Source organism: Seriola aureovittata, chromosome 16, assembly GCF_021018895.1.
Source record: "Seriola aureovittata isolate HTS-2021-v1 ecotype China chromosome 16, ASM2101889v1, whole genome shotgun sequence".
Classification (NCBI taxonomy): Eukaryota; Metazoa; Chordata; class Actinopteri; order Carangiformes; family Carangidae; genus Seriola; species Seriola aureovittata.
Window position 1 is genome coordinate 5,810,843 of NC_079379.1, and position 288,358 is coordinate 6,099,200.

General features: G+C 40.4%; 6 protein-coding genes across 11 annotated transcripts in view; 3 read left to right on the top strand and 3 right to left on the bottom strand.

The window, feature by feature from the left end:
• The first annotated feature begins 3,206 nt into the window (after positions 1 to 3,206).
• Positions 3,207 to 10,933, top strand: LOC130183835 (DEP domain-containing mTOR-interacting protein-like). Its single transcript, XM_056399558.1, has 5 exons — positions 3,207 to 3,422; positions 6,567 to 6,740; positions 7,199 to 7,269; positions 7,609 to 7,713; positions 8,194 to 10,933. Exons 1-5 carry the CDS (start codon positions 3,404 to 3,406, stop codon positions 8,320 to 8,322), a joined length of 498 nt encoding a protein of 165 aa, XP_056255533.1. The 5' UTR covers positions 3,207 to 3,403; the 3' UTR covers positions 8,323 to 10,933.
• A 7,849-nt stretch (positions 10,934 to 18,782) lies between these two features.
• Positions 18,783 to 184,977, top strand: LOC130183481 (collagen alpha-1(XIV) chain-like). Of its 5 annotated transcripts, none has more exons than XM_056398934.1 (48): positions 18,783 to 18,931; positions 20,784 to 20,899; positions 27,502 to 27,618; positions 35,625 to 35,768; positions 39,168 to 39,251; positions 66,664 to 66,822; positions 67,384 to 67,503; positions 69,992 to 70,156; positions 71,364 to 71,525; positions 71,939 to 72,105; positions 73,548 to 73,674; positions 75,072 to 75,217; positions 78,533 to 78,662; positions 82,716 to 82,855; positions 83,812 to 83,938; positions 84,080 to 84,219; positions 85,367 to 85,499; positions 85,623 to 85,667; positions 86,821 to 86,966; positions 97,388 to 97,517; positions 102,224 to 102,346; positions 103,350 to 103,499; positions 106,422 to 106,538; positions 111,050 to 111,199; positions 114,037 to 114,111; positions 117,873 to 118,012; positions 119,630 to 119,753; positions 121,786 to 121,929; positions 122,606 to 122,770; positions 122,998 to 123,036; positions 124,352 to 124,490; positions 124,771 to 124,913; positions 125,185 to 125,294; positions 131,542 to 131,700; positions 133,989 to 134,066; positions 135,162 to 135,248; positions 135,801 to 135,854; positions 167,837 to 167,932; positions 168,088 to 168,141; positions 168,990 to 169,043; positions 170,568 to 170,621; positions 171,396 to 171,467; positions 174,509 to 174,544; positions 177,268 to 177,334; positions 177,484 to 177,672; positions 178,066 to 178,143; positions 178,361 to 178,516; positions 182,784 to 184,977. In XM_056398934.1, the coding sequence occupies exons 2-48, from the start codon at positions 20,818 to 20,820 to the stop codon at positions 183,074 to 183,076; spliced, it is 5,610 nt and encodes a 1,869-aa protein (XP_056254909.1). In that variant the 5' UTR covers positions 18,783 to 18,931; positions 20,784 to 20,817; the 3' UTR covers positions 183,077 to 184,977. The 5 variants fall into 5 exon arrangements, with proteins under 5 accessions (XP_056254909.1, XP_056254911.1, XP_056254913.1 ...); XM_056398936.1 differs by having other exon boundaries at positions 182,823 to 184,977; XM_056398938.1 differs by having other exon boundaries at positions 180,979 to 182,924.
• Positions 148,834 to 153,570, bottom strand: LOC130183483 (CD209 antigen-like protein E). The gene is made up of 7 exons (XM_056398941.1): positions 153,258 to 153,570; positions 152,880 to 152,990; positions 152,441 to 152,539; positions 152,266 to 152,319; positions 151,826 to 151,968; positions 150,661 to 150,773; positions 148,834 to 149,685 (listed from the first exon to the last, which is right to left on the bottom strand). The coding sequence occupies exons 1-7, from the start codon at positions 153,400 to 153,402 to the stop codon at positions 149,550 to 149,552; spliced, it is 801 nt and encodes a 266-aa protein (XP_056254916.1). The 5' UTR covers positions 153,403 to 153,570; the 3' UTR covers positions 148,834 to 149,549.
• Positions 153,681 to 158,264, bottom strand: LOC130183482 (CD209 antigen-like protein E). The gene is made up of 7 exons (XM_056398940.1): positions 157,934 to 158,264; positions 157,282 to 157,398; positions 156,505 to 156,564; positions 156,248 to 156,343; positions 155,804 to 155,946; positions 154,996 to 155,108; positions 153,681 to 154,569 (listed from the first exon to the last, which is right to left on the bottom strand). The coding sequence occupies exons 1-7, from the start codon at positions 158,094 to 158,096 to the stop codon at positions 154,428 to 154,430; spliced, it is 834 nt and encodes a 277-aa protein (XP_056254915.1). The 5' UTR covers positions 158,097 to 158,264; the 3' UTR covers positions 153,681 to 154,427.
• LOC130183484 (CD209 antigen-like protein C) lies at positions 159,056 to 163,025 on the bottom strand. Of its 2 annotated transcripts, none has more exons than XM_056398943.1 (6): positions 162,630 to 163,025; positions 161,791 to 161,910; positions 161,563 to 161,673; positions 161,332 to 161,456; positions 160,042 to 160,163; positions 159,056 to 159,324 (listed from the first exon to the last, which is right to left on the bottom strand). In XM_056398943.1, exons 1-6 carry the CDS (start codon positions 162,790 to 162,792, stop codon positions 159,204 to 159,206), a joined length of 762 nt encoding a protein of 253 aa, XP_056254918.1. In that variant the 5' UTR covers positions 162,793 to 163,025; the 3' UTR covers positions 159,056 to 159,203. The 2 variants fall into 2 exon arrangements, with proteins under 2 accessions (XP_056254918.1, XP_056254917.1); XM_056398942.1 differs by having other exon boundaries at positions 161,332 to 161,462.
• A 13,993-nt stretch (positions 184,978 to 198,970) lies between the features above and the next one.
• Positions 198,971 to 288,358, top strand: part of LOC130184317 (zinc fingers and homeoboxes protein 2-like) — a 125,182-nt gene continuing 35,794 nt past the window's right edge. Inside the window, exons 1-2 of the mRNA XM_056400252.1 lie at positions 198,971 to 200,341; positions 235,155 to 235,332. The gene's annotated coding sequence lies outside the window, so the exon portion shown is untranslated. The remainder of the gene's footprint in view (positions 200,342 to 235,154; positions 235,333 to 288,358) is intronic.

The window sequence follows — 288,358 nt, forward strand, 5'->3', positions numbered from 1 at the left end:
TATCCAACATGTATAGTTGAATGTGTGCGCGACTGTCGTGTGAAGTCCTGCAGTTACAGTTCAATAAAATGTAGAAGAAGTCGTCGTATACTTTTGTCATGTTCAGATTTTTTTTAGGGATATTTTTGCAGACACTACAGTCATCAATCAACAACAGAAAGAACAACAGTCATCAGTGAATACAACTGAATAGAAAGTATAAACCAACAAGAGGCTTTGTCTACTTTTACATTAGGCCTATATATATAATATGCCATGGAATATATGGCTGCTATAAACTCTGCTGGCACGTTCAAGGCGTGGATATACCAGCTTGGCATTTAGCCAAGGATACTCTGGCCTCTACAGGATACGCAGTCCCCGTCTCCACTGTAGAGACCTCGGAGAGGAAGGTCAGCGGTTTTGGGTCGCTCTGCAGCCTCAGCAACATCGCTCTCTGCGGGAACAACATGAGGCTCGCATTGCCCTTGAAGTCCTTCGAAGAGGGAGCTCAAGGTGACACCGACAAGAGAGGTGCCAGATATACGAAGACCCCAGTGACCCAAAGGTAGTTCCAAGCAGGTTTTTTTTTAACGTTTTGACCCGACCACAAAGATCTGATGGAAAGAGGGTTTGGGAATGTACCCAGCACCACATTATGAGAAAGGCAAAGGGGAAGGAGCAGCGATGGTGGATTCAGGAGGAGCTGAGCGCTTCAGCGGAGGAAAGATCAGCTGGTTTCAGGTGATTCTGTGAGAAACAGACAAAGTCACCCAGCCTTTAAAAAACATAGAACAGCTGTTATTTCACTTCTAAATAAATGAAGATTATTGTGATCATTTGTATGACTCCACAGTCCATGTGTTGTAATCTTCAGTTTGAGAAAACCACATTGGCTGTTTGACTCATCAGCGCTGACTGACCACAGATCAGCTGTGATCTGAGGGGTCAGGAATGTTCCCGCTGCAGACAGGAAAGAATGCAGATCTATCAGAGGCATGTTTACTCTGTCTGCAACATGTTGTTGTCGTTGTCATCGTTGTTGACGTCGTCGTTGACGATGACACCACCTGCGTATTTGTTCATTGTTGTCATTCCTGGACACGTCGTCCGAACGACCCCGCTGACACATGAGTTCGTGTTGACGACAGCCGTAAAATGTAACTTATATATAATTTATCTGCATGTAATTAAAAACAGTTTGACTCCGAATAGATCCACATCCAATTCATGAGATCATTACTTGAATTTCCTCGTTTGTGTCTCATCTATTTTTAATTGGTTTTGACAGACTGCGGTTTGAGGGTGGGGATGTTGTTTCTTCACAGTGTGAGATAAATGCCTGACAAGCATCTAATTACTTCCTCTGTAAACTTGGTGCTGGCAGTGTTTAATTTCTTTTCTCTATGCATGATTTTAATCCTCCACATCTGTCTGCCAGGTGTGCATTAGACAATTTTCACTGTTGGTTCCTCAAACACACTGAAGCTCCAAGATCAGTGAAAGACAGAATTAGACGGCAGCTCAGAAACCGTTGATTGAATCTCTCAAAGATTTGACACTTTATATTTTGGTTGTTTTACACTTTTATCTTCAAAGTGAGGGATGTTTAAAGATGATGATTAAAGTGTGAAAATCGAAATCTCTTTCTAGAATGACAAGAAACCAGAAGTGATGAGTTCGTGGTCTTTCTGGATTTTTGGACTCTGCAGACTGATTTGATATATTTGTCCATAATTTGTTATATTTTGCTGTTAGACACACTGAATAAAAATGAATTTGCATGGCCTTAGTCTGATACAACACTAAAGTAAATGCATTGCCAGTTATATTTAAACATTTCTGATTGTACCATTTTCTGTAACAAACATTTGTGATTAAAGTTTTCGGACTCCTTGCAGACTGAAACCTGATGATATTTTTGTTCATATTTTGAAGCCATAAAAGTTCTGAACCCATCACATACTGAACACATACTGCGACTGTATACGGTTTCGTTTTCGACAAACTAACTTTTGTCATTTGGAAATATCTTTTTGTAACAGTGGGGAAATATCTGATCATAGAATACATGATAGTGCTGAGTCTCTGCTGAAGCCTCCTGCAATCTGCAGGGCGACCGTGCTTCAAGCTCATTTAAATTACAAGCAGTAACTTAACATGTCCTCCTGGTTTTTTCAGCTTTTTATGCCGCAGATCTGCCAACCTCTCTTTGTATGGAAGTATATTCTAAAGTTGCACAATGTCAGCCTTTCATGGAGAAATCCACCGGTCTTATCAGCAGGAATAACAAACTGCGGCCTGCAGCGACTGACGGAGCAAAAGGTTAAACACAGATATTTTTCTTATTATTTTCTTCGGAACAGTCAGTTCTGGTTCAGCTGCTGAGAGTACAAACCACACAGCCTCAAACACGTGGCTGGATGTCTTGCTCAACAGCTGCTGCTGCTGCTGCTGCTGCTGCTGCTGAGGAAATCATTCATTCATGTTAGCGTGGAATCGAACCAGCAACCTGGAAGAGTGCCTGCGGTTTCTACTTTTATTCTTTATATGTAGCCTGAATTTATTACTTTTATTTTGGAAATTCTTCTATTAAACATTCTGTCTTTTGGGATCCTCCTGCTCTACATCTGATCTGTATTGTAATTCTAATTAAAAGATGAAATCATTTTTTTAAATAATCTTTTTTTGCTATAATGCAGTGTATCTCAGACGCTCTCTGTTTTGTTAAGCTTTTTTGTAGTTTCATGAGGTGTTTGTTCGCTTCTGCACGGCGAAGGTTTTTCTGTGGACTCAGTGCTTTTAAGCTTCAGGTCACATTAAACATTAAGTCTCTCTCTTCACATGCAGCATCTTCAGGCTCTATAAGGGAAGCGGAGGCTGCGTGTTTGTTTGCTTATTTCACATCTAAATAAAGGATATTTTAGATATTTGTTTTACACAATGGCTCGGTAACATTTTTTAATTATATTTTGAGAAGTAATTCATATTTTTGATATAACTTTATTATTTCAGAGGCAGGGAAAATTCCACTGAACATGTGTCTCCTCCTCCCTCCTGCAGAGGGTCCGTTTGTTTGTTCAGTGGTTTAATATTTAGCTCACACACACACACACACACACACACACACACACAAACACACACACACACACACACACTTTTTTTTTTCTTTGCTGGATGACTACCCTTGCTTTCAGATCTGTAAACACACACACTCACAGATTTAACTGAGCAGCTGATTAAGAAACCTCATGTAGCTGTCGTAAGGGCCTGTTAAAGACTGATGGTCTGACTGACTGACTGACTGACTGACTGTCTACTGGTCTTTCTGCCTGTGTATATGAGCAGGTAAACGTCTTCCCTTCTCTGCGTTCACCCTCAGAAACTCTCCTCTCAAAGCGTTTGGATAAAGGACTGAGGAGAGATGGGACCTCGTACAGCAGGTAAGAGCTGCTTCAGTTCACACAACAAATGAAAACATGATTTCATTCCCACATCATCATCAGCATCGCCAGACGCGAATAAGGTCGTGAACAAGGGTCAGAGTCTTTGGTGCCTTTAACTAAATCTTTTAAATAATTATTTGAATTTATCCACAAAAGCTGCTCAGTCAGAAAAAGAGTCTTTGAGAGTAACGTGGTAGATTTAGTTTTCCAGCTCTTATAACAGCTTATTAGTTGCTTTGAGGTGTTAAATTTATTTTGCTTCCTCGCTGCGTCACTTTGTTGTGAGGAAAAATAAATTGCTGCAGTATCTGATGTCAGCGTGTGTGAGGAGAACAAACCACCGCTGCCTGCAGCGTGCTTTCACACCGGCTGACCGCTTAATAAAGAGAGAGTCGCTCTTTATTTCACTGGTCACAGCAAAAGTTGTTTCCAACTTCTCACTGATCCTTCGTTGAGCATTTTAACGCTCGACTAATGTTCAACGATGTATTCGCAAATATTCAACCGACACTTAGTGAACCATTGAATGGTTAGGGTTGGTGAAGCAGCTGAATCTCGACTGTAACCTGTTGAAATGTGACTAACACTCTGTAGGTGGACTACACAAACAAAGTGTTGCCATCTTTCTTATGTTTTCACTATGTTAACAGACCATAGGGTCAAGTGAAGGCAGGCATCACAATCGTCATCGTTAAGAACAACGAGACAGCGACGTAATTCCCACAGCGACGTAGTGCAGAGGAACACAAAAATAGTGCTAATAATAGATAGAGATGATGAGCCTGTGTATATTCTCATTTGTCCAGGTCATAGTATCCTAAAGGAGTTTTTTAAATCGAAAACAACTGGACTAGGTTATTTGTCTGGGAAGACGTTTCACCTCTCATCCAAGAGGCTTCATCAGTTCGTGTACGCATCTGACCAGGCTAGGACTGGTCAGATGCGATGGATGAGAGGTGAAACGTCTTCCCAGACAAATAACCTAGTCCAGTTGTTTTCGATTTAAAAAACTCCTTTAGGAGATAGAGATGATAAATATGTAAATAAATAGTTAAGTGTAATATACATTAATAGTTCAGTCACAATTTAAAGTCTTATTCTACAACACTGGTCTTCTTTAAAATCACTTTTTATGGATATATTTTATAAAATTAGCCTTTCAAATATCAAATACTTTAGTGTTATTTATTAGTGTTATTTATTTATGTTGTAACTCCATTTTGAAAAGTTACAAAGTGATGATGATGATGATGATGATGATGATGATGATGATGATGATGATGATGATGATGACTGAGGCAGTATAAGAGTGTGAATATGGATGAATGAGCTTTATATATTAGCTGACATTAATATTCAGAGCTGTTTGCAGTGAGAAAGTATGTCGCCATTAATGTAATTCAACTTCATTCACTCTAAATCAGAAACATTATTAAAACTCATTTTTGGTTATGTTGTGCATCTAATAACTGTATCTTGTATCCACGGATTGAAGAGGAAGTAGTGAGAGAAGGATTATCTTTAACAGGAACTCTTGGTGTTATGATGAGACAAAGGCCATGAAATTAGTTTTATCATCATTTTACTATCTTGGTGTATGAGGTCACTGTGTCATCCCATCATAAAACCAGCCTATTAAAAACATGTGGGTTTAGTTGAAGATTCAACGAGCACCATGTCAACCGAAAAATATAAACAGTGCTACACACAGTATTTTGAAATCAGTCAGTCTTTACCAAGTAAATATATGAGACCAGAAGACGAGGGAGACTGGGTTGCTCTGGGTTTTACCCTTTATGAAGGAATCGTTTGTATTTCTGTATCACGAAAAAACTCCTGTTTGAGAGCGACAGGGTTCACATAACGAGGATAACATAAGTTTAAAAATGCTACGTGACACAGCTTTAGAATTATCATCTGTTCATAATCACTGAAGAATCCCACACCCTGCTCAAAGCCTCAGGCTGTGATGCAGGTCCAGGTCTGCATCCCAATTCATGTTAGAAGCCTGAGCTTAACTGCAACTTCATTCAACTTGAGATGATTGTTTTTGTCTGTACTAAGTATGGAGTTGATGAGAAATTTGTTGGAAGAGATAAGATGCAAAAAAATAAAAAAAGGTCCCTATCCAGATTTGAACTGGGGACACTGAAGTTACACGATACAAGATACACAAGACAGGTGACAGCATGATATCACCTAACGTTCCGCAAGCAGAGATTCTAGCATTAAATAAAATGGAAGAAAACTGACTGTGAGTAGTTTGGCAGGTTTCTTCTGATGGTGTTTTTGCAGATATGTTCAATAAGAGTGGAGCAGTGAAAGGTGTTGTTGTAGCCGATGTGCACTCAGAGGATGTGGACCTCTGGTATCAGGTAAATCAGTGAACAACTTCAGTGCAAGATGAAGGTTTAAATTTTAATTCATTTGACAGATCAATCTACATATTCCAATTTCACCTCCAGTTTGTCTGAGCACATTGTGCCGTGCGACTGCAGGTTACGCTCTGTGCTCGCTCTCTGGGAGTTTGGTTTTGAGGGGTTGTTGCTTTTCCTTGTCAACACTTAATGAACCAAGCTGGTTCTCATTGTCCGGGAGCAGCTGTGGTGTTAACATTTACCTATGTTGAAATCAAATTTAATCATCTTATCATCGTTCATGTCTGTGTTGACACTGTGGAGATGAAACCAGGTCTGTTCCAGGTTTGTTCGGGCACAAAGGGGTTTTTTTTTTTTTTTGTTTAATTTGCACAGACTTGCTGAGAGTCAGTGGCCAGAATCCTTAGAGCAAACAACAACAGAGACAACAAACCAACACAAATATGCACAAATATGAGAAAAATGAAATAAGCCGTACAATGTAGCGCATCGAAAATGGAGAAAAGAGTTCATTTTCACAGCGATCAAAGGGACAGGTGATCACAGAGGCGTTTGGCCACTCGTCCGCCCGTCTGGTGTCGTATGAGTGCAGGGCGGGCACCTCCAGCCAACACTGTGACCCGTTTATCTTATCTCTGCTATTTAAGGAAGCATCACCCGTTATCAAGGCATGTTTGAACGGAAACAGAATTGTTGGAAGTTGATATTGAGGAAGTTAAACACAGAAACTGGGTCATGATGATATTCTCTTTCTGACCATCAGTCACTCCCTCTAAGGAGGTGAAGGCGGTCGCAGGGGGAGGATGTGAAGGTCACGCAAGAGCCCGGCTGAGGAGCAGCAGTGATGGAAGCAGATACAGCAGGCGAGAGGTCGGCCTCGCCAACAACTCCTCCTCCTCTTCCTCCTCCTCCCCAATGCTCTCCAACCCCAAATCAGGTAAAAGAAAAACACCCGTACAGTGTCCTCCAACATGTATACATCTTAAAGGTGCTTTAGGTAAGTCATTTTTTGTTGGACAGTGAACAGTTCCAGAGATGGTGAGGTATTTCCAGTACGGCTGCCATGTTTTATTAGTTTGAAAGTCACATACAGAGTCAAATAACCACCTGCAAAGATCAGTGTTTGCTCAAATCAGGTGCATGAAGGACTCAGGTTATAGTCTGAGTGAGGAGGAGCGCTGACAGTCGTAGAGCCAGTCTATGACCGACGTCTGCATCGGTGACTGTCTCATTTGGAACAGTACAAGGTGCAAACAGATGTCTCACATGCAACACGAGCTGTTGGCATGAACGTCTAACTCGTATTTATGTGTTGATTCCATTTCCGTCTTGCTTTGTCTCTTGCTGTTGTCGGAAAAACACATTTTGACATTTTAACGTTTGTGTCGTGTTCAGTTCTGAAGAGACCGGTGAGCACTGAGGAGCTGCAAAAACCAGGAGGACCCTACATCAAGAAAACTTTCACAGTACGTCAACGATTTAACAGTTAACACAGTGGAAATACTTTTTTTTTAAATGTCAAACATGTCATTAAGGTGAGAAGAGATGAGAGATTATGTGTAAATGCTTCTCGGGATAGAAGAAGAAAAAGAGACTTACTGCCTCAGTGATGAAGATGAATTTTTAGAGTCATACAAAGTTGGTTTAACACATTTATTTACGTATATTATAAATGATTGCTCTGTTAGAATCACTGGTTTTAGGAGGGACTGATATATGAGGGGAAACTCCATCACAGAAGTATTTTTCTGTACTTTTTTCCTAACACACTCTCTTCTGACTGACGGAGCTCTGTGTGTCTGCAGATTGTGGGCGATGCTGTGGGTTGGGGGTTTGTGGTGAGGGGGAATAGGCCGTGTCACATCCAGGCTGTGGAGCCCTGCGGCCCAGCTGCTGCTGCAGGGATGAAGGTAGGCCTCACGGGAAATGTAATGACTAAAGATACTCCCAAATTCTTTAGAGATAAAAAACAAGTTTGGATTTGATGTCAATTGCTGACATCTAGTGGGCACTGGTGGAACTGCAGGTTAAAGCACTTAATCCATCACTGGTTTCTCTTTTGTTTTCTCAAAACAGAAGCTCTATTTCTCTCCTAAAGTATTTAAAACCACTTTCCAAAGCTTCTTTGTATGTAATATTACCATGCTATGATCTAAAATTTTAATAACGATATGCTTGTTCAGGTTGATGTAGTAAAAACTGCCCGTGGAAGGTTTCTGGGTTTCTTACTCCCCCAAGAAATACAAAGATTTGTAATTGTTTTTCCAGTTTTGAAAAGTCTGCATTTGTCATAATCTGTTGACCACAGTTTAGTTTAGTAGCATTGCAGAGTTGTTTTGTGGGGAGAAAGGTCCCCTCACTTATCTTATTGCGCTCTTCCTCTATTACAGGTTTGTCAGTTCGTGGTGTCCGTCAACGGCCTCAACGTTCTCGACCTGGACTACCGGACCGTCAGCCACCTGATCCTAACAGGACCCAGAACCGTGGTGATGGAGGTGATGGAGGAGACCGACCACTGAAGAATGAGATGAACACTGATGAATGGACAGTACAGTACAGAAGCTGAGAACACTGTGCATGGTGTTCTTGCTTTAATGAAAAAGTTACTACAGTTACGTGTGTCCTCTCTGAGGTTTTCTACAAAAGACTGAGAAAACACAGTGATGAGACAGGAGAGAACCTTGGTAGGAACCATATGGGGGAACTTTCTGTTTGTAAAGATTTGTTGAACTGATGGAGGGCTCTTGTTTTCAGGTTGGTTGACTGAAGATATAACTTGAAGGTCAACACTTGAATCTTTAGAGTTGGAGACGACTCTCCGAAATGGACAGAAATGGAATCTGTCAATACCAGGCAACAGATGATAGCATTGTTTGTGCACATGAAATAGCTCCTTAACTAAGAGGCAGACAAATTGATTTCATGAAGCAGCCTTGGGCTGCATTATCAACACAGTGTGGCCTTTTGGGCCTCAAACACATCGTGGTAGTTTGGGAGCAGAGCAATGCCTGAACCAAGGAGCAAGCTAAATGTTGGAGCCGATGCTAAGCTAAACACTGGGCGAATAAAGAAGCTGCATTAAGAAGCTTTTCAGCTTTATACACCTCAACACATCAGCATTATTCATCTTTCTCTAATGACAGATGACAAAATAAGTCAAAGAGCTGTTTTTGCATCCATTTAAATCTTTTTCTTTTTTTTAAATTGATGCATAATATAAAAAATGGCATCATGTGACGAGCAGTATTACCACTTTGCGCTCTGCTGTTCCTGGTGATGTGATGCAGAAGTGTCCCTCAAAATGCTGTGACATCAGACGATGAGTGCCCCCCAGAGTTCTCACTTCCTCATCACAAGGTGCTCTTATTTGTTCATTTTACCTCTTCGAACTAGTCTCTTGAAGAGATGTGTGTATGAGGGTGGTGTTGGCTTAATTAACAGGTATGTCACATGGTTGCAGCTTCCTCATCCCACCTGTCAGGACGATCAGTGATATCATCTCTGTTAATGATGTTTCAATTTCTTAAAGAGACATTATTTATTCCAAACAAGCTTTATTTTGAACTTCTTTGAACCTCTTCACACTAAATGATGACAGACAGAGGAAAGATATTGATAGATATTTATATTTATAAGAAAGTGCTTATTCTAACGTGTCTTGCGATACACCTGCGTCGTGCTGTCGTGACCCTTGACAGGATCATGTTGTTGACATCGCTCCAACAGCTGGTGTTTCCTTCAGTGCAGTGGTTTGGACTTTTAACCCCACATGCCAACTCTCGGCCTCCTCCACACACAAACACATTACCTGAAGCATTTACACACACACACACACACATGCGCACACACACACTTGCACACACATACACACACACGTGCCTTGGCCGTGTTTACTTTTCCATCCACTCCCCGCGACGTCTAATTCCCAGAAAGGAAGTGAGGAGTGTGAAGAAGTGCGAGTTGGATCAGCAGCTTAGCGGGGGAAACAGACTGTAACTGAAGTGTTTTGTTTTCTCTTACTCCTTTATTTTTTTATACCTTTGTACTGTATCTGTTTTTACCATGTGCCCGTGTGTGTGTGTGTGTGTGTGTGTGTTTTTTTTTTTTCTCATTGGTTGGTGCCATGTGTGTTTCAGTGGTGATGAAATATCTCCCAGCAGGCAGCGTTTTGCTCTCTGCAGGGGGATCCTGTTGCATCTTTATTGTTTTAAAATGAGGATTTTATGAAGAAGCCGAATATCCTTTTTTAGAATTACTCTCACTTTCCTTGAAGTACACTAGAGAACTAGAGGCAGAGAAGAAGCCTGTTAGATTCTTATCAAGATTAAAATACTTTCATTTCAGTTTTAATATATTCCTCTTTTGTATGATGTTCGCTTTCTCTCTTTTATGTCTTTAACTGTGATTGTTTGAATTTCAGTTTGACTGTGAAACTACTTAAAGCTGCATTTCTCATGTGACAAATGAAATATAAATAAATGACGAATTACTGACAAACGTTCTGTCGGTGCAGGGAATCCTCCCAGGGATTGTAAAAAAAAAAAAAAAGACAGGTCAAAGGTCACAGAGTCTGAAGGTCATGTGGTCCAAGAGGAGTAAGGTTCAAGAACATGAAGCTGGAGGACGGAGGGTTACAGCAGGTGAAATGGAGCCGAGAGCTGCTGCTTCACATTCAGGTTCTGCATCACTGAAGCACCTCAGTTCAGCTTCAACTTCAACCTGTGATGAGAACATGCAGTTTTACCAGGTGGTGGCAGCAACTTTTCAAGTTTAAAGGGACATTCTTCCAAATTTCTAAAACATCAGTGTGTACGTTCAAGTCATCAGAGAAGTACTCAGCCTGTGAAGACAGCTGTATAATGTTTACTGTGGCCCTGGAAGAGAGAAAATAAACCTGATCATCTCACCTGGAATTTCAAAGATTACGCATCATCGGTGTGGTCTGTTTGAACAGGGAAGTCTGAATTTCCAAGTTTCCTGTTGGAAAATTGCTATTGGAATATCCCCTGCAGTCGGATTTCCAACTCAGAAAGTCAGAAGAACCTCACCGACCTCGAGCTCAAAAATCCAAGATGGCTGCTCTGCACATCAATAGAAGTGAGAGCTGTATTAATAAACTGTTTACTAGCACTTCTGTCGTATTTGTCTCTCATTGAATCAGTCGTACACACCGTCCTGTCCAGCTTCTATCTGTTTGTCTAATGCAATGTTGTCAAATGGTTTTGATAACAATAATAACAACAAGCAAACAACGACAATAAAAAGCTTCTGGCCTGTGACATCATTCCCGGCTCCGACAACCATAAATGGCAGGCGATGGGGTTTGACAGACGTGGGCATTTACCAAGCAGGAAAGGGCTAATGAAAGATCGAGTTGCATGATGGGAAATGTAGGATCCAGTGTTTTCAGAGCGTGATTCATACTAGGAACTAAAGGTCTAAAGGTCTGCTGCTTTGATTCAGACCATATTTTAATCTTTCTATGATGAATTCTCCAACTTCATGGAAATGCAATAATAAAATTAATAGTGTCCCTTTAAAGCTCACATTGTGTATGTGCTGAATTTTTCTATGTAATTACAGTACCAATACCATGGTTTACATGTTTGTTTTATGTGAAATCAGATCATCATATCAATACGTTGACATAATTTTTTCCACTGCCAAACATAACATCACCTTGTGAAATGAGTGTAAATCTCTGGCTCAGTGATGAACAGACGGACAGGGAGAAAATAACAGACGTTCCCTGCTGTCAACACAGGGAATCCTCCCAGCAACTGATGGCTGTTAGCCAGTTCAGAAAAAAGGTCAAAGTTCACAGAGTCAAGAGATCATGTGTAAAGTTCAAGAACGTAAACTTCTGGAGCCGGAGGATGAGAGGTCACAGCAGGTCAAGGGGAGGACAGCACAGCGTGAGCTCCTTCACAGTCACGTCATGACCATCTTCATCGCTGAAAATCTCTGATAAGGGGAGTTTAAAAACATTATTTTGTGCACGAAGCAGCTTCATTTTTATGTGTCATGTCTCCACAGCTTCAGTGGCGCGAGCAGCTGTGGGAGGGTTCACTCCTCACCAATCCCAGCTCACACTTTCTCCTGCGCGTCTGTCATGATCACATCCTCTCCTCCTGTCTCTGGGATGAGTACGACAAGAACGACATTCCTCAACATTCCAGGGGATTTTATTGAATTCCAGGTGAGTGACTTCTGACTTCTGAGCTTGTAGAGACACATTCAACAAAAACAGAGAAGCCGGCCGACTGTGAAAAGGCCCCACGTTACGCTGTGCAGCGGTTCCCTTAGGATTCGCTTGGCTGTGTTGCAGATCGCCCGGCAACATTATGCGTCATCACAGAGGTTGATTTTAGCTTTAAATAATGTCTATATTTAGGCCTTTATAGCATTCAAACTAAAATAGAAACCAAGCAACTGTCGTTAGTACAAGCCATCACCAACCAGCAGAGACATCTGAGAATGCAAAAGAAGCCACCATTAATTCTTACACACAGCAATGAAAAGCATTAGAAATCATAACATCACACTATCCCAAGGGTCTAAGCACATTGGATATTGTTGAGCCCCTTGAGGCAAATTTGTGATTTGTGACATTGGGCTATATGAATAAAATTTGACTTGACTTGACAATAGAAACCATAAGAGACCATCACAAACTATTGGACACCAATGGGAACCATTAGAGCATTCTCCAGTCTGCGAACGACAGCATCATAAACCATTACACACATTAGAGGATACAAAAGAACCCATCACGAACCGATACAAGTCATTACACGCTGTGATGGAAACCATTAGAAACTATTAGAAACCAATACAGCTCATAAGAAAAACCCTGATAAACCACATCATATCTTCTAATGAAAACCATTAAAAAAGAAGTCATCACAGACCAGTAGAAACAAGCACAGCTCATATTGAAATTAGATAAGTACGGAAACCCGCTGCAAACCATGATAATGTGATAGACCTAATGAATTATGATAATGTCTAATGTTTTTTAATCTAGTGGAAATTATCAGGATTCTTCTGGTGGTTTCGAGGAAGGTCAAGGCTTTGATCCATTATTGATTTCACTTATTAAATTCACTTTCATAATCAGGAGAAAATGCAAATGAAAGGACAGGGGAAGGTTAAAGTGGGATTTTTGACACGGATGAGACATGATCGTCATGGGAATCAGTTTGGACTAAAGACCGTGATGATTTTTGAGCAGAACGGCTTTGACTTGTGTTACTTGCGTGTCCGTTTTGCGAGGACGACCGTGTGGTCAGAATTTCTGTAAAAAGGCAAATGAAAAGAAATTAAAATTGCTGATTTTTGCTGCTATTTGATAACCGGCCCACTGTCAGTCATTACAGAGGTGTTGACAGTGGCACAGCTCTGTGGTTACAGCTGAATAACTGTGTTTCAGGAATGATTTCGGTCACTGCGACATCAACGTCAAAATCAAGTGACCCTGGCTGTGATTGCGGCCGACGGCTCGGTAGATGGAATGTAAACAAGCAGTTGCAGCAGTGAGTGTGTTGAATCCCAAAGGCCAGCAGGGAAAATCTGGTGCAGAAGAGCAGGAGCCCACAAAAGCACCTCGCCCCCCCCCCGAGCAAGACTGTGGTTGTACTGGGCGGCTTCCAGTTAGGTTTCCCATTCAGTCAGACTCAGTGCATGTGGTGTGGCCGTCCCTGCGATTCTCTGCAGGTGAACAGGCTCACATGTTCAGTTTCAGCAGGAACAGAAATAGATTTTAAGTTCACTTGAATCTCCAGGTTCAGTCAGTTCATTTGCGGCCACCCACAGTCATTTTCAGTCCAGTGGAGCAGGATCTCGTCACATATTAAAGCCTCGGCGCAATGGTTCATCAATATGAGAGAAGACACTTTGTTTATATTCCGAAAAGAACACTGTGTCCACCATCAGATATAAAATGTTGGGAGTTGAAATTAGTCAATATTTCCAAAAGCACAGTTAATCTGCTCTTTTCAAAAACCTATTTTGCAAGCAGAGAATATGAGATGAGTCATAACTTCGACAACAGCCCATAATAGCTGCAGGAAAGTGCTTATTCTTTAGTGCCCAGGCTCAAATCATAGAGGGTTTTATTATTGTTTGCGTTGTTTTACTGGTGCTTTTTTTTTTCAAAACTTTTATATGAATAGTTCTAATGATCTTCTTTGTTTATAAAGCAGATATAGGTTCTGTATTAATACCGTCCTCAGCCACGCCCCAAGCCCCGTCCACCTGGACCCACCATCCAACCTTGTAGGATTTGGTTTCTCTGTGAGTGTTTACCTGAAATCTGCTACATCTTTATTGGATCACTCAGAAAACAGTCAGCCAGTCAGAGGAGAGGCTCAGAGCCTCCTCTCTTCTGATTGGCTCACCGACCTGTTGTTACTAGAGCTCCAGAGAGAAGCCTGAGAGAGGAGATGTTAAACTACACTGAGATGGTTTTTGGTTCTTAAAACCACAAATATATGTTCTTATGGATCAACACTTCAAATAAAACACAGGAAAGGTGTAAAATATCAGATCTTTAAGATTTGTCAGTCGGGTTTTAAGCAGCGTTTCTCTGTAAGAATATGCAAACACGTTGCTCTCCTGTTGAAGAAAACTGAGGATGACAAACTATTTATTCAAGCTGCAGTTTTCAAGCCACGGAACTCAAAGTTCAAAGGGAACACACAGAACTTTACTGTTCAATATTTCTGATTATGATAATACAGGAGACTTCAGGGAACTCTGATTCTACTGTTGGTTAAAGGCTACATGGTCAGCGAATAAGCCCACAATAACTGAGGTCTATAGAAACTGAGCGCCTCACCCTCTGCAGACACAAGCCCATTATTCATTCAAGGCTCTGTGCTTTCTCACAGATGAGGGCACCTGCACATCCAAGGCTGCAGCTCTGTGTGGATGTTATGTGTTACTGTGTGAACATCTAAAGGATTTCAAGGTCCACCTTTGCAGTTCACTGCTGTAGCGGTTTTGCCCACTATAGTCCTGTTTTACACCCTCCAATGAACTTGAGCGAGAGTCGTCATTCTAATAACAATTATATGGCACAAGAGTGTTCCCATTTTTCTTCCATGATCCTCACTCTTAGTTTTTACATTCAGCCACCTGCCCAGAGCAGAGAGAGGCACATTAAGTGGAGCCCTGGGGACAGCATACAGCCAGGGGTCACAGAAATACACACTTTGTCAACTGCAGCCGCTCAACCTCTCTGCAGCTCAGAAGCATTTTTCTGCTGCCGCGCCTCACGTTAAACGAGGAAGAAGGAATGAATAGCTGCAGGGGTGGATGGTGAATGAAGCGGGAAACACCCATCAGTCCACTGCAAGTCTCAACTGAGAGGAGACCTGCCAGCAGCGTTAAGCTGGCCAGAGACAGCAACAGCGAGACGGGAAGTGAGGCAGTGCAGCCTTCAAATTAAAATAGAATAACTCTGTTCCCTTCAATACTGTACATGTGCAATAACTCATTTTTCTGCAAGGTCAGACTTTACAACATTGGCGAGGTAAACACAAATAGCAATGTGCATGTTAAAATGCAGAATTCAACAGCCCCCCCCCAGAAAATAAAAGGCAGTAAAGACAGACTGACAAAAGTTGAATTTACAGTCAGCTTCCAGAATCACTTGCCCTTAAGTTGTAAAATTACTGTGGAAAAAAGTAGTAAAGTTTATAAGTTGTAAAAATATTCAGGTGTTTGTCTTGAGGTCATTTTTTGCACAAAATGTATCCAAAATGGCTAAAATAGGTTTTTCACTTTTAACAGTAGATAATTTGTTTATTTGAACATATGGTCTGTTGGTATAATGATAAATATGTCTGCCAGAACTACTGCAGGATCCAAAAAAAGAGGGGAAATCATATTGAGTGGTGAATAATTTGCTATAAAAACCAAAACCAAACATCTTGAACAAACAGTGCGAAGCTGTATCGTCTATTTCTAGGATATTACTTCATGCCGAGGGGGACTGTAGCTGACATTTACCATGACTTCACAAATATTTACATGGGCTGCCATCAGTGGATGAATCTCAGCACTTCATGGTTCAAGGGCTGAAGCTTCTGTGATCTCCTATGTAAGTCTCTAAGGGATGAGCAGCATCAGAGCGGGAGACTGGTGGTAAAGCAGAGAAGGGTCCAGGTTCAGTGTTTATTGTACGGGTGATGAAAAACCTGCTGGTGCATGGTTTTCATTTTGATGCTTCTCTGCAACTGCTTACTGTGTTAATACTTAATCAATACTTATGCTGGTGTCTATTCTTCGGCTCCTGCTGCTTTGCAACTGAGAGCACGAATGGAAAAGAAGCTGTAATGTTGTTACAGCTTGGTGCACAAACACTGCTACAGTAACTATGGGAAATCTGAAGAAAACACCTAAATGAAAAGGTAAAAGAGACTAAAATGTGCTTACGTGTGATGCTCGGTGTCTTTGCCCTCATTCCTTTGTACAAACTCAGAGTTTATTCTTCTGTGACTATCAAAACTCTTACAAGGTTATTTGAGGTTTTCATACAAGGTTTATAACAAACTCTCAAACTTGCAGTTGTTTTTTTTGTAGGGAAAGGAAAGTTTACTTTGTGCACATTTAGAGTTCACATTAGGGAGGTAGGAAAGTTTAAAATAACATCTGTTGGATTAAAAGTTTGCCAATTATGTTATTAGTTAACGGGATAAATGTGTACATTCTGATTGTCAAATTTTACCTGCCAGCTTTAGAGAATACGCACGTACAACAGATTTTTTTGCAGACTTATACTTTTTTTTTTAACAGTGTTTAAAAAACACAAAACTGCAGGATTAGCATGTAGACATTTGATGTCCTTAATGTTGCATTACTGCCACCTTCTGGTTTTGGTCCTTGTTGATGTGCCATTATCATATAGGCTTATTGGTTTAATTAGTCCAGTTGACCTAAAACACTATCCCACAACCTCCATACCCTAAAATACTTCATTGTGACTTGCTCTTTCCTATTATGACTCCTGCTCCTCGCCACCTCCACCTCCACCCTGTTTTGAATGTAAATGTCTTGCTTTGGCTTCATGATCCCTGCTCTGTTGCTAAGCTTTTTCTCTCTGATTTTGACATCTCTATGTTGAGGAGTGTTAACTTTCTTTTTTATTTTTCATCATGCCTTTTTTCCATTTTAGGGTATACCTATAGTGTGTCTCCAGGTGCCCCCATGCAAGTGATTTCTTAAGCTTGACTACTCTTTGAGTGTGTGAGCAATGTTTCATATAGAAGACCCTGATGATCTTTGTCAGTGCCTAAGTGAAAACTTGTAAGAGCCGAAACTGAATCACTACATATGAGTATCTTACCTGATCCCCACCTGTTCAGCCCATGCTAAAGCAGCCAGTATTGCATACAGCTCTTACGGTCAAATAATTTGTGGTTGTGATGCAGACTTTGGTGACCGAACATTGCCACTGCTGCTCCTTTTGCATCTGTCCGTGAAAATGTGTACTAAATCTGCATTTTCAATATTGTGTCCAAACTTGATCTAACCTACGGATTACGTACAAATTTACAAATATGGCTATAATTTATCATTATGGAAAACATTTTAACATGCTAGAATTATTCATTTTCCCATACAATACACTAACCTCTGATTTACCCTCCATTCTATTAATTTGCAAATGTGTGATGTCAAGGTAACCGGCTGTAGTTCTTTGTCTAACTAGTATCTTTCCCAGGTTTCCTAACAGGAACAATTACCACCCCCCTCTGAGGCTCACTGGCATTCTTCCCTGTTCCAGCTCTATATTATACAATAGCAACAGTCTAACTCCCCCATGTTAAGTGGGACATTTTGCTCATCATCTACTCTATCTGTTCTCCATTGCACCTCTATGTTATAGGGATTTTGTTTTCTCTCTGCTTCGTCTTCTTTCCTCAAACTAATTATTGGAATAATGTACCAAGACAAGTGTTTGCCATTTACTCAGCATTTTCCTAATTTGTAGCTGCAGTTTCATTTTCATCAGAATAGGATAACTCCACTCCCTCCTGTCACCTACCATCTTCTTAATCGTTCCCCTCACCTGTCCTACCTGAGAAGCATTTAATATGAAGAACACGCCTCCAGCGCTAACTATGTTTGAACAATAGGAAGCATGTGATTGGTTGAGTAACACCGCAGTGGGTGGGGCTAAAAGAAAAAACGATAATTCGTTGCAGGTAAATGTTGACATTTTTGTTGTTCCAACTAGGAAACAACCACTGCTTTATTATTTTATTTTTCTTTCAACCTTGAAAATATTTATGACGTTTGAACGTCAGAGGGCTTTTTACATACCTTCCTTAACTCTAGCTATAAGTTAGGCCGGTGTAATAAAAGCCACAGCTAGATTAGAAAGTTTGTTTAAGCTAATGTTAGCTGAAACTTAGGCTAGCTAGCCCTAACTTTTCCTCAGCTAGCAAAATCTTTTCTCGACCATGAATAAATGTTCGTAGTGAATACATTTGATTAGTTTCGTTTACTTTAGTGTCATGTTTGTAAAGTAACTCAGTGTCAGAAGTTGTCTGACTTGCTGATATAGCACTCACTGACAGGTCAATTGACAGGTACAGTGTGATTGGCTAAATGCAACAGTTTGTACAGAAAGTCCCTCCAGCCTCAGTGAAAGTGGCGTTTAAGGGTTTCACAGCACTTCAAACTGATATACTACTACTGCTACAACTACAACTACCTCTACTAAGTAGTAGTAGTTTTACAAAAGGATGTCTCCCGCCATGGTGAATTGTTCGTCCAGAATAAAAGCATAAAATTACGTTAAAATAGCTTGGATAACAACAGTAGAAGGAAATATTTTATTCAATCATTGTTAAATTATCATTATCAATGCTGGTTTGGAGGTGGAGCACCGCTGTATATTCACCAAATTGTGGTAGTCAGCAGAGATTTTATTTTGAAATGTTTTACCGGTAGTCTCGAGTCGGCCGATCATTGTGTGGTGTAACCTGTCTCCTGCTCGACAGAGGGAGCGGAGAGTTGGTTAACAGAGTGGATCAGAGACGCTGTGAGGACTAGTGAGCCTTTTATACAGCTGTCCGGAGGAGAGCTGCGGAGCCTGGAAACATATGATCTGAGAAGGTAGAGCTGCTCTTTATTCACACACTGCACAAATCTGCAAAACCAGCTCTTCTTTTTTTCTTTTTCTTTTTTTTTTAAGATCCGCGGACCTTTTCTCTCCACGTTACACACAGATCCGCGCGTGGTTGTGCTGCTGATGGCGCTACTTGCAGACCTCACCTGTGCTCATTTCAATTAAGGAAAAGTTCCGCTGCTTTTATTTACTGTAAAAGTTATTGAGGAAAAATGTAATATCTTATATATTTTTTCTCGGCATCGAGTGGCTGTGCTTTCTTTGAGTGCGCAACAACCGATGCTTAAAAATGTATTTACTGTATCAGTGAGGGATTGATCCGGTAGATGTAAAGACACAGCCTTTAAAGGATATTTTGTGATGCCATAATGCGAGTTAGAAGCATGAAACAGTTTCAAAAAAGGACTCTGAACTATACAGAAGGTGGTATTCTAAAAGTTCATTAAACGAATTGGACATAAAATAGCCAGGTGTTTCAGTGTCCCGTAAACTCACTACAGTGACTCACTACAGTCACGCTGTAGGTGCCTGAGGGAATATTTAATGGATATTACAGTGATATATTATAGACCTATAATCTTAACTCAGTTTTTTATCACCACAAGCATGCTTGTCTTAATACTGACATGGTGAAAATGCCAAGCTGTAACAGTAAGTATATATACTGAATTCAAATAATAATGAATAAATAGAAATAAAACATCTTAATTTCTAAACCCTACAGTTAGAGAGTATTTTCTGAGATGCACAGCTGCAGTGGTTCTAATGATCATGAAACTGCTTCCAGTATTAAAAAAAAACAAAAAAAAAACATATCGTCAGTCTTTATTAATGTTCCATATCTTGTTTTTTGGACAAGTTTAAGTGAAAATGGAGCCGTTAAATGTGACTGCTGTGTTACCTCTGCAGAGAGTAATGAGCCCTGTGTTTGATATAGCCTGGAAGACATGAAGGTGTTACTGACATTGATAATACTCTTTTTATTTACCAACTGATGTGGTCACATTGATCCCTAACCCTAACCCTGACATTCAATATGGTAAGAAATTGTGTTTCATATAACGAAAAATGCAATTCTCCAGACAAGGGGACATACAGAAGTAGCAAAAGAGGCATTGATTTGAAAGAATGATTTGGTGGGAGGGGCAGGGGGAGGGGCTGTCAACAAGTCTCTGATGTAAGTGAAATTGTCAATCTATGCATCATCAAGTGGCAGCGTCCCTACTAAGAGACAAATGTCTATTTGTATCACCGTCCACCATTTAAAAAAAAAAGAAATGTTTTAAATTTGCAGTTAATGAAATCACCTTTTAAGATATATTAACAGCAATGAGATACAAGAAGGTTAGGTTTGTCTGTAACTGAACAAACAGTGGAATTGATTCTAGTTGACTCAGATCTCATTGACTTAGTACTGCATACAAATCTAGGATAACGTGTTTATAAAATGTCATATGGTGAATTTAAGTCTTCTCTTCCACTGTTCCTTTCTTCTCCCTCCTCCACCTCTTCCTCTTCGTCTTCCCTGGTCCTCTCACACTCCCCTTTCATCCTACTCTTCTCTCCCTCTGCCTCACTCCTCCCTTTTGCTACTCTTCTCTCTTGTCTTCCTCTCCCTTTCTCCTCCATCCTCTCTCACATTCCTGCTTATCTTCACTCTCCCTCCTCCTCCCTCACCTGTCACCCCCCCATCCTCTCACCTACTTCTTTTCTCTGACTCCTCTCTCCTGTCTGACTTCTCTTGTCTCTATCTCCTCTTCCTCCTCTTTCTCTCTTCTTCTTCCTTGCCTTATCTCCACCCCCCTCCCCCTCCTCTTTCCTCACCCGTCTCTTGCACAGGTGTGTCGTGTCCTCCTGTCTGCTGGTATCAGAAATGCAGTTCTCATTCAGACCGAGTCTCTGCCTACTGGGCTTGGTTCTCATCTCTCTGTTTCCTCAGCCAGCGCGGGGCCAAGGTAAGTACCTCCACAAGCCTGCTGTCCACTCAAGGGCCAATAGGGGTTTTTCCACACAACTGCACCAGACCACACATGGCTATGTAAGACTTTCTAGGAAATGGTGCCAAATGGCAGTACCAAGAATTTCCATGGTGCCAACCAGGACCAACAGTTTCCTCACTGAAACCCAGTTTTTTGTGGTTGTTGCCATGATGACAGTTTTCTTCAACATATCCTTCGGCTTTGAGGCTAAACAAGGCTTTCTACCACAAAGGCAAACATGGCTTCACATGGCTTCCTATTATGTGCTAAGCAGGGTTTCCTGGGGCCTTCCCATTCTGGTGTCAAGCAGCGCCAGCCAGGGCTTTCCATATCAGGGCCAAGCAAGGCTATGAACAGTCACAGTTCCTCATTTACTTGAAAAAATATTTGGTTGTTTTCATGATGGTGTCATGTCCCCAGAAATCACTAACCCTTTGTCTGCTTTCAGTATTATGATAAAGATTATAAGCTCATTGCTGGCTTGGTAAACCTCAGTGTGGCCCTGTTGTGGAAATGCAGGCACCATTTGCTCTCATCCTTTTATCCAGCAGGTTAAATTTTGAATTTCGCTGCTTCAATTTAGATGTGCAGCTTTGCTTCAAAGAAATAATTTCTTTTTATTTAATTTATCCTTGTTATGTGCATTTACCCACATGTGTCTGTCTCAAAGGGAAAAGCCTTGATGCCAAAATCATAATGAGAACTTGTGTTTTGCTGTCTGCTTGACAAATGGGTTTGTTGTGGCATATTCTGTCACTTTAATTAATCCACATGTGTTTATCTTATTTATTTATGTATTTGTGGGAATGTTCAAAGGGCATTCTAATGACAGATGTGTTTCTAACTCAGGTTACAGATGTGAAATCTCCACTAGTCCCCAGTCTTACAATCACTCCCTCTAACTTAGCGTAAAACAGTTTTTGCTCACGTACGTCCGCATTGGTGTGTTTCACCATAGCTCTTCACTGTCTGTAGGGCAGCGAGAACTCTTATTTTAATCATGCACTGAAATTGTCTCTCACTCTATTTAACCCATTTAACTTATTCAGCAATTAACACATACCCTCTTTTATTACCTCATTAACAGAGAGATGAGTTTCCTTAACACCATTATCGACCTTAACAATCTTAAACTTTCCCTTTTACCAAAGGAGACCTACTCTCTAGGAATGCAAACGATGGGTTGATAGTCATGATGTGTCTTAAATTAGCTGTGCTGAGTGGGGTTTTCCCTTTTTATATCAAAGACCTGACCACGAATCTAAGATAAGGTTTTGTATCTGTTCTCAATCTTAATGTGTTTGGTGTTCCATCTGGTATGGAGTAAAAATGAACACACTCAAAGACTGATGTTTTGCCTTGATTCAGTGTGGTACTTATGCTGCACCCAAACACTCTGCATCAGCCAGCTTTCAAAGGTTGTTGGCACCGTTGAACCTGAAACAGGACTAAACCTGCTCGGTGCTGCAGTGTCAAACCAAAGTCTGCTGACATTGTTCCATAACTATAAAGTCACTACATTTGCTGATACTGTGCCATACCATAATAGCAGATTAGGGTTTTGGAAGGTCAGCATGCAATACTAATTAGCTAACCTGGACAATGAAACCATGTATTGCTTTCCGACAGTGAGGGCATATCCCTCTGGCCGGCAGCAGGGAACAGCTCTGCTACAGCTGTTATACTGGAAGTTTCCATGTACACCCACTCCTGACCATACACTGCATTTTACTACATGTACATGTTGTTATCATCCCATGAAGTAATATTTTAAAATTGGACCCTATATTGTTTTCCATAGTGTGCACAAATAGCTGTGGGCATAGACGAGAGTATCAGTCACCCTCCCTCTCTCTCCTGTCCATTGCCACTCACGTCTATGATGCCATTCAGTGTCTGGAAGCACCTGAATAAACTATAGTCGATACTTGGCTGGAGCACTGTGGCTCTTTGATCGACCCTCTGACTGACCCTCTGACCAGTGAGATAAGGACTGTAACTAACAGTTTTCATTATTGATAAATATGCTGATCGTGTCCTTGATTATCTGATTTAATCATTTGGTCTAAAAAATGTAATTCTGAAAAATGCCTGACAATTTCCTAAAGCCCATGGTTACATCATCACATGTTTGTTCTGTCCAACCAAACCTATTATAACCTAAGTTATTTAGTTTATTTTCAGATTAAATGAAGAAACAGCATAAGCTCACAACTGAGAAGCTGGAACCAGCCAATATTTAGTGTTTGAAAATACATAATGACCTAAGTGATTAATCAGTGATAGTAATCAATGTTTTCATTTCTGTAGATTGACTTATCTATCAGTTGACTGATCATTTCAGTGTTCCCCAAAGAATGCTCATCAGTCAGTCTGCGACGCTAACAGGCTCAGTAAAGATGCATCTTGAGACTTGTGCAACAGAGTAACTGTCACAATAAGGACACTTGCTAGTTTTTGGACAGAGTACAAGTAAACTGAAAGCAACCACAGCATTCCTCAGTGAAGAGGCCATAGTGTGCTAGCCTGGGCTACAGCAGTGACCCAGGAAGAGCTGAGGAGTTATGATCAGCTTGGAGAGCTTCCACTGCAAATCTCCTCATCTCTGTGTTTCTCTGTTAGATCAGGGGAGTCAGATAAGGTGACAAGTTTTTCAGCAAAACAGCAAATGAAATGGAACATGAAAAGCTGACTTATAAAAAATAAATTTGCTTCATGCTGATGTATGAGCGCAAACCTTTGCCAACAAGAATATGGCCATCTGAAACTAAGGAACTTGTAGCCTCTCTGTTTACCAGGTTTCCTAGGAGTCAGGGCGGTTATTAAGTAATTACTTTGTCATGTCCTAAATTACTCTCTAAAAAGACACCTGTAATGAAATCCTTATTTAAAAGGTGAAAGGTCAAAGAGTGACTTCAGTGGCTTAGCTCAGCCTTTGTGGAGGCTTCCCATGTTTTTCCTTGCCTGCAGAGATAATGGAAGAAGTATCTGTAGGTTTCTGTAGCTGGAGGGGAAACGGGTCGAGGGGAATGTGGTCAAATGTCAGTGTTGTTCAGTGGTACCTTTTCTAGGTCAACGTTTCATTTCGGAGAGCTTCTGACATTCCAGTGAATATAATCAGCAGCTGTGGGGACAGCAGTAGAAATTGTCAGTGTATGAAATAGAAAAATAATTGGATCTCCAAATTATACAAAATTTTGACATCAAGAATATAAATGTGTTTTTCCACCAGTGTTTGACTCCCTTTACTAAATCCTGTATCACCAGAGACTCTGAAAGCTTTCGCTCTAGTTTCGTCTGAGAGGACAGGGACCTTTACCGGTTTTGTGCCGTAAGGTAATGACGCAGATTACTTTTTAGATCTGACCTCATGGTGTCAGACTGGGAGTGAAAACTACAGCGTGCAGTGTAGCAATTATACTGATTGGTGAAATTTAATGTGATAAGGATTTACTGCTCTGTTTAGCATCTTGAAGCTAGTCTGTTCTTGGCAACAACGTGATTCATGGAATTTTATATAAAGACACATTTACAAACTTTGAGACTTCGTGACTTTGAGTTGGGAAAACTTTCTATCACTGCTTTATAGCTCCCTTCAAAGCTTCCCCTTTGCAGACGAGAGTTTTCTATACTCAGCACCGTCCCTTCACCTTGTAATATTGACCCGCTTCTCCCTCTCTCACTGATAATTTAAAACGCACTCAAAACTCAGTGCGTCTGACTTGTTGCACAACTCCCGGTGGGTGTGACGAACACTTCTTCGACACTCTGCAGCAGTCGGCTCTGCTGTTTGCTCAAGATTCTCCACAAGAAATAGATGAGAATTAAGTTCCCATGCCTGCAGGTGAGGCCTTTTGTCTTCACCAGGCTGTTTTCTCAGCATCTTATACTTATCTCTGTGTGAGAATACATTCTCAAATGAACATCCATGGCTTTCTATGTGTGCGTGTGTATGTGTGTGTGAATGGCTGCAAAGGAACTGGAAGATGATTTAGAAAAAAACAACCACTAAAGCTACACAGAATAAGGTGCAACGATGCACACACCAGAATGCACTTGCTTCCAGTCCTGGGCAAACGTAAATAATTCATGCACATACAGATGCACTCACATGGGTACACATAACACATGCAAACACGAAATCAACGAATTTCAACTACAAACAGAGGTGCGAAATCTGCGTCTCGAATCATTTGGGATTTGAGCAGCTCTCTCCAGATGAGAGAATGTCCTTTGTTTCCGAGACAGAGAGCTAAACCCTGAGCCGAAATCCCATGCAGCCCTCATTCTCATCCCCAGGTTGGTGAGATAATTGGTACAGTATTCCTTATGTGTGTTTGTATATAAATATATTTGCCTGCTGTTGAATGCGCCGGCTTCACATTCTCTCCATTGAAATCAGGATAATCCTTCCTGTGCTGAACTCAAGTTTCTTTGCATACCTACATGAGTAGTTTTCTGCAGATAATGACGTGTGTAAAGAGGTGGTTCACCCAGAACGCTGCAGATGTGTTTGGTGGTTAGTCTTATCAGCTTGACTGAATCCTGTATTGTGGAGAGAGATTCAGGGAAGCTAAATCAGTTCTGAAAAGTTGAAGCAAACAGCCACTTCCTCTTCAAATTTGCATCATTTTCCACAAAGCTGTCAGTTTCCCCTGAGCGGCACATTGCAAAAAAAGTAATCTGTTCATGTTCAAACAGTCACATGTATTGTTATTACCATGTGTGTTATGGACAGACAACATGCACGAATTTTGTCCGCAATAGACACACAGCAATGAAAAATCCTTCTAAAAGGTGCATTTTCCAAAGTCATTATTTTTTTCTCATTTTTTGTTTTGGGTGAACTATCCCTTTAAGCCCCTTGTTTATTGCACTCCAGAGCATCAGAGCTCTACCAAGCATCAATCACTGTGTAGGTATTTAAAGAAGTCGGCGGCAGCAGATGGCTTACCTCATAATGAGGACACAAACACACAAGTTTGTGGGTTTTATATTTTATTTTTCCACCCCCTGACTTTTCTTTTTTCATAGTTAACCAAATTAGATTTGGAATGCTTCTAGATACGTATTTATTATCTGGGATTTGGCTCTACCGGTGTGAAAATGATGGGGTGTTGTGGTTGTTGACCCTGGAAATGTGGTTTTTGGCATTGAAGTGCTTTACAATGGCCTTGTTCCAGTGTTTTAACTTGTGTCTTAATGTGAAAATACAACAACACTGCCCAAGAGCATAGTGAAATATGATCCTAGTCTTAAGTACAAGAAAAAAGTTCAACACACAGTGTTGTTGACTTTTCAGAGGGTTTATACACAGGTTGAGGCCATTGTAAAGAGTATTTGGATATTCAGTTTGATAGTCAGTCTATGTTGTACATCTAAACACTCCTGCTGAGGACAGGAGAGGAATAGTATACACATGCTATTCCAGTGCCTTTCCCTTTGGTGTCCTTTGTTCTCTCTCTCCTTGCAGTTAAAAGGGAGTCACATTCACTCCTTTTTCTCATCCTCTTCTTACCCCTGATGACAATTTCAAAGCACAGATGCAGAAAGAAAAGAAATGAAAGGCAAAAAGATCAGGACAGGGAGGGATCAGATATGCAGAGAGCGACAGGGCCAGATGAGGAGACAGAGATGAGACAGAGAGAGCAAGCTTGAGAAAATGAATATAAGGGAAGGGTGCAGAGAGAAAAGTAGGTGGTAGGCCTCTAGGCGGCTGACAGGGCCAACAGCTAATCAGGATGAGAGGCAGGGGCGTTGCTTTGATGCCAACGGTAAGTGGAACACAGAAGAAGACCTGTCGTATACCCACAGAGATGAGCACAATGCGGGCTCGTCAATAGATGAGGAAGATGAGGATGAGGAGGAGAAGGAGAATGGGACTTTGCTTTTTAATGTGACATCTGTGCAAACTAATCTCTCTGATGTCTATCCTCCCGCTTGGATGAGATGCAATTTATCCTTCTTTATGTTTTTTCTTTTCCTAACTGTTTAAAAACACAGATGGAGCGACTGCCTCCACGCCGCCATAACTCTGGAGGGAGTTCAATCTAACTTAACTCAGTCACAGTTGTGTTTTGTGCTTAGCGGATGAATGACCACGGAGAAGTCAAACAGAAGGAGAGCAGATTCTGTGAAACCTGCATTTTTGTAAAACATCCTGAGCGGTGAAGCTGTACGCGACTAGAAAAGGATAAATAGACACTTTTGTCACTTCATTTGACAGCTTGACACAACATAAGGTTGTATTAATGCATAAGAAGTTGAAAAGCAGGAACAGATCCTTCAGTCCTTCAATCAGAATTCTGAGCCTAAACAGTTTGCATAAAAGTCTCTTCATTACCCAATGACTGAACAGAATTGAACTCAATCCAGCGTTATGGTTGTAATCCACTAATATGCATTAATGATGACAGAAGTTTTTAAGAGATAAAGATATTGGAGTTGGATGGTGCATGACAGGGAACGTTTTATTCATTCATTCATTCATTCATTCATTCAACATTCATATATTTACAGTTTGTTTCAAACTGACAGTTGTTGTGTAAAGCTGTTTATTTTGTTGTGTCTCTGACCAGTTTCATCACCACGAAGGTTTCGTGCCAAAGTCCTGAGCCCCACCAAACTGCAAGTGTTGTGGAAAGAACCAAAAGGAGAGTTTGAAAGCTACAAAGTCATTTACACCACTCAACCAGGTAAGACCTTGCACTGACCCCGAGTAGCAGCCTTAAAAACACTGAAGTCTATGTTTCAGAAATGTTGTTTTACTGGAGCTTTCGTCGTGACTCCCCTCATAGTGTTTATTTTCATCGTTGATACATTTACCTTTAAGACAGAAGGAAGCCAGGGACTGTGTGCACTACAGGCTTTGTGTTTTGTAGATAGATAGACAGATGGATACTTATTTATCCCCTAGGGGAAATTCAGTGAGAGTTCTCAAAATCATACAAACAGGTGTAGTTGCAATTTGATGAAGTGATCGCCCCCCAGCATGAGGATCTGTTTAGATTTTAATCAAGATCCAGACGAGGGGCTTCTGGTTCTTTAGCTGCCAGCATCGTACTTTTACCTGTCTCTCCCCAAATAAGGAGAAATAAATTCAATAGTGTAGTGAGAGTTGACCACAAAAGATCTAAAGACCAGAAAATTAAATCCAAAAGATTGAACTGTTCCGTCTGAGGCCTTAGCTTCAGAGGTTGGAGGGTTGTTCAGATTTGGTGGAGCTTTGGTCTTTGCAGAAACTTTGTAGTTAAAACTTGATTTATCCAGAACAATCTAAAAAAGGAATTGATACTCCTCTCCCGTACTGTCCTGCCTGGTCTTCACACAGTTACCCACATTCACACCTGGAAGCCAAGCTGTACAACCTTTGTAATGGATTAGGTGTGTAGCTCCTCACTAGGATGATGCGTCGGTGAGGGCGGGGGGTGTGTGTGTGTGTGTGTGTGTGTGTGTGTGTGTGTGTGTGTGTGCAGGTTAACACGGTTACTGTCTGCTCACAAATCATGTTAGCTATATTGCATTTGTTTTTTGCTGGTGGAACAAAAATTCTAGTTATGCAAGAGAAGCACAGTAGTTGAACCTCTTCCCCTGAGGCAGAACAAATCAACCTTTTTTATGTGGTTTTCACCTGCACGTTGGTTCATAATTCACTCTGAAGAGAAAGAGACGCGTAACCACACACAGGAGCTGAGATAACTGATACCAGGACCGTTCAAGTGTCCACAGTGAAACTCTGTGGTTGATTGCAGTAGACACCTTTTGGATTTACTAATGAATGCTTCAACAAGTTTGCTTACCACAAGCTTGTTAAGATACTCCAGGCTGAGCATGGCACTGTGGAGCTCAGCTTGGGTCTAGACTGTTGTTAATGGGGAGTTATTTTGCAAGTGAGTGGATCCAGTTCAGGGTTTTTTTTTTTAAGTGGGGTTGGGAGTAGATGACTGAGGTTTGCTTCCCCCGAGACACATCCGACACTTGGTTGTAACCCATTTATGCCGATGAGAGTAGAGTAATTGTTAGGAGCATCGCTCAGTGTTACGCTACACAGTTCAACAGCAGCACAAACTACAGCCTCCAAAAATGACTATGAAGTTGAATCTGCACCTCTGTAAAACAGTTTCAACTAGAAAGCCACTGAGCGAGCACAGGCCAGACTTCAGAGAAACGCTTTCAAATTCAATGTAAATGATCTACATTTGCCTCAAAATTGAATGGGTTCTTCCCTGGCCCATGAACCATCCCTCCACCAAGTTCAGTGCAAATCGGTTCAGTTCTTTGTGCGTAATCCTGCTGACAAACAAACAGACAAGGGTGAAAACATAACCTCTTTGGCAGAGGACACAAATGTATTCATTTGATTCATTTGAAGGGCTTGCCAGCATATATTACCTTTACACCGGCTTGGTTTACATAATAACCTGATAACTGAGTGTAAACTCAAGTGAGCCTTCACCATCACTGTCAGTCTCAACATCAGTACAGACGCTTTAATGCAGCAGCTACATAGAGACTGGTTTTATATGGTGGGACCCGTCTGAATTCTTCACTTGGAAACATAGATATTATGTCGGTTTTATTGCTCTTACACTCTTAACATTCTGTGTCATATATTTACTATAATCATAGTTATATGTGAGATGTGTGATTATAATCTTAATGGGTATCATTCAGTTAGAAAACTTGCCAGGTTTTTTTTATTGGAGTCAGTGTAAACAGGTGCACCGCAGACGTTTGGAGCTTTCATGGATGTGATGCACAGCTTTAAACCTTCATTTTGTGATGGATTATAGTGTGGTCAGTTTATGCGTCATGTTCTGTGAGGCAGGCCTCTGTGACCTTCATAGTCTCTTCCATCATGGCGGCTTGGTCACCAACACAAACGGGTAGAAATTCTTACAAATGATTGGATTGCTTCGTAAAAAAAAATCCATTGGAAAGACATTCAAATTAGTTTTCAGTAGGTAGCAGCTGTAGAAGGCTGTGGATGCTGTAAATATTTTTAGTGTTGGTGCAGGATGTTCTCCAACAAATGTTGAATATAAAAGTGTTCAGTGGGCTGTGACAGACATTCATTCATCTGTCTGAATCAAAATAGTTGCTATTGTTTTATTTTTTATTTATATAAAGATCAGTGGATTCAAAGATTGTATGGTCTAATTTAACACTGCTCAGTTTCACTTCACAGTGCTGACAAGCTCATGGCAACACTTCCTCAGCATTTAGGTTAATTTTAGGTGATGCTCATTTGCATATAGATGTTAAAATAGGAAAAGAGAGAAAAAATAGACAAGAATAAGCACAAATATTGCAGACAGTGTGCACGTGTTTGTGCAAAGTTTGAAGAAAAGGTGTGTTGTTGTTATAGAATTGTTATAAAATACTCTGCCCAGGTTTTTATTGCAGTCAGAGAAAATAGATGCAGAAAGTGAGCTTCCTTCACTATGGTATTGTTATGATGTTTCGAACATTCAGTTTGGAATCAGCATGAACTACATTCTACTCAGTCAATTAGTTTTACAGGAATAATGTAGATTTGACAGGGTACTGTTTTTTTCTTCCTTGATTTCTTTCCTTTCGGTTCTGTTCTGGTTAATTTCCCCACTAAAGAAAACATCAGATTGCAAAGAGATTTTCATTGCTGTGGGAAAATGTGCAGATGCATGTGCTGCTGTGAAACCTCTTTACTCCTGTTACTGTTATGACCAGAAGCTTATTTTTTGAGAATCTGAGTTGGAGGACAGTTAAAGGGGTTCAAAGAGGTAGGTGTGAGGGCCAGTACAAATCTTTCAGCTGGTTTGTAGAGACACTAGGAACACCAGATGATCAGCACAATAATGGAGCAGTAAAGGAAAGACTGTTTTAATACGTTACCAAGACAGGAGGGAAGAAATAGTTACATTTTCCCCACTGTTACCATTTGTGTCGAGATAAATTAGTCTGCAAATTCCATACTTATTCATAATTGACTACTGCCGAAAGGGTAGCAGAGGTGGTGGCTAGTTGCCAAAAGCTAAAGCCAATGTGGAAGTATCACAGATAGCCTCTATATAAAGATCCATTTACACAGTATCAGCTTCTTACCACTATACAATTTTAAGTCATTTTTTTTTTCACACTAGCTAACATGCTAATGTATTCTCACTAAAATGGATTGAGAGGATCCCTAAAGCCTAAAAATGATGTTTGATACAGCATCTCAAAATCATTTCAAAACCTTTTTTACTTCCCGAACATTGGCCAGCAGACGTCTTCTCCTCTTTTAATGGTGTATAGTTAGATTTTTTTAAATGGGGCATTGCTTCCTCCATCTGTCGATATGCATTATCATCCTCTGCATTTGGCTAAAATTCAAACTTGCACCCCTCCTTATGTGTGAGGATTCATGCATACGCAGGCAGAACATACCATATAAACCAGTGCCTCCCCAAGGCAATGGTCGGGGAAACACTGTTATCAGTGCTGGCAGATCATAACATATAAACGATGCCTATGCCTCTACAGCACACAACTGCAATGAGCAGTTAAAGACTACACAGAACACATTTAAGGAGGTATTAAGGTTTAAAGAAGGCTGTCTCTGGGGCATTTTTCTTGATTGGTGTCTCAACCTGGTGTTTTCATCACGCTACGCTCGCTACCACGTCCAAACTGTCAGTCTGATCACACAGTGAGATTTATCAAGTGGTGCTTGTTGTCCATTTTGTTGGTCCTGAGCTATCAGCTGAAAAAACAAAATCACAAAAGTAACAATTTCTAAACTTGTTCAGGCAATAGAATTGACTGAGCTGTTTGTGACGTGAAGCATCTCATCATGATATCAGGAACATAAACAAATAAGCAAAAATAATCTCAAGAGAAAAAATCTGCCCGTCCGCACAGATGCTCCCACAAAGCTGCTTTATTTAGTGCAGTAATTATGTTCTGACATTGATACTTCAACATTGAACATGTCACCAAGAAGGTCAATTTATAGACTTGACCTGACTCAACCCAGGTGTGAAACTCAGGTTAAGTCCATCAGTGTGATGTATGATGAAATAATGTCGATACAACTTACAACAAAGAACTGTAAAGTACCTAATAAATTGTCTTTTGGGAGCATCTATTTACCGTGCCGGCTCCTCTTTCTCTTCAGACTGTCATTGCCTGGGACCCTAATATTTTACCAGAGGCACATTTTTTTGTTTCCCTCTACTCTGCTGGATGCAGCAGTCTGTTGTTGCCTGAAGTTTGAAGGTGAAGTCAACCTCTGCCACTAGTGCTGCTGTCAGCCAGTGGCAGAGTAAACCTGTAGCTTCTGGGGTGGCTCGGCTGTCTATTTGATCACAGTAATGGAGAAAATGTCAGATAAGATGCCGTAAGCACAGGCAGCCATCCCCTGACACTGTGAGGGAGAGCCGGGGGGATGGAGAGAATGACACAGGAATATGAAAAGGGAGACACTAGAGGGCAAGATGAAGGATAGCGCTAGAGAGACATAGATAGAGAGTAAATGGAAAGACGGATGTTGGATATAAAAGGTAAGGCAGGGGAAGAGTGACAGATCCAGACAAAATCTTTTCATCTGCAGCTCCTGTCAATGAAAAACATGCTCTGGTTTTGTTTTCCGGCCATTTTCCAGCTAAGCTGAATGTTTGCTTCAGTGTTGGGAATACTTTAAAAAAAAAAAAATACTACGCTTTTGACACATAATGTATATACTTCTCAGTTTCTGCAGCCTCACATGCTAGAAAGCTTGACTGCCTTTTTCATATTCTTACAGATATTCAAATAGTCTTGACATTTTCACCAAAGCGCGATGGCCTCATTTCTGAGACATGCCCACACAGCTCGCTTTGCAACATGTTGCCTTTGGGTAGTGCTTAGTTTTGAAGAACAGGAAGAAAAAAAAAAAAAAAAAAAATCTGATTTTAAAAAGTAAGTGGAAGTGCAAGGATGGCTGTGTGCCTTCTGGGCTGAGTTTTGGGATGTGAATGACGGGGATGATCATCTTCTGGCTGTAGACTGCTGGTATCAGTATGGGTGTAATGAAGGTGGAGAAGCAGTGACAGAGTGTTAGTTAATTTCCGTAAACAGCGGGGAATTTTTTTTTGGAGCTCAGCTGGATGGTTTCATTGAACTTGTCTTCCTGGTTGAAGTAAAGACATGACTCATACGCTGTCATAGTTTAAAACTGACGCAGACGGATGCCACATGCGGATCATGCACATTCAAGCTTTTACTTCCAGAATGTGAAGACAAGCAGATTATTATTTTATTTAGTTTTACTTTTTGTCATTTAGGAATTTAAGGAACTACTGCCTGATTAAAAAAATGTTGTTGTTTTTTCTGCCAGTCATTTAGTTGTAGCAGATGGTGGAAATTAGATTTTTTAATCAATCTTTTTTCCATAAAGAAAGTGTCTTTGATAACTGACAATTTAAGAAGACGTATTGATCCCACCTGCAGCAGCAAAAGCGAAAAACTGAGCAGATGGCAAAATGACAAATTGAATTTATTCACACAAAAAAAGCTCCCATCAAAGTCTTAAACTAATTTGCAGTTGTTACTCTGATGATCTTGGACTTCTCAGTCAATATCTGTGGACATGACAGACTCTCTAAGACCTTGCTCTTCTCAGTCAGCCAGCTGCTGATTTCTGCCAAACTGTCTGCTGCTACGACGGCAAAGCACATTATCTGGCAGGATTAGATGCTGAATACATATATTTTATTTGATTGATGTATTTGATTTTCGTTTTCACGCGTTATTACCTTTTTGTTCATATTATTGGCTTTTACCTTTTACTGTTTGTTCTTATTTGTTTTCTCTCTGCTCTTTGCTGCTGCGAGGAGCCGTTTCCACCTCAGCCATTATTAAAGTTAATCTTTCCTCTCCTCAGTCTCTGATGCCACAGAGTTTCTCAGTGTTCATTTTCTTTTCTAAACAGTTTGAGTGATTATGTCACTTTCAGATGCAGCTGAAGACATTTTCACATATTTGGAAATAGTTTGAAGCCACTTAACATCGCAGAGAGGTGTGTAGTATGTGTGTACAGTTCACATGTATAATGATAGTCTGGTAGGTGGTTTGAGCTGAAGGGTCATTAATGGCGTTCTCTACCGCGCCGAGTGTCTTCACCAGCTGCCTTTTTGTAGTGTCCTTGAGCAAGACATGGAGTCCTAACTGTCACACACTTAAACTTAGTATCTAGGACCCACATATATTAGCCAGATAAAGTCAAATAATTCACTGTGTAATTAGTAGTAGCGAACATTATAGTGTGGTGTTGTGGCTCAGCAGGTAATAAGCAGGGTTGGTGGTTTGATCCCAGACTCCTCCTTGACCCTGTGTCAGTGTTCTCGAGCATGAGACTCATTAGATGTGAATGGGTGAATGAGAGGCAAACTTCATTCCACTGTTGGTATGAACTGATATAACTAGTTTCAGCCGGCCAAAATCAAATCCTCAATCAAACCTTGTTAAAGAGCAGTTCACAGACCTGGGTTGTAAAATCATGTGCATCAGCCCTTGTAGGGGCTTGTTTCAGTTCAGTTTAAGAAGAGAAGACCTGCAGATGTACAGTATGTCTGTCCTCAGTGAAACAGGGGTCAAACTGTGTTAGTGTCCAAAAGAAACACGCGTGCTTCAACAGATAGAGTGCTGCATTCTTGCCCATGTACAGAGAAACTTGATCTGGCACAAACACATTTTGGAGACAGTAATGAGTATTCTCTCTTTTTCCTCCATTTTACTTTCTAAAATTATGTTAAATGTTTCATGTGCAGGTCAGGCGTAACCCCCCCCCCAAAAAAAACAAAAAAAAACTTCTGCCCGTCCTCAGTTAACTGTGTAGGCGTCTCTCAGATTGATATTTCAATATAACACAAGCCTGTCACATTTGCCCCCTCGCAGTTGAGTTTGTAGTTTTAATTGTTCACAAAAAGTTTTGCTGTTGGAGTTCAAACTTCTTTGCTTGAACTCTGTAGATCTTTGTGCTTTTAAAACAGGTGTTGTGAGTGCCTGTATTGAATTTATGTCAACATAATTACACGGTTAATACTGAAGCTGGATGATCCCTGCGAAGTGAAAGGTTGCCAGACAATGTAAATTATCCCGAAGCAGCTATTGTAATTACATGGAGAAAGGTACAATGGAAGTAGAATAAAAGACAATGAAACGTTTGTACTTTGGAATGATCTGTTACACATCTTTCAAGCTGTTAATGCACAAAATTTGTGTTTGTGTTTCCGAAGATATTTTAAACTGAAGGTTGGTGTTTATTTTATCTTTTAATTTTGAACAGTGATCCTCCTTAAGAGTCTCTGTCCTTCATTACAATCAGTTCGGAGGATGAATTCACTGTTGGTTTTGGTCTCTAAAGGATGATGCTAAAAATATAAAGCAAAGCTTTTTCCTGTATATAGCAGGTTTATATTACCGTGCTGCTGGCTGCGTGTGCATGGTGCTTTTTAAATGGTTCAAAGGTGTTGCCTTGCTCCCAGATGATCTGGTCAGTTTGTGTTGGCTGTGAACGCTGACATGGGTTTGTTTTCCAGCCCTTACTGTGTTTGCTTATTCTCCCCATTAAATTCATGATTAAATTAATCTTACAAAAGATTCCCCTTGAGTGGCTGGAATTTAAACCAACAAGTTTTTACTCTCTCTAACCATCAGACTTCAGCTACTGATGATTTGTTCTCCTCTCACCCCTCAACAGGTGGACAGCAGGAGGTGGTTCAGGTGTCAAGGGGGGAAGCAAAACTCCTCATTGAGGACTTTGACCCCTCTAAAGAATACAACTTTAAGATCATTGCTCTCAATAGAGGAAAGGAGAGCAAACCTCTTCAGGCCAAACATGAAGGTAAGAGAACTGAATCAAAGGATCAACTTTCAGTAGTACAACTCCACTGCCAATTATTTCAGACAGGCTCAGGCTGCCTTTAGATCGGGGGTTTAAAGAATTGGCATCATGTAATTAAAGGCCAATTTAACCTGGATTCACCCCTCCTGACAGTCGGAGGAGATATCTGGTCCTGGACCTTGGGTCAATACTGATACGGATCTGGTGCCCATATTATTGGGTAAAGTGAAGGGTTCACAGATCCAGTCTCAAGCCTCCTGAACTGCCCACAGACTCATCAGGGCCGCCCCCATAATATCACACATGTTGGATATTTAGTTAAAAATGGGATCATTACAATTATGACTATGTCAGTCCCAGCACAGCTGACGGTGTTGCCAGGCAACGGTAAAGCTAGTTAGAATACATCGGTAGACGAACAGTTAAAATCTCACCTCCGGTTCTTGCTGAAGAACAGACAGCCCATGTTGGCCGCGTCTCGTTCAGCCATCTGCTTTTGTCTTTTCTCACTGTAAAGTTTTACTAATGTTACGGCGAGTTGTTGCACAACGGTCGCCATTTAATTTACATCTGCCTTCCCACAAGATCAGGTGAGGTAGTGAATTGTTCCCTTGATTGCTCCCTCCATGCCTCTGGCACAATAATCTTAGCAACATCCTGGGGTCTGTTCCAGAAAGCAGGTTTGACAAACCCTGACTCTAACCCTGGACTCTGAGTCGATGAACCCTGAGATGGGAAACTCTCAGGAAAAACTCTTGAGTTCCAGAACAACTGATCTGAGTCAGTTCAATCATCTCTGAGTTAATCTTGTGCGGGAGGATTATAAAAAGCCATCATCAATGGATCTCTGATTCAATGATTCACCAAGGCAACCGATAAATAAAGAGCAGAGCCTCCATTTTAATCCAGTAGAGCCAGAAAGATGAGCGTGGGACATTAAAGCATGGTTATTTCTAAAAAAAGAACAAAAAAAAAAAAACAGCAGCAGTGAAAGAGTCTGAGCTGGAGAAAAGACTCAATTAGTTAAAACGATCACCACGTTATTTAGCTTTAGCTTTTATTTCCGGATGGAACCTACTGTGATTAAATGTTTAAACATATTTATTCAGATGTAACCTGATGCGGACCAAGTTGTGCTGCAGCACTAGATGAAAATATAAATGAATAGATCAGACAGAAGTTTATAGATCTATGATTGTAACCTCAGATTCTGACCCAGGAACAGCTTCATGATTTTGGTGATTTAAGTTGAAAATGTGTTGAGGTTAAAGCTGAGTGTAAATTTTCAGATGTCTAATTTACTTTTAAAAATCCTGCTCAACAGCATCAATAACTGTATTTGAACTTGTAGTAAATTTATATACAGTTGACTGAAATACTGTTAAAACAGTTTCAGACTCAAAACCTCACTTTTAAACTACTTTTAGTCCAGTTTGTAAATGTGAAAGTATTTTCAGCTGCATCACTGTCATCCTCACTCAGACGTATCACATCAGTATGACAGCAATGATAGGACTGTTCATCAGTGCGACCAATCAGAACATGAGAAATAATTCCTCATAGACCAGAGTCATGTGCGTGTGAGGCTTCACAGCTGAATGCATAGTAAATGTTTGAGTGCGGAGGAACTGATCGACGGTCTGACAGGTGTCTTAATGTCCACACAGTCTCAGACGGACTGATCTGAGGATGAAGCCTCTCTGCGTAATATGTGAGATCGCTGTCTCTGTCCTCACATTGACTGATGATCATAAGACAAAGTCATGTTCCTGAAGATAGATATTGGGTAGCCTAACAAACTAATGACTAATCTGGATTTTAATCTTCTCCCAAATAAACTTCAAAAAAGTTACCATGGTAACTGACTCATCTTTATATTGATCTGAGAGTTTTCACTAAAGCCTGCTTTCTGGAACAGACTCATGTAATGCATGAAGCACCATTATTTTCAAATCTTGTAGTGTGTGATTAGAGCGAAGAACACCGGTGAAGTTTCTACTTATGCGTGTGATGCTAGCTGATTTCAAAATCGATTAAAACTCCTGCAGTCCGAGCCCGGCTTAAGACGTTGTGATGAACAGGTTGCAGCCACGTTGAATCACACGCGACAGGAAACTGATGCCGAACTAATTTCTGTGTGACATCAAGCTGCGTTTCTGGCTACAATCACTGATGTCACAGCAGGTGCTTTCCATCAGCTAGGGTTGGCAGAATACCTGCTGTGACATCACTGATTGGGGTGTGGCCACAAGAGCAACACAGCAGTGCTATGGCCTCCATTGTTCAGCGATACCTCTGCTGTGTTTTTGGCCGATGCTGTTTAAGCTGTGTGGTCAGCGGAGGATGGAGTCAAAGACAAGCTGAGCGAAGCAGGAAAGGATTCAAACGGCATCAGCAACAGAAACAACAGCAGCACACCTCGGTTCCCCGCTGTGGTTTTGAATACAGAAATATGCCAACTGCATTGTTTACTTTGTTTTAGTCACTGACATTCAGCAACCTGCTGATATTAATTACCATACTCTGCTTCAGGAAAACACAAATACTACACACAAAGCATTTAAACAGGATTCTTAATGCAGAAATCCACAGGTGTGTCCTCTGGAAATATATTCATGTCGAGGTGGAAAAGTCCTTTGACTCAGCAGTTAGAAACTCATGCTGCTCTTCAAAGCTAAAGAAATGGCATAATATTACTATGTCCTCATATTCATGATCTCCTGTGCTCACAAATGATTTGTTGGTGTACTGCTGAATGAAAAACACTATGTAGCAGCAAATCATACTGAATATTATAATTATATATAACTATCCGCTCCTTCACTGGCAGTTTAGCCAACTCAGTATTAGATCTTAAAGGTGGGTGGTCTGGTGTCAGTGTAGCTTTTAAAATTATAAACCTCAGCTTTGGCTGAATATCAGTATTGAAGTGATCAGCCGTCAAATCGATATGTAGCAGGGTTCAAATGAGTGATTTACTGATTTTAACAAACAAATATAAAGTGTGGACAGTTCTGCCAAAATAAAATAACGAGGAGCCAGTTTAGACTAAAACAGAAACCATCAGTGTTGATTCATTGGGATCCGCAGGCTCATCAGGTTCCAGGCCTTTAATCACACTGATCAAACGAAATAAGGTTTTAATGTTGTGTCTGACTTGCTGCTGCCTGCTATCTATTATAGTCCATTCTATTCTGTCTGATTTTAGCAAAGGCTTCTTTCTCTTTCTTCTCTTTGAAACACTTCCCCTGTTGTGTATTCTGTTTGTTCTGTTTTGATTATTGGGAAATTGATTGATATACATCCTGTGTCGAACCTCTCCTCTCCTCTCCTCGTTCTCCTCTCCTCTCCCACCCTTCATTAATGTAGATTTTTTTCGTTATATGTTATTTCTTCCAGCTCAGCGATCAGGTGTCGAGATGGTTCAGTCCCAGAGGAGAAACGACAACGGAGTCACAGAGGAGAACAACGAGATCTCAGAAGGTAAGTTCCCCAGCAGGGTAACGAGTCAAACCAGGTGAACAGAAACGCTGAGAGAGAAAGGACTGATGCATCCGTCTACTGCGAGTCTCTGGTCGTCTGGATTCAAGACCTCTCCTGTGTAACAAGAGCAGAGAAAGATTTTTTTTTTTTTAAAGGAGGTTCTCTTTGAAACGCCATCTCAGGAAGACAACCTGTCATTCCTCAAGAACAACATTGAAAGAGAAAGTAAGGCAAGTGTCCTGTAACCAAGAACAAGTTTTTTACAAATTTGAGAAGACAGCCCCACAGACTTCTCTGTTCTCAGCTCAGTTTTCCAGATTGCAGGCACCTTCTTTTTTTTTGTGAAGAACAAGTTTTTAAAGAAGTGCTCCGGCACTGACACATGAAGCTATCAATTTTAATAACCTGACCTTTTTCAAACTGTCTTTTTAACCACGAAAAAGAGAGGAACTGCAGGTAAGTGGAAGCTGAAGACGCCTCAGCTTCTATTACAAACGGCTGCATTCACTGCAGGTGGGGAATGAGTTTGATTCAGACAATTTCTCCTGTTCTTTCTGCCCTTTTTGGAAACAGCCATTTCACAATTTTGTTCTGATTGCTGGTCTCACACATTTGAAAAGAGACGGAGGCCTGTGAATGTAATATTCCTGCACTCACACAGCGATTATCATCGAACCTCATTCCTGAGAAAATGGAGGGAAAGGAAATGAAATGGTCCGAAAAAGGGAATTCAAGCAAGAGCCTGCAACAATCAGGAAATTAATCGAGAGACAAGCGTAGTAAACAAGCCTATTATAATTTTCGAAAGTGATTTTAAGCACCTCACGCTGAGGCGAACAGTCACCAAAGAGAAAAACAGGAATCAAGGAAACAACCAGGTAAGCCTGAATCTGCGAGAACTGTCTCTCTCTCTCTGCAATCATGGTTACAATGTATACCTCCAAGAAATATCTCCACATCATATACACCTTTTTGTAAAGCTTGTAGCATTGGTGTTGCTGTTGCTGATGTAGGTAAGGTGATGAAAGGTATTTCCCATGTTTTGCTCCCCTGTGAATGTGTGTAGCACTGGATAAGATATTGGGAAAAACTTTGTAGGTCTGTCCTGAATACCATTTTGAAGCTTCAGGAAAAAAAAAGAAAATTCTATCAGTTGCGAGATGCCTAAGCTGTTACTTACAGTTTTCAGGTGATTTACCAAACTTGTTGTAGATTTGAGATATGCCCCATTCCTTTGGCGCTCCACTTTTTGTTTCAAAGTTGAAAGTTACTCCAGAAGCTCACCTTGCCAACACATCTTGCTAATGTTGTTGCAACTTTTTAGCCGGTGGTCAGGTGTCACAGTCCCAGTGTTGGTGCTGGTAATGTCAGATGGGAGCTCTGATGCAGGAAACTATTACTAGATTAAATTTCCTTGTCTGAGAACATTTAATAAGGAATAATATTGGATTACTGTTTAATTTTATGGGCTGTTTGGGATCTTTGGCAACAGTAGATGCTATGAAGCTTCGAGGCATTCAGGTCAGCCCTACACTTCTGAATAGCACCCGTTTTTCATTTTCATTTGTGTGTCTGTCTGTATTGAAACCAAAAAGAATTCAATAAAAGATTTTGTTGAAAACTCTCCTGCGGCATAAATGCAGGATGTTTAACTCGGAGTGTTTTGTTGACAGAAACTTGATATTGTGTCGTGTTCCTTTGCAGCTTTTGAAAATGTGATGTGTGCCTTTTGTGTGAGTGGAGCTGTGTTTCGAAGCCCTGAAATGGAGGAATGGTGTTAATGATGGTGCAGATGGGACTTCTGGCAGACGGTTAGCCGCCATCTCAAACCCAAATTACAGCTTCTGCTCTGAAAATCGTCACAATGGGATAAATACTTGACGGTTAAATCTTTCTTTTCTTTTTTTTTCTTTTTTTTTGTACAGCTAAATCTATTTATCAGTGAAACTCAATCAGCCTCATTTATTTTGTCTTCAGCTGCTTGTAGTCATGTTTTTGTTGCAAGCGTGGATTTCCTTTTGGATCAAATCGTACAGTTCAGTTTTTGTCTTTCTTCCCTATGCAAAGGAAAGAAAATACTCTTTGCAAAAAAGACTCTCATTTCATTTCATCACCTCATCACTTCCCATGAAATTACAGCCAGATTTCTCTAAATGGAGATTTTATTCTTCTCTCAGCAGCACCGACCCTCGCCTGGAGAGGTTTGGTGATTTCATGAATTTTTTTTTCCTCCAGAGAGCAGAAACTTATAAACCTGGCAGAGATTTTTTTCTGCTTCTTACCTTACATCACTTCATAAGCCTATTTTAAGTCAACGCTGATGTCCTGCGGTCATTTTAATCCAACCCTAGGTTTCATACAATTAACCTATTTTCTCACGTGGCATTTGAGCCGTGCAACTGGTGCTGGAGTGCGAGTCCGCATCCGAATTAAGATTAGATGAAACTTGATTACTCTCACGGGGGAAGTTACGAGGTTGGAAGGAAACTGGAAACAGGAAACTGAAGCGGGTTAGAGATGCGTTTAGGTTGTCTCAAGGTTTAAGAATGACCTTGGAGAAATCTTTTGGGGTGACTTTTACTGCATGAAAACATAAAGAGCCTGACGCAAGGGGATGCCACAGAATCAAAGGTACTGCATTTTTCAGGTGTTCTGATTAGGTGTCAGTTTTTATGTGGCTCACGATCAAAATATTGATATGTAGGATGTTTCATGTAGAATAGTAGTGAACTTTACCTGCTGAGTGGGTGCTATCCAGCTGTGCACTGCTGCAACCCCGATTGACTGGATGGACTTTAGTGGTTGTTTTGTGAAGATAGCCAATCAGGATCAAGTCCAGTGGTGATATGCTCTTTTGTAACTTGTTTGCTGCAGCCTCGAAGAAAGGAAAGGATTTAAAAAAAAATTCAGTTGCTTTAATTAAGCCACTCTTAACGAAATGTAATTAGAAGAATGTCAACGTTAATTAAAAAACCTTTCTTAATCTCTCCATTATATATATATATATATATATTTATATATATATATATATATATATATATATATACTGGAGAGCATTTAGATACGGATAATAAAAAACCTTTTGAAGGATGATAAAGTGACAGAATAGAGGACATGTGTTTTTCCGTACATCAGCTGTTTGAGTGATGCTTTTGCAAAGATGACAGATCAGATATCATCCATTTCTCGGCGGGAACACGTATGGCTCAACGGATGTTTTTAAAATGGGTGCGAGACTCCACCGGCTGTGTTTGCACTCGTTGCACGAGAACAGTCAAAGATGGCAATGATGAAACCGGGAGGGAGGGCGGAAGGAAGGCAAGCGCAAAGTCTAAAGGGATCTGATCCAAAATGCTGAGATAATTACAGCTAGGACTTCTATAAAAGTCCTTTTTTCTGACTCATCACTGCTGCTGGGGTGTTACAAGATTGTTACTCTGCCTCAGTCTTCCTCTGTTTCTTCTCCCTGCTTCTGTCACTTTGTCAGTCTAACAGTCTGATAACTTTGAAAACGTTTATTACGACCAACCTAAGCCAACGCAGCATGTTTTGTTATATCAAGTTCCTTATCTTGGAAGTTACATTTACACAGATAATTGAAGAGTTTCACTTCTACTATTTCCATGATCGCAATCGAAAAATTGGCCTGTTCTGTGCAAATGTCTGTGATTGTAAATATATATATATGGTTGGACTACAGTTAATATAAGGTTAGACAAAAGCACATAATCAGCAATATTTAAATTCATTATTTGGTTTGAAAATGTACACCTGTTATGAGTAACATAATAAGTTCAGGTAAAATATTAGTATAGATTATAAGTGTTAAAAGCATGGCTTATATAAATTCATGTATCAGTAAAAGAGGAACCTGGTGTATGATTGTGTCAGAAGGCAGCCAAACCTGGTGAGAAAATCACCTGCCAGTTTGTTTTTGTGTTCCCTTTCTGTATGCTGCCTCTCTCTCTCTCTATCTCACCTCCACCATACCTCGCTTTCTCAAGCTGTCTCCTCCAGTTTACCAGAGTTATATATAAATACAAAGAAGTCCAGCAGCAAAGGCTGTCGCTAGAGGAGGCAGGCCATTAGCTGAAGAGTGAGAGCGAGGTTTGACCTGGACCAACATAGTAACAGTTGGTGATGTTTTTCAAAGATCCCATGGTGCGTCGTGTTGCGTGGCCTCTGCCTCGGCTTTGGCAGGAAGAGTTGCTATTTGGCCAAAGTGTCAGGAAATGTTCAAAATATTCACGGGAGTAAAGGAAAAGAGAGAAAATTGGCTTCAGGCATGAGTCACCCCAAGTTTAAATCAAATTAAAACAAGTTCAATAAAGAATTACCCTGTCAAAACTTTCTTGATATTGAACCTTCAGTATCAACTCACCATTAGTTCAATTTTTTGATTAATAAGAAAACAAACAGACCCCAAAATCTGTCCAATTTACATCCATACAAAAATCATAAATTATCACTTTTGAGAAGCTGAACAAGTAAATGTTTAAATTTTTTTTTTAATTTGATTTTATTAATCAAAATGACATCAATTCTGCACCCATGAGTACAAACACTAATCAGAGGGACTCTGAACTTATGTGCCATCGCGTTTCTTCAAAGTTCATTAGCTAATCAGTCCCACCAGAAAGTTGCAATGTTGCGATCGCAATAATTAACACAAAATTAACCAATCCTGTGAATTCTGCACGACTTTGCTTTTTTGTCCAATCACCGCAACTTTTCAACAGATTTGATCAAAAATCATCATAGTTCCACGCGAGTTGAACCAAACATACCAGTCCCCCCACATTTCCAAACATCAATCACACATCAAGTAACACTCAAAAAAACATTCCACCTTAAAAGTGTCCGGTAGCTGCCGGTAGTGTCTGAGCTTCTCAGTGGATCGTTAATTAGTAGAGAAAACACTCGTGATGAAACTGCTTCATAGGCAGAAATCGTGGGGTGGGGGGGCTCTACGTTATTATAAAGATCAGCTCTATGTGTGATTAAGACGGAGCAGAGGAGCGTCATTGCTTGTTCTTTTTCCCTATAAGATTTGTGAAGACTGGGTCACCACCTGCACTGCACTGGATTTATTATCACTGGTACAAGTTGCCTCTGATTTTTAATGAATTAATACAAAAACGATAGCGACAATTTTTATTTTCTCCCGCAGTTTCATTGAAATGTGAAATCAGGTGCTTTAGCCCACAACAATCCCCCAAAAAAGCCAGCGGCTAAACAGGCTAAAGCTAATGCTCTATAGCTTCCCAGAGGGAGAAATGACACACTACAGGGTTCAGGATGTCAGATTCTGATAACTATGTCTGTTTTGGTGCAGTCAGATTCATGACTGTGTTCATGTTCATGTACAGTTTGCAGCGGTTGCAATGTTTGCGGAGGTTGCTTAGCGCTGCGACTGTTTAAACTCTGTTATCTGTGTCCTGTATAGTCAGTCACTGTTTCAATCTGTTCTCCTCCCTGACTGTTAAGACTAAAAATCCAGGATATACCTACAGTATATCCTGGATTTTTCAGGGAAAACAAAAAGTCTGGTGCGTCAGATCTTTGTAGCCTTCAGTTTGATGTTTTCTTGATGCAGCAGGTGGTTGCTGTGAAAGAACCTGCTGACTGCGAGACCTGTGCAGTAGCTGGAGGTGCTCAGTGTCATTCAGCCTCAGAGTTGATGTCCAGTTTATTTTGTTGTATCAAGTGCCAGAACTGTTTGCAGGTCTGAGACCAACTTAGAAGATTATTTTTTGCCTGTGAACATAAGAATATGTGTATGTGTGTGTATACTGTACCATGCATGCATTTTGCAGATTCAACCAATTTGCACTGTTGATTGTGTGTCTCTGAAGTGTTTGTGTGAGTCAGCTGCTATTTCTCCGAGCAGCTGTAAGTGGCCGCAGGCTAAAGGGGACAGATGGGAGGAGAGAAGAGACAAGCAGTGATGAAAACACTTTACCTTTTTTATGACGCAACCCCACCACCATATTGAACCACCCCCCCACCCCTCCCGACAATCTCACACACCCACAAATACATACACACCTCAATCACAAACGCATCATCATCCAACACTTTTTTTCATCAGCTCTTCTCTCTCGACTGCTGTCTCTGTTTTAGCTGTTTTTTTTTTCTCATTACTCTTTTCAATCCATTTGACTTTATTTTTCATTCTCTGTCTTCCTTTACTTTTTCTCCTTATTAAAACATTTATGACACTGTATGTATGACTACATACATACAATGAATTTAAATATGTGAGGATGACACGGATGAAATGTCCAATTTTCTCCTCTTTTTCTTTCCTTTTGTTGCCATGATACCTGACATATAAAAAAACTTGAATCTTACATTTATGATTTGAAAAGATCCATCCTTTCAGGATATGAAGATGTTTAGGCAACACTCAGCAGTTCAAAGTGAGAGTTTTGTCACCTATTTTTATCGGTCTGTCTTCCTCTACCTGCTCTAATCAGCACTGTACAGAGACATATATGCCTTCTGGAAACGATGGGGACTTAATTTAAGTATTGAACATTTTTCAATCATAGTATTAAATTCAATTTTACACAATCCCCTCAAAGGCATATTAAAACATTTCCCTTATCATGATAAAACTAGCTCCTGTCCTCTTTTTCCTTGTATTCCTTTCTTCTCTTCTCCCGTCTCTTCTTTATTTCTCTCAATTTTCACTTCCAGCCCTGTCTCAGCACTATTTCTGCACCTTCCCCTCCACCTCTCTCCGTCTGCTTTTCCGTGCTCATAGCTGACAGTCCGCTCCTTGCCCACACTTGCTGAATACCACAGCTATAGCCTCACAGGCCTGTTCTTGGGCTGCTGCCTCGCTGCTGATCAGACCTTTAACAGCTGCCTGCATGGCTGTCAGTCTGAAGGTTTGTCAGCTTATTTGTGTGCTGGTGTTGTTGTGTGTGTGTGTGTGTGTGGCTGCTTTTCTTGCACTCTTGTCTCTGCAGGTCACCTAGATGCTTACATACTCGCAAGACTGTCAGGCTCTACAGTTTCTGTCTTGAAGGTATACTCTGCTGAAATCTTGATTATTAGATACTCAACCTCTGTAGGCTTGAAAGGTGGCTCTGAAAAGTTGTAGCTGGCTCCTTTACAGTTTGATTGCTGTAATTAACTTGGATTCACAGCAGTTGCATTGGATTCCAACGGTGACCCAGTTTGGTGGCGTTGTCAGACAGTTGTCCATCCATGTGTTTCAAATACTCAAACTGTGGCTACATACAGAGCCTCAGCTATTCACAGGTGTGGTTAGCCGTTCACCTTAATAATCTGTAATCAATCAAAGCAAACATAATTGCATGCAATGAAGACGTTAGTATGTGGCAACTCCTTCTGTTCTGATTGGGCTCAGACCTGATATGCAATCAAAACCTCACGTGAGATCATAAGAGAAACAGTTCTGCTGCAGAGATCTTTTTTCTGGGTAGAGAATTATTTAGATTGGACCTCTGATTGAAATTGGAAAGTAAGCAAGCTCAAATCCATCAAAGAATCTCCATGAGTCTATTTTTGCTTGGAATGAATCATTATAAGGCCACGATTTCATCTAGTGCAGATCGAGGCCGTAAAAATCGTTTCGACAATATTAATATGTTGTGGACAGTCGACCTGCTCCCCTCTGTATCAGGGTGTCAGCTAAAACGTAACACGGCTCGTCTCAGTTGATATATTAACGTCGCACCTCAGCGTCTTCCTGCTCGCCAGACAAACCGTTTGCCTGTATAATTCTCTCGCGGTCTGTGCTCTGGTGTGTGATGGATGTTGAGTGTATTTTGACACGAGAACACTATAACTCATCTAATCTCTCGCTTCGTTCTCAGAGCGCCCGGGTGGCGTTCGCACATGTCCCTACAGGTCAGCACATACACCTGTCCTCAATGTCCGTCCTCCTGTGTGTCCGTCTGTCGGGTCTGGCCACCCGTTGTTATCCGTCTTTCAAAACCAGTTAAACATTTATTTGTTACACAGTGGCTGTTGTTGTGGGGTCGAGTGTTTTCTATTGTGGATTGTTGAAGTAAAGCAACATATTGAGAATTTCTGCGAATTAACGTTTATTCTTAAAACTGCTGTCTTTATTGATGATGCAGGACTGAAGCAGAATCGTGACATATGTGATTTGTTTTTGTTGAGCACTAATTTACTGATAGACAAATGTATTTGGTTCCATGTTTCAGTTGTGTGAAGACATTCTTGTGTAAAATTAAAGCCATAACAACTTCAGTGCAGTTTTTGAAAAGCCATGTTTCTTATATGATTACAGATCATAATTACGTTTAGGTCCAGTCTGTGTTACTAAACTCAACTCTACCTAGGTATTCTGTTCAGTTAAAAAAGTTCAGTTTATTTATTTAGATAAATTTGCATGTGATTTGATGCATTTGAATTGTTTGCATTTTAAATGAAAATACCTACATGTACAAAAATGAATTTACACACACAGCTGCCATTTAGCCGTCACCGATATACCAGCGCCTGTTTTTAGTAGAGCTGTTGAGCCTTCAGGATGTGTTCTTGCTGTGAGACATCTGTACTGGGTTGCTCCCTCCTGATAAGTCTGGTGACACACCACACCTCTCACTCTCTCAGCAGCGCAGGCCAGGTTTCTATGTTGAGGCTCGTCCTCTCAGAAAATGGCAGGAGGGAGAGTTGCATCAGATTCTGGGTGATGGTAAAAATGCTACCTGCATTGCACCGTCGAGAGACAGATCACCTTTTATCTGATGATAAAAAGCCTGCTTGCTGCTCCGCTGCCAGAGCTCTTAGACATGTATGTTCAAAGGAAAGAACATACATGTGCACATGTGAACAACATATAATGTATAATGTTTCATTTTGATAACCTCATACATAATGAGGAGTTTTGTGTTTGGAAATCTATTGGTAATTGTCCTCAAACTCGAGTAAACTATCTGCAATTCTAGTGCAAATGTCTGCAAACAGTCAGGGGCAGCACCTGCCATGTTTTTGTATTTTATCACTGAACTAAGAATGCAATACAAACTTAATATTCTCTGATAGTGTGACAGTCCTTGACATCCTTTTTTTTTTTTTTTTTACCAATAACTGCTCTAAAGTGTGAGTGTAATTTCTAAAATGTGACATTTGACAGCTCCACTTATGAATTGTTAAATATATAATATTGTTATTGTTAAAGGCAGCCAATAGGAAATCAAGCACAGCACTTTACCTGAACATCAGAACAATTCTCAGATGTCATAGACAGATAAAAACTTTATTTTTAAAGCACTTTCCTTTCCTGCCCTTTCCTCCCGAAGATGCCAGGGCCTTTTTATTTTCTTATAGAACAAAGAGACACACACACACACACACACACACACACACACACACACAGGTACCATCTTCACACACACCCAAATCATTTTTATTGAATGATGGATAAACAGCCTGGCACGAACCAGTTGCCATGGTAGCATTTATTTCGTGAAGGCCCATGGATTTGCTGAAGGTTGTTGGGTGTCTGAGTTTTGACTAAAGCTTGACTGATGAATTTTTTCAGGGATGGAAAAGATTTTGAACTTTGTACTTTAATTTATATAAAATATATTTATGTCAACCAGTAGTCAATAGTTTAAAACAGCAGAATTGTTAAATGTGCCCCTTTAGGTTTTTACTGTCTTGCAGTTTTTCTCAGAGTTATGTTTAAGGGCTCTGGCAGCGGAGCAGCAAGCAGGCGGTTTGGGCTCGCTGGTGTAACATATCAGTTACATGAAAATATACTGTCGTTATTACACCACTTTCACATTCCTGATGTGCTATGTCACCTGATTGGAATCCAGATCATTCAACAGCGTGCTTCGGTGATCCAGCTGAATTAGCGCACGCCATTTGTCTATGTTTCAACGCTGTCGGTCTGAGTTACATCACTGTCTTGTTACTTTACTCTATTCACCTGTGCACTGGAAAGTGTGTGTGTGTGTGTGTGTGTGTGTGTGTGTGTGTGTGTGCGCGTGTGTTTGTGTTCTTACATTCCTGAACCTACTGGAAATGGAGCATCTGTCCTTTCAAAGATAGAAAGTTGAGGTTAGCCAAAGGTGAAAGTACCATATAGGATTCTTTAACCCACTACCTATAAATCACATAAACTTTACTTTGCTGCTTACCATTCTAAAACAAGTCCTTCAACCTCAACGACCATACTGCTTGTTTGTCCTTACCCTCTGATACGACCAATAGGAACGTTTCCTCAAATAATGCCCCTATGCCACAGGCATACCAGACCTTCATCACGCAGTTAAGGTTGTGGATGCAGCCCCCTCCTGTGTCAAAGCTCTGTGTTTTGTTGACTCATCCATCCACCTTAACCTCCTCCTAATGTGCTGCCGCTCTAATCTCCGTCCTTTGCTCCCGATATAATTTCTATGGCAGCTGTTACAGGACAATCTTGTTTTAAAAGCAAAATATCACTTTTTAAGATACATTTTCTAACATCAAGCAGCCATTAGTTCGCTTCATTTCACTGCATCATGAAAATGAACTCGTAAACTTTCTGCAGCTGGGTTTTTCGTCAAGATAAACATTCATCCTGTTTTTTGTCAAAGTTGCGTAATTATCGTGTGGTGGTGCGGTTATGTGGGGAGTTTGTTCTGAGATTTATCCCTTGTGGTAAGTTCAGGTTGCCTGTGGGAAACTTACTCTTCAGACTTAACTTACTTACTTTACCTTACCTTAAAATGTAAGAAATGACCAAATTAATATTTATTGTCCCCTCTATGACAGCCATGTTCACTTATTGTCTTCAGGGATATGACAAAAATACAGAAGCTCATTCCTGCAGCCAGCTCTGAACACTCTGAGCCTTCTGTGCACACCGGGAAGAAAGACTTTCAAATGTCACTTCTCCTAAGTGCTTTGACTTGCAGTGCTTATGTAGCTCTGTAGCCACTCATTTCTGAATGAGTAAACAATGAAGAAAAAGCCTATTTTATGTTCATGAGCTGTGTTTTTAAGATTCCAGTTGATCAAAGACAGTTTCTGAAGAAATCTCTTAGTTAAACCAAATAACCACTTGTTTAAAAGTTCAAACATTCAGAACTGCATGATGAAACTGTGCATTGTATAACTGCCCTGTGAAACGCCGTCATGAGAGTCTGTATGGGTGGTGAAAGGTAAACCTGGAAGCAGCTGTGGAACGGAATGGATGTTGAGCACTCAGTTTGGCTGTAGGAGGTAAAGTGGACTCATAGATATAATGTTGTCTTTATTTCCGATCCTTGTGTTCTCTCGTTGAAGTGTCCTTGAGCGAGACGCTAAACCCCAATTACTCTGGATAGTTAGGCCACTCCACTGCAGGGTACTGTAGCTTCCCCTGCACTGGTGTACACGGACCAGTGCAGTCCATTTACGATTGAACATCTTTGCCTTTTTCCCATCCAGTGAGGAGATAGATAGATAGATAGATAGATAGATAGATAGATAGATAGATAGATAGATAGATAGATAGATAGATAAAGATGTTTTTGTGTCTTAAGTCGCTACAAATAACTTCAGTAAAATCTCATTATAAGCAACAGGAATGATTTCAGAAGTAGTTGGAAAGTTCAAGATGTGAAACTGTACAATTTCCCTTTCAGCTGGACATTCATACACTCTGTGTTTAAGAGGTTGAACTTGTGACCTTTCATTTACAGACACCGTGAACACTGTGTGTGTGTGTGCGTGTGTGCGTGCGTGTGTGTGTGTATAGGACTTACATGACCCTTTTTATTGAGGTCTAATTCCTAGTCCATTCTTTGAGCCCACAATAATTAGACTGTGTCAGGAGAAGACAGGCAGGAATAATGAAATCACAGCTTGGATCTCATGTTCCACTGCTCAGGGGTGGGTCTGGGTGTGTGTGTGTGTGTGTGTGTGTGTGTGTGTGTGTTTGTTGGTATGAGAGAAAAGGAAGAAATAAAGCATTTGTGTCATAAAATTGAGTCACACAGTTAAGTTTGGCGTGGCCACAAGTATGTGGAGAATGAATTGTGTACTTTTCTAGCCTGTATTTATCTAGCGGTCGTTTGCTGAGCAGTTGTTTTCTGCTCTTTTTTCAGGATCACTCTTGATTTACATTCCTGTGTTTATAATCAGGCTGCTTTCACACTGACTTTATGATCTCAATTTACCTAAAAAGTTTTTGAGTGACTGAGGCAGAGTCCACCTGACTGACGTGGACTGAGATCTGTTCCAGCTCGACTGTGGTATCAAAACACATCTGCTAAGATACAGATACCTCATATGTTTACCGTCACATGTTGTAACTTGTTGTGTCATCCAGGAGAGGGTGATTATTATTCTGTTGTGGTCTTTTAACGTTGATCGAGTCTTTTATTGGAAATTTGTTGCAAAGAACCAGAGTTATGAGACAGTGTATAATATTAGTCTTTCCGTTATTATGGTATTGCTGCAAGCTTTTAGTCAGGGTCCTTCTGAGGTAACATTAATGCTTCACTAAATTAATATTGCAGTGACTGGGCTGTGCAAATGCTTTTCCTCTTATTAGGTAGATTCAGAAACTAAATATCTACAATGTTAATGTAAATGAGGCATTAGAGGTTAAAATTAAGTACACATGTGACTGGTTTATAATTCAAGCTTCAAAATCTGAAAACCGGGGACTGCATTTTAATGTCCTAGGTTTTTGTCATATAGTATCTTCAGTAAAGCAGTTGGGACGGACATTTCTTCTCTCATATACGAGAATGAAGAAATACCAAGATGTTGCCAGTTTTCAGATGATTCATCTGGCCTTTTTTTCTTCTTCACTTGGACGGGTGATCTCTCTGTTGTGAGGATGTATCTGCACTGAGACAGCTGGTGTGGAAGGAGAGTCAGGCTTGGGTAAACTTGTCAGCATGAGCAGTGTGGCAACGTGCAGCTGCACAAGGACAGTCAAGATGTGGATTTGGACTGCTGCATATGTCAATACTTGGACAAGTTGATGTGGATTTGTTCGTGTTTTATTTTTTGCTGTGTACACAATATGGTGTGGTGCACTTGATGCAGGGGTGGGGGGGCAGAATTCATTTGTTTTGTTGCTTATTCAGCCAAATGTTGATGTGTAGACAGCCAAAGACATTTATTTATTGTGCATTTCTTTCATATGCGGATAGATAACTTTGTTACATCAATATATGCAGAGGATTTTTCATGGTTGAACAGATTGTTTTATTTCTAAAAGACAAACAGGTTGTCTAGGGCTGGCTATCAAATTGACATCTTGTTTGAGCAATATAAACATGTATTTTCTACAGAATTAAACACTTATTTCATTTATTTTAATACAATATGCCAGATTGCTCGTTGCATTTGCTCGCAATGTTGGCTCAAGATAACCAGAATCAGAAAAAAATACGTATTGTCCATCAGAAGGCGATGGAATCATACAGAGCAAAGGGGAAACAATTGTTAGTGTTGGCATGCTTTGGCAGTCTTTCACTACTTGTTTATAAAGTTAATGGATGTTGAACAGATTTGATTTTTGAATGTGTTTGTTCTGGCCAGAGGGACTTTGTATCAGCCAATCGGACGGGAGGAGTCAGAATGAGTTATGGAGGGACTGTAAAGAGTCCCGTGTGATGATGAGGGCGGGTTTCCTTCGGACTGACCGGGTGTTGAGATCAGACGGTGGGGGCTGGGTGGTGCCTGTTGTTTTACTTGCATGGTAGATGAACTTTGCCTAAAGAAAACAGTCAAATTTGACATTTCCTGCTTTGATAAGAAAATACCTGGTTAAAGTAAGTAGTACAATTTGAGGTATGTCTGTGCACATGTGTTTTGTAGGTATTTACAACTAGTCAAGCTGAAAGACATTATTTTCAGGATGGTGAAATACAAACATGGCCTCCTACAAAAAAAAAGGGTTAAGCCCATTGATGCTTTCTGGTTTTACAGGGTAATACTGTGCATGCATTTAACTGCACATTAGAACACAGTTAGTGCTTTGTAGCTGAGTAATTATACTAATTGAATCGCATATTTCCCACTTCACCATTGTTGTAAAGCTTGTGTAAACAGTGGAGTCTGAAAGTCTGAGACGGCTCTCCCACTTTGACATAAATTAGGCTTGAATTAGAGTCTGGAAACGCTTGCCTACTGGAAGCTATCGGAAAGCCTTTTGACACACACTGGCCTTCAACAGGATTTACAAACAGCTACTGAACGTGATGTCAATCTGCTACGCCACAAATAAAGATGAATGATGAACTAATCAAGCATCCGTGCCAGTAATTCAGGGTGTTGGGAAGGCCAAAGAGGAGAGGAGATGTTGATTTAGTGAAATTGGAAAGAGAGAGAGAGAGAGAGGCAAAGAGAGAGGGCCCTGTAATGCAGGAAAGATGGAGGAGTTTCATCACTTTCTGTTTGACACTGTGACAGCCTCATTTAGATTTGAGAGAGGAATGAAGGGACGCGGGGAGACTGGATGCAGGGAAAAGGGAGAAAGACCAAGGAAGGTTACAGCAAGAAGACAGCTGCATGGAAACCGCTCAGCGCTGCGTTTGATATCTGGTTGTATGATTGGAAACAGCAGAATAAGGACAATTTCTGTTTTTTGTTCAGATTCGCACACTGCTGTATTTAGAGTAAAAGGAGAGTGTTGGAGCTGGTGTACTTTTAGCTATGTTGTGGTGCAAACAGGGGGTCAGTTGTGGACACTGAATAACTTCTATTTATGTATTAAATTATTATTATAGTTATTTAATAGTCATTAATGAAGTTCTGCTGTTGAGGCTTCCCAACAACTTCACCTATCTTTTCCCTTGGAGATTTCAAAGCCTCGCTATCGGATGTTTTTTAATGATTCCTGCAGCTGTTTTTCTTAATTCATTCTTTCTTGGCTCCGTGTTTTATGTAGTTGTGTTGTTTCTTGTTCTAAGGCCTCTCTTTGAAAACAGATCTTAATCTAAATAAGACTGCGTGATTAAATAAAGATTATATAAAATAATCCCAGGTACACTGAGCAGAGTGATGGTGTGCAGGTGTGTGTGTGTATGTGTGTGTGTGTGCTTTATGCCATATTGACATCATCAGGCTGTAGGAAATTAAGCTTATACAGAGCAAGCTTGCACGTAGCAACACAGAAAATAGGTCATCAGTGTGTCTGTGGTGTTAAGTGAAACCTGTCTGGACAAGAATATATCAGACTGCATTTTTATGATTTGAAGGCTCTAATGTCTGAGATTGGACACTTATGATCACGACAGTCGGTCGACTGTGTGATGTTAGAAGTTTTGCGTGGAATAGCACGGTTGCTGTCGGTCAGACACGCTTTTGCATTGACGCACCTGTTTACCTGGAGTATGTTGGGATGCGGCAGTGATGCTGATCAGGTTTCGTGGTTGGGCTTGTTTGTTTGTTTGTTCCAGTCTGTGTTTCCGTGCTGTAAATATCTGGTCTGTTTTCCCCCTCTGGGTTTTCAGCACTGACTGCCATGCAGTTTGTTCTTCACCAGATTCAACAGAGAGAAAAGGCTCTTTCTCTCTCTCTCTTTTTCTGGTTCGTTAATCTCTGAATCGGTTTTTCCGCCTAATATCTTTTTTCCTCTTTTATTCCCTCACCATCAGTTTTTTCTTTCAGCTACTTGCTTTGTCTCTCTTTGTTCTTATCTCTTGCCACTTGTTTATTGCCTTCATTCCTTTTTTCTGTAACAGGCTTTGAGTATTTACTTTGCTCTCTTGTGTTTTTCCTTCCTGATATCATTCTTTATCTCCTGTATCTCTTTGTCCTTCTCTATAGTCTTCATTTGCTCCTGCACATTATTTTCTTTTCTTTTTTCTTTCACTTTCTCTTCCTTAGTCATAGTTTCAATGATAAGGCTCTTCTCTTCTATTTTCTCATTCTCTTCTAGTTTCTCTTTCTGTCCTGACTGGCAGAGTTGTGATTGTCCTTGCACATTTATTCAAATGATGGCACATTTTCTCAGGGCCATCAATCTACCTTTCTTTGCTTCCTGTCATTCTTTTCTTGCAGGGTCACCTATTTGACGACATGGCATATAATTTCCTTTTTTTCTTTCATTGTTTCATTGTTTTTATTTGTATTTTTTAGGCCTCTGATTACAGTCGATTGTCTCCTGTTTGCTTGATTTCGTCTTTTACTCGTGAATTATGAAGACATGATTGATTGGATTTTAATAATACTAATTAAAGCTTTAAACGTCCAGCCACTTCAGCGACGACTCCTGAGTAAAAATACAGTAGGTATAAATAAAGGGATGTTCAAAGAAGAAGCAACCACATTGAGCCGGTTAGTTGACGAGCAGCAGGAGACTACAGCAGCTCTTAACGCTGTTTAGATGAACGTCTTGTTTCTGTTGGGTGGACGAGAAGTCGTGCTGTGCCACGCATCATGGCATCTGATCACAGCTCCTCATGCTTGTTATGGAAAGAAGTTTTAAAAAGAACTGAAGCTGTTTCTGCTCCAAAGCAAATGCATATCTGACTCTCGCTCAGGTTCAATAATTATACAAATGTGAATGGACATTAACGGTGGTGCACCACAAAGCTATCAGAAAACATCTATATTGTCTTCATAGACCACTGTTAATATACAAGATGCAGTAGAAACACACTCTGTGATGATGCTCAAGTTTTAAGAACTGCTTGTATGAAATTTAAATTTTCAGGTTGTTTGGAGTGAGCAGGAGAAAAAGAGCTGCGTGGTTGGAATGAGCAGTGAAAGTCACAATGACTGAGCACTGTTCTTCTTTCCTCACACTCTCTGTGCCTCTGTGTCCTAACCCCCCCCCCCCACACACACACACACACACAAGTGTCACTGCAGCTCTGTTTTGTTCTTTCTGCTGCTCAGTGTGTGTGTGCATATCCTTTTTTCCCTGTCTTGTGAGAGTTCTCATTAAAGAACATCAAATCCCCCCCCATTCACACACTCACACACACTCACACACACACACACACAATCTCTTCACAGCCCCGTGTAGAGCTCAGTCCCCCGAGGTGGCGCCGTACTTGTGAAAATAATATCAATAAGAACTCTCAGCAGAACGTTGGTGACAGGTGTGTTGTCGCTTGTACAACCTGCACGACACAGTGGGGCAGGTTTAATATCACCTTAACAAAGTTACCCTCACCATTTTTAACACCACTGTACCTTATTGTCATGCTGCCTCCAAAAATAGCTCATCTGGTTGGGCTCAGAATGAGTGAGTTAATGTCACATAGTGAAATGAGTAGCATTTTTATTAGCATTAGTAGTGATAGCAATAGTTTTCAGTATCAGAACTATGAATTGTGTTGAATATGAAAATCCCTCACCTTCAACCATTGGTAACAATCCAATAGCAGAATTATACCACTGTAATGTGTATATTTAACTGCTGGAGTCTTATCGTTGGTGCACATACTAAAATTAAAATTGGCTCCTTTGTTTCTTCTTTTGTCTTTTTATGGTTTCTGCTCTGCAGTCCAGGCAGTAAATCAACAGTCGGTCAAACTGTGTTGCCTTGACAGCGATGTCTTCCTTGGATTTTACCGTGGATGCACTTTGACTTTCTGTTGGTGGAACTCTCTCATTCACTCTTCTTCGTCTTCTGTGTAGTTAGCGTCGGAGAGCTACCAATGAAACATTGATGAACTGGTTCTAGGTTGGATCATTTTTTTTTAATTTTACATGAATCAGTAATTGAGGAGCACGGCAGCAACGCCCGGGTTGCTTTATGGCATAAAGTGGAAAGGACGACACAGTTCTACCAGATCAAACAGAGTTGACGCTCAGTGATGATGAATGGTTTTTGAAAGGTTGATGAAGAATCTCACACTCAGTCAACATGTTTATTTTCCTCAGGGAGCAAGAGATGGGAAATGAGATACACCAGCGCTAAACATTATCATGGGTAAACACTCCGCTGGCTGTTTATAATGTACAACAAGCTCAAATTAGTGCAGTCTAATATAACAGTCCTGCAATGAAACCTCCTTCATGTGGGTTAGTATGTTCAGTTTTTATTGATATAGTTCATACAGGTGTTGATTCAACTTTAGTGTAATTTTAAAGGCTGCAGCTGGTGGTGCTGTTGAACTTTATTGTGTTAAACTAACAGCTGTTTCTGTTATTTTGTCCACCCCATTAACATTGATGAATGTAGGCTAAATAAAAGAACAACCTCTGTATAATGCAGTACAGCTCAACAGCATCACAAACTACATCCTCCGAAATGATCATCCAGTTAAATCTACACCTCTCAAAAACAATTTGAATAAAAACGGAACATTATAACCTTCATGAAACCAGGATTTATGTCAGACTTGTTGTATAAGACTGCTTTAGTTTAAGCTAGATGTACCTAATAAACTGGCAACTGAGTTTAAGCCAACTACTCTTCAGTGTTTTCATGTATTTAAAATGGTTATACAAAGAGGTGTTTTATAATTTGGGAATGACATTACAATGTAAAAAACAACCTGCACATAACTGACCATATAAATGTAGGTATGTTGCTCATGCTACGTTAACACTTCCTGTTACCTCATTACGATTCAGAATGTAAGGAAACTGAGCCGTTACCTGTGGTGTGTAATCACCTTCTATTTTCCTCTTTTCTCCTCTGGCTGAGAGAGAGAGAGAGGATCTTCCCAGCAGCGGGTGGACTGATGAAACGGAGGAAAAGTCAAATCACCGTCTGTACTGTGCTGCTCATCTGCTCGGCGATAACCCCGCGGCTGGGGCGCCGCTCTCGCTGCTCAGCGCCTCATGGGAGCAATCAGATCCCTCACATGTCGCACTGAGCTGTTCCTGTGTCATTATGGATTCATTTAGAGCATTCTTGTATAAAAATGACTCATTACAACAGGAGGATGCATAGCTTCATTATGTCTCAGTGTGATACACGCTAATTACACTTGGAGCTGTGTGTGATATACAATTTACAGGCTGGAGATGGTATCAGAAGTTAATAGTGCAAGACAAAGTGCGCTGATAGCAGATTATAAAACTCAGATTATAAAAAGCTCAGAGATGCACAGGGCTGTTGAATACAAGCAACTTAAGGCAGAATTTATTTGGATTCTTACCGTTTTTTGGGGTAAATTAGGATTTTCTAAAGTAAGAATTCTGGTTAACTGAGCTGCATTTCTCACGTATGTACTTACCTTCTTGAAAACTTTTCACAGTGTCTTATGTAATATTGAGCTGCAGTTGTAGGCAGAGGTAGTTTACTAGCTTTTTTTAGACATTTACATACAAATGATTTACTGCCATGTCAGACAATCTGAAACCTGAAAGCAAACACTCGGCGGTAATAGCATCAGTAAATGGGAATAGCGGTAAAGATCCCATCGTAGCAGCTGGAGCTGCAGAAGGGACGGTTCAAAAACAAGGATGCCTTGGAGACATGGAGAGTTGAATTTTTAAGAAAATTTTGTAGACAAATACAGAATAGTAGTTTGGCCCCGAATGTTACCATAATTTAGATTTCAAAGAAAATGGCAACGTCCTTTCGAGAATCTTTGATGCTGAGCGCAGAAACTCCTCTGCACTTTAGAGCCATTTATTACTTACTGTAAGACAAAGCTGAAATGATCTGTGATTCATGAGTTTTCCTGTCCTTGTTTACAATCATTATGACAGTGATGAGGTGCATTAAATCTACTGTAAGCGTGTAACTGAGGCTCATCCAGCCAAATCATTTCTGCATTTTGCAGTGGAACAGTTGCAGACTTCGTCTGCAGAGGCTGGACTGGCTCAACAAAACCAACAAACAGCAGAGGATTCATTTGTATCCTATGGAGATGTGTATGCCTGATACTGTTGACTAGTTTTATATTTGTAGCATTGCAACACTTTTTTTTCCCTTGCAAACTGTGCATAAGACGATAGAATTATTATTTATTTGTGACCTTTATTTTCCCAGGGATGAATTGTGCTGAGTGTGCTTGTTTACTGCACCACCAAATTTCACATTTATATTGTCGGACATTTCTGCATCGGGGAGCAGGGCAAGAGCATTACTGGTGCAACTGGAAGCTCAGTGCCTTGCCCAAGGGCATAAGATGGAGCATGTGCTTCACTTTTCCTGTTGTGAGAACCAAAACACAAACCTTCAGGATACATATGTGCCTCAAATCAGACTCTTATTAGTCTCTTCTATGGAGAAATGCTCATAATATTCAAAGTTTGTGATAAACCCTAGCCAATATCTTTAGGCCATCGTAATCTAAACACAGGTTAAAACAAAGAATTTGCCACTGGTGTTCGACTCAGGTTCAGAGATTTGATGTTGTCAGGATGGCAAGAGACACATGAGATTAGAAATGTAATCCGGGGCTCAGAGGAATCTGCAGCTGCATCCTAACAAGCTTGCTCTCCTTTCATGTTGCAAAGAGAAATGAGGTGCTTGCGGTCCCCAGCTTGAGGTGCCGGTTGTCCACTTACTCATTATGTGTATGCGTAGAAAGCCCTGGATTTACTGTCAAGGTGTTTTTTTCTGTCTCTGTGAAGGTATTTAAAACATCTGTGACACTTTCTTGAAATGTTCCAAAGCCAAAACCAAAAGTAATTTAAACCATAAATGACAAAATAAACTTACCGTAACTCTGATCTTTCTTCACTTATCTCATGCCTCATTCTGAAATAATGAATGAAAATATACAGATGAATGCAACATATTGTTTAAAGGACAAAGGACATTTGCCCAGGAAACATTCAAGCTGATCTTTGATCGTTCAAGAGGAGTCACACACGATAAACGATCAACTTATTTTATTTGATAAATTCAGACGAAGGCCACAATTTCTGATTGCTTCATTCAAAACCGCTTCAGGGCATTTAACCTTTACTTTAGGTCGTGTAATTCCCCTAGTTTAATCATTTACTGAGTACACACTAAACTCATCAAATTTGAGTAATGAAACCTGTTAGCTCACATCTCACCAGCCTTTCTTTCTTGGTTTGGAGATGCCTAAGTTAACAGACCTGCAGAGCCGCTTACGAGAGGTAAAATAAGATCTAAAGGTAAACAACTTGCAGGTGTTGTGAAAACCGCGTTGACACCTGTACCTGTTGAACTCTCCACACGGATGACCGCGTGGAATTCACATGAGCTGGAAATGAAATTTGTCTCACAAGCTGTCTTGTTGGCGTGGAGCTGTGGAATCAGAGGCAGCTGACCTTTTCACCTCCTGGCGTGTAAATTAGCTGAGCATAGATAAATCTATCACACACAGGCCTAAGGTGTGATAGCTCACCTATGACTTGACAGGTATTGGCCTTGCGGTTGCAGCCCTTCTGCCTCAGGCCATTAGTTTAGCCCTGACCTGGCTTTGACTGCTGGACGTCAAGAAGAGTTGGAGATGTTGGAGATGTTATGCCTGTGTCTTTTAAAACTTCCTTTATTCGAAAGTAAAAAAGTAAAAAATGTTTGATAACTTGCCTTGGTTATCTCAAACTGACAAGAAAAGTTTTTTTTCTCTGCTGCCTTTTTGGAAGGGGAAAACATAGAAGCCAATGTGGCTGATGTAATATTTCCTCTTTCATTTTAATATTAAATTTTTTATGAGAGAAAAAGAAGAAAATAAGAATCAAGTATTACATTTTCACTTTCTGCAGTGGCTCAGAGCTAAATGTAGAGATTCAACGTTCTTCAGAAATGTTGTGTTTTCTCAGAAAATAATGACACATTTTAGATAGAAAAGTGAAATCTGTTGACCAGTGGAATGAATTGAACTGACCCTGACAGAGTTAGCGCCTCGCCCTATAGATTTGGGGACTTTTGGAGTCTTGGCTAAGCACAGCCTGTATCAACCTGTGGGCCCTGTTTACAGTCATGAATATGTATGGGAGTGTCAGTAAACAGAGAGGACTCATTATAATATTGTTTACACTTACCCGACTAGGGTCACGTCCTCTGTTTCATAGTCCTGACCCTCGCTGTCTTGGGATGTGCCTCAGACCTGCGCCATTTTGACTTTTTGACCTGTTGAGAAACACTTTGCCTGAGGGGCCTCTCCACTAATAGCCATCTAGTTGAAAAATCTGTCAGCAAAACCTCTATTTTGTAAGTTTCCCTTCCCTCCCTCCCTTTCTCTCTTGTTCGCCTCCTTTGCCTAAATTTCATCCTCCCAGTTTAAAAATCCATCCACTGCAGAATGCAAGTTACATCACTTTAGCAAAGGGATGTTATACACAGATAAAGTGTTTTGTTTTGTTTTTTTTTGTTACCAAAAGACAAACTCAGATCAGTCAGTCATGGCTGAGACTCGTCACTCTTCTTGTCCTTGTTCGTCACAGCTTTGCAGGTTGATCCACGGAAAGGCTCACATCAGGACATTTCAGATCATATCGGAGACGTTTTCTTATCACAGAAAACAACAGCAGAAATACAGCTGCAAGCTGCAATAAACGGGTTCCCAGAGTGTGACAAAAAAACGCAGCGTGTTTCCTGTTTACCCCATAAGGCATCATAGGTGTTTTGGCCTTTGTCGTCACGAAAGAAGTTCAGATGGCTGTTTCTAGTTTAAAATCTTCACATATTAACTTTTATGCAAAATTCAGCTTTCTATGAACCTGCTACGGTTACGTCAGGATTGGTTATTGTGCCAACTGATTTATGATTTTGCATCGAGTTACTAATTTAAAACACGTCACTTTGGCGCAAATTGGAACTGCCTCAGAAACGTCCTGCGCTGCGCTTTATCTGACTGGAACTTTACCCGCAGCGTCCACAGTAAGCGTTTCTGAACAGTTGACTTTAATTTCATTATTAATGCTCTATTTGTTCCTGTCTTTGTCATATACACCAATAGTGCGTTTTTTGCAGTTTCAGGACCTCGTTTCTGGGACCCTAGTTTCTCGTGCGAGAGCCACCTGGCAATTACGAGTAACGGAGGCACTAGAAATAACATTTTATTGAAATTTAACTTCATATAGGTTATACAGTGCACGATGTGACCAGTGTTAACCTCTCTGTGTTGTGACTGGATGGATTTATTTACCCGACAGTAAGTGACAAAACGTGATGGGATTATCTTTCATTTTGATAAAGCAGAAAGCGAGGTAAAGTGCATGAGAGGCGAGCTCCTTTTCCCTCAGCTCTTCTCCCCTAGAGATGAGAGATTAGGGCAACTAAAATCAGTACAGTAAACACATTATAAACTAATACATTCATTAGTTTTTAGTAGGTCACTCTCTTTGCTCTTTAAGTTCAACAATGGTGGTTATGCCATGTTAACTAATGTTAACTCACACTTTCTTCTTCTTAACTCCCAAATAAACCGGAAATTAAATGCGGTACTTCCTTTGTAAAAGTCATTTAAATATCTGGAAATCATGGGGATCATTTCTTTTATTCCTCTGTTCTATTATGTCATCTCTTTATCTTTCCTTTTCCTTTACCATTATGGTTTATTTCTTCTCATTCTTCACTTTACTTCTATCTCGTTTTTTGCTCTTATATCATCAGTATGATTGATACATTACATTTTTATTAGTAGCTGTTAAATGAAAATAAAGACATACTGTGTTTCCATTGTAGCATAAATAAGTAATAACACAGAGGAGTGCTGATGATAATTTACAAGGATAAGAATCAGTACAGCAAACAGAAGAAGAAATAAAGGAAAACAAAGGCCAAGGGGAAGATTGGTAAATCAAGCAGAAAGAAACACAACATTGGTATTCGCAGCAGACTCGCTTGTATAGTTGTGCCCTTTAATATGCATCTGCCACTGCTTTTTCCATTGCTTCCTCCTCTCTCGCTCTATGTCTTTTTTCCTTTTTCGCCATCTGTCCAGGTGCTAGTATTTTCCCAGACAAGCTGTTAAAAGAATCTAGTCTTCTTTCACTTAGGGGCCCGTAAAACACTGTTTTGCCCTTTTCACTACCTGTATTGACCGAAACACATCCTTCCTCTGCATCCTCGAACTTGTTCCTCTTCCTCTTCACAGCTCGTCTCCTGTATTTCTAAGTTGTTAGACAGGACTCGCACATATTGTATTTTTAAAAATGGGTTTGTTTTTGTACCTGAGTGCTTAAATGATCACTTCATTTACTGATGCATCAGTCATTTTAATAATCAAATGAACCAAACATTTTCTGGTAACAGCTTATTGAATGTGAGGATCCGCTTCTTTTTGTTATTTTGTGTTATTACGAATTAAATAACTTTGATTTTTTTCACTGATGGGCCAACAAAGCAAGTCATTATAAGACATCACTTTGTCCTCTCTGTTAGGAATCATCAATCAATGTTTGAAATTTCAGAAATTATTAGAAAACATATTCAATACTCGATATTCATCACAAGCAGACAGAAGTTTACATGCAACAGTGAGTCCTTGATAAATGAAGATAAAGCACCTAAAAGGAGAGTTTCAGTGTGATTTCAAGTTTCAATATGAATGTTGCAGTTTTAAAATCAGTTAAAACCCAATCAGGATCATTCACTTCAGTTCAAAACAGCATAAAAAATGATTAGGAAACCTCAAATTCAGTCAGTGAATTTAACCCACCGCAGTGAAATAGAGGCTGATAATGCAACTGTGTAAGTTCTCTTCGAAGTTCCTGCAAAGTGTCTTTATATTAGTAATATTAAGCACTTTATATTGCTGCATCACAGTCAGGACTACCTGCAGAGTGCAAGGGGGACTAACTGTTGACTAGTGGTGTTTGCAGTCTCTGCTTTGTCCTTTCCAAAATAAATCTGTCAGCCAGCACCTAATGTTCACTCCAGTTCCTCCCGCAAATCAACACTCAGTGAAACCAACAGTCAAACCAGCTGTCTGTAAAATGTGACACATTTTTCTGCTTTTCATGCTTCTGTAGTTTGGAAATGCAATGCTGATGCACAAACATGTTGACAGACACACACAATATTTTACTTTAAAATCTTTTGTGTCATTTAGCTGATGCTGACTTGCAGCAACAACCCAAGAATGAGCTTAAATTTCTATATGGCTCACTGCTCAACAAACTGATAATCAGCGCCAAGCTCAAGGCTCATTCTTTCCAGAGCGGTGAAGTAATTGTGCGTCTTATGTGTCACTGCTTTCATCTGCCCACTGAAGTTGTATTGGATAGCGGCGCTGAGGCTCTCCTAGTAGACTGAGGAGGAGGTTTAAATTCCGACACTGTAGAGACTTGTAAGGAGTGATACACTTCTTAGTTCCTGTCAATGATGAATGTAATGACTGCTGAAGAATGCCCCTTGCCACCCCTGCAAACACACATACACACATAGATGCGCACACTCCGCCCCTCCACACCTCCCGAGATGTTGAAACACGCTGCAACCTGAAAGAAATATTCTCTTATACATCTGGAGGATAAGAAATCATGTGCCAACAGGTGCAGATATACAGCGTAAGGTCCCACATGCGTTTCATAAAAGTATGTATGAAATTTATACTGAAGACAAAGCTAGTTGCAAACCAGTGGCTGATGCTCATGGTTCTCCCTACAAATAAACACTTATTAATACAGTTTTTGCCTAGATAGGTAAACCATCAGGGTATTGTTTTCGTAATCATTACTGCCTTGTGGCTACATGAGTTTGAGTGTTTTGTTAAGCTGTATTTATTCGAGGAGGAGTCGCTGGGCACCTACAGCTCTTATTCGGCTCCGCCTTGCTTTCATTTGTTTCCATATTTACAGAGTTTACAGATCTTGAAAAGTGCGTTCTGCTGTGGTTCTATTGAGGCTGATACAGTAAATACACTGTAGACCCAAACAATGAGCTAAAAGAGGCTAAAAGTTTCCACGGAGCGTCGGAGTTGATGATGATTATTTGTCGTCACATTACACAAAGTCAGAATTACAGCATGTACAAGTACAATGCTACAGCTGAGGAATCAGTTTTAATTAGTAGAAGGGGAAGTCCTGGTTTTTGAGTATTCAACATTCAAATCTGGCTAGTGACAATTTTTTTTTGGTCATATACTCTGCCTCCTTATTTCCTGACAGTCTCTGTAATATTGATTTTCTAATAAAGGTAAATAATAAGGCGAGGCACGGCAAGTTTATAGATAGATAGATAGATAGACAAGGCAATTAAAGTCAAAGTGCTTTACAGAGGCATGGAAATGCAATAAAAAAAGAAATCTAAGACTCTGGAAGTTGGTTTCAACTTTGAGTAGCATCATTTCTAAATGCAGACTGGGTATATTAAACTATACACATTTTCCTATGGCATTTATCTGACATTAGAACAATTAGGAGAGTTTCATCGAGTGATGAGTGAATGGAGTGAGGGAAATGCAATTTTCTGTTATTCTCAATTCTCCAGATAAAGAAGATTGAAGATAATCAAATATGGTTGAATCAAATGACCACACAGCTGAACCTTCATGACAGTTGGCAGAAAATTGTTTCAGTACGTTTGTGTATGTTTAAGTTTGAATGTGATTTTAAAGCAAAAAAAAAAAAAAAAGACCATTGAACCCAATTGTGGATTACAGAGAATTTAAGATGGGCACTGAAGTGATTGACATGTTCAGTTACACTTCAAAACAGATTAAATTGCCTGCACATCCAGAAAAGATGAAGTGATTGCAAACCTTCATCTCTGCCAGTATTGTTTTCTAATCATAGATGCTTATTGCAGAGTGTGTGGTCAGGTACTTGTTCATATTCATATATTTACACACATTCCCACTGGGGAACTGCCCAGAGCATCAACACTCGTCCACCGGATGTGCTGGTAGATTCTGTTACCTTGCTCAAGTGCATCTCGGCAGTGTTTACTCATTCTTATTGTTGGGGTCTGCGGTGAATAAAACCAGCACCCAAAGATTCCACATCAAGCCGATCTCACAGAGGTTTCCAAAACTCAGTGAGAAGGATAACTGGCTGATAGAAATATGGTTGCTTCCTAATTTGGTTGGCCTTTGGCTCGCTCTGTGCCGGACTGGCTTTTGTAAAGGAGCTGCTGTTGCCTCATTAGAGTGTGGTCTGTTTTATCACCCAGTAAACTGTTGAGACAAACAACAGAGTGGGCTGTTATTTTTCATCTGCTAAAACTAAGTGCCTGGCTCCTCTAGGGTTTAATTATACTGTGTTGAACTGAATTAGAATTAATGAAACACTTTGTAATACTTTGGGACAGAAGCTGCACATCAAGTTGTCCTACTTTTACCGCTGCAGATCTATCATGTGTGCTGCTGTAGGCAGCATGAAAAAAAAAAAACTGTGTGCATGTTTTACATTCTTTTTTTTTTTTATCTGGTTCATACTTTATATTATGGATATTCATTTCAATACAGAAAGCCTTTACTCTATGTTCCTGCACATCACAGCTCTACCAAAACTATCACTCCCAGGGCAGGAAAGCTTTTTTTCACTAGTTTAGTTTTATACATTTCATTACATTGCACAGGATTATTTTTGTTTGGTAAATTTGTGTTTATTTTCTTTGTTTCTGTCTGTCTGTCTTCAGATGAAGAGGGGTTCATGTGTAAGACTCCAGCCATAGCTGACCTTGTGATTCTGGTCGACGGCTCCTGGAGTATCGGTCGCATCAACTTCAGGCTGGTCAGGACGTTCTTAGAGAATCTGGTCCGGGCCTTCACTGTGGAGTTCGACAAGACCAGGATTGGTGAGGAGGTTTTTGTGTTTCAGGTGTTTCCTTGTGAAAACCACGTTACTGTTACAGGGACTAAAAGTAAAGTGAGTATGCTTTCAAATATAACGTAATGAATAGTTCTTATTTATCAATGAACAGCACCAGTTTGAGTTTTAGCTTTTTGTCCTGTTGCAGAATGAATCTGGGACTAATCAGATGCATCCTAATGGATAAGAATCTGAACATTTACAGTGCCTAAAATGTTTGCACAGTGCTTTGTATGCATACCATTTGGTGTATGCTTTCATTTGAAGCACATTTAAAGCCTAAGCCGGGCTCAGATCTGTTGATTAGCCCTGGTTTGAACCCACAAAATGATCTTTTAAATTGTAGCTGTTTGCACAGATGCCAAATACGTCAGGCTGAATTTTATGGGGAACGTACAGTGGGGCCCACTGGTCTCAGACTTTTGTACGCCACCGTATACAAACTGAGAAACAAACAATATTTTTAATGCTGTAATGTTGCAGCCATTAACTGCAGGAGCCATGTGACTGTTCACTTAATAGTCTGAATATGACTGTGTGTGTGCAGGCTTGGCTCAGTACAGCGGAGACCCCAGGATTGAGTGGCATCTGAACGCTCACACCACCAAAGACTCTGTGATCGATGCTGTGAAGAACCTGCCGTATAAAGGAGGAAACACACTGACAGGTACGCTGCCAACTAAACCCTCAGCCGCCCTCTGGTTATTACGGTCCTCTGCGCTCATCACAGTGAACAGATAATGCTCTATAGTTGTCTTGGACCAAAGCCAGTCCTCTACCTCAGCTTAGTGGATTCACTTTAGTGCAGTTCATTTAAATTCAGTGTTAATAAGTTTGTGACCTTACAGCGTTAAGCTGTTAAGATGTAAATTAGCAGGAGCTCCACTTGTATTAAGGATGAGAGTGAATTTATTCTAAACAATGACAGAGGTCTTGTTGCTGTTTCAATTTTCACTTTTACTTTAAAACCACCAACATAAGGACGAGTTGTTTGAAGCAACAGCTCCTATACAACATTCCTGTTAGTCATGGTAGGAATGCACCGGTGGTTGATCATTGTTAATTTTACACTGTATATCAAAACCTAAACAGCATTACTGGTTCACATGTGTTTTATATTTATGCCATTAGTACAGTTTTATGTACACATGTCTTGGATATCCACCTCTTATTGTGGGTTCTGTCTGTGCAGAAGCTGATATGAATTAACTGGCTGAAGAAGTAAATGAAAAAGCCACAACTACAGTACCTGTCAAAAGTTATAGAGCAGCTTTTATTGAAATTTCAGCAGCTTAAGTCCAGTGACAAACCTTAAATGGAGTGAAGGTAAGTGGTAAACCCCCCCCCCCCAAAAAAAAAAAACAAAAACAAAACTTTGTTCCCAAAAAGTAAAAAAATTCCAGTAAATTTCTGAAAAAAGGCAGCAACAGTCAAACAAACAGCTTTTTCTGGGGTTAAGAAAGCGGTGCCCCTCCAGCTGTCCTGCAGCAATGGAAGTAAATGAAGCCTTGAAAGTTAATACAAACAATTCCCACTGGTGCCACAACTTCTGTTGATGACTTGCCGGAGTAGTTCGTTTAGTTTTGATTTAAAGGACTACATATGTTAGTTTATGCTGTCGCTATATAGCCAACGTTAGCATTAGCAGCTGTTTACTTCAGCATCAGACTTCATTCCTTTAGAGGTTTTTTCCAGCCAGGAAAGCAACACTCTTTTTTTTTAATGATAGTGAAGTTTCATTTAGGGCTGGGAAAAACACCTACTGAATTATCTGAAAAATGCACCGTCATAGTTGACATCGTGGAGATACAAACAACAAAATTTGGCTTGTTGAAACATACGTTTTGATTCGTGGTCTGTATCAGAGTTATGTGTGTGTGCAGCTTTCCCGTCTTCTTGATCCGGTCACCAGCTTTAAGCTGTTTTCAGGATTTACAGTAAATCTCTGACTAAATCAGTGGCCACTCAGATGAGTGGAGTCAACATCATCTAGCAATGTTTATTTGACTTTGTATTGACTGCAATTAACAGATTCATTTCGTCAGAGTGTGTGTTCTTGTGTTGGTCAACAAGCTGAGTCAACGTTCAGGGACCCAGCGGGGCTTAAAGCCGTCAGTTAGCAGTTGAGGAAAAATGTTGGTAATGTCATTAGTGGACCCAACAGAACCGAAATGCTCATTATGTTAACACACTCATTAGACTAAAAACTTGTCGAGCTAACAATGACACTTTAAACCCATCATGTTCATTAAGTCCTTGATTGTGACACTTGAAGCAGCGTCTTGGCTCAGAGTGAAACTGTGAGTGCAATCATGCTGTCAGCCAGGACTGAACTTACTATTACAACTGTTCTTTAAAAACTACTATAAATGGCTCTCATTTTCTGCTGTCAGTCATTTCTAACAGTAGGTGTCACTTTCTCCAACAAATGAATAATGCAACATGTCAAAACAAGGATCAGAAAATACAAGGAAGGTATTATTTTCAGGCCACTGCACATTGTGACTGATGAAAATGATTTTAAACATACTGTATTTTTCATCATGGCTTTTCACAATTCTGCATTTAGCTTTTGTTGTGTTTTTGATACTGTAATCTAATAGACTTGATAGATTTCAAGTTTTTCTTCCAGATTAGAACATTTCTGAAGAAGTAAACTCCTATTAAAAATTGTTGGCTCGAATTTGTTTTGTCTCTTATTTGGAAATTTTTAGAAATATGTTTTTAAAATTTTTTTTTATCTCCAAGCCATTTCATCTTTATTCTAAAATATGTGTGTAGTTGTTTGTTTTCTACACACAGATGATATGCCACATAGTCTTTGTCCACAAACTCAAACCCGCTGAAGGCAACTGAGTCGTGACTACAACACACAGTGCAACACAATCAACAAGTACTTCAGTATTTTAAATTAGCTTTTTGTGGAAAATATTTAATTCTCTTTATTTTTTCGTCCTTGTTTGCCAGAGTTTTCTCACTCTGCACCCTCTAAGCCTAAGTGGTGTCTAATTAGTGTTCATTTTTTTATCTGCCAAATGCACAGGACAATGAATAATTGTTTTCAGTGTGTTGTAGTGAGGAGCGTTGGCTGTTCATTGTCACAATGTCTGTGTGACACTGTGTGTCCATTGTATCCCGACTTTGTGTCTGTTCAGGTTTGGCTCTGACCTTCATCCTGGAGAACAGCTTCAAACCAGAGTCTGGATCCAGACCCGGCGTTCCCAAGATAGGAATCCTCATCACTGACGGGAAGTCTCAGGATGATGTGATACCCCCGGCGCAGAGCCTCAGGGAAGCTGGGATAGAGCTGTTCGCCATCGGTACGACCCACCAACACCGACACTGATAATCCAAATGACTTAAAGAGAAGATTTTTGGTCAAATTTTTTGGTAGAACTGGTCATGCTTGAAAATTGTATTCAGATTCTTTGATGCTAAAAAAGCCAAAGACCCGTCATCTGCTTGCTGCGTTTAATATCTATATTTTTTGAAAACGTTTTTCTTTAATTCTTTGTAGGTGCTCAATATTCACAGTTTGATTCTCTAAATCACAAAAAGCAAAAATTATATTTACACTTTTCTTTTAACAGCTTAATTAAGTTTTCCAGACTGACCACCCTTCACAGTAAAACATGTCGTTAGATTTTTCCTGTTATTATATTATCACAGGGTCATTTCAGTTTTCACAACAGGCTCGGCTTTGTTATGTGACAGTCGTGCTCAAAGTTTATTTTTCAGTCAACAGAAAATGTATTGCTGACAGTTTGATTGGTTCATTAGGTTAATTGTTTCATTTATTCACCAGGCAGGAAAACTAAAGAGCTTTTCAGATGTTGCTGTTTATCTGTAGCATGAATTATAAACTGAATGTCTCGCAGTTCGTTAGACTGTTGATCAGATGAAATAAATAATTTGAAGATGTTACTACTGAGGGACGGTGTGAAAGCAGAACTTCCTCATCAATTGAGACCTTAATCAATAATGAAAAGACTCATCGGTTGCAGCAGTGACAAAAACATAAAGGTGACTAAATGTTCACTGTGATGGATCACGGGTCTCCATTAGTCGATTTTTATAGTGTATGGAACTGAACTGAAACAAACATATGCCTGGAAGGAAGGAATCAATCTTAATGGGATAAAAACAGGCAATATCACAATTATGTCCCTTTAACCTATTTCAGTGTGTAAACCTGCCTCAGTAGCTTTTGACAGTGTGCACAGTCAGAAAAAAGCTGTGTGAGGGGAAACTGCAAAAATGATTTTTATGAATTGTCAGTTCAAATCAGACTGACATATTAACTTGGAAATTAGGTTTATGAAGATTTTGTCTGTGGAGCTTTTTTACCAAAGTCTTCCAATCATCTTCTTCAATAAGGAATTATCTTGGAGTGAACACATTTCAGAGTATGAAAAATTATTTTTCCTTTCTCATCATGTCTAACACCCCTTTCATGTAACTACTTCCCGTCAGTGAGATGGCTCTGTGTTTCTGTTTACTTCTCTCTTTCTCTTTCCCCTCTCAAAGGTGTGAAAAACGCTGACGAGAACGAGCTGAAGGCCATCGCCTCTCCTCCCGAGGAGACTCACGTCTACAACGTGGCCGACTTCAGCGTGATGAGCGACATCGTGGAAGGTCTGACTAAGACCGTCTGCGACCGAGTGGAGCAGCTCGACAAGCAGCTCAAAGGTTTGAACAGCGGCTCGTTCCAGCCGTGTCATACGAGGGCTGATAGCACAGATAGACTGCAGACGCCTTCTACTGCGATGACTCTGTTGATGCCGGGGGTTATAATTATGAGTACAGGAAATCCCTAAGCAATAAAAACAAAGTCCCCATCTAATATAATGTAGCACTCACCTCCAAGTCATGACATGCCCCCACATTCATTACAAGTATAAACACACATGCTGCTTAAAATAGCAGCTGAAGATTTCACAGTTTGTCGTTTTCTGATTCAGCAAAACGAGTTTACACATAAAATGTGGTTATTTCAGGCTGATGTCAACAGTGTGACGAGACATTTGCTTGTACAGTATTTGTGTGAATCAAACATGGAACAGATACAGCATGCGTTTCCTTTCTCTACGCTTCCTCTCCAGGGGGAGAACCCGCCCCCCCGCCCACCTCTGTAGCTCCTCCCCGCGACCTGGTGACGTCTGAGATCACGGCTCGCAGTTTTCGGGTGACATGGACCCATGCACCGGGCCAGGTGGAGAAGTACCGCGTGGTCTACTACCCCGCCAGTGGAGGACAGCCAGAAGAAAAAGTACCGAGCTTATTTATTTGTTTCAAATGCATTGATGAAAAATGAATTATCGTATCTCCATACGTATCATTTGCAGTCTAAAGCCGTTCTCAGACACCGACTCCTGTCCTGACACTTGTGCTCACTGCCTTTGGTTGTTCCTGATATTTTTGAAGCTTATTTTGTATAAAACTGCAACGATTCTGGAGTTCCAGTTGATGCTGCAGTCCAATCTTTTCTTGAAACTATAAGAAAAATGTATTCATTTATCTTGACAGGGTTTTAAGTGGTTCATCAGTTTCTCTGGCTCCTTACAATTACAAGAGGGGATTTGCTTTGTCATCTTAATTGGTGGAACGTTGCTCATTTTCCAGTACAGCGCAAACAAAATACTAAGATACCAATGTAATGGCGGTATTTTAATTAAGGCTGCTCGGCTAATCCTTTTAGGGTCAATTCCACAAGTTAAATTCATCTGTTGAAGTGATTTGCATTATAAATGGAAACAATTCTGCAGAATTTGCAATTAGCTGATAAAACCGAGCACTACTTCATTTTGTGGTGAACTATATTCTGCAACTTACGCACAAAACTCCAGAAATGAATCTAAGGTAATTTTCCGCTAATATCGGAAGCATTATCACACAATAAGAGAAGGAATAAAGCCAATAACTTCAGAGCTGATTTGCCCTTTTGAGTGGATGACCTCAATGATCCTCATTCAGCAGAGGAAATGATATCTCCATTGTGATGCACGTATGTTTTAGGTTTTCCCCCAGGTGCCATAGCTGCATAACATCTTGAGCCACTCGATAACCCCGTGCATCCGATTGATTCAAGCTTCGTCGGAAGTCTCCCTGCTTATATAACCACACAGACACACAGTGCTGTAATTTTCTGAGTTTTTATTTATGTTTATACAGTTCCCTCTTATTTTTATCCAGTTTCTCTTTGATGTTTATTACAACTCGCAGCTGGAATGGCCCAGTTTCCCCACAAGGAAAACTGAGGTTTCATCAAAGCTAATCTGATCTAGTTACACTCAATTTTAAATCTCTTTGGAGAAGAGCAGAATGCCTACAGCAACATGTGGTGCATTTCCAACCTTACAATGTGCAGTTGCCTAATAAACAGAAGCTTTTTGGGTATTTTAACACTTTCTGACGTACAAAGTGCTGCTGTCTGTACAAGCACGAGATCTGAGCTAATTAAAGTTACATTTAAACAGCGAAGGTGTCAGACATCGACTTTCCTGAGCACGCAGCTGAAATGACTTACAGTAATGAACATGTCGAACGTACTCGTTTGATGTGCACAAACGTGAGCTGACTGGCTCGGGTCTGTACCTTGTCATTCCAGCTTTATAAAAGGATTAAAAACATTGCAAAGTAAATACTGAACAACATTGGAAGGTCTTTATACTGTGGCGTCCAGGCTGAGACCCAGTACGATCTGTCTTTAAGGTGGTTCAGGGCACGGACAACGGCGTGGAGCTGAACTACCTGAACTCTCTGACCGAGTACCAGGTGGCCGTATTCGCCGTCTACCGCAGCTCCGCCAGTGAGGCCCTGAGAGGAAGTGCCACCACATGTAAGTTTATATGTTTATAGGGATATAACGAGGGCGTGTTGGTGGGGATGTGGGTGGTATTAATAATAGTGAGGTGTAGATTTGGCTTAAAGAGTCGCCCTGCCGAAAGAGCAATGTGCTCATGGAGAAAGACCAGCGGCTCAGGGTTCACTTCTTCACTCTGTCACCCTGTAGAAAAAAATATCATCAGCATCCTGTAACGACCTCTTACAGGACTTTCTTTTCTGTTCCCACTTACAGTTTGATGAGAGCACTTTCTCTCAACCATCTAATTCCCTACATTTTTCTCTACATTTTTCCAAAGTCCCACAGAGAACCCAGCCAGAGTTCTTCCTCTAACCTGTGTTCTGGTAAAGTAAAGTATTATGCTGGGGATTACTGAAACATATCAGGCTGTCAGACTCTGCTGGAGCACATGAACATCACACTGCCGATGTCTATAACAAGGTATCAACAGAAGGACAACAAACACACAAAACTACTAAACCAAAGAAGAAGAAATCTATGTAACCCTGATCGACCAGCAGATATGTGTCCCAGTGCGACAGAAGACACTGAATCTGGGCTGTGGAAGCTACACAGGTGTTCCATTATGCATGTGAGCCGTGATCCTCCACCTCTGACAGGAGGCCTGTGGTGAGCTCTAATTCTGGTTGTGTTGCCTGAGGCTTCATCATGCTGAAACACTGAACCGGAGCCTGGCAGAATTCTCCGGACTCTCTCAGCCTGGCGCTTGCTGATGGATGACGGGGAATTCCTCCCTCTCGGTAGAGGATGAATGCTAAGTTGCGGGCCGACCTTGTACCAAAGTTAATGGGATCTGGCTGCTGCTATAAGCTGCCAATGCTGTTTTTACTGGCAGCAAATGAAACATGACGCTAAATACTGAGGCGCTTTATATCTCCTCCTTATAGGAAACAAAGGATGTTAAACAAAAAGAGAAAATATATGACGGTAATAAGTCAGGAGTTGACTTACTGTATATTAGTTTTTCAAGCTATTTTGGATCAATATATATGATTTAACTTTTGACTGGCATTAATGAATGAATGGCATATTAAAGCCAGAGGTTTGATTAAATGAATTCATCAAAAGAAATTAGCAATTTAGCAATTAGCAAATAAAATAAGAAGAAAATAACATTTATTTTGGTGATTTTGCTTTTTTTTTTTTTTTAAATGTTATATTTGCTCTTGCTGTGAAATAACACCTGATATATTGTATTATTATTCATTCACAAATATGCTGTATTTTAACATAAACCTATATTATTTAAAAAGTGACACGTTATGCTGTTATGAATCATTAGGTGTTAGTGTGTGGAAGCTCGTAACAGAAAGCTGTGTGTGTACGTGTGTGTGTGTGTGTGTGTGTGTGTGTGTGTGTGTGTCCTGCAGTGGCCCTGCCCACGGTGAATGACCTGGAGCTGTTCGATATCACTCACAGCACCATGAGGGTCCGCTGGAGGACCGCTGCCGGGGCTTCTGGGTACATGATCCTTTACGCCCCGCTGACCGAGGGAGACCCTGCAGATGAGAAGGAGGTAAGGAGCGCGCGAGTTTATGTGTGTGTGTGTGTGTGTGTGTGTGTGTGTGCGTGCGTGCGTGCGTGCGTGCGTGCGTGCGTGCGTGCGTGCGTGTGTGTGTGTGTGTGTGGGGTTGACAAAATCATTGAAGCACTTAATAATCTGGAGCAGATTCCTGCCTCACATGTGAATCTGGTCAAATCGATACACCACAGCTGCAGACTGTGTTGTGTGTCCGTTCCATCTAATGTAATTACACTGTAACACTGTTCACTTTTTCCAAACCAAGAAAATGTGTGTACAGGTACATCTTCCAGCTTGATGCCTGATCTAAAGTGAGTTTTTTAGTGCATCTTATGAAATCGTATATTGATATGGAAAAAGTGTGGTGACGTGACGGGCGAATTCCGCTCTGCAGTTTTTGTTTCTACGTGTCACTTATTGTTCTCCAGATATTTCAAGGCGAGCAACAACATTAAAGCACCATTACAGTGCTGGTTTTCCAGTCGAACAGTTTGATATCATGAACAAGGACTGAAACATCTGAACTAAAAAACTACAGATGTTTCTGTATATTGTGCAAAGTGTGTGTTTGAGCTGAAGAAAAGCACAAAGAGCAGAGGTTGTCTGGATGTCGGATCAGCTGCACTGGAACATCCTGTTCCATCCCACAGTTTGACTTTTTCTCCTCATAAACAACTGAGATGTTTTTCATAACAGAAGCTTTGGTTGTGGTTTTTTTGGCCACCTTTTTCAGTTGTTGGCAGTCTGTTGGTTTTTTGGGAGTGTTGTCTTCGGCCTGGTGGGTGAGTGTCACAGGAACTCTCTGTCTACCACCTGAAGTTGCTTTGAAATGGTCTATTTAAAGACGGTGACTGTCAGAGCTGACACAGACTGCTAATTGGCATCCAACTTAATAAAACTGACCCGTATAGATGCCTTTGTAATTGTAATTGAGTTTCTTCAAGATAAAACCGTGCTTTCATGTGGTGTTTCTATTATTTTTCCCCTCATTGTGCATAGCGAGCAATCATCCTTCATACCTTTATGATGCTTAGTAAGGGAGATGAGACAGAGGTGAGAGGATGGAAGGAAAGAGAGAGAGAGAGAGAGAAAAAAAAAACAGAAAGGCGACATGAAGTTGGTAATTGGTGCAGGCAGAATTTGTCAAATGTTGCCAAGAAGACAAATTTTCTGGCGTTCAAGACCAAATTTAAAATCAAATAATAATAGAGGAAAAATGAGCTTCTCATGGCAGCAATGTTAAACATTACAAAAAACAAGGAGCAACCTTTCAGCTCAACTCCAAGAAGAAGAAAAACAAGTCACTCTCAGAGCAAAACAAGAGCAATAAGAAAAGCTATCAGCTAGAGTTGGAGATTGAAGGACAAAAAAAAAAAGAAAAGAATATTGACAAAAGAAACGGCGAAGTATCAACAAGCATCAACAGGTATGAAAACATCACAACCAAACCAAGATTCAAACACATAGATCCTGGACGGGTAAATTCAGCAGCGGAGGAAGTTGAGACAAACGAGGTAGAGGAAGAAGGTATGAAGGGCACAGCCAGCCGTCTGTATCCCTCCCTTTCCCATTAGACCTCATTACGCCTCCCGTCACAATCCCCTCCAGGCAGAAAGCAATAAAAACAACTTAGTAAGGAATTAAGAATCAGGATGGATGCTTTCCAGTGGCGAGGATAAGCCTGGCTCTGAGGCAGTACAGTCAGTGCCCCGGCTTGGCCGGCTCGCGCTTCGATGGCTTCTACTCGTGAGCCATGTGTGGGGACTCATCTGGGCCAAAGCCAGAGTCCGGTCCAGTCTGACATGGTAAAGTGCCTTCATCCGCACTGCTTCAGAGCTAAACTCACAGACTGACAGTGGGCTTCTGCACAGATTGAACCCAAGAGAGAGAACACACAGACGTGTCGCACAAAGATGTGAACAGAAAGAGGGAGATTTCGTGTCAGGGTTTGACTGGAATGGGCTGTAAGGACTTGTTGCCACTTGCACGTCCGTCCAAAGCTTCACCCCGGCTTCCTCTTACTCCCTGCTTTTGCCTAAATTAAGATTTTTCACTCCTTCAAATGACAAAGATGCAGGTGGTCAGTAAAAACATTAATTGAGGTGAAACAACAGGTGATTTCACACTCTACTTTTTTAAAGTTGACTTTTTTCAGTCTGTGGTCTCTCAACTCGAACCTAATGAAAACTGTTCACGTCCGTTTGGCACATTTCCCAGGGAGGCTCATATCAGCCTGATTCAGCTGTCCAACTTTTATTGTGTGTTTATATCTTTACATCTTTTATCAACATGGCTCCTAATGCTGCACCACACTGCTTCATTAATGTGAAGCCTAAAACAAAACCAGGCAAATCGAAACGCTGCTGATATAGGGGGTTCCAGAGTGTCATTTCTCTTCTCGGTGTTCATATAATAATCCAGGATAACCGGATCTGTTTCATGCTTTAATTTAGATTCAAAAACATCCATAGTACAAGAAAGTGTCACTAGGACAAAAATAGATTCCTCTATATCTAAAATTTAGCATCGGTTCTGAAGTATGACTCCTATTTTGGCAACACGTCTGATTTCTCTTGGGCTTCAAAATGAAAAGAGTTTATTTATTGGATGAGTAGTCAAGAAGAGCAGATGGACAAACATTTGTCAGAGCCTCCACTATGCCAGTTTTCTTTTTTCTTTTTTTTTTTTTTAAACAGCCGTCATTGGCAGAAGGGGAAAGATAGTAAAGTTCAGGTTAGCAGCTGTAGTATAGTGGAGTTAATCATCAAAGGACCAGCCGCTGATGTAGCATCAGACTGTGATCAGTTACAAATCATTTTTTCTTCTACATCACAAAGAACAAGTGAGAAACGGGGGGGGGGCTGAGTCAGATGTCTGTGTATCTATGGAAACGGACTAAATGAATAACATTTGATAGTTAAAAGTGAAAGTTCAAATTCTGAGACAGAGGATTGAGGTGCTCCAGAAACTTTCATCATCTCTACCGCAGACTTTTACCTTAGCTATGTGTCACAGCTTAGAACATGACTCACATAGTTTTGAGGAGCCTGCTACGTCCCACCTGCTGAAAGGAAGAGGAATAGGGCACAGCCACATTCAGAAATCTCCTTATGTAATCACAGCTTGATTCTCTGCCTGTCTGAGCAGGACTGTGGACTGATAGAGGGATGATAGAGGAGTAGATAAGCAGAGAGGTGAATGAGACACATGGATAAGATGTCTACGTAAAACACTGCATCTTGTCTCTGCTAAAGGCACATACCTTCATGCTGTGTGTGTGCGTGTGTGTGCGTGTGTGTGTGTGCGCAGGTGAAGGTGTCAGACTCGGTGAAGGAGGTGGAGCTTGAGGGATTGACTCCGGACACCGAGTACACAGTGACGGTTTACGCCATGTACGGAGAGGAGGCCAGCGACCCCATGACCAGCCAGCAGACCACACGTGAGTCCCGCACACACAGAGCGCTGAAGTCATCGGTCAAATTAATTCATCCGTCAGCAGAAAATCATTCACTCATTGTCTAAAATGAATAATTACACCCCTCAAGCGACGCTCAAATGTGCCCTCCGATTGCAAACATCTCCAAAGGTGGATCCACACCTTCAGTCCAGTTGTCTTTTACCTGTTGAAACCAATCTTGGAATCCAACGCAGATTTTGGGCTGAGACATGTGAACATACTTCATACTCAGTCTGTTAAATACAACATTGCGTTTTACAATTTATTGTAGGTAATAAGACGTCAAATCACTCAAACTATGTGACAGTAAAATGGTTATATATCATTGATGTCATCGAGGTTAATGAAATACAAATGACGACACAGTAAGTGCAAAGAACCTGAAATATGAGTGCATCAAGCAGTTTTAATAATACAAGGCTTCGAGTGATTCTTTCGAAGGGTTCATTCGTCACAAATATTTCTTGTGTAATCTGCTTGTATAAACAGCATCTGAATGATAAACAGTCAACATTCGTAAGAAGAGATAAGAATTTGATTTCTAAGACTTTACTTGCGTTCAATGGAAATGAACAACTAATACTGTTTACAACCAACGTAACATCTCTCTGTGTGTTCAGGCAAAACAAGTATCCGTACTTCACATAAAAAAAAATAATTGTCAAGACCGATGAGGATTCACGTCCAGGAGATGACTACTGGGTGTTAAATCTTAATACAGTAGTAGTAATAGTGTCGTGAGGACTGGCGTAGATGCCCCCCCACTCTCCAAAAGTGTTGTCACACAACTTTAACCTAATCCTAACCCTAAACTTAAACCCTCGGCCTAACTCTCAGAAAGCACTTTAAGAAACTGAGGATTCAAAATGTTGTTCTTTCCAAAATTGCCTTCACTGTCACTTCAAGTCAAAAGTGGTTCCCACAGAGACAGAAGCACAAGAGCTCACACACACACACACACACACACACACACACACACACACACTCTCACACTCACTCACACAATAAATAAGAATATCACTGTGAAACTGAAATTTATTAACTGTTGATGGAATTCAATTTCATTAAACTCCAGACAGATTTTATGACCCTCTGAACTCAGACTCCTGCTGTTCCATCTCTCTGCATATATTTCATTTACAACAGGACGCTCAGATGTGCTCAGCAGCTGTCTGGCGCACCATTAACAGGAAAGCACGCATCTCCCAAAACACAGGGCTGTTTGTAAGAGCATCTTACAGTGAGGTTTAAACAGTTTCCAAAGATCTGGAGTGTCATCAGACTCCATGAACAAGCAGGGAAGAGGAGCAAGCTTTTTTTTTTACTACAGCAGCTAATTTCTCTGATTGGCTCTCACTCTCTGCTTCAAGTTGTTCTAATCAGTGAAATCAGCTGCTGCAGTTAAGTAAAGTGTTTGCTCATAGTTACGTAGCTTTTCCAACACAGCTGTAGCGCGTTCACATCCCGTTGCGTTTTCTGCCATGACAAAACTGGTAACCGGCGGTGCCAAAATCCCTGCGTGACGCCGGTTTCCAGCTTCCCCTCGTAGAGCTATTTTCTGCACCTCACTTTCATTCTTAAAGAGTTTTGAAGCCTTGACGAAAGAGCTTCCCCCCCCTCCGCCTCCTCCCAGATCTCCAACATGCTCACTAATTAACATTTTATGAAGTCTGCTTTAAGGTCTGTGGCCTGTGGGTTTAAGTCAGGGCACGTTTATGTCTTTATGATGCGTGTAAGTCTTTGAATGCAGGTCAGATAAGGACGGTGGGGGTGGGGGTGGGGGTGGGGGGGTGGATGAGGTGAATGAGGTCAAATTACTTTTCATGGTAAAATAACTTTCACTCATTCATGCAGACAGGGCTTCATGCCTCCATCTGCCCATCCAGCCATTATTTAGGCAAGCACCCACTATGTTTATCCAGTGTTCATTTCTCCTTATGTGTTTTTAATTCATTTATTAAGTGCAAGAAATCATTCACATGAACTCCTCTGACAGTCAAGTGATCTGTTGTTGTTTCTGTTGATTAGTTTAGTTGATTAGGTGTACCTGGGGTGAAGATGGCTGCGCAATGTTTTCTTCATTTTATTTGTTTTGTGCAGATGTTCCCTAAAAACATTTGATCAGCATTAGAACATTAATCAAAAAATCTATCTTACCTCATATTTGTGGTTTCCTGCCGTGCACTGTTCATCAGCTGGTGGTCACAATTTGTGTTTCTGTTTCTTGTTTGCTGCTACACATGATTCATCTGGGCATGTGTGAGCTTAATGCGCTTTTCAGTCATGAGCCTCTTGTTTCTCATTTCATCCAGTTATGTAACTGCTGTTTCTTTCATTAAGACATTAAAATATCTTTCCACGAGATAAAAACTGTGATTTTAAACCTTATGGGCTGCGAGTTTTGACATTTACCGCAGAGTCCTGCCGATCTGCAGCGTGACATCTACGTGAATGAGTCATTTAATGTAGTGGATATTTTTATATAGACAGATAAATTTGGAAACTTTGGGCACTTACCTATCTCTAAACTTTTTAATTTCCCATCCTCCTCATTCCTATGCTGACCCCGGCACGACCTCCAGTTAAAGTAGACACGGCCTCTCCTTCCCTTCCTCTCTGCCTCTCTCCCTCTCTGCTGCTTTGTCTTTACGCTGACCCCCAGTATAATTGAAGTGAAGCGATGGCGGTAGAATCAGGAATTTTTTTTTTCTTTAAAAAAAAAAAAAAAGAAAACAGATCACTAATTCTAAGCAGAAAAGTTTCCGGGCCTCTGAGAGTAAATGAGATTCCTTGGCCAAGTAAAAAAGGTGAGGTGAAAGGCTCTTTGCAGTACCTCCGGGAGAGACAAGAGAGAGAAAAAAATAAGAGAGAGAGGAAGTTAAGGCAGAGCCTCAGGGAAGGTGAGTGATGTAATGAGGTTTTGTCCACTTTATAATTAAAATAGTGGAGTCCAGGAACCCTGGTGAGTGTGAAATCACTTTCAAAATCATAATTCAACTAACCTCTGACCCCTGATAACAGCAGCTCTGTTGCAGCCAGTGTTTCTGTTCTTATTGTGACTAGGCTGTGTTTGGACACTTGTTTCTACTGCTGATGTCAGTACGTTAATCAGAACATTACATAGTGAGATATAAACTAAATACTCATTTCTGAGGCTGCACAGTTTCTTATGGTGTTTGATCATAATCAGAATCAGAATGTTTACTTTCTGTTTATTTGCTCATGTGCTGCTGTGAGTGAGTGAGTGAGTTAGTGAGTGAGTGAGTGAGTGAGTGAGTGACTATGTTTTCATTTTCTGACCCCTTGAGCAACTTTTTTTTATCAAAGAAGCACCTACCTGCCAAATCTAGCTATTCTTTGGACCAACCTAAGCTCCTTTCCCTAGGAGACAGTTTCCAGTAGGCAAACCTCTGTCTGTGTTCTGTTCAGTGAGCAGCAGAGAGGCGGAGCAGCAGTTTGTTTCCTGAACAGAGGCTGGGCGCTGTGTGAGAGGCAAAATAAAAAAAGAGATTCTGACGTTTCTGACATTCTTTCAGAGTGATCATTTTATAAGTAAACACAGCTGAAATCATAGCTCAGTTTTTGTCTTAATGTGTTGGGTGGTTTTGTTATTGTGGTTATACAACCAGGATTTCAGCAGCAGCAGGGCAGTAACTTGGAAGTGACTGCTAGTTAACATGTGGTCTTAATCAGCTGTGTTTCAGTCACTGTTTCATATTTGTTCCGTTGTTTGACAACAGAAACAGAAAAAGATGTAAATGAAAACAGCTTTATTGTGAATTCAGCTGTATTGAAATACTGTATGTGAGCAGAGAGAGGAGGAGAGAAGCAAACAGGTAAACCATGACATCATGATTAAACTAATTAGCATATTACATCTGACTTTCCCAGCAGCTTTTACGTCCTCAGTTTTGCACGTTGACCAAACACTGACTTAGTGTTCTTCATCAAAACAGATTAAAACTATGAAATCACATCTAGAAACGTACTAAGCGTGCTAACGTTTGCTTTCTGCCCCACGTCTTCCCACCTCAGTGCCACTGACCGCGGCAAAGAACCTGCGTTTCTCAGACGTGGACCACAGCTCCGCCCGCCTCACATGGGACTCCGCCTCCAGGAAGGTCAAAGGATACCGCGTCATGTACGTCAAGACCAACGGAGTCCAAACCAATGAGGTGAGAGAATCCCGCAGGCTTCAGCCACTGGGAGCAGAGGTTAAGGAACTTAGCTGACATAATAGGGTGCGGATTTGTTCTCATTACTTTGATCGCTGCTCAGAAACAGCTCCAGCTTTTCTGTCTGGCATCTGGTCAGCTGAGGCTGACAACATCTGGCCAGAGGTGATTTTAAAGAGCTGATGCTGTGAGAATGGCTCATAAGAATAGTTTGACATTGTGTTGTTTGCTTCCAGTCCAGTACGACCAAACGGACCTGCTTTTAGTAAAGTTGTGGTGTAGGCTGGTCTGCCACAGTCTACAGACGTCATGACCCATACATAGCCAATAAAAAAAGAAAGAGACTCCTGCTGAGCAGCTGAAAACCACTATGATTGGTACTGAAAAAAAGAAAAAGCAGCGTCCTCTTAAATTCCACAGTTGTTCAGCTGGTGTGTACACAGCCCTGTGTGTTTTTGTTTCGCCAATAAACACCAGTGTAGGTGCCACCAGTCTTTTTGAACTGATGTGCCGGCACACTGAGCTGTGAGGCTGCTCTGGGGATTATGAGCAAACAAATGTATGTTAAATTGTCTTTTAAGCACCTCTGTCACTGTAAACTGAAAATGATGATAACAGATCTGTCACTCTGCGGGTTACATTTCTTTAAAGTCTGACTCTAATCTGTCTCCCTGGGTTGAAAATACTCCATGACTAAACGTCTGGTTTGCACTTGGTCCAGAGTTTCACAACACAACACTGGCAGCTCCTGAGCTCAAAATACAATTTTAGGGCTTTCCAAGTTTTTGTGCATTTATGAAAATTCACACAGGATGAATTTTTTGTGCTTGTGATTTGCCCCCAAATCTTAACATGGTCCAGGCTGCTAACTGTGGTGTAAAGAACAGAGCGAATTACTGAGGGAAAAGTCAAAAAGCTCGAATACATGTGACCGTTGTGTGGTCCTTTGTTTACAGGTGGATGTTGGCCGTGTGACCACCTGGTTGCTAAGAAACCTGACCTCCTTGACCGAGTACACAGTTGGTGTTTTTGCCATCTATGATGAAGGACAAGCTGAGGCTGTGACTGACAGCTTCACTACAAGTAGGAACTAATCAACATAAGTAGTAAACAGGCGTAATGTAAAATTCATAGAGGTTCATTAAATATCAGGTATAGCAGAATACAACATAAGTTCTGCAGTCTGTTGTTACCATAACCACAAGTGTGTATTCATGTGTGCAGAGACTGTCCCAGACCCGCTGGATCTGAGGAGCAGTGACATCTCCACAGACAGCTTCAGGGTGTCATGGCAACACCCGGCCTCTGATGTGGTGCTGTACCGCCTCACCTGGACACCCACTGATGGAGGAGACAGCGAGGAGGTGCGTGTTCATGTGTTTCCATATGTATCTTCACAGAGTGGAAGGAGGAGAGTCTCTAAAAGTTTAATAAAAAAAAGATTAATAAGAAATATAATGAAACACATAAAGCAGAATATGTTTGTTCAGTTTATTGTAGTAGAATTAGCTGAGGAAAACCAGCTCTTCCCTCACTGTTAACAACATTAAACAAACTATAAAGAATAACATCATGAGGTTATGTCAGTATTGTGAGACCCAGCTATCCATCTGTTAATTACCTTTCAGTTACACCTGTCCAGGTTGCAATGGCTCCAGGCTACACTCAGCTAATAAACTCCTTGTGTCTCGATGTATTAGCTGTCTCTTTCTTTTATGGCCAGTCGAGAGGCTTGAAGTGTAGGTTTTCTGGTAAATCGAGACCTTCTCATTCAGAAGCAGCTTTCTGTACAATGTCTCTTTTTGATCCTGAGGTACTTGAACTCCTTCACTCTGACAATGATTTGAAGTTAGCAGTTCAGTGTTTTCCAGCACCGTCGCCTAAAACTTATATTACTTATATTGATTTAGTTAATGATGATTTTCCAGTGAAGGTCCCTCACAAATATGGCAACACAAACGTGTATTATTGTTTGCTGTCCCTGTCTTTTGTCTTTCTTACTTATTTTTGATGAAAACAGATCCACGATTTCATCTCAGATCTGATAAACTAGAATCAAATGATTCAATTAAGATATAAAATGGAGTGGTGAAGATGGAGAGATAAAAGTCAACTCTCTCTCCAGTCTGCCTCTGTTTCACTAATGAGTCTCTCTCAGGGAGATAATCTCAGAGATGTTAATCCTAACAACAAGACACCCGTTATCAGTCTCTTCACCTGTTGGCCTTTCATTTATTTGCCAGGTCTGTCTGTATTTTGATCTTTCTGTCTGCTGAGATCGTCTTCATGCAGCGATGTAACAATGAAAATAAAGATGTATTTTCCTGAAAATAAATTAATGTAAAACTAAAATCATATATTTCTTGCCGTGATGTAGAAAATGGTTCAGTTATCAGGTTGGTTTTACTTCATCTGTATGCATCTGATGTTTCTACGTCTCTGACTATTCATTAGTCTGTAACAGCTGTACATCTGTCCATCACAACACACTTTTTTCCCCTTTTGTTTCAGGCAATGTTGAATGGGAATGTTAACAGCTACCTGATAACAGGACTCAGCCCCAACACAGAGTACGAAGTCCTCCTGGCTGCCACCTATGGAAATGAGGTGGAGAGTGATGAGGTCATCCTCATAGAGTCCACTGGTAAATGAGATGTTCTTCACATTTAATCGGGTTTTCTGTTTTTATTAGAGAAAGGCATCATTTTTCCAGACTGAAATTGTCTCATCAAGTAGGTCATTTAAATATTTTTCATTTAATTTTCAGTTGAAAGAACAACCACTGTTGCTACGACAACCACCACCACAGCAGGTAAATATTTCATTGCAGCTGTTGTGGTTAAAATATGTTCATTTCTCCTCCCCTCCTTCCTCTCCACCTTCCTTCACCTCTTCCTGCACTTTGACCTTGACCACCTTCTTTCATCTATCAGTTCATCCTGACACTGCTACCTTAAAAAAAAAGTGTAATTTGTGGAAGTGCATTTAGCGCAGTCCAAATCAATGTCATTCTTCATGGATAATAGCAACGATCTTACAGGCAAAATTGTAAGTCCTCATTCTTTGACACGTGTGCTGACCTGTCATTTCTGCAGTCAGTCTCAGCCATTAGAGCTGTTTTAAATGTGGGCAGGACGTTACGACAAAAAGTAACTGAACAAATTGTTAATATATGAAAAGAAAGAAAACAGGTGGGACCAAGATTTTGTTCAATATATTTATCAAAATGGGTAAATTCAAAATAGAGGCCTGGTTCTTTATTCAGCCGTGGTAAATAATTGTTTCGTTCAATTAATAAGGTACACCCAGCTAAAGCTAGTGTAGTCTAATACAACAGTCCTGCAATAAAGCCTCGTGCATGAAGGATATAATGTTCAGTTTTTGATGAAACTGTGTTGCATTAATGGCATTAGGTGCATTAATCTTAACTAGGTGTTCCTAATAGACTGTTCTGGTTACACAGTATCGGATCAATAAATTGATTATTCATAATCAACAGAAGACAGAATAAGTATAAGTTTAATGAAGTGCAAGAACAATATATACATATAATTGACATTATCTAACAGTGTAAAACTGTTTTTATAAATGATTAAAGCATCTTTTAAACCTTGTATAACTTCTACATTTTGCAAAGGAAGAATCGGGGTTCAAGAAAATATCACGTAGCAAATATCTGATTGACAAGTTTGCTGCAGTTGTTTGTAATTTTTTTGGCACATATTCAGGTGAAAGATGCATCATCCGTCATGAAGGTTGTCGGAGATATTTTCAAAGGGAAAGTTTTCATATTGAAAAGACACAAATTTGAAAACCCGAGCAAATTAAATGCCAAAGTGATGACAAGAGAATGACTTCTTTTTTATTCTGATATGAGTTGAATTACGTGTTACTGTGACAGTTTTGTGCTTCAGTGAGTTGATGTTTGACCTGCGGTGTAATTTTGACTCTCTCTGATCCTCCAGCTCCTCGTTACGGGGTGAGGAACATGAGGATTGATGAGGAGACCACCTTCAGTATGCGGGTGTCCTGGCAGGCTGTCGACTTCAGAAACGTCCGACACTATCGACTGAACTACATCAGCGCCAGGGGAGACCGAGCAGAGGAGACGGTAAGACGGAGACAGAGAGTGTGTGTGAGTCACATTTATATCTTCAGTCTGAGCGACATTTGGATTAAAAGTGCCACCGACATTAGTGGCATTCAAGATTTATTAAGCTTATATCTTTTCTTCATCCTTTTCACTCCGGTGTTTAAGCTTAGAAGAATCAATGATGTGGATTGTGTACATCTTTATTTGATTTCCTTATACAGTACAATTCATTTCAGGCCATCAGACCAATGGTTTCATAACTTTTATTGAATAGGCAGTTTGATGATAATTCTGTGTCGGGGGTGCGTGTGAACACAGCTGATCAGGGACAAGCTCATTAGGGTTTTATACCTCCACACCGGTGATACACAGGGCTGGAGGCATTATGTCGCCTTGATGGAATCTGGCACCAATTTTACTTGGACTCAAGGATGAACTGATTAGGTTCTGGTGGTCAAAGGTCAAGATCACTGTGACCTCACAGATTTGACAAATCATTAATGAACTTGATCATTATTAAATGCCATTCAAGCCGACCACCTATATATGCAAATAGTTGAAGTTGCCTCCCAGAACCTATATGTAAATTTGAGGCTTTAAATGAGGCTTTGAAAAGTTTTGTAGCCTGTTCCTTCTCGAGGGGCAGCAGCGTGGATTCACAGCAGTTTCAGTTTTCCTGGGACAAAAAACGTTCGTCAAAAAATGATATTTTATCATTGACACTTCTCAGACCACTCCTACCTAAAATCCACCTCTCCACTCGTAGTCTCTGGAGCACCAGTACTTCTTTCATTGCTCCAAAGCTCCACTCAAATGGGCATATTAGTGTGTTTCGCTCACAGCATCTATTGTTTGGAACATGAACTAAATATATGGAAGACAAGTAGACGAAGGAGTGCTTCGAGAGCTTCCCATAGATGTTTACATGCTTTTTTGTCTTGGTCTCTGGATCACAATTTTAATCCATTGTTCCTGCTTTGGAATCCATTTGGACCCACAGTGAATGTTTGATACTTAATGGGAAGATAAGGATTTAATAGAGGTGATTGTGTCGTAACTGTAGCCAATGGAAAGTCTGGAGTAGACTGTTACTGGACAGTAAAAGACTTGTAGAGGTAGATGAGGTGTTTGGGGAGTGAACAAAGGGAGGTAGATGTTGATTTGAAAAAAGCCAAACCTTCGAAGTGTCAGTCTTCAACAGAGGGAGGGAGATTATTGATGAAGATGATGGCAGGCTTTCAGATTTAAAGTTCCCCATGGAGAGAGAGAGAGGGAGGGAGAGAAAGACTAAGTTGTTGAAGTTGATGGCAGGCCTTCAGAGTCGAGTCGAAAGGAAGAGAGAGGGAGAGGAGGATAATGATGATGAGAACAGGGGCAGAGATCTTCAAAGAGTTAGTTTCACGAGAGAGAGACGGAGAAACAGAGAGAGGGAGAGAGAGAAAGAGAGAGAGAAAGACCGAATGGTAGTTCTTCTCACTAATGAGCCACAGCAGACAGACAGAGGGAGAGAGACGTAAAGAGACAGAGACTTTTACTGAAAACAAACACTGATGCAAAAACATGCAGTTTCTCTATACTTGACATTTACTTTGGGTGTGTTTGTGTGCATACATTTCTGTGTGTGAACATGCCTGATTGGTAAACATTAAGATACTAAATAGATATAGGACGACGTGACGTGTCTGAAGTGCCTAAATGAAAGTTGCGTTCCTCAGTTCACTGTTATGCAGAACTTGTCAAATGAACCCATTCTGTTACCTTTTCTCAGGGTTGTTAATGATGTCAATTATATCAGCAGCTTATATAACAGGGACCTATAAAACCGCAGCCTTATCTACATCAAAAACCTGTTATCTCTATTGTGATTTTGTAACTTTAAAAAAAAAAAAAAAAAAAAAAAAACAAGATGGCTGCAATTACTTTACATGATAACTTACTGCTCTGACTCTAAACTGGTTCAGAAACTGTCTTGAAACTCTTAAATTTGTGGCAGTAAATAAAAATACACACACTATCTATATATACGGTATATACACACATCTTCATTTGGATATTTTTCTCTGCTCATGCTCTGATGTTAAATTTGTTGACGATTCTTTAATTTCCTTCTTGTAGTAATCAATACCTAAAGTAAGTAAAGTAAATATATGACCTTAAAGATACATCCTTTTTGTGTCTGTTTTTTGTGACACAGCTCCATAGTGGGGTGTGTATCGTTTGTCAGGTTAACAAGTGTCAATATCTCCAAATCTCCCATATTTTAGGCAGTCCGAGTCGACAGGTGCGTTGTTGTGTGTGTGTGTGTGTGTGTGTGTGTGTGTGTGTGTGTGTGTGTGTGTGTGTGTGTGTGTGTGTGTGTGTGTGTGTGTGTGTGTGTGGGTGCGCGCGTGCACGTTTGTGGTGTCACCACAGTGGAAGCCGCCGTATCTCTGCGGCCGACTCTGGCCACTGGTCCCACGTCAGCCTTTTTCATCCTGACAATAAAGAGCTGCCAGCTGCTCCACCGACGGCTTGTTAAATGAGATCTCTTATCAAAGTGCGAACAGCTGTGAGCTCTGTTTGGCAATCCGGTCAGGTTATGAATCACCAAGTGCTGCACTCAATTGCGACCATTTAGATGTCTATCAGCTGGGGAAAAAAAAAAAAAAAAAAAAACTGGCAGGCTTCCTCTTCTGCTTCATTCAAAGCAAGTTTCACTCTGTAGTTTTTGGCTGCCACGGGACGGACAGCAGCCATTAAAACAAAACAAAAAAAAAAAAGAAAGAAGGAAAATAACTCATTTACATGCGATTGATTTGTGGCTGGCAGTTATCCCACTTCATCTTCACTGATGGAATCTGGTCTTAAACGGCTAATAACTTGTACAGAATTATGGATGGCGACTTGGCTCTGTAGTTGTAACCGAATCATAAAAAATGTAATTAAATTGCAGATTTAATACAGCAGTTACATGCAAAGTGCTTTTCAAACATGATTAAAAACCACTCGGCTTCATAAAAACACACAGGAAAAAGATGCCTGACATACCAAACCAAATCTTCAACAAGACGCCACGACCACCCTCTGATTCTGTCGGCTTCTTTGTGACCTTTTGACCTCTAGAGCGAAGAACAGTAACAGTATACATATCCCCCACGAATCATAAAGTCCTTGACAATGACAAACGTGTTACATCATCACGAGCTGTGTCTGTACTCACTTTTTAAACCCAGTAATTGGATATGATGCAAAAAATTCCCCAGTGTCTTGTTAAATCCATACTAGTCTGTGATGGGCAGATACACAGGTGGACTGACAAATCATCTGCTCTTGCCTGCTTTCAGTGAGGGGAGAACAATTTGAATTTGTTGGTCTAATTTAAGCAAAAATGTAACTACTGCGGTTGCTTGAAGTTCTCCAAAGCCTAAAAACTTTTCCATTGGAGTGTTTTGTGTTTTTATACATTTCTGACTGCCTCTCTCTTCCTCTGATGGAGCAGTCTGGGGGACTGAGAATTGTTATTGTCACAATACTTTGTGATGTGTTCTCGCTTCACTGCTTTTATCCCTGAAACTTCCTGATTTGTGACGACCAGCTGTTCCACATAGTTTTGTTGAACTCTCGACTCAAATTTACCTGAAAAACTCAAAAGGGTGTTTCCATTTAAATTCCCATCACTGCCACACAACACTGGTGCTGCTGAAGGTGACCAGATTTCTGAGAGGAAAACTGGGGATATTTCCAGCCCATCATTAAGATATCCAATGAAATGAAAATGGGGAAAGTTCCAGTTTGATTTCTTTTGACTGTGGTAATTCTTGTCACTCTTTTTACTCTTAGAAGTTAAAGATAATAAGAATGAACTTCTTCTCCTCCAGTCTTTCTCCTCTTATTTTCTTCACTTGTCTTCCTTCTCTTTCCTCCTTTGCTTCTCTTTATCTTTCTTCTTCATTCTTCACTCTCTTCCCTTAATTTTTCCTTTTCAGCTACCTATCACGTGATAGCGCGATTTCCTAAGTCCCGTAACCCTAACCCCTGATTTCTAACCCAGGGTTACCTCCTGCCTTGAAAAGACTTGTGGTGATGTTGTGGATTCACTTGCCACTCTGTAGTTTCTGGCCGAGTTTTACTCTGCAGTTTTCTCTAAAACTAGGCAGGCAAGTCGTTAGTCATAGAAGAAGAGTCATATGAAACTGCTAGAGTAAGGTGCCAGCCCCCTCCGATGTCTAAATTAAATTAGCAAGTGTTTGCTAAAAGTTTGCCAGAACAGCTTAACAAATGTAAGGTGGTATTATGTCAGGCCCGAGTGTTGGAAAGCTGAAGTTCTTCTTCTGGCCAGTGGTAAAAGAGACAGACAGACACACGGACACCTACCTACCTGCCTGCCAAAGTCCTCAAAACCACCTTTCTGTTTGTTTCTGACACAGTAGGCGTCTCCACGATCACAGTTAGCCGTGATGACGCACACACACAGACTCACAAGGTGAAAACAACACCCGGCCACACACTGTCGCAGCTGTTAAAGGGATGCAAGCAGTTTTAGAGCACACTACTTATAGCACCAACCTATTGTCACTGAGTTCATATTTCCTTAACGCTCAGACCTCTGCAAGCTTATAAATATACAAGTTAATGTCAATTCAGATGATTGTGCCCCCGTTTTACCAGATGTTGGTATCTACATCATAGCCATGGGGCGACTCGACTGTGCAGCCATCTGTGCACGGAAAGCTGTGGTTCAGAACTCAGTGAAGCTCTGTTATTTCCCTGTGCTGCCTCGTTCAGTTTCCAATAAACCAAAGCTGCTGGGCATCAAGTGCAATTCCACTGTGTGTAAACAGAGTTTTCGCTGTTATTGTCTCCAACGAAATGTTGTTGCAGCAGGTCAGAAACGTAGTCAAGGGAGGATTAAAAAGTTTTAGTTGTCATGGTTTTCCATCCGTCACAGATTCTCTGTAGCTAATACTCCCTGCCAAAGAATCCAACTCCTATCTGAACGTTTTAAGTTCTTTTTGTCATCCGTCAGACCATCCACCGTCTGAGTGTGGATGGAAGTTCATTGATGAATTTTGAATGTGTGTTGGTGAGACTTTTAGTGAGTTATTTAAAAGAAACCAACTGAAATTAACAGCTTCTTTGCACTAAATTCATCTAATACCAAACAAATGGAAAAAGTTTTCATGAACATCTTGAATGTTGTGTGATCGCAGCTCAAATGTCCACTTACTAGGTTTGTGGAGGTTTGTACTGCATGTTCCAGCCTTTTTCAGCAAATAAAGCTCAGTTACCAGCATTGAACCAAGCTATGGTACTTAGGTCACATCAGGTGGTCGTACATGTGGAGTAGATGGTAGTTGTTGGCGTTGTGTGTACCTGCAGAGGTCTTAAAGTTTTGAATGGTTTAACATAGATGCTGACTCATTGCGCCTTGACTCTTGACTACATGTGTAGATGGTCCAGACATGTAAAAAGGTTCCACTTGGATGCGTCTGGTTGTCCTTGTTGAGTTAGCATCGCCGCATTCTGCTCGCCACGCTCCCACTGTTAAGCATGAATGGTGCTAAAAACCTGTTGATACACACAAGGTCCTGGTTACAAACAGAAGAACGTTTGAGTGGCTGCAGCAGCTGTGAACACCCGCATTTCAACACATCTGACCGATCAAAGTTCGACATGAAGTTCATGTCTGATGAGACTACCCACTCAACTTTTGGCAACAACAAGCCATGTGTTCACTGAGGCCATTTTGCACCAAAAAACTCATTTAAATCGCCCCTCTGTGAAGACTTGGTTTAAACCTACCAGTGCACTGTTCTTCAGATGTGTAGGGTTCTTCCATTCACCCTTTGATATTTCCAGGCCTAATTAATGATCAAAGGTGGATGATAGGAAATGGAATCAGAATATTCAGGGTGAATATCGTAGAAAGGCGAGCCAGTCTTTGGAGAAGCAGCCTCCTGACCTGACACGGCCCGGCATCAGCTGCGCTATGATGTGCTACACAACTGACTGTGAGGGGATGCGGGCATCATGGGGCACAACCAGCTGCTCTGTGCTGTTTAGGTCTGGGAGTGTGGTGCTAAGCCAGCAGTTGATGGAGGCAGCACAGTCAGCTCCAGAGTGGACTGTAAGTAATGTTTCAGCCATCAGTCACAGATCTAAATGGTTGTTATTTTTGATTGGCTGATATCTTTAAAAATAGAGAGACACAGACACAGACTGCTGACCTGTGTGTTCGTGTTAAGTGAGTATATTATAAAGTAGTTTTATATAAAGTGAAATGAAATGCATGTATGATCATTATAAAGTCTGGCTTCAATTCATGACCTCGCCATCTGCGTTGCCAGTTTTCCCTCTCTCCAAAGTGTTTCTTTGTATTTGTCAGAGTTTCTGTACAAGTTCATGCAGACTTGCGTCTGTGAAGATTGTTCTCATTTTTTCTATGGGAAGTAGCATACACACATTTCAATCCTCATTTTTAGTGTATATAATGATTATAAATGAAGCCCCAGGTCTTAAGTAGGGGCAGGATGGAGTGCCACCTGGACCTGGATCTGTTGGACTTTGTATTGCCATTGACACGGTGTCACGTGAGGTACATTTCATGCTCTGGATTCTTTAATGTTTTTAAATTATTTAGAACATCCAGTTCATTTATTTTCTTTTTTCTTCAAATCCTTGAAGAGTTTCTGTTGGACTGCAGTACTGTCAGTCTGACAGATGTATTGTCATTTTGCTTACTAGTAAAGTCGACTTAAGTTGACTCCCATCATCTGCGCACTTGACTGTTCTCCGTGCAGTTTGCTTTCAAGCCTTGTAGCTCAGGTGAATCAAACTTAATATTCTTGGCCTGTGCAAAGCCTCTGTCAAAACTAGATTGGGTTTCTCAATCTCATAAATACTTTATGAAACCATGTTTGCATTTACAAAGTGGTGGAGTAAAGAAAAAATGAGTGTAGTTGGGGCTGGTTTCTTCAAACAGTGTGGCTTGGTGACAGTTTAGAGACTTGCTGCCTTTTTCATCAGACTGGGCTGAAATTGATTTGTCAAGGCCCGCAGTGTTTGTCTGACTGACACGTCTGAGAGAGTGATTTTTTTTTTTTTTGGGGGGGGGGGGGGGGAGTCAGGCTAGACTGTACATGCTCAGAATGCAGAACGGGCCTGACAGACGAACAGACAGAGACAGGCAGATACAAAGAGTGTTTTAGAGAGAGACAGAGGAATGAAAGGACTCAGGTTGTCTACATGCGCACACAGAACTCAACCTTTAACATGTTGAAATGTTTCTCCTACTCAGAACGAAGCAACTTCAGCGCTGTTCACCGAGGGGTAAAACGAGTATCAAGCAGCAGTCATAGGTGTGATACCACTGAACACTGACATGTTTGGAAATCTGTTTAACTGATGGATGAATATTATATTAGCCAAAAGCAGACATCGCCATCTGTTTTATTTTTTCTCAACTGTTTCTCAATCATTTAATTTAGTCAAAAATGACTGACACAACACAAGAAATGATAATATGAATCGATAGATAATTAGAACTTATAACAGATTTAGAGCGAGGAGCAGGGAGTGAGAAAGGTAGAGGGAGGAGCAGGAGAAGAGTTGGAAGCAGAGAAAAGGGAGAGAAACGTAGTGAGCAGGGTTAAGAAGCAGATTAGCTCCGGTTCACCTGGACGGATGAGTCATTTAGGGGCCAGTTTTAACAAAAGGCCACAAAGTTCACAGACAGGTGAGGAGGAAACCTGCACACAATTAACCTCAGCAGCACCTGAAAGTCTCAAAGCATCACTGGAGCTACACTCACTCCTCCACCTCTATTAAAAGGCTGATGGGTTTTTTTTTTTTTTTTGGTACTTGGTACTTATGAAAACTTAATTTACTTTCTCAGTTCATTCAAGAGTTAGTCTGAGAGGAAGTACTGGCATGTCATAAATTGATATGAAAGAAGAATCACTTCCAGGTCCTTTCCATTGGTGCAGGGACACGACTGTTTGATTGCATTTGCATTGACCTTTGCAAGTCCCGTCTCAAACACTGACAAAACACCTGGAAAATAAAACTCTTTTTCAGAACAAACTTTAATCCAATGGAGGTCCCTATTAAAGCTGTCAGCATGTTCTCCCCTGCAGAGTGTGGAGCCTACAGTCAGACTGTCCTGCTGTTACAACATCTGCCATCAGCACATCACCTTACATTGTTTGATCTCACAGCATGTGTGCAGTGTAACATTAATTAAAGTAATGAGAACCCAGTAAAAAAAAAAGGAAAAAAACCTACTGAAATAAAAAAATGAAAATAATGATCTAAACAGTTTTCACATCCCTAAGTTTCCACATTGATTCTTTCTGGCTCTCACCTGTGAAGTGATGTGCTTTGTCTTCCTAACAAACCCTAACAAACAAAAAAAGAAGACCTGGGTGGTTAGCACGTCAATCACCACGGCTGGAAAAAAGAGTATAAAAATATTGAGCTTACTCTTTTTTTCTAGAGCTCAACTTCATAGATATTTAATACCCACATAACATACAATCCTGGCCCACCCATATGTTCTATTCTAACAAATTTAAACCACTAAGGGACCTTCTTAGTCTCACCAGTTGTATTTCTTGTTGGTTTTGAGCCAAATTTGTTCAGGCAGGGCTACACTAGTGAGGTGGTATATGCTTAGGATTAAGATTAGTTCGGTGATGGCGTCTTTTGAATGTTCTTTTATGTTCTTCCTGTGGGGTTCAAAGGGGGGGGGGGGGGTGCTGCTGCCTGGAGTGCACTTTTGTAAGACAAATACCAAAAGGCAGACATTTCAGGAATATGAGTGGTTATGAGAGTGACAAAGGATGGGGTACCAGAGGGTGTAACTATGAGAAGGAACTTAACTTTTTGTACCTGGAATGTTAATGGAATTAATGAGCCTGTAAAACGAGGCAAAGTATTATCCCATCTTAGGGAAATGCAGGCTGATGTGATTTATTTTTGACAGGAAACTCACCTGGTAAACAAAGCCCATCAAAAATATTCGACTAAATGGATTAATCAGGTGTATCACTCTAATTTTTCTGCCAAGGCCTGAGGGGTGGCTATTGTCATATGCAAAAATGTTCCCTTCCTACATCATTCTACTACTGCAGATAAAGAAGGGAGATATGTTTTAGTCACACGTGAGATTCAGTCCACCCCTATCACACTGCTTAATATATATGAGCCTAACTGGGACGAGTATATTAGATAAGCATGCCATTTCATTTTTATATGGTATATTGCAAGATCACGATCAAGTGAATACAGGACCAATTAAAAGGAAGTGGGAGGAGGAGCTGGGGTTGGAGATAACGGAGAGGTCTGGGAGAGGGCACTGCAATTTGTAAACCAGTGTTCTCTTAATGCAAGACACCATCTAATACAGTTTAAAATTACTCACAGATTACATTATTCAAAGGTGAAACTGAACAAAATCTACCAAGATCTGTCACCTATCTGGGATAAATGCAACTATGCAGAAGCCGACCTACTGCACAGTTTTGTATTGTGTCCAAGGTTACAGGGATTCTGGTTGGAGATTTTTTCTTTTTTTACAAAAATCTTGACAGTGCAAATGAAGCCTGATCCTGTCATCATCTTATTTGGCGTTTCAGAAACTTCAAAAAACCTCTCAAAAGCTCAATACCGCTTTCTGTCTTATGGTCTTCTCTGTGCTAAGAAACTGATTCTGCAGCGTTGGAAAGGGAAGGAACTCCCGTCTTTCAGCCACTGGATAACGATACGAACAGATACCCTTCACCTAGAGAAAATCAGATATGTCTTAACAGACAGATTGGAGAGTTATAGGAAGATCTGGGGAACAATGATCACCTTATTGAAAGGAAAGTAAATTATTTGTCACTCGGGCAGCTTTAACATATATCACTACTAGGTAGCATACCTCAGAGCCAGGAGGGCGGGTGGGTTTGTTTGTTTTATCATTATTACTATTACTGTTGTTGTTGTTGTTATTATTATTATTTGCTATAGATGCTTATGTTTTGTCTGCTTGTGGTTGTTTTTCTTTTCTCTTTTTCTTTTTATTAAGTTCGGTCTTTTGTCTCTACATTATTGCTCTCAAGTTTGTTTGTTTTTTTTGTCCGTCCTGTAATAATGTTCTTAATGTTCTCACCGTTATTTTGTCATATACACATATGGAAAAACCCAAGGAAGCCTTGTTTTGCACAATTTGTAATAACCGTTCTGGATTTCTTTTTTTGCTTCCCAATGAAAATATTTAAAACACGTTTGATCGACAGGTGAACTTTGGGAGGCGGAATACCACATAACGCCTTTTAAGAAGACGTTAAAGAGACCGCTGTTGCTCAGTTTGCCTTTCTGACCCAATCAAAGTCACTGCATTTGTGCCGGTATTTGCAAACAGTTGGTTTTCTGTCACTTGGATGATGAATTTAACTTCAGCTCGTTTCTGCTTCCAGAGGACGGTGCCCACTGGGCAGAGCAGCCTGGTTCTGCAGCCTCTTCTGTCCGACACCGAGTACAAAGTTAGCATCACTCCTGTTTACCCTGATGGAAACGGACCAACAGCAGCACGAATGGGACGGACACGTGAGTCATATTCGTGTTTAATGTGTTTTGACCACTGGTCTTTTAATTTAGCCGGTTCAATTTCTTTGCTTTCATTTTTCATTCAGAAATCATTTATAACACAAAATAACACAGTGAAGTAAAATAAAAACACAAACAAACAAACAAACAAACAAAAGATGGTTTATTTTAGAAGACTCTCTGGAGGAAAAACATCATGTTTTGGCTCCTGGCGAACTCCAGGAGTCATTTGGACAAATAATCCCAGCAGATCTGACGCTGTGATTTAAGAGCAGAGATGAGAAGCTGCTGTGGATCAGAGCGCAGACCTCCTGACCCTCCCGACACTCTGACATCTTGTTGCTCTGATCTCCAGTACAGCTGTAGACACACAGAGCAAGGTATTAAGGTTTTTTTTTTTTTGCAGAGAAGTTGCTGTCAGGAAGAAATGAGGGAAAAATGACAGGAAAGAGATGGAAGAAAAAAGGAAAGAACTAATAATAATGTAATGATATAGAGTAATAATGTAATAATGTTTATTTTTCTTGGGATGTTTTTTATTACATATCTCCCCTGTACTTATTATTTCTCTCTCACTATCAGCTTTTAATATTTTTTACATAAATGAAAAGGATTCATTTCTGTCATGAAGTACACGGGGGAACCTGGTAATATCAGACCACAGTGAAGTTAATTAGTCTTTAAAATAAACATTGTCTGTGTAAAGATATTTTTAGATTAAAGCGAGATGATGAATGTTTTAGCCACTTAATTGCATTGGGAATGTTATTCATACAGAGTCTGTTGGGAATATTGGAGCTGCGCTTTCAGTTCAAAGCATTAGTTTGACTGGAATATCTATTGTAATGTAGCTGATAATTGCAATGACTATTCCCCTCAGTGAGGTCTTGTTATATTTCAGCAGCACCTCCATTAACTGGTAAAGGTATTTAAACACAAGCAAATGTTCTTAGTGAAGAAGGTTCAGGTGCTTCCTGCTGATTACACTCCAGACGATTTCAGGGGAGGAAAAAGAGATAGCAAGCTGTCTTGATAGCTCAGTGTACAACATTCATTTTCTTCACTGTGGAGCTGAAGACAGAAATATGTGGGAAGCATTCTTTCCTCTTTTGTCAAAACGTGACTGAACGCTGTGTGAATGCACCAGCAGAGGCTAATGATTTTCTCTGCTGCCAAGTGCATTACAGAACAAATACTCGGCTTTCATGGAGGAGGAAACACTAAATTCAAGACATTCATCTTTCCACTCTGTCCCATCATGTCTCCCTGTGCAGCGCATTACACACATTAGCAGGCACTAACGACATTCTCTGCTTTTTAAACGATGGGGTCTCCGACAACCAGTAATGATGAATGGTTCCTGTTAGCGAGAGAGGGATGAGATGATCGCCCAGGGAGAAGCGACAGGGAATGCAGAGAGGGGTATGATTGGGTTTTTTAGAGTGAAGATAGATGATGTGACAAAGGGAGCCAGTGTAATCTGGGGATTTGAACCTATGAGGGATGGGGTGAACGCTGAGGGAGGCATGACAGGGAATGCAGAGGGGATGATTGGGTTTTTAGCCTCAAACTGAAAATAGATAATGTGACAGAAGAGGCAGAATAATCTGAGGATTTGATCCACTGAGGGATGGGATGATCACAGAGAGAGGTGTGGGAGAGAATGTAAAGAGGAAAGAGGAAAAAAAAAAGGATAATGTGACACAAAAGTCAGTGCAAACTGGACATTTGAATTTATGAGCTGATGTCTGACAGGTGTGACAGAAAAAAACAGATGTTTGGAGGAGATATGAATCTGTGAGAGCTCAGCTGGTTCCTGAAAAAGAGGTGAAGTTACAGTGGAAAGGAAGATGGAGAGTTTTCCAACCTACCTGCATAGGAGGAAAATTTACTCAAATAAATCGGTGTCTTTTTTAATGATTTTGGTATTGGGACAAGGAAAGAAAATGATTATTATTCTGACAGAAGACTACGTTTTGACTGTATGAGGGATGTTGAAGTCGCTGAGGGAGATAAAGGAGGGAACCCACAGAAGCTGATAGCGGATTAGAGGTGAAATAAGTAAACATACAAAATAGAATTAGACATAGAACCAACAAAATCACTCAAACAAAAAGTGGTTTCTTATTTTCTTTTATTCCTGAAATATTCTAGTTGCATGAAAATGAAATAATTAACAACAGCAAACCTGTCATATAGTGATATCTGGACTTTATGTTCTTACTAGTAACAACAGTAGGGTATTTTACTACTCCACTTCAGTAATGTTTGCACTCTGACTGCAGCACATGGTGACATTTTTCATTTGTCCTGAAAAGATTACAACCACCAGCGTATAAAAAAAAAAATTCCAGATTTCGCATGGCAAGCTAAAAATCAAAAAACCAGCTTGGGAACTCAATGGTGCTTCACCACATCTACATTATGTTTGCATTTCCATTGCATCTGAACAACTGTGAAGACTGACCCATACCTGCTATGGCCTATAGCAACCAAAACTGAGTCTACATGCACAATTATTATCCAAGTTCCCAAGAAGAAGTTCCCCAGTCGAGAGGGTTTCATTAAATCAGCGGTTTCTCATTACTGTTCGGCCTGAAGGGTGAAGACATAGAGGGAGGAATGGCAGAAAGAGCTCAGAGGATGATGGTAATTTTGTCAGCACCAGTGAGGACACAACAGAAGAGGAGAGTATAAGGTGGGGATTTGAACATATGAGGGTGCAGTCCACACTGAGGAGGGCGGATGTATGACTGAATGCAGAGCAGATGATTGGCTTTTTAATAGTGAAGCACTGTGGAACACGAAGAGGGAAAATGAGGCTGAAGAGCCGGTATAATCTGGAGGTTTCAGCTCGTAAATGGTGAGGACTGATACTCAGGGAGGAATGATGGAACACAGAGAGAATGGGATGGGAGGTTTTTAGCATTTTAAATGCTGGGATTTGGACCTGAAAAAGTCTCAAGTTTCCCATTAACCAAAGGGATCCTGAGAGGATTTGAATAAATCACGGTTCAGGAGGAACAAAATGGACTGTGGAGAGGTTAGAAATGTATGTGAGCGCACAGATGGGTTCAAAATCACACATCCGTCAAACAATTTAAAGACCCCCTTCAACGTTAACCTTGTTAACATGTCCACATAGTGTTTTTTATAGATGATGTATGATACAAAACATGTCATGAGAGAAAAAAAACGGATTCCGACATCCTGGGCTTCGTACTCCACATGCCTCCGAAACCAATCCCATCAACTTGTGGGCTAGGAGTTTCCATATCGTTTCAGAATAGCGCGAAGCCAGGTGTAGCAAATTATCAGCATTCCGTAAGCTAAGGTAACAAAGGGACAAAGGTTCGTCTGAAATCTGCAACATTAGCTGTTTTTGGATAATGTTGGGGCTAGTTGTTCAGCTTCGCAGTGAAGCCGAACCTTCATCATATCTATTACTGTTACATTTCTAACAATGTAGAGAGCGATACATGAAATCCATTCCCATTCTGATACAATGACTTGTGGGGAACCTCGTACAATTTGCTTTTCTTCGTCTTCGTAGTCGGTTTCCGGTTTAAACACCATATACCTGAATTACTCCTATATGAACACTTGCCGTTGTGTAGCGTATAGTTGCTTGTAACACAGAAAACAAGCAGTACTAAATGAGGCAAAGGCGTGGAGTTACATCCAAACCATCTTAAGACCATGGAATAAAGTTGTAAATTTGTAATGCTGAGCAACAGAGATGAGTGTTTTGGGGTTCAGTCGATGCCAGAGGAGAACTTTAATACCATCCTGCCATTAATTCTGTTTTCCAAACTTCTGTCCCAGTTGTCATCCTAATGATAAGTCCTCTGGATTTAATATCTGTCTGACGGACTAATTCGGCTGCAAACTTTGTACCAGCGGAGGGACTTAACATTTTTTTACTGTGCTAACTGTTGAAATTGTATTAAGTGTTATCAAACTTTTATCCTTCTGTGACTCTTACTCATTATCTTCCTCTTGCCAACTTGGTTTTTTGGTTTCTTTTCAGTTTCTCCCTGCACTCTTCTCCCTCTGCTGTGTGATGACAGTTTCCATTATGAAAGCACTTTATAATCACTCTGACATGCTGGAAATTACATTTTTAGAAAGTATTTTATTAATACATATATTTAGTTGATTTCCTTTATAACTATGATTTTGGTTTATTGTTTATTTCCTCTTTATCTTATTCATTACCGTTTGTTTTCTGTATTTTTTTCACCTTTGCTCTTTCATTTCATTTAACATTTTTCTACCCCCCCTCTTCCCCCATCCCCTCCCTGTTTTGTTCTCTTTTCTCTTTTTATTAATGATTTTTCTGTCAACTTTACTGTGTGTCTCGCTGTGTTTCCCTTTCATCTTTTCATCTTTTTTTCTTCCTGTCACTGGTTTGAGTCCAGACGGAGGCCCTTGTGCTTATCACCATAGCAGCTGATAAAAACACTACAGGGTACTCCTACATCAAAAGAGCCACATTAATTCATTAAAAAACACAAACGCTTGCCTATGTTATCTATTCACTTCCTCTTTTAATATACTGTCTTTTCAAATAAATGTATGAATGTATAAAACGTGCCCTGATTGACATTTTATTTTGCCAACATTTCAGAAATTCAGTTAAAATTTAAGCAACAATTTGATAGAAACATAAAATCTGTCTTTTCTGTCTCCCCATCCCTCCTCAGTTCCTCTCTCAGCTCCTAAGAACCTGCGAGTGTCAGAGGAATGGTATAACCGCTTCAGGATCAGCTGGGACGTTCCACCTTCACCCACCATGGGCTACAGAGTCGTCTACCAGCCTCTAACTGGTAATTTACACACACATGATGTATGCTCCTGCACAGAAACTGTACCTGTCGTATTAAAATACACTCAGGGCATTTAAATTGGTTCCAACACTGTCTGTACTTGTAGGAAACTGTTATAACCTGAAATTTAATTGTCGGCATCTGAAAAACTTCTACTTGAACAAGACTAAAAAGCTATAATCCCTCAAAGACATCTAGAACATATAGTGTACATCACACTCGATTATGTATATATGTTGGATGGAACATTGTTATATCGAGGATTTACCTATTGCTACCAGAAGTGCCTAAAAGTGAGTTTAGATTCATGTTCCCCGGAAGATATTCTGCAAATGATGTGGAAAAGCGGTGGTGCTAGAGGAAAGGTTACAGGAGCAACAAGATCATCATGATTATCTGTTACAAATAATTCCTCTGAAGTGTTTGACGAACAGGCCAGTAAACATCGTCCCTGGGCCTGAAGACTTTAATACCTGCAGATATTAAAGTCTTAAACTGTCCATCATGAATCGTTTTATAGGAGTGCAGTGGTGAGCAGTAGAAACCTCTTTTAAGGAAACAAACAAGAAAAAGCATTGGATATACTTGCTATTGAGAGAGTACATGAACAGTTTCCGTTTGTCTATATTACTATGTTTCTGAAAGGGATCGGTGGGCAATCAATTTTAAAGAAACCTATGAACTAACTTATACATAATATTAATGAATCTGAACACAAATTACAAACCTGAAGATGAAATTCTTTTCTCATGAAACCACCAGGATACAACTAAAAGACACATTTTCTCTTCCCACTCTGTCATATTTTTGTGCTTTTTCCACCACTTGTTTCTGTCTTCTCTCTGCCGGTGTCACCTTTTCACCTTCAATCACAAGTTTCATTTTCCATACTCTCCCACTAACTGGATTGAAGTGAGTGATTATCTCTGAACCCGCTCCTTCCATTCACTCACCATTCGATCCTCCTTGACGTGTTGTCTTAATTATCCCGCCCCCTCCGCAGCCCCCGGGCCAGCTCTGGAGACCTTCGTGGGGGAGGACGTGAACACCATGCTGATCGTCAACCTGCTGAGTGGGACGGAGTACAGCGTCAAGGTCATCGCCTCCTACACCACTGGATCCAGCGAAGCCCTGTCAGGGAGGGCCAAGACCCGTAAGTCCATCACTGTTACTCAAATGTGATGTCGCAGCTTCTTTGTGGTGATTTGAGTCTCCTGATAGATTATTTATTTTTCACCCAAAATATATTCAACAATAAAATGCAGACAAAACTTAAAAATGATATTAATCATTTAAACAAATACAATAGAAAAATATAATGTATAATATTGCTTCTCCACAGTTTAATGACTTAATTACACAGAGCAAACATTAATATGAACTACAAATAATGTCACTTTTGTACAATCATCATCTTTTCATCTCTTCTTTCTTTTTGTTGCCCATTCTGATTTTCACTGATTTCACTGAAAGATTATTTTTCACTGGACCTCCATGACGGTGCCACCTGAGAAATTTGGGTTGCAACTGAAAACTTTCTTTTAAAAAAAAATGTCTTTTTGCACTGGCATAATATTCCATTGTTTAAAGGAAATAGAAGTATAAATACTGATAAAACAAGATCATTGTTCTCCATCATAATCAACTCTCATTAGACTAGTATTGATTTGGACTAACATGCCTGCTCTCAGACCATTTTGTCAGTAACTTTGTTGTTTGGTTGGCGTTTTCTCAACCCGATCATTAATATACCTTGTTGTCTCTCTTTCTCTGTCCGCTGCACTACTTTGAACACAAGTGGATAAAACGATCTCCTCTAATCTAATCAGAGACACAGCCAGACACCGCCAGACGTCAATATCTTGATATCCATCCGACACTTTTAACCTGATTACATCCCAGCCCTGGAATGAACTGTCGACTCAATAGATTTAGTCGTCTCACTGGTGATGTGGACACTTCCCGAGGCTCTTTGAGCATCTGCTCCAGTTCGATCAGTCAGTGGTTCTCAGAAACAATCATTTGAGTAGGAGCCTGGATCTCCCTCCCCTGCATGATAATTAACCACTTCACCACAGGCTGGACTGTTGGTGAAGCAGCCCTTTTCGAAACCGAAAGGTCTCCGCTTTGATCTCCATGACGGCCGAAACGACCGACAGAGAACATGCGTCCTTTTCAAGTGTCCTTGAGCAGGACGCTGAACTTCCACCCTTTCATCCATCCTCATTTCTCTCTGGATAAGAACTCTCGAAATAAGTGTCAGCTAAATGCCTTAACTTGTAGTTTTAAATGGAGCGTGTCCTTTTGCGTTGGAGCCACTTTTTCCATCGTCTGCATAACAATTAAGGTCTTGATTTGAAGGACAAGTTTAAGGGGGTTGGAGCAAAGAAAAAGAGGAGAGAAGAAGGGGGGAAAAAAAGCTGAAGAAGATGGAGAAAGGAAGAAGAATGATGTAGAGATGGATGGAGTTGAAAAGAGAGTAAGATCATATGAGGCCAGTGGGATCCCAGGAGGTGAATGGAGTGTCGATCATATTACTCAGCAGCATGTTAATGAAGCCAGCGGACCAGTAGAAATCAGTTGACTGATGTGTCAATGTCACACGCCAGCACAAGTATCAAAGTTGTTGAGGACAGAAAGGAGACTGGAGCTTCAGGTCTTCATGTAAAACCTTTTCACTTATCGTTTGATTTAAATTCTGTCAACCTTAATCATCCACTGGTAGATAAACACGGGTATTTAATGAATACTGACACTCCAGCAATAAGCAAAAATAGCTGCGGATGTTGTTGCTGTGTTGTTGTGGTGGTAGAATATAATCACATTTGCTGACTGAGAGCAAACCTTCAAGTGCACTTCTATGGATACAGAGTCTGAAGCAACTCTGGTAGCAGAAGGGAGACCGCTACTGTGACGGCTCCTGACGGGTTGGAAGTGAGTCACTGCCCAAGTGAAGAAGTTCAGGAGTAAGGGTGAGGTGGAGTGTGAGATCGACCGGTGGATAGGTGCCGTGTCAGCAGTCAGCAGTGATGTTAACGCTATACTGGACTGTTGTGGTTGTTGTGGGGCTGACATTTTCCCCAGTAAAAAGCAATCAATTAAAAATCTGTTCTCAGCCTGTTTGGTTATTGTTTCAGTGTCTGTTGATGTTTCTCAGAGTTGTGATATTGTGTCTACCACTACCTGCACTATGCTGCTCAGATCTTGAATCAAGAATCCTTTTACAATCCTCTATTCAAATCACATGGTTTGACTTTGCATAAAGATGCGGAGATACATTATGTATTTGTAGGGAGTCGAAAATAAGTCAGATCAGATATTTGGCTCAAGTGGAGAATGTTCTGTTTTGTCAGAGGGAATATAAAATATAGTGTGATGAACAAGGCCATTATCAAGTCACCGAAACATGCGTGCTAATGTCTTTGAACTCCGAATAAGTGATGCTTTCAAAAGTCGGGCGATGAAAGTGCATACATACCATTTGCATAAATAGAGTGTGTGTGGGTTTGTTTGGGCGTGTGTGTGTGTGTGTGTGTGTGTGTGTGTGTGTGTGTGTTTAGAAGTGTGTATATAAGCCGCACTTCTGAAGCAAAGACAGTGCAGCTTTATTTCTCCCTCTGTTTGAAAATAACTCCATGAAAATGCACATCGGTGTCCTTGAAGCCAACTGGCCAGATGCTTTCATATGTGTCATCTGCAAACACGGCCGCAAATCCAGCTTTATTAGAGCAGCGGCATGTGGAGAATATTTTTGTAGCGTTTGTACAAAGAAGGTGGAGTCAGGCTGGAAATAATATGGGATGGGTCAGTAGTGCCCTTCATAGCTGACTGTCATAGACTGAGAGATGTGGACAATGTCAAAAACACACTAACCACACCATTCTATAAGCTTTATTACCCCCCCCCCCCAAGTAGTAGTACTAGTTTGAACTTGGAAAAACTCAAAAACTGAAATTCCTGAATCATTTCTTGACTTGTAAATGTGTTTGTGAACGCTTACAAACTTCTCTCTCCAGTGTTGCAAAGGTGTCGTCCTTAAGTTAACGTTACTTCCTCTCCCTCCGTCTCTCTGCAGTGTACCTGGGGGTCACCAACCTGAGTGCCTATCAGGTGAGGATGACGGGTGTGTGCGCCCAGTGGCAGCTCCACCGACATGCCGGCGCCTACAGAGTGGTAATCGAGTCCCTGCTCAGTGAGTACATGCACAGCCGAACGTGTTCTCTCCATTTCTTTATTTACACGTATTTATCTTGATCTTCTTTTAAACAAGTAAGAGACAAAATTCCTTTCCATTAATTTGATTTCAAAACTCAGTGACTGAATCTCCTGTAACGTTCAGAAAATCCTGAGAATAAATCCAGTGAGCCAGTTTCCATGTAGACCACATGTACAGCCAGTCCTGTAAGTGGCATGTTCCTGTGAAACCATAGTCGCACACCAAAAGCTACTTTTCTATCATGCTCGCACTCAAAAATACATCTCCTAACAACTCGTACATTTACACATTTAGATCTTGAATTTTGTGTATTTACTATATTTCAGGATTACTTTTGCACTGACTTTATGGACAACAGCTTGGCTCAGTGGCTGCATGCAGGAGGAGTTGGAAGGTTTTGTTTTACCACTTTTCACGCTGTAGTCTTTGTGCTCAGCCGTGTTGGCGCACAGAGATCAAAATAATATCGACCTTTAGTAAATCCGGGAACATGTTGGAGGTTTCCTTTATGAAAAAGCATTTTTCTGTCTGTGTGTTTTTGTTGGTGTTTGATTGTTGTTTTAACGGGTTAGCTGCATAACGAATTCCTCCTTTTGAGATAATGAAGATCACCTAGACCTTTATCCACAGGGGACATGTATGAAAATGCAAATAAAATGCACACACACACACAAATGCTCATTCCTGGCTCTCTAGATTATCTGGTAGATTTTCAACCGAGCCTGCCAAGGTTATTTAACGTGACCGTGCATCACTAGCGCTCCATCAAGTATAAAAGTGGGATACGTAATGCTGTGTGTGCAGCTGTAATTCTCCGCCTCAGATTCTTTTCCATCACGCTCCTACGCTGCATTTCTGCACTGGTAGGGGGCTCATTCATACTCGCATGCTTACATTAGTGGGAGTTTCAGTATGCAGCACAGAGAAAGTGTCCAATTTTCTGAATCCCTAAACAGCCTGCGATGACAAAGATATTGTTGTATCCCATCAGAGACGTGCTGAGAGTCTTAAAGGTTTAGCTGTGCAGACAAGGAAGGCTTACAGACTCCAGCCCGGGTGACATTTACATTTGCTGTGTGAGGTAAAATACAGGGGGAAAAAAGGCCAAATGTTGGTATAATGGCTGCCAAGTGTATTGGGATGAATTGTTCTTGGTATAGGAATGACAGTAATGACAGCTTGTTGTGTCTGTTCTAAGCTTTAATGAAAATAAGAATAGAAGAATAGAAATGTATAGAATAGAACAAAGATGGATAGAATTAATTTCTTCTCATCAGCTTTCTCTGAAGTTTCGGTTGTGCCTGCAGCTTGTTCTCTGATTGTGAGAAGAACAATTAAAACAAAACGAGCACTTCTATTTGAAGTTCCTCTTTGTTGAAGCCAGTAGCCGTGTTTGTATTTCATCAGGAATTGTTAAGAGAAGTCACATGTGAAATTGTGTTATTGGACCCTAAAATATATCAGAAGTTCAGAATTTCATTTGCTCTTGCTGATGGTAACATGTTTTTTTGTTTATAGCTTGACAGTGAATGTTTAAGTTAGTGAAAGATGGTGGTTTAGGTTAAATGTAAATAAACACATTATAATGTATTCTGTATTAAACCAGACCAGGATGTGTCCCTGTACTGTCCCTATAGTGAATACTTTTCCATTGGTAATATTCTCGATTTATTGTTTAATATTATGACAAACTTCCGTGTAATTCATGCCGGCACATTTCTGTCCTTCTAATGTATAAATATATCGATAACAGCTGGATATCCAGCTATAATGGTCAAACTTTATGTATTGAAATGTTAAACGTTGAGGGGGGAAAACTACAGATCTGCTGCACAGTAGACTCCTGTTGGCCTTTAAGAAAACTTAAACAGCTTGAAACCCTTAAATTTCCGCTTCGTGTCTTTGGATTACTTTCAGAGTCTCAATTAAACTCTATAAAATTCTGTTTCTGTTTGACGTACTTTGATGTATTCATCTCCCACTCCTGCTGTCAAAAGGGGCTCTGCACCAAAGTCACCTCCACAAAACAGCCTTGCAATTATTAAAGTCATTTTCCCGGTGCTGATTCTCCGCAGCCACCGGGCTCGGCGCCAGCAGAAATAATTGTGTATCTTCCCATTTGTTTGAAACTGGTAACATCAACACACTCCAAAATACCAAAATAAAATCAAACAACAGATGGTGTGGCCCCGATTCGATTGCACACGTCCACCACTCAGTCACCACCTCTAAGGTGAGATTGACTTTTAATACAGCCGTCATCCACCAAATAGGAAAGTAATGGCTGTTATTCATCACCTTTAGGCCTACAGCAACAGCGCTGCCATCATTAATGTCATATAAAAGGCACATATTATTGCAGTTCCCTTGAGTTTCTTCAGGCAGCTCCGAGGTATTGGTTCTCTCAACACACAATAGAGCTAAATGAGGATTTATGTCAACGCAGCTGGTAAATAATTACTAGAGGAAGAAAGAACTGCGGAAGAAAGAGGGAAATGTTAAGTTATCCTGTGTTTGATGAGAGATTGATATAGAATCATTAATATAGATTCAGAAATCAAACCTTTCCCTGTGCAGAATAATTAGATACCCCCTGCTGAAAATAACACATACATATCAGCCTTCCCAGACATCTGAAAAATCCAGCCTGTGCACTGATGAACAACGTGGACCGTCACAAATTAGAGCCACAGCGGAAATGATCTCTATTGCATTTTCAAACTGTGTGTGATTCTATACTAATACTGACTCAATTCTTTCTTTAGCACCAAATGCAGCAAACAGTAAAGAGCCTGAAGGTTGGCACTGAATGTTTGGTCGGATGCCCAAACTTGATCAGTCTGTCTTTGATCATGTATTTCCTGATCATAATCATCATTTTGGTATTTTTATATTCCAACTCACAGTTGTGTGTTTCAAAATATCCACAACGAGCTAAGAAGAAGTTTTGAGCTGTTACAACATAATCAGAGCTCCTCGCCCTCTGTACTTAATGTGAATAGTTTGTTAGGACATCTAGGTTTGTGTATCAGTCTTATTACAATAAAATTATTCATACAATTCATTCATATCATCATCATTCAATTAGTCATTTATTTACCTTTACTCACCTTTACTTTCTTCACTTAAATTAAACAAATCGAGTTTTCGTGGTGACGTACAGTTTCTGTGTCTGTAATGAAATGTAGATATTCGACTGGGAGATGTAAGGAAACCTGTCTAATGTTACAGGGTCACACCCTCACCACATGAGCTTCCAGCTGCCAGCAAGTTTACTAAAAGTGTTTAAATATCACGTCTCAGTGATATCAGATCATTTACATCAGCAGATTAAAAAGTGAATCTTTGTTTGGATCATAATAATCCATGTCCTTATATTCTGTATTTAATACATTTTGTAAAATGAGTTCCCAGGACTTGATGAAATGAACATGTAATTAGCTTATGACGTTAAAAAGACATGTATTTGATGCCTCCACAGAACCTGAATACATTCCACATCCGCTGTGACAGCTCAGTCGAATGTTCACCTGTCCACTTCCTGCAGGAGTTAAACAGACCTGTGCTCGACCACACACCCTGCATCTATGAATAAATGCATGAAGTTTTGTACTAAAATCAGTTTGTTTGGATGTTGGTTTATATTGTCAGTTTTGTTATAAGCTTCAGCTCTAATAATTGACTTGGCAGAGCGCTGCAGTTATTTGAGTCATTAAAATGTTCCACCTGCCCCCTGTGATGAAGTTGTAGAAGTGAATGCATTGTGTTTTTTGAATAGCGAGTTTTCCTTAAAAAAATATATTTGACATGGTGCCAGTCGACCTTGACCACGAGCATGGAGCGAACAACAGCAACAAAAACATGTTGATTATTTCAGTAATTGGATTTGGTCCGTCAGTTAGTCCTGACTGCTGAAAGTTTAACTTTATCAGGCCAGAAACACAAACTGAGCAGCTGACAAAAAAAATCATCCCTATGTAAGAGACGTTTAAAACATATTCTATACTCAATGTTATAAACACAGGAAACTAAACAACAGCCTCCTTCATCAGTCCCTCAGTCTAAGTGGGAGCTCATGACTCACTTTGAGAGCAATTGACACATTCGGCAAATGATGAGATCCTCAACAGTGTGAAACACAGCGGAACATCTGCTTTTTTACACCCTCTGCCTGTGGAGTTTGGTCGAAGGGGCTCCCGTACTAATCAAAACTGAGCTGCAGTGTAAAGGTCCTTAATGAATGAACATCGGGCTGGACACTGTTGATCACTGTTTTATCTGTCTCACTCTGAAGCACTAACAGGAGAGAATCGATACAGTGATTATGATACTTTTCTGATAAAGGGCCCACTTTGAAAGAAAACTGTTCGTAAATGTACACGTACACAACTTTGGTTTGCTGATATGTCCAAATAAATAATGACTCCTGCACAAACAGCAGCTTTTCCAGACTGATGAAGGAGGTGATGTTTGTGCTTTTCCTGCAGACGGTCAGAAGCAAGAGACGAAGCTGAGTGGAGGAGCCAGCAGACACTGTTTCAACAACCTGAAGCCCAACACTCAGTATAAGATCAGCGTGTACGCACAGCTGCAGGACGGGACTGAAGGACCTGCAGTCACGGTTATTGAAAAGACACGTAAGTACGCGCACACAGACACACACACACACACACACACACACACACAGGTAACACTTTCAAACACTGATAGAAAATGCAGAAGTCTGTGCATCACGTTGGACTTCTTTTTCTTTGTGTTGACAGAATTCGAGATTTAAATCCGGACATATACAATTAAGAACTGAATCACTTTGGACAACATTTTCTGGGCCAATGAGCAAAAGCAAAACAATGAAGATGTTTAAGAATAATTTAAAAAACAAGGTGTTGTAGACACCTGACGCATGTTTCTCTCTTTGTCTTTAGGCGTTTTAGTCGCTTGTTTGTGAGAAATTAGACTTTTTCAGAACACCTGCTGTGTTTCAGTGACCAGAGATGGTTGGTAGGTGAAGGACAGGTTTCTGTCGCAGTGTGAGACAAGAAGAGAACTGTCAGTCATCTGTTGTTGAGCCTCTTAATATCTGATTCAAGCTGATTCATCCAGGCCTCAGTGAGAGAAGTGAAAATTGAGCGATCCCTTTGGGATTTTTAGGATTATCTGATTCTGAAGAACTCACACTTCACAGGCGTTTTAGAGCTGACATACAAGCAAACACTGTATACAGCTTGTTCGCACAAACACACATTGCAGTTGTCTCACACAAGCACGCTCTCACACACACCACTGACACATCTAAAAGTACTTTACCTCCTCCATACAATGTGCCAAACGCACCCATACATGTGTCATAATAACAATATAGCAGAAACACAGGCTTGACAAACACAAACACGCATACGCAGACTGCTGCCAGCTGTCACTGAGTAGAATAGAAGCCCGACGCAGGCTGAGAGGAGGATCACGTCATTTTCAACATGAAACATCTTTTATCCTCACGGGAGCGACGAGAGCTGGATCCTCTTCTTCTTTTCAGAATGAGCCGTTTGTTCTGCACCGGGAGCTCCAAACACTAATCAAGACCCACTGTGTGGAGACGAGGGAGGGGAGGGAGGCTGCCGGGGAGGGTGGGCTTTTTTTTTTTCTTCTTTTCAATGAGCACCATGTGCAGTGTAATCTTCCAGTGTTAAAACATAAATTCTCCCCTTTTCTACACTGATTTTTAGTTGTTTGAGCCGTTTTCCTGTCACTTAACATTTTACTCACTAACTTCAACGAGCTTCTTCAACCTCATTAGAGTGAATGTGAAATGTGTGAACACAACAAGGTAATAGTAGTACGTACAACATCTAATGGACAGATTTCATAGCAGGTCTTTTGTCACTTTCAAATGTCCATACAGAACATATATATATATATATATGATTAGATTTTGGTGGTCAAAGGTCAAGTCCACTGTGACCTCACAAAACATGTTTTTGGCCATAACTCATTCATACGCTAATTATGACACAATATAACTCCATTATCTATGAGGACAAATGGTCAAAGGTCACCAGTTCTGTTGTTAGTGTTCAACCAGCAGTGGGACGTGTGGATAAAAACCTGTAATTCTACATCATGAAATGTTCTGCAAAATCAACTGATTGATGAAATTATTAATGGATCAAATAGTAAGTAAGTGACTAGGTAAGTAACTCCAATAAGTACTAGTAATCGCTGTTAGCCTGCTGCCTTTCTAGCTCGTATCAAATGTGTTCAGAGAATAAGTTACAAAGATTTTAGTGTTTTTTCATCAGGCATCTCTTTGTTCCAGTGCACAACAGTTTGCTATGAAAATTTAATTCCAGACTTAAATGCGCTCCCAGCATTCAACCAAATGAACATGCAGTTTCGACAACATCACAGTGAAGTCAGTTAGAGTTATTTTGTTTCTGCAGAGTCATTGTTCTGCGTTGTCCTGCCAGGCAATTAGAATTAAAATTTGACAAAAATCTTAGCAGGCATCATGTTTCCTGAGATGGATTAGCTGTCAGGAACAAATTTAGAGCCTTTGCAAGTTCATTTCCATCGAAAAATGAAGTGAGGACAAAGAATTCAGAGGGAAGTTGAAGAGGCAGGATGGATGTAACGAATGTGAAAGACAGGAATTGAGAGAAAAATAGTGTTTCTGGAGACAAAGAGATGAGAGGCCGAAGAGATGGCGAAAACAAGACAAAGACGTAATCACAGAGACAAAAGAAAGGAAGATATAAAGAAAGAATGTTCCATTCCAAGAGCAGGTATTTGTTTGCTTGTAGCTGCTCCCCTCTGTACTGTAGCTCTGCGAGCCTCCACAATGATTTATTGCTTTGTTTTGATGCAAATGAAAGCCAGAGTCTTTTCTCCAAATGACTATCCCCATCGCTGCAGGCAGCCGCTACTGAACGCTCCCTACCTGCCATCACAAGTAATTCACAGCCTCAGGTAGCTGATTTACTGCCTAAACAGCACTGAATGAACAATTCATGTTCAACTCCTTACATTCATGTGTGTGTGTATGTGTGTGTGTGTGTGTGTGTGTGTGTGTGTGTGTGTGTGTGTTTGGGAGGGGGGCCGCTGGTTTATCTACCCCCCCACCCATCCACACACACACACACACACACACACACACACATACACACACACATGAATGTAAAGAGTTGAAAGCAAAGACGGTTGAAGTTTGACTGTGATCAATCTACCAAATTATACAGGAGCTAAAATCACAGAGCTGAACGTAGTTATTTTACACATTCTGTACGTTATACGTGTGACTGTGGTGCGTCTGAGGCCGGGGTTTTTCTCTTCAGCCCCACTCCTACGTTTTAATTTTGTCTTTGGATGGGGATTTAATTTTGGGGTAATGCAGCATGTGGCGATCGTTTTACGGTTAATGTGGTCATAATTGCAGGTTTTCATGTCCTCGTGAACGTGTGTGTCTTGTTTATTCTCTCAGTACCCATCCCGACCCCGGCGCCAACCAGGCCCCCCACCACCACCCCACTACCCACAATCCCCCCAGCCAAAGAAGGTAAGAGCTGATTTTATCGTTGTGTTTTTCTTGTTTTTTTTTGTGGCGTCGGTGTATTGGTTTAAATAATGATTGTCTGTGTTCCACTGGGGAATCATGATGGATTAAAAAACATTTTGACTGTTGTTGATATAGACGAAGCAGAGCGGTGAAAACTGGAGTAAAGTGGAGTCAAAGTACCAGTCAATCCTATACATATTTATTCCTGTCCCCTTTCATTTCTTACATCATCTTACATCTTTCCTTGGTCGTCCTGGTCTCAATTTATGTTGTTGGGTTGTTGTGTTGCTTAGGTTACTTGCTTGGGTTCTTATGGGTTTATATGTCGCTGTTGTTGTCTGGGTTTGTCTGCCATTGTTCTCTTGTGTGTTTGTGCTTTTATGTCAAAGCACTTTGTAAACGGCGCTATATAAATTAAGGAATTATTATTGATTATTATTATTAAGTACATTTACTCAACATTGTAGTACAGTATAGTTTTCATGTAATGGTTCTTGAGTATTTTATTCAACTTTATACACAACATTTTAGAGAGATCTTTTGTATTATTTTTACTTAATTAATCATATGATCATCTTTTGAAATGTTATTGCTCTTGTATAAATTACACTCATAAATTAAACTACCCAGCAATATATATAAATACATATCATTTATATTTTTGATGAAGGACTTTTATGTGATTTTAAGCTTTCAGTGTTTCATAATGATAACTGTCTTCTTAAGTAAAACATATATAAAAAATAAGACCTTTTTCAGGGTGACACAATACACAAAATAAATTGTATTTTTTGTTCAGCAATAGTCAACAAAAATGCTGCGTTTAAGAGAAAATCTCTGAATGATTTAGTTCATTTAGTTTTTTTCCTCTGGATGTAACTGTTGCACTTTGTCACTGACTCAGTGGCTAAGTTTGGCTCACATTTCGCCCACATTTCATTTCATATAAATCAAAATGAGAAATGTTACTTGTCAAAGTCAAGAGTTTGAGGTGTGAGGATGACAGTTTAGTGTCAGCGCATTGTACGCATAGAGTAAATAAGCTTTAACTGTTCTCCTCCCACACAGTGATGTGTCATACACACACACACACACACACACACACACACACACACACACACACACACACTGATTTCTGACATCTGAGTACATGCTCAAAAGTATCTATATATGGTGGAGAAATGAGCCATAATTTTCATTTCCAATTATCACACACACACATGACATGAGATAACGGACAACTTAATTACTTCATTTACTAATTACAGGGAAACGTTTTCAACAGTGAATCAAAAAGGTTGTGTAAAATAAATGTCTTCAATGCAAACTTTGGATCAGCTGCAGCAGTTTTCATCTCCGCAGACGTGTAATTCACATTCTTCACATATCTGTCAACACAGAATCAACAGTTTCATTTTCACAACACTGCGTATCTGTTTTATAGCTGTGAGTGGAGAATCAGCTGAAGTACAGGGACCGGTGTGAACAGTTCATATGTGTTGGTCTCATCAACATGTTGCTGATGTCCCCCCCCCCCCCCCCCCCATCTGTCTTTAAAAGAATATTTGAATTGTCAATCAGCCGGTAAGAGAAGGAGCCTCTTAGAAATGAGAGAGAGTGGTGAGTGAACCTCTCCTCACTGGCTGCAGTCATATGAATTCATACAAGCTACATACATCAGAGTTCACATTATACAGAGCGTGGTTGTAACATATTGGATATTCAGCTGACCTCATAACCTCTGATGCTGCCCCAGCGTGAACAGAAGCAGGAGGCTTGCTCAACAACGCACGATGCTGAGCCGACCAGATGAATCACACATGCATAACAACACCGGAACAGATTTATGTTAAGAGTATTTTTCCAACCTTAAATGAAGCAAGCCACCGTCTATCACGTGTCGATAACCTGTCATTTCTCCTCCATGTGCAGCACAGAATATAATTGTAATTATACAGAAGATAGTTCTTTATGACTCTGGCTGTGTGTTTGGACTCCTCTTTCCTGCTGCGCCAATCAGACGCCTCCCGATGGTGTCGTGTGATTGTTATGAATCTAAACATCTGCACATTACTGTACATTCACTTATATGATTCATTTTTGCCTTTAGTCACTAAATTAAAGGTTAGTCTGCACAACTAAAACAAAGGTTCATACATTTTTACTCTTAAATGAATGAAAACTTAAAGGCTTCATAACCATCACATTTTCATGAATAAAAGCTTCAGATTGTTCTGTTCAAATTTACACACACTAACAGTTAGAATCATAACTTTTCCCTTTTTCAGCTCAGAGTCCGGCAATTTCTATTTGTCATCGTGACGCATTTAAGTGTATCTGTTGTGATGATGTACGCACAACCTGTCATGAACTGCATTTAAACTGGATTCCTTTTCCTTCGCCTGTGAGATGTATTAATCCACAACCTGTCAGCTCTTTTGACTCACTCCTCTTCCTTTTCATAACTGGCCGCCTCGCTCCCTCCATCTCGTATCTACCAGGAGCCACAGAGGTTTCAGCGTGACAGCAGAGTCACGGCGATGGCTGAACCGAGAACTTAAAATAAATCCACAGTAGAGCCACAACCCTCACAAAACTTGATTAATGCCAGCCATAGGCTTTTATTGTGAAAGAAAATCATTTTTTTTTCTTTATCATGTGCAGATGATAGAATTAAAGCTGTCAGCTGATCAATCCGGCACCAGCTGACCCTTAAATGTGATTTTATGAGAAGGGAAAGGGAAGTGATTGGAATGATTGGTGAAGAGTGGCGGAGGCAACGCTCTGTTTTGCATTTAATGAGTTTAACACAGTTTCAATCGTTTTCAAGTCGAGACCTCTTCAGGTCTAATCAATCAAAGGTTTACTTCACTCAAAAGCTGATTTTCTTTTATTCTCGAGTCGTTATCCATCAAAATCAAGTCACAGTTTGTTGTTTTGAACAGCAATAAATCAGAAATTAAAGCAAAGTTATAAAATAAGAAAAACAAAGACAAGAAGAAGAGAAATACATGAGCCTCACAAAATTTCACTTTCCACAAACAAGTTTCTTTTTTTTGGTCCCTTTAGTTCTAAATAATCCAAAATTAATGTGTAGCTCATTTAATATTTATATTCAAAGAACCTCAGTTTCAGTCTGAAGTCAAACTGGACAAACTGTTTATCCTTCATTTCTTCAGTCACCCTTTATTCCTTCTATGGCTCTATCACTCTCTGTTACATAAGATCCCACTTTTATAATTTCATTGGGGGAAAGAAAAACATAAAAACTGAACATGAATGACATTATACCAGATGGTGGATCATACGAGCGCAAACAGCAACCAGTGTCAGTGTCAGGAATCTGAGTGAAAGAAATATGTATCAAGCTGATACGTCATTAATTAATCCAGCAAAAATATTCACATTAATCTTTTTTAGCCACGGGAGCATTAAAATAGACTTTTGTATTTAGAGCAGATAAAGCCACATAAGATGCTCTTGTCTTCTTTCTGTGCGTCATTGTCCTTCTCCTTTCGCTCACCTACAACCTCCTCCATCTCACCCCTTCATCCTGTCGCATCGCCATCCATCCTTCTTTTTTTTCCCCATCCTTTATCACATCGGCCTTGTCAACAACAAAAATGTGAACAGCCTCTGACGGGAGATGGAGATAAAAAAAATGGCCTGTATGCATTATAAAAAGTTTGCTGGGTTTGTTCCTTCTCCTCAGATTGCCTTTTCTCCTGACCTCTTTTCCATCCCACCCTCTCTCTGTGTAGTCTGCAAGGCGGCCAAAGCAGACCTGGTCTTCCTGGTGGATGGCTCCTGGAGTATCGGTGATGAGAACTTCCTGAAGATTATCCGCTTCCTGTACAGCACCAGCGGAGCTCTGGACAGGATCGGGCCGGATGGCACACAGGTACTTTCTCTTCTCACTCTCCGGCGTTCTTGAGAAAGTGATCTACGTGTAGCTCATCTGTTATCCTGAACTCTTGGTGTCACTGTTTGACTGACAGGTTATCAACAGGCGTGCACAGTGCAGAAATACCTCAGAAATACCACTGGACAACCTGAGACTCGGAACTTTATTTTCTTTCAGGCCCAAAGAAAAAGCTGCACTTGCTCTGTGGTGGCAGGAGGAAAGAGAGCGTCAGTGGCAGACCACTATGCAGTGCTCTACCGACTGTGCTTTGTGCCATAAACAGGGCACTGCACAATATATAAACAATATTTTCTTCATTTTAATTGGTGGAGGCACAAACACAAATCCTGGTCCAAAATCACACGACTGTTTATATTTTTCATGATTTAAAGGGATTTGTATGATTTTCATTACATTTTTATTTAAGTAAAATGTGTGCAGTGATGCCACTAATGAAATGCTGACAAACCTGTCACCTGTTCAGTTACTCGTTTAGTCTCCTGAGCTTAATTTTACGTCGTCTTTTGGTCAAACAACAAATGAAAACTAACCTTGAACACTTCACTGTGTCCCCTTCACCTCTAAAACCAGCCGCTCTAAATTACAGCAGAACATGAATAAGCTACTTTCTCAGGACAAACTAGCACCAACTATGTTATACCTACAGCTGCTGTATTCTTTACAGCTGTAGTCATTTACGTGTAATCACTGTTCCCATGGTGATCCCAGGTGGTTGAATCCCTGTTCAGTTGAGATTCTCGTTTCTACGTTCTGCAGCAGCATTCTTAAAATAAGTTCCGCTAAGCTGCTGCCACTCACAGCTTTTGTTTTATACAAATAAAGCATATTCCTGTGTGGTCTCCCAGGTGGCCGCAGCCCAGTTCACCAGTGAAACAAACTGTATCACACAGCTTTCCTCTCTTTCTGCCGTGTTCTCCTTTCCTCTCTGCGCTGATTCAAACTCAATTTTAGTCCCATCACCAGGAATAAAATCCAGCTCAGTTCATCTTAAATACAGGGAACACAATACATAACTCTTTTTAATGATAGAAAGTGATTAATTAATGTTGAATCATCAGCTTGATTGCTGTAAACAAAGAACACCATTACTGAAACACTCAGTGAAACCCAGTGTTTCAAACTTTGGAGGGAAATCTATAGCCAGAGGGCGCCCTTCTTCCACAGAACAGGAACGCACACAAGAAGAGCAAAAGGGCTTTTGGGAAATGTAGTGCTGTGTGACTTTTTTTTTTTTTTTTACAATCATTTTACCAAAATGTCGAAGTGTAATTGATATATTGAGGTGAGTAACTTAACACCCGCTGACGGCTGTGGCGCTACATCATGACATCACTGATGAGTGCGGTTACAGGTGCAACAGAGCACACTCCCGACCACACCCACCCATTCCCAGCAGGTGAAACAGGTTTGAAACGGTCAACCAGAGAGGGCAGTAAAAGACTGTGTGTATGAAACTAAAAGTACCAACATGGATATAGGTCACAATGATCAAGTATAAAAATGTCTTTTTTGTAATTTGGATGAATTGACAATTTAAAGTAACATTTTTTTATTGTAGTTATTGATCAGCTCTCTTCCTGTACTGTATGACAGGTGGCCATGGTCCAGTTCAGTGACGACGCTCGGACTGAGTTCAAGCTGAACTCGTACAGCGACAAGGAGCGACTGCTGGACGCCATCAACAAGATTTCCTACAAGGGCGGAAACACCAAGACTGGTGAGTACACACAGCGCAGACCCACCGCTGTGGAAGAGAAAACACAACATAATGAGGAGAACTGCGGATCTCTTCTATGGTAGAACTGTGTGAGTTATTGTACTGTGACTGCAGCTGATAAAATCCAACTTTTCCCCAGAAGACACCCTCTCTAAATCCAAGACACCTGTGTGAGGCAAATGTGCACACACACACACACACACACACACACACACACACACACACACACACACACACACACACTCATTCCTCTTCCTAATGACATTATCAATACTTATTGAGCAGCAGGCAACCACAAACAGATAATTAACGTGTGCGCACGTGTGTATGCGCTTAGTGTTGATATACGTGTGTGCAAGTCAAACATTGGCACTGTGTTGTGAACGTGTGTTTCATGCTTACATTCATGTAAAACACCTTTATATAAGGACGTGTGTATGTTTGCATTCACAACCTAGAACAAGTGCACAGGAGCCTATATTTCTTGAGTGTGTGCGTGTGTGTGTAATGAGAGAAAGTCTGTGGGGAGAGCAGCAAGAGGTGTACTCATTAATCAGTGTTTACAAAGCAGCACAGCCAGTTTCTCCTGCAGGGGCGAGACTGCAGAAGACGGATTTGTAACAGCGTCACTGCTGGGGAAAAATTCTCCCACTGCTAATGTCACACTGTAAAACACTAATCCGTCTTTCTATCAGGAAGCGGCAGTTTGGGGACTTTAAGAGCGCTCAATCACCTCATTCTGCACACTGCAATTAAGAATCCGTCTCCCAGTTTTCCCATTGGCCTGGAGCTTATTCGATCCAGTGATCTATTTTAAATCCCTGGTGCTGCTTGTTTCCTTAATGGAAGTGTAACAAACTGTGGCTCTGTTGTCTATCCTGCATCTCACATCACATCCCAAAGAAATACAGTGCAAAGAAATTAGTGATTTTTTCAAATTTTACAATTTACAATGATACAAAAGAGAAACAATCAGCAAATCGTCACATTGGAGAAGCCGGAACCGGAGAATCTTTAGACTTAAATGACTTAAATGATGATTTGAGATTGAGATTTTACTCGCTATTCGCTCTCAAAACCATGCCGACATACATTACACCTGTCCTAAAATTCCACCTGTCGTTTGAAAATAGTTGAATTTTATGTCAAAATCTGGGATTCCAGGTGTCTTCTCCTCTCTTGTAACAACCATGAACACAGTGGATCTGTACTTTGGTGACCACAACGCTGGTCTTAGATGTGGAGCCGGTCCTTCCCTGCTGTGCCGCTCTGATGGAGCTCTCTCTCATGTTCATGTGTTGCATCAATTATCACCATATCACAATTTTTTGTGAAATATTTATCCTGCTGTAACATCTAATAACTGATTTGTACAAAACCGAGGCTTTTAATAAGGTCTTCTTTAGATAAACTTCAGCAGTGACTCATCAGAAGTTTCACAAAGCAAACGGCAGGTTTCAAATGGGGGAGGAACACGTCTTCCAATGCAAGAAAACCCAGCACCAGCAGCAGCAACTTAAAGGTCTTTAATTGACTACAAAGTTGTTGCCTGAAATTCAGATACGGTACTTTAACTGGCACATCACCCTGGCAACTTCAGCACATGGTTGGGCTTCATCAATTATCATACCTAGGGATTTTTTTTACATGTTGAAAATTGTGATGCACAATTTTGTCTTCTAATTTAACATCACATAGAAATTTCGAAAAAACGAAGTTTCTCTCAGAATTAATTTCTGATAAACTTCTTAATGTAGCAGAAAATTGATTCAAGTTTGACCGGTGTGAGTTAAAATCATCGTATCAAAAAATGTCCTGCATGGGATATTTTCATCATACCACCCAGCTCCACTACTGTACATGTGTTTACTGCTACTCCTCTGGGATCTTTCTCAAATATCTGTTTCAAGGACTCTAAATACAAAAATAATAATGATTCAAAATGACTGTAATATTACATATAGCAAAATAATCATCATCCTTTTTGTCTGAATCTGTTGGGTTTGATCGATGGCTCCATCTGTCCAATCAGGTCGAGCTATCCAGCATGTGAAGGAAAACATCTTCACGGTGGAGGGAGGAGTCAGGAGGGGAATCCCCAATGTCCTCGTGGTCCTCACAGATGGCCGATCCCAGGACGACGTCAACAAGATTTCCAAGGAGATGCAGATGGAAGGTCGGGACTGTGTTTTTACATGAGCCTTTAAAAAAAAAAAAAAGGTCCCACAGATCCAGTTTGGTTTTTAGGATCTGAGATGAATCAGCTTGTTTGGCCTGTTTGGTTTTGTTCCATAGCTCCATTTTAATCATTTTAGTTTAAATTCTGACGTATGAAGCATCAACCGAAAGACACAGCAGCATTAAATTTAATTTACATTCATGGTTTTCACATTAGATGTTCAGTTGTTAAACTTTCATCATATATAGACATGGATTCAGCATTTAAATGTTGGTGTGCTGACATAAAGGTCTGACACTATTAGGTCCATTTATTGCAATAATTTAATAATAATCATAATAAAAGCCCATTGAGAACATTGGATAGAATATATACACATGTCTGTTTAATTAAAATCAATGTTTTTAATTTGAATTTAAAATAAACAATAGATTCTAGTGATTAAGTTTTGTCTGTATATTACAGACAGTACACCACCATACTTACACGTATTAGTTAGATTTGATGTAAACATGCTGTTTTACAGTATAATACTGAACTAGACCTCAACATGGTTTTGGCTTGTGGAGCAGCCGCTTCATATTTGGTGAAGACATTTAAGAGTCCTCATCCACACTCTGGTTCCTTCCCATGTTGAGAACAAAAAATATTCCGTCTCTGTCTCGCTGTGAAGGTTACATTGTGTTCGCCATTGGCTTCGCTGACGCTGACTACGGCGAGCTGGTGAGCATCGCCAGCAAACCCAGCGACAGACACGTCTTCTTCGTGGACGACCTGGACGCCTTCAAGAAGATTGAAGAGAAGCTGGTGACCTTTGTGTGCGAAGCCGCCACCGCCAGTGAGCAACCAAACGTTTTTTCTATCCATCTAACATTTTGAAATAGTCTGTTTCTGGTAGTGGAAGAGCTGAGTCTGGATGTGATACTGGAGCAGATCAGTTCAGTTACTTTCAGTCTAAATTCATGTCATCTGAAACATTTCTTAATTACAGTATTGAAAATGGTTTACTGGCTTTTGAGACTGCATGTGTCTTCTTAATCAAATGCACCTTGTTTTCTTTCCCAGCTTGTCCATCTATACCAATGAGCGGAAGCACAACACCAGGTAAGAGATTGTACATGTTGCTTCACTGCTGCTCAAAGAGAAACCCCTGTATACGAATCAGCTGTAAACTGTAGAGGCGTTCTCCATGTATTCACACTGTATGCTCAGCAGAAATGAGCAGTATGATGTGTGTGAGTGCCTTGAACACCCAGAGCATGTGCAGGACATTCAGAAGTCTATTTGTAGCTGCCTTTGCTCATTTTCAAGATCTTTAGACAAACAGAATATCTATTTCACATCTGCATCTGTTTCACATTTATAGTGCAAATTGTTCTGTAACATTGTAGGATGCTCTTCTATATTTTCCTTTATCCTTTTCTCCTCTGACCTCTGGTCTCATAAACAGGACTGAATATTGGCGTTAACAAGTTGCCACAAGTGCCACAGAAATCAAACAGCAGGCAGATGATGAAACTGTTCAAAAACCCAGATGCACTCTTAAAACACAATGTGTCTCTCCAGAAAATCTTGGTTTTTTTTTCATTAATTGGTAGCAAATTGTGTGAGGACCAACAAAATGTCAAGAGTGCTATAATGAATATAAGAATATATCGCAAACACATGCACTCTGACCAGTTGATGTAATGATGAAATCACCAGACCCCTGGTTGAGAAATCAATCTTACTGAAACAGGGTGAATTTCATGAAAAGGTTAATGTTGCATCTGATGTTTAATGACACTGTTACTTTTTGAAAGCACTGTCCACACCTATACTGTCCTCGTGATGAGCAGTCCTCATTCAGAGCAAGTTAGCAAACACTGAAGTCCTCCAATAAACACAAGGCTTAACTTTTTTTTTTTGGAATATTTGATAAAAGATCCACAATTTACTATAAAACTGCAACAAGCAGAAAAAGGAAAACACTAATCAGAATCTGAACAATGCCCATTGTATTAATATAGATATAACTATATAAGAAATAAGAACAGTGCTGAATCATAGGGCAAGAAAAGGTTAGCTAACAGATTACACCTATGCTAGTTGTCAGTGGAGTCATTTTAGACCCGACTTGCAGCAAAACAAATGTAGAGCGAATATATTATGTAGTATTGAAAAACAGATAAAAAGAAATACTCACGGACAAACAGCAGCAGAAGAAGCAGTCACATGTGCTCTCTACCCAGCCTGCAACTACTGCTGTTGGATGACCATTAGGGGGCACTGCAGCACACAAAGATTTACTTTGCTATCATACATGCACTCAAACAGAGGCCAGCACAGCGACCATTACCATTAAATCCTCAATTGTTCCTGGACCTAATTTTATATGATGTTAATAAGGTTAAATTCCTACCACCTCACCTGTCACCAGGTTTCCGTATGATGGAGCTGTTTGGGCTGGTGGAGAATCGGTACAGCAGCATGTCTGGCATTTCCATGGTACCTGGCACCTTCAACACCTTCCCCTGTTTCCACTTGCACAGTGACGCACTTCTGGCTCAGCCAACCAGGTACACAGATATATTCCCTTTTCATCCGTCTCCACTCCAAAAATAGTGCCTTGTTCATTGAATGGTTTACTGCTGACTGCAGCATGGATCTCACACAATAGACTTGCAGTATGTTACATGAAGGGGCTTCACATGGCTTCTGGTAAAGAAAACGAGCTGTGATATCTCCAGCTGACTGTACCGAGAACCCACAATCCAACTGTTCGGCCTGAAAAGAGATCATAACCAAGAAGGCTTCACAGTGTTTACCTGGGTCTGATGTTTCCATTCTGGCTCACAGGTACATCCACCCTGAGGGGCTTCCCTCCGACTACACCATCACCCTGCTGTTCAGACTGCTGCCCAACACTCCAGAGGAGCCCTTTGCCCTCTGGGAGATCCTCAACAAAAACAACGAGCCGCTGGTGGGAGTCATCCTGGACAGTGAGTCAGGAACCTCAGCCAATAAATACGAAGACATTCATTTAGCTTTGTTGTCTCTGCTTTATTTATGTAATTACAAACCAATAAAATCAATTGTCGTGATGGAGAAATTCAGGTAAAAGCTGTTTTGTACAGATTTCCATCATGAAATCAGTGCCTATGAAATCTAATGTGCGTCGGACACGTGTCTGGCAGTCACTATCAGCAGTAATCTTTCATGTTTATTTGTAATTATTTATTTTCTTGACATAGTTTGTGTGTCTTCCTGCAGACGGAGGGAAGACTCTGACGTTCTTCAACAACGATTACAAAGGAGAGTTTCAGACGGTGACCTTCGAAGGGCCAGAAATCAAAAAACTCTTCTACGGCAGCTTCCATAAGGTCAGAATCACTCCTGTCTGACTGATTACTAACACACTGACTGATTGATCATCTGTCACAGTCACTGACAGACTTAAGATCACTCTTTGTGCCGTAGCGATGTACGGATGAATGCTGTGGACACAAGCAGCAAAATGGTTGTTAGAGAGGTAATTACAATACATGTTTAATTAATGACATTAAGTTAAACTACTCCCTCAAGATATTAAACAGACTAACCTCAGCTGATCTTGATCTGAAGTACAGTACACATTAGTCACAGACTGCTGGTTGTACTGACTGAGTGACTGACAGACATTACTAACCTGGTTGTTTTTTTTTAATGACAGATCGACTGACTGCCTGACTCACTCGTGTTTTTATAGGCAAGCTGGCTTTGGTCGATTGAATCATTTATTTGTTCAGTTGTCCCTTCCTCACCGTCTCTCCCTCCTTCCTCTCCTCCTCCTCCCTTCATTGCATTCGTTCGTCTCTTATCTAAACCCTGGCTGAGCAGTAAGACAGCATTTGGAGTCCTGACAGGCCGACTGTATTTGTGTCGTGCCCTGAGCCTGAACCTGCTTGCAGTCGTCTTATGTTAGAGTCAGTGTGTCAGCGCTCTGGGACTCACTGACTGATCTGCAGTCACTTCTCTCTGCTCGCTGTCAGCAGAGCTTATGCTGCTTACCTTTTCACCTTTTGTTCTGCTATTTCTGTGTGTGTGTGTGTGTGTGTGTGTGTGTGTGTGTGTGTGTGTGTGTGTGTGTGTGTGTGTGTGTGTGTGTGCGCGTGCGTGTGTGTGTGTGTGCGTGCGTGCGTCTGCCACTGATTCTATAATCCTACAGGACCAGCACCTGCAGTGCCTACCTGACAAGTCTATGTGATACTTGTTTAGGTCTGTGTGATTATGTATCAGAGGACGTCAATAATGATTGTCGTGTCTTAACTAACTTTAAAGATTAAATTGTCTCATCTTAGTTACAAAAGTTTCGTTTTTCTGCAGCTTTTGTGATGTTTTTCACACTTTCTAAGTAAACTCTTGTTTCTGGTTGTCATAGTTATTTAGTTTCCTTAAAAGCTGACATCTTGGAAATGTGAAAGGGGTGTAGAAATATCCTTCAGCAAGGATGGGTCTGTGTTGCTTCACACTTCACACTCTCAACAGGATTCGTATTACAGTTCTCCAGTGTTAATGCAGGTCAGAGGGACTTGTGCATTGCAGTAGTAAACAGTAGCGCACTCTATGAGCACAGATTTACTGCTGGCTGTTCTCATATAGATTAAGCCACCATGACTTTAATTTAACCACTAAAGTTTTGCATGTTTTTAGTTTAAAACTTTTAGAAAGACAGGCTGAAATCAGAAATTATTTTTACTGCTACTCTCAGGCAAATTTCCTTTTTTTTTTTTTTACATTAATAAGTGTTAGGTACTGGATTTCACACTGGATTGTCAAATCTCTCTCTGTTGACAATGTACCACAATATGTAATAGGATACAATGACATGCTGGCTGGTGTTGTGTGTCAGTGAGTTCATTTGCTGCCCCAACATGAAGTTTGTTTCCTTACTCAGTGAGTAAGTCCACATGAAAAATCACCCTGACATTTACAACCCATTTCACAGCAGCAGAGAAACTTAACAGAGCAAACACACGATCAACCCGTACAGCAAATAATGACTCAACACAAAGTCTGTCCTGAATGTAACGGCTGTGTCTTCAGCTCTACTAACATCTGTGAGTGTGTTAGTGTAAATGATGTTTGTTTATGGGGAGATCGGCTTTGTGTTCTCATTATATTCATCAATTTTAGAGTAAACTTCACTTAACTACTCCAGCCAGTAGGAGAAGCTGTTGCCTAGTAACAGTAAAGGGGATGCAAAGTAAAGTGGGCTACGACACCCTCCAGCCAATCAGAATCTGCTACTGGTTTCATGTAAACTCTTTTCAGTGTACGTCTCCATGAAGATTAAACTTAATTCCCAAATGCAGCAGAACATTAACCAAAGACATCAAACTGTCAAACAAAGTCACGTCTTCTCTGACATTCTGATTACTGCCATGGAAATGAATCCCATTATTGCAGAGTATTGATGGGTATTAGTAGTCTGGATCCCGCCGTTTGTAAAACGTGTGTAATTTTGTAGACTGCAATCTTCTGGGGATGCCAAGCAGTAAACAGTGAAAGTAATTTCTTCTCTCCAAAATGAACAGACACCTAAGAATAAAGAGCTGCATTTATTTCCTCTGATCTAACCGCAAAGGTCACAAAGAGAAACGGAAACTTTTTCCTCTGGTTTGACAGTAAATACAAACACGAGTGTAACGTCTGACCATGCTTCACTCATGTTTATATCTCACAATTAAATTTAGAAATACTGAATCAAAATTACAGAGCAGGTTTTTTAAGTTTATGGCCTGTTTTCTTTCCAGCTGCTTGTGTGTGTTGTGCGTTTTGAAAATTCTCTTTGTCAGGACAAAAACACATTTTAACAACTTAATTTGTACTGCTGTGAATTTTAATTGCTCCCCATAGAGAAGAGATCTAAATAAAATAGAGTAACACACACAGACAACCTGAGATGTTTTAAAAAAAAAGTTCACACAGCTTAGTTTCTAGAATAAGATAGAATAATTAAATAACTCAAAATAAGACGAGAACTTTTAACTCTTTTAACCCCAATGACATGCTTATAGAGGAGAGTTAATAGGTGTGTGTGTGTGCACGTGCGTGTGTGTGTGTGTGTGTACAAGTGTGCATGAAACCAGTAAAGCGGAGTCACTGACCACAGCTGGGCGGTGTGTTCGAGTTACAGGAGAGGAGGGTTAATGGTGTTGAGGAGCCACTCGGCAGCTTTTCATCCACGTCACAGTTCAGCACTCGACTGTCTGTCACGGTGACAGCAGTTCTACCTGTGTGTGTAAATATAAATAGCAGCGTCACTCGGGGAGGCGATTTTAGTTTCAGTTCCGTGTGCACTCTGGATTTTTGTTCCAGTTCCAGCTCAAGTCAGGCGGTGGAGCCATAAACGTGCTCTGTCATGATACAGTAAAGGCATTAACTTTAACCTCGTAAAACGCAGACATAGAAAAAAATGAGCATCTTCACCTTCCAGATGTTGCTGTAGGAGGCCTCTGGTGCAGAAATTCAAGTGTTTTAGAATTTCTTACGTTTTAGTAAGTTTTAGGAAAACGTTGTAATATTGAAACGTTGGGCCTCAGTGGAAGCAGAATTTCTGTATTTGTACTCACATTGTGTGAACATAGGGTTGGTTATACAGAACAACTGAGGCTTCATTTGCAGGCTTGACTGCCTGTTCAGCCCCATAATAGTACACATTGTGAGTAATAATAGCACAACAGTCATATCTTTATGAATATTCATTTATCAATAAAAAACATAGGATAAAATTTACATTACAAATCTACATGTTCTATTTACAAAACTAAATGTTCTCATAGTCCACAGAGTGTAGAGTCACAGTGTACTGATGATCTCTCCGTGCTGGTGGCATTCTGAAATGGAAAAAGTAAAAAATAATGAGATACATATACAAGATATGTATAAGTATTATTTGTAGAAGATAACCTGAAAGTATAGATAGACAGTATTGTGTGACTGTGGAAAGGATTAGGATTAGATCTTGGATCTTCACTCTGAACACTTCCACCACTCTGTCTGGCCTGTTCTGTCCTCTATTATCATACTAAAAGGGATACATGCATCCACCCCCCAGAACACATGCCTGAAAATCAAATTTGATGAATGTTTTCCACAATAACTAAATATCTACATGTTCTAGACATTGTAATAAACACAAAAAAAACATTTCAGGTAATAAACTTACTTGAATCTTGACAAATCCAGTCCAGTGAAACAAAGAGATGAGCTCGGAGGAAAGTTTGCAGGTAGTCTGAGTTCATGTTCAGGACCTATAAACACATATTCTATCCAATACCTTCACAAGGATAAACAATAGACTGACTATTAAAATATGGTCAGCAAAAAAACATTCAGAAATCTTTTTTTTTTTTTTTTAGGATAGCTAAATGTGACGATGCAATTTTGCAACTGTGAGCCTTACAGGGTTAAGCACGAGCTTGTGCTGCTTTGAAATGTGATAACGGCTGTATAATCAGATTTTATAATGTTTCCTCCCTAAGCCGGTGCAGAGCCACACGGTGCGCTTCCAGTGACTGACTTTTAATGCCTTTAATTGATTGTTATCAACTCAGCAGTCTCCCTGTAAAGCAAAGTTTTGTTAAGACTTCTTCTAGACTTTATTTGAGTGACACTTTATTTGTCCCTGTAGGGAAATTGGTTTGCAGCATAATTACAAAGCATTTCATCACAACGTCACAGAGCCACTATCACAGGGTCACCTATGACATACTCATAAATCCTCATACACATAGATACACGTAGAGTCGGCAAAAGACAAACCAACAGACATGATCTCACGCACGTGCCCGTTCATGACCAACTGGACTTCCTGTTTAACTGTTATGTGCATTACTTGTTATATAAAGCTTGTGGAACACATTTGGATGTGTTTTTGGTGAAACATAGTTAGTTGCTATAGCAGTCAACTAGAATCAAACATACACCCCCACCCACATATTGTCATCACATTAACTTAAAAGCATTATGTAACTGCTGGAAACAAACAGATAAGATGTGGCAGTCCTCTGTAATGTTAAGTGTTAGTGCTTCTGTGTCTGTTTTTAATGGTTTTTTACTAGGTTTGCTTTCATTTCTGCTGTATCCTTCTTTTTGTGATTTGATGTTTATCAGTGTCTCAACCTTAAAAATGAGCCCTTCGGAGAAATCTGTCTCATTTACATCATACTGATAAATAAATGAATGCAGTAAAGTGGACTATAAGCAATCGTCCGCCTCTAATCTGTATTTTTACCTTTAACACCAATTTGGATTTGGAGGGAAATCTGCATGATAACTTTACAGCACCTCACAGGAAGAGGGCGCTGTTCTACCACAGCATAAAGCTAAAACCCTCAGTCTCCAGTAACTGCAGATACAGGAAGGAGTGAGAGACTGATCCTCCTCAGGGACATCAGTTTGTACAGTATAAAAAATAACTTCATATTGTTTACAATGACTAGCTACCAAATGACTTGACATGAAAAAACATCTCACCATTGAAGTGTGTTATTTTTGCTTGAAACTACATAGCGGATTTTATAATCCTACAGGAGCACCTACACGACAAGTCTGTCATATTTGTTTAGGTCTGTGTGGATATGGATCAGAGAGCGTCACTAATGACTGTCATGTCTTAAATGACTCTATAGATTAAATTGTCTCTTTTAAATCACAAAAGTAGAGTTTTTCTTCACTTTGTAAGTAACTTCATGTTTCTGGTTGTCAACTTTAGCAGTTTTTTTTTTTTACTGATGGTTCTTTGTTGCTTTGCACGTCACACTCTCCACAGGAGTCTTATTACAGTTCTCCAGTGCTAATGCAGGTCATAGGAACTTGTGCACTGCCTGTAAATGTTTAAATATGGATTTATACACACACACACACACACACACACACACACACACACACACACACACACACAAGTGGACATACGCCTAGTGGCCGTCCATCAACTGAGGTGGTTTATTACTATATTGAGTCAGGTTGACTAACAACAAGGAAAAGCAAATTTATCTTTATAACACATTATCATCCACAGAGGTCAGTCAGAATTAAAAGAAGCATGAAAAATAGAGGTAAAAGCATAATAAGAAAACAATATAAGAACAGTATTAAAACACAGATTATAAAACAGATAATATATAATTAGTGCATGATTAAAAGATTAAATGAAGGCAGTGGAGAATAAAACAGTTTTTAGCTTCTTTATAATCCAGTTACAGTTTGGGCAGACTTGATATCCACTGGGAGCTGGTTCCAGCAGCACAGTGGCTTAAAGTGATTTTACCCTGTTTAGTTTTAACAATAGGCTCCACAAACTGACCAGCTCCTGCAGATCTTAAATGTAGGGCCCAGACCAATTATCCACTTAATAAGTAAAACTCAGAATTCAAACACTAGCAGCAGCATTGTGAATAACTTGTAGCTGTCAAATGGTTTTATTTGGTAAACCAGTGAAGAGAGCATTGCAATAATCAACTGTGGGGTGTATAAAGTTATGAATATGTCTTGTTGAGACACAAAGTCTCTGACCCTAAGATATGTTTTTGAAACAAGTTAAAAGTAGTAATTAAGTGACCTTGTCCGGTGTTTCCTCTCATGCAGCTTCACATTGCGATCAGCAAGACGAGCGCCAAAGTGGTGATCGACTGTAAGATGGTGGCCGAGAAAACGATCAACGCAGCGGGAAACATCACCACTGATGGACTGGAAGTTTTGGGCCGGATGGTCCGCTCCAGAGGGAACAAGGACAACTCTGCGCCGGTGAAGAAAGCATGCAGACACATACACCACATACATAAGCACTGATAGATACATTCACAAAAGGTACCGGGTGCTACTCTATTTCATATTCACACAGCATCATTGTGACTCCATGACACTGAATAAAGTAACGGAAACAAAGGTTGCTAAATGTTCACTTGTTATTGTAGCTGTGAGAAATGACTAGGTTCACAATATTCATGCTTGTTTAGTGTTTCCCCGCTGCATCTGATCTCTCACTATCACTGTCTCTCTCTGGATATTCGTGTTGGTGCTTGAAAGCTACACCAAGGAGAGTTTTGGGCTCTGCTCCCAACTGCAGGACACCAATTTAAATATGAAGAAAAAAGAAATTAAAAGCAACTAAATGATCACTTTGACGAATTACCCATGTCAAGTGGATTTTCATCATGTTGTGATGTTAATAGAAACGAATATCTGTCTGGAAGGCTCTCAGCAGCACAATCATGACTCAAACTGTTGAACACGTCAAACAAAAACATCCCTGAGCTGATTTTTATCAACCTGACAAAACTAATAAACCCTCCTTCTGATTGGCTTAATCACACTGATGTTCTCAAAAAAGGTCAACTCATGACTGCATGAGTAATAACTTATATTATTGACAGTGGTTTCATCTATGCTGACATTTCATCATCAAGCCAAAACGGTTTCGTCTGAAGCTGAAAAATTCAACTTATGTGTCTTTTTTTATTTATTTATTTATTTATTTTATTTCCTCCACCGGCCACATTCGTGTCAAAACTGAGCAGCGGTGACGGAAGAGAACAAACAGCAGATCTGACATTAGATGCTTGCTTTTAAGAGGTCATGACATTGCTGCTAATCTGCTCTTTTTTTCTCTACACCAGAGATTGTACACTTTGTACTCACATTAACAAGGCAACTGCAGGGTACAACAAGGTTCTTGAACCAGAAAAACATTGAAAGGAAGAACAAATATAGCTTCTCTTGAAGGAGAAACAGTTTTTGTACATTTTCCTCCAGGAGCAGCTTCTTTCTACTCTGGTTTCTGGAACGTTTCCACAAACCAAAATGAGGTTTAGAATCTCCCACTATTTTCTAAACCCCATGAATCATAGGGTGGTACTGACTAATACTCTAATTTTGCACCTCAGAATTCACCATGGCTAATTAGCCAACTGAAAACAGAGACCTTTGCAAAAAGATTCAAAGGAAAGCTATTAACCCAAGATAACCTTTTTTGCCATGAGACAGGATTATGATTAAAAGCCTTATTTGCAGAGCACTAAAATACCTCAGGACATTCAGTGATTTGTAGCAGTTGCAGATCATTAGTGAGTTTAATCCTGCCATGTGAAATAAGTCTATCACTTCAAATTCTCCTCATATTTTGATGAAAAAGCCCCCTGTTGATTCCCATCACATTTGTTTTAGTCAGGCCACGTCTGTTTTCTCTCCTCTATAGTCACCAAAATTGGATGCCATTGTAGATCCCACAGAGAAAGTTCCTGAATGCATTTTCACTGCTAACTTGATGTTTTATTTTATTTAATCACAAAGTTTTCAGATGTTGACATTGTGACCTGAGAAGTTTCAGGCGGTTGTGAGTTTATCTGTGGCTATTTTCTTCCACAAAAAAGGGAAGGGAGGGTTCCGCCTTTCTATAAAGCTGTCCCTGTATGAGTTTAGCTGCTGGCAGACAGTGGACGGTTACCAATTACTTTCAAGACACATATTAATTTCACATATAAAATACACTGAATCGTGTCATAATCTGGATTTTACCAAGGGCAGAATCAAAAGAATAGAACTTTTTGTTGTTTATACAAATTCTATATTTGTTTCTTGATGTGTTTTTTCTTTTTTTGTTGTTGTTTTTTTTTTTCATTCAATCCAATACAGTTTTATTTGTATAGCACTAGATCATAACAAACATTATCTCAAGGCACTTGAACAGGTGACAGGGTAAGGTCAAGACCTTACAATATTATATAGAGAAACCCAACAGTTCCGACAATGAGTGGCACTTGGCAACAGTGGGGAGGAAAACTCCCTTTTAACAGGAAGAAACCTCGGCCCGCGGCCATCTGCCTCGACCGTTGAGGTTGAGAGCAGAAAGAGGGGGTGGGAGAGAGAGAGAGAGCGAGAGCAGGAACAGTAGTATATACTGTTGATTGTCATTTTTTTCATTTGTTGTGTCATGTGGGACATGTTTACTTCATTGTAAAGCATACATCTACAGATGTCAAAAGCTCAGTTAGTTTGTGTTATTAACATTTATTGTGTTTTGTCCTCCTCCACAGTTCCAGCTCCAGATCTTTGACATCGTCTGCAGCACTTCATGGGCCAACAGAGACAAGTGCTGCGAACTTCCTGGTCTGGTGAGGTCAAAGTTAATATTTATCTCAACCCTTCCTTCCTCCAGTTTACTCCTCTGTCTGTACACAGAATAGATGTTAACAACTTAAGAACTGTTGTTAAATGAATTTACTGTATCATTACTAGGATATATAAATTAAGAGTTCACAAAGAAGCACCACAACAAAAATCTCACACTATTGTGTAGAGTACAGTAGCAAGAAAAAGTAAGTGAACCCTTTGGAATCTGTCATTTATGAATAAATTTGTCTTAAAATATGAACAAAAACAATCTATATTAACTAATAACACACAAATCATTAGTTGTTCTTGTCGATACTGAATACATCATTAAAACAATCACACTGTAGTAAGAAAGTGAAGGTCTTGGCTGATGACATCAACAAAAGCTACCTGGAGTCACGAGTTATCAAACCTGGAGTCCAGTCAGTGAAACCAGATTAGTGTGGCTTCATATTTGAACAAACATTCTCTTGGACTCGAGCAGAAGCTGATTTGACTTTGGTCAAAAATTCACACGCTAATTATGACACAATTTAACTCAAATGTTTCTACGGATAAAAATGACTTGATGACATTTTATATCTAAATGGTCAAAGGTCAACTTCACTGTAACATCATAATGATTTGCATAAACACCTCTGGCCATTATTCAACACTTTAACTCAGGAACAGAAGTTGTGACCATATTTCCTGCCGCTTGTCTGATTGCTGGAGGAATACAACCAAGAGGCGTTAATTTTAGTCACATGCAATTTTTTCTAACCTTTTTAATAGGTTTTGTAAATCTGAAAAAAAAAAAAAAAGACCAATGTTTTAGTTTTGAGGTTTTCACATACCAACGATTTGATTGTTAGCATCATTTTTACTTCTGGAGAATGTTTGATCTTTAGGGGTAACCTATTAGTGGATGATAAATGAAACTGAAATGTACAGTACAGTGACATTATTGTAGAAAATGTCTTGTATTCACATTTGATAAGTATTAATAATCACACTTCCACTTTTTCACTGTATCACATTTCACACCATCCCATTGCCATATCTTCTTTTTATTTTTGTCTTCATGTCAACCTCATCATGCTGTGATCTTCCAGAGGAAGGAGGTAGACTGCCCGGCCTTGCCCAAAGCCTGCACCTGCACCCAGGACAGCAAAGGCCCTGCTGGCCCTGCTGGACCACCAGTGAGCCACACACAAACACAAACGCACACACACACATTCTTAGCAGTCACTGACGAAGTCTTGCTTGATACATTTGATCTTACAATGACACTGCCTTTAGATCATTCTGAATAAACATAAAATATAAGTGACACCATTTTTGCATCAGGAGATAATGCGATATGTAGTGTATTATGTGTTTTTGCAGCAGCAGTTTAGCAAACAGGCAGAGAGCAACAGCAGGACCTCAGTGCTGAATATATCCGTATTCACAGACTGCAGCACACATTTACCCATGCAGTCACACAGACAGAAAAAGACACACAAACCACCAGCACATCTCATGTTTAATGTGCAATTTGAGTTGCTTTAATTTCATTCCCACTCAGTCTTCTTTTCAATTTTCACTTTAGTAGATTAAAACTCATATTTCTCTTATCTCAGCTTGTTTGTCAGAGTTGGAAGATCAGCTGTCGATCTTTACAGACACACGGGCAGCAGTAAGATGCTGTGAATTTAAATGTGTTGATAGTGTGCTTTTTAAGCAATCCCTGCTACTTGTGTTTCAAACAGGGAGGCCCAGGAATCAGAGGAGCCAGAGGTGATCGCGGAGAGCCAGGCCCGGTGGTAAGTACCATGTCATGACTTTCAACTCTCTTCTATTCGTCTTTTTTGATACTTGGTCTGAGAACAAGTGACAGCATGAAAAGCCACTGCTGTGCAGTCCCCCTCTGGACTTGACTTCTCTTTGTGGGTCCAGCTTCAACATCTACAGAGGTATTTTTTTCCTTTAATTATTAAGGTAGGTCTCACTGAGAGCTAAGCATTCTTTTGCAGGAAAAGCCCTGATCCCACTCATACCCATTCACATCCCAAAAACAAATGAAAGCAGAATGTGCATATTTTACTTTCATAATTCTAGTACACAACTGTTTTCAAATACCACTGTAATGCTACTGGTACACACAACAGCCCTCACACATCTTAAATTCTGTACACTAACATACGAACAAAAGAAAAACAAGGACAATAGTGAACTTTGTCATTAATATTTCAGACACATCTGCTTTAATAAATTCTGTGCAGTGATTGTGAAAATTAAAACAAAGATTAAAGAGAGAACAACAGTAATCTAGAATTTACCAAAGAGAACAGTCTCAGTAACATAATTCAATATAACACTAGAATGTGTATTTATGATAATATACAAATCAGAAAACACAATACAAAAAAGATTTCAGAGAAAATGGCAAAACACAATAAAATCATGACAAAACAGAAAACACAATGACAAAGCAACAAAACACTGGAAAAATCACATTATTTAATAAAACTGATCAGCAAAACCCAAAACACATCAACATTTCATAAAACATGACAAAACAGAGAGAAACAATGACAAACTGGAAAAATCACAACAAAGCAGAAAACACCATGACAAAGCAACAACTCAGAAAACACAACAAAACTGAACAAAAAAAAACACATTATTTAATAAAACCGATCAACAAAATTGAAAACACATCAACATTTTAGAAAACATGACAAAGCAGAAAGAAGCCATGACAAATCGAAAACACATTTCGGATGACACAAAACAGAAAAATGATAACATACAGAAACACAAACTATTTCATAAAGCAAATCAACAAAGCAGACAATATAGTAATGTTTTAGAAGACACACCTCTCAAAATGAAACAAAAAAACTAAAATATCAACTACAAAACAAAGCACACAAGAATCCAGAGACAGAGAAGGTAGGTAACTACTATCTTGCTAGTGGATGCAGTTCACCTCAGTGACATACACTTCTACTTCTACATATAAACACACAAAAAACACACCTCCGTTGTCCTGTCTCTAAAATAGCCCTGCACAAGACAAAACACAACAGGTCGTTATCAATTATTTTCTTCTGAAAACATTTCAGTGAAAAATCAATACTTCAGATGGTTTGAACTCTCAGCAAACACCACAGTGATCTTACATAGCTGTTGCAGTGTCTATTCCGTGAATTAAATGCTTCAAAAAGTAGACTACATTTCAGTTTACCACAGAACAAATCTACGTTTAGATAGGGTAGAGCAGCTCCTGTGATCCCTTCAAGACCTGGTGCGACATTACTTTCCTTCCCCTCCTTCTCCCGGTGTTTCATTTGAAGCATGCCTTAGCCACACAGCTAAGTGTGTGCCTCTTCACCTACGTCTTGTCCGAATATTCTCTGCATATACAGAAAGACAAATGGAAAACATACCACTACTATTATATAACATAGGTGTAATTTGTGTAATACAATACATGAAATAGAAAAGAAAATGTAACTTAAAACACAAATGTGTAAATGTTCATGCCCCAAATAGTTCCTGCTTGACATGTTGATGTTCATTCCTGTGCCTAGAGCATGTGTTGCTAGATATGTTTCGATAGGAAGAGGAGTGAGTGGTTTGGCAGTTTACCATTTTAGTAAGTGTGTGTGTGGCAGGTTGTGTTGTGTGCGGAAAAATAACTTTGTCACGTGTATACGTGTATTCATCCCATTCTCATGAACACCACCACTCTAACACCTCTAGAGTATTTCTTCAAATTTGGTACAAACGTTCACCTGGACTCAAGGATGAACTGATTTGTTTTTTTTGCTCTCCATAGTTTTTGAGAGTGTTTTTGTAATCTTGTCTTCAGCAGTCTTGTTCCTGTTACAGTGAGGGGACTTGTAGCTGACAAACTATGGGACAGAATTAAGTATGTAAGCACATGTAAGGGATAAGACCAAAAAAATTGTATGCACCATGATTGTGTATGATGTAGGAGCGAATCATGGAGGGCTCTGCATAATCCATTACTATCATGAAATATACAAACTTTGAGGGTATATCCCACTTATACCAACAAAATGTCATATATAATTAAATTAAAAATAAATATCACTCTTTGAATTAGATGACTAATCTCATAATTTTCTGAAATATAGTTTCTAGGCCTTGAAACTTCTGCGGTTTGGTGGCTAGGCAACATCTAGTTAAACAGGAAGGGCAGTTTATTTATACATCCTGTCAAGTTTTGAAATCAGGAGAGAAAGATATTACTTTACATACTAGTTCTGTAAGAAGAGAGAAATAGTTTTGCCTTTTTTCACAGACTATTATTTTCATCATATTACAGTTTTCACCCCAAATAACATTATTTGTGACCCAACAAGTTGTAAATTTTTTTTTTTTTTTGGGGGGGGGGGGGGTAATATTTTGTGAAAAAATGCCTGATTGGGAGATTTTGTGTTCTTAAATTTTGTTGCCTCTGAATTGCTGTTGTGTGTTCACTTTTGTCAGTTTGCTTTCTTAAATATTGTTGTATTTTGTGTCGTATTATAGTATTTGGTCAAACCTACTGGTCCCATTTGGGCTGACCTCACTTCCTTCATGGCTGATAAAAATTTTTCTGAATTCTCAGAGACTAGATTAATCTTATCAACCGCACACATGCAGTAACATAAGATAAACAGCAATTAGGCAACAGAAGTTTTAATATGCACCATTTCATGTCATAGACATGACTCCAATCAAAAATCACACACATTAACATATAGAGGCAGTCACCTGTTTCTCTGTGCTGTTGAAGACCATCAGCTTTCCTCCTCTGATCTCACACTCTTCTTTGATTTCCTTCAAACCTTTACTCTCATTTAATTTATAGTAACAACTGAATCCAGATCTCACCCATCCTGTCGGACAGCGCTTCCCTGAATGTCAAACAAGTATTTTAGTGGTAGATATTGTGTCATTCAGTGTCAGATTGGTAATAGCCCACCTATTGTATTTGCTATTTACTCTATTGTATTTGTTACCCTCCCACCCGCAACTGTTGTATTAGAAAATTTGCTATTTCTCTTGAAACCTTTCTTACCTGAATATTTCTCCTTCAGCTGGATTACTTCCTGCTGTGACTGGTTGTAACTGATGCTCAGGTTGTCATGTCTGTTTTTCAGTTGGTTATATGTGGTGCTGAGTTGGTCTTTCTGCAAAATGACTAGAATATCTGGCATTATAAAACAGAAAGCAGAGCGACGTCAAGTCATTAAAATAAACAAGATAAAGTGAACATAATTCCAGAGTAGATACACTTAAACTTCCGTAATGGAAATTTCTCATAATACTTTTTTGCCCTCCACTTTATCATTGTTATTGTCTAAATCATCACATCACATTTCTTTCTTGTCAGCGGTTTTTCCTTAGTTTCGTCTTAGAAGTCACATACTTAGAGAATAGAAACATACTCCTTCAGATTAACTTAGAGACCACACTTTTTTTTACTTGAATTTATGATGCAGAGTAAGCCTTGTTGTAATTGTAGTTCTCTTCTTGCCCATTGACATGAGTTTAGAGTTACTGTTGCTATTCACATGGCTATTAAAAAATTGAGGATGATACCCACTGTTTAAAAGAGAAAAATGATATGATGTGTTTATCAAATTCACAACAAAACTGATAAAAACACAGATACAAATTTGACAGAGGACTTGCAGTATGTCGGTATGAAGTAAACATGTAAGTCCTCACAGCGTATGAAGATTCCAGAAAATATCAGAAGATAAAACACTCCCAGAATCGCTGCAGTAACTCTGAAATATCTTCTTTTCACAACTGAATGATTCCTTTGAGTGCATGGTCCTGAAGTAAAATACAAAATACGAAGAACACATTTTTAAAGGATTTGTGACTTCATTGCTAGACCTTATTTCCAACGTGAACAATTACATACGTTTACTTTTTACAGTATTCATTTGCTGTTATTTCATGCTTACCAGTTTTCTGTAGCCCACTATTGGTGTGATGGTCTTCATTCTCTTGGATCTCCACTCTTTCACTCATCTCACTTTCTCGTCCACTATATCTCACATTCAAATGTGGAGCAGCTTGAATATCTGTGGACATCTTGCTGAACGAACTGAATGTATCTTTGACCAGGCTTCACTGGTTGACTGTTTTTCTGTCATGCAGCTTTCATCAAAGATCAACAAGGAAGTGATAGCAAGGCATACCACAAACAGAGATACACAATTATATGCATTGCTCTGATGAAAACTGCATTAATACAGTGTCTTTTGGCTCACTTACTTAGCCACTTACTTACCAACTGATGTTACAGTAGCTGAATTATTACATGGTTCATTGTCAGGGTTAATGACACAAACTGATACATCAAAGACACCTATTATTAGGTCATCCCGGCAGCTGAATGGTTAAGGCACACTTTTCTCAAATAGTTCCTCCTTGTGTCAAACAAAATCACTGGTTCATTAATATGATCCAGGTTTTAAGGTTTCCTGTGCCAGACCCTCACAGAACAGTACAGATCATACTCTTTTACTTAATGCCCTAACTATGCACGGAACCTTCTGGCTCTAAAAAAAAAAATGTTGGTAACCCCATGTTGGGACATGATCCATGTCACATGTGCTGGAAAAAATCACAAGTGCGTGGTATGAATTTGCAGCGCATGTGTTGTCAAGTTGATGAAGATATTTTCTGAATTTACAGCATGTTTGTGTCTTTTCATGTGTTTTCTTAAGCTCTAGTGTGCTGAGCTCTCAGGGCCACCATAGCTAGGTGTTCCTGATAAAGTGACATGTAAGTGTACAGTGAAATGGTGCATAAAAGTTACGTTGGTTACTGCCAGACCTGGGCAATATCAAGAAAACCAAATAATGTACCAAATTTCTATATAACTATATAGTAAAGTTATAATGTTTCAGATTTCACTGAATCTTACTGCAGCTTGTCAGATCTTTAAAATACAGTTTCAAGCTGTATCACATTACTGTAACTAAAATCCCATTTACTGTTAGTTGTTATACTCATTCTCCATTCTAGTCAATTTATTTTCTGCTACAGCATACCTTAAATTAAATTTACCATGACCACAAATAAACATAGAGGAACTCGTGAGCTTTCATTAATAGTTGTTCACTTTGGTATATTTTATTTGTAAGGAACTGTAGACAATATCAGATCAGATGTTGCCATCTCATGTATTTATCAGAATTAGCTTAAGCAGATCATGTCGAAACCATAATTTTAATGACAGAACAATATTAAACATATGGGCCAGGATGCATAAAAAAAGGAAAACATTACATCTAATACACTATATACACAAGAAGGGTGTGATAGGCAAATAAAAAGAGACGGTATAATGCAGAATAAAATACAGAGTCAGTGTTTACAGACTTTATTAGCTTTTCTACATTTAGCGTCAGTCAACAGTGGCTTAGTAAAGGAAGGTGTTCTCTAAGAATAGATTTCTGATGACTGATCTCTCCAATCTCTCCATGTATTTTGTGGGAAGCGGCTTTGACAGTTGGCACCAAGGTTCCCTCTTCATCACTGCTAACATGAGAGCACCAAACTAATAAGGTATCCAAGGACATGGATTTCCATAAAACTCTCCTACATTGGAGACAAAAACAAAAGAAAAAGTCAAGTTAATGTTGGATTGACAAGACTGTTAAGATCTGTTTGTTTAACAACCAATCTTACGTTTACGAGAACTCCTGCAGTTCTGTAGTTCTGTCTCTAAGTTGGCCTTTTTTTTATTCAGGAGGTCATATCTGGTCTGTAGCTCGTCTTTCTCTTGAGTGCAATTGATGTTTCTAATCTGTAGGTCGGTCAGATTGATATTGAGCTGGTCTCTTTCTGCCAACGCATTTTGTTTTTCCAACGTGTCAACAGTATCTGGTGAAAACAGAAAAAAAACAAAAAGCTGATAAACAAAATCAAATCTTTCAAAATAATCAATTCCCAGTCTCTGTTGGAGCTAATTTAGGAAGGTGTTAATTCAACTGCCTGATCATTTTGGAGCCTGCAGTTTGTTTTACTGTGGAACTGTATTGAATTGAAATGTGTGTTATACTTGCAGGTGTTTCCATTGACTTGTCCACCCCATTTAAAACAATGAAGATAGAAACACGGAAACACATCCCTCTAAAATAGTTCCAACAAAAACTGAACATTATGACCTTCATGAAGGAGGATTCATTATAGTTCTGTTGTTTTGGACTGCATTAGTTTTAGTTAGGTGATCCTGATAAAGCAGTAACTGAGTGTAATAGCTATTTCTTTATTTCTTTTTGTTTTTCAATTTCCAAAAGAGTTGATAAAGAGGGTTGGGAAAGACAAACAGTATCACAGGACAAAAGTGACATGGCATTTAAACAAAAATATATAGACATTCAGCGCTACAGTTCTGGCAGGTGAGATCTTAACAGCAAACCAAGCAAAAGAAAAAAAATTGAAGACAGGACTTAGGGCCCCATTTTAGTCACACAAACAACAACCAGCGCAAAGCTGTAGGTCTTGGATTCACAGGCAGTTTCGGCCGAGCACGCCTGCTTTTTTGTTCAAGTATGAGCAGCAGCACAAAGTGCAACGGATTTCTGTGAAGTAGATCAGAGGGATTGGTGATTGATAAATACACTTTGCTCCAGTAGCTCTGAAACAGCTGAGCCGATCACAATGACGCGTGACAACAATAGCTCAGAAACTGGAGAGGAGAAAGACATTTCCAGGAAATTATCCTGCTGTCAGAATGGAGCAGAGTGACATGAAGACAGAGCCAGAAGAAATATACAGCCAGAGACAGATGGTGTTTTTTTTAACATTGCAATTAGTAGAAAATATTTCATGAAAATTGCTTGGTAAGTGTATTTAAATTATCGTTTTAGTTCAACACTACTTTTAATATATTACGTATTATAATTAGTGACATTATATCCTACAGTTTTAAGGGTTTTTTTTTTTTTATTTATTGACTGTATGGGGTAGTCTGGTGTGAGTTGAACGTGTTTTAATTAAGGTGACATTCCTGCCTTAACCACTTTAAACCATCATTTTTTTTATGCTAGTTTAAGTGCATTTACTGGTTTGAGAGTCTTTATTCTCTTATTATTTCTGCACATTTGCTCCAAGCGTTTAATTTGCTCTTTGTAATAAAATTAACAAACTGACAACAAGTGACTTTGCAGCAGAAACAAAAGTGGCTCCAGGATGTCTATTCTTAGTGAGATTGAAAGACCTGCTTCCCGCCAAACGCCACAATGAGCAGCAAAGAGGATTACAAGGTCAAGATAATACCAAACAGCTGGAGCAAAACATAGAGCCTGATACGTTATGATAGAATAAAAAGCAAATCCTCACAGCGCATGAAGATCCCAGCCAGTATCAGAAGATACAGCACTCCCAGAATGCTCATTGTGGCAGTATGCTTGCAGTGTCTTCTTTGAGTGAATTGAATGTGTGCAGACATCTTGAGAGGTGAAAGAACTTGAAACAAAGTGCAGCTATTCCTCAATGTTTGTTCCTCTGTGAGTTAGGCAGCTTTTAAGAGAGGGAGCATCGAGGAAGCAGCAGCAAGACAAACCACAACTACAGATAAATGCTCACGTCATGTGTGACTATGTGGAAGAAAAAAAACACTACTTCTATGATGTGAAATTGTCTGCAAACTGCAAGTTCAAGCATTTTCACACATAAAGACACTGTTTAACGTGTTAAGCAATCCAGAAAGGTGGGCTTACCTGATTCATTCCAGGTACGAATCTCAATTATTAAAATGAATGTGCTGCCCAGAATAAACGTTTGTTAGCTTCATGGTCCCACACTCTCGCCCTGCTGGTTACTAGAGCAACCTTCAGACAGCTGTTTTCAAATACATCTGGAATGGGAAGCATCCCCTCATGAGGTCTTCCACTGTCCAGCAGGGAGGATTAGACAGAGGCTTGACAGTGCCCAGCTTCAAAATGTATCACTGGTCTTTCACTCTCAGACCACTTGTACACTTACACTGTACAGGGATCTTGTTGCAAACTAAAGAGATAGGCAAACTAGAATTAGCCTGTAAATGAGGTAGAACAATGGTTATTATTCTTGCATATGTTCTTGTCCATGCACCCCCAATCCCCAAAATTACCAAAACTAGCTTTGTATTTGTTTCACTTTCCTGGAGTAGGTCCACACAGGCAGGTAAAAATAAGCTTCAGCTAACTCCAGGAGTATCAGAGAATAAAGAAGACAAAGCAGTTTTAGCAGCAAGAGACTTATTAATGATCAAAGTAAATCTAGATATGGATAACCTGAAATTTACCTTTACTATATAAAATAAATTTCAATAAAATTTCAATTAGGCAAATAACTTAACCCCAACACCACACACCCCTCTGCCATCAGTGAATACAGGAAATCTATTTCTCACAGATCCAGCTTTTATAAAACATATCATGACGTTCACTTTGTATCCATCTTCCTTGACGATTGCAGAATCCAGCATAGGACGAGAGCGTGGGATCTTTCAACTCTCCTGTCGCCCAGAACCTGTCAGACAATAAAATAAAACATTGTTTTAATCTGATCAGAAACTCCTAATTATTTTCACATTGAGATATACTTGACTCTCATGTATTATGAAAAGTGGAAACCGGATTTATAGATGATCCATCCATTCATTAATTCCACTGAAAGTTGCTCTGCTCTACTTACAGACATCAGTTAAATGGTTGTCTATGAGGCTGAATGCTTTGTGGGTTGCAGGGATTTTGTTGCTGTGTCTCTGTTGGCCAGGAGGAAACATTAGTTGTAAAGCTGCTAATACATCCCTTGGATTAATGATCATATTCAGCTTTTTCCTTCATATTAGATTAGATTAGATTAGATTAGATTCAACTTTATTGTCATTGCACAGAGTACACGTACTAAGACAACGAAATGCAGTTAGTATCTAACCAGAAGTGCAAAAGAGCAGTTAAAGTGCAAGTGTGTGCTGTACAGGTATGTAAAGTGAGGGTGTGCATAAGTAAAGTGGAGATGTGCATATGTAGGGTACAAAATTACAATGATGAGGTAGCGGGAATAAATACAGTGAGTGCTAGACAATGAGTAGAGACGGTTCTTATCATTAATAAATATCAGAGAAGAAGCAGGTCGTCCTTCATGCTGAGCTAAAGTTAAAGAAAGTTTGTATTCTTCCATCGCTATTGTTCTGAAAAGTTCTGAAAAATTTGAACGTGTAACTGTAACTTAAATGAGTAACTAATTTGGTGCAAACGTGTTTTAAAATCTTACATACCTCCCCTGAGTTCTCCCTGGAACCGGTTGTAAGTGTTCAGATTGTTGTATCTCGTCTGCAGCTGGCCTTTTCCTAAAATGACTAAAATATCCAGGGAGAAAAACAAATAAACAAGAAACATAGCTTCAAATCTTTGTTCTTAAACTAGAGGCAGAACTGATTTAGGTCTCATGCATGAATAAACATTGTTGTCACACTTTTAAACTGGAATGTAGTTATTTGCTGTTACTACTGTCCTTTAACCTACCATGTGGGCTGAGCTATCTAAGGATGTTTTAACTTGTGTATAACAGACTTGCTAGCTGAAACATCAAGCAAGCATGAGAACAGTAGCATGTAATTCTGCTTAAATTAGATGAAAGGGGATATTCTGAAGAGATTCTTTAGGCTAGTTGTACATTTTGCTGTTAGATATGCTATTTATATACTGTATAAGGACAAGTCCAGACTCACATGCTGTACATTGAAAGAATCAACATTTAGTTAACTCTCATCCTTCCTCCTCTCAGAACTGACGATAAGGTAATCTCCTCCTAACATGACTATAATGTTAAAACTCCACTGTCCACTATAGTCCCTGTCTAGTGTAGCCAGTAGAGATCATGCACATCTGAAACTTCTATTCAGATGCCAGCTTCATTTTGGCTCCTTATCTTATTTATTTAATGTCAGTTGTTATTAGACCGAGTGGATAGAATTGTAATAATACTGATAATAGACATATCGTATGGGGAATGTCAGCCAGTGTGTCATGTATTAAATGCGAAAGTTCCAAAACCTTGTGCGACCACTTTGCCAAAACTGCTTCAAAGCCTAGCTCCGTTCCTGGGGGCTGGTTACGAACATAACAATCTAAACTGTGCAAGGACACCACTGGAGAAAAATAAGTGGAGGCTAGTAATATTACCAGCCCATAACATAATTTAATAATGCTACAAATTATTACCTATTAATTAAGACAGGCCTATTCAACTGGCGGGCCAACTCCAGCCCGACAATGAAGTCCAACAGACCCACAAATCAGTTGTTTAATTACAAATACATTTTAGCTAAAATAAATCCTCTAAATCACAGAGAAGCTCGAATAATGCAGCAGCCTTCTTGGTAAACTGTTTCACCAGTCCCAGGCAGTAACAGCAGTGTCTGTTTTTTTCTTTTTAACTGTGTTGGATCAATAACCTTGCAACTCCAGTTTGGTGGGGTTTTTTTGTTTAGTTTTTTTTTACTTTTTTACATCAGCTGTGTCACAGTCATTGGAAACCATTTAGACAAACTATATAAACATGGGAGTAAAACTGAAAATAGATATGTATTTTCTTTAGTGTGAGAGTTTAGAGATAAAAATGTTTTTTCTCAGCAGCAACATCAGCATGTGTTGTTAACAGATGCCTCACATGCACAGAAACACCCACACACTTACAGAAAATGGAAATCTCATTTACTTCCTGTTGCCTTACAGTGAAACTTAAACTGTTTAATGAAGTTAAGATTTGACACTTGATCAGTTAAAGCAGATATCAATATCTTGCCTTGGATCAAGGTATTAGACCATCCATCTGTCCAACCATTGTTTAACAACAACATACTCTCACTAACGTAGGGCAGATCGCCATGAAAATGTTTGTGATGACACCCGGACGTTTCCATTACTGCCACCATCAAGCCAAATCGTTCAGTGGTCCAAGAGAAACACCATCATTTAATGGAGTGATGAAATTCTTAAAACTCCTTCATGCACAGTGGATGAACCTTGTTCTCTTCAGACACTTTATGACCTTTCCTCTAGCTGTAGTCTTGGGACAAACTGTTTGTATTTAGTTTCATTACTGTTAAAGCTCTGAGAAGAGCAGAGAGTCTACAGTGTATCTGTTTCTTCTAACTTGTTATTTTGTAATGTCATGATCATTTTGCACTTGTGAATAATGCAGTACACCTCATTATCTCATGCTTTTATTGTGTACAGTAGCTTTTAAGGGAGGGGGGAGATCAGGGAAATGACATGCAGAGAGGATCTTTGACCAGATTCATTACATCACAGTTACATAGCACAAGACTGCAAGATCACCAGGAAACTCTTAGATCTCAGATCTGTTTCTCACAGATCCATTGTTTGGATCCGTTCTTGGCGTGAGTACATCCTTGTACACCAGTATAGGCTGTGGACCTGTCAACAAGGATTTCGTCCACTCCTACCTGCCAGGCTCTGAACAACAAGAACCACACTGTTATGGTTACAAGCCACAAACACAATGGATTGTTGCTTTGAGATCATTCATGCAGGTCTTGTGCTTGGAAACTCATAACAAAGTGAATTCTGGACTGTCTCTCCAATTGAGCTTCATATTTAGTTTCTTGTTGTCTTTCAGCTGGTGTGTACGCTACAGAAGAGCTTCTGAAAGTAAAATTAGATTGTTTTAATTCTTTTTAAATTCCTTTTGAATAGAAAAATAAATAGAAGTCATGATGAAAAGCTTTGATTTGACTTTATTCTGTCACTATGCAGAGATTGATGAACTGTAATATGGGCCGGGACATAATTAAAGGCTAATTTAAGAAATTGATTGGTAAAAATCCAACTATAATTTCTTTGTTACTCTTCACATCTGGGGCGCTGTGGCCCACAGTCACATATTATATATTTGCTGCAGTTATTTTTTTCGTACCTTACATCATATGTCCACTGTTTCAGTTGCCTGTCACCTGAACAGAACCTTTGAAACTTCCTGTCAGAATCTTTCAGAATAAAAGCTCACAGTAGCTTGAAATAAAGCATGGCTGCAAAAAGAGAAAATTAAGTTTTCTCATGCTTTGAAGACGAAGTGATTCTGTGGGTAAATGTTGCTGCCATGATGGAGATATTTTAGCACCAGGTGGTGTGCAGGCTACAGCGCAGTCTGCAGTGTGATGTGTGACAGTTTGTGTCTGTCATTCACTCTCAAACATGGATAAACGTATATAATACACATTCTTCATATGGGCATAGGTTCTCTATTTGCACATCATAAATAAATGTCAGACTGTCAGTCTGATATTGTAAGATAAAAAATAAAAAAGATAAAATAATGATATGTCAGGCAAGATATTATTGCTGTGGGGACGGTTTTTGCCTGCAAGCCAGAAGTTGCCTACCAATGTCATATAATGTGTCATCATTTTTATCCACTTCATCTGTTCAGGGTCTTAGGATGAAACCTTTTATTCTAATGTACTCTATCATTGATTCATCATGGTCCACTCTGCACTACAGCTGCTCACAGTTGCAGTCATTGTTGAGTTGCACCTACAGATTTCTGTCATTCAAGTTGATCTTAACTGATTAGTCTCAGGTTATTGATGCTTTCACGATTAGTAGGACTTGCTTCGCTGGTTTTGATTTTTAATGAATCATTTTGCCATCAGGTCATTTATATGTTTCTGCTCTAATTGAAGGACTTGAAGGTCCATTCATTGGATTTGGAAAACCTTTGAAATAGACAGATAAATAGAAGTCATGATGAAAAGCTTTGATTTGACTTTATTCTGTCATTATGCAGAGATACACTCAGCAGCAGCAATGTGCACATACATGTGAATACATTTGTTAAAGCCTGCAGAAGAAAGAAGCAGTTACTGACACAGGAAACTTGATGTGTGAACTGTACAGTTATTAATATTTTCTCTGGTAGAGGAACTAACTTCTTCAAGAAGTTCTGATGTTCAGTGATAAGAACTTAAATGGTAAATTTTCAATGTTGGTGTTGTAACATAGCGTGTAGCTAAAGCAGATAATTTGTTGTCCACTGTTAACACTGACAAAAAGAAAGCCACATCATACATTACATAATAATTGAATAATCGACTTCATCTGTTCAGGGTCTTCAGATGAAACCTGTTATTCTAATGTAACCTATCACTGATTCATATATTACGTATACGTATTCATGGATTCACAATTAGCAGGACTAGCTTCGCTGGTGTTTTACATTCCCGGTGAAGGTCCTCACAGGTAGGTAAAAACAAGCAGCTGCTAACTCCAGGAGAACCAGAGAAAATAAAGAGGACACACAGAGTAGTTTTAGCAGAAACAGACTCATTAGTGAACCACGTAAATCTAATTAAGGATAACCTGAAATTAACTTTCATTATAAAAAATAGCTGTCTTTCATCTCATGTGAGAAACCACTTAATCCCAACACCACACACCCCTCTGCCTTCAGTGAAAGCAGGAAATCTATTTCTCACAGATCCAGTTTTTGTGAATGTAACTATGACTTGAATCATGAAATCCTCTCCATTTTCCTTGTTGATCACAGAATGCTACATATTCCCAGTCTGCTTGATGTTTCAGCTGTTCTGTCGCACCAAACCTGTGGGACAAGAATATTATTGTTTTGAAATGAGCAGAAACTCCTATTTTTTTTGACATCGAAATAAATTTGAATCTCACTTTAAATATCTCTATTATTTTCAGTCATTAGTTTTCAGAGAATTTTCAGACACATCAAAACATGAGAGAGGGACAGGGAGGAGGGCGGAGGAGATGACCTATAGTGACCTTTGTCTATGTCCAGCTTCATATCGTCATCGCAATACTGAACAGTGTTATTCCACATGGCCAATTTTCCTCATATGGTGCAGAACTACTGGAAACCAGACTAAGAGATGACATGGATTTGTTCTTTTCCCTGACAGTTGTTTGCTTTGCTCTCACTCCAAAGACGTTTTCTTGCTTCCTGGTCTGATAACAGTTTTACAGACAGCAGTTTTAAATGGTCGTCTTTGAGGCTGAATACTTTGTGGGTTGCAGGGATTCTTGTGGCAGTGTGTCAGTTGACCAGGAGGAAACATTAGTTGTAAAGCTGCTCTCTTAATACATCTGTGGGACTGATGCTCATATTCAGTTTTTTCCTTCATATGTTCTTATCATTTAAAAACACCAGAGAAGAAGCAGGTCGTCCTTCATGCTGAGCTACATTTAAACATTTTTCTTCCACCACTTTTGTTTTGTCAGAATGATAAAGACAAATTTATCACACAAATTCAATAAGCTGAACTGTCCAGAAAAATGAAGTCATTGTAACTGGAACTCATCACAAACTGTAAACGAAGAGAGTTCAAGTCCAGCTGTTCATTCAAACAGTGATTTTACCTTTTTACTTTCTTTCATTGATTCAATATCTGGTGTCTGTTAATAAAACCAATACTGACAAGATGATTTTAACATGTGATACTGTCTTAACACATGGTTGTATTAGTTTCCAACAATGACTTTGATGCCAATAGCAAAAAGAATTAGTAGTTTACAGGAACAAAAAGTTACAGAGAACAAAAAACTGTCTCACGTTTGTGTCAGTGGTGATCCGTCCACCCATTCCCATGTGTATCCTCGGTTTTTCTTCGTTGATGTTAGACCAATCCAGGACTCTCCATTGTTATTCAGCTTTGTGACAAACTCCTGACAGTTGACAAGAGACAAAAATCATTTCTCTGTTTATAATTCTGTTGTAGTAAAGTCACCTTGTAGAACAACATTTAACAGTTAACTTTTCATTTCATTAAAATGTTTCTTAAAAGGAAAATAAAGATGTTTTGAGGCCTTCCAGCCATTTAGAGTTGTTTTCATTAATATTTAAAGTCATTGCATTTCTTTTTTTCTCCAATCTCTCTGCCCCTTTGGATTCTATTTATCTGGAAATCTATGAATCAGTAGAGAGTTCAGTAATTTCTCTGATATCTTCTAACAACAACTTCACTAGATGAAAGAACAGAGGACCTTCTGGTTATACAGGTTCTTCAATGTTCATCCATATTTGTTCAAGTCTTCAAGTTCCATCAAAACAATAAAACCAGTCTGTGCTTTTCTCTCAGATAAGACATTTTTACACTAAAAGAAAGATCATATATGATTGGCCACTGTCAACACTTATAACAATAAAGCCACATCACACATTATGTAATAATTTCCCTCCACTTCATCTGTTCAGGGTCTTCAGATGAAACATGCTAATATCATTGATTCATCTTTGTCCACTCTGTACTACAGCTGCTCACAGTTGTAGTCATTGTTGAGTTTTAGCTGCAAATTTCTGTCATTCAAGTCGTTTTCAACTGATTAGTCTTAGCGTATTCATGGTTTCACAATTAGCATAACTTGCTTCGCTGGTGTTTTACATTCCTGGTGAAGGTCCTCACAGGTAGGTAAAAACAAGCAGCTGCTAACTCCAGGAGAACCAGAGAAAATAAAGAAGACACAGAGTAGTTTTAGCAGAAACAGACTCATTAATGAACCAAGTAAATCTAAATAAGGATAAGCTGAAATTTATTTTTTATTATATATACAGTTTAATGAATACAACTACTCCTTAACATAGATGTTTATCCAGGCAAATAAATCCATCCAAGTCAAGACAGGAAACAGGTCACAGACTGGCAGCAGGTGAAAAACACAAGTAACACATCACTAGCTGTTACATGTACAATCACACACATGTTAACAAACACACTGACCTGTTCCTCTCTGCTGTTTATGATCACCAGATCAGCTCCTCTGGCCTGACAGTCTTTCCTGCTGTCATACCAACTTTTCACCTCAGTGGATTTAAAGTAACAACTGCATCCAAATCTCTTCCATCCTTCAGGACAGCCGTTCACTTATTGTCAAACAAGTGTTTTAAAGACAGAATTCAGGTCAGTCAGAGTAACATTGATAAGACTTGTAATGTCATTGTTAAGTTTCTGACTGCCACCTTTCACTTTCAGCTCGTTTACTTTATAAGTACTATTGATTTTCACTCAGGTTTTGTAGCTTGTGTAAGTGATAGTCTCTAACAGAGAAATCCTCATAGAAAAACAGTCCAACACCATGAAAACAGTAGAAGGAAAAGTAGAGACATGGTTAAGTGAAATCATGTGAATTGTATAATACTGGTATTTGTTACTTTTCTCACCTTCGATTATTTGATTCAGCTTCTTTACTTCATCCTGTAACTGAGTGAAGTTGACTGCGACGTATTGAGAAAACAAGCAACAGAGGAAACAGTAAAACATTATCAAAATGTTACGCTTAATAGACAGTGAAGTTGGATCCTGTGTAATATAGTATTTGCTTATTTGTTTGAAAACCTTTCATTCGTAAGAGTTTTCCTTGGAGCTGGTTGTAACTGTCGCTCAGGTTGTTGTGTCTGGTCTCCAGCTGGTCTTTTTCTAAAGTGACTAAAATATCTGTTGAGAAACAATAAAACAAGAACCACATCAAAAATATCTAATCAATCTGATTTTTAAAAAATGCACCATTAAGTGACATCCTGTGAATTATTGAATGTCACTGTGACACTTGCTGACTGGAATTTAATTACAGGCTGAGGGAAGCGCTGTCCTTCAGCCTGCTGTGTGTACAGCTCACTCAGGGTGTGGTGACTAGTGGGTAACTGATGTGCAAGCTGACATATCAAGTAACAAAAAGAAGCAAAAACAATCAGGACTGCAACGTGAAAGCATTTTACTTCAAGAGGATTTAATGTGGGAAATAACACATCTAATGTTATGTAATAAAACTCCTCACAGCGTGTGATGATCCCAGCCAGTGTCAGCAGACACAGCACTCCCAGAGACACTGTAAAAGCTCTGGACCAGCTTCTACTGACAGCTGGAAGGTTCTTCTCAGTGTGGCCTTCTACAGAAGCAACACACAAAGAGGATACATTTTCTTTAAGCATTTCTGTGGGACTTTTTTGAACTGTGGAGCTTTTCTTTTCTGTCACTTCACCTGTCTGATGACAGCAATGACATTTGAACTCAGGTGGCACCAAATGACACCAAGTGACCTGATGATGACTCAGACGAGTTCTTCATGCTCGTTTTGCAACATAGATTTAAGATCCCAACACACTAATATTGAACATTAGCCTTTCCTTGGCAATAGTCATGATTTCATACTTACCAGCTGTTTGTAACCAAACGCCAGTCTGCTGCTCTCCGTCCTCAAACATCTCCACCTGGTTTTTCTCTCTTTGTCTTCTGTCCTCTTGGACTCCTCTGATATATTTCACCCTCAAATCTGACTCAGCTTGAATATCTGTAGACATCCCGATCAGTGGAAAAGCTAAAAACTGAGTGAACTCGGTTTTGACCAGTCGTCACTGCTTGTCTGTTTCTCTCTGAGTCAGGTGGCCTTCAACAGAGAGAAAGGGAAGTAGCAGCAGAACAAACCACAACCACAGATTCTTAAAAAATTGTTTTTGATTTTTAATGAATCATTTCTCCATCAGGTCATTTATATGTTTCGGCTCTGATTGAAGGACTATAAGGTCCATGCATTGGATTTGGAAAACCTTTGAAATAGACAGATAAATAGAAGTCATGATGAAAAGCTTTGATTTGACTTTATTCTGTCATTATACAGAGATACACTCAGCAGCAGCAATGTGCACATACATGTGAATACATTTGTTAAAGCCTGCAGAAGAAAGAAGCAGTTACTGACACAGGAAACTTGATGTGTGAACTGTACAGTTATTAATATTTTCTCTGGTAGAGGAACTAACTTCTTCAAGAAGTTCTGGTGTTCAGTGATAAGAACTTAAATGTTAAATTTCCATTGTTGGTGTTGTAACATAGTGTGTAGCTAAAGCAGATAGTTTGTTGTCCACTGTTAACACTGACAAAAAGAAAGCCACATCATACATTACATAATAATTGAATGATCCACTTCATCTGTTCAGGGTCTTCAGATGGAACCTGTTATTCTAATGTAACCTATCACTGATTCATCTTTGTCCACCCTACAGCTGCAGACAGTTGCAGCCGCTGTTGATTACATATTTCTGATTCACAATTAGCAGGACTTGCTTCACTGGTGTTTTACATTCCTGGTGAAGGTCCTCACAGGTAGGTAAAAACAAGCAGCTGCTAACTCCAGGAGAACCAGTAAAAATAAAAAGGACACACAGTAGTTTTAGCACAAAAAGACTCATTAATGAATCAAGTAAATCTAATCAAGGATAACCTGAAATTAACTTTCATTATAAAAAATAGCTGTCTTTCCTCTGATTTGAGAAACCACTTAATCCCAACACCACACACCCCTCTGCCTTCAGTGAAAGCAGGAAATCTATTTCTCACAGATCCAGTTTTTGTGATAGTCACTACGACTTGAATAATAATATCTACTTTGTGTCCATTTTCCTTGTTGATCGCAGCATGCTGCATATTTCCATTCTGTGGGATGTTCCAGCTGTCCTGTCCCCCCAAACCTGTGGGACAAGAATATTATTGTTTTGAACTGAGCTGAAAGTCCTGTTTTTTTTACATTGAAATAAATTTAATCTGACTTTAAATATTTCTATTATTTTCAGTCATTAGTTTTTAGAGAATTTTCAGATGCATCAAAACATGAGGGATTATGGGTATAAATCTGGTGTCAAATGCATTATGAAAACTGGAAACTAATGCTGACCGATAAATTGTATTTTCATCGTCATCGCGATATGAACAGGTGCAATAAACACATCGCTAAAGACTGACTGAAACGCCATGAATTAGAAAAAATACTTTTTTTAAGTCACACTGGGTTTTCAAGGCGCAGCGCCTGAGACAAATGAACCAGAAAAAAACTGCAGCCTCTCCTCTCTCACACACAGCAGACAGAAGAGAGGAAGAAGAACAAAAAACTGTCACACGTTTGTGTCAGTGGTGATCTGTCCACCCATTCCCATGTGTATCCATAGTTTTTCCACGTTGATGTTAGACCAATCCAAGACTCTCCATTGTTATTCAGCTTTGTGACAAACTCCTGACAGTTGACAAGAGACAAAAATCATTTCTCTGTTTATAAATCTGTTGTAGTAAAGTCACCTTGTAGAACAACATTTAACAGTTAACTTTTCATTTCATTAAAATGTGTCTTAAAAGGAAAATAAAGATGTTTTGAGGCCTTCCAGCCATTTAGAGTTGTTTTCATTAATATTTAAAGTCATTGCATTTCTTTTTTTCTCCAATCTCTCTGCCCCTTTGGATTCTATTTATCTGGAAATCTATGAATCAGTAGAGAGTTCAGTAATTTCTCTGATATCTTCTAACAACAACTTCACTAGATGAAAGAACAGAGGACCTTCTGGTTATACAGGTTCTTCAATGTTCATCCATGTTTGTTTAAGTCTTCAATTTCCATCAAAACAATAAAACCAGTCTGTGCTTTTCTCTCAGACAAGACATTTTGAAAATGTCTCTCTGCTAGTAGTTCTAGCAGAAACAGACTCCTAAGTTAACCAAGTGAACCTAAATAAGGAAAAGCTGAAATTTATTTTTTATTATATATACAGTTTAATGAATACAACTACTCCTTAAAATAGATGTTTATCCAGGCAAATAAATCCATCCAAGTCAAGTCAGGAAACAGGTCACAGACTGGCAGCAGGTGAAAAACACAAGTAACACATCACTAGCTGTTACATGTACAATCACACACACGTTAACAAACACACTGACCTGTTCCTCTCTGCTGTTTATGATCACCAGATCAGCTCCTCTGTCCTGACAGTCTTTCCTGCTGTCATACCAACTTTTCACCTCAGTGGATTTAAAGTAACAACTGCATCCAAATCTCTTCCATCCTTCAGGACAGCCGTTCACTTATTGTCAAACAAGTGTTTTAAAGACAGAATTCAGGTCAGTCAGAGTAACATTGATAAGACTTGTAATGTCATTGTTAAGTTTCTGACTGCCACCTTTCACTTTCAGCTCGTTTACTTTATAAGTACTATTGATTTTCACTCAGGTTTTGTAGCTTGTGTAAGTGATAGTCTCTAACAGAGAAATCCTCATAGAAAAACAGTCCAACACCATGAAAAAAGTAGAAGGAAAAGTAGAGACATGGTTAAGTTAAATCATGTGAATTGGTATAATACTGGTATTTTCTGTAACTTTTCTCACCTTCGATTATTTGATTCAGCTTCTTTAATTCATCCTGTAACTGACTGTGATTATTACTCAGTGTTTCATATCTGCTCTGTAATTGAGTGAAGTTGACTGCGAGAGATAAAACAGACAAACAATATAAAGAGTGTGACGTTGGATCATGTGTAATATGGTATTTGCTTGTTCATTTAAAAAACTTTCATAGCTTATTTTTGCCAACAATATGAAAATATATTTTGGTCTTTGCTTGTTTGTTCAAAAACATTTCTTACCTGCCATTTGGTCCCCGAGCTGCTTTACCATAGTCTGTATCTGAGTGTTGACTAACATATCTGCTGACAACACGAGAGAACAAGAAACAGACCTGTAACTTGCTCTTACACTGAGGGCAGAATGAAGTTACTTCTTTTGCGTGATTAAATATCATTACACTTGGAATACAAACTTGAATTTAGTTATATGTGTTACCCACTGTCCTTCACCTGTGTGTTGAGCTCACTCACATGGATTAACAGATTTTTAAAATGACATGAATATGTACGAGAACCAAAAGGGAAATCAACAGTATCATGTAATTCTGTTTTTCAACAGGTTCAAATACAAACCAATCTGCCTCCCATTCATTTCATCCTGACAGCAGTCAGACTTTTAGCAGTAGCACACTGTAACACTGTTGTACTTTACTTATCATCATATTTTTTCTCTGTTTTGCCCTTGCACAATAACAGTCTATACTTCTTTCTTTCCTTCCTTTTTTTTTGCATGTGTCCAATCTCCGGTTCAATATCTTAGTGCAATGCTACACACCGTGTGTGGATACCACAGCAGGTCGTATCTGTATAAAGTGTATTAAGTTTTTGTTACAAACACCGTGTTGCATTAGATAGGGTTACGAAACACTGGGAACTACTTTTTTGTAAATTAGCAACATTCAGTTTGCTTCATAGACCTACAGTAGCTGTACCAAGTTGTCACAAAAATGCATTGTGTGAACTGGTTCAGAATTTGCTGCTAAGTAGTTTCTCAGAGGTATTTGTATTTTATCTTACAACATATGGACAGGATGATGATCCCAGCTGTCACCAGCAGGCTCAGCACTCCAAGACACAATGCAGCAGCTCTGAAAGGCCTCTCTTGGACTGGTGCATGGTTCTGAGTGTGTGGTCCTACAGAAGCAAAGCACACAGAGCAGGTTTATTAACAGAGAGCGACATGGGTGTTGTTGTCATAGTTCTCATTACCCATCATTCTCCACTGTTATAATTACATTTTACCCACTAGCATCATTGTTGAGATCTGTGGTTGTGGTGGCATCTGTACACAACTTAATAACAGAGTCTTGCAGGGACATTAGGAATCAGGGATCTGACAGATTTTAAACATAGTACTTGAATACACATGTTGCCTTATGTCACCCCCCTGTATCTCTTTGCCTTGACTCTGTATTGCTAATGAAACCCAACAGACCCTGTCATGCTAGACTTCTCTTCTTCCTGTCATGTGGCTGCTCTTCGTGGTTTGCTGCTGTTCTCTGTCTTAAAGCCAGAATGCCTTATAAAGCTCAGTCCTCTACCCAGAGTGGCCTGGTACTGTACATTTTGTCAGCAAACAAAATGTCAAAAAGGATTTAACAGGACACCCACACACAGACTAGTAAGCATTATTATTTATATTATTGATTTGTGGTTATTTTTCACTTACCTCCATCCTGTGACTGGAAATCAGTGGGATCATCTCTGATACATTCTGCACTCTCGTAGATATCCACCTCCCTTTCCTCCATCTCTGCCCCGTCTTCCTGCACCTTTCTGTTGTACCTCACCTTCTTTGATAAATCTGGTATGGCATAAATGTCTGAGGACATCTTGAGGAGACTGAGACAATTGAACAGTAGCTGCACTTCACTTACTGTTACTGCACTGTGTTGATTCGTTACGATGCTGCTGTGAAACTGTAATATGCTCTAATATACTATCCTCTTGCTAGATATAAATTCAATAATGTACAGGAATATACGTATGCTGCTGTCAGGGTTTCTTTCCAGCTGCCTTAGAGAACATTGAGGAAGTAGCAACAAGACACTAACACACACACACCCTTCTCTCATTTGACTGTTAGCTAAAAATAAAAACCTTGCACCTCCAGTTTGGTGGTTTTCTATACTTCAGCAATTTCCAGTCTTTGGATTCATGGAACCATTTAGACAAACTATTAATACGTGGAAGTAAAACTGACAATAAATGAGTTTAAAGATACAAGGTTTTCTCTCAGCAACAACACCAGCATGTGTTGTTAACAGACGCCCCACGTACACACAGATACTGACACTCACACTGGCCCACACACCCATACACACTTACATACTCCCACACACACACAACGAATGAATGAGTTTGTCCAGAACAGGAAATGCTTCTCTCTCATTATTTTTAAGTTGCTTTACAGAGAAACTGTTTGATGAAGTTAGGTTTGACACTTGATCAGTTAAAGCAGATATCGATATCTTGCTTTGGATCAAGGTATTAGACCATCCATCTGTCAATCCATGGTTTAACAACAACTTACTCTCACTAACGTAGGGCAGATTGCCATGAACATGTTCATGAACAAGCTCTTTCATGCACAGTGGATGAACCTTGTTCTCTTCAGACACTTTATGACCTTTCCTCTAACGTTAGTCTTGGGACAAACTGTTTGTATTTAGTTTCATTACTGTTAAAGCTCTGAGAAGAGCAGAGAGTCTACAGTGTATCTGTTTCTTCTAACTTGTTATTTTGTAATGTCAGGATCATTTTGCACTTGTGAATAATGCAGTACACCTCATTATCTCATGTTTGCTTTTATTGTGTACAGTAGCTTTTAAGGGAGGGGGAGATCAGGGAAATTACATGCAGAGAGGATCTTTGACCAGATTCATTACATCACAGTTACATGGCACAAGACTGCAAGATCACCAGGAAACTCTCAGATCTCAGATCTGTTTCTCACAGATCCATTGTTTGGATCCGTTCTTCGCGCGCATCCATCCTTGGACGTCCATATAGGCTGTGGACCTGTCAACAGGGATTACGTCCACTCCTACCTGCCAGGCTCTGAACAAGAAACACATTGTTATGGTTAAAAGCCACAAACACAATGGATTGTTGCTATGAGATCATTCATGCAGGTCTTGTGCTTGGAAACTCATAACAAAGTGAATTCTGGACTGTCTCTCCAATTGAGCTTCATATTTAGTTTTTATTGTCTTTCAGCTGGTGTGTACGCTACAGAAGAGCTTCTGAAATTAAAATTAGATTGTTTTAATTCCAAAGTAGTTTTTTTACTTTGAACATCTTGTTTATTTATCTTCCGTTTGTTTGTTTGCTTTCACCATGTTGTGCTTGCAGTGAAGACGGCAGCCTAGAGGAGGATTAATATGAACATGTTGATGCCCTCATGTGGTGGGACAGTAGACTGCGACTTCATTATCCTGAGCTGTCTTGAGCCTAGCACAGCACCTTCAACCTTTGACCTCTTAAATATAGAATTCATGTTCAGAATGTGGCGACATAAATCCTTTGAAATTCAATTCTTCAGATTTACATTACATAGTGATTCAGAAAAAATAAAAAGTGTACGCATTAAAAGCAAAGCAATGTTCATCTGAGCCCAACAGCTGCACACCACACACATCACTGCTGTTTTGGTTTGATTTAAAAACGTGGGTTGAATTGGTCACTTATCTGGAGTCTGAGTGCTGATTTAATTCAGTCAAAATATTCCCGTGAATTTGAAAACATAATACTTGATAAAAAATATGAATTACTCACCGATATTCTGGTAGTGATCCATCAACCCACTTCCATTGCCATTTCTCCGGCCAAACCTTTATTTTCTCTGACTGCAGACCGATCCATGAAGCTCCGTGTTCGTTCATCTTCATGACAAATTCCTGACAATTTGTCAAAACAGCAGATAATTATTCCTCTGTTCACACACTGGTGTTTCTCTGGTTGTAAATGTATGTTTCATGTTTTGACCGTCTCTGAAGAAAAGAAATCCTCCATGATGACATACAAATGAGAAATACCACAATGAGAAGTACTTTTATTAGTCAAGGACAACAAACACTGGCATTGCTGTGATAAATATGTTCCTCTGAAGCCCCATGTTAACAATTAAAAAACAAAAGTCACATACAGAAGCACTGAGAGGCATTTTTTTCAATCTGGATTTTAAGTGTTTTTGTAATACCTTTTTTGGCCGCAAGAGGCTGAAGTATCACTACACAAGTCAAAGATTTTGATTTTGCTGATTTTTAGTTTCTCTATTTACTCTAAACAGAGGTACATACTGTATATTGTGTGTTAGCAAGTTATGAGATTAAGAAAATCAGATACATCCACTGTGTCCTGCACTTTGTTGCTCCGTACACTATTTCACCTGAGTTCCTAAAGCCTCTCTGGCCTTACTAAACTTCTAATGAATCTAATAATGGACTAATTCAAAGTGTTTGTAAAATGTATTGAAGTATCAGAAGAAGTACATTTGTAGATATTTTTACTGGACATCAGCATCATTTTACGAGCTTGTGCATTTATTGTGTGGTAAATCTCAATCTGCAGTCTCACTCATAACATCAGATAATTGAAGTGGAGTAACAAGGACAAGATGATCTCCTGAAATGTCCTGAAGTAAAAGTATGCAGCGTCACAGACAGAAATACTCAGATACAAAGGGCTTTGTCTCCATTTGTGTCCTTTGAAAATCTCTGAGAATTGACAAAAGCACTACATACAAATACACATACAATCACACTGGCACACACACACACACACACACACACACACACACACACACACACACACACACACACACACAGTGTGTACATGTACAAAAAACATATCACATTCAATTAAAATACAAGCTCCTGCACAAAAACACTGACATATTGCACATGCACAGACTTACACATCAAAGCACAAACAAACATATGAACCCCTTGCAGTGGCTGTTTATTTCCTCTGGATTTTACAAGCCTCTGTTTAATGCTTAATAACCTCTCATGTAAACATCACAGAGCCGTGGTTAATGGCTGGAATTAACTAAGAGACACTCACCTGCTCTTCTTTGCTGTTTATTATCACCAGATCAGCTCCTATGCTCTGACAGTCCTCCCTGCTGTCATTCCAGTTTTTCATGTCAGTGGATTTGTAGTAACAACTGCATCGAAACCGCTTCCATCCTGCAACTTATTGCCAATCAGGTATTTTAGTGACAGATTTCAAATCATTTAATGGTAAAAATAAATAAGACTTAAAGTCTGACGTTTCTTTTAAAACCTTCCTCACCTGTCTTATTCCCCTGTGCCTGGCAGGTTTCTTTGAGGATGGTGTCCAACCTGACCTGCAGCTCGTTATTAGTGGCATCAACTATGTTTTTTTCCTCAATGATTTGCATATCTGGTAAAAAAAAAAAAAAAAAAAACACAGCAAAAAAGAGACAGCAGTAATGTAAAATACACCCAACTGATCAAGCTGACTCAAGATACAACGTGAAAATAAAGGTGAGGTCCTCACAGAGCTTGGACAGGACAATACACCCCCCTAATAGCAGGATACACAGTAGACCCAGGATCAGTGCAGCAGCTCTGAAAGGGTTTCGTTGGACAGCTGGAGGAGGCTTTTGAGTGTGTGCTCCTACACAGTCAGGGTACATAGAGAACACATTTTGATTAAACATGTTTGAAGAAGCTGGTGAGGTTTTTCTTCCTTTAGCTCGGATCATCTGAACAGACAAGAGCAAAGACGTCTGATGTTAGAGGTGAGAGCATTACTATGTGAGCTGAGAGCAAGCGAACTTTATGTGCCAACAGTGCACTGTGTTAGCAGTTAGTGCACAAGGAATCATTTTACATTTAAGAGTTTGAAATTAGCCACAGCGATAAACGCTCTGTGCATCAAATGAGTTTCATGTTGAACTGCAATGTGACTATCAAATAACATAAAATTCAATTCAACACAAGATGAAACATAGATATAATTTTAAAAAAAATCACAACTGTAAAACAATACTGAAATGACTTTTTATCACTGTGAATATTCAACAGACTCGAGAACAAGATTACAGTAGGATACATAAAGGACACAGTATGGGGCCACACAAACAGTATCAAAATGCTGAAATGTATATTTGCCCAATGTGCAGGTGAACTGTGCAATTTTCCAGTATATAAAAAGTGTCAAATGTACTTCACAGTTTTTAGGTAAACTCAACTAAAGTAAGAATACTCTGATAATTTCATCAATATTACCACAATCTTATCTCCAAATATAATTTACAGCTAAACCCCGAATTTGAACACCCACACACACACACACACACACACACTTATTTCTACAGTATTTTAATACCGTACCTCTGTCCTGTGTGGAAAGATAAATGTGATGCTCCGTGGAAGTGTTCTGTCCATCATAGATGTCGACCAGTCTCTCCACTCTCTCTCCTCTGTCCTCTCGGATTCCTTTGCTGTATCTCACATCCATGATCAAACTTGGTTCTTCATAAATGTTCAAAGACATTTTAAAGTAAAAACTCTCTGCGTCTTTTATAACAGTCTCGGTTTAATGATTATTTGCCCCCAACTGCTGTCACCCCATTGCTGTATTTCTCTGGCACCTGGAGCTGTCTTGATTGTTGATATTGTCGTTTGTAGTTCTAAATCATAAATATAAACCTGCACTCTATTCTGTTGCTGCTGTTGGTGTTTTCTCTCAAGGCTTCTCTGCATCTGTTTTTCTGTATGTCCTGGCCAACTAGCAACAGGAAGTGGTAAGGAAGTGTTAGCAGGAAAACACACAAGCATACTGCCATAATTTCATCACTGTACACTAAACACCTCATAGATTATTTAGAAAAAAAATGTTTTCAATCTTCATTGGATTTTTGCAACCTTTTTCTCAAATATACAAACACATGGATGTTTGATTTTTGTTTTGTTTTTTAGTATTCATACAGAAATATACATGTATGAGAGCTGTGTTTTTAAACCGAGTTGTGATAAGTTATCTGTGCTTTGTCAAGTACGCTAGAGAACTTAAAGGTGTCAGCAGAATTCTAATAGTAAAGTTGGTTGGTTGTTTCACTGTACAACTGAAGCGACATATTCTGCCACTAAAACCTTTATGACATATTCTGTCATCATCAATCCATCTTGTAACGCTATCAGAGTGTTACGTCCTACATGCAGATGAAATGGAGTCTCAGGAAATCAGATATGATCATAAGCCTTTCATAGCTGACAACGAGGAAGCTTCAGGCAAGCTTAGCGACGGTGGATGTATTCCTGTGTTTACAATCACCATAATGAGAGTGGTTTTACAAAGCAGAAAAATAACGGAAAACTTTAGTTGCTCTCTATAAGAAAGTAAGGTCTCAACCTTACCCTGTAAAGTGCTGTGACATAATGTACGTATATTATGATTTGGTGCTATACAAATAAAATTGAATTGAATTAAGTTATGACCCTGTGGGTTGGCAGGATTTATTTGATGGTTTTGGTGCTTTGTCATTTATTGTGTTTGATTGCTTTTTCTTCTCTTGAGTTCACATGGGCGAAGAACTGAAGAAATACTTGAATATGAGCAGCAGTTTCTCTCAGTCTCACAATATCACTAGTAGAGATGTGGTGGAACGTCTAAACCTCTACATACATGGGAGCTAAGTTGATGATGATTAACTTTTTTAAAAGTCAGTATTGCAGAATGTGTTTTTCTTTATCCGCGTTTTCAGGATTATGATTGTCAAGCCTTGTAAAATATAGAGAGGGTCATTGACAAGTTGATCAAACAAGCTGCTGAGTGAAGGGAGGTCATACTGGATGCAGCACCCTGAGGCGATGATCTACTGCTTTTCTTTAGTTTCCTTCCTCAAATGGATTGTCGGTATTTTGTTTAACTTGATGTATTTTTACATTCCTTCTTCTTTTTCTTTGCACCTAAATTTGATCTGAAGCATTACATTATTGCAGCATTATGGGATAAATGGTTGCATGAATAAGAAGTCAAAGCAAATTGTATTGTTTCAGTTGTAGTCTCTGAGAGCTCAGTGGTAGTTGGTTTGTGGCTGGAACGCAACATGCAGCAGCCACAGGATTGTCTATATATGGATGCGTGATACTTTAAAAGTATTGTGTGAATTTGAAAGCAGAGATGTTCACCAGATTTGTCTGCCAATTATAGAAACCATTTCCAGCTTTATGTCAAAGTAATTGTTAAGAAATTTTTCTCTTGTCCAGCTAATGAATGACTGAATCAGGGTGAGAGGTCAGTGTGAGGCCTGAGGTTTCTGAGCCACAGCTGCTGCACTAAATCTTACAGGCCTTGAGACGCTGAGGCGGCTCCTGCAGACGCAGCTCCTGCAGACGCAGCTGTGGTTTGATGCTGATGCTGCTGGTGCCACAAGTGATAACGGAAGAACTTTAATGGTCGGTAACAAGTGGCTGGGTGTTCTAAGAATCAGCACTTGGGTGTGTATAGTTTTGTTTCCTTGTTTATGGTTAATGAACCAATAGTGTATTCACACATTCCTCTTCTCCCTCTTATTCTAGATATATAACCAATTAAGGAGTGTAAGCTATCTATAGTAATCTCTCTAAGTGTATAAAGACTTTTCCCAGGGGTTTCTGCTTCAGAATTGAGGTGACATCATGCACAGAAGCCTGTAATGATGATTCCTCCTTTCTCCTTAATCAAGCATCAATAAACATCCTCATCATAAGACATCCTGGACTCCAGCGCTCTTTCTTCACCACCGATGATAAGAATTTCCTTAACAGTAATGAAGACTTAATTTCCTTTCTCTGTAAAGTTTATTATTTTATTCATCATCTGAAAAAGACGCAGATGAGACTCAACTTGCCTTGGGGCAAAGTTAGAGATGTTATTTAAACTCTGTTAAACCATAAAACGAACGCTCACCGCCGCTTCCTGTTTATGATGTGATGAAATTGCAACGCTCAAACCCATCTGAAATACCCGTCCTAGTGTGATCTCTGATCTCACAACTGTGATAATAGTGAACCTTGGTATTTAGCTCTATGAGCCTGGATCAGGTTTGCACAGATAGTGCTAGACAGTCTTTAGATATGCCATGTCGAGGCGTGCATCCTGTTACAGCGGAAAATTGAATATGAAGCTTAAATTGTTTTATAAACGCATTAAGAAAATAATGAATCACTATAAAGTTATAGTCATGTAGCACATTTTAACCTAATATCCTGTCCTACTGGTTAATTAATTACACTTTGCTTAGTTATGCATCTTGAATCGCTATACAACTGGGGAGAGAAATATTCAGAACAGAATTAAATCTGACTTCCGACACCTCCCTGGGGGGAGGTACCACCTTGGGGAGGAGCTTTGAGATGCATTCTAGCCAGATGTTGAAAAGTCGTAAGATAGTATAAGATGTATACATTATTTTTACTTGTCCCAACTGTGACTATGTCAGTAAGAGATGTGTCTGTTCCCCTTCACACTAACATTTACTAAACTAATCAACTATTAACTAATTGTACTGATTCTAGCAATTACTGTTACACTGAAATCAGCCATCATTAGATCTTGTTACAAACAAAGTGACAGGAAGAAATATACGCATACAGACACCATGACATGCTGCTGCGTTACTCTGATCCCTGATCAGTACAGCCACTGAATGATGTGTGTGGTCGAGAGAGCATTTACCTTTATGGGTGACAAGATGATAAAATGTTCATTTTACTTGTAGCCTATCCGTGTTTGTGGTAGTTTATGCGTATGCGTGCATTATTACTATAGCTGAATAGAATGAAATTGCTGTTGTTGTAACTGAACGCCCCGAAGAGCAAAAAGTTATTGTTCTTCAGGGGTTTTTTTTGTGAGTGAGTGTGGCTGACCAAACTAAGATGGACTGCAATCAGTCAAATGTTTTGAGATGCATACGTGTGATTATTTGTAAAGATTTATAATTATTATTTGTGTTAAATTGTATCTGGATTTTAACTGGATTCAAGACACTTGGAATGACCAGCTAAAGTGAGAACCAAATTAGACCGGCAGGACAGGACGGCTATTTTAGGGCCCAGGAGTAAAAGCCACCTATTTGATGTGATAAATCGGTGAAATCAGGATGTTAAACCTGCAGTAGAGCAGACAGATGGTCATTTTTCAGTTACCTTGGCAAGTTCAGACCTTTTATAGAACTTAGTCTTCAGGCTCTCATTCATCCCGAGCCCCTCCTCACCAGAGCGTTATCAGACTTGGACTGCCCTGGTCCTCAGTGGGTGAGTGCTGGAGGCAGCACTGTGGTCTGGCTCCCTGATTTTAGGATGTTTATGAATCTGTCTGTGATCCCAGGGAGCCTTTCTGCAGCTTCATGAATTCAACATTTCTGTGTCGCGTTGCTGCATGTCTGTGAAAGCCAATGACCCCTGGGAATGTCCCACAGCTGGCTACCAATCACACCCCGACATTTCTACTGAACACACACATACACACAGAGGAGGTGGAGGCTTCCTTCCTTCAAAGTCTGTTATTATTATCTCACATCGAGACTCTGCAAGCGCTTATACCATGGCCAATTACCGAAGACATCTTGATGGAGTGTGAGAGCGTACTCGAGAGGGGCTGACCTTTTAATCCATTATATTTTTATGGGCTTTTACAGCTCGCTATGTGTGTCTTCTCATAACTGGTAATTATCAAAAAAGAAAAATATATATTATCCATTTTGAAACGCACATGGGTTCATAATCATGGACATTAGTAATACTCGCGTCTCATTTGTGGTCAGCTGTTAGTTTATTTGAGGCAGCTACAGCGTTTTGACCTAAATTCTAAATCGGTCCTGGAGTATGTATTAAACTGAATGACTGTAGAAACAATACTAATACTTCACAGCACCTTTTATATCGTTTATGTGTCACTGCTGAAGCCCGCCTGTGGTTTATCCGACTTATATCTGATCTTAGCCAATAGCGATTTAACCATAACCTTTCATTTTCTTTCTGTAATAGCCATCGCTTCCAAATCACAATGTGCACACAAGTGTACAGATAGAAAAACATATGGATTTCACCTTGTGTATGATTACGTACTGAGCTGTCACTTCACCCTGTCATTAACGTACTGTGAGGCAAATGTATTGAAGGCCGGGTTGATTTGAGTCCTATTTAAAACAGTGTGTTTACTGAAACCGTTTGAGGTGTCCTGATGTGCAATTATGCCAATCAAATGAATTTCTTTCTATGGATATGGTGTGTTGAAGTAAACTGAAATACTACAAGATATACACACAGACATTTAGACACCTACTCTTGAATATACTGCCATAACTGGCTAAGTCAAGTTATTTCATCCCTAATCTGAATTTTTTTATTCGCCATCAAAGACTATGATAAACGCTTTTTCAACCAGTTGCCGACTACCTGCCTTTCCTTATTGGATGTCAATAGACACTGAACCACAGAAGGACCTGACCACATGACCAGTCCCTGTGTGGAGCAGTGTGTGTTATAGGCCAGAATCCTCATGTCAACCTACAGTCTGTCTTTAAAACTCTGCATTTCTGTGTCTCTCTCTCCAGGGGCCGACTGGTCCAGTAGGCGATACAGGTGTACCAGGACCTCAGGGACCCCCAGGGCCACAAGGACCCAGTGGACGCTCCATCATTGGACCCCCAGTAAGAAACAGTCTTAATCAACAATATATTACACAGTAAATTATATCTACTGTTAGATAGGTTTCTCATATTCAGATGTGCTGAATATCAGAAGTTAGAAACATACACAGAAACATTGAAAAACTGAATTTAATTTGGATTATTTCTACCTGCAGGGTGCACCAGGAGAGAGAGGGCAGAAAGGTGACGCCGGACAACAAGGAGCACAGGTAAAAACTGCAAACACAACTGGAATCTAGTGCCGGACTTTTACCTGACGTGCACAGTCACTTTTTGGACCAGAGGTGGTGAGACAAAATTTTATTTGGGATTAGAGTAATGTTTCTCGAAATTACAATTAATCTGAAAACGTTTGTGTCGTGTCTGAATATTTCTTCTTGTACATATAATCATGACTTGCCATCTGGTCAAGCTTATGTTATTAAGAACTGCATCATTTTACACAATCAGGACCGAATGGCTACCACACTTTTTATTATGATTGAATTTCATTCTGTTTATTATATAACACAGCTTTTCACCTTGTCTGGGTTCATGTCATGCTGTGGAATTGTATTTTCCTCTGTTTTTAAGAGTTTCGGACAGAATTGCAAATTAATTAACTTTGTTATTGATAAAGCACCGGGCAGTGTGCCGTTTCCAGACAGGTCTGTAGCTTGGAAAGAGCCTCCCACAAGTAATTACTTCACTGCTGTAAATGACTGGGACTATTGTGACCTTTTGGAAGCAAACAGTTGTCAAATTTTGAATAATGATGCCATTTGCAAAAGGTTGAATTCTGTGGTTCAAATCTATTTCTCTTCCCTGAGTTTGTGATACTATGCTGCTCCAGACAGAGTGTTTATGCAACAGCACAGTTTATTAAAGCAGAGTAAAATATAAAGTCAGGGGCCACATATTATGTTGGAGGTGTATTGAGGAAGTGGAAAGTACTGTTAAGTGTTACCTACACAATAATAAGTAGAAAACTTTAGCTGTTGTTAAATGCGTCTATGAAGATATAGAACCAGTGCGAATGTGACCTGCAGTGACCCCTGATCTCCTCCCGGTGTTTCAGGGAGTTCCAGGTAGAGCCGGAGCTCAAGGCAGAGAGGGACCCTCAGGACAAAGGGTGAGTCAAACTGTATTAGCACTGTATTATATACTGTTAATACTAGTAGAAATACCACTGCTGATACTAATACTACACCAACTGTAAACACTGCAGTATTTAATAAGTATATAATATAATAAAAAACTACACAGAGTAGTACTAAACTGGTTACTATAGATACTTCTACTATTACAGCCTCTGTTTAAGGTTCCCTGTGGAGTTTTTGACCTCTTGTAGTATTATGCTGAGTACACAGTCCTGTCAGTGGTGTTACACTGTTCCACTGATCAACAGGCTGCTGTAATGAGCTGCAAAGCCCCAGCTAAGGCAGGGAACAACATGACTGCAAGCCAGTTACCATGGGTATAAACAATGCTGGATTTGATAAACATAAACACTTTAAAATCAGCTTTGCAAATGTTTTATGAGGAAGGAAATGTACTCGACATGTTAGATCTCAAGGATACACACAGAGTGTTTCTGTATGTAATACTGAAGGTTAAAGTAACTTTTGTTTGTTTAAGAAAACTCCACTGGGCATTTTAAATCCTGCTATGACTGACATTGCTTGTACTAAAATTACTTATACTAATATAATGTCATACATCAGATGTAACACATGTAATACATTAAATACTAACATGTCCTCTTCTGTAAATACTGCTCATGTTACTACTGCTGCTGCTACTAGTGTATCCAATACTACACTGATACTGATACATACTTTTACTAGAAATACCACCATTACTGCTAATACTACTTTTACCCTTACTTCTGTTTCTGTACCAACTACTACAACAGCTATGGCTACTATTTAACCTACTCTATCACCTCACTACTGTAAGTTGATGTAACTGAGCTCAGCCAGACCCGACTCGATGAGACAGTTAATCAAGCCCTTGACTTTGAGGTGGGTGGAGGAGTGATGTGTGGGAAGCCTCCGTCTTTTTCTCTGCTGCCATTTACTTTCTGTCTGGAAACAGAATATATGTCCTCATCGGTCACCAAGGCGGCTCACCACAGTCTGCTGTCACCCAGCGCCCCATAGAGGATCATTTAAGCACAATGGCTAGCTTATACCTACATCAGACATGTGTTTCATGAACTGGCAAGGTTACACGGCTACCAGCAACATTTCTACTATACAGCTGTTATACATTATTTTATATTATTTATTTATGCACTTATATACCGTATATATTTATACTTAGATGACACCCATGAGCCTATCTTAACCTACACTACTGGATATACAGTATAACCACTGCTTCTACTTGCTCCACTACTACTGCTGGCACTGATGTTATTTCTACAACTGCTACTACTACTACTACTACTTCTCCTATAATTATAGTTTTTATTCTACACATTTCAAAACGTGACAATTAAATCAAAGAAAAGCCACTGAAATAATAAGAATTTAAAAACTGAAATAAATATGTCCCGGTACATACCATAAGAGTTCCATGTCACATGTAGAAAACTGCATCATGATGAGCAACATTTTATGTTCCAACATACGTATGTATTGCTACTTCACAGGGAATGCCAGGCAAGGACGGCCCACCGGGCAGAGAGGGCCCCACAGGAACTATCGTAAGTGATTATGAGATCTTGACAGTGTTAATCTGTGCTGTACATGAGTTTGTTGAAGGAGACATCAGAAAGATGAGGATTTCTGGCAGCTGAACTGAACACAGTTGCAGTTTGATGTCCTGCTTCTGGCTTTCCTGCTGGACACTCGAAGGTCGATTTTAATTGGCGCTGTGACTTTAGGAGATAATTATGGATTTTTAGGAAGCTTTGGGAATGTGAATGCAATGTCAGCCAAAGGTGTTTTCAGTTGATTACAGATAATACAAACAAACACTTACTGTGTGGCCACTGTCCACTTGTCTTTTTAACACACATTCCAGTGAAGAATCAAGCACCTGAAGCTGTAAAGCTGATGTTCGTTCGTTCGTTCGTTCGTTCGTTCGTTCGTTCGTTTGTTTACATGCTGATTGTAAAGAGACATGTTGATTATGAAAATTTAGTTACAGTATAAACAGTTTTGACTTGTAGAGTTTACTTTACTTACTTTCACCACTAATTGAGCAGCTGTCTGGTTCCATCCACTGCTGTGTGAAGTAGTGCAAATCACTGTGGGTCTGCATGTCCTGAATACATGCATCAAATTAAATGCTTTGGTTGTTGGAGTGATTCTGAACTGATTGGAAGGCTGCCATGGAAAAAGAGTGAAATCACACCACCAGTCAAAAAAATTGAAACCCACCATGTGTCTATCAAGTGTATTTCACCACTTTTGGTTAATGAGGTCGACTGATTCTGATTCTGATTCTTCCTTCGTATCTGCCTGTGTCTCTTCAGGGAACTCCAGGAGCCCCCGGGGCTCCAGGAAGTACAGGCCCTCCAGGAAAACAGGGAGAACTGGGACCTCCGGTGAGTCTGTCAGTCAGTGAATCAGACACAGGAGATGATACAATAGAGCTGCCACTCCTCATCAGTCGTTCTCCTGCTCAGTCTGGGTTTACACCTGTGACAGAGAAGACCTTGTATTTATGTGTTTCCCTTCACCTTTCTGCTGCACAAACACGGACACTGTGTAAATATCCAGGAGGAGCCAGGAAGTCGTGTCAGTCAGGCCTAACAGAGTCTGTCAGACGGACACAGAGAGTCCAGGGAGAGCGTCTGTCAGCAGGATTAACAGCTTCCTGTCCAGTCTGAAGGTCCGTGGGCTTCTTTGACACACACCCCTGACATCTGGGGAGGAGCTGTTGTGTGTTCATGTTGACACCTGAAGAAAAACAAACCCCTGTCAGAGCCTGAGTCTGCCTTCCTAAGAACCTTAGTCTGGCAATTTTACTAATACCACACTGCTAAACAAAGATGGACCAATCAAGGAGGAAAAAATCCTTTCTTCCCTCACTCAAAAGCAGTTAGTTCCATTTTCCTTCTAGGAAAATTGTTTTTTTACAATGTGAATGATGACAACTACTCTTATTCTTCAACTTTATTCATCCATTGAGGTTTGGAAAAATGCTGGATTCCTGTATTCAGCGATGATGCCCTAAAGTCCCGATGGTTCCCCCAGTCTCTCTCTCACTGTAGAAACTATAAATAAATAAAAAACAATTAAATCATCTGCTGGAAAACTTAAAGGGCCTCACAGCATTAAGTATTGTTATAATGTACGAAGACAAATAAAATGAAAAGTCTACATCTCATAACGTAAGTACAAAAGACTGGATCCAAATGGGAAACATCGAGGTGTTCAGGCATCGCTAAAACTAAAAAAAAGGTGGGAGCAACACTCCCCTGACTTAGTCCTCCTGTCAAGCCTAATATATGGAGAACTGCTTTTACTTTCTTACATCAGAAAAGTAAATAAACAGATGATGAATTAAAACATTATGACCAGTCACAGAGAAGATGAAGTCAAGAACGATTATCTCATAACAACGCCACATGTCACGGTGTGGCGTTTATTGGACGGCCGGTTCTTGTAGTCGGTGTGGTGGATGTGGGAGAAATGGCGTACTGACAGCAGTCTGAGGAGGGACAAACCATGCAACGGCAACAGAGTGATGGGGGATGTGCTGGAACCTCACAGCTTACAGCACCTAAAGGATCTGCTGCCGACACCACAGGACGCCCTCAGAGGTCGTGTCCACTCCTCAGCGGGTCGGAGCTGCTTTGGCGGCATGTGCATATTGGGCAGGGGTGGTCGTAATGTTTCGGCTCATCCGTGTGGAAGACAATGAAGACTTTTCTTCATCACACTGAATGCAAATTTTTATTTTCATCATATTAATATTTACTTGAGTTTGGGGCGCCTCGGTGGTTCACCTGGTAGAGCGCATGTGCCGCAGCGGCTGTGGGTTCGAGTCCGACCCGTGGCACTTTGCTGCATGTCATCCCCTCTCTCTCTCTCCCTGGCTTTCCTGTCTCTCTCTCACTTAGGGGTCAGAATAAATGCAAAAATGCCCCAAAAAATATTTAAAAAATATATATATTTACTTGAATTTACATGATGGATGTTAAAAATTATTGATAATGTGGTGATACAGTTAGAAAAATCACATCAAAACCTCAAATGCATTGAGAATCATTTTGGACAGAATCCCAGCATTCTGAATGGAGATCCAGTTTAGACTGAATTCATCGGTCTATGCTGGAACAACAACAAACCCCCGGCTGACTCCCAGCAGCACGGACCATTTGCTCCATGTCATTCCCCTACTCTCTAACAAAGGCGTCAAAAACACCCAAAGGAATAACTTTAAAATAAGCTGCACCTGATGAGCAGATAAATACTGTGCCACCAGCAGTGTGTTTGAGTATGTAATGCTTTGTTTTCCACTTCTCTTTATTTATTCGAAGTGCGTAACATTTTATCCCAATATGTGGCCACTCTCTGCTTTGGCATTTATTCCAGATTAAATGAAATGTTCACAGACAGTAAATCACATTTTGACTGCAAATGAGATTCTGTGGGAGGTGATACAAACTGCTGACAAATTGCTTTGCACGGCCGTGATAAAATGTTGTCAAGCATGTAATTACAGATGCGTGGGTGGACTTCAAAGAACCTGCCTTAACTAATTATCACACTTTTGTCAATTGCAGATCTTAATGTGAACTTACTGGAGGAAAATGTACAGTGTAGTTAAGCTTTTGGGTAGCGACACTGTTTGCATAAGGTTTGTGTTTTTAATGGCTCAGCTGCAGTGTTAAAGGAAAGTTTGTCAAGGTACAAAAATCCCATTTAACTCCACTGAAGCCTGAGCTTAGCTTTGCTCTACATCAGTTTACATCAGGTTAAAGTGCTCTCAGCTGAGGGATGGTTTTACTTGCTCACATACACTGTGGCAATGATTCAAATTGCGCCCTGAAACTTATTTTGATGTGTTGTCAATGTTTGGTTTATTTTACTTCTAAAAAAAAAAAATCATCAAATGTCAAACAGCATGTACAAATCGTGTGTTGAAGCTTGATTCAGTCTGCTTATGAGACAATAAACTAACAACAATAAACCAACTGGATAATCAAAGAAAATCTGAAAGTTAGAAATTGTTGATCTTTCAAGCTAACGAGATTCAGGAGTTCAACATTCACAGCCACAGTTCTGTCATTACACAGACAATAAAATACAAAGTGGGACAAGAAAAAGCAGAAAGTTTTAGTCAGTCAGGATGTTTGAAAGGATTTTGGAGCTGTGGGGTCAGAGGTGAGGAGAGCAGCTTTCTGGCTGTGACAGTCGATCAGGTTAGTGTCTCAACTGGAGAGTCCTGTGTTTTGTTTTGTTTTGTTTTGTTTTGTTTTGTTTTGTTTTGTTTTGTTTTGTTTTGTTTTGTTTTGTTTTGTTTTTACCTGAGGAATGTACCATGGTCCATAAAATGTGAACTGCTTGTGTCTGCAGAGTTAAATCCTTCAAACCTTTGTTGTTTTTTCCTCTTTTCATGCCACCTTCTCTTTTGCAGGGTCCTTCTGGAGGCAAGGGGGAGAAAGGTGAACGGGTAAGTGGCTCTGTCCATCAGGAAACTTTCTTCATATGCAAAGAGTGACAAAATAATTTAGTTTTGTTTTTTTTTGTTTATTTTGCTCTTCATGCAAAGTAGCCAATTTCCTGAGCAGCATGTTTTGATGTTTTGAGAACAGAACATGAATAAAACAAAACCGAAATAATAAGAAATCATTTTTGACCCTTGGCTTCTCACAAAGACACCATTTGTTCTTTTTTAACTTAAGAAAAAAGAAATTAAGCAAACGGAGGAAAGAACATGCAGAATGGCTTGTGGTGGCACAAACTGAGGAAAAGGCGTCTGCTCAAGTTGAACATTTCTCAGTTCAACCAAAAAAATGAGCATTTATCTTGAGCTATTTGATTTCACATTAGACGAATAGTTAAGAGTTTGTGGTAGGTTTGGAAAGTATTTCATGAAAATTGTCACACACATGAAAGCACACATCCGTTACAACACACTCTGCTTCTTGTCTGTTTGTGGCCACTAAACACAAACTGCAAAAAATCCAAGCAGTCAGTTTAAAAAGTTATTTTATCTTGTATTTTGTGTTTTGTCTGAACGCAGTCACATCGTTGTTGTATTCTTTGCCATTTTTCTGATAAAAATCAAACTGTGGACACTACACACACCGCACATGTTTCAGCAGCCCTCATTCGTGAAGCTCATAGTTTTTGTTGAAGCTGTTGATTCCCACCTTTTAGTCATTTGTGAGACTGTAGTTCATACTGAGGCAGCAGGTAGTGTTGTTGTATTGGACTGCGTACAACTGCGAGTTTTTCATCAGCAGTATCCAGAGCAAAATCAGATAAAAGGCAAAAAAATAAAAATAAATTCTTCCTTTGTTGACCACAAAAACATCTTGTATCAAACTGAGCATCTCTGCTTCCTGTTTTTAGCTTCCTGCTAAATTTGGGTGTTTCCTCCACTCGAAGAGCAGCGTCTCTATCACTCAGGACAGTTGAGGCCCCTGCACCACATCACATGTACTTTGATACATCATTATGACAAATACACTTTTCAGTTTATGACCAGAATAATCTCCTGTGTCACTTTTACTGAAGTGCTGGTGTCAGATCACAGTTAACACTATTATCAAGAAAATCATCAAACATTCCTGAAATACTACTGTTGGTGCAAAATGTAGCAAAATTACACAACACCAGAATCACCTTGGATTTAATCAAAAAACACTGTAAACGAGAGCAGGTTGGTTGTTTTCAGGTCAGCGCCGCTGTGTCCGTGTCTCATGTTCTCATACATTTTCTGGTTTATTTTCAGCGTTAATAGTTGTGAAAGAACCGAAAAAAACAAGCCTGGACATTATTGATCACTTGCACTCATTATATTTATCAGCCCTCTGTCCTTCATAAATTAAAATTCATGAATTAAATTTTAGGAATATTTTTGGTTCTTTCACAGTCAGAGTTTAAGACGTGACCCATCTGTATATCAGACTCTGTAGAGTGAAAGCACTGTCGTGTTCATCAACAGTTAAAGGGCAGAACATCAGAACATAAGAGTGAAGGACTGTGGCACAGTTATATTGGACTCTTACAAGCCACGAGCACCTGCGCTCACCTGTGTGTGTCAGCTGTAAAGTATCATGTCAAGTGCAGCTCTGAGAATGTTATAACTTGGCACCCATAAACAAGACATGTGCCAGTGCTACTGTTAGCATAGTAAGTCTTGGCCAGAGTAGTAAGAGCTACTGGGTCTCTGGTCCTGCTGTGACTGCTCTGCCTCTCTTCAGCCAGTAGAAAGGCGCCCCCCTGTGGTCTGTCAAAATAAAACTGCTAATGAAGACGGGAGCACTGTGCTGTGTTCACAGTGCCCTCTGAAAACAGTGATAATCGGTTATAGAAATTGTTGGCGGTGTTGTTGACATCAGGATGTTTCTCTCTGTCTACTAAAATGTGCCACACAGAAATCAGTTTTTACTCAGTTGTTTGGTGTCAAACACTGACACAAACAGCTCAGCCTGAAGACGAACTTCACTGGCTTCTCGGCAAAAGCTTTGTCTGGCAAACTTTTAAGCCGTTCAGACGATGCTGCTGTTTGGACAGAAGGTTACATCGGTCCGTTAAGACGGTCAAAGTCCGACACCACCCTGAAAGTTTTATCACAGGCTCTCGTCTTTCTCAGCTTCACAACCACAGCAGATATTGAGAGAAAAAAATAAAGATTTCTAACTCCAGAACGAATAAAGTGGGATGAAAGTTGAAGGTTTTCCCTGGTTCTGTTGAAATTAAATCACTGGATGGTTTCAGTAAATGCTCATTTGACAACTGCAACTGTTTTTAAGGGAGAAATTGAACAGCAGTGGTTAGCCCAATGTCGCCTGTGAGAGCTGTCAACAGATTCGTGTGTTTGTATTTAAATACATCACACGCAGTTTAGTTTTAATGGAAATCTACAGACTTAAAACAACTAACTACACTTTGAGTCTGTGGCACATTCATGCAGGCAGAATGACAACACACTGAGTATTTTCAAATAGCAGCATGTGGACTAAAGAAAGCTGTGCTTCAGTGTGTGTCGTTGATTGACACTGTGGTCACAACATCTTGCCGTGTGGAGGAAGAATCACGGCTGGGAAAATGATGGATGTTGATGCAGCAGCTCACTTCGATCACAGCTGAACCACGACCAAGTCGACGTCTGAAAGTCTGCAGATGCTCAAAATATAAACAGTACTTTTGCTTGTGTGTCTTCAGGGTGACCTCCAGTCGACGGCTTCAGTTCAGGCCATCGCCAGGCAGGTCTGTGAGCAGCTGATCCAAAGTGAGTGACAACACGGACTCAGTGTTTTTCACTTTCATCCTCTTGGTTTTAGGGTTAGACACCCATGCGCTGTTGGTTTGTGACGCACCTCGTGTATAATTCATCCTGTTTGGCTCTAATGTCACTGTTGTTGTTGTTTCTGTTTTCAGGCCACATGGCGCGCTACAACTCCATCCTGAACCATGTACCAAGTCCACCAGTGTCCATCCGCACTGTGCCAGGACCCCCCGGAGAGCCGGGTCGACAGGGAAATCCAGGGCCCCAGGGAGAACAGGGACCCCCAGGAAGACCTGGCTTCCCGGGACAGAACGGACAGAACGGGCAACCTGGAGAAAGAGGTGAGGCCGTCAACAAGACCAAGAGAGGAGGTCAGAGGTCAGAGAACAGAGTTAATAGAATAAGTTCAGGAAGACAAACACGGACCTTCCTGCTTTTGGTGTTCAGGTGCTGTCACCCAGTCGCCACTACTAGCTGTCATAGCAAGTGGGATTATTAGACTGGGTGTTGTTTCTCTTGGGGTCCCAGCTGAGCAACAAGCACAAAGACGTAACAACAGATTGAAAGAACAGTAATTCAGACACAGACAGTGTGTAGTTATTCATACCCCGGGGGAAGAGATGTGTGGTGGTGTTCTGTATCTACTGACTGAAGTTTAAAGATTTGTTCTAGTTTGTACTGAACCTGTCAGAAATGACAACATGTTACTGTTTTAACCTCATGTGTGTTTCCAGGTCAAACAGGAGAGAAGGGTGAGAAGGGATCTCAAGGGGCCGGAGTCCAAGGCCCCAGAGGACCTCCAGGACCCCCTGGTAAACGAAACCATAGCAAGCTGTACAACACCATTCCACAGAAGCTTCCCAGTCTGGGCTTCCAGATCATATTTTACAGATTTATATAATATTAATAATAATAATGATAATAATAATAATAATAATGTGGTGAGGAAAGTGCTGGACATTAACTAGATACTAAACATTTCACTTATTCTTAGATTTGTAATTTTGTCGAATGAAATCTTCCTCCCAGGTGCTCAAGGACAGGGCAGACCCGGCAGCCACGGTCCATCAGGGCGACCCGGGAATCCTGGGTCCGCTGGTCGGCCGGGGGTCCCTGGACCCGTTGGCCCCGCAGGGCCTCCGGGATACTGTGACCCGAACTCCTGTGTGGGCTATAACGTCGGAGGTATGTAGGCTGCCTTGAATAGCTCTAGGCTGATGAATCTGACCAGAACTTTTAAGACTAAACTTTCATCAACTTGTTGGACGTAAACTTGTTTTGTATTAATAGCTTCTGACTGTGCACTTACTAGTAATGGACCACTGAAATATACTGACCTTTACCTCACAGTATAACTTGAATTAATCTCATACCAACCATATTATTAGACCACTACAGCCACAGACTGTTCTAAGAATAAGTAAGAAAGAAACACACTCAACCTTGTTCTTATAAAAGATCATTTAGTCTCAAATCGCCGTGTGTGTCATGTTAATAACAGAAATATCTTCAAACTCAGCAGCTTGTTTAGATATCTTGTGGACTCTGTAAACTGTATCACTGAGCATGAAAACATCTCAGTTGTTTTTTTGGACTGGAGGTCATCAATGTTTAATTCATTCTGAGTTAAACAGGCTGCATGTCACTGTAGTCGTCCGCCCCACACTCAGTGTATTTGAAGGTGACACGTCAAACACCTTGAAATACACAGTTGAGATACAGAACTCTGTCTCGGTAACACTGTTCACTGTGGTTGAAATTTTTCACAATTCCAAATATGGTGTGATACACTGGGCTTGTTTTGGATGGGACACGAGTGGTAAACATCCAAACAACAAGGCGTTATCAGTAAAACTTCCACTCTAAGGTGAAGTAGCTTGTTCAGTAATTTCGCCCTCAGTTTAAATTTCCTGACTTTCGCCACCTTAAAGGTTCACTGCACCCAAACATGTAAACTGATATTTTACTCTGACTTATCCAGTGTGAGTGGTGGGTGGGGTGGATGTAATTTGCCAAAGTGAGAGCATCTTCAGCTTCTTTCATGCCCTAAAGCAGAGGTTTTCAAACGTATTTTAGTGATTAAGTCTGAGTTAAACATCCCAAGTACCAATATCTCTGATGTCCATCACAAATATATGTCCAAAAATCCAGAAATCATAGAAAAAGATGAGTCCAGAACTTCCCTTGATGATCTTATTAAGGCTAAAAAAAACAGGGCTCATGTTAGCCCACAGCTAACTTACATCCCACAAATTATGGGAAATGTAGTTCCAGCAGTTCAAGCATGATTATCCCCCAAATGAAAAAAAGGCAAAGAATACTAATAGGTTTTACAAAACACACATTAACTTTTATCATGTCACACTATTAACTGTATCTTGGAGGGGGTGTTATCACAGAGCGGCTCCACATTGGAAATTTGGAAACCCCTGCTCTAGTTTGACATTTTGGGAAATGCATTTAAATGCTAAGACTATTGGTCACAGTAATGACAAGACTCCAGGAAGTTATTTCACGCAGCCAAGAAAGAGTCCGGCTCATTAAACCCCTATAAAATAAAATAAAAAAACTCTAACCAATGATATCGCTCTGCTAGGTACTACAACCCATTAGATGGGAGTGGTCAGCTTTGTTAGCTATATATATATAAATACTGTATCAAGACATGATTAACACAGCAACAGAGGATTAAAACATAATTTTATGTCACTGGGTCTTTAAATATTGTTTTCGGATCATTTGAGTTAAATTACACATACATCCATTGTGTTAGGGTAGACAGTCATCTCAAATAAGCCTGAAACTACACTCGACACTTTGCGCATACTGTCAGTGAGAAAAATATGTCTGCTGTGAAATGGGTGAACTGACCCTTTAAGCTTTGTCTTGCAGTAGCTGGTTGAAGCTGCATGGTCTGCTGCACGGATCAGTAAAACAGTAACCCCAGACTGAATTCTGCATCTGAACACATTTCAACTGAGACTTTTCTGTTAAATCTCTCAGTGTGGCTGCAGTCGTCCCCCTGGAAAGATGCCGCAATGAAGGGTTTTCTCATACAGATGCCACTAATTAAATACATCAGGAGCGCAACAAATTGCTTGCAAAATGCTACACAAAATTCACATAAAAATTGCAGATGATGAATCAGTGCTGTTGGCAGCTTCTCTGTCTGTTACATGTTAATTTGCTCTCCAGCGTCCATACGACTCAGATTGTCTTTTCCCAGCCTTTCACAGGAAGAGACACATGGGAAATTATATTTTAACAGCTTCACAGTCAGCACAGCAGGATTTATCACATGTATCCAGGAAGCTCGGAGTCAACAAAAACAACCATTAATTCTCACCACATATGGACATCGGCAAACACTAGAAATATAATTATTCAGTTAATTATAAAAGTGGTGTTTGTAAAGAAAGCCCTACATGAGTCATCTTCAACTTAAGTGCATGATTGTGTTAATATGTGATGTGTGTTGAGGTTAAAGGTCATGCAGCAGCCTAAACGGCGCTGTACAGCGCGCAGCCTGCAGGGGCGCCATGTGAGTAACTTCTGCATGTTGTAATCATTCCTCCGTCTTTGTGTGTGTGTGTGTGTCTCTCCATCTCTGTCTGTCCATCACAACTTCTCCTCTCAATGACCCTCAGCGCCGTATTTCAGTGAATACTGAGCTACGTTCACAAACACTCACAATAACAACAGGGACTATTAACTGTTTAAACCGCTGCGAAGGCTGCAAACACTGTAGGTGGTGTGACTGCATCAGCTGAGTAGCTTCAGCCGTGGCTCTCTCCTCACGACACATGAATATTATATTCTTGATTTTAATAATTAATAATATAATTAATATTATTATGCATACATAGAGCTGCACTGATTAGTCCATTACTTTATGAATTTATCTGCAGCTGTTTGAATCATTTTCAGCCTCTTAACTGCTTCTCTTTGTCATACATGTCAGTAAACTGAAGATCTTCAATCGTCAACGTCACTCTGAGCTGTGGGAAATTGTGACACAAAATTTCACTATTCTCCTTCTCTGGACAAAACAATCAATTGATGATTTGAGAGAATAATCTGCAGATGAATCAAGAATGAAAACAATTGTTCGATGCAGCTCTAAATAAACAGTTTTACCCCAAAAAGTATAAAGTTGGAGAGGAAACAGGATTGACAGAAATTTTGAAATAAGGTTATATGGAGGTGAAATTATATAATACGTATAAACAGATAAAAACAGATGACATTAAAAAAGCGCTGTCCTGCACTCAGCTACAGGAGCGATGCTCAGTTATTTCATATGAGAGAGAACATATATACATATATGCACCACTTTAAAGGATAAGTCTGGTGTTGTTCAGTATTTTTCTATCCGTCAAGAAATCCTACACAAATACTAAAGGTAGTTAGTGACAGACTTCTCTGTCCTGTCTGCGGCTCCGAGCCCATTGGTTCCTGATGAGCATGTAGATCACTAACACATCATTAATATATAGTTTCATGTTTTAAAAAGGCTCAGTAGTTTCCTACAAGCAGCAGATTAATCCACATTTTCAGATTTTCAGTGCTGTAGTGAGAATCTGAGACAGCAGGACCGTGTGTGTGTGTGTGTGTGTGTGTGTGTGTGTGTGTGTGTGGGATTGAGTCAGTATAAACTAGGCTTTGATACACACACAGTAACCTCTTAGTGGGAGACATTCAGTGTTGGTTTTGGTCTTTTCATGAGGTTTGTTGAGAGTAAGAAAAGTATGAAACATCACCAGATTCATCCTCGAATTGGTTGAACAGGACCGAGCCCTCACTGAGACGATCGTCCTCTCCCGGCTTCTTCCTCTAGATTACGATCCTGGTGCCTCTTCTTTAAACAACAGGCTTTACTGACTTCGTATAAACTCCTGTGAACAAAAAAATATCACCTTTGACTTCATAAAAGCTAGTTTGCACAACAATTTCGGATATAAATTTTGCACCTTAAGTAGAGAGATAACTTTACTTTGAAAGACACCACTTGAAAACATTAAATTGCTGAAATGTTGCCAGTTTGAATGTGAGTTAATGGATAATAAATCTAACACTTTCCTGGCAGAACGTAAAGAAATTTAGATCAAATTTCTCACATTAAGCTCAAATAATGTTGCTTATTCTAACTTTTAATTTACAACTGTTTGTCTTAAGCGTTCTTCTAATCTTTGGTAACCCGTGGTAACCAGCAGTAACCCGTGGTAACTGTTGGTAACCTTTGGTAACCCTTGTCCTCTGTATCTCTTGCTCCTTCCTTTTTATCCCGCCCCTTCTTCCTGTCTCGCTAACCTAAACAAAATCCATCAAACCAATTCAAAAAATTGCTTCCTGTGGTGGCGGGTCGGCCATCTTTGTTTTGGGATCTCACTGACCGTCTGCCTATCTGACTGGCGCACATGCGGGCTCGCTGTCTGGTTGGTTGGCATCGCAGAGGGTGAGGATGTCACTCACGGCGGTGCTGTCCCCGCAGTCCAACTGCCGTCGAACGTCTTCCAGAACTACGGCGAGGTTGAGGAGGACGACCCGTACCGCTACTACCAGCCCAACTACCCGGCCCCGCAGCCCGTGTCGCCCGACGACCCCGCGCTCGCCCTGGACGACATCGAGCTGAGGTCCCCCGGCATCCACCGCGCCTCACGGAGCGTGGAGGGGGAGGAGGAGAGAGTCGGGCCGAAGAGGAGACTAAAGAGAGGAGCGAAGACGCTGCCGGGACTAACTAACTGAAAGGAGGTGATTGGAGGAAGGAGGGCCGCTCGCTGTTTCTGATTGGACGGTTTGGAGCCGTTATGGACTAATCAACAAGTGCCTGATGTAGAGGATTTCTTATGGACATTGTAGAGGGGAGGGGGTGGGGGTATCAGGTTGGGACTATTTTAACTCATCTATGCTATTGAAAACAGTTTCATATTGTTTTGCTTTGTTTTTGTCTCAGTAGAGACAGTTGTTGAAAAATGGGTTGAGCTACAACTGGTTTATATTTCAGTTTGCTTTTTGTCCAAGCTCGTCTCTGTGTGTTACAGGTGAAGTGTTTCTGTCACACTCCAGTTTCTAACACATGTCGTCATCAAACTGAGTGGAGAACGGCAGCCAGTCCCGTCCTACTGTCTGTTATTGACTTGGTTGGTTTAAGTGCCTCAGAGTCGTCCGGAGGAAATTTTAAAAGTGATAATGAGCAGGTGTAATAATTCAGTGCAACACTAGAAACCTACGAGCATTTATCCTCAGAGACACGCTCACATTACAGCAAACTAACAAGCAGCACTTCATGTTTTATTTCAACCACTTAGCCAGCAGCTTCACATACGCAACGAGCAGGAAAACACAACCTGCACAAAACACAATAAATACTAATGTGATATACAACAACTACCATATTCAACCCCTCACAGTCCGAGGAAGCGACTGACAGATCTTCTGCCAGACCCAGCTGTTGCTTCACAACGGCCTCTGACACACAGCTACCTACAGTACAGCACAAACATGATCATGACACATGATCTTTTATCTCAGTAAACAAACAGATGATCCGACTGAAAAACACCCACTGATTTTTGACAGAGCAAAACAACAGAAAGCAAAGTGATTTCACCTGAACTCTGACTGAACAAGTTTCTGTTTATTTGTTTGAAAGGCTCCAGGTTCTAAAAAAACAAAACAAAACAAAAAAACAGATATTTATGTAAAGTTTTGCATGTTTTTTTTGTTTTTTTTAATTAACCGTGTGATTTATCATTTCTTTTAATCTCATAGATCCATAGACACATTTTACTGTCACATATAAAGATATTTTTTAGTTTTTCCCTCAGACATACGCAGTTATTGTTACAGTGTTAAGCTCATACTAATGTTGCTCTGGATTTGAAAAGGTTGATGAAAAGAAACAAGTTGTAAAGAGAAAGAAAAACAGCTTCATGTGAGAGAGTTGTTGTTTCTTTGTAAATGTGTTGTTGTTTTTGTCGTCAGGTGTCTGGATGTTGTCGTCACTGCAGAGGTTGTCAGACGGGCAGAAAGAAAATTGAGTTTGATAGTTTAGACTGACAGCTGTTTCCCGCTCTGTGTTTTTTCTTCTTTTGTTTTTGTTCCATCTTTGGATTGATCTGCCTCCGTTTGTAACATTTATCATTAAGATCATTTAATTTAAGCTGCCATCTGTTCCAGGACATGACTCTCTGGGTCTCAGTTACTCATTTTTCATCTTTCATGCATAAACTAGAAACTGATTTGAAAAACAGAATCACTGCGGCGCGCAGCTTCTGTTTGAAGTTGTCTTGTGTTTGATTGCATTCATGCATTCAATTTCTTACAGCTGGAGATCAGTTATATGAACGGAAGGCCAGGTATTTGGAAGAGGGTGTGCGTCATTTATTCACCCTCAAATGTATTTTCTTTTTCTAATTTGGCCAAAATTCAAGCTCATTTCAACTTCTCCAAATATCTCGTACCTTCTCAGTCCGGTTTCTGAGGCCTTCAGGTCTGTGAGGAGCTCAGAACAAAAACAGGCCTCAGTGTTTGAGATTTCCTTCTACACCTCTGACCAGGATGTTTAAAGAATAAAATCAAGGAAGTAATTTATTTTTTACTTGGTATTGATTTTCTCAGAACAATAAAACTGAAGTACAACTGTAGCTGTTGTCTCTGTGTGTGTGTGTGTGTGTGTGTGTGTGTGTGTGTGTGTGTGTGTGTGTGTGTGTGCGCGTGCGTGTGTGTGTGGGGACTGTTTGGTGAGTGTGTTGCTGTCCCTCAGCAGGTCATGTGACTGAACTGTGAGGTCTAATTAAAGTGAACAGTGAGGTGCACGCTGCAGGAAACTGAATAAAAACCAGCAGGTGAGCTCAACTTCACACCTCTGCCTTCAGCTCTCATTAAAAACCAAGAAATAAATGCAGCCGAATTTACACCAGACTGGACTGAAATATCAGCACTGAGCCAAGAAGCTGGATAAGAGGAATAATTTACCTAAAGTGATATTAGAATGTAAAAACCTTTTCACTATCTGCCTTACCGACATATTTAAGCACCCTATTATCTACCTGATTACATTACCTGCCCAATCCGATTCTATTACCTTCCCTCCCATTGCTTTCTATAATCCTACAGTAAGATGCCATGTTAAGCAAATATGAGCCATATAAACAAACTATATGTTTAGATGCACACACACATATATAAGTCCGTTTTCCTAAAAAAGATTCATATAACTATTGAGGTGTATGGAAACATTTTGTTTAAAGGTCCCATATTTTACACTTTTTCTATGTTTTATTTGAAGTGTTGATCCATAAGAAGATATATTTGTGGTTTTAAGGACCAAATACAAGCTCGGTGTTGTTTTACATCTCCTCTCTCAGGCTTCTCTCTGAAGCTCTTGCAACAACAGGTCGGTGAGCCAATCAGAGGAGAGGAGACACTGAGCCTCTTCTCTGATTGGCTGACTGTTTTCTGGGTGATCAAATAAAAATATAGCAGATTTCAGGTAAACACTCAGAGAAGCCAAATCCTGCAAGGTTGGATGGTGGGTTCAGGTGGGCGGGGCTGAGAGCGGTGACTGCTTTGTTGTGATGTCACAAAGTTACAGGACATCCTGGCGGCTTGTTTTAAGGCTCAGTTTCTGAATACAGGCTGTGAGCATTTCTCTGTAGACTGAGCACTTTGATACTTTCACAATATTAATATAGAAACTACCAGAAACGACAGCTACCTTTATACAATGTGGGACCTTTAAAAAATTTGTTTAAGGTTGTGGCAAACTTTGTCAAGTGATAAAATTGAACTGTACAAACCCTTCTCAGGTCAACAACGCTGCAGTCAGAGGGATAGTTTTTCAAAAAAGGCCTGTTTCATTAAATCTGAAAACTAAATAAAATCATGGTGACACTGAAAAATCTTTCTTCAAAATCTTCCTCAAAGACCTGCAGTTTGTCCCAAACATAAGAAATATGGTTGAACTCTTTTAGATGTAGTGATCGATGGTGACAGACACTATTTTGACAGAATCACATGTGTGTGATGCAGAAGTACTGAAGCTGCTTCCTCTGGTGAGAAGCCTGTTCAGAGTCCGATCATCATTTGTGAAATGAGACGAAACTGGAGGAGAAAAAAAAACAAACTTTAATGATTTATATACCTGTAACTTAAGTGTTTCGTGTGAATCAGGGAAATGGTCTGCTCTTATGTTGAGCTTCTCTAGTCTTATTGACCGCTCAAAGTGATTTATAATACATGCCACACTTTCAGAGACTCTAAAAGACGTCAGTCAATTTTTTAGAGAGAGAAAAAAGGGAAGGTCTCAGTGAGGAAGAGATAAATCGACAGCTGGTGGTTTCTCTGTGAAATACCACCGTCCTGTGGGTGTGTGTGTGTGTGTGTGTGTGTGTGTGTGTGTGTGTGTAGTCAGCAGGGTTAACTGTGCAAGACAAGACACACACACACACAGCAACGCACATTTCATGAAATGACTGAACCTCCAGCAGCTTCACATAAAAACTGCCACAGTTTGTAGCGTTTTGTGTAATAACTTCACTGCAGGGTCTCACAGGTCATGTAACTGTCCTCACATCCATCACACGACAACATATTGATTATTCATCTGTCAGCAGGTTCTGACAGAGGTTTAGCGTTTTCATGTGTTTTGACCATAGAAATCAGATAATACTGATTTTATCAGGATTTTCTTAAAAAGTTGTTGCTTCCTGCTTTAAAATTTAGAAAGTTTTTTGTCTGATGTTCATGAAATGTGAAGAAAACTTGGTGAAAAACACAATGAGTTGTTGATTATGTACCAGAGTCTGAAAGTGAGAAGAGCTTGCAGTGGTATAAATGGTATTTTTGAGTTTTCATGAACAGGTTTCCTCTTTTAACCTTTTGACCTTTAAGTAGTTTCACTTCGTTCGACCCACAAACAGTTGATGTCAATCGGCTTTCTCACAGGAAGCTGTGGTCTGAATAACCTCAGACAGCTTAAGTTGAAGTCTCATTTAAACGTCATTAATCATAATATTATTAATATAATGACAGTTATAAAGTGAGAGCAGGAGGAGGTGGAGCCTCTAAACTGAGACCAGATTTCTCATCAGTCTTTTTATAGAACAGTCTGTGACTGAAACGTTGCATCAGACTGTTAAAGCTAAAGCAGCCACTGAAAGTAGTTGTGCTGACGCACACACACACATACGCTGATTCGAGCAGGTCTGTGTGTGTGTGTGTATGTGTTTACAGGAAGTGGAGAAAGTGTCTCCTCTGCAGGTTAAGGGGCCTGTTGGGTGTAAAACTGAGCTGAAGTGTTTCATTCATTCATATTTACAGAAGTGGGACGTGGGCGGGGAAATCACCACAGAAACGAGCTGCGTCCGAGCTGCTGCTGGAGACACCACACCGTTTGAACCATGGCTGACCAGCGTCTCATTTCACTCATTAATCAGATGGGGGTTTTTTTTATCCAGATCTTCTTTTTACAGCTGGAACTGTGAGAGGAAGGAAGCTCTTCTATCTGCTCAGAGCAATTCACAACCAATAAATGATCAATAATTCATCCATCCACTGAGGACGCTGTTTAATCTGTTAAAGGAGGATTCCACAAAAGTTCCTGCACATAGATAGATAGATAGATAGATAGATAGATAGATAGATAGATAGATAGATAGATAGATAGATAGATAGATTTTTACTTTAGTATTTACATTTTATATTACTTTATACTTCCACTCCACTACATCTCATTTACACTTTTAAATGAGATCTCAATCTCAATGTGACTTCCTGATTAAATAACGAATACATAAAAGAAATAAAATAAATAAATAACAGCAGCTACAAGTAACATGCTGCTGATACACTGATGCTTCTGTATTAATCATCTGATGATGTCATAGATAATAATAAATAAGACGGTGCACCCAAAGTAGGACTTTTACTTTACTTCAACTACTTTTAATTGCTAATACTTCCACTACAGTAGGATTTTTCCAAAAGGACTTTTACTTGTAGTGGAGTAGTTTTACTTTTACTCACGCAAAGGATCTGAATACTTCTCCCACCACTGGTCGTAGAAGTAGTGCAAAATACAAATGTAATGTGATGTGCAGAAGAATGGAGCTGTCTGTCTATGAAGGCATGTGTGTAATAGATGGATAGTGAACAGTGTAAATGCCTGTGGTGCCCAGGGCTCAGTAGCGTCAGTCAGTTTGAGCTGTACAACCTGGAGGACCAAAGACTTCCTAAGACACAAACATACACACTGTTACCTACTTTTCATCTTTTCAACCACTCCCACAGACTAAACAAAGATGCTGTCTCAGGTCTTTTTCCCCTGGTCTTTTGTTCTTCCTCTTCCTCAAGGTCAAGGTAAAGATTTCCTTTTATTTTCTCTCCCTAAGAGAAATTTGTCTTCAAGACCAAACAAGCTGCTGTGTAAGAGGCAGTTTAGTGAGTTGACAGAAAAACACACCAAACATAAACTCTGGACAAACCGATGACTGTGTGTGTCTCATCTGGTTTGTGTTTAATTAATCTAGATTTTGTTTGGCTAAATATTCACCAGCTGACATGATAAATGCCTTAAAATGGCTCCTGTTTGTTCCTGTTCATGTCTTAAATAGGGTGTGTGTCAAAATGTGGTCTAAAGACCTTAATTATGGCCCCAGATCACCACACAGCTGACCTGGGACCAGGTGCGGAAACAAGGCATAACTGCAGGTGAACAGAGGACTAGTCAGCTGACTGTCCTGTGTCAGTGTTGATCATATGTTACTGACCCCTTCTGCATCAGTGATTAATCATGTTATAGAGTCTGCAGCTTTCTAACTTTAAAGGAGCACAGAGAGAACAGTGAGTAGTGCAGGGGCCCTGGGACCACGCAGTGTTTCCAGACCTGATCCTGGAGCAGTGTGTGTCATCAGAACCTACAAGCCACTAACTAACACGAGACATTAAGATGTGAACAGACACAGACGGCAGCTGCTCGTCTCCTCGTCTCTGTTCTGCTGCTGAATAGCTGCTGTTGTGGTGGTGTGTGTGGGGAGGGCAGTGGTGATAGCCTGTCATCATCATGAGAGCTCAGAGTGGTTAAACACAGTAATTACGGCTCTTTAGTTCTGATGAGGTTGATTATAATTAGCTCCAGAGTTTAAAGTAGGAACTCAAATGACAATATGGGGTGAAGATGTTTGTTGTCTTTGTTCGGTTTTGATGCGTTTTATTGGAATCACAGTTTCTACTGAGAACAAATTTCATGTCCACGTTCGTCTTTTTCCTCTCTCTCTTTTCCTCATGTCTCATCTCTCTCTCTCACTTTTCGCTTTATTTGATTGACAGCTGAAGAGATGGAAAATGGCTCATCAACCTCAACCTGCTCCTCTCTTCCTCTTTTAACATGTAGCTTCTACACTGACCTAATGCTGCCCTCATGTGGTGAACGGGATGTATGACCGAATGTGAAACTGAGCACCAGAACTTTATTTCAGACACAAACACAAACAAACATTTCACAGCATTTCTTCATTTTTTGTTATATTGACATATTGTCTTTCTCGTGTCTCTATATGAAGCTATATCTTTTACATCCCTTTAATATGATTCAATCAAATACATTAGTATATGATGGATACAGTTGGGAGCTTCTATGTCAGTGTGATTATTAAATTTATTTAGAGTCGAGAACTTAAAGTTTCTCTGAACGGGTCCGACATGAACACAAATTTTTTTTGCCAGAGTTTGAACAGTTTTTATATTGTTCTTCTTTTTCTCTCTGGTTTGAAGTTTGTCAATTAAAATATATCTAATATAAATAATAAATATGGATGTTTTCGCCCAACAAACTTCATTGTCATATGTGTCTGTGTTTCTCTGTTTCTCTGTTTTAGTACCTCTGCAGTATTAATATAGAACCTAGACCTGCTTTATAATCAAACAACACATAGACATCTACCTTTATACAATATGGACCTTTAACTAACTTCGTATATTTAAATATTTTTAAATGGCAACAGCTAAAGGTCAAGGTAGAACAGATATGAACTTCTCAGTAAACGGGGAATTAAATGGTTTCTTCAGTTCAAGTGTGAAAAACAAAACAGATGCAAAAGACTGTGACTGTAAAATAAACACTCAGTATCTCAGTTCATATAATACCTGAAATATTTATTATTTGCTTCAATAACCTTTCAGTAAGAAATAAAAACAGTCAGATTTAACATCCTGTCTGAACGTCTACATCCACGACAAATGAGCAAACTCCATCTGCTGAGGAAGACTGTTTGATACGACTGAAAGGTCCAGAACATCTACTAAATGGACTTTGTGGTGAGATTGTTTTTTCCAACTTATGTTTCAAAGATGAAGAATGAACTTTTGATTTCAAACTCAACAACTGAGTCTCCAAATGAAGACCACGTTTCCCATCAGCCCCGTTTGCTTCTTGTTGGTGTTTTGTTTCCTTTGACTTTTTGTTCTTTTTTTTTTTTAAAAAGTCTGAGCAATTAAAACTGTGATTGCTGTAGGTTTAAGTATCATGAAACAGAGATACCCAAGTTGTTAATTGAGAATAAAAAATAATGATAAAACAAAGTTTATGCTGTATGTTAATGTCTGAGTGAAAAAGAAAGGTGTCACTTGTGGCAGACCACAGGTGAAAATCATCAGGAAACCGCCATCGTACATTGTGAAAGTTGCTGCTCCCTCAGCAAAACACCACACAGAGTGTTTCCTGTACATTTATAGAGCAAGAATCAACACAATGACTGTGGCTCCTGAATCAGATGCCATGTGTGGTATTTATAACTGCAGAGAAACAATCTCTAATCTGACACATGCGGTTCACATTTGGATACAAATCTGCCAAAGCAAATTACAATAGATCAGGTTTCACCGTGAAATTAAATCCATGTGACTGAAGCTCCAGTACATCACAGAGAGTCTGTGAACCCAGAGAAAGAGCCGAGTGGTATCTGTCTGACAGACCGAATATCATAAGAGTCTTAAATATCATAAATATGTCATGTGAGCTGCAGGTTTGAAACGTTTGAAGGAGCACAAGTTTCTTTAGCATCCACATGTTCTTTATATCTATTAAATGATGGAAACATCACAGAGATGGAAGAAAAAATGTTCGTCTTTGTCTCAGATCAATGAAGGAAAAAGAAGAGCCAGCTGTGTGTGTGTGTGTGTGTGTGTGTGTGTGTGTGTGTGTGTGTGCGTGTGTGCATGCGTGCATTCGTTTGTGCGTGCGTGCGTGCGTGCATGCGTGCATGCTGTGTGTGTGTGTGTGTGTGTGTGTGTGTGTGTGTGTGTGAGCTAAAAAATGCCAGAAAACTGGGCCTGCAGATGAAGATCATGAGATGTGACTGAAAGGCTCCAGAGCAGTGAACCTGTGTATGTAAATATCTGTGGAGCATCAGAAGTGACAAATAACACGGTACCCTCCCTGTCAATAGAATCCACATTGGAAGCTGAAACACATCGACTCCGACCTTCAGCCACCTCCATCATCAGATCAGATCACCTGTCACCTGCACAGAGAGACTGAACGGATAAACTGTGACTGACGCAGACATTTAAAGTGTTCAAAAAGGCTGCATGAGGATTACACCGTGGAGGAATCATAAACAAGAGTCCAAAGAGAGTCTTTCAGGACCAGATTGTGACACAGAAAAAATGACATATATGGATTAAAAATGTGTTGGTGGGTGTCTCCCTCCCTCCTAAAACACTGGTGACATAAAAAAGGGATCAAAATTGATGCAGCAGAACCAGAAACATCATCTTTGGTGATGTGATCCTAACCCAGCAGTTTCCCTTTAAACACACAGTGCGTAACTTCTGCCTCTTTGGGTCTCTCATTCAAAACAATAACAAAAGACAGTGTTGGATGACATCGTGAAGTAGCGTGGCATCTTGGGAGTTGTTGTTTTCACCAGCATTGCTGTAAGTTTCTCCCAGTGTGGATACATTCAATGTCAGTCGTTCAGCAGCAGAATTATCCACAGAGTTCTCCTCCTCTACATAACAGATGGCCCAGGGGATTAAAACCAGTAAAAACACTGAATAAAGCAGTTTCACTTCAGAAATCAGTGATTGACCGATGCTCTTTGGTGGACACAGGACCGTCTGATGATTAAAATCCTTCATCTGGTTAAAATACATAGCTGAAAACAACCAAGGTGTAAAAAGTGTATCTTAAAAATGTTAAACGGACTGTAACCATGATTAAGATCATGGATTTCTCTGGTTTGAGAATCGCTGGAATCATCTGGGATAATGTAAGAACACAACTCAACAACACATGTAGGTCTAGTTGTTTTTAGACATTTTAATGTGGAAAAATTTCATATTATAAGTTTAAGGCAGGAGCATGATTTGATTTGATTCTACATATTCCTTCGGTCTCTGTAAACCGACCTCTCCCTCCCCTCACCTCTGTGAACTGAAGCTGTACTGTAGCTTTATAAACACTCATCTGTGCGTAAATGAGCCCAAAGGTTTGAGTTGGGTGTTATTATGCAGAGCAGGTGAAGCAGCTCAGCGTCTCCTCTGAATCTGAATAAACACAAAACCACAGAAACAGACGAGGCAGCCGAGCAGAAAACCCCTGCCTCTCTCTCTCTCTCTCTCTCTCTCTCTTTCTCTCTGCATCGACGGCTCACAAGAAGGGTCGTGTGTAAGCAAGTCAGGACAATCAACCTCACAAAATCTGATAAACTCCTGCACGCTCACACACACACACACACACGCTCACACACACACACACACACACACACACACACAAACACACACAGACACACTGAATTAATACTGATACCGTGCTGAGTCGCTGATGTTCGTAATTATCGACACTCACTGCAGCAGAGGATGGTCCCGTGTGCGTGTGTGTGTGTGTGTGTGTGTGTGTGTGTGTATTAATAATTAATCCTCAGTTCATTTGTATGTAAATGTGTCCAGACAGCGCGCAGCTCTTGTCCTCCTCCTCGTGATGAATAAAGCATCAAGGAAGGCCGCGCAGCACCAGAGTGAGGCAGGTGACTTACTAATGAGCACCACAGAAGAAAAAGAGGCAAGTGGGTGACTCAACTAAAACCTGCAGGAGAAGAAGAAGAAGGCTTATTAAGTGCTGTAGAGGAAGGAGAGCCAAAAGCTGGGTTTAACTTCTGTGGCAGATTTTACCTGTTGATTGTTGGTGCACCACTGTGCCACAAAATGGAAATGTTGTATGTTTCCAGGCTGTAATTATGGCTTTAATTACGGTGCAAACCTCAGGTAACGTTCTTTCATTCTCTTTGTGATATAGAGCGACGATTGGACGGTTTGCATTCCTCCATTCCACACTGGCAGTTAACTGATCCGGTCCCAGGGCAAATTTAATCATTGTCACATGGTTGAAGCCTCATGTTGGCTTCAGCTGCTTTGCAACGCGTCTTTGAAATGAACAATGGACCATCTCTTCCTTTTGAAAAAAACAGAACCTTTACTTTAAGTAACTACATTTGCACTGGAAGCTGGTTAACAGAGGTGGTAAACTCTGCTGCTGTTTTAATATTGTCCATCCGTCCATCCATCCATCCATCCATTAGCTGTACCGCTTATCCTTTGAGGGTCGCAGGGGAACTGGAGCCAATCCAGACTGTCCTCCTGTAAACTATGGGTCATGACTAATGGGCTGAGTCTGTTTCCTTTGAAAATTTGTATAAAAAGCAGGTGGATTGAAACTCACCTGTCAATCAATTAATGACATCACATGAGCTGAAGCAGATCCTAATGCATCTCGCCTTCTACTAAGGTTTGTGACTGGAAGATAAAGCAGTTTTCTCACATCTATGATCTTTGTTGTGTGATATAACACCTTTAATCTTTCTCCCTGAAAGTTACTGTTGTATTTAACTAAGAGTAGAGAGTCTGCGTGGAGGCTTGAATCCAATAGGAACTTGCCACAGCACACATGAATTCACTGTATGTTCTCCTCAGCTTTCTGTATGCAGAGCAACAGTTCTCCTAAACTACTGCCATGTATAAGCCGGTGATGACACATCCTTCTTACAGAGTGCAGGTGACTTTGAACGCCTCCGTCTGGAGAGGTTGTGAAGGTTGTTCGCTGTTTTGTAAAACAGAGACTCTCTGCTGTTTTGGCTCTGATCCCTCTGAAAAGGTTTTGACTTTCTGGCCGAGACACAAAGTCAGCAAAGCTGATGTGAACAGTGCAGTGCTGCCACAGGGGCCCAGAGGCAGCGCTCACAACCTCCATGTATATGTATGACACCTGGAGCATGCTGCAGCAGATAGATACTAAAAAGTCAGAGCTGCAGCTGATTTTGGACGTCTCTGTTATGGTGGAAATCATGACAAAAAGACAGTAATATGACTTAGACTACCCTGATCTCCAAACATGTTACTGAAAAATATGTGTTGACAGTGGCCTCTGGTGTCTGCTGAATACAATATTAGATGAGAAACTATCACGTGGAATACCATGAAATTTTGTACAGACCTTCATGGTCCCCAGAGGATGAATCCTACTGATTTTGGTGATCCACCAGCAGGTGGAGTCTTTTGTCACATTCTGGAGTCACATTTTAAAGGTCCATGTTGTATACTTCTTACTTCTCCTGTGTTTCATTTAAAGTGTTGATCCATAAGAAGATATATTTGTGGTTTTAAGAACCAAAACCATCTTAATATAGTTTTACATCTCCTCTCTCAGGCTTCTCTGGTTGGTGAGCCAATCAGAAGAGAGGAGGCTCTGAGCCTGTCTTCTGATTGGCTGACTGGTTTCTGAGTGATCCAATAAAAATTTAGCAGATTTCAGGTAAAAACACTCAGAGAAACCAAATCCTGCAAGGTTTGGGTGGTGTGTCTAAGTGGACGGGGCCTTGGGTATGGCTGAGGGAGATGACTGCTTTGTTGTGACATCACAAAGTTAAAGTCCTGACTGCTCATTTTAAGGCTCTGAATACAGGATGTGTGCATTTCTCTGTGGACTGAGCGCTTTGATACTTTCACAGTATCAATATAGAACCTAGACCTGCTTTATAATCAAAGAAGACAATCTACCGTTGTACAATATGGGACCTTTAAACCAGGGAGTCTGCAGTTTAGGCTGAATGTAAAGCCTGAATGCAGCTGAGGCTGACAAAGTCCAGCTTAGAGAAACCTCAGCAGTCTGATTATGTAGAGCTGAGCCTGAATCTAAGATGTCTCATCCACCTTACAGAAGACAAACCCTCTAGATTTGATTAACATGACTCTTCCTAAGGTTCCACCCTCAGGACAAACGTAATTTTTTTACCCCTACACATTTAGGGTAGGTGTTGAGATGATGAAAAAATTGTAAGCAAGAATGTAAACCAAACCAGTTTACAAACCAGTATCCTGTGAACCCGTCTTAAGGCAGACGTGTTTATATCTTCTTCGATCTGTTCCGAATTTGGACGATCCATCAGCACTGAGATTCTTTTTTTTTTAAAAAAAAAAGGTGCATGAAAGAAAAATTCAGACCCTGCATGTTTTTCTCACCTCCGCTCACAGCCACTGTGTAAAGTGGACGTAATGGTCTGATCATTGATTTTGAAAAGTTGCAAGAATTGTCTAGTTCTGAAAATGGAGATGGGTGAGGGGAAGGGGGTTAAAATGATGTTCGTCAACAAGCACTTTATTTGAAGCATTCAGAGACGTTTAGTGTCAGACTATCACACTCCATGTAGAAACAGGCCAGAGTTCACTCAGTGTTTTCAGCGACTGAGCAGTGTTTGGTCCAAAACTGAGATCAGACCACAGAGAAAATGCTGCTGAGTCACTGCCATTGATCAAGAACTGCATCAACTGCCTATCAATGTATCTGGATCTGTAAGTATCTGTTTGTGCTATAAACCTACAAACTGTCCTGTTGGTCTTTATCAAAGGACAGAGTTGCAACATCCAAACACTCACTGACTCTGTTTAATTCATAATGGTGACAAAGTGCTTTATGTCTTTTTAAAGGCATTCACCCTGTTTGGTCACACCACAAATATTTCCCCATGCGTTTTAATTTGTGTTGATTTGTTACAATTTTATTGTGTCTTTTTGTCACAAGCTCTCTATTTAATCCATATCGTTTTTATGGTTCAATAAACAGTTGATCAATCTGAATTGTAACCAAACTATTTGTATGTAATCCACAGCCAATTTGTCAAAATCTCCCTGCACGATTACAGCTGCAACCTCTCAAATATTTCTGATTCTCAAACCTAAAACCAGTAGTAAAAGCCACCCGCAGCCCCTTGGCACAGTGTACTGAACTGTGACACCAAATAATGACTTTTATTTTTCCTTTTCAGGCGGCTTCGTTTGATTAATTGCGGGAAAGAGGCCAGCAGCTGCAAATGCTCCTGTCATTAAACACAAAAAGGAAAACTCACAGCCTCAGAAAAACCACACAACTGCAGACCGTTGTGTGGTTTTTACTTTTCCATGTGCAATTTGAAAGTTGACATCTGTTGTATTTTGACTTTTATGACCGCTGTGTGATTGAAAACCTGCTAAAAGCCTCCTTTGTATTTCTGATATCCCTTTTTATTATGTCTCTTTTTACAGATACATGATTTTTTTTTGTCAGACCACAATAGTATGCAAATTCCCTCCCAGGGCGTGTCACACATTTTCCTGTTTTGTCACTGACTGCAAAATGGCCACCTGGTTAATGAGTGAATGTGAATAAAAACAAAAAGAGGTGATTCCTGTGGTTGGATTCGGCTGAGTTTTTGTTTTCCCTTCTGGTTTTTGAAGTTCGAGGCCAATGTCTTTTTCTCAGTTCATTGTGTGAGTGGTGACCATTTCAAAAAGGTATGAGACGTGGAAGGATTAGTGGACATAAGCCCAAACCCAGCAGGCACCAGACGTCAGTATAACGTCCGACAGATGTTGCTTGGGAATGAAAATCAGATTGATGTCAAATTCCTACATTGCCTAATTGACATAGTGACGTTTAGCAGACATTGGATTTTGCCCAACATAAAGATGGATTTGACATGAGACGTTTGGAAGAAGAGGAAGGATTTTGGTTACTTAGCAACACAATTTAAAACCAACAAAATATCACTATCAGCCGTCGTCAGTTATTCTACGTCAAGTTAATGTTGGCATTTGACGTTGTCCTGAATTCAAATATTAAAGTCTAACAACGTTGCTGGCCAGCTGTCTGTCAGCAGGGAGGGGCCCTGGGGCCCCTCGGTCAGAGCCTCTGCTTGGAGTGGCTGGTAACATTTCTTGGTGGGAAAAAGCATGCAACTACAAGGAGACACAAAACAACCACAAAGAGACACAAAATGACCACAGAGAAACAAAAACAACCACAAAGAGATGCAAGAAAATAACAAAGAGATGCAGAATAACCACAAGGAGATGCAAAACAGACACAGTGAGATGCAAAATGACCACAAATGATGCAACTGTGTCTCTTTGCAGTCTTTGAGTCTGGGTGTCTTGTTTCCATGAAGGAGGTTTGGAGGAGCATTTAAATATTTGTGCCCATAAAAACGTTTTTAAAAAAAAAAAAAAAAAGACCTTGGATTATCATTAACTAATGAGAAGTCCACTTCAGTAGCAAGAACCTTTTGTCAGGGCAGGAGACAAACTTTTCTTTTCACTGTCTTGGTTTTTTGGCAGGGCTGTTGTTGCCTCAAAAGCTTTTTATCTGCAGAAATTTGTGACACTGACGGCTCTTGATTACTATTTTAAAGACTATTTTAAGCCTTGAGTGGTTCAGTTTTTAACTTTTGTTGCTAAGCAATGTTGGCCAAAACTCTGCTTATTGGCTAGAGCTGGCACTTTTGCCTGGCAACATTACCTGATTGTGTATTCTGGAGACACTGGCAAGAGCTTCCAGTTGCAGAAAACTCTTCTGCAAAGATGGCTCGGGCTGTGGCGTCAATCTTATTTCAAAGGCCCTGTATTATTTTCACCGGCTTGTCCCTAAATGCATCACGTCTGAGCATAAAGAGAGTGTGCTTTGTGATAGTTATAAAATAAGCAGTTTACTTAATAAGCAGTTTCTTCAGTGAATTTGACTTTGAATAAACTCCTTACTGGCAGCTAGTTGCAGACGTCTAGTTCAGGGGATGAAAACCTGCTGCTGCAGAGGGAGGGTCAATTAAGAAATTGGCCAATATACAGGATTTTAACAGTTGTGTGGGGGGAAAGAGGCCAGCTCATGACATGTCATGATGTGATGCATTTGCTGGAGATGCCCATAATCGGAAAACACCTGGAAAGTTGCCTGGTTAAATGCTCAAAGTTAAATTTGTTCATCTATAAAAAAAACATGGAAATGAATGTGTTCGCAAATGAACCGATCCTGAATATCAAAACATAGGAAACAAATAAAATGAAACCACAGATACTCTTTTTCTTTACTGAGGAGAGAAGCTGCCTTTCATCCTGGAAATATATGGCTTAAGTCTTAACATGAGCCTGGTGCATTGCACTTAATCAAATCAATCAAACTTTATTTTGTATAGCAGCTTTCATACAGATTAGTGAAATCCAAAACGCTTTACAGATGACTGACAGTCACATATTAAGACAGTACAAATATAAAAAAATAAAATAATTTGAGACTAATGAACATGAGAAATAAAAATGTAATCTGTTAAATATAATAACTAAAACATTCAAATTTAGACTAAATGTTGTTTAAGCTGCCTTAAAACTAATGTTTTAACAGTGATGTGTTTAAGTGACAGAGAAAATAGGCGATCAATAATAGAATTACACTCAGGGTGATTAGGAGCTTGTTTCCAGTCATCTTGTTGTGAACACACACATTTCACCACAAAGGTTAATGGTCAAAGAACCAGTTAAAAAAAAAATCCACTCGATGATAAAATAAACGTGATAAACATAAAGAATCCCACAGTAAAGACCAGGCGGAGTGTAGTGCTGACTTCCTCCTGTAGGTGTCGCTCTCTGTCATCTTTTCTCAGAAGTGTGAAGGGGATGTTTCTACACTCATTGCATCTGATCAGCTACAACAAGCCCATTTATCAAAAATACATGAGCCTGATGAAATGCACACAGCAATCTCAGGGACGGGGAAACTTTACTTCCACTCCCACACTTCTTTTCTGATCAGAACCAATTCAGGATCCTTTAGGTTTGACCTAAGTTGCTCACCGGGTGTGATGATGATGATGGTGATGATGATGATGATGCACCAGAGCAGGCTGCTGTTTGTCAGGTCAGCTCCAGGATCAAACAGGTGTTAAAAGAAAATTAACACACTGGCATTTTTACAGCGATCATCACCACACCATGGAATTTTATTTACATTTTCAGGCAAGAATGGCTTTTGCAAATATTTGATTTTGACTACAACATGCTTTAGAAAAATGAATCACTCAGATATTGCAAAAAATAATAATAATAAATAAAAAATAGGATTATATACATCAGAGCAAACCTATGTGCCTTCAGGAATGTTGCATGGAGATACCACTGCAAATAAAAGTGTCACTCCATTCTATAAAGTCATTTTAAACTCAATATGGAGCTCATAAGTTCCTACATGAATCTATAGGGGGGTTATAGTGATGTTTGGTAACAGCCACCCATGCTGTAAGTCGTCAAACAGCAGACCGGTGCAGATCAGGGCTGCAGCAGGGAGACAGGGGTGCATGGCTGCAACATGCCTGCGCCTTTCGACCGCAACCCAACCAGTCGTGCCAGCGTCCAGCTCCGCCATAATCAAACTTTTCTGTACATTTTCACGTCACCTGGACGCGAAACATAAATTTGGCATCCTATGCAAATATATGCTGACGTAAAAGATCATGTGGTTTTTGTCGTCGATCCCCCCTATGAGCAACGAGGAGGCTTTTTTTTCTCCTCTCTACTGTTGTCTTTAGGTTAGCTATGCTACAATCTTTACTGTACCCTGCGCTAGCTATATGCGCCCCGCACCGCACCACTCTGGATATCTGGGAATAATCAACTTCCAGCTTGTCGCACCCTGCAACCGGAGACTACACACAGGTAGGACACAAGGGAAACTTCTAATTTTTTTAACTCCTGGAGAGAAATTTTGTCCAAAGTGACCGCAAAAGTGAAGTTATTAAAGCGGGTTGGTTGCAGCCAGACTAGCCGCCTGGCTGGCTGGCTGTCTCTGCCCAGGCTGCTGCTGCTGCTAGCGACCGTCCCCTCCATCACAGGCTCTCAGAGTGGGAATCACCTTGCTACCACCCAGCGAACCTCCACGGCAGCCAAACTAAAATTAAAACTGTTAGATACCTGGTTGTCAGGCAACTTTAGTTGCTGTGCGACTGGTCTCGGGTTATATTTGAGGATAGTTGTCAGACAAGTGAATGTCATCCGGTTCGCGTTGTTTTTTTTGGTGGCCAACTTTTGCCGTCCCCCCTCCACCCCCGGTGAAAGTGCACATAATAAATATATTAGCCAGCGGAGCTAGTCGTTAGCCAGTTAGCCCCCGCTAATGACGGACAACCCGGTGAAGCTAAGTGCTTTAGCTTTAGCCTTTACCCGCACACAGCAGCACGAAACGTGGCTGCCGTCTCTGGATGTTATGCTTTCATGTCGGGAAATGCATTTGTTTTGGCTGGCTCCCTCTCCCCTTCTTCCCCCCGCGAGTTAGCGTTACTCCGCCGGCCCAAGTAGAAAATAATCCCGGTGTCTTTTTTTCGTGACACGGTTACGGTGGAGCGAGTGACAGTTGGGTTTGTAGTGTCGGTTCAAGTGTTGTTGTTGCCCGCTGTATGTTAGGTTCAAACGGGGCTAGCTAGCAGACAGCCAGTCTGGCTGGTTGGGTCATCTGAGGTGAATCCGCCGTCAGCGGGCTGTATGGAAACACAGTCGCTGCTAACGGCGGACTGGTTTTTAACTGTTTTTTACAGACGCGGACCATCAGTTTACAGGCGTGTTCGGTTTTTAACTGGTTTGTGTCTTTGAACCAGCTGTCTTTAACGTTAGAGACGCTTTTCTGTCTGTTTTATATGGAGACGGACTGTTGGTGTACATGTTACTGTACTACTGTACGGTGCTACAAACGAACTGAATTAGTTTGATATTAAACTGTTTTACATCGAAACGAACCATTGGTTTATGATTTTTACCTATTTATCTGCTTTATACGGAGACATATAAGTCAAATAAGTTTGTTGAATTTTGTTATTTAATTGGTTTAACGTTAAATACGAACGGTTTGTCGCTGCTTTGGCTCAGAGAGACTGGTTGCCTGTTTAGTGAACAGACGCTGACTTCATGCCAATTAATGGTAGACTGGTTTTCTACTGGTTTATATAGAAACAGGCTGCCTGTATGTACAGTTTGAACAGAAACAGGCTGTTGATGTTTTAAACTGTTTTTTGAAGAAACTTGCTGCACAACATTAGACTGGTTTGTAATTGTTTTATATATATATATATGATATACACTTATATGCATTCGGTTTTAATCAGTTGTATAATTTTGATTATTTTGTCTTGATAAGTTTATATTTTAAAACCGGTGGTGTGTTGTCTAGTTAACTGGTTGATACAGAAACTAGACTGTTGGACAAACTGGTTTATAGCTGGTGTGTTGACCCAGATTGTGCACAAGGAAATATGTGAGTTTACTGGTATATTGTCTGTTTATAGACCAAGATGGTCGGTATATGATATGGCAGTTCCTTTCTCACAATTCTGCTCATAAACAAACTTTCCCCTTTTCCAAGTTCAACCAGTTCAGGCTCAGTTATGTTCACCGACCCAATTTTCTACCCAAATCTTTGTTACATAAAAACATGAATAATTAGGTGTGCCTCGCAAGCCGTTTTGGGCCATATGCAGGGACGTGGCTGCAAATGAACAAAAGCCTCGACAACCTGTGACCCTAGTCAGAAAATATTTTCAACAAAGAATCCCAGTTTTTCTGCTCTGCCTGTTGTCCTCGTATGACTCCCTGAAGTTTGTGATTGGAGTCTGAAGGACGTACAGGAGGAAGATTTCTGTCAGGCTTAGATGAACAGGTGTGTAAACTGGATTTGGGCAGGTTTTACCCTACACCACATCCCTGACAGTGTGACTGAAGTGTGTCTTGGCTCTTGGAAATCATTGGAGAGGCTCAGATTTGGCGGCAGCTCCTCCTCCTCCTCTTCCTCCTTCCTCCATACTGCCCGGTGACAGTTAACATCCACCTCCTCCCAGCCGCTGCACTGTATGGCTCTTGTTCAAAGTGTGTCAGATTTTTTAATATTATCTCCCTCTCGCCTGTTCTGGTTCATAATCACATTTCCTTTTCCATTGACCGATTTTTTTTTTGTCTCATATTTTGCTGCTATTGTATTGCCGCCGTGTCAGGCTTTTTAATCCTATGATATGGATGCAGGGATCAGTCAGTCATGCTGCCAGTCTCCAAATCAGAGCGCGCTCGCTTGCTCTCTGCCTGCTATTTATTTGTCACAAACGCCAACACACACACACACATCACACAGCTCTCGTGCGCTTTCCCTTCCTCGCTTGGAGACTTCTACACACACTCACACATTCTCTCGCTTTTCCTCTTCCTGTTCTGACACGCTGCTATTTCTTTGACACACACTCACACACATTTTGCCGGTTCCTAGGGAAATGCAGCTGTGATTTGCTGTTGCCACCTGACCTGTCACCCCGATCCACAGTCCGCCCCCTCCCCACCCCCCACACAACCCACACACACACACACACACACACACACACACACACACACACACACACGCACACTCTGCAGCGATAGTAAGCTTTTATTTCACCATTTAGACTGTTCACATAATTGGTTTTTATCACCAAAAATTGCAGCTTGACGCATGTTTTTTTAATTATTTGTGTCGATTGAAATGGACCCCATTCTGGGTTTGTGTTGCCCTCAGTGGCATTCAGTCATGAGGGTTTATGACAGCTATATGAGCCTGAATGAACACACACTCACACACCCGCACACATACATGCAGACACACTTTGTGACAGCTAACATCACACACACTCTTTGTTGCTCTATCAAACTGCTATTTATTTCACACACATGCAGAAAGCATGCATGACAGCTGCGTCTTGCACACATGCACACGCACACACATGCACACACATATTCAGGCTTATTTTTCCACTCATTCTTTTTTGCTTTTATTACACACACACACACACACACACACACACACACACACACACACACACACGTATTATCATTGCTATTGCTGCAATATGAAATAGTGAGAGGCTGTGTGTGTGGGTGTGTGTTTGGGAAAGAGAGTATGAGCGTGCCAGGTTGTGTGCGAGTGAGTGAAGTGGCAGTGATTTCGTGTGTGTGTGTGGTGAGTCACTGGAGAGCATGAGCATGGTCAGAAACACTCAGTGTGTGTGTGTCATAGTGTCCACCCTCCCTCGCTGCTGGAGCTCTTCATGGGGAAACTCAACACACACACACACACACACACACACGCACTTGCTGTATTGGATCTGCACGGCTGCTGTTGGACCAAACCCACCTTCCACGTCGACTGGGAGGGTTTAAGGGTTTGGGGTGCGAAGTCTGCATTAACGTGAGCACCAGAGATCCTCGTTTGACCACATTTAACTCCCGACTCCTCCACACATTAAACAAGCTTTTATTTTGGCGGTCAGTCAGCTTTAATAACCTGTGTTCTTGATTCCTCGTTGCTGAATTTGACGTCTATCTGAGAGATTTCATTTGTTGATCTTTGCTTTCCTCATATGCAAATCTGCTGAAATGAATATGGTTCTGCTTTTTTTCTTCTTCATATTTTCTGCCATGTTAACATCCTGCACCAGTGGAGATTCTCTCATTACACACTGTGAAATCAATTTTTAAAAAGTTATGTGCAAATAATCCACACCAATATTTGTTCCTGCTGTAAAAAAAGGCTTTTCCCCATGTACGGTAATTTTCCCTCTTGGACCCAATACTCCTAAACATTAATCCTCTTCTAAACTCTCGGTTACTTATTTCACATTTAATTGGCTGTTTTCCTGTTGCACATTTTTTTTCTAAACTGGCAATAACAAACATACAAACTATCGCACAGCAGTTCAGTTTTTACATCTTCACATCTGGTAAATCTGTCGATCGGGGGATCAGAGTTAATGTTGGACAAATTAACTTTAAGGTAATTTTAAAAAACTGTATAATGTCCTGTCCATTCGGTTTCCTGGTCACAATGAAATTTTATAAATAAATATATTAACGTAAGGGATCTGTATCAAGATTGTTTTGCCAGATAGAGCTTGTCGATTAATCAATTAATCGTTCAGTCATTTCAGTTGAGCAGAAATAATCCAGTTGTTATTTCTGCAAATTGACAGACAGGAACCTGTCCAGCTGTATCCGTCTCATCCACACTTTTTGGCATTCTTGTGGCCATTTTTTATTTATTTATTTATTTGTTACTGTTTTTGTGGCCCTTGCACAGGAAGATGATCTTGTTCTTAATCTCAAAGCTCTGATTGCTTGGTGTTTGTCCAACTGGGTAAAAAGTCGCCGGCGAGCACAATAAAATGACTAAAACATATCAGAGATGAGATGTGGTTTGTGACTCAGAGGACTGGAAGGTAACATGACTCAGCTCAAAGTCAGTGGCAAAAGTATTGATTAATCAACTACTGCTACTAAAGATCCATGGTTGATATGTGCATTTGAATTTGATTTAATTAAAGCATCTGTATTGGTTATTAAGAATCAGATATAATTTAACAGCATCCATATCTGATGTGGCTCCTTCTCTGTGATGGTATTTGATTTGATTGCTTCTGTTGTATCAGTCATTAATCATTCTGACCCTGTTTGTGTGTACGGGAAATGTCACCTGAATCGATCCAGTTGAAAAATATTGATCGCATTATAGAAAAAGGTTAAAGGTCCCATTTTGTACACTTTTCCATGGTTGTATTTAAAGTGTTGATCCATAAGAAGATATATTTGTGGTTTTAAGAGCCAAAAACCATTTCAGTGTAGTTTTATGTCTCCTCTCTCAGGCTTCTCTCTAGAGCTCTAGTAACAAGAAGTCGGTGAGCCAATCAGAAGAGAAGAGGCTCAGAGCCTCTCTTTTGATTGGCTGACTGTTTTCTGAGCGATCCAATATAAATAAAGTAGATTTCAGGTAAACAGTCAGAGAAACAAAATCCTGCAAGGTTGGACGGTGGGTCTAGGTGGGCGGGGCTGGGGGCGGGGCAAAGAGCGGTGACTGCTTTGTTGTGACTTCACAAAGTTACAGAAGTCCTGATGGCTCGTTTTAAGACACAGTCTTTGAATACGGGCTGTGTGCATTTTGTCTGTGGATCACACACTGTTATATCTTTGCAGTGTTAATATAGAACCTAGACCTGTTTTATAATCAAAAAAGACATGGACATCGCACTTTCTACAATATGGATCCTTTAAAACAACAGAAATATTAACAGTAATACTGATGGAGTTTGAGTGTGCTGTGGTCTGAGTGCTGCTTCAGCGGCTTTTCCACACTGCCAAGAATAACTGGGGGAAACACTGAATACTTGTAATTGTTTGAAATTTTTGGCAGGATGAGGCCAAATTTTAGGATATTGAATACTGGCACAAAAAAGCAGAGTTAGTCCAAAAATATCAGCGTCAACTTATTTGAAAACCTGCGTGGGTCAAACAAGAAAACAGAGGAGATCATTTCACACTTAAGTTTACTGTACATGTGAATGACATGTTCCTAAAAATACAATGTGTGCAGGGATGAAATCAAACTTAAATGCAGTGACAGAAAGAATAAAATACAGGAGAAATGCAAATGAGTTATTTTTGCAGATGAGATAAAACAAGCAGAGTTGTAGTGTGCTTGTCAGCAGAGAGCTGCGTAAAGTAATTAATATTAATGTAACATGCAAATAAAACAGTAAGACTTCACTTGTGTTGTCTTCAGGAAGAGTGGTATAGAAAGCTGGTCTTTATCCAGCGCTGCAGGGAGCTGCGTGACTGGTAAACAAACCAACAGTAAACATGTCGTCTTGCACATGATGAAGTGTCTGTCTGAACCAATCACTGACAAACGTGTCGCCTTGTTTTTTCGGGAGCTGTAACTGTAGTTACCCTGCCGGGGCAATCAGTTTAACATCGATCTGCAGTTCAGTCCCCGCCCACAGCTTCATCAGTCTGAAACACCACAGAGGGAGGTCACATGATGTTACAGAGTCAGATGTAGTGACAAGAAAATAATTGAGGTTATAGAATAATATAAAGCCAGGATGATCTGAATGGATCGAATGGGCCTATCATGATGTTTTTGGGGGGTCACTGCTCACTGAAAGGGGACATGAACAAGACTGTGAAAACTGGACACACAGTAAGTGCTAAAAAAAACATCGAAATGACAAGAGAAAAAAAATTTATATGATACATAACTCATTTGAAATTTTGGGGTATTATAAAATCATGGATTAAAAATGGGGCGATATGGAAAATACCAGACCAAACCAAACCTGTTAACTGCTACTCTCAAATATTCTAACCAGGATTTTTCTGAAAGGGAAACTTCATTTGTATCCAGAAAAGTAGATGACTGTATTTACTGTAGCTCCTATGTAGAATGACTTATTCAAAATTACTAAATAATCTTAAAAATAATCATCAGGTTTTGGATTAAATTTATTATTATTTTCATCATTGATTAATCTGTTAAGTAATTGTTTTCTCAGTTGATGTTGGTTCATGAAATGACAGAAAATAATAAAAAAAAAAAAAATTCCAATATGTTACATTTACAGTAAGGGACTTCTGGCTTTACTCGACTCGATTGATGATAATTTGGTTTATTTCGGTTCGATAGTTTCGACTCTAATTCTGCTGAAAACTGGTGTTAATTATTGATCAGCTATGTAGTTTTCCGGCAATGGCAATAATGATAAACTGACAGTTAAAGCTGTGGATACCAGACGTCTGACATGTTGCAGTCAGTCAGTTTCAGTAGCTTAAGTTTATATTTTCAAAGACTGACAGGACAAACTGCTGCTCAGCTCTGAATGCTCCAAATCTAAGTGAAGACCTAAAAATAGGTGCTGTTGTACAGTGCGCTACCTGCTAGCGTTAGCTGTCTGGCTCCTTCTTTAGCTAGAACTTACACAGTTGGAAAATGGAAAAATAAACCTTTTTGTTGGTCTTTTTGAAAGGCAAAATGACACAATTCACTTGGTATTTAAAAAAAAAAATCAAAATTATACAGAGTGGTATTGTTTCCATAATAATAAATCTTTGCCAGAGTCTACAGACACCAGCTTGTGAGGCACTTTTACCAAATAACACCCTGTGTTTTTAAGTCTGGCTAACGTTACCTGCCGAAACACTGATGTTAATGGACTTGAGCTGATAGTGCAAACACCATTATTCTGCTCTTGACTTTATGGGGGAGAATCAGGCACAGGATGAATTTCTGTTTTTACAGGGGTCACCGATGTAATGGTGCACATTGGATCAAACATGCAAGTTTTAACCAAAGGAAGATCATTTCCAAAACACTGCAGGTTTCTCTTTGGAGGAATAAAATTATCATCTGATGAATTTACTGAACGTCCTTTAAAAAAAAAAAAAAAAAAAAAAAAAAAAAAAGTCAGGAAATTTGCTTCTGTTTTATGCCATCAATCATCTGGTGAAAGTCGGTGTCACTTTTTTTTTGGGGGGGTGTCTCATATTTAGAGCGAAACACTTCAAAAAACAGATGCTGTGTTTGTTATCACTGCTTATATTATTTAGATTTCCTTTTTCTTAAATCTGCGAGAAGTCATTTTTATTCATGAAGAGAGAAAAGAATGCTTATTTTCTCATTAAAGCCTGCAGTGTGTGTTTCTCAATTACTCAACACATGAGCGACCAGCAGCACTGATGGGGTCATCAGGTAAAAAACGAGAGATTAGCTTCCCCTCCTGAACTGTGATTTGCTGAAGAACCCCCTCCTCCTCACGTCTGGATCGTTAATTTGAACCTTGATTCAAACCCTCATTTATCCAGAGAAAGCTCACTGAGCACGGTTCCCCCCTTTTTCATCAGAGTCCTCATTGATATTCATATGTTTCCTCATGTTCACATCTGGGGGCCGCACAGTAACACTACAAGCCCGTCTCAACGTCAGCTCCACAGGGGGAGGACGCTGCCATGCTCAAGAGAACTTCAGCAGAGGGTAGAAGAGATGTTTCTCTTTCACCCATCTCAGTATCTCCACATTTTCCCAGTGACCCTCTGTCCAGGCTGGGGGTTTCACAAAAATTCACCGTTGGGCGATAAACTGTATATTAGAGATGTTCCTATTTTTTTTCATTCCTAATACCGATTCCGATACCTGAACCTGTGTGTCGGCCGATACCAAATACCGATCCAATACCGCTGCGTTAAAAAAAATTTACTTACTTAATGCGCAATTCGAAAAATTCGAACTAAAAAAAACTAATAATGGAAACGCACAGGTTTCGAAAAATCTTGCATCGCAAAAAAAAATGTATACGCTCGCATGAGGTAGTTCAGCATTTAAGTCACATGACATCCAAAAACACTGCAGACTATTATCTCCCATAAATCCCTGATATATGGCAACAGATGCCCTCGTCACCTCCAATTTTAAATACTACAACGGCTGTAGCAGTGGATGTAATCGTCCCAACGGTTAGCACATGCTGGAAATCTGTCGCCATGATTAATTGGAATGATATCACAAGAGGAGAAAACCCAGCTTTAATATTATTATATAAATCCATTGATAATCGAATAATCGCTTACCTCATTAAACAAAAACCCCAAACGTTCTTAGTCTCAGTCTTTTCTCTGTTTTACATCATTGTCAGTTGATTATGTTCGAGATTTTAACTGTTGATCAAACAAAGACGTCACTTATCTTCCGGAAGAAATAAGCAAAAGATTAATTGATGAAGAAAATACTCCTAATTAGCAGCAAATTTTCTTTATAAATTAAGACAAACTGTATTACAAATGGTGAACTTTATTATGAAGAACATATTTATGGCTGTAAACAGTTAATTTTAAAAACATTTTTCAACAAATAGTTGGATTTTGAAAACTTTGAATTTAATTTAACTATTTGGTGTGGAAAATGTAAAACTAAAGGACTATTGTCGTTCCCATTGCCAGAACACGGAGCAGTGTACTCAGAGTGTGTCTGACCTTCAGCCAAAAAACCCAAGTAATCATTTTATAATTAAATGACATTCAGTTATCCTGTTTTTAAATCTTTATCCAACAAATGTTTGGTCCATTTTACCTGATGAAAAACTAAAACAACTACACTCTACAGTCTACATCCGCTCTCATGGTGAATAAATTACCAGTGGAATTTATTCATTGTTTGGCTGATTTATTTGCAGTTTATTGAGCCTTGGCTGTCAGGCTAGAGCAGGTCAGCTGGTTTTGGTTTTATTTCTCAGGCGAGCTCTGGCTGAAGTTTCTGGGAAATAAAAATGAACCCTAGATAATAATAATGATGATAATAACAATAAATCACCAGAAATGCAGCTGATGGATTAAATTCTACTCTTTTTGTAATTTGTAGCAAGACTGCAGAGCGCAACCTGCACAGAGTCCTCACGGCTTGGAGTCTAATGTGAAAGCTATTACTGTAATAACATTATAATTACATATCATTACTCAACTAACCTTAATAGATTAAATAACACGATACAGTGTGAACCAGAACATCAGTAGCAGCTGTTCTTTGTGTGACGCAGAGTGAGGCAGGTGGACAGATGTTTTTTTAATCGACTCCGCCTCCTGAATCTTCAGACCTGCAGGAACAAAAGATGGAAGACACAAAGATGATTTTTTTTTACCATAAAAAATAGAAGATGTATTTTTTTTATTTATTTGGGAAAAGAATCATAATTTCTATCTGCATTTTGAACTGACTGAATCAGCCTCATCCTGTTGCTGCTCTCCAAATTTAGGAATCTGGAGCTCTCAGTCTCCATCTCTCTCTCACACACACACACACACACACACACACACACACACACACACACAGTGTAAATAGGCAGCAATAGTTTTTGGCTGCAGACCTCTAACACATAAAAAAAAAGCTCTGTTTCTGTTTAGGCAGCATTTCTAAGAGTCAAAATGTGGTTCCAGTCTCATTCAGGTGGGACACATGGGAGGAAGGAAGCATGCAGTGGTTTCTTAGGTGGAGTAGGAAATCCCACAATGCATTGCAACAACATTGCTAAAAAAACAGGATCCCTAAAACTTCTCCTGACATTACGAGATTAAAAGCAAGTGTGAAGTATTATCTTTGTGGAAAAGTTGGTTTGAAACTTTAGAGCATGCTGTAGCCATGGCCACACCTCCATCAGTGATGTCACAACAGGTGCATCCTATCCGTGGTTAAAAGCTTTGCAGGGTTCTTAATTTGTTTGACTCACCTCACTCATTAAATATATGGCCTCTGCTCTGTCTTGTACCCTCACTACTTGTTTCCACCGAAGCTTGATAAGTCTAATATCATGTTTCATAAAGATGTAATAATTTCCTCTCACATTAGCAGGGGCACTTTACTCAAGTTCAGGCAGGGCGCCTAAACTGTAGAGTGCTGTAGTGAAACCAGAGCTTGAAGGTTCGGTTCCAGAAGTAAGAGAACTGCATTAAAAAAAACTCTGGCAGTTAGAACTACACTAATACCTAGAAAATCTAGTGAGTCAACGGTCGGCAAGTAATTCATGCTTAGGGCTGGGTTTCCTTGAAAATGTTTTTGATATATTTGATACTGATACAGATACCTTGACTTTGATACTGATTCTTAATCATACTTTTTTTGATACCAACTTGATCAAATGCATTTTAACAAAGTGAAAATTACAATACTCACTACGAAACAAATTTTAGTAGATTAGTAAGCTCAGTCTCTTTACACACTCAAACGTGTTTGTGTAAATAAACAGCTAATCATCAGCATTATTAGATCTCGCTCCAAGCATGCTGTATGCTTATTGGTTCACTGACGCTGACAAGATTTACTCATTTACTCCTTAGGTGTTGAACGTTGGTATCAAAGGACAAGGCATTTTTGATCCTCGATAGTGGCAGTCCAATTCGGTTGGTAAATGAAAGTATTGAAGTTTGATACCCAGCTCTATTCGGACTTCAGGTGGTAGAGGTGTGAACTACAACTAGAAAATTGGAAAAATGACTTTAGAAAAGGGTAAAAGTTATGATGTGATTGTGGTGAATTTTCATGGGAGCAGTAGTGTTTTCTGTGCTCACAAAGTAATCATTGTTTAACTTTCCTGAAATCACTCGATCAATCAATCAATTTGGAAAGTAAACTCCAGGAACACACACATTTTCTCAGAAAAACAGATGAAAGAAATCCCAGACGAGACGCCAGAACTTGAGCTCAGTATTAAACACTGTGGAAAAACCCAGACACATAACTGTTAGCCTGGTGGCAGATGTTGGAATCACCACATCTCCAGTTTTTTGAGCCGATCAAACAGGTCTGGTCTTGTGTTCACTGACCACAGTTTTCGTCATTTGAGAAACAATTGACCAATCAAAGCTTTGTAGGCGGGATTAAGAATGAAAGAAAGAAATATAGTGACAGGCTGTACAGGCTAGTGTTAGTCGACTTACAGAAATAACAACTTTTGAATTGACCATGATGAGCACAACTGCTTCCATTAGTTGCCAATGGAGTTTTTTTATTAACTGAAAATAATGTCAGTCGGATGGATACATCAATCGCCAGTGATTGTTTAGTGTAAAATAACTTCTCCATATATATCTAACACAGAAACCTGCTAACATGAATATAACATGAATAAGAAGTCAGGCTCAATAATGAAGTGAAAACATGTCTGGTTATCAGTCTATATTACAGGATCTTTCCACACAAGATGACTGTCCATCCTGTAGTTTATTTTAAAACCTCATAGTTACAGATGCTGTATGAGGACATATGTATATATTTAGTCACCTCACCTCCTACATCTGTATCTAAAAGAGTCATGAGGGCAGACATTACTCACTTTGTCCCTTCACTCTCAACAAAAAACCCTGCTCCTACTGAGGCCACCATCACACCGAACGTGCTGAATGTGATACTCCCCGACGGAGGCTTATTCATCTCGGATGAAAGAATCAGTTTCAGACGCAGGCAGTCAAGACGTTACCCTACTTAGCAAACTGTCCTGTCTACCTTTTTGGAAAGGGAAGTTGTCGTGAAGACTAAAATAATATCAGGGGAATCAAAGTTGGGATAAAAACTGATGCTGCAGTTCCACAATCGATCACATAACCCAATCAGTCTCATCTGAGTACATCTGAGCCGCAGGATCCCTGATTAGGCCTCAGTCCATCAACAATAACGGATTAAATGTGACTGTGCTGTGATCAGAGAGGTGCTGGTTTGAAATCTCAGACGTTGTAAATGAATGTGTCTCTTCTGCGCGGTGATCACGCTTAACAAAAAATCTATTATTTGTAGATGGTAACAAAACTGTACAGATATAAACAGTGTCAGAAATTAAAAATCAAACCAAACCAAGTGAGGTCACTTCATCCGGACGTTATCATACTGCTGAAGTTCCCTTGAGTAAACTGCTGAACTCTGAAGTGATCCAAAGCGTATCACCACACCTGCCCAGGTGCACCGAGCTGTAGCGCTGACGATCAAATGTGAAACTGTTTGGCTACTGGAAACCATAGACTGTACATAAATTTGGACGTAGCCTCTGTGACGTCACCCATAGGTTTCTGAGGAACAGTTCAGAGTGAGCTGCTCCGTTGTCGCCATCTTGGCAGTCCCTGACTCCGCCTAACTCCCAGGTAAAACAAAAATAGGCAAAGAGGTGGGGTGTGTGTGGAGCCAAGACTTTGGTACACACTGGTTTGTGGCGAGCTAATGCTCAAACCTACCATTTCAGCAGTTTCAGCCTGTCACTGTGTAAAATATGACATATTGGTCGAGCAAAAACCTGCCATATATTCAGAGTTAATCCTCTAAAATGGGAAATTCCCCAAAAATTCCCCAAATGTGGAGTGAAGCTGAATTTTTACATATTTCACAAGCTGTTTCCTCAACCCAGACGAAGCTCACTCAGGTAAGTAGCTCGTACTTCACTGTGCACCACAGCGAGTATTTAGTCTGCTGTTAAGGTAGAGGAGAACTTGAGGATTAGGGATGTAGTTCGTGTTAAACAACCTGCATTATTTTTGATGAAAAATATGTCTTCTGTGACTTTGAATATAGTCCGAATTTTCAATTCAAAGCAGTTACTACACGAGCAGGAGCAGCCGGGGCAGAGTAGCTTTTTTTTTTTTCCTCGACTTCCACCCTGCAGAGCTGTGCTGTATGCAGGTCAGTGTACTGCAGGTATTTGTCATAGTGACCTCTTTCTCCGTCTGCAGAGGCCCTGTTACAGAAATCTGAACAGACAGACTCTGGGTGTGTGTAGAGAGCCGAGCCCCTGCTGTTTGCTGCCTAACATCCACATTAATATTTCACACTGAGTTTGTGCACGTTCAGAGTTGTGTGAGTCTGGATAAAGAGCCATTAAAACACACTAGTTTCTCAAGTTACTAAAGAGCAGGACATTGTCAGTTATATCAGTCAGAGGAAGTGCGTACTTTTCAAAATAAGAGCAAGCAGGAATGTTTTTTTTGTCTTTTTTAAATCCCATTTTTCTTTTCTTGGATGGTGTAAATCTCAAAAAAGACACCTTAAAACTTAATTGCCCGAAAAGCCATTTTAACAGCCTTTTGTGCTGGCTTTTGAAGTGTGTTTTTAATTTTTTTTTTAACAGGGGTTCCTAATATACACAGTGGAGATGGAACAGGAAAAGTTTAGCTTCAAAGACCTTGAACACAAGGGTATTTTTAACCACTTTTTGTGCCTTACAGGCTGCTTCTTTGTTATTTTTATACCATTTCTGCTTCATTAGACAGTATCTATACAGTGGAAAGGTTACTGGAAGGATGGGAGAGGAAGCAAAATGTAAACCTGGAACAAAACCTAGTCCAAGACAAACATGATGGCATTTTCTACCTTTAGTGCCTTTTGTTCCTGCTGTGTGTGTGGTGTGTGTGCTGTTGTCAGACAGTACACAGAGACACAGGGAGGTATAAACTTGGGCAAAGAGCAGCCAAACTCAGGCTCGTTAGTCTCCTCCTTTACTTTTTAATGTGGTAGAAAATTCCACGTTTTGGTGAAGTGTAGACAAGGCGTAAACCGCGGGGACTATTTTTAGGCGTTGGCGGCACAGGGCTTGCGCCATCCTGCCATTTCTCTGCCTGACTCATCACCGCGACAGGAAATGAACTTCTGTCTTTCTCCACCGGTCACAGCAGCAGATGGTTTTTCCAAATTCACCAGCCACTCCTTGCTCTTTTACTAGCCAAATTAATTTCATTTAAATCTTTTTTTTTTTTTTTTCCATGAGTTCACAGACCTCTGAGTGGTTGGTTTCTTGCCAAAATGACTGACTCCGCAGGAATAACCAGGAGCACACGTAAGGCAGAGAAACCTGGCAGATGTAACCAAACTGAACCAGTCTGCCTGGTTGCAACATCACTTCCTGCTCAACAGCAATAAATAATTTGCATCAAAAACCAAATGACTGAGTACACCTTCAGTTACTGTATCGCTGCACCATTGCATGTTTGGTCAATCCAGATCAGGTAATTAGAGCCTGGGCCACTGCACTGATGGACAGGAGTAACACATAGTCACTGCCATTGATCGAAAATGAAATGTAGGTCAACGAGCGTATAATTCAACAACATGATGGCAGAGAGTTCACAATCGTCTGCAGAGAGTGAGTCGCACTTTGAGTGTCTATAAATCCCTGGAGATACGTTGGATTTCGGTCAGCAGGCGGCAGAATTGTGGAGCCTCGAGATAAAGTTGTATACAAGCTACGTAAGCTACAGTTAGCCTAGCCTACCATTCCAGCCTAGCAACCTGAGGCCACATCTCAACAGCAATGAGCCAATATACAAGAATTTACGTCTCTCGTTGTATTTGTTTGACATGAAGTGTATAAAATGTTGAAGAATAATCGCATGTCATTTAGGGCAGTGCTATTCCAAAGCACCGCTGTACGAAAGCTCTCTGACAGCGGCCTAGAGGCAAGAGAAATTCTGCTAAATGGCGGTGTAAAACTACATTTCTTGGCGGAAGAATGATCATTTGTTAACAATAAGTCATTGCATTGTTTTGTTGCTGTGTGTTTATTTTATGAAACCTTGCCAGGTATAGGTAGTAACTGTTTTGTAACAACTATATGAGGCCACGATTTACAGTGATTTTACAGCACTGCATATCACCGACCAACTCCCCTTAGCTGTTCTAAAATCTCTGTAAACCGTGGCTTCATGTTGCTCATTGGTTTATTAATTAATCAAGAAAATGATACGAAGGTTGATGAACATAATTGGAGCTGAAACAATACATTGCTTCATTGATTAGTCCTTTGGCGTAAGAAAAATAGTTGACACTTGTGGACCGACTATGTAATGGTTGTTTCTAACTTATCTTGACCATATCTTTCTGTACTATTTCTTATTACTTATCACCTTTACAGTATATTAGTGGCAAGCTAAAATAATTGATTGTCAGTATTGGCCATGCTCATTAATTGATCAGGCTCTAAAGAAAACACCGTCTTGAATTTGTCAATTAAAAATGAACGGTGGACAGAGCAACAAAATTTGCAGAGACGAGGTCTGACAGGTGAAGGTCTGACCGAGGACCGTCAGTCAGTCTCTGACCAGCTTATAAAACTTTTCTTCATCATTCCTCCCTGGTCTCCCCTCCTCCTCCTCCTCCTGTCTCCTCAAAACTGAAATGACCTTCCCACTCCAGTCAGAACAGCACAGTCACTCTCCTCTGAGTGTCGGAGGCTGAAAATTCATCTGTTCAAGAAGTACCTCACATCCTCCTCAATCATCCTCCCCTCTCCGGTTTCTTCCTCTTCTCCGTCCTGCTGTAAAAATAAAAACCCTCCTCTCCTCAGCCCTGCTGTTCCTCGTTTCCTATCTTTTTCTCACTTTCACTAATCAGCCATATTGTGACTTTGACCCTTGACCTTTGCACTATGGTCGAAAGCTTCATTAGGAGTTTGGTCTGGATTGAAGCTCATGTGCAGGGCTGTTTTTAAATGTTTCTTTGTTCTGTCTTGATTTTAACGAGACGAGTTGGATGAATAAATTATCTTTTGGAGAACAAATGCAATTGAACTTCTCTATTTTCATTGAGTGAAACTGTATGAAAAGTGTCTTCATGTTGTAAGTGAGAGTAGTATCTGAGGGTCAATGTAATAACTAGATATAAAAAGGGTAAAATCAGTAATAAGAAAAAAAAACTTTGTAAGAAAACAGAACAAATTACAAAAAAAATAAAAAATATGTGAGATAATTTAAGACCAACTTAAAATGACAGGTACATGGGATTCAGGACAATATCGACATGTCCATTAATCTCTGGTTTAACGGATTTTTAAGTGAGATGAATGATTTCTTATCTGCTGTGTCCCTGAAAGCTGCTGTTCAAGGACAATGTCAAGTCTTTCAGGTTCGCATGCTCAAGGCCAAGTGACAAGTCAGTCACATTAAAGTCCAAGTCACGTTGTCATTTTTAAGCCTGGAACAAGCGCAAAGAGAATGGAAAAACACAGGTCTGAGTAGTGTGAACTATGTGAACTTTTGGTGCAATGTCGCTAAAAGTCAGACTTATTGTTGTTGGTAATTTGACCGTCCACAGTGTAGAACCCAAAAATACTTCCACACGCAGCTTAGATGCCTCAGTTGTAGATGTGAATGTCAGAGTTTTGGTTTTTGAAAGTTACAGAAATTTGATTTCTGAATGCTGTCTGGCAACATTTACTTGTATCCTTTCATATTCAGTTCATGCGAATTTACTTTACACCTGTCGCCCTGCAACAGTTACATTTATCAAACTATACCCTTTGGCCTTGAAATTGTTGAAAATGATCATTAAAAGTTTGGGAATAATAGAAAAATTAAAGCCAGTATTTCAATGATTTATAAAGTAAAGTAACGTAGAAGATAATAAGTCTTTGAAAGTCTTAAAAAAGTCTTAAACATTGGGTGATTGTAATGTTGGTGATTGAAGTTAGGAACTGAAGTGTCCTCTGCCTTCTCACTCGTCTTCTCTGGTATTATTTTAGTGCCCAGGCACCTTGTCCTGAGGTTTTCAAACATGCAAGTTTGTGCCACTGCTGCCCTGCCACCCACACCCCAACTCTTCCACTCCACTCCTCTGTCTTAGTTTCCCACAGTTCCCTGCTTCACCTATTGAACCCAGCCACCAGCCCAGGAATGGAGCAGGGGGAACGGCAGGAATGTGGCTCCCAGTTCAAGCCAAAAAACAAATCAAGGAAGACAGAACTCGGACGCCCCGCCTCCTGGGAGCCAGGGCTGCGTTTCCATTGGCTTATTGCTGTAGGCTGACCACAGATCCTCTGTCCCCATTGGCTGCTTTTCCCTCTTCACTCCCTGCTGCTCCCCGGCCTATCAGAGCTCACTCATGCTGTTAAAGTATGTGTGTGTGTGTGTGTGTGTGTGTGTGTGTGTGTGTGTGTGTGTGTGTGTGTGTGTCATCACTCTGATCCCTACCGACAGCACCGTCTTGAGTCTTGCCTGGTTTCACCAACAACATGTAGGATAATTATTCTGTAGCTCAGGACATTGCTCTGCATTAGCTCTTGTTAGCTTCTGTGCAGCCATATTAAAGCTGTCGCACACACATTAGCGCCGCTGCCTTAATGCCATTATGAAAAAGCAGCATTAAGTATATGAGACAGAAAATATCATTATCATGATGCCTCCTGTTCTGCCGTTCTGTGCCGCACAGTGTCGAAAACCAGGTCGGATGTACAGCTATAGGCCAAGTTTCTACACAGCTATTATTAAACTCCATTTCATCCTACAGGGGAGAATGATAAAGATAAGTCAGGTCAGTCGGCCGTGTCATCTGGGACGCTGGCTGCTTTTTAATGTCACAATGCAGAGGCTCTTACGAGGTTTACAACAGGAAGATATGCCAGGAAGCCAAATTCAACAACAAGAGAAGTAGTGTTGATGAGAAGGAGGTCAAAGGTTAGAGAGAAAGTGTCCCAGCAGCAGGTGTGAAATACATATTGTTATCATGGAGTTTCTTCTTTCCTCACTCTGTCTTTTCCAATTTAAATTCCTGTTTAAATGAAAACTTATTTACTCCATGAAAACAGAAATTACACAAACTTATTTTCTCAACAACAGAATCCTGCAGGTATCAGAGGATGTACACGCTGGATAGGAACCTCTGTAATGTCACCCATCTGGGAAATGACACATTAAGAGTTAAGTGTAGTGAATAATTGAAATAAATATTTAAATCTTAATAATCCATTATTACTGTACTAGGAGTTTCAGTGGAATTGCATCATTTTACAAAATAAGTCACACGGCTCATAGAAAATATGAATTTAAAACTGAGAACATGTCAAGACTTTGTTTCATATACCCCCCATGTATGTAAATGGGAAAGCAAAAACCACCTTTAACTATGACCTCAGTAATAAACATTGAATTTAAACATTTGAAGGTTTTACAGATTGCACCGAATCACATTACACTGTGCAGATGTACCCATTGGGTGTATAAACCTTTTGCAAACAATTCCCATATTGCGATAGTATAGTAATATCGAAAGATGTTTTTTTTTTTATTATAATTAATATGGTAGTATTGATTTCAGCAATGTTATCTAGCTCTGAATTGAAGCAGAATTTTAAAGGATATATATGTAACATTCAGAAAACCCTTGTTATTAACAACCCCGGTGGCCGTTTAGTGAACTGCAGTCAGCATTCTGTTGGTCGCACTCCGTACAAATGAACGAGCGAGCGTCCTGGGCACCAGCTAACACAGAGATGTGACATAATGAGACTGAACGTCGTTGACCGGCATCATGTTGATAGATACTATAGACTATATTTGACTCCCCAGTGATGTCACAGCGCTAAAACAAAGAATAGAGATTGGTCTGGCTGTGTGAGACTATAGTTTATGTTCTTTTGAAATAAGATTTTTAAAGCATAATATTGTTATCAGCTTGTTAGCTAGCACAATATAGGCTAGTGGCATTGAACTAATCCATTCTCTTTGCATGATACATTGACTGGATTTATATGTTACATCAGCGTTTGCTAGCTAGCTAGTCCGTTTAAGCAACAAGTAGTTTTATCTCTGTTTTATTTGAATAAATTTCAGAGACCTGAAATTGAAATGATCTGATAAGTTCCAACAAATAAGAAAAAGGTAGATGAACCTCTGAAAATATATATATTTTTTCTGTTTTCCTTTCAATATTTTTGCTAATCATCTGACATCCCTTCAAATTTATCCTTTGATGCCTTGTTGGGTCCTGATCCTGATGATAGGAACCACCAGACATGTGACTTTACTTGTGAGTTCATGTCCATGTTTTAACTATAAAGAAGAAAGTGTGAAGACAGCAAATGTAGGAAAGCTTTGCCATGGAAGCTGCATTATTATTTTTTCTTTTAGTGGTATTAAAAAGGACTAACTTAACTTGCCCTGGTTGCTGTGCACACTGCAGTAAGTAAAGCCAATATGGGCAAGTTGTTTGTGTATCAGCCTAGTGGCGTGTGTGAACTCTCTCCTTTTGATTTTGATTTCTAGTGTATTTCCATTGAACCTTTTCATATAAAAGTTCTAGTGACCTTCCTTTCTTGTTACTTTCACAATAATCCTTCAGACTTCCTGTCAGATCCGTCCTGGTGGATCATCGTATCAGAAGCAGAGAACAGGCTGATAGAGACTGACAGTCTTGTTGCTGATGGTTTCATGTGTTTTAGCTAATTAATGTCTCAAGATTAATGTGTTGATTATTAAATGGTGTGAAAACATTTCACATCCTGTATTTAAACAGCCACACTCTTTGCCTTCTCTCAGTGCCAGGAGGCATTTTGTCAGAGGAGGCGCCACTTACACAAGATTCATTAATGTTATTTATTTTAATCCGGCGGCGTTGGTATTAAATGTGGGGAAACAAACTGTTGAAATGGTGAGAAGTTGCCGGACTTGGAGCCAGACTGCAGGGCCTGGTCAGGCTGCAGTCTGGAGGCTCCCGTCAGGTTTCTCTTTTCTGGTGAGTGGAGAGGTATTTGGTTGGAGCCTGGCTCTTCCACTCATCTGCATCTTATTTGAATTTCCTGCTTGCATAATTCCTTGGTTAATGGGGAACTGCTCGGCACCGCCACAGCTGTTTTGCCTTTCCTGCCTGGCAAGAATGCCGCTAACACAGCGAGAGGAGGGAGCGAGGGGAGGAAAAATGTTTAAAAAGAAAAAAATCTGCAAGTCATGTGGTGCTAAAATACAGTACAAACAACGTGTGATCCCCTGAGGACGGAGGAGGAGGAATGGAGTCAAACACCCACCCACTCCCTGCTTCACCCCCCCCCCACCCACACCCCCCACCCCACCCCTTTCTGCATGTACAAATACTCTCTAACAGCACCACACCCCCTTCACCAGAGCCACACTGAGCATGTGCAGTGATAGTGATGAATTCCCCCCCCCCCTCCCCTCCTCCTCCTCACCACCCAGTCCTCAGCTCTGCTATGCTGGCCCAGTAATTGGTTGGTAACAGGCTTGGGCAGCACCACATTGCGCCAGGCGGACTTCAACCAGCCGCATTAGTCTGTTTACGCATTCACAGCCCTATTAGAGGCTGTTTGTTCGCTCATTAGCAAAACCCGAGCTGGAGTTTGAACCCTGCCACAGCTGCTTTAACCACCATAAGAGTGGCGGATGTGCGGGAATTTGTGGCGGTGACGTTGGCGCTGCTGACAGCTGACAGGGTTTCCCTGATAAACTCTGTGGCACAGTTTGTTCTGAGCTCACGGGTATTTAGATCCTGTGTCTCCAAACATCTTAAATCATCTCAGTTTAAGGGCCAAATAAGTATTATGATGCTTAATAGATTCAGTTACTGAATATGTTTTTTCTCAGTGTGATGTGTGTTTTCAGATTAAATCATATTAGGGCTAGTGCTGCAGTCTGTATCCTGTCTGCTGTCTGAAACACAGCTGGACAGTTTTACTCTTTAAATAATGAATTTTTTGCAGTTTATTTTTTCTTATTTTGTCGTCTTGTTTCTTTCTGTTTGCTTTTTTTTTTATTCCCATGGTCTGTGCCATACCAGTCAATATCAAGGTTACCATACAATTGAATACAAATCCTCACATCCTCATTATTTTCTTATTATCTTGCTTTAGTCTTTAGAAGGAATTGGAATTGATTGGTGAGTTAGTCGATCAATAGAAAATTTATTTCTTTTCAGGAACAATTTTTTGATAACAATTGTTTGTGTCATTCATTAGCAAAACCATTCTGTGTTCTTTCTGCTTCATGTCATTGTAGGCTGAATATCTCTGTAAAGCTGTGATCACTGTGTTCTGATGTTTATAGACAAAACTATGAATACATTGATAAAAAATAATAATTAATCTTAAATTGCAGCCTTGGATTGTTGATTTATTTTTTTCGACACTGCAGGCAACCATGGATTTCATTTCATTTAACTGGTTTAAGAGCCTGCAGATACTCCAAACTCTCTTGAATTTGATAATCCATCACAACGAACCTTGTTTCTGTTTTTCTTGCCAAGGCTGTGCTGTTGTTGTGTGGTTTGACAGTTTCACCTTATTGCCATAATTTGGGTCTGAAATCATCTGAACACACAGACTCGATCTACATATGTTTAGATTCAGGGTGACTTACACTTTAAGAAGGTATTAGTATCACAGTTGTCCTTTTAATGCCTGCGTACAAATCAACAAAGATGCACTTCATATAATTCACTCTGCTGTCTTTACGTGCGGCTCGGGCCTCATATTTCTGTCAAACCTCATCTGAACCTGTCAGGCATTCTGTTATGTGGAACATCGCGATATTGCCCAACATACTCAATATTTTTCATAATTTAGGGGGAAAGAAATTGTTTTTTTTAATAGTTTTGGACAGTCTGCCCTGCTGCCAAGTCGACCCTCGACTGCTTTCCTTACTAAACGTGATGTAATTAAAAATTTTTATATAAATTATATAAATTATAGAATAGAAAATATAATACAATATAATTATTTATTATAAAAAAACACCTGACACATAAGAATATAATTATATATCTAAAAAACATACATTATATATATATATATGTATATGTATGATAATTTTGGATATTGCCTGATCCTAGCCCGACACAGTTAATGTAAGCTGAAACACTGAGTTTGTGTTACCATGTACAACACATGTTGTTACCATGGTTACAGCTTGATTATAGCCTGATTATACAGGTGTGGGCTCCTGACAGTCATTTCTAAACATTTGCCCCAAGTCCTCCAGGTCCCAATGGGTCAAGCTGTATTTTGCAGCATATCATTTTCACACCTAATCTGGAGCATGAACTTCACCTGTGAATGTATATAAATGACTGTTTTCACTAACAGTTACAATACATTTTTATTGCTGCATGTGTTGCTGACTTTGGCTTAACGCATAAACATACACACAAAACTAGTTTATCTCGTTTGTCATTAGTGACAAACAGAAGAAACAGCTTAGAGGAGGAGGGAGGGAGACATTTTGTCTGCCCTGCATAGTCTGTGTTTCAGTGCAGCTGAATTTACAATATAGCCGTTCTCATCTACATACTTTCCTGTTTCTCTTGTTATTTGTCAGAACTAGTGTGAAATGTGACCACGGCTACAGCAGCTACATGCTCATTTACACTGAGCGATGACAGAGGAGGGTGTAAAAGGGTTGTCCTGCCACAAAGTCTCTAAAGTAGCTGCAAACGTGTCTTCAGTCTGCTGTGAAACATGTTGGCTAAACTACTCTGGACTATATTAGAAACGTGGCTCCTGAAGAACAGACACTGAGGCGGTGACGGAGCCGGAGCAAATCACAAACACGATGTAGCTGCATCTTGCGGCCATAAGAGTGTAGATGGGACACCTGTTCATAAATTCGCCCTGACACACACACACACACACACACACACACACACACACACACACACACAACAGAAACAACAACATACGTCACAGACAGGACTGATCAACTTTCTGTTGTTAATTACATATACTGGTAAATTCTTACACTGTGTGTGTGTGTGTGTGTGTGTGTGTGTGTGTGTGTTAGCAAGTAAGCTTGTGCACACTTGCACAACCTTAATACAATCAATGAAATCTTATTAGATGTTTTCACTCTGTGTGTTTGTGTGTGTGTGTGTGTATAAACCTGATGTTTCCAGATCAGTCACAGCTGTTGTGTCTGCTTTTATTACTTTCTCAGCAGGTGGGGGAGACATTTTTTCCCCCCCTGCTCTTCATTCAGCTCGTTGTCTCTTTGTCCCGTCCTGTTATTAGCTCGGCCGAGCGCCGGTCATCCTGACATATTGAGTCCTCACCGACACAATGTTTCTGGTGTCCTGCATCAATAACCAAGCAGGAATTTACCCCTGTCCGGATCAGTAATGAAATCTGCGGCGTCTTTGTTATGCAGCGGTGGCTGTTGTTGTGGTGTGAAGTCAAAAGTGCAGATTGAAGCTCAAATCGTGGCATCGTGTTTGTGAAGGACTTGTACATTTGTCGACCTTTGAATTCAGGTTAAATCAGGTTTTCATGCTCATCAAGTTTTGGATCTTTTGTTTCAACTTATTGAAACATTAATGTGAGCCAGTTTATGACATCTGAATGAGACTTTGAGTGTTTAAAAAAAGTAGAGCTGGAACTGGAGATACAACATTTACCCAATTAATCAGTTAGTTAGTTAGTTAGTTTGTTAGTCAATCAACATAAAGTTATTGATTCAAGCAAAATTTTCTATTTTAAAGCATTTTAAATGTGAGAACTTGCTGCTTTTCCATCATAGTAAAATGAATCTGTTTGGGTTTTAGACTGTGACAACTGAAAATGAGCTGCAGGAAATTTTTAATGTGCATTTATTTAGTTAATCAGGAGAATAATTTGCAAATGAAATGATAATGAAAATTATCATTAAGCGCAGGATTAATTGATTATTAGTGGATTAACAAACAACTATATATTATATTATATTATATATACTGGGTGAAAATATAAACCCAACACTTTAATTTTTGCCCCAAATTTTCATTAGATGTAGTAAAAAATATATAATAATATGTGGACTTTTACTGTGATCAGCCTGAGGTGCACCTGTGCAGTTATCATGATCAGCATCTTGATATGACACACCTGTCAGGTGCTCACTAACAAAGAGTTAAGACACATTTGTGAACAAAATTTCTATGTGCAGAAAAAAATCCATGATCTTTTATTTCAACTAACTAGATGAACCTCTGAGAAAGAGGATGTTAAAACAAAAGTGTTGCGCTTGTATTTTCGTTCATTAAATGTGATATAATGATTGGGCAGCTATGGCTCAGGAGGTAGAGTGGGTTGTCCACTAATTAGAAGGTCGGCTGTTCGATCCCGGCTCTTGTCCTTGGGCAAGTTACTGAACCCCCCACGTTGCCCCTGATGGCTGTTCCATCAGTGTATGCGTTTGCATGGGTGTGATGTATGAATGTGTGAGTGAATGTGTGAATGTGGCAAGTATTGCTAAGCTGTTTGACTGGTCAATAAGACTAGAACAGTGCTATATAAGTGCAAGTCAATTTACCATTTACCATAGTACGTCACAGAAAACTGGGTATTTTTAGGGTTTGGATCGTTGGCTTTACAAATCAAACAATTTGAATAGGCCACCACGGGGCTTTACAGAGCAAACAATCAATCAATATAATGTTTGGGAGATTAAACCAACAATAGTTGATACCATTCATGTTGTTGAGAGCTTTGCTGATGTGAGATTTTATATAAATTGTGACCAGTTTAGTTTATATTTTAAATTCCCCATAAATATGAGAATCATCATGTTGTTCATGATAGTATTGGTATAATTATCTTAAAGGTCCTATATTTTACATGTTTCCTGTGTTTTATTTGAAGTATTGATCCATCAGAAGATATATTTGTGGTTTTAAGAATCAAAAACCATCTCAGTGTAGTTTTACATCTCCTCTCTCAGGCTTCTCTCTGGAGCTCCAGTAACAACAGGTTGGTGAGCCGATCAGAAGAGGGGCTTGGGCCATGGCTGAGAGCGGTGACTGCTTTGTTGTGACATCACAAAGTTACAGAAGTCCTGAGGGCTTGTTTTAAGGCTCAGTTTCTGAATACAGACTGTGTGCATTTCTCTGTTAACTGAGCGCTTTGATACTTTCACAGTGTTAGTGTATCAAAAAAGACATGAAAATCTACCTTTGTACCCTATGAGACCTTTAAATGTTTTTCCCCTATATTAACAATATTGCTCATTGTAACAAGTACGTGTGTGACCATGTGAGATGAGTCTAATTTAGCTCAGGTGACAGTGAATGATCTGTCATTAACAATCAGAGCAGCACGTTGGGAAAAGTGTTTTTATGCTGGGAGAAGAACGTCAGTCAGACTCAGGAGAGAAACCGACGTGCTAAACAGCTTTCAAAGCTTCTCAGACTATGGCTTGTCGTCGTGTTGGGTTCCCTCTTCGGCACTCTCCTACTACGTAATTTGACAGACAGATGGTTCATCCAATCATGTGCAAAGTATTTTTTTTCAAAGCGCCTGCCCTTTCCCCAACAGTTTCAAACGAAGCCATCCCAGATGGTTCTGTGTAACAAACCATCTGGTGCGTCGGGTTAAGATGCAGTCAATCAATAGTTAAAAAACGTTCATGCTGTCACATGCTGTGGAAGTTGCTACGGTCTAAATTGCGGTGGCAGCAGCCCACATGACTCAGAACATAACTCTGAGTGAACAGGACGAACTGAAACACACACTCTGCATCTAGGCGCTCTTGAGCAAGGAAGGAAGGAGTGTAGCGTCCCATCAGTGCGGCCTTCATGTCTTTATCTGCATCAGTAGTGCGTCTGGGAGCATCAGCACAGCCTCCCTCACATGTCACTTATAAATTCTGAGCTCGTTGTCTCTCTGCATGTCAGTGTCGCTGTTGTTGTTGTTGTGTGGAAATCCCCACAGCTCCACTAATGTGTTGTCATTAAGCCAGAAACAAGCATGCCGTTTTTTTCAGTTCCTTAAGTTTGACATTTTACCACCCACCAGTGGTGAGTTTTAACAAAATGAGTTTTATGTTTTCTAAGCCACACCCCTGCAATTTAAAAATAAAGTCATGGGATTTTGTTGGATTCTTTTACAGTGTGTGAGAAACGCGTCTAAATTTGGATGAGGAAGATTCATGAGCAAGTGTAAAGTGTTAATCCCCTGCAGCTGTTGGCTGTAGGTCAAGTCAAGTGGGTTTTTATTATACAAATCCAACTCATAGGGGCAGTCATTCATTCACCCAGCTACAAACAAACCAAACAAACCAGTGTAGTTTGACTCACAACACAAAAATACAGTTCATTTACCATCAGAGCGTGGCTCGCAGCCAACTGGATTTAACGGTCTCATATTTTATTCTTCAAGTGTTTATACATAAGAAGATATATTTGACTTTAAGGACCAAAAACCATCTCAATGTAGTTCTACATCTCCTTTCTCAGGCTTCTCTCTGGAGCTCTAATGACAACAGGTCGGTCAGAAGAGAGGAAGCTTTGAGCCTCTCTTCTGATTGGCTGACAGTTTTCTAAGTGATCCAATAAAAATATAGCAGATTTCAGGTAAACACTCAGAGAAAGCAAATCCTGCATGGTTGGATTGTGGGTCCGGGCGGGTGGGGCTTGGGGCATGGCTGAGGGCAGTGACTGCTTCCTTGTGACATCACAAAGTTACAGACGTTTAAAGCTTTTCAAGGCTTTTTTTTCATTTAAGGCTCAGTTTCTGAATACAGGCTGTATGCATTTCTCTGTGGCCTGAGCACTTTGATACTTTCAGAGTATCAATATAGAACCGAGACCTGCTTAATAATCAGAAAAGACATGGAAATCTACCTTTATACAATATGGGACCTTTAAACAATGATTTAAATCTTCAGATGCTTTATTTTGTCCGAACAACAAACAGAACTTGTAGAAATTCAGTTTACAGTGATATAAAACAGAAGAGCAGCAAATCCTCACATCTGAGAAACTGGAATCTTCAGCCTTTACGCGTCATTTGACAACTAAAACAATCAAACATAACAATTATTGTCATCAATGAACAGTTCCAGCTCTTTAGCTTTTAGAGAAACATTTTGTTCTCAGCAGCTAAAAGTCTGAGATATTTCCTTCAGAGATGAGCAGTCATTCAGTATCAATGTTTGAGCTTCAGGTTTAAAGTCATTTTTTATATACATTTGATATATTCCTCATGAGCCTCAGTGCAACATAAAACACACAAACCTCTAGTTGTATCTCGGAAACTCTGGGGGTGCGTTGTAGTCTGGATGGACAGTAACTGAGACTTTTAGAAGCGTTGACACAGACGCCTGCCTCGCCTCCTGATTGGATCTTATCAGTCACGACTACCAGACAGTGAATGCGACCTGGAGAGAGGACAGAGGTAACACCACCAATTTGTCCAATCACTTGCGACAAAATCGCATTGTCAAATATGAAGAGTGCATGGCTCAAAAAAGGAGAGACACTGCATAAGTACCAAAGTAATTGATCATTAGTCATAATGGAGGTTTGAAATAATCATGATATTGATATGAAGTCATATTGCCCAGCCCTGATGTGAAACAGGCGTATTCCAGCTGTTATAATATTACACTTCTGCTGGAGGACTCAAAAGAGATTAAAACTAAGATTGGTCAAAATTGAAGAACGACACAGGCTTTCTGCTTTAATATCTCTGCTTGGGTTTGGAGACCATGAATTTACACCTTCAGGATGATTTTGTCAGACTTGACAAATCTTCTCCGGAGTCTACAGATCGCATTCTCCAACTGTTTCATGGTCTGAATATTCACCTCCTGTGGAAAATCGGTGGAGTGCTCCTTTAAAGATTCACTCCCTGATTTGAACCAGACAAGAAATGGTGCTGCAAAGCCAAGACTACAGTGAGAGCTATCTCTAAACATCACACAGTAATTTGATTCACTGTTAATAAAACATTTCCTATAAGTGGAGCTTTAATGATAAAAAAGAAACTCGGAGAAAAATCAGGGAATATTGTTTTACATCATCCAGCCCTGCAGCTTCAGATACATTCTGCTGACTGTCACTACAAACAAGAATCCCCCCCTTTAATGGAGCAGACAGACAGACAGGCAGACAGACAGACAGACAGTCACACACCCCCTCACTACCACCACTTAAGGAGAAAACCCACAAAGCTAATTAATTAGGGCCGACTGGCTCATTTGCATGTTTTGTAAGCACTAATTAAGATATGCAAAATATCCAGATGAGAGCCGCAGCCTAAATGTATTTTAAGCGGCTCGTCGGCGCCGAGGTATGGACAGGAAAATAGATTGAGGCCACGTCCTCCGCCGTCGCATTAATCTGAGGCTTCCTGCGTCAGAGCGGCCTCGACAGGAAGTGCAGGACGTACAGGAATTTGTCTCGGGGACTTTGGCACTTAAATATTAATAAAGCGTGTAGTGACAGAGAGCAGGGACAGCTGGACCTCACGTATGATGCAAAAGGGCCGCAAGACGCAGCACGCCGCGCAGAGCATATAGACCGGAGAGGACACACTGGTACAGTTCGTTATCTCTGATCCATCACACTCTGTGTTGACTGTTTGGGTTCTGAACTGAAGGGTCAGTTCACCTGAACAAAGAAAATGAAAAAATAAAACGCAGGTCCATAGAGCTCACAGTCAGCATATGCTTCGTTGGCATAAAGTAGTTCCACAGAAAGTAATTTTTCTGTGCTGAATTGAATAGCACAAATAAAATGTCTGCTCAACTCAACTGCACCGGGCCAGCAGCAGAAATCAGATATTAGGCAGAAATCTTTTTTTTTTTTTTTTAAATAGGATTTTCTAGTAATTTGAATTTACAGAACAAAACAAGACTAGATCAAATCCTAGAATTTAGCTGGACCGCATCGCGTTATCATTAAGTCTAGCGGCAGCTGGTTTCATCTCTTTACCTGTTTGCTTCTCCTCTCCTCTCTGCGCTCACATATACAGTATTTTAATACAGCTGAATTCACAATAAAGCTGTTCTCATTTACATATTTTATTCTGTCTCTGAACGAGTCAGAAATAGGGACTGAAAACACGGCCCATTAAGGCTACATGTTCACTTCCAAGCTGCTGCTAAAAAATCCTGATTTTATAACCACGACGTCGTCTGACAAAATCCCCAAACACACGGGTTAAAGACAAAGACTGTGCTGTGATTTCAGCTGTATTCACTGTAAAATGATCACGCAGAGAGAGAGACAGAGAGAGAGTTAGAAGCTTATTCACGTCAGCTGTTGTGTGGTCAGCATAGAGAGTGTGTGTGTGTGTGTGTGTGTGTGTGTGTGTGTGTGCGGAGGGAAAGACAGAACTCATGCTCGTGGGGCTTCTACGGAAAGTATCAAAAAATCGCTGGATTTTTCGCTCGACTAAAGCCTCGGAAAACGGAGTAGAATTTAAATATTCACTGTTGTTTTTTTTTTTATCTGTAATAGTAATGCAGTGACAATGACCTTTGAGCCTCACGAGAACTCACACACAAACGGACACACACACACAGTCCCAGAGCAGAGCTGGTTAGTATCAGGTTGGTGATGGATGGAGGATGAGGTCAGTCCTGAGGGGGATCCAGACTCACTGGAAAAGACCTGTTGTTCTCTCTCTCTCCCCCTCTCTCTCTCTTTCTCTCTCTTTCTCTCTCTCTCTCTCGCTCTCTCTCTCCCTGCTGTGCTGCAGTCCTCTGATGATCTCATCCACTCACTCACAGAGCCTCAGTAACCCACACACACACACACACCTACACACCACATGCACTCATCACATCCTGGGGAAAACACTGCTGGTGATTCCCTCTTAAAGGAGCTTCATGATGTTTAGATGTTGATTGCTGGTCTGTGATGATTCTGGCTGCAGATAAACAGCGACTCTTCGTGATGCATCAGTTTGCAATGATGATGATTGAGATTTTTAATAGAAACTATTTAGAATTTAAAATGAACTGTCTTTGGGTGCGTTAAAATTGGTTCGTGCTGGTTGATATAATTCTTGTCTGTTGTATTGTAGAGGTTTAAACTGTAGGAGATGCTCAGAGGGAGAGACGGGGGGTAAATATACTGCGTGAGCTGAAGGTGATTGGTGTGTACAGGTTGTATAAAAACAACAGGAAGTTAGTTATTGTGCACTTATCGAGGCAACTGAACGACAATTGCAGGAATTTGCGTCAAAAATCAGAGTCGGACCTGACCACAGACATGACACATATTTTTCACATTCCGGTGTGACTTACACTTTCTGTGGATGTCATTATCTCTGGTGTCCATTGCTAATAAATGTCCATGAAGCAAGACTTTCCTGAGAATTATCATGTTTTGAAATTTTCCTCAGTATCACAGTGATCCAGTCATAGTTGTGTGTACATCCATGACATCACAGCAACTTCATTTCCCAAAATTTAAACAATTAGAGGCATAAAAAAAAAAAAATGGGGTCAGTTATAGCCCAGAGCTTAACTCACTGAGTCAACAGTGAACAATGAAACTACATTATTCATCTGTTTCTTGTAAAAGTTTAAATCTGTTAATGTTAGTGAAGATTTTTAACATTTAATCTGACATTATCCAAAAGACTTTGAGTGTATATAATATAATGTGTCACAGCGTCTGGTCCTGGAAGAAGTCCATGAAGTGATTTTTGACCTGCCAAACTCAAACGTGGGCAGAATGTGTGGTTTAGTAATAATTCTACGACTTTTTGTTGAAAGGAGTGAAACTGATTTTGAATCAGTTTTGGATTAAATTTGACACTTTTCTCTGCAGTCAGTCAACAGTCAGCACTAAGTACTTTTACTTAAACTTAAGTACTTAAACATAAATCATTCTCTCAGTATTGGTGATAAATACATGTCTCAAGATCTACAAATGTGTTTGACAAAATTTTACATACATATTTTTCCTGTGTATATAAATATCTAAAAGTAATTATGTATTATTACAGATTCACAGATATTGCGACAAATTTCTCTCCACAATCACCTGTTCCCCTGACTAACCTCGTCACGCTCACTGAACTGAAACGAACCGGACTACAAGACGTTTCTCTGGAGTCAGATCATGGTTGTGCTCGACCTGCTTTTGTTAAGTAATGTGACGATGATTTCCTCAATGTAAACGAATCAAAAACTCAAGCTGCCTCCCAATTCAGGGGCCTCATTTGAAGACCGATTGGGTCACTGCGGCGTGACTACCCATTTCGAAAGCTCCTTCAAACGCAGCCTTCTTTTCCTGGGTAACAAAGGCTCCAACAGGTGGATCCTTCGCGGCCCAACCTATCCCAAGATATTGTGGTGTCAATTGTATTGGGTTTCAGCTCAGTTGAATAGCTAATGGTAAATGTGTTAAAACTAAGGGCCTTAAAACCTCAACTTTTTGTGAAAAAGGTTTTGTTGCCAAACTTGCTAGGCGACCAGACCGCCTCATTTCGGTTTGGCCTTCGCTGTCTATGGCCGCCACAGAGGGCCACACCTTTATAGACTGTGTCCTCTAAAGGAGGCCACTGAATTGGGAAACAGCTTCAGGAAATGATAACTGATTTTAGGCAGAATAGTGACAAACCAAAAGCAGGTATCGTACATGGTGAGGACATGGGATCAGTGTTTGATGAGTCTGTCGTTAAACAAAGCTTTAACTTAATGAGGTAGTTTAACTCATTACGTGTCTGTGATATGACATATGATATGTGATATGTAGTGTTTATTATTCATTCATTGAAAGTCCTCTGACTCTCTGATTTAATCGCTGCTTTAATGGGTTCTTTGTGAAGGACAATAATAGCCTAAATGCTATTGTGGAAGTTTGCTCCGAGATAATTGGACTCCAGCAAAGAGACTTGTGCTCCCTGTGGGAGAAACAGGCGGCCCACGAGGCAAAAGGAATTATCGTTCAATCTGACCAAGTTCTGTCCAGTGAATTCACTGTGATGCCCTCAGGCCACTGTTATAATCTGCCCCTCAGGAGAACAAACTGCGACTCCATGTCCTTCATTCCCACCGTTGTCAGGCTACTGAACACACACGAGTCCTTTTAAATGACTGCTACATTCTTTTAAAACTCACTCCTCATTTATTTCTTTATATTAGTTTTTTATTTATATAAGCTATAACAAACTGTTTTATTTGACTCACTGCTGCTCGTTGTTTCCTCGCCCTGACACATGTTGATCTGTTGTGCTGGGTGAACTGCAGATCTGAATTTGTTCTTCTCAGAATCAATAAAGTTATCTGAATCTGAAAACATTTAAGGTCCCATATTTTATAAAGTCTTCTTTGATTATAAAGCAGCTCTAGGTTCTATATTAACACTGTAAAAGTATCAAAGCGCTCAGTCCACAGAGAAACACACACAGCCTGTATTCAGAAACTGAGCCCTAAAACAAGCCGTCAGTACTCCTGTAACTTTGTGATGTCACAACAAAGCAGTCACCACCATCAGCCATAGATAGATAGATAAATAATAACTTTATGTTTATGCTCCAAGCCCCGCCCACTTGGACCCACAATCCAACCTTGCAGGATTTCTTTGCTCTGAGTGTTTTTCTGAAATCTGCTATATTTTTATGGGATCACTCAGCAAACAGCCAATCAGAAAAGAGGCTCAGAGCCTCCTCTCTTCCGATTGGCTCACTGACCTGTTGTTACTAGAGCTTCAGAGAGAAGCCTGAGAGAGGAGATGTGAAACTATATTGAGTTGTTTCTTGGTTCTTAAAACCACAAATATATCTTCTTATGGATCAACACGTTTAGATAAAACACAGGAGAAAAGGAAAATATGAGACCTTTAACATGGCATTACCAGTGTGGACTACTTGACTATTTAGTTAGTTAGTTGTTATTTTGGTTTGTTAGAACATCGATCCACACAGGAGCAGGAGAAAAACTGCTGAATGCAGCTCATATAGTGTGTGTGTGTGTGTGTGTGTGTGTGTGTGTGTGTGTGTGTGTCCTCTACAGTGAGACATTGCCTTAAGGTTAATGTGGAGAATAAATATAAGTCAGTGGAAACCTGAGCACAGCACTAAAATAATGCAAAAGTAATACAAAGGTGTCACAAGCACAAACAGACACACCCAAGGACAGTGCATGATTCAGCTGTACACAAGTGCACAACTACACACGCACACACACACACACCTATAAACAACAGAGCATGTAAGAGCAGTCCATCAGTCAATCATCATCAAGATCATTTGTACACACACATGATCACATGTACAACAACTAATGAACTTATCAGCCCAGTAAGTGTCGGGGTTATGATAAAGATCAGGTTTGATGAGAAAGACGCATCTGGCACACACACACACACACACACACACACACACACACACACAACCTCCCTGAATTCCTTTTTCTTGTTCTTGTCTCTCTCTCTCACTCTATGATTTAATAACAGTAGACTATTTAACATTGATCGTGTGATTTACACACTCTGCTGTGAATGGGCAGGTTTTTTTTTGACGTCACCACCAACAGCGATGGACAGAGTGTTACATTTCCCCGCTGGCTATCTTCGCAGTATGTGTCGCTGGAACTGTACAATACAACAATAACACACAAGCTGCCAGGATCGGCTTTGTGTGCAACAGGTTGCTGCTCAGAGGACGTCTGCATTAAGCTCACACTTCATCAAGTCAGTGGTTCAGTCTAAGCGGCTGCTGCGAGGTATTGAGCTCCTGAATCCTCTACAGCACAGTCCTTGGTTTTGCTGGTTTAGCTTCATTATAGCATGTTATAAACCATTAATTCGATGCTTATAAATGCTGAATAGGGGGCCTTGAGGTAAGTGTTACCCAGGCTATGGACACTAATGTAAAAAAAATCTAAAAACTCCAGTGGAGGTCCACGAGGAGCGATTATGTCACTTTTAAGACAAGTGACCGACGAAATGCATTAAAATGAAATGGTGGAGGTTGATATAGAGCTATAGGTAGAAAATAAGGAGTGATTTCAGCCTCTGAAGCACAGAGCGCCATTTTCATCCATCCCGACTCACTTCTCAGGTGACATCACAGGCGCTGATATCTCATTGGTTCCACAATTAAAGTTAAATCTGACGACTGAAGGTGGAGCAGCCTTAGGTGTGGCTCCGTCACTCCTGCTATAAGAAGCAGTTACCTGCACTAATGCACAGACAGATGTATGCTGAGTCTTTCTCTCTTTCTGTCTGTCTGTCTCTCTCTCTCTCTCTCTCCCACTCTTTATCACTTCCTCCCTTCTCAGTTTTGGCACATGTTGCCAAGGTAACTACTGCCTCTTTTTTTGGGCCAAGTTGTAGTGATGCGGTTTTTAAGGCCCATACTGTGTTCAAACCACTGCTTCATTTACACACACACACGCACATACGTACGCACGCACACACTCACTCACAGAGTCATCAACACCTCTGCGTACTCAGTCTACATCTATCTGACACGAACACACACACACACACACACACACACACACACACACACACACACACACACACTCTGTCACACCTCCACACACGTACGGTAGTTCAATTTTGTCTTTGATTTGTCTTCTGTTCTCACACACACACACACACACTCTTTCTCACACACACACACACACACACACACACACACACACACACTCACTCTTTCGCTAACGTCCCTCTCTCTGCTTTCAGATCCCACAGGAGATTACCCAGAGTGCCGCTGGCCAGAGGACCGTCCAGAGAGGAGAGAAAACAGAGGGAGAGATAACGCGAGAGATCGAGGAGGACGAACACTGATTGGAGGAGGAGGTGGAGCCTTAGTAAGAGCCCCTCCCCCTCCAGTGAAGCCCCTCCCATCTGAGGACGTGCAGTGAGTACCAACTTTTTATTTCTTTGTTGGTAGAAAGTTGTCGTCTTTACACTTTGTTCCATAAAGGCAACTGCATTCAAATATAAATACCAGCATATCCCCATCAGGATTTTTCTTTTTTTTTTTTAGCAGATGCAGTTGCTTGATCTTAAAGTGACATGCTGTTTGCTAGCTCTAGGTTCACATGATGCTGCAGTGATCTGCATCCACAGAGGGAAAAACGTTTTCACTCACTTTGCTTTAACCACAAGAAAAAAGTCATCTAAAAGCTCCTGGTGGGCAGAGAGGTGAACTTTTTCAGAGGTTGCTAAATTTTGGTTGAAAAGCCAATAAATGCCATTTTGGCGTTTGGCATTTGCTACCAGTTCTTGAGTTGTGTTCATTTAATGGCGGCGGCACCACAGGATGGAGGAGCAGGGGGCGGGGGTGTGTGACTCCTATGTCCCTCAAACCAAGAAGTAAACAAGTGAATAAAAGTGTTTGATCTGAGCTGTGTGGGAGTTTGACAGGCGAGTCTGCTTTTGGAGGCTCAGTCATTACTTTGTTTATACTTCTGGTCTGTGTCCCAGATTAAATGATCATCTGGATTATAATGGCAGTCTATGATTACAGATGGTCTTGATGGAGGTCTCTATATGTATGGAGGTGATTGTACAGCTCCTGTGTCAAATTGCATTTTCCTGCTATAATTAATACTTTGTGTGTGATCCAAAAGATGCTCTCAGACCTTCAAACGGTGTCAGTGGCTGTTTTCACTCGATGCTACTTAAGAAATTAAGACCATCATCCAGAGGTTCAGTAAATGGTCAGGTGCCCAGTTTTTTTTTAAATGAAAACCAGAAAGATTTCCAGTTTGGCAGTCAATATATAATTAAAATATATTGGTTTCATGTATTCTTACCATGGTAATTGTTGCACTGTAACAAACTATGGTGATGGTGATGATGATGTTCTTTAATTATTTACATTCCTTTAGTTCTTAAGGGTCCACAGATCAAAAGAACCAAAAGCACTTTTCATAAAAGGTTGTGAATATTATCATGTGAAGTCCATTGCAGACAGTCAGACAACTTCTTCTTCTTCACTTCTTCCAACATGAAAACAATTTTTTCACGTTCCAGCTGAGGGGCTTAGGATATGTTTGTTTTCGTTAGTTTACTGCCTGGTGAAGAACTCCTAACCAATGAGTGAGCAGGCTAACATTTTCTCGGCCTAGAGACGACAACAACAACAACAAAAAAAGAATAAATCTCATTGGATAACTCTATTTTGATGGTTTTAGCTTCATTTCTGCAGCTGCTATAGCTGGCAGCTAGCCCCTTCTTTTGACCAAAACAATCACAAAGCTAGAGTTCTGTTTTTAATTCAGTTAAAAACGGGCACATTTCTGGTCACCCTAATGAACGGGAAGGTAAGGTGACGAAGCATCTGCACCGTCAACTTTAGTCTGACCGTTTCTCAGATGCTTTCTGTGCAGTGTTCGGATGCCTTCAAAAGTGGAAAACCACTGTGAATATGCACAAAAGCATTTGCTCAGGTAGAAATATGTCTTCACTGAGTCATGCTCAACAGAAAATCTGAGAACTCAAGTCACTTAATTAATCATTGGAGTCATTTATCAAAAAAAACTCCTGAACATTCACTCTTTCCTCTTATGGCTTTTTTGTTTACTCATGTTATTGATTAATATGATTCATTAAAAATATGAGTACAATAAGTGATAATGGAAATATTTGTTAGTTGGAGCTTTCAGCCGTTTAGTTCTGAGATGAGAGACAATGATTGACTCTGAAGTGCTTCTTTAGTGACTAATAATCCACTTTCTGTAGTGCAGAGTGTTGCAACTTTAACATGTTTGCAGACAAACACACCAGAAATGAACCACAACTCCTGCCCATGCATTAATCAGCTCATCAACGACCGCTCAGAAACAAACAGTTTGCAGACGTGAGCCGCCTGGATAAACACACGGAGCGACTGTTTCGCCGTGTCAGACCAGGACAACGTCACACAGCTGTTAAACACATCACAGGTGCACGTCTTCATTCGTTTGATGCTCAGGATTTTTAGCTCACTAACTTTGTCAGTCAGCTGTTAAATATCAAGCATGAAGATCTTTAGATGAAACAAGGACACAAAGAATGTGAGCACACATGTATATCACTATGTAGTAGCATGAGGATTGAAGACTGTAAAAGAAAGCTGGTGTAAATCCCAGAGATTTGTTCAGAGCCCCAGTCGGCAGCGATGAGTCAGTCAGAGGAGGTTCTGATCAGACGCCTCCGAGGAACAAATCCAGGAGGAGAGACAGAAATCTAAAAACTCCAGTGGAGGTCCACGAGGAGCGATTATGTCACTTTTAAGACAAGTGACCGACGAAATGCATTGTGATTCGGAAGGTGAAATTCATTATGGGAAATGTATGTTGTTACGCGAAATAGCTTTTAAAGTCACGGTTCAGTCAATGGTTAACGACCTGCGCGAGGGGAGCTATAATTGAAACCGATTACAGCAGTTACCAGGATGAAAACAACAAAGACAATGACTTAGAAGATTCAGACACTGACTTCGACCTGCTAAGCTGCTAACCAGCTAGTCAAGGCTCAGGGTGAGACATGGAGGAGGAGGAGCAAGTATGAATGACAAATGTGCTTGTTTTTCCAGCCATATACAGTTTCCAAGGCAAAGCCAATGATACAATAAATAATAAAAAAACAGTTATGATAATAGAATAGTAACAAAAGTTTTAAGTTGTCAAATGGTTTTCATTTCATGTTTCTACCTGCTTCAGAGGCCGAGAAATAAAGGTTTTAGTGAACGTCAAGTTTTTCAGAAAACCCTCAGGTTTTAGGAGGTTGTTTTCAAACAGTGCTGAGGTTTTAGAGGGAGACTCAGGTCTTAATGGGTTAAAAGAATTGAAAGCTTCACTGGGAAAGAACTGTGGATTGAAACAGAGAGGATCGTCTTGTCTTTACCGGCGTTTTCCCCTCGTTTTTACCGAAATCTTACACTGGTGTTGGGTACAGTCGCTTCTCGTCCGTCAGGAAGAGGACATTTAAAAGTGAAATCAAACCCAGCTTCATGTCTTCGGACTCCTTTGTCCCTTCAGTGTCCTTCAGTCCTTCAGAAAGTATCAGAGGAAGAGCACTGACCTGTCCTGAATCCAGTCTGTGGAGGTCTCACTTTTTTTTTTTTTTGTTGAGTTTTTTTTAGTATAAAATGTGCAAATTTTTCTCTCCTCATTAGAAATGATTTGCCAGACACAATTCTGCATCGCTTAGCAATTCATGTCCTGTTTTCTTATTCTGCTCATGTGTAGTTCCACAACTTTTAATTTGCTGTGTTGAATTACAAACTATTCCTGACTCGCTGTTGTTGCCAGTCTCCTCAGGTTTGGCTTCATTTACATGCATTTAAGGCCCCCAAAAATGTTCAGCATGTGGGAGTGGTGCTGTAAAGGTTGTCGACGGAAAGAGAAGCGACACGGTAAAGGTGAAGGGAAGAAATGAAGTGTGAGAGTGATGCACGAGGATCGGCGTGTGACACCTGGAAGGCTGGGAGGTTTACAGATGAGTAAGAGAAAGCCAAGACACTTTCTGGCTCCAGGAAAAAAACCTCAGGGACACTTTGAAAGATCTGACATTTCATTTTCCAAATTCAAAGCAGAGGTCCGGTTTTTCTGCAGATTGTCCTCTCCGGAGTTTAAACGTGCAGAGGCGAGCGAGGAGGAGCTGGTGTGAGTGAGAGAGAGAGAGAGAGAGAACGAAGGCAAACAGGAGGAAGAGGGAAAACTCATATCAAATGATCCGACGGCAAGAAAGGAGAAAATGAGAAGCGAGAGTTGAGAGAAGAGGGAAGGAGATTTGATACTTGTGGAGAAGAAAAGAGCGGCAGAAAGAGGAGTAATGGAAGAGACACGTACTTCAAACTGTAAATACAGTCAGAGGCAGGATGGATGATGGGAAGGGGAGATGGTTTTTGAATCAGGTAGAAATGTGTGCGTGTGTGTGTGTGTGTGTGTGTGTGTATGAGTGCGTGCGTGTTGGAAAACAGTGTCGGTTCGTCCTCAGCTGGAACCAACATGCGCGGTTCAGCAGGTTCATGCAGTAACAGTTTAAACATGGCAGCGTCCGCAGCCTCTGGTGCCCCCGCGGCTCTCCAACCAAACCCGGCTTTGTAGTCCGAGCCGCCACAGAGGCTGCTGCTGCTGTCGCCGCCAACGCCACCGCCGCCGCTACGTTAGACGCTGGTGTGATTTGGGACAGCGAGAAAGTTTTTCGTCACCACATGTGGAGCCGCCATGGAGGTGTGCAGAGTATTATGTTATATGGAGGATAAATGTATCACCACCAAGAAATTGATAAAAAAAACCAAACTTGATGATGACTGTGTACGAACGAGCACATTGATATGAAAGATGTAAAAACAGCTGAGTCGCGAAGTATCTTAAAGGCACGGCGAGTTTATTTATACAGAAACCATTAAGACACAAGGCAGTTCAAAGTACAAAAAGAACATTAAAATAGCAAGTAAAAAAAATGATTAAATACGTCATATGAAGATTGCATCAAATCAGGTAAGAAACACCATTTGTGTGTGCCGCAGTGATAAAAAAAACATGAAAAAGAAGCAAATGCAAACATGGCCCGATTTAAAAAGACGTTACATTTAATTGTGATGTTTTAATAATGACACCCGGTTTCAGCAGATCTCAGGTGTTCAGGAAGCTTGTTCCACAGGTGAGGGGCAGAGAAACTAAACGCTGCTTCACCTTGATTGATTCTGATTCTGGAAACACAGATTGAACCCGGCCCAGATTAACTTGAGGGGTCTGGATGCTTCATATCCCACGAGGTGATCAGAGGTGGATTTGGGCCCCAAGATCATTTAGGGCTTCATAGACAAGCAGTAGGATTTTAAAATCGATTCTTTGAAGGATCACGCCGCTGGAGATCTACCTACAGAAACCCACCCCTGCTCGGCTTTGGAGCTGCTCCTATAAAGTGTGTAGCTTGGATTCACAGAACTTATAATGGATTCTAATAAAGAGATGAAGATCTAGAGCCACAGTAAAATAATGCAAATGTCAAAATGTCTATAAAAACGTCCAAAACTGCTGCCGAACACGTCGATTCTTTTGTGCAGTCTGCGTCAAACAGCCATTGATTTGTGTTAAAAGCGTTCTTCCTCTGGTGGAGCTGTGAGAAGACGACAGTGCGACAGTCTGTGTACATATGTTGTGGAGAAACTTTGATGTCATTTGCCTAATTGTGGCTTGTCTGTTCATTTGCATGATGCTCTCCGTTCCTTTTTTTTTTTTTCCTTGCTGTTTTTTTTATTTTTTTATTTTGCTATTTGTTTTCCTTTCTCGAGAACTCTGAATTTCTGCCCACATCTGCAACTTTTTCAAAATCTCTAATGGGTCTGTCTTGGTCTCAATAACCACTGCAAGAGCAGGGAAGTCACCTTCCTACGCAGCCACATAAGAACCTCCTTACATCCATGAAAAATGGCGACAAACACGGTGTGTTCATGTTGTCGAATTACCAAAGACAACCAGTGCGAGCTTTCTGAAGCCAAACACAGTGTTGGAAATACTTTATTCCAGACTATTTTTTGCTAATATGTGAGATTCTTCGACTGCAGCACCAGCACCAAACCACAGTCACCAGTCTAAGGGCTCACTAGTGCAGAAAACCTGACCAACCGAAGCCAAAATTTACCAGCGTTTGGCTGCAGTCCAGTCGGCTTTTTCAGCGTTTTCCTGGGCCCCAGCCAGCCTGCGGGCCGGTGCCAGCCCCACTGGGTGCTCGGCAAGGTTTATTTTCACGGCCCTTCTGCTTTATTGAATGGGCTGTGTGAAGCTCAAGGGGTGGAGTGCCGTGCTAACACTGCTGGGGTGATGGGAGCCGTTTGCACATGGGTCATCCTTGCTAAAAATATTTTGCATCGGAGGTGCTACAGTACGAAGCACCTCGAGTGAAAGCGTCCGGCGCGCACGGCGCGTCGCTGTGGCTGCAGAGACGGCTCCGCACCTGACCGTTCGGTGGGCTTTCTCCCTTTCTTGCTTGCAGGGAGACTTTCCTCAGTTGTTTTCATGCTGAGAGAGATTCATGACCCTCAGGGCTTTGAAACCTAATTAAATACCTACTGTATAATTTCAAACATGAATGGGAATTAAGGGAAGATAAGGCTGTTTTCTCCTTTCCTGAAAAGCTACTGTTTCAGATACGTGTCTTTATCATCACAGTATATCAATGTGTGTATGTCTGCATGGTTATGACCTGCAGGTAATTTGACAGAGCCCTAATTATGCGAAGAATCAAAAATATTTAGCTGCACATCACATCAACATTTTGTTTCCAGCAGATCTAAACGTTTGAATATTCCTGCTTTGTCTCATTATTAATTGTGCAAAACAAAGGCTGCACAATTAATGTGATGCCCTAATGTTGTCACTCTGTGATCATACTGTTGTTGATAAAATCGCCATCTGTTACCTCCAAATGCTGCTGCCGTAGCCTCAAAATCAGAGCGAGCGGCGGTGGTGGTGGCGGCAGCGACGGCAGCGTTGTTGCTGTTGCCGTTGCAGGAAGAGAGCGAGGGATCTGAACCAGCGGTGGGAGTGTGAGGAGCGGTGCAGGTTGCTGTGTGAGGGCTGATGGGATCTCCACAACCGCTGGTGGAGGTATCGACTATGTGGGAGAGAATGACTCACCCTAAAAATATACACACACACACCATATACACACACACATACTGTATACACACCTGTGGAGGAGGTGTGTGTGGGCAGTCAGTGTGGCTGGGCAGATTGCTGCTCGCCTCTCTCACTGAGCTGCAGTATTAAACTGTAGCCTCCCCGCTGCTGCTCAGCTCCACCACCTCAACGCTGCATTTCTTTCGCCTTTTCTCTGTTTTTTTCTTTTTTTTTTTTTTTTCTGTTGTGTTTTACACCAACACACCTGCGCCGGAGCTGGTTGTAGCGGGAGACATTTTACTTGGTGGTTGTGTCTTATTTCAGATCTTCCTCTGGGGTCCTGGGTGTTACATTTTTAAGTTTTGTGTGTGTCTGTGTGTGTGTGTGTGTGTGTGTCTGTTTTTTTTTTGTCTTCCTTCTGCTGTGAAATGTTGTTGTGTGGTTGCGGGTGTTGTGAGTTGAGAAATGTGTCATCCAAAATGTGTGTGTGTGTGTGTTTATGTGTGTGTGTGTGTGTGTGTGTGCGCGCTGATCCAAACTGTTGCAAAGTTTTGACTAGAGATGAGCAAACAGGAAGGTCTGAAGCGCAGCGTTAGCTGTGTAGTTAGAATGTAGTGTGCGCAGCGTTGGACTCCCTCGCATGTCATTGTTAATTATTCAGATGTCGCCTCCATCTTATCTCAAAAATGTACATCCAACACAATAAACAGGGAATATGAAGTAAACGATGCTACAGATCCTAATGAGAACGGGCAGCGCGTCAGTATCACATTTATTAACTGACATGAACATAAACAATCTGTTGAACACATTTCTCTGTGGAACTTCAAACATCTTTTTGCATCTTTCCTCCAAACTCAGCGTTACCCAGCATCCCCTGCATGCATTAGAGCAAATTTACAGCTGCTAAGCTTTCTAATAATAAATAATGCCGTCAACACAAAGTGAAAAGGGTCAAAACAAGTTGTCATAAAAGGGAGAACATACAGAGTTGTGAAAACCCACCGAATAATAACCACAGATAAAAGCCCTGTTGATGTCTTCTGTACTGTTTATATTTATGGGCAAGAAGAATGGAGATAACCTTGGTTATTCATACTAACGGATTAAAAAAGATTCAATGAGAAATCTTTGCTGTTAAACTTCCCAGTTCAAAATATTAAGCTTTACTTGACTCTGATGTTAGAACCTTTTTAAGAACTACTTGACTGTTAAAGTTCACCTTTCAAATCACGCCGTGAGAGATGGAGATGAATATCTGCATCGAAATATCACATCGATACTTACAAATAGGGCAGAATAATGAATTGAAATATTATCAAAATCGCAAAGTGGCAAGTGCAATATTAAAAATGCAGGAGCAGCAATTTTTTTTTTTTGAAAAAGGTAAAATGTGTCACAACAGACCATCAATGAAGCATTGTGGTGCTACAGACCCCCCCCCCCCCCCCCCCCCCCCCCCGGCCTGCAGACGTAAAGGCCTTAAGAAACAAAACTAAACAAAAATCACATCATCATCATTTAAAAAGTTTTTTTTTTTTCATGAAATATGACCATTCCAAATGAAGTTGTGATTATAATATCTATTATAATATGATTTCTTTTTCATATTGTTCAGCCCTAGTTAGAAGACAACAGAACCGTGCAGACGTGGGCTCAAAGAGAATGGATTCTACCGGTGGTTAAACTTGTTATTGTGATTCGTTCGACATGTGGGGGTGGGGTTAACCAATGAGCACATCTGCTTCCACTGCCAGGTTAAAAATCATCATGGTAACGCTAAGTGTGTTTCCATCCATCTGTTTTCAGGCGCATTTTAAATGTACGCGTTAAGAAGCGAATTAAAAACACTGGAAATGAAAAACTGGATCATAGTACCGGCAAAACATTTTTGAAGCTTGGTTGAAGTGGAAAATTTGTTGAGTCGTTAAAAGCAGGATTGAAACAGACTCGGTGAATGAAGTGATGACGTACTCCCTGCGCGAGAACAGCAGATCTCAGTGCAGCGGTGATGAGGAGACGGGAACCTTCCTCACGTTGGCATGAAGCGAACAGAAAGGTCAGATCTCCGTCATGTTTTCCATCGTTTGAGCTTCGACTCGAGCTCCGTTAATTAGCCTCATCTCGTTGTGTGGCAGTGCCGCCAACCGTTAATCTAGATGAGAACTTCTCTTAATGTCCACATCAGAGTAAAGGATGGAAACACTCACTGATTTACATTGTCTTTTGCCACTTCGGATGAATGGAAATTCAATTCACAAAAGTGTCCTTGATACTTTTTAACACCGACTATTTGTTGACAGGTGAATGAAAAAACTCAAACCAGAGTAAAATTGAAGACTTCCTCGTTTGCTGTGTGTTTTTCATATTTTAGACATTGGTTAAAAAAATTCTCAGATTGTCAAACTTTAATAAACTCGAGGTCTCTGAAGGTTTTAAGCGAGTCCTTGTGGACGTCTGACTCAAAGATACTCAGGATTGCCATCCATAAAAGATGAGGGGGTCAGGATTTGAGCTGTGGTGAAGCACTTTTCCTTCCAGATTCAGTTTTAGGGTTTTGAACATGCCCCCCCCCCCGTCCGGCGACAGCAGCTCAATAACATTGGAGTTTATCCTGCACCACATAATTGAGGCCATGATGAAGTCAAGTGTTTTTCAGAGTAATGAGTGTTAGACTGTGTTAGTCTGGAAGGTAGATCCGCCTCACAGCTCCCCCCCAATCACCCACCCACCCATTCATCCATCCACCAACACATTTGTTCGAGTGGCACTCAATTTATTCCCCAAAAATAAAAAAAAATTAAAATTCTCCAATAGGTTTTTTTCAGGGGGAGATTTTACGTCTCTAAGATCTGAAGCGACAGCAGGAACCGCGATGTTAAAGGCAACTAATCCAATTACAGTTAAAGGAAATGTGGTTACTGTGTTGAAACAAGCTAATTGCTGCAGAAGAAAACAACCAAACGACCCACGTTCAGCCCCCTCTACTAATGATCAACATTTTAATATACATCAGAAATCACACCAGCCTGTGGATGAAATTTGGTTTCAAACTCGTTCCAGATCACTTTAGAAGTTTGGTGGTAACTTTGGAAGAAAGTGAAATTTTCCAAGATCGTAGGCTTGGCTTTAGAGGTGGGCGACACAGTGAAGTAAAAAAGAAAATCCTGATTTTACACATAAGGATCAGTTTTCTTGACACAAAGAGAACAAAGAGAACGACATTATACAACAAAACAGTTGTTTAATGTTGTGTGGTGAGAAGATGATGTGGTATCCATTATCTTGGATTAGAGCAGAAAAAACCTGTGTTGCAAACTGGGGATTTCGGAGTTTGAGAGTTGTGAGCAGGAAGGGCCTAATGGAAGATGCTATAATGTCGCATTATGGGAAATACAGGCTCCAGTGTCTTTGAGGTTTGACACACTAGATACTAAACGTCTGGATATCTCAGCCTCCTCTGTAAATCCCACAGCTGTATGGATTTGCAGTAATAAATCACTGGAGGAACTTTGCTCAAAATTATGTTTAGTTTTCCTGATGAAGACCAGAAGCCAGAAACCAGAACTGCAAAATACTATTAAAGCTAGTAAAATATTTTTCGACATTACAATCCTTCCTCGGTGACTAAGAGATATGACAGAAAATCAGGGAGGGGGAGACACTGGGAACAAAGCTGAAATGATTAACGGAGTAATGGATTAATCGATGGCATTTGTTTGTTGCTTCTCAAATGTGCAAATTCAACGCTTTTCTTTGTCCTTTATTTAATGGTGAACTCAATGAGTCTGGGCTTTGAACTGTTGGACAGACAGAAGACATCCACAGATGTTACCTTGGATTCTGGAAAGCCATAACAGGCACTGTGCATGTTTTTTGGACATTTTATAGACAAAACCATTAATAATTAAATCGAGAAAATGATTGGCAGATACATCGAACTAAGGAATCGTTGCAGCCCTGATGAGGAACGGCATGCAACAAAAATCCACGACAAGACGTGAATTGGGCAGCACTTTGCTGCCTCATCTGATGTTCAATTTGGGCATCTTGTTAGAAGAATCTTAACTGTAAATACAAAAATATATTGATTAAATTATTGATATTAGAGTTGACCGTAGAGAGATGACAGGCAATGAGAGGAGAGTCATGCAACAAAAGTCCCCCAGACCTTTCAGACCTGAACATGGATGTTGCGATTCATCGTCAGGGACTTTCACCCTAAGGCCACCGGGGCTGCCCAAATTATAACAAAAAAAAAAAGAAAACAGCCTATAGAAGGGGTGGAAAAGTAAAGCCTGCAGTCTGTCTCGGCTGCACAAAGCCCCTGCAGCCCCCACCGATTAAACAGTGCAACCTGTATTTTAGCCTGAGAGGCAAAACCTGGGGCAAAGAAAATCTGCAAAGCACTTGCTGCTGTTTGTAGAGGTTGACTGCTGAGAGAGAACAGTAACACCTGAAGGCGACTCAGACAACAGAATCGTTTTAATGTTCTCCTTGTGGCTTCTGGACGGTAGAAGGATAAGTGAAACTGTACAGGTGGGGTGGGGGGGCGGGGGGCGGGTTCCCCAGTTAACATGACAGCATTGGAAGCTGTGGGGAAGAGGTTAGTTTACCTGTGTGCAAAATGTAGTAGTGATGTAGTGAGAATCGGCTCGGTTCAATGCTGATATCACGCCGCCGAAGGAACTGAAACATTTTGTGTTATGACACCTCGTGATATTCTTGCTGTTTTGCATTTTTTGTGTTTATAGAAACACCTTCATCTTAGTGGTGTCAGCGCAGGTCACATGTCACAGCAGTGCGCTCATTTGAGAAAAAAAACATGTATGAGGAGAAGTTACGGTGCTAACAACACTGACTGACTAAGGGAGAAAAAACCCTGGATTAACTGGGCTGCGAATAAAAACATATTTAAATGTGGCTCAGGTGTTTTCCTGAGAAGTGTAGTGAGAGTGTTACTTTCACAGAGCTGAGATCATATTTCTGCTGTTCAGAGGTGGTACACTGCGATACTTCACTGATATCAAACAGTACTCCCAGTGAAGGCCAATTGGAGATAGACTGCTGGGAAATTTCTAAAATTACTATTCCAAATTTACAAGGTGGAGCGCTGCCACTGTTAGACAGTTTAGGGAGAGCCGCGGTGCGTAAACCGTTTTAGTTCGTCTCCTGCTGTGATGCAATCTGTTACGAGCATCAGTCAAATCACCCTCTCTGTTAGAGGATAAGAAAACACAGCCATCAGCCAAGTCGGTAAACTCGGCAAACATTATGGAGGATTCCCCAACCTGCATTTATACTGCAGATCGAGCTGCAGCATTTCTGCTTTCTCAGAGGGGGGGCGGAGGCAGCAGGGAAACATTTACAGAACACCTACAGGTTCTTTCAACACACGCAGAGGTCTTTAACATCCACATTTAGTGAGTTAAGATTGATACAGGCTTTTGAGCACGGTCATTAGAGATCTTATTTTTCATGTGGACTTCATCATGCGAAGGCTTCTTTTCTCTTTATGTCCACTTTGATGAATCGAGAGCAAAGTTGGAAGCACAATCTGCTTCCTGTCTGCTTTACTGAACACAGATGGGCTTTTTGTCCCCAAATATTTAATTTCCTTGTGTCCTTATTTCTTATTCTGCCCATTTAAGGTTTCACAACTTTCATAACAACTCCAGGAAATGGCAGAAATAGCTTCAGAATAGATGGGATACAAATTAAACGAATAACCGGTGTGATGTGGCGCGCTGAAACTGTTCTGAGGCTCATGGTGGAACAGCACCTTACCAAGGCTGGGTTAGGCCGGAAAATAACTAGTTCATACAACGGGTCTTCAAACCGTGTCGAAAGGCAGAAGCGTTTATAGCTGCTCAGAGCAGCAACACTCACAGAAAGGGTGAAAGGCCGCTCATAATAGAGACGGGGCAAGGTGCGAAAAACATCTTAATATGGGGATAACAGCACATTTTCAGATGGTGTCTCCTGGAAGACTCTCAGAGTGTTGCTCTCGGTTGTTCACATTACAAGTGACAAAAATGACAGAAATAGAAAAAAAAACCTGCCTCACTTTCTAACCTCCAACAGAGCTCACACAGCCCCTCAGTTCCAGCATCAGAAAGGTTGGAGCGGGGAGGGGGTTTCAGACGCTTTTCAACCGTTCGACATGTAGATGTGTTCTCAAGATACTTTGTTTGGTTTTACTTAGAAAGAATGTTTACCATTCATTAATTTCTCAACAGGATACATTCTCTGTTCTGATTTGACATCCATTTTCTGCCGCTGCTACTACACTGTGCACAACAAAGTAATTCACTTGTCTATTGTCTACTTGGTCAAATGTCTTTCCACACATCGATCAGGCTCACATATGGGTGGACGATATGACGATCTTGTATCGTGGACGATCTCACTTTCGCATCTGATCTATTCACTTTTCAGATGAATCGTACAGATCGGAAGCGTCGAAGTGGCGAGAAAGATATGAATCACAACTTCCAGTCAGGACTTTCACAATAAAATCAGAGCGCGGGCGAGGATCGTGATTGAGATCGTGGATTGCGATTCTACCCAAAAAGATTGTCATTAGATCTCAGCATCATGGCTGGCATTCCTGCACGTCAGAGACATTTGCGTAACGTTTAAACCTTTCTCAACATCCCCATGTTACACCATTGGACACTTTTGAGCAGTGGTGGGCGGTATCAGCATGTTTCTCGAGGTTCATTGCACAGTGAACCAATCCTACTGCGTCCCCAGAGTTTGAGTCTTGATTTGTGATTGTGCCAGTAAAATAAAGTACAGTAAATGCCCCCGAATCAGCCGTAAACCTCAGTTGATCTTTGTCGTCTAAGGCAGTTCAGGTCCTGGTGATGCAGATGTGTAGCATGATACTATCTGCTGTTTGCAAGTTCAGACAAAATAATGTGATAAAAATCAGAAACAATGTGACAGTGAATACTGATGGCTGTTTTTTTCACCAAGATTTTCACAGAATTTTGTTTATCATTAAATAAAGATTATTCCTCCTGCTCGCGAAGTGGCGATACAGTGTGACGGAACATATAACAGTGGGTTTGTGTTTCTGTATCTTGACTCCAAGTAGCTTCCATAAGAGAGCCGTTAAATTTGGCTTTTTGAGACCTGAGATGTCCCACTGAGAGACTGGAGACAGGGAGTGAGGGTGGAGCAGGGTCGAGGATGTTGAGGATGGATGGAGAAATGGGAGAAATATGATAGGAGGAGCTGAGAGACTTTGATTTTAAACAGAATTCTCCAACAATCCATTTGCACTTCAGGATTTTACAAACAATTCCCCGATGACAGAGGTGGTGAAACAGAGAGAAGGAGACAGAAACATCGGTGCAGTCCACAAAGTCTATCTCGTATCAGAGCAACATTGCAATTGTTGATTTTTCTTGTAACGATTTTTGTGTCTGTTGTTGATGAGTTCAGTACAATCTTCCCGATGCCAGTTCAACAATGTTTTTCAAAGTAGTTTCAGTGTGATTTGTTTTTTTCCCTCTAGTTTAATCATGTGAAGATTGGAGCTTGTTTGGGCCAACACTGAACTTGACCCCCCCCCACCCCCCCACCCCCCCACCCCCCCACCCCCCCCACCCCCCTCCCCTCCTGCTTGCTTGGTTTTCCTCTCAAAGCACAAAACAATACGAGTATAGAGAGCATGGAGAAGTGGGACTTGGACCATGGCTCCATCTGTACAGTATTACCCTTGTTGATTCCCCCATTGTGAGCTTGATTTCTGAGAGTCTATTTTGCATTAGTGCTGCATGAATTTTTCCACAAAAATCCTCCTCAAGGGTTGAAACAACAGAAACAGTCGGACCTGGACCAAGTATTTGTGTGTTTGCCTGAAGACGAAATCCACCCTTAACACTGTTACACAACTGTTGGCAGAGAGCTTCACATGTTTTGGTCCTTTTAGCAGTTTGACGTATATTTATTCTTGGTGTGGATAATCGGCCAAAGGTATTTGATATGTAGGGCTGTGTATTGAACCTCAATACAGTTTTGGGAGCAACCAAAAGCGCCTGTAGCCCAGACAATCAAAAATTCTCAAGTACCTAAAGCTTGCATTGAATGTCCAATCGAGTTGTTGGACTGTTTTTCTTATTTTTTCATTACTAAGCTCCAGGTTTACAACAAGAATTTTCCAGTTTTAGATAATTTCATTCAAGAAAGAAGACACACTTCGAAGCAGAACTTTGGTTTCCTTTGTAGAAAAACGTGACCATACTATACTACCTTGATAATGAAGCATGCTACAAGTTGCAAAAATCCAATTATTTTAGAACTGTTGTCACAACCAAGATCTGCTACAGCTCAAGAAACAACTGACAGGCTTAACGATGGAGAGGTACTCAGCAACAACCTGGTCTTTATTAAAGATAGGTAATTAAAAGTGATCAATAATTATCTATATTGAACATTTTTTATCATGATAATAATATAATATTGCCCCACCCTACTCACAGGTATTGATGAGTGTTTTTTTTGTTCCAGTACAGAAACTCTGGTATCAGATCAGCACTGGTATTGAAAATTTCCCAATCACTGTGGTATCATGTCTAGATCTGGTTCTTTAATTACAGAAAAATGTTTCAGCCGTTACAAACATTGGATTCAGATTGAACTGCTGTTTCTTTCTACAGCCACCAATTTGCGCAAACATTCAATAATCATAGAGCAAGAAATGTACCCGACAAGAAGCCAAGACAACATGCAGCTTAAAGTTTGGTTGCTTTGCCCCTAATGGCTATTGAAGTTATAGGTGAACATCTCAACCGAAAGCTGCAGGGATTTGCTCCCATTCAGACACAACAGCAACACTGATGTTGGGTGATAAGGTCTGACTCTGTGTTAGATGGAGGTCAGCCCTCCATGCAGGTTGGTCAAGTCAATCCACACTTCACTGGGAGAAGCTTATCTTTATGTAGCTGCAGGGGGGCATTGTCATGTTGACAGAAAGTTTGAAGAGCACTATTGTCTTAAACATCAGTTTAGCATTAAGGAGCCTTACTGAAACCATGGCAAAAAGTTCCAAACCAAAGGTATATAGAGGTAAAGATTGTCCACATACTTTTGGCCATATACTGTAGATTGAAGTTTGAATTCTGCATCAGTAATGCTGCAGTGTTTTGTTTTTGCCTACAACAACCAAGCTTTTAGATTTTTCTGGATGGTATCTTCTCAGTTTCAATAGGTACTACAATACCCATGAGTCTATGCGATACTGTACTACCCATGAGCCCACTTTTACAGCTGAAGTATGATAACTGTTGAGCATTGTTGAACGATCCAGGAGATTCTGGGGCCTCTGAGTTCAGTAACAACGAGGTTATTGAGTTTAAAAGTTGGCTTTTAAAATCAAATTTACTGCGGCAAGAAAATCTCTTCCTCAGCTGAAGGCAACGAGTTCTCTCATCCTGCACTTGATCAAATTGATTCTGGGAAATGTAGTGAATTATTAGAAGTAATACAAATAGATGCCTTCCTAACAGTGTCAGAGAATCTGTATGAACTAGTTAGTTTCTCAGTGTTTTTATGTATGTTAGATTCATGCTGCCACAGTCTTCCTTCCTCACCATAGCAGCAGCGAGCAGAGAGTGGGAGTTGTACTGAGCCTACATCTGTACAGCATTACACTTGTTAATCTTCTCTGAGAGGCCAGAGCCTGTTTTCTCTGTAACAACATCTTGATTCTTTCCAAGTAATTCTTCCCTGGGGGGCGTGAAGAGTTACAGCGGAGCAGCGGTGCATGTACAGAAACTTTGATATCTTCCAAAGCACTTCCTCCTGGGTCGGTGGGTTCACGTTAACCTTTTGGTAACAGTGGAGCAGGCAGGTTGTAGCACTGATTTAACAGATCATCCTGTAACCTTAAAATCAGTAAGAAAGGTGTGCACGGCTCAACAGGACACTTGTCATCCTGTGTAGTTTGAAAGTCGCTCTTGCTCATAGGTTTCAATCTTACAGGGAGTTCAGTAAACTGTAAGGAAAGTCAGGTGATTTTTTCTCTTTTTTTATATCATAAACTGATTATCTTTAGGTTTTGGATTATAAGTCGGACAAAATAAGACATTTCAAAATGACACTGGGCTCTAGGAAACTGTGATTGGTATTTCCATGTATTGAAATTAGTAAGTAATTTTTATGGTAATGAAATAATCATTAGTTGCAACCCAGACCTATAGTAAATCACCAATGTTGGTAATTGTTTCCGTCATGTAGTAAAAAGTAAGTTAACCTAACATTTGCTGCAACATAAGTTTCATAAAGAAATGTTTTTTTATGATTTTGTTGGAATTCAACAGCAATGTATTCTACATATAGTGAGATTTATTGAATATTTAGAGAGAACCACAGGAAATTGGAAAGAATGAACACATGGAAACAGGAGAACTGTTCAGATTAGCTTGCTTGTTGTACAATGATTCCATGTCAGAGATATTGGGGATTTCTCATAGCTAGGATATCGCCGACATAAGTGTCAACAATCCAGTGGCAAATGAACCGTACCGTCACTGGTAGTTAACATCGAAACCATAAGGAAATCCAATGTCGTTACGAATACAATCAATTGAGGTAGCTAATAACAAAGTTGCGAGAATTACTCAAAGCCAATTAAAGGAAAGGTAACCTGCAGCTATTCTGAGAATTGATTAATCATTTTAGTCAAGCCAAAATGCCAAAAACAGAAGAATGGTTTCAGGTTTTCAAATTGGAGACATTGCTGTTTATCTTGGTTTTACATTGTAGCAAATTGAATAATTTAGGGTTTTGAACAATGGGTCAAACAAAACAAGACATTTAATGATGTCAACTTGTGCTCTACGATATTGTGATTGATTTTTCACAGTTTTCTGATGTTTCATAAACCAAATGATTTAATGAATTGATCTACAAATATGCAGCATGATAAACATGGCTACTTTCTGGCTTTATTTCAGTTTGTCTGGTGAGAAAACAAAGGCTAGCAGCTGGGTAAGCGTCTTGTAATAATTCGTCATCGCAGTTTTTCTTCAGCATCAGTTTTTGGCATTAGCCGCTGTTAAAGCCTTATGGGAGCTGGAGTTGTTGACAAAGTAATCTTTGTTCATCATGTTTATCAAGACTTCTCTGGGAACATGTCTGATGCTTTCAGAAAGAGCAATGGAAGAAACAAATGACAAAAGTCATTGAGTTATAGATACTGTTGAAACAGATGCTAACTTGGCAAGAACTGGGGCTTTGACTGCTTAGTTTTACTGCTGTAGTTTTACTGCTGCTCCACTGAGCTCACAGGTACCGGGACAACAACTGGTTTCCAGAAAGAACGGCTGAAAATCAAATAAGTCAAAACGGAACAAACTCGAAGCATCACGGCAGTTTTTACTTCCTGTTTCAGTCATATCAGAGGTTTACCCCACTGACTGACATCAGGCATTCGCTACAGATAGTTCATGCACTATATCAGTGAGCGTGCAGCTACAGCATCTGTAGTGTGGTGTGGAAGGCAAAGTCCTGCGATCACCCCTACATCTGTGCAGCATTAGCTTGTTTTCTGCTCGTCTCTGTCCGAGGCCAGTGCTATGTGTGTGTCTTTGTGTTTTTGTGTGTGTGTGCGTGCGTGTATATGTGTGTGGGACTCAGAGGAGTTTTGTTTGACGCCATTGCAGGAATTAACAGGATGTTAGATGACAAGAAGTTACACCGACACACACTGGTCTCTCTGTCTGCTTCTTCGAACGGTTTGTGTTTGTTTATGGCAACGGGAGATTAGGACCCATCTGGTGTGTTTGTGGGTGGGTGGGTTGTAGGTTTGGTTTGGTTGGGAGGGGGTGCAGAGAGAAGTGGAAGAGAGTTCGCGAATGAGTGTTTTTCCAGCTTCATGTGTGTAAACGAGAGAAAAAGAAGCAGTAAAAGAGATACAGCAAGATGGATATCAAGACAAAGACTGCGTGTGTGTTAGTGTAACAGATATCTGATGTGTGTGTTTGTGGTGTGTGTAAGATGTGTTGCAGATTAAGCATTGTGCGTGCGTGTGCGTGTTGTATTCAGCCGTGTGTGAATGATAATGACCTCTGACTCTGTCGGTTCTCTGTTACTTTACTGGATTATCTCCCCTTCACTGCACTGCCTCTGGACACACACACACACACACACACACAAGCAGCACATAGATCCACAGACACACACAGACACACACACACACACACACACACACACACACACACACACACACACACACACACACTTGGTAAATAACCGACCTTACAAGCATCCAATATTAAGCAGTGTATTGGTCAGCACCATGGCGCCCTGAAAGCAGATACTACCCCACAAATACTCCTGTTTCATGTATGAAGTATTTATACTGCAGTAGTACTACCACAGGACACACAGTCACAGTACAGAAAGATACTACACAGTACTTAGATTTGAAAATGTGTAATCAGTTGATACTGAATCAGTTTTTTATAATCGTACTGAATCATATTCAAACTTACTGTATCGATACAGAATCGCACCATGACTCACTTTATTGACACTTGAATTGCAGTGTGGCTCACTGCGTTGATACAGAATGATGTTTTGACTCTTTTCATGGAGTATTGAACCATGTCCTGAATCATTATATTAATATTCAATTACAGTGTGACTCTTTGTTTTGATACTGGATTATATTCTGACTCTGTATTGTAAAGGCTCATACTGTGAACTGTGCTGTGTTCACTGTGTTGATACTGTGCGGTTTAATAAACACATATACAAATAATCTGACTCACACGTACATTACACACCTACCAACTGGCAGCCCGTCTCACACACAAATGCATCAGAAACTCTCACACACATACACATTGCTAACACACACACACACACACTGGGCAGATATCCACTGTAGAAGTACGCCTCTCTGCTGGAGTCTCTGGCTCTGTAGGACAGGTCCACATGTGGAACACCAGCTGGTCTAAGCAACACGCACACACACACTCACTCACTCACACACATATGCATGCATTCAACTCCCCTGCTGCTCAAACACACCTCCTGCTAAGATTCTTTCCTTTTTGCATGTCTAATAGTCTCTCTCTCACACACACACGCACACACACACACACACACACACACGCACACACACACTTTGTCTTTCTCTTTCACACGCACCAACAGTACACACATTTACATACAGTGCTCGCTCTCTCCCTCTCTCTCCACATCGCCGGTGCCAGTATATCTGTTTATTGGAGTGCGTTGTGCTGGCTGCTCTGCATGTTCATTGCATCATACTGCACACACACACACACACACACACCCACACACACTCACACATACACACACGCCGTATGTATACACAGACACAATCTATAGACACGCTCACACTCACACACATCTAATTCATAATTGCATCATATTATGAAGCTGCATTTGTACACACACACACGCACGCACGCACTTACTTACACACAGATTGCATCACGAGCTGGCAGTAAAAGTCCCGTATTGTTCTCTAAACTTTCATCACTGAGACAGAAACAGGCGGCAAATGCAACCAGCCAGTCAGTAAATCTGAAAGAATATGTACTCACCAAACTGAACCTTGCAAACCAGTCAGTCAGACTGAAGTTAGGCCTTAAAGCCAGTCAATCAAAGCAAAACAACATTAAGAAAGCAAAGCTGAGGATCAGTCAACCAAACAACATTTCCCATTAACCCAGTCATCTGCATATAAACAGGCAGTAAACCTGAAAATCAGTTAGTTAAACATGAGAAAATGACTTATATCTTTACAAAATCTAAATGAATTTGTCAGGCCACACAGTCAAACCTTTTGATCAGTTACCAAAACTATTATCATCTAAATCAGAGTATTAATTTGTCAAACTTAAAAAGCAGGCGGAAAACCTGACCAGGGTCAGTGGAAATCAAAATGAAATCAGTTAAACCGTTAACCAGTCATCAATGAGATAAAATGAACAACAAAGGGACAGCATGAAAATGAGTCAGCCAGCTTTACACCACAAATCAGCTGTTTGTATCTGAAAATAGTTTCATGAGAAAAACTATTAAAACCAGTCAGTCAAACATGATCTCCATCCTAAAAAATCAGCCAGACGAAGGTCAAGAGAGCTAACAAAAACATCTATTAATCACTCAAAGTAAATCTTAAATTCTGTAAATCAGAACAAGCATTCATCAAAACCAACCTTACCCAAGATGTTTGCCAGAAAAGTCAGTCAGTAAACCTGAAATCAGTCAGTGAACCCGAAAACAGGGGACCCACACAGGTTTAAAAATGTATATGTAAAACAGGGAAAGATCAGGTCTGTCATAATCACATCAGTCAGTCAAACCATAGACTAGTCACCAAACAACAGCCATTAAAGTAACAATGAAAATCAATGAAAAGTCAACCAACCTAAAAATCAGCCATCTAAAAGTGAATATTGGTGCCACTGATTTCATGCCTTATGACTGTTAACACGAAAGTCACTTAAAGTCAAAATGAAGTAAACTTCAACAAATTGACCTTTATTTAGAAATAAGCCAACAAAAATAAGATGCAAGTTAACCCAAACAAACACACAAAAACACCCCAAAAAACAGTCATGAAGACAAAAAAAGTCAGTAAAATAAAAAGAAACAGAAAATAAGGAAACAGTGAATCTCATCTGAAAACGAGTCAACGCAATCTAAACACAAGTCCCCCAAACGCTCAGTCAAACATGAAAATCAGTCATCCAAATAATGATAATTAAACCTCAAATCATCCCATAAACCAGGTGAAAACCAGTCACCCAGATCTAAAAACCAGTCAGTCAGATCTGGATCCCCTCCTCAGTCTCATTGTTGAGTTTCACCAGCAGGCTGAGCCGCTTGACCAAAACCTCCTCTGAATGAAAGCTTTGTCCACATGGAGAGCAGTCTGTGTGTGTGTGTGTGTGTGGTGTGTGTGTGTGTGTGTGTGTGTGTGTGTGTGTGTGTGTGTGTGTGTGTGTGTGAGAGACAGAGAGAGAGAGAGAGAGAGAGAAAGTAAAGTGTGTGAAAGACAGAGGGACAAAGAGAACAAAATAGAGTGAAAAAGAGACACGGAGACAAAGAAACAGAGAGAGAGAGTTTGGTGTTTCTCAGTGTGGAGCTTAAACAAGCAGTACAGGATGTGCAGCCAAACTATTTTCTCTGCTTGGCTGCAGATTCTGTGTGTGTGTGGTTGTGTGTGTGTGTGTGTGTGTGTGTGTGTGTGTGTGTGTGTGTGTGTGTGTGTGTGTGTGTGTGTGTGTGTGTGTGTGTGTGTGTTGTTGGATGTGGGGAGGTTGTTGGATGTGGGGAGGTTGTAGTGAAGGGTGCTGATGGGATGTCACTTGTTCTCTTTACTATCACAAGTGGGAGGGACACACACACACACACACACATTTACAGTAAACGGTACACAATATGCACCACATGTATCACTGTGTCTTCAGTCACACACACACACACACACACACACACACAGTTTCCTGAAGAGTTTTCAGTCTCACAGAGCAGACACATGTCACCCTCAACACCTTCAGAGTTTGTATTTTCCTCTGAAACATATTTAGTGAGTGTGAAACCCCAGAGGCAGCCGGTAGCGTTACCTCTGGCTTTGTCATACATGCCAACAAACACAACAAAAGCCTTGTATTGACACACACCTGAGTCAGGATGAGGCTTTAACTAATCCACTTGCCAAGAGCATTTTCAAAGAGATAGCATTTATTTATCATTCCTAAAAAAATAAACCAGTTTACCTGTGGATTCAGTCAAGAGTACTCTCAATCAAATCTATGTATCTATAATCCTCCTTAGCTTTGGCTCTGCTTCCTCTGTATGAAAAGTTGCTTGATTTTGATTTTTTCCTTGCAGCAATGGGAACCAGTGTTAGTGAGGCTTGCAAACATTTAGGAAACTGTATGACGTTAGTGTGAAGAGAACTGAAACCAAACATCAAAGATGACTCGGAGAAGTTAGTGTTGAATGTTTGTTCCTAAAGTTTTGTGAAGTGTAAATCTTATCTCCTTGCAAGGTTTCTTCAAACCATGACCACTAGTTTTGGGCCAATACTTAACGGCATTGAATATCGCGATATTTCCCATAATATATGATATGTTTCATGATATTGTTTTTTTGTGTGATTGTTTTGTTTTTGCACAGTCTGGCCTGCTGCTGAGTCCAACCCCCATTTCACTGCTCTGCTTACTGAACATGTGACAAACGAAACAAAACTTTGAACAGTTGTTTAGTGGCAGCATTTCTTTGACCTGAGACATAAAATACAATAATATAATAACTATTAATTAATTAATTAATTAATTAACTAATATAATTACAAAAACACTTACAAGTACAATAAAATAATTATATATTATGGAAAAACATTTGAAACCTAAAATACAATAATCTAATTAGCCTATATATTACAAAAACACTTGAAACATAAAGTACAAATATATAATTATATATTAAAAAATATTTGAAACCTAAAATACAATAATATAATTATATATTACAAAAAACCCCTGAAACATAATGTACAAAAATATAATTATATGTTATAAAAAACATTCGAAACCTAAAATACAATAATTTAATTATATATTACAATAAACACTTAAAATATAAAATACAATAATATGATTATAAATTATATAAAAAAAACACTTGAAACCTAAAAAACAGTAATATAATTATATGTTATTAAAAAAAAAAAAACAAGAATATCATATATCGCGATATTTGGACTGTATCGAGATATTAAATTCTGGATATCGCCCAAGCCTAATGACCACCATTCTTGCTTTCACCAAGTTTTTGTCTACACCTATCCACACCTGAGCCATAGAGGTGGAAGAGCAGAAAACACTCATATCAATCATATTTTAATGGTTATATGGTTGGTTTCATCTCGTCTGCCTGAAGATTATTTGACTGAATTCATTTGATTGATTGATTGAGTAAAGCCTCCTCAGCGTCTTTTCTCCTGATATCTTCAAGATAGAAGGTCTGCAGAAACATGTTTTCACACTCTCCTGGACACACACTCCACCTTACCCACGGTTATTCGTGATGCTTGTTTCAAAGATGACTTCTGGGAGGTTTATTGTAAACATTTTATTTCATTATGTGATTTTTTTTTTTTTTTACTTTTTGGAGCAGTCCAAAATTATATAGATAAATTTTTTAAATCCGTCCTCGTCTTGATTTTCCTTCAGGGGGAGGAGTATTTATCTCAACAGACAACAGAGAAAGAAACTTGACATCTACCTGTCGAAGCGACCGCTCGCTCCTCAGGAAAAAAGGGAAAATGAAAAGAAATAAGAAAGGGAGCGTGTCAGGCTTCAGGTTGGCATGTGAGCGATGAAAAGGCCGCCATTTGTCACCAGAAATTATTGATGTACAAACAAATAGACACTGCAGGAGGACGCAGGAGTTTGAAAAGAGAATCAAAGAGGAGGGAGGGGAGGGGGAGTGGGGGGGGGGGTAAATGATTGAAGACTCGTAGACAAAAGCAAAAGGAGAAAAGTGGAAGAAGAGGTGAAGATGGGAGAGAGGAGGAAAAATGCTAAATGACAAGGCAGTGAGGATGGAGTGAAAAGATAACTGAATGGAATAAAAGGAGGAAGAATTTCTCCTCCTTTTCTTCTTTCTGGTCCTCCTCTTCTTCCTCCCTCTCTCATCTCCTTCCCTGGCTGATCCCTCTCTTATCCTCCCTTCCTTCTTTTCTTAATTTTCCTCTTTTATCTTATCTTATCTCCCACTAGATAAAAAGATAATACATTCTTATCTTGTTTCTCATCCCTCTCTTCTTCCTTCACACCTCCCTTTCCACTCCTTTATCCCTTCTTTCCTCTTCTTCTTCCTCCCTTTTCTTCCAGATCTGTTCACTTTCTCCTCATCCTCCCTTTTCTTTTATCTCCCCTCTCTGTGTAGCGTCTTTCTCTTTTCTCGTTTCTTCCTCCGTCTTCCTCCTCCATCTCTTTTCCCTCTTCTTTTTTAGTCGTGCCCTTCTTTTTTCTCCCTGCCACCTTTTCTTGCTCCCTCCCTTCTCCTCTTTTGCTCCGCCTTTATTTCCTTCCTCTCTTTCCTCCACTTCCATCCTCGCCACCTTTTTGCGTGTTCCTCCCCCCCTTCCCTCCATTCTCTCCTCTTTCTTTTTCTTCTCCTTCATCCTTTACTCCCCTCCTTACCTCCTTCCCCCTTCTTCTTTTCACGTCTCTTTTTCTTCACCATCTCTTCTCCCTTTTTTCGATTTCTCTTCTCTTCAGCTTTATTTTCCACCCTCCTCTTTCTCCTCATCCTCTTCTCCCTACATCCCCTCTCCCTCTTTTATCTCTTCTTTCCCTCTTCTTCTTACCATCTCATATTACCCCCTCCTCTTTCATTACCTTCACCCTGTCACCCTCCTCCTCTCCCCGGCTGCCTGTTGAATGAACGAATGAATGAAAATGAAAAAGATGACAGACGATATGTAGCCGTGTTTCAACTGTGACAGACACAAACAGCCTTCTCTTTCTTTCTTTCTTTCTTTCTTTCTTTCTTTCTTTCTTTCTTTCTTTTTAACATTTTCTTGAATTACATTGCCTGGAACCAACATTTTTGTCATTTATTCTTCCTCTTTATTTTACTGATTTTATCCATTTTCAAGCAAAAAAAAACAAAAAACGAACCTACAACTGTTCATCATTTTTCCAGAATCTTCATCACACACAGAACACAAACACATCTCACACTTAAACATGTGAAACCTCATCACAACCTTCATTAGGCTCAGCTCAGAGTTTCTAATAACGCAGATACGATCAGCTCGTCACTAAATAGTTAAAGTCAATCAAACTGCATTAGATTAGACTTGACTGATGGTTTCATGTGCCGATGATTAGAATAATAATCATCTGTAATAACCCAGAATGAGGTAGAAAATGTGTGTGAATCAATAATCTATAATCATCAATATCTAACGCGGCGCAGAAGAGTCTGTGTCTGCGTCTCACAAAGACAAAGACTGAGGCACTGACTGAAATTGGTCTTTTTTGGTAGCCACTCCAATCATTTGGGAGAAATAACACACACAAACACACAATAATAATAAGACACACACACACACACAGATTGTAGTCCACAGTTTGAAGGAGTGTTTAGCAGATTTTTTTTTTTTTTTTTTTTGTCTGTTTTTTTTTTTTTTTTTGGGCAGGACGAGCGGGGTAGCGCTCTCTCCCTCCAGCAACCATGGGACTCGGCGCGTTGCCATGGAAACAGCCCAAACTGCACCGGAGGAGTGATTGAGAGGGGGAGAGAGAGAGGTAGACAGAGACCGAAAGAAAAAGAAAGAGAGAGAGAGAGAGAGAGAAAAGGAGAGAGGGAGATATTTCGCTCCAAGACGAAGGCCTTCTGATGGCGACTGTTGTTCTTCTCCACTCAATGTGAACAGTTTAGTGTGTGTGTGTGTGTGTGTGTATGTGTGTGTGTGTGTGTGTGTGTGTGTGTGTGTGTGTGTGTGTGTGTGTGTGTGAGTTGGTTTGAAGAATTGGGCGAGACAGAGCGGGGAGAGGAAGAAATGCAGGTGTGACTGTCTGCGTTTGTGCGGTGTGATGTGTTTTTGTGTTTTTGTGATGTGTCCTGTCTGATTTTTAGTTTGTGCGCATTTGTATGAGTGTGTGTGTGTGTGTGTGTGTGTGTGTGTTTGCATTCATTTCTGCTCATCGTCAGTTTGTGTTTGTGTGTGTGTGTGTGTGTGTGTGTACACAAATATATATATTCATACACACCAATGAGCTAAAACATTACGGCCACTCACAGATGAAGCGAATAACGTAGAGTCTGGGATCCATCAGACCGGAAGTGAACAGCTGGTTCTAGTAGTCTGCATCTGGGATAACAGGGCAGGTGTGAGGACCTGAGCCACTTTGTCAAGGTCCAGTTCATTATGGCCGCACAATAAGGTGGGAGCATCTCTGAAGCGGGCTGACGGAGCTCATACCACAACCCAGTCCGTCATCCATGTGCACGTCGCGAGGGAAACGTCGGCTATCCGGTCTGGTCTGAACCCACAGAGGGGCGACAAGACGCAGGAAATTTTAATGATGGTTTTGGGAGAACTGCGTCACAACACACACACACGCACATGCTCACACACACACACACACAAACACATGAAGTGCCTCACACCCTCTGAGTAGCTGCAGACTCCTCAGTGTACACTATGATGCCGGTGTGTGTGTTTCTAATTAGTTTGAGTTGTGTGTGAGCATGTAGTTACACACAGCAGACTATTGCATGTGTGTACAACATGTTTATATGTATGTGAGTGTGTGTGTGTGTATGTGTGTGGGGGGTGTGTGTGTGTGTGTGTGTGTGTGTGTGTGTGTGTGTGTGTGTGTGTATGGGTGATTGTGCCTGTGCAGCACACACACTGTGCACATGCATCACTCCTTCGGTATCCAGTATAATTTGTTTCTCTCTCTTGTGTGTGTGTGTGTGTGTGTGTGTCTGTGTGTCTGTGTCTGTGTCTGTGTCTATGTGTGCGTGCGCTCCTCCCTGGGCTAGTATCAGTGGTAAGCTGTGATTCAGGCTGTGAAAACACTGATTTGGCAGCCAGAGCGTCTTCCTCCGTCTCCGACTGGCTCGGCCAACAAAAATCCATCTCTTATTAACTGACGCTTTATTACAAAAGAAAAAAGTGTGTGTGTGTGTGTGTGTGTGTGTCTTTGTGTGTGTGTGTGTGTGTCTGTGTGTCTGTGTGTGTTCGAGGGCTGGTGTCCTTACATCCAGGGGTTTCAGTAAGTAGGCGTGTCTCCACAGCTATAACTCCTGGTAGAGTCTCGCAGCAGATCATTCAGGCTGCAGATTTACGTGATTGATTTATCACTCAGGCTGTAAAATGTCAGAGATATCCGCTGGAGAAGCTTCATCTCGCTGGATGTGCGGTTCCAGAGCTGGAACGATTCATAAAAACGTCCTTTCTCCCAAAACACTGAGAAGGTGTGTCGTCTATGAAGTGCTGCTGCTGCTGCTGCTGCTGAAAACAGATTTCTACTGAAGTGTTGGGCTGATGCTGCAGATGAAGAGACTGAAACTTTTCACAGCACTGATGTGAGACAACAACACTACAGGACACTATAGGAGACAGTCAGACAGGACACTTATTTAGATGTTCAGATTGTCTGATTGTTGGTAGATTATCACTAACTAACATGACTGAGCTGTAGAGGATTACCAACCAGGCAAAGCAGGCAAATGCCCAGGGGCCCCAAACCCCGATGAGTGCCCCAAAATCCTTAGGTTCACTCCATATTAACTGGATCTACATTGTCTGATTAATCGCAAATTTGTTCAAATTTGAAACTACTTCTGGTCCTCCATCCTCCATCCTTTAGTCTTGTAGACTTGGGACTCAAAAATTTAGTTTTAGCACCTGTAATGTTTTAGTTAATATTGAGCTGTACTAACAGAGATAAAAACATGGGGCAAGGTCGTTATGGTTGTTTTCTTTAATAACTGATCAATTGTTCCGTCTATTAAATGTCAGAAAATGGTGAGTGCTCATCATTATTCCCTGAGGCCTATTTGAACATACTCAAATTGCTTTTGTTGTCTGAGTAACAGTCAAAAATACAAAGTTTACTATCACAGAAAACTATGCAACTAGCAAATAATGACATGAGAGAATCTGGTACCATTTTTGCTGAAGAAAATGACTGAAAACAATTGATCAATTATCAAAATTGTTGCTCTACGGTCCTGTTTGGTTTTTCTGGTTGTCTGGGGAAATAATGAAAGTACAGTGTAGCATCATTTTCTTTGGCCTCGTTTGTCGCTCGCTGCCCAGAAACGTGACTTCACAGCAATTTGTGAGAGTAGCAACCACAAAGAGCTGAGTGACAGGTGGAGCTGTCAGGTGTCAGGTGTTCAAAGGTACAGAGAACACACAGAAAACACACGGAGAACACGCTGAGGGAACAGAGCTCAGGTTATTTTATATCACAGTCCAGTTCTAAATGTGAGTGTTAGAGCTTCAGAGCTGGTTTTGCAGCAGCTGGTAAAACGACCTCACCTCCGTCTCCATCTTAACATGAGCAACTGAAAGAGCAGATTGTAAACAAATATGTCTGAACAAACTCAAAATAAAGTAAACAATTTGACCTAGTCTTCTTCTACACGCGAATTTCGAAAAAAATCCTCTTCAGTGTCAAAAACGTATACGTTTGCAAACGTTCGACAAAGCATTATTTCGCTAAAGCGAAATGGAAACACTTTTTCCATATCTAAGTAAGACGGCATGACATGAGTGGTCACCTGACATCCAGAAACATTGCAGACTATTATCTCCCAAAACTCCCTGAAATGTTGCCACTGCCAGATATAAGGTATTTGCCTTTCTGTTATTACGTACACCAGATGCCTCTGTCGCCTCCGATTAAATACTACAACGGCTATTGCGCCGGATGCAATGGTCTCAACGACGCCTCAACGCTTCTATTTAGCGGGAAAACTGAAAAAGAAACGTGGCTACAGATATTGCTTAATGTTTCGAATGAGGCAGCTGAGGACAGCGAAAAGAGGGAATGCGCCGGTTTGTTGTTTTTATGTTGAGTAGATCCTTTCCAGCCTGGAGCAAACACATATAGAGAAACTCTTTCCTTCTTTTCTCTTAAAGTTTTCTTTTTATTAAATCATCAACAACAGTTCACCACACACACAGAGGTTTCGGGCTCTGCCTTCCTCAGCACCTGTGTGTGTGTGTGTGAGTGTGTATGTGTGTGTGTGTTATCATTGATTATAGTTGACTCTTATCAACTAGAATCTGTAACTTTACACATTTAAACTCCAACAAAGATGACCAAGCGTGTGGAGTCACATTTCAGAGGTGGTTAAATAACACCTGAGCATATAATGATGATATATTATGTAGAGAACAGAATGCATTACCACCTTGCTTTCCGTTTTTCTTATAAAATGATCATTTTTTGATTTCATATATTTCTATGTTTAATATTTTTTTCATCAGACGGCAAATAGAAAGAAATCAAAAGAGCTTAATTTTATTTTTTTCGTCAATTAAAAAGAGCTGAACTGACATTTAATAACATTTCTGAGCCAAATCGAGTCCCTTTCATTGGCATAAATGCTTTGCTTGTGGCAAAATTACAAATCAAATGGACATTGCACTTTTTTCAGGGGTGGAGGGGAAGGGGGGGGTCATTGAATGTTCAATAACTTGTGGTATTCACTGAACAACTAACAGCTTTGATAGAGTATTTAGCCTCGCACAAAGACATACTTTTCACTCTTTTTTTAAACAGAGCCATGAAGTCGCAGAGCGCTCGCCTCGCCTCGGCTGCGCCGCATCCTCAGAAAACAACGAGGTTTCTAGAACACAGTTGTAATCGGAGCCCATCGGGCTGGTGACGTGTGTCCACTGTTTGAATGCACAGACGCCTGCCAGCAGCTTCTTGGACGGAGAATAAACCACAGTGAGAACCGCACAGTTTGACGAGCTTGTACACACTCGTTATTGGCTGGTTCATTAGGTCATGCACATGTGTTTCGCTGTGTGCGTGTGTGAATGTGTGGTTTTTACACTCCCACATATAGTAAACAGCAGTTAGTCTCATTGCATAAGACCTTCGAAAGTTCATCTGGTTTCGATGAAAATTTTCCGACCTCAGAGTGTCCTCACCTGCCAGCTCTGAGATGTGTGCTTTTTCTTCTCTCCCTCTTTTTTGGAAACTGTTTTTTACACTTGAGCCAGTGCGGTAATCCTGAAATATGTGTCGTCTTATGCGTTTTAAATGATGCCTCCACAGGAATTTACTACTTAAATTCCAACTGAAAGTATTTTAAGAACATCAAATTTTTTCTTTAACTGTAGAAACATGATGTCAGGTTGGAGCAGAGATGACAGAAAACTGACAGTTTTATTGATCGTTGACGGCAAGTCAGTTGTAATTGTCTAACTCAATGTTACAAAAAATATCTCAAAGGCAATTACATCCAATCTAATCCAATTCCATTTTTAAGATGACAATCTGACAAACTGCCCACACCCAAAAAACAGAAGAAGAAGAAACGGGGGAAACGATATGTTCTATAGTTTGTGATAATAGAAGTTATATATTATCCACCCGATTACATTACCTGCCCAATTCTGTTCCTGCCCATCTTACTACCCTCCCATTTCTCTCTGTTATTTTAGAAAAACAAGTCATATTTTGCAAATATAAGCCATAAAAATAATGTCTGTTTTCCAATTTAATTTTTGATATGTTTTGATATCCATAAGAGGATATATTTGTGGTTTTAAGAACCACGAGAAGAGAGGAGGCTCTGAGCCTCTCCTCTGATTGGCTGACTGTTTTCTGAGTGATCATATAAAAATATAGCAGATTTCATGTAAACACTCAGAGAAACCGAATCCTGCAAAGTTGGATGGTGGGTCCAGGTGGGCGGGGCTTGCAGAATGGCTGAGAGTGGTTACTGCTTTTTTGTGACATCACAAAGTTACAGAAGTCCTGACACTCTTTTTCATAATACAGGATGTGTGCATTTATCTGTGGACTGATCGCTTTGATACGTTCACAATATTAATATAGAACCTAGACCTGCTTTATTATCAAAAAAGACATGGACATCTCACTTCATACCATAATGGACCTTTAATAGATGGTAGGACCTTTAATAGGTGGTAGAACAGAGAGTTTTCAGACTGTGAGGTTCTCTTCCCAAATTGGGTTGGAGGGAGGCAAAGATACTGCGTGAGGCAAAAGTGACAGCTGCATCTCTGTGTTCTTAAAAACAATTGTAAGTTATTGTATTTGGCCGATTGATTCGTCCCACTTAGTGGCTCGGTCAGCAACAGTGGCTGTGACACAGCTCGTGAAGACAATTAAGGTATTTAAAAACCCTCAGAGCCTGATTACAGCAATTTGTGTCAAATTGGTTCTCCGTCTGTGAGTCATAACTCAGTCCAGTCTGAACACACGGACGTATTTTTAGATTCAGTGTCTTATACTCAGTGAGGTTATCCTTTTTATCTAAAAAAAAAAATTGAAAAAAAAAGCTGCTCCTTACCTCCCAGAACTTGCCTGACAGTTTTCTTCAGTATCACAATAATCCAGTGGTAGCTGTATGTACATCCATGATACACTGCAAACAAGAGCTGCTAATTCAGCATGGTACTTCCTGTTTACATCCACCAAAGTAACATGAGAATTGCAGTTATCAGTCAAACAGGAGACAAAGGAGTAAGACAAAGAAAAACAATGACAGTGACAAAATCTCTAAACTTGTTCATGTCACACTATCAATATTTTTGACATTACTAAGGCTCATAGTGTCCCACCAACATGGGTCTTATATTTCAGGAACTGTCCGGAAATCTCCATGACATTCTGAATCCATGATGTAATTAAACAATTTGCTTTTGGATTTCTTTTTTTGGAACATGACACAGTGTAGGCATTTAGCTAAAACGGACCTGTGTTAGTTATGATGTAGTTTAACAGAACACTTTTTATTGCCTAATTATGTCACTTGAGAAGGAGGCAAATGCCAAGCACACTGAAAACGACAGAAGCTAATGTGATGGTTAAGAAATAAATGTCACATCAAACCCCTAAATTGACCAAACAACAGTTGAAATAGCTGTAAAGAGCAGAAAACACATTACCTTTCAGTAGCTGCTGATGTAACTAAATAATGGCTAATAATGACTAAAATGAAACATTTTTTCTGGTTTGGTTAATGTGCTCTCTTAATGTTGGACCATTGGTGATTGGAAACTGTGGCACTCTGGCTGATCATCGTCACATCACTTTCAGGAGAATCTTCCACTTCAACTTTGAATCATCAAAACATCTTTAACATCAAGTCTTTCAGCTTAATATTTCTGTATCAGGACTGACTAGCTTGTAAAAAGGTTTACAAAGTTGATGTGAGCAGATGTGTCAGAAACATTTAATCAACATTTAAATTCATAGTTTGTAGCTACAGGTTGTGAACATTAATCTGGCTGCCAGTCAGAACTGTTCCTGCCTCTTTAGACAATGAAAGTGGGTTAAAACCGTCACACCCAACAATACATATTATATTATTAAAGGTCCCATATTGAATAAAGTTAGATTTCCATGTGTTCTTTGTTTATAAATCAGGTCTAGGTTCTATTTTAATACTGAAAGTATCAAAGCGCTCAGTCCACAGAGAAATGCACACAGCCTGTATTCAGAAACTGAGCATTAAAACCAGCCGTCAGGACTTCTGTAACTTTGTGATGTCACAACAAAGCAGTCACTGCCCTCAGCCGTGCCCCAAGTCCAGCCCACCTGGACCCACCATCCAACTGTGCAGGATTTGGTTTCTCCGAGTGTTTACCTGAAATCTGCAATATTTTTATTGGATCACTCAGAAAGCAGTCAGCCAATCAGAGAAGAGAGTCAGTGTCTCCTCTCTTCTGATTGGCTCACTGACCTGTTGTTGCAAGAACAAGCCTGAGAAAGGAGATGTAAAACGACACTGAGATTGTTTTTGGTCCTTAAAACCACAAATATATCTTCTTATGGATCAACACTTCAAATAAAACACAGGAAAAGTGTAAAATATGGACCTTTAAGTTTTAGCAAACAGCTACCTACCACAGAGCAACTTGATCATTCATGTGGAGTGGTGTTGGTATCCAGTATTCCCTCTCTATTAGCTTTGTGCTTGGTCTCTACAAGCTCCTAAGGCAAATATCTGGCTCTTCAGCTGCTAAATGGTCCACTATGTTCACCAGCTGCTCTCTGACTGTGAGTGTCTGCTGAAACTAAAACAGTAAATGTGCTGTAAAACCAAAACTATGAGCTGAAAGAGGCTGAAAAGCTTCTTAGAGCTGCAAAGTTGGGTAATAACCCTCTGCTGGTCCAGAAAAAGTGACGCCCTTCACATTACACAGAGTCATTTGATCCAGTTATCTCAGAAATATCAATTTGTGCAGCTTTAATTTTACTAAGCGTGCTACATGAGTTAAAACGTCTGCAGTGAAAAGGCTCTGTTGTTTACAGTTTCTGCCTTTCATGGAAATTGTGACTAAACAGGTTTGTATCACGGACAAGAAAGATGAAACATCTGTTCTGATGAAAGATCGTGCCTCCTTCGAGGAATTCTAGGAAATTCCGTGACTGTTGCTTTTGTCCAAATCGTTCGTCTCTTCACTGGTTTCAAACATCCAGTGTTGGCTGTTGAGGATGGAAGAACGCCACAAGATGAGGGGGGAACAATAATAAAAAAATGTAAAAAGTTGATTATAAGTTTGGACTTATTGCTTTCTGTGAACATACAGCAGACTTTGTCATATAAGCTTTATCAGTTGTTTAGAATTTTTACATTAAAGTTAAAACTTTCAAATGACTTTTTCATCCTTGCCCCATTGACTGTTGGTTGTTTGTTTGAGAGGTTCATTGTAGTGGCTCGGGGAAAGAGCTTCAGATGTAACATGGTGACTTGTGGAGTGACCATGACGCGCTTTTAGATTCGGCTCCTATATAAAACAGTCAACATCAAATAAATTCTATTCTATTATATTAACTTCACTTTTGCTCTTGGTGAAATCACTATTTTCTCCTTTCAATATTAAAGTAATTTGTTTCAGGGCCAGTAGCTATTAATTTTTTTGCCATTTCCTCTGGGCTTTATGTGACATTCCTCAACAAATGATAATTAGCTAAACCGTACAATTTTCGTTTGTGGAAAAGGTTTGAAAAATGCGGTCGTGGTAAGGCGCAACCTCGCCTTCCGTCCGTGTCCGCTTCAGGACGCACACACGTCCTATTACACGGTATTTTAGTGCAACAAACCTTTTGTTAAAGCTGTTTAAAGATAATCACAAAGGATGAGATGTTTGCATCACTCTGTCCACACTGAATCATGACGGACTCCAGCAGGTGCTGGTTCCTCCATTTGTTTCCTGAGTTTTTTTTTTTTTTATTGTGGCATCTTCCTAATTTTTCATCCCGTAGCTCAGTAGATGTAGTGCCAGTAAAAGTTTACACAACACTGTGTGGTGATTTTGGTCCTGTTCACACAGCTCAGAAGAAATTCAAGGTCTGTGCATTTAGTTGCAGGTCATAGATGTAGTTGAGGAACAATATGGTGCAGTAAGAAGAGTAAAAGTTCCTCTCCAGACATGCTTTCAACTCTGTAAAAATACTCTGCTATGATTAATATTTTCTATGTATGTGTAAGTATGGGAGCTTTAAATAACAGTAAGTAAGTAATAGTATTATAAGTAGTATTATAACACAAGTTTATTTCAATTTTAACTGAACTCTAAACTTCTGTTTATCTGGTTGGACTGCAGTGAGACCAGAACCGGAACCAACAGAGAGAAGAGTTGCCAGATCTGGCGAGAGTGTGTTGCTGAAACAGAAACAGGTCTTGAATAAAGTTAAATTTCTCTGGATTTGTCTGAAAAATAAAATTTTAGTGTCTGAATTTTCTGAGGATATGTGGCTTATGAAAACCTATTGGGCGAAAGAATCACTTCCCATTGGAGTGAATAGACTCAGACCTGCCACTGGTCTCCTAAAGAGGGCGGGGCAGTGGTGAAACCCATGTGACACAGACAGAGGAAATGACACTAGGAGCACCGTCTCCTTTCTCTGCTGTCTCTGTTGATTCTGAGGGACTGAGGTCAAAACCTGATTACCTGCCTCAATCACTGAGACGGTTTCTGTTATCAAAGTCACGTCGTCTGTGTTTGTCCGGTGATCTACAGGAATGAAAAACAAACGCACCAAAAACAACCCAGGTGGCCAACACACACAGCCTCCCTGAATCACCAGTATCTGTATTTATGGGCGGAGCTTTCCTTTTTTCCCGTCACTCTCCACCTCAGGAACAAAACCTTCATTGACAGAAGGACGTTGCAGCCATCTCAGCCATCTTGTTCAAAGTGTGTGAGTTAGTGTAAGGAGCCTATAACTCATCCTCCATCTTGTTTGGAGAATGTGTGTGTAAATTTTTGGCCGTAGTTGAGTGGTGTGTGTGTGTGTGTGTGTGTGTGTGTGTGTGTGTGTGTGTGTGTGTGTGTGTGTGTGGGTGTGTGTACATTTCAGCGTGAGGAGTTGGTGCTGTAAAGCTGCTCATCCTGCAGCAGCCAATGTCAACAGCCGAGTGCATAACTTCCCATGAGCCTTTTCCCCTAGAAGGTAACTGGAAGGCTGCTCTGCTAGTCCTGCTCCATACAAGAGTGTGTGTGTGTTTTTTTTTACACCCATTCGTTCAGTGTGTCTCCATGCTGGGTGTGTGTGTGTGTGTGTATGTGTGTGAGCGTGCATGCTGTGTTGAAGCACCCACGGGTGTGTGTTTGCATGCTGTGTGTGTTTTAGTCCATCATTTGTTTCTCTGTATGTGTGTGTGTGTTTGAGGGTGTATGTGTGTGTTTGAGGGTGTGTGTGTGTGTGTGTGTGTACATGTATGCTGTTGTCTTGCTGGTTTGTACTCATGGGGGCATTTCTTCACGCTGTGTGTGTGTGTGTGTGAGAGTGTGTGTGTGTGTGTGTGTGTGTGTGTGTGTCTTTTGGTTTTAATGCACATGCACACTCAGCTTGAAGCCACACGCACACACAAACTACCTTGACAGCATGCTCAGCAGCACATGCACAGTGTGTATTTGTGTGTTTAAAAAAAAAAAAAGGCATACCAGCACAGGTACTGTATGTGTGTATCTGTGTGTTCAGTGCGTGTGTGTGTGTGTGTGTGTAGCAGAGCGCAGTAGAGCAGAGTGGCGGGTCTAATGCGATTACGTCCCTTGTCTCCGTGCAGAACTGATAAGGTATTAGAGGGCGGGCCGTGATGAGATTTAAATTAATTCAGCCTCCATTCAAATTCACCATGAGATGAGCTGCTCCATTATTTGGCCTTCCAGCTCAACACTTCTCCCTCCCTCCATCCCTTCTTTCTCTTCCCTTTCTCCCCGTCTCCCTCCTTCCTCCTCTTTTACTCCGTCTCGTGACACCCCTCCTTCCTTCTCTCCCTCCTTCATTTCTTCCTTTAATCCTTCCTCCTCCTCTCCTCCTGAGTAATCTTCTCCTTCCATCCTTCCTTCCTCATTTTTTTTCTCTCCCAGTCTCCTTCCTTCATTCCTTCTTTTTTACTACTCCTCTTTTACTCCATCTTGTAAGACATCTCCTTCCTTCCTTCCTCCCCTTAATCCTCCTCTTTTTTCCATTCCTCTCCTTCCTCACTAATCCTTTTCTTCTTCCCTCCCTGCCTTTCTCCCCATTCCTCTCTTTTTTGCTCTTCTTTTCTGTCTGTCATTCTGTGATTTCCTTTCCTTCCCCTCTTCCCAATGCCTTTCCTCTCGATTCCTCTCCTCCATCTAGAAATCCCCTTTTCCGTCTTTTCTTCTCTCCCTCCCTCTCTCTCTTCTTCTTTCATTCCTCCCTTTACTTTCTTCACCCATCCCTCTATTCATCTCCTCCTGTCTTGATCACCTTATCCTTCCCTTCTTTCTTCTCTTCAATCCATCACCCCTTTTCCCTCTTTCCTTCCTTCCTTCCTTATTCCTCCCTCCAAACACTCTTTCTCCTTCCTTTCTACATTCCTTCCATCTTCTCTCCCTCCCTTCCTTCCTTCATCTCCTCCTGTCTGAATCTCCTTCTTTCCTTTCCTACTCCTCCTTTCCATACCTCCTTATTCCCCTTTTCTTTTCACTCTTTAGCCTCTCATCCTACTTCCCCCCATTCCTCTTCAGCATCTGAAAATCATCCTTTTTCCCCCCTTGTTTTCCTTCCCTTCCTTTCCTTCTCTACTTCCTTTCCTTTTTCATTTCTTTCTACACTCCCTCTTCTTCCTTCCATCCCTTGAATCCTCCCCTCTTGCCTCAATCATCCCTCCCTAATTTCTTCTTTTAAATCCCTGCATTCTTCCTTCCAGTCCTCCCTTCTTACCTAAATCATTTCCTTCTTTTTTTCACCCTCATTCCCTTCTTCCTTCCTTCCTTCCTTCCTTCCTTCATTTCCTCCCCTCTCAGTTGCTGCCTTAAAATCCCCCCTATCTCCCTCAATCTCTCCCCTCCTCGCTAAACCCTCCCCTCCTTTCCTCTGCTCTTTCCTTACTTCCTCTCCTCCTTACATCCCCTCTTCTTCTCCTCCAGCCTGACTCACCCCCCCCATCTACCCCTTTCCTTCTTTCCCCTCCTTCCACTGGTGTAGCTCTTCTTTAACAAAGCATTTAACTAAATGGAGTAAATGGTGTGTGTGTGTGTTTGTTTGTTTGTGTGTGTGTGTGTTTGTGAGCATCCCTACGTGCTTCCGATTGCTCGTGCATGCATATTAATGTGTACATGTTTGTGTTTCTCAATGCCTCCATGTGTGTGTGTGTGTGTGTGTTTGCGTGCGAGTGTGTGTGTGTGTGTGTCTGTTTGCGTGCGAGTGTGTGTGTGTGTGTGTGTGTGTGTGTCTGTTTGCGTGCGAGTGTGTGTGTCTGTTTGCGTGCGAGTGTGTGTGTGTGTGTGTGTGTGTGTGTGTGTGTCTGTTTGCGTGCGAGTGTGTGTGTGTGCATGTGCGTAAGTGTGTAAGTGTGAGTGTGTGTGTGTGTTTGTGATTAAAACCAGCCACCGTACCCGGCTGTCCTCTGCTGTGTGCAGCCTGCCGTTTTCAGCCAGAATGACACAAACTGCTGAGTAAATAAAGTCAGTGAGTGTCAGTAACAGCCGGTGACGACGCTCTGTGTTAGAAGAGACTCAGCAGGTTGTTGTACAGTAGATTTTTTTTAGCACTTCAATGAAAATATTTCTGATTATTTCATTGGGAATTTGGCTCATAAATGTTTTATTTTATCAGAGGGGTCAGAGATCACAGGGCCTGCGGAAGGGGGGGTTCAATGTCTTGCTCAAGGACACTCGGCAGGGATACACGCACTGTGTATAGCAGCCGTTGCACCTTTGACCCTCTAATATCAGCGTTCGTTCCTGGCTCAAAATGAGTTTTTCCCAAAATTTCGGCTTAATTTGGAGCGGCAGACAGGGAGGGATTCGCTGCGACAATTAGCAAATGACTCAATTTGCATATTCATTATCACTTTATTTTGATTAAAATAGCTGCAGCAATCCGCAAACTGCAAAGAGCACACGTGAGAGGAAACCCTCATAAACCTCCGACCCCGAGCGGCTGGAGCGCCATAATCCAGAGACAGAAACAGAAACCTGCAGCAGCTCATCAGCACCAACACCTGGAAATCAAACATTTCCAGAACAGGTTCACTGTCTCATTACGTAGCAGGGGAACACCAAGTACCGCTGTTCCCCTGAAACAAGAAAATGAAGTGTTCTCTCAGAGAACATTAACCTCATTATCCTGAACCCCACACACCCATCAGCAGGAGTCATGACAAACACACTTTAACTTTATCGTCCTTTTTTCTTTTTGTCAAGCTCTTCAGGGAAATGTATATAAATGAAAAATATGGTGTTCTGTGTTTGAATATTTCACACTTAAGAGATAGAGGAGAGAATATTACATTACAAAAAACAGTTTTACTAAAGTTATAATATGTAACTTTTCCACAGTAAAGTGTCTAAAAACAGCTAGACCTATGTCATATATGTTGTTGAGTTGTGTTCTTACATTATCCCAAACGTTTCCACCAATTGTCAAACCAGAGAAATCAACGAATTTAATCATGGTAACTGTCCATTTCGGTCCATGCCAAGTAAATGTTAAAAAGCTTAGCTCCGAGACGCTCCGAGACGTTCTGTCCTGTGTCTGTCAAGGAGCGTTGGCGGATCTCAGATTTTTAACATGAAACTGCTTTATTTGTTGTTTCTGCTGGTTTAATCCCCTGGTCTGTTTGTTATGGAGATGAGGACACCTCTGTGGATGATTCGGCTGCCCGTAAAAACCTCTCGAATGTCTGGATCATAAGTTATCAGAGAAAAAATCAAAACAAAGGTTAGCAGCAATCTCAGCTCCATGAGCCGGCGCGAACTCACAATGTCACCAAACACCGTCTTTTGTCATTGTTTTGATTGAGAGATCCCTAGAGGTAGAAGTTACAAACCGCGCATTTAAGGAGATATGATTCCTGTGACTCGTGACTGTCTCCACCTGCTCCATTCATTTGAAAATTAACCACAGTAGCGTGGGGATTTCAAGAGGCGTGGCTGTGTGCTACGATAGTTCAGCATCACCCCCAGCTTCAGCAATGGAGAGTGACAGAATGAGCTTTCTTTCTACCAGCCGCGGGCTTTAACAGTTCCTGCCCACTAACAGGCTCATACACTTCCTTTTTAACTACGTGTTTGTGCATGCATGATGGCTCCCCACATATTCTGTGTTCCTCCAGAGCTCCAGTTGTGTGCATCCTCAGAAATACACATTACGTGTCTGCGAGATGCAATTATGGTGCATCAGGATGGTAAGTGGGGTCCTCAGCTGACAACAATGGTGGAAAGCTTTTAAGATAAACTAATACTGTAGAAGTTGTTGCCGCTGCCACTTTCTCCGTTGTGATCTGAGCATTAATAATGTAGTAACCCATGTTGACCTGTTGTGGTGTAAGTACACAGGCTGTGAATGTGAGAAATGCCCCTGATGCAGTGTTTCCCACAGAATTAGATTCTATTTGTTGCGATGGCTGATTTAATTATTAAATAATACAGTAAATAATACCATAAGGCATGACTCATCTAGCCACTGGGTGAGCCTCATGTCCTGCATGGAAGCATCTGCATTTATCGATTCTCCACTTGTTTGATTCTCAGCTGGAAAACGTGTTGATGCAGGTTGGTCTACCACAGCCCTGTCCTGTTCAGGCCAGAAGGTGAAGTTTGAAAAGCCACCTTTTCAGGAAATGAAGTCATGTGCATTGATGACCGTCTCAGTCCGCCCCCTGCAGACGTGTCATGGTGAGTTTGCGTTACAAGACAGTAAAAAGCCTCACTGATCGACCCTTTTAACGATGGTGTTCCCTACGGTGAGAATCTGATCCAGCTGCCTTAAGTTTCCTATTCCACCTGAAAACTCAGCTGTGTGGCCGTCCACAGCTGCAGCAGTCGGTGAGCTCGATAGGCACCATAACAAGCTTTTAATCTCTGCTTCTAATTTGGTGGAGAGGAGGTTATGGTTATAATGACGTATGTTCTGTGGAAACATTGAGAGCAGAGCTCCAACTGTGACCTTATAATGCACCTCCCTTTGGTTTGGTAACGTTTGTCTGAAGAAGAACAGTCTGGTTTACACAACAGAGCTACAACAATTGTTGTTGAAGCTACAATCTTTTTATGCACTTTTTAAATATCAGTGAAGGTTCTTCCCAACCTCAAAAACAGCTGCAGAAAGATCACCCCCTGTCCCGGACAACAGAGGGGTAACCCCCCCCCCCCACCCCCCCCCCCCACCCCCAAACCAGTCCTCCAAACTGAACAACCATATAGGTCATTCTTTTCAACCCTCTGATAAGAGCCATTGCAGTGTCTCTTGAAATAGCGTCCCTATGATGGCAAGCATACCGGACCATGGTTGTCATAGTTATAATAATAAACACGCAGACTGTACCGAAAGTGGCGTACATACTTTCGTTACCATGGTTACTATAGCAGTGGTTAGGCTTAGGAAAACATCATGATTTTGGGTTTGGGACTAGAGGATGAGGAACGATGTTACTCATTACTCCTGGTCATGCTAAATAATGTCACCATCCATAAACAAAGACAGTGTGAGTAGGATATAGAGAATCACAGCTGATGGATGTGGAGGCTGCAGCGTCTCCTCCTGTTATCACACACTGCTGCAGGTGTTTGGTCTGAGCAGCAGCAGCCTGTTACATTCAAATGTATCAGGGATAAAAATTAGTGGAAAAGAGCAAGTGTGTGTGGATGTGTGTGTATGTGTGTTGTGCTGTGTCACCGACCTCATGTTTCTCAATTTGTCTTCTCCTTCGCCTGCTCCTCCCTGTTTCACTCAGCCCTCCTTCCCCCCTCCCTCTGTTTCCTAATCACTCTCCTCTCTGCTGTTTTCTCTTCCTCTCCCCTGGTTAGTTGTTTTGGGCTCAAGTGGGAAGCAAGGAGAGGATCTTCCAGTGGAGCACTCAGGTTCAAGCTCCCTACATTAACAAACCTTCTTGCTCAAGGGCCCTTCAGCAAGGCCCTGAATACCTACTCTGACCTCTGACCTCCCTGTGTGAGACTAGGGTTAGCAGAAGGAAAACGTTTTTGTCTCTATAGACATGTTTTTGAGAGGAGGCAGAAAAGGAGCAGCATAGCTGGCTACGGGCTGAATAATGAACACAGTTTTCATAATAATGAGTCGAGAAATATAAAAATGAATGTAAAAGTAGAGAGAGAACGAGGCACGGGAGAAAAGATGAGGGAGAGAAGAGACAGATGCACGAAGCTCTTTCAGAAATCAGTGCAATCAGAGCATCGGCAATATCCGATTGATTCATACAGGAATAAACAATATCCAGAATATTTCAGCATGGCATAATCCTAATATTACCATGGAAACAAGAGTTTAGGCAGACTGCAAAAGCCCAACAGTAAACAAGATAAGGTGGGTGCGTGCCTCGGCATCCCGTCTAATCTCGGGCACGCATCTTTTTCAGGTTTCTCATAAGTGAGATAAGAGCTTGTCCAAGTTATTGCCAATGAGATAACGTGTTTGCTTGCAACCAATCAAATCAAAAATACCTGAACATTACAGGTAATAATTAGATATTGATGTGCAAGGTGGTACAGACAGAGACAACTCAGAGTCTTACTGAAACTCTCTGCGAGATAAACTCAATCTTCTCCAGGTCTGGAATTTCAATCCGAATACAAATGAGAACACAATTTTGTTTTATGAAGTTATTATTAACAATTGACAAAGTGGTGAGTTAAGATATAGTTCAAAAGTGCTTCTGTTCACATCTCTGACCTCTGCATCTGGTAGCTCTTTCAAAGGGGGAAATGGAGTTGAACAAGAAGTGGTACAGCAATTTGTTTGCCTTAAAAAGACTTTAAGAAAAGAGCGCCACCAACAGAAACCTTAATAGACATCACAGTACTTTTTTTGATTGGTGATAGCTGAGAATTGCGTCTCAAGTAAAGACGAAGTAGATCTTGTGGATAATTTCATCAGGGTCAGTTTCCTTAACAGGGACGAAGCTTAGTTCTAGCCTCAAACTGTAATCAGGAAATAAAAACATTGGTTGAGTTTAAGTCTGACTGAACCATTTTAGGTTTTGAAGGTTTGCTTGACCCAGGTCTGTGCTATTTAAACTGTAATGTTCTTTTCAGTTTATGAAGGTAGTGTAGTTCAAGACCTTTGCCACCACATCCTGATTTTAGGTCTAGTGTTGTCCCCAGTTTGTGAAACTGCTTTGCCAATAAGAGGTTTGAGAATGGGGATGTTAATGATGCCACAGCTAGAAAAATAGCAACAGAATAATTTACACAAAAATCGGGATAAACGTTGATGACATCAACCCAAGGGTTTTGTAAGTCGACTCACAGAATTAACACCTGATAGAAGATACTGGAACATTTCTTCCAGTGACATGACAAACATTTTCCATGTCTCCTTTGTTTTGACCAAAATAAACTTCCTGGGTAATTCATTCTGATTATCAGGATAATCCAAAGGCTTCTGAAAAGTTAGGACTGGGGAGTATGATGCATTGACAGAAATTGAAACCCATTACTTTTAGCTCTGTCTTGTGTTTAAAAAATCACCAAATATAACCTTCAATACCTTTTCAAGCCTTTTTGTGGGTTTCTACATCTACAGGTTTGTAGACAATTGAAAGTAGTAGTCTCTTATACAGTATGATCGTCACTTCTGATGAGAAAAAGTTTTTGTCAAACTATGTTTAATCTAAACAATAATGATATATCACTCATTGCCCTCTTTAAACTCATCCTGGCTGCGACTTTCACAGCTGAAAAAGTCTGAAGCCAGGACCACACAAGAAGACTTGCCTCAACCAACCAATCAACCAATTACATATTCAGTTTTTGTAGAATACAGTGAGTTCTTTCACATGTACGTTGTTGACCAGCTCAAAATGCATGATCATGTAGTTAAACCTCGGGATAATTTAAGGAGATAATTTCCTCTAAATTGTACAGATTCTCTACAAGCTTCAGCACCTGTCACGACAGCCAGATCAGGGCTATAATCAGACTTTAAATCAGAACCAAAACATGAAAAAATCTGAAGATAATTTAGCTCACATTCCTCTTCTTGTCTTGTGGAGATTGGCCATAAGCAGTGTAGCTCTAACCTGCTTCAGATCCAGACCCACAGCGTTGTAAAAGCGGTTATAAAAGACAGAATGGAAATTGAGTAACGTGAAAGAATAAATCAGTCACAGAGCAAAGCACTGTGACTGATAAAAGTTTATTAGAAGTCTTTTTGTGGAGTCCTGAGCATTTTTTTTTTTCTCAGCAGGGCTCCCTCCACGCCCGGCTCCAGAAATTTTTCTTGGCAGGCCGTAAAGACCCTCTGAGGCAGCATTACAGCCCATGTGACAGTAAAACCCTCCACAGAAACCAATACTAATGGAATCCTCTTCAGCGAGGTGGCCCATCCTGCCTATTCAGGAGGAAGAGGAGGAAGCCTTTTCTTTCCCCCCCCCCCCCACTGCGAAAGAATGCAGTACACCCCCAGCAGCGCTTTTATACGCACAAGTACCATCGCTGGACGGTTATTTACATTTGCATTTGCATTTTAGGCAGCCTTATCCAGAGCAACTCACAATGAGAGCACTGGTAGATGAAGCTTGGATTCCTAGAACAGCAATAGAACAAGTAAGCAGCAGGAAGGAAGCAGTCAGTAATATTCCTGTAATCCCTGAGTGAGCGTGTCGGAGGAAAGTCCTGGGGAAAGGAACAGAAATGAGACACAGATGGACGGGTTGTTTTAGATGAAGATAGCAAACTAGATTGACGGTATGGATGCATTTAGCGGAGTTTGTTGAATATAATTCCTTTCTCTGTTTTCCATCTAACAAGTGATGTTTATCTCCTGAATTGAGCCTCTCAGGTAGAGTTTTCTCTCAGGCACCGAACAAGAACCAACTATTAAATGCTTAACATTATACGCTATAAGGTGGACACCTGAATTACACCCATATGTAATAGCTGAAAGTGTCTTTCCAAAACCATGGGCATTAATCTTCTACTTTAACAGCCTCCACTGTTCAGGTTTTAGAGTTTCCACCAGATGTGGCACTGGCCCTGATGCTAGGCAGTAAGGTATGGCTCCCAGTCGGCGTTCCAGTTCATCCCAAAGGTGGTGGATGGGGTTGAGGTCAGGGCTCTGTGTAGACCAATCAAAGTTCTGTCACACCAAATTTGGAAAACTGTTTTCTTTATGGAGCTAGCTTCGAGGACACCCTTTGTTCATATGTTGATGTTGTCCATTCTCACGATTTTTAGGCCAGTACCCGGAAGGGTAGCCCACTCGCTAGTTTGCATTGATGAGTCCATTTACCACTGTTATGTTGAAACAGGAAAGAGCCTTAACCAAACTACTGACACAGTTGGAAGAATACCTTAATCTAAAATATCATTGGGTCCTATGGAATTTCCCGTCATTGAACTTCAAGCCAGAGACCATGAAAAACTAAAAGTAGTCAGATGTATAGTATGTGCTGGGGCCAGTGTTGGTTAACCATGTTTTACAAGGTAGTTTCTGATTGAAAATCTCCCAGTTGTGAGCTTCAGTGTGTGGAGCCTTTTTTTTCAACATGCCTGGTTTGGGAGAAGGATAGTTTTTAAAGAAAGAAAGCATCAACAATGGCGAGTAGTAGGTTTGCAAGGAAAACAACTTTACTTGGAGAATCCTTATTTGTCTTTCAAAGTAAGTTTTAACTTACTTAAGCAAGTGTTAACACTTTCAGCACTATAAAGGAGACGATAGAAGAAGGCTAGTAAATCGCGGTGCGGTCTAAGATCATCTAGCATATACCATGTTTGGCCCATTGGACAGTTTTGTTTTATCCATTGCCTGATTTTGTGTTGTTCTGCAGCTTTGTTTGCTGCTGTCGTCCTTGCATAAGAGTTTTCCAACCTCAAAGAATCTTACCAATAGACTGTATATAAAGATGGGCGTAGTCTCCGTGACGACACCCATGTGTTTCTGGTTTGGAAGTTGTTTTGAAGCTCAAATTGAGCTGCTGTAAAGTTGGACATTTTAACATTGGAGTCTACGGGGATTGACTCGCTTTTTGGAGCCAGCCTCAAGTGGTCATTCAAAGAACTGCAGTTTTTGGTACTTCGATGTTGTCATTTTTCAGCGTGGGAAATAAAGAAATAAAGTATAATTTATGATGAGGTTATGGGGAACTTAAGGACAACTTATGCATACACACAGAGCCATGATATGTCAAAAATATATCATCATATACTGGATCTAACAGTCTGAGAGGCAGAACTAAGGGAATAGGGTCCTTTAGCCATAAAAACATGAATTCAGCTCTCGGTTAGCTGTTTTATATGTTTATTTTGTGAGGTTTAAAAGAGTGCCACATGAAAAATGGGAAATTATTTGTGTAAGATGTTGTGAGGTGATGGTTTACAGTCATGATTATTGGTTCCAACTGACATAAAACTGATGATTTAAACTCTAGCCAGCAAACATTCACAACAACACATGCCACTATTTTACAAGCAAAAATGAAGAAACCAACATTTCACCTAGAAACTTGCACTTGATTGCGCAGCTCTGTGTGGATATAAAAAAATCTCTCACACTCAAGACTGTTTATGTCTCAACTGTATACTGTGTAGAATATGTGAAATACCTTAAGAATGATCTGTCACCAGAATAAACTGCAGGCTGCCTATGGCTAAGCTTATCCTATAAAAGACAGGCCAAAAATAAAATGATTTTTTTAAATAGAAAGTTCTAAGTACTTTCACTAAATCCCCATAAAGGATTTAACGTGCCATTAAAATATGCCATTTGGTGGAACCTTTTATCCAAAGCGCCTTACAGGACCCTGAGTGCATACGTTCTTTATAACTGTAACCCTGCCGTGTGATGCAGCCCCACTGTTCATACAGTCAGCTGAAACCTGAGAAGACAGGTAAAAATCATTGGTAACAATAACTGCATATATGTTGTTATTTATGCACCATTTTGCATTGGTTGTTGCTCAATATAGTGTCAGTGCTGAGCTGTGATACAACAGAGTGTGTACTGGTGTTCACCTGGAGTCACTCAGCTATTTGAAAGCTGAGATTTGAGCCTAGAGTCTGGAATCATGTAGCATGTCGTATGCTAAAATATCAACACGCAGGTGATTATCAGTCATCTTGGTGTACATAAAACATAAGACACTTTATTTGTCATTGTAGGCATACAGCACAATTCTGCTCTCAGAGACGAGTAGCAATAGAAAACGATAAAACATCCTCTATATATGATAAATAAAGACACGTGGATGAGGTAAACAGTGGCAGTGCAAACGATGCTGTATAAAATGGTATTGCACAACAAATTGGAGTTAAAAACAATACAGAGGCGTGAAGTTAGAGGTAGTGTCCTCTCTCTGGGTCTGTTAGATCAGGATGGATTTATATCTCTTCCCCAGTGGTAAGGAGACCAACAGACCATGACCTGTGTGGGTTGGCTGCTTACTGATGTTACCTGCGTCCAGGCATGGGAGCGTATTTATCACCTGGACAAGGTCCTTCCAGTTATTGGCAGTACAGCTGGTGTAGCACACCGTGGCACAGCGGCAGAGGATGCTCTCTATGGTGCTTCTGTAAAAGTTTAGCAAGAGCTGAGAGGGAAGTCTGAAGAGAGAAAACCCTCTGTTGAACTTCCTTCATCTGGTGGGAGGCGTTAAGGGATCATAGGAATTTGATGTTGTTGATACTGTCCACCTCCTCACTTTTTTATGTGTAGAGGGGGATGTGGGGTCTTCCTGGATCTCCTTAAGTCCACAATGATCCACTCGGCTTTTGTAGTGTTCAGGACCAGATTATTGCCCGAACAACACTCGACCAGATATCGGACCTCGTCTGTGTAGAGTCGGATAGAAGTCCCACTGTAGTGGTGTCGTCCGTAAACTTCACTGTAGTGTTATAGGGAGTGCATGGGGGTGCAGTCATTGGTGAGGAGGGCTGGCCCGACAACACAACCCTGCTGTGCACTTGTGGTCTGGATGAGGGTCCACGGTGTGTGGTTGCCCATTCTGACATTTTGTGGTCCGTTAATGAGGAAGTCCATAATCCCTGAGCAGAGTGAAGTGGCTAATCCCAGGTTGTTGAGTTTGTCTACCAGTTTATGGGGGATTATAGAGCTGAGAGTGGAGCTGAAGTCAGTTAACAGAATCCTGACATGCATCCGTGTGTTTGGACGCTCTAGGTGGGGCAGGGCTGGATGAAGTGCGACTGAGACTGCATCGATAAGCAGTCTGGTGGCTGTCCAGATCAGTGGGGTTGATGATAGCAACAAGCCTCTCAAACTACTTCATAACAACTGGGGTTAGAGCAACTGGACGACAGTCATTAAGGCTTTTAACTGCTGTCTTTTTAGATTCAGCTGTCACCCAAATTAAGTGTTGACATTTGGTCCTCTGTCACCCAGTGAAGTCAGTACTACTGACTGCAGGGAGTCAACACGCTGAATTGTTGGCTGGAGTCTTTTTCAACCTTTTAGCACGCAGCCTCCCGTCAGTCGGCACACTTTAAATTTAGCATTACTCAACTCAACGGTGTCAACATGGAGGCTGTAATTCAGTGTAGCAGATGTGTAAGTGCTTGAACTGATGAAGTTATCAGGTGGGATCAAGGCATCTGCTGTCACTCATAATATAACACTGGACTGAGACCACCTGAATGATTTTCGAATCTTATCATTTATTCCTTAACGTTAATGTTTACCGACGGGTCTGTCTCCATGAAACTTCATTATTTTCCGTTCCTTTAATGCTCGGTTTATTTTTTCATCACGCCGTCTTCTGTTTAGTGATGTGGGGCGGAGGCCGTGAGGCGGCGCAGTGACTCGTAGCATGGACCGGCTTCACTGACCTATATACGAGTGAATATAAGTCTGTGTCGGAGCACACAGTCTCTCAGGCTTATAGCAGCTCATGGCTGGATGGAGACGGTGCTGTGTTAGCTGAGGACACCAGCACACACACACACACACACACACACACACACACACACGTGAAGACACATGCGTCCACATATGGAGACACTCATGCACGCGTACACTTGGAAATACTTACACGTGATGTGAGGACACGTAAATGCGCGACGGGCGAAATCAGACACACATGCTAAATACAACTCGTGCATATGCGCGCGCACACACACACACACACACACTCACACACATACATATACATATATGTATATCTATATAGGCTATACACACCCATTCTGGGAAAGTGGTATTAGACTTTTGGATTCCACTGTCCATGTAGAAAAAGAGAAGAGGGAGTAAGACACCTTTTGAAGATACACACACACAAACACATATATGTAAATGGATACACACACACACACACACAGAGATATAGACACACACAGATGCACAGAGAGCGACTGTCTCATGCATGTTTTATTGACCCGACTCGCTCTCTTTCTACACCTCCCCTGTCTCAACTCTTCTCATCCTTCTCTCTCTCTCTCTCTGTCTCTCTCTATCTCTTTTTATCTCCTCTTCCTCCCCTCTTTTGTCTTTTCCTCTCCTCCCTCCTTCGTTTCTCCCGCTTTCACCTCCTTCCTGTCCTCCTCTGACCTCTCAGAGCAGAACAGATCAACCTGACAGGCTCGAAGAGGATGAGACTCCCATAATTCCTCTCTGTTCTCCTCACCTTCCTTTCCTCTCCTCTTTTCTCCTCATCCCTCCTCCACTTCCTCCCCTCTCTCCTTGTCTTACCTTCTTGTCCTCCTTTCCTCTTATCTCTTTCCTTGTCTCCTTTCATTCTTATGTTTCCTTCCACTCCTCTGTTCTCTGTTCTGTCACTCCGTTCATCTTTTATCCTCATCTTTCCTTTCTCTCCTCCTTTCACTTTATCCCTCCCTCCTCATTTCTGCTTACTTCTCCTTTGTTTTTTAACCACTTTATCTCTTTTCTGTCCTCACTTTCCTTATCTCCTTTCTTTTTTACTTTCTCCTCCTCTCCTCTCACCTCCTCTCCTCTTTCTTTACTCTGTCTTGTCCAGTTGTCACCTCCTCACTCTTTCTCCTCCTCTCTTCACTCTGTTTCCTTTTCTCCTCACCTAACCCTTTTTTCTGACTTCCTTATCTCTTTTCTTTTCTCCTGACCCCCCCTTCTTTCTCTCCCTCCCTCCCTACTCCTCCTTTTACCTTCTCCTCCTTTTCATCCTCTTCTTTCTTTGTGTTCTCCTCTTCCTGCTCCTCCTGTTCTTCCCTCCTTCCTTCCTCCTCCTTTTATCCCCTGACCTCCTGCCACTCCTCTCCTCTTCACCTCTCCCTGACCTTCGCTCCTCCTCTTCCCCCTCTCACCACCTGTTCCTCTTTCCTTGCTCCCTCTTCATCCCCTGACCTCCTCTCTCCACCTCTCTCCTCCTCTTTTTCTCTCCTCCTCTCTCGTCACCTCTTGTGGAGGTAAAAAAAAAAAAAAAATCCTCTACTCCTCCGCTACCCCCTCCTGACCTCTCTTCCCCTCTCTCACTCTCTTTTTCTCACTGTCGTCCCCTCTCTCCTCCCTCCTGACCTCCCTCCTCCTCACCTCCTCCCTCCCCCCCGTCCTCCTCTCCTAATTAGCACCTGAGCGTACAGGCCTGGTTAATATTCGGCGGCGAGGCGCTGCGACGGCAGAAGGGCACCTCGCCGTCTCTCCTGCGCTGCTGTTGCCATGGTAACGCCATGGAAATGAAGCACCGCTCTCCTCTGTCTCTATCTCTCTCTGTCTCTTTCCTAATTTTTTTTTTTGCCTCCCTCTCCACCCTCTACACCCTCCACACCCTAACCGCCCCCCCCCCCCCCCCCCCTTCACTTTTTAATGAGTCACTGCATCCATTAAATTTTAGGATGGGAGGCAAGGGGGGGCTTACGAGGGCAAAGCAGCGTGCTCTGAGACAGAAAACTAAAAATTTAAGAAGTTGAGAAAAGTTTTATTTCTTTAAAAATACATTTTAAAAAATCTAAAAATACAAATAAATCAATGTTGGTAAAAAGTTAGAGCCATTGTGAGTCGTTATTATTTATCTGCTGCCCTGACAGACATTTGTGATTGGTTGCTCTGTCCAAGGATGCTCTTATTTATTTATTTATTTATTTGCTTGTTTGAAAGAGTTCATGTGTGTGTGTGTGTGTGTGTGTGTGTGTGTGTGTGTGTGTGTGTGTGTGTGTGTGTGTGTGTGTGCGTGCGTGCGTGCGTGTTGGGGGGGCAGGATAGTGGTGGGGTTTTGGGGTTTTTTTGGACAGAGGCCTTGGCCTTGATGAAGTTCTTTAAAGCTGCTAATTGTATTTCATTCATATTTCATGGTCGCGGGAGGCCGACAGTTTGCCGACGGAGAATTGATAGAATGTCAGGTGTGTGTGTGTGTGTGTGTGTGTGAGAGAGAGAGTGTGTGTGTTGCTTTCCTAAACCATGCTGGTGGGTATTTGTGTGAGTGTATGTGAGTGTGTGTGTGTCTTGCATTCGTCTGTCATGAAAGCTGGAGGTCACGGGCATTTTGTGTGTGTGTGTGTCTGTGTGTGTGGTCAAGGTATCACAATCAGTCCACTGTACCACAAACAACACTGTGTGTAAAACGTGAGTCACACTTCAGTGAAGTGGCGTCTTGACTCTCTCTGATCTTGACCTTTGACCTCCTGATAAATTGTGTGTGTTGTCACATTAATATCATTTTATTATCAGTATCTACACTCTGATATGCTGCATCACACTTTGTTCAGAAAAATCACACTTTTGTTTCCCGTTTCTTTTTATTGATTTAAATGCCAACACAATCACAGCAGTAATAAAAGGAAATGTTCAACCCCCCAAAAAATGTAAAAGCTAATTTTTATTTTTTTTTGTAGGTTTTTAAAAATATTTCATAATCAAAAAAGATATAGAAATCTAACTTTATATAATATGGGACCTTTTAATCTAAAGTAGGGCTGCAACAACCAAATAATGTACTGATCATTTAAAGAGAACTTTAAAAGTATTTATGCTCATGTCAAAATTGTACTAATAATGTGCAAAAACACTAATTTGACCTTTTAAAAGTCCTGCTGCTGTTAAAAATTATGTTATAATATAAATCCAATTTTAAAAAATAATTTTTTCACAATTTATTGTTTTTCTCTGGTTTGCTGGCGTCCTCCTGCCTCGCAGAGAGCAGTCGCCAGTGATGTGGAATGACGGAGGGAAAGTGCGTGAGTGATAAGACATCAGTGCTGGAAGCAGTGACAGAGGGACGAATGGATTGATTGATGTCATTCATATTCAGCTCCGCAGGCTCGACCTTGAGCCGCTCGACGATACGAGAGTTTCGGCCAACTCGACGCACGTCGGCATTGGCGGGAGGCTGGAGAGCGCCGCTCCGATTATCCAGCCAATCACCCGAAACCCAAAACTCTCTCAAGGTTCTCTGCCAATGAAAAGCCAGCTTTGTTCTCATCGGCACATCAAATTGCCTCACAGGAGCCATCAGTCATGAAGCTGTGCTGCTCTCCACTGCCATTTAACGCTTCCAAGTTATCTAATGCTTAAAGTGCCATTTGGCCTTGCTCTGCGGTTCACAAAGCTGGGTGCCGGGGCCCACTCGGGGACCTCGCAGGGCCTCCAGAGGGTCCTCAGCAAAATACAATGCACGGCTGCTTATGGCTGCTTCTTTTGCTGTCAGTCGCCGAATTTTTAAAAGCTTTTTCACATTTATGAGACACTGAGTGGATGGTTTGGCAGTTTGATAATCATTCAGTTTTACCCTCATTCAGCTTGACATTGTGTTTTTTGCCATTTCTCTTTGGGAGCTGTATTGTTTTGTTGTGACACTGAAGCTCCAGTACCTGGTTCTAGTGGCAATTGATGATTTTCACAATGATTGAAGACGTGCTTCAAGTCAATTCAAATATGTACAGCTGTGTTGTCCTGTACACTTGTCGCTACTTTTGACTAGGCTCAGGACTGAGCACAGCCAGAGCTGTCAGAGGTCTAGTATCACAGAAAGCTTAACAACTAACATTTGAGTTTGGGCCTGAAATTTAGACAGAAAGAATAAAAGATTGAGAAGGCACAGCTCAGTGGTTCCCTCACTGCAAGGGTTTGCTGGCTGAGATTTTCCAGTTTATTTGTTAATATCTAAGGGACAGTGCTGCAGTTAGCCCGACAGCTAATTTGCACCCGAAGCCCCGACACAACTAAAAAT

Coding starts and splice junctions, on each gene's coding strand:
- LOC130183835 (XM_056399558.1), top strand. Junction 7,270..7,608: donor ACATCAAGAAAACTTTCACA/GTACGTCAACGA, acceptor GTGTGTCTGCAG/ATTGTGGGCGATGCTGTGGG. Junction 7,714..8,193: donor CTGCTGCTGCAGGGATGAAG/GTAGGCCTCACG, acceptor CCTCTATTACAG/GTTTGTCAGTTCGTGGTGTC.
- LOC130183481 (XM_056398934.1), top strand. CDS start 20,818: ATGCAGTTCTCATTCAGACCGAGTCTCTGCCTACTGGGCTTGGTTCTC. Junction 83,939..84,079: donor GACTGACAGCTTCACTACAA/GTAGGAACTAAT, acceptor TCATGTGTGCAG/AGACTGTCCCAGACCCGCTG. Junction 103,500..106,421: donor GTCAGGGAGGGCCAAGACCC/GTAAGTCCATCA, acceptor GTCTCTCTGCAG/TGTACCTGGGGGTCACCAAC.
- LOC130183483 (XM_056398941.1), bottom strand. CDS start 153,402: ATGTCTACAGATATTCAAGCTGAGTCAGATTTGAGGGTGAAATATATC. Junction 150,774..151,825: donor TAAACAGCAGAGAGGAACAG/GTCAGTGTGTTT, acceptor GTCAACTGTCAG/GAGTTTGTCACAAAGCTGAA. Junction 149,686..150,660: donor GGATCACCACTGACACAAAC/GTGAGACAGTTT, acceptor CTTGTCCCACAG/GTTTGGTGCGACAGAACAGC.
- LOC130183482 (XM_056398940.1), bottom strand. CDS start 158,096: ATGTCCTCAGACATTTATGCCATACCAGATTTATCAAAGAAGGTGAGG. Junction 156,565..157,281: donor CATCATCCTGTCCATATGTT/GTAAGATAAAAT, acceptor TGTTGTCAGCAG/ATATGTTAGTCAACACTCAG. Junction 155,947..156,247: donor GCTGAATCAAATAATCGAAG/GTGAGAAAAGTT, acceptor TTTGACAATAAG/TGAACGGCTGTCCTGAAGGA.
- LOC130183484 (XM_056398942.1), bottom strand. CDS start 162,792: ATGTCTTTGAACATTTATGAAGAACCAAGTTTGATCATGGATGTGAGA. Junction 161,911..162,629: donor TCTTTCCACACAGGACAGAG/GTACGGTATTAA, acceptor CTGACTGTGTAG/GAGCACACACTCAAAAGCCT. Junction 160,164..161,331: donor TAAACAGCAAAGAAGAGCAG/GTGAGTGTCTCT, acceptor ACAAATTGTCAG/GAATTTGTCATGAAGATGAA.